The 240,667-nt window shown below is 40.5% G+C and overlaps 16 protein-coding genes and 2 long non-coding RNA genes across 38 annotated transcripts; 6 read left to right on the top strand and 12 right to left on the bottom strand.

The window, feature by feature from the left end:
* Window positions 1-3,914: 3,914 nt before the first annotated feature.
* Window positions 3,915-82,041, bottom strand: LOC139630582 (neuronal cell adhesion molecule-like). 5 transcript variants are annotated; one of them, XM_071494186.1, is made up of 32 exons: window positions 81,731-82,041; window positions 81,400-81,586; window positions 71,172-71,283; window positions 48,253-48,325; window positions 28,981-29,161; window positions 27,081-27,186; window positions 26,255-26,448; window positions 25,751-25,873; window positions 24,882-25,052; window positions 24,337-24,393; window positions 23,148-23,259; window positions 22,851-23,035; window positions 22,539-22,673; window positions 21,998-22,141; window positions 21,781-21,892; window positions 21,474-21,640; window positions 20,215-20,362; window positions 19,756-19,880; window positions 19,402-19,431; window positions 18,506-18,607; window positions 17,452-17,649; window positions 17,191-17,261; window positions 16,764-16,989; window positions 16,510-16,625; window positions 16,199-16,403; window positions 15,156-15,278; window positions 14,547-14,723; window positions 12,554-12,673; window positions 10,736-10,897; window positions 9,871-10,002; window positions 9,117-9,195; window positions 3,915-6,154 (listed from the first exon to the last, which is right to left on the bottom strand). In XM_071494186.1, exons 3-32 carry the CDS (start codon window positions 71,207-71,209, stop codon window positions 5,908-5,910), a joined length of 4,059 nt encoding a protein of 1,352 aa, XP_071350287.1. In that variant the 5' UTR covers window positions 71,210-71,283; window positions 81,400-81,586; window positions 81,731-82,041; the 3' UTR covers window positions 3,915-5,907. The 5 variants fall into 5 exon arrangements, with proteins under 5 accessions (XP_071350287.1, XP_071350295.1, XP_071350303.1 ...); XM_071494194.1 differs by lacking the exon at window positions 81,400-81,586; XM_071494202.1 differs by lacking the exons at window positions 71,172-71,283; window positions 81,400-81,586.
* A 4,685-nt stretch (window positions 82,042-86,726) lies between these two features.
* Window positions 86,727-108,860, bottom strand: LOC139630611 (calcium-independent phospholipase A2-gamma-like). 2 transcript variants are annotated; one of them, XM_071494225.1, is made up of 10 exons: window positions 108,696-108,860; window positions 107,108-108,387; window positions 105,710-105,859; window positions 103,860-104,011; window positions 103,506-103,600; window positions 102,324-102,495; window positions 101,623-101,680; window positions 101,073-101,267; window positions 92,233-92,431; window positions 86,727-88,835 (listed from the first exon to the last, which is right to left on the bottom strand). In XM_071494225.1, exons 2-10 carry the CDS (start codon window positions 108,317-108,319, stop codon window positions 88,558-88,560), a joined length of 2,511 nt encoding a protein of 836 aa, XP_071350326.1. In that variant the 5' UTR covers window positions 108,320-108,387; window positions 108,696-108,860; the 3' UTR covers window positions 86,727-88,557. The 2 variants fall into 2 exon arrangements, with proteins under 2 accessions (XP_071350326.1, XP_071350334.1); XM_071494233.1 differs by lacking the exon at window positions 108,696-108,860 and having other exon boundaries at window positions 107,108-108,200; window positions 108,284-108,388.
* A 798-nt stretch (window positions 108,861-109,658) lies between these two features.
* On the top strand, window positions 109,659-113,376 carry dnajb9a (DnaJ heat shock protein family (Hsp40) member B9a). Its single transcript, XM_071494415.1, has 3 exons — window positions 109,659-109,908; window positions 110,781-111,011; window positions 111,307-113,376. The coding sequence occupies exons 2-3, from the start codon at window positions 110,795-110,797 to the stop codon at window positions 111,732-111,734; spliced, it is 645 nt and encodes a 214-aa protein (XP_071350516.1). The 5' UTR covers window positions 109,659-109,908; window positions 110,781-110,794; the 3' UTR covers window positions 111,735-113,376.
* A 506-nt stretch (window positions 113,377-113,882) lies between these two features.
* Window positions 113,883-126,680, top strand: dnm1l (dynamin 1-like). Of its 4 annotated transcripts, XM_071494307.1 has the most exons (20): window positions 113,883-114,129; window positions 116,017-116,161; window positions 117,018-117,047; window positions 117,737-117,783; window positions 118,270-118,341; window positions 118,488-118,574; window positions 119,002-119,164; window positions 119,302-119,422; window positions 119,564-119,695; window positions 119,909-120,115; window positions 120,242-120,362; window positions 120,853-121,008; window positions 121,110-121,199; window positions 121,296-121,388; window positions 121,591-121,644; window positions 121,889-121,960; window positions 123,291-123,467; window positions 124,214-124,323; window positions 124,428-124,587; window positions 125,511-126,680. In XM_071494307.1, exons 1-20 carry the CDS (start codon window positions 114,028-114,030, stop codon window positions 125,565-125,567), a joined length of 2,196 nt encoding a protein of 731 aa, XP_071350408.1. In that variant the 5' UTR covers window positions 113,883-114,027; the 3' UTR covers window positions 125,568-126,680. The 4 variants fall into 4 exon arrangements, with proteins under 4 accessions (XP_071350408.1, XP_071350417.1, XP_071350426.1 ...); XM_071494316.1 differs by lacking the exon at window positions 117,018-117,047; XM_071494325.1 differs by lacking the exon at window positions 121,889-121,960 and having other exon boundaries at window positions 113,884-114,129.
* On the bottom strand, window positions 126,309-131,693 carry tnnt2d (troponin T2d, cardiac). The gene is made up of 13 exons (XM_071494488.1): window positions 131,586-131,693; window positions 130,537-130,591; window positions 130,366-130,376; window positions 130,262-130,279; window positions 130,101-130,122; window positions 129,958-130,015; window positions 129,741-129,857; window positions 129,579-129,656; window positions 129,358-129,468; window positions 127,985-128,097; window positions 127,793-127,883; window positions 127,283-127,320; window positions 126,309-126,498 (listed from the first exon to the last, which is right to left on the bottom strand). Exons 2-13 carry the CDS (start codon window positions 130,572-130,574, stop codon window positions 126,453-126,455), a joined length of 741 nt encoding a protein of 246 aa, XP_071350589.1. The 5' UTR covers window positions 130,575-130,591; window positions 131,586-131,693; the 3' UTR covers window positions 126,309-126,452.
* A 289-nt stretch (window positions 131,694-131,982) lies between these two features.
* Window positions 131,983-162,832, bottom strand: LOC139630632 (caldesmon-like). 7 transcript variants are annotated; one of them, XR_011693200.1, is made up of 18 exons: window positions 151,254-151,421; window positions 150,809-150,912; window positions 147,512-147,637; window positions 145,987-146,320; window positions 145,874-145,915; window positions 145,126-145,779; window positions 144,651-144,686; window positions 144,471-144,538; window positions 143,427-143,667; window positions 143,177-143,299; window positions 141,782-141,825; window positions 141,600-141,678; window positions 140,728-140,859; window positions 140,521-140,646; window positions 139,183-139,254; window positions 139,060-139,084; window positions 136,025-136,061; window positions 131,983-133,982 (listed from the first exon to the last, which is right to left on the bottom strand). XR_011693200.1 is itself a non-coding variant. In XM_071494266.1 (17 exons), the coding sequence occupies exons 2-17, from the start codon at window positions 150,880-150,882 to the stop codon at window positions 133,969-133,971; spliced, it is 2,205 nt and encodes a 734-aa protein (XP_071350367.1). In that variant the 5' UTR covers window positions 150,883-150,912; window positions 162,536-162,832; the 3' UTR covers window positions 131,983-133,968. The 7 variants fall into 7 exon arrangements, 5 of the variants coding, with proteins under 5 accessions (XP_071350367.1, XP_071350375.1, XP_071350359.1 ...); XR_011693197.1 differs by having other exon boundaries at window positions 131,983-133,985; XM_071494266.1 differs by lacking the exons at window positions 139,060-139,084; window positions 151,254-151,421 and adding an exon at window positions 162,536-162,832 and having other exon boundaries at window positions 131,983-133,985.
* A 685-nt stretch (window positions 162,833-163,517) lies between these two features.
* bpgm (2,3-bisphosphoglycerate mutase) lies at window positions 163,518-166,913 on the bottom strand. Of its 3 annotated transcripts, none has more exons than XM_071494397.1 (3): window positions 166,809-166,913; window positions 165,706-166,328; window positions 163,518-165,176 (listed from the first exon to the last, which is right to left on the bottom strand). In XM_071494397.1, exons 2-3 carry the CDS (start codon window positions 166,304-166,306, stop codon window positions 165,001-165,003), a joined length of 777 nt encoding a protein of 258 aa, XP_071350498.1. In that variant the 5' UTR covers window positions 166,307-166,328; window positions 166,809-166,913; the 3' UTR covers window positions 163,518-165,000. The 3 variants fall into 3 exon arrangements, with proteins under 3 accessions (XP_071350498.1, XP_071350507.1, XP_071350489.1); XM_071494406.1 differs by lacking the exon at window positions 166,809-166,913 and adding an exon at window positions 166,423-166,447; XM_071494388.1 differs by lacking the exon at window positions 166,809-166,913 and having other exon boundaries at window positions 165,706-166,415.
* Window positions 166,914-168,811: 1,898 nt separating this feature from the next.
* LOC139630761 (troponin I, slow skeletal muscle-like) lies at window positions 168,812-173,232 on the bottom strand. The gene is made up of 5 exons (XM_071494455.1): window positions 171,470-173,232; window positions 171,234-171,365; window positions 170,567-170,656; window positions 170,228-170,401; window positions 168,812-169,528 (listed from the first exon to the last, which is right to left on the bottom strand). The coding sequence occupies exons 2-5, from the start codon at window positions 171,342-171,344 to the stop codon at window positions 169,442-169,444; spliced, it is 462 nt and encodes a 153-aa protein (XP_071350556.1). The 5' UTR covers window positions 171,345-171,365; window positions 171,470-173,232; the 3' UTR covers window positions 168,812-169,441.
* Window positions 173,233-173,376: 144 nt separating this feature from the next.
* LOC139630770 (troponin I, slow skeletal muscle-like) lies at window positions 173,377-179,664 on the bottom strand. Of its 2 annotated transcripts, XM_071494465.1 has the most exons (7): window positions 176,709-179,664; window positions 176,071-176,105; window positions 175,777-175,818; window positions 175,274-175,405; window positions 175,073-175,162; window positions 174,193-174,366; window positions 173,377-174,088 (listed from the first exon to the last, which is right to left on the bottom strand). In XM_071494465.1, the coding sequence occupies exons 4-7, from the start codon at window positions 175,376-175,378 to the stop codon at window positions 173,999-174,001; spliced, it is 459 nt and encodes a 152-aa protein (XP_071350566.1). In that variant the 5' UTR covers window positions 175,379-175,405; window positions 175,777-175,818; window positions 176,071-176,105; window positions 176,709-179,664; the 3' UTR covers window positions 173,377-173,998. The 2 variants fall into 2 exon arrangements, with proteins under 2 accessions (XP_071350566.1, XP_071350574.1); XM_071494473.1 differs by lacking the exons at window positions 176,071-176,105; window positions 176,709-179,664 and having other exon boundaries at window positions 175,777-176,062.
* Window positions 179,665-179,678: 14 nt separating this feature from the next.
* LOC139630754 (troponin I, slow skeletal muscle-like) lies at window positions 179,679-182,423 on the bottom strand. The gene is made up of 7 exons (XM_071494443.1): window positions 182,222-182,423; window positions 181,376-181,407; window positions 181,096-181,137; window positions 180,826-180,957; window positions 180,427-180,516; window positions 180,087-180,260; window positions 179,679-179,904 (listed from the first exon to the last, which is right to left on the bottom strand). Exons 4-7 carry the CDS (start codon window positions 180,940-180,942, stop codon window positions 179,818-179,820), a joined length of 468 nt encoding a protein of 155 aa, XP_071350544.1. The 5' UTR covers window positions 180,943-180,957; window positions 181,096-181,137; window positions 181,376-181,407; window positions 182,222-182,423; the 3' UTR covers window positions 179,679-179,817.
* A 132-nt stretch (window positions 182,424-182,555) lies between these two features.
* LOC139630740 (troponin I, slow skeletal muscle-like) lies at window positions 182,556-186,494 on the bottom strand. Of its 2 annotated transcripts, XM_071494434.1 has the most exons (8): window positions 185,687-186,494; window positions 184,243-184,275; window positions 183,862-183,903; window positions 183,639-183,770; window positions 183,472-183,561; window positions 183,198-183,368; window positions 183,018-183,108; window positions 182,556-182,899 (listed from the first exon to the last, which is right to left on the bottom strand). In XM_071494434.1, the coding sequence occupies exons 4-7, from the start codon at window positions 183,741-183,743 to the stop codon at window positions 183,022-183,024; spliced, it is 453 nt and encodes a 150-aa protein (XP_071350535.1). In that variant the 5' UTR covers window positions 183,744-183,770; window positions 183,862-183,903; window positions 184,243-184,275; window positions 185,687-186,494; the 3' UTR covers window positions 182,556-182,899; window positions 183,018-183,021. The 2 variants fall into 2 exon arrangements, with proteins under 2 accessions (XP_071350535.1, XP_071350528.1); XM_071494427.1 differs by lacking the exons at window positions 184,243-184,275; window positions 185,687-186,494 and having other exon boundaries at window positions 183,862-184,236.
* LOC139630705 (interleukin-17 receptor A) lies at window positions 183,295-193,299 on the top strand. Its single transcript, XM_071494376.1, has 13 exons — window positions 183,295-183,431; window positions 187,720-187,858; window positions 187,996-188,059; window positions 188,188-188,209; window positions 188,995-189,132; window positions 189,331-189,449; window positions 189,553-189,673; window positions 190,206-190,253; window positions 190,353-190,510; window positions 190,678-190,752; window positions 190,857-190,926; window positions 191,381-191,476; window positions 191,562-193,299. Exons 2-13 carry the CDS (start codon window positions 187,779-187,781, stop codon window positions 192,380-192,382), a joined length of 1,812 nt encoding a protein of 603 aa, XP_071350477.1. The 5' UTR covers window positions 183,295-183,431; window positions 187,720-187,778; the 3' UTR covers window positions 192,383-193,299.
* A 535-nt stretch (window positions 193,300-193,834) lies between these two features.
* LOC139630689 (uncharacterized) lies at window positions 193,835-201,200 on the top strand. 3 transcript variants are annotated; one of them, XM_071494362.1, is made up of 19 exons: window positions 193,835-194,249; window positions 194,561-194,660; window positions 194,760-194,874; window positions 194,967-195,141; window positions 195,804-195,915; window positions 196,319-196,425; window positions 197,206-197,332; window positions 197,503-197,623; window positions 197,790-197,875; window positions 198,077-198,195; window positions 198,293-198,352; window positions 198,468-198,531; window positions 198,627-198,721; window positions 198,810-198,938; window positions 199,608-199,722; window positions 199,836-199,973; window positions 200,154-200,320; window positions 200,419-200,501; window positions 200,673-201,200. In XM_071494362.1, exons 2-19 carry the CDS (start codon window positions 194,588-194,590, stop codon window positions 200,866-200,868), a joined length of 2,082 nt encoding a protein of 693 aa, XP_071350463.1. In that variant the 5' UTR covers window positions 193,835-194,249; window positions 194,561-194,587; the 3' UTR covers window positions 200,869-201,200. The 3 variants fall into 3 exon arrangements, with proteins under 3 accessions (XP_071350463.1, XP_071350456.1, XP_071350447.1); XM_071494355.1 differs by having other exon boundaries at window positions 193,835-194,245; XM_071494346.1 differs by having other exon boundaries at window positions 193,835-194,044.
* A 679-nt stretch (window positions 201,201-201,879) lies between these two features.
* On the top strand, window positions 201,880-212,086 carry cnot4a (CCR4-NOT transcription complex, subunit 4a). Its single transcript, XM_071494246.1, has 13 exons — window positions 201,880-202,126; window positions 204,202-204,424; window positions 204,797-204,994; window positions 205,106-205,192; window positions 205,577-205,678; window positions 205,911-206,036; window positions 206,129-206,253; window positions 206,347-206,553; window positions 206,667-206,724; window positions 206,829-207,084; window positions 208,070-208,567; window positions 208,824-209,057; window positions 210,116-212,086. The coding sequence occupies exons 2-13, from the start codon at window positions 204,251-204,253 to the stop codon at window positions 210,439-210,441; spliced, it is 2,391 nt and encodes a 796-aa protein (XP_071350347.1). The 5' UTR covers window positions 201,880-202,126; window positions 204,202-204,250; the 3' UTR covers window positions 210,442-212,086.
* LOC139630785 (uncharacterized) lies at window positions 208,916-214,032 on the bottom strand. Its single transcript, XR_011693222.1, has 3 exons — window positions 213,789-214,032; window positions 213,307-213,424; window positions 208,916-209,045 (listed from the first exon to the last, which is right to left on the bottom strand). It is a non-coding gene; the product is annotated as an uncharacterized lncRNA (long non-coding RNA).
* On the top strand, window positions 213,433-223,241 carry LOC139630791 (uncharacterized). The gene is made up of 3 exons (XR_011693224.1): window positions 213,433-213,902; window positions 214,489-214,609; window positions 222,279-223,241. It is a non-coding gene; the product is annotated as an uncharacterized lncRNA (long non-coding RNA).
* Window positions 223,242-224,006: 765 nt separating this feature from the next.
* LOC139630793 (potassium voltage-gated channel subfamily A member 1-like) lies at window positions 224,007-233,267 on the bottom strand. Its single transcript, XM_071494518.1, has 2 exons — window positions 231,513-233,267; window positions 224,007-230,812 (listed from the first exon to the last, which is right to left on the bottom strand). Exon 2 carries the CDS (start codon window positions 230,523-230,525, stop codon window positions 229,056-229,058), a length of 1,470 nt encoding a protein of 489 aa, XP_071350619.1. The 5' UTR covers window positions 230,526-230,812; window positions 231,513-233,267; the 3' UTR covers window positions 224,007-229,055.
* Window positions 233,268-233,402: 135 nt separating this feature from the next.
* On the bottom strand, window positions 233,403-237,060 carry LOC139630801 (shaker-related potassium channel tsha2-like). Its single transcript, XM_071494530.1, has 2 exons — window positions 235,564-237,060; window positions 233,403-233,969 (listed from the first exon to the last, which is right to left on the bottom strand). The coding sequence occupies exon 1, from the start codon at window positions 237,020-237,022 to the stop codon at window positions 235,586-235,588; it is 1,437 nt and encodes a 478-aa protein (XP_071350631.1). The 5' UTR covers window positions 237,023-237,060; the 3' UTR covers window positions 233,403-233,969; window positions 235,564-235,585.
* Window positions 237,061-240,667: the final 3,607 nt, after the last annotated feature.

The raw sequence follows: 240,667 nt of genomic DNA on the forward strand, positions 1-240,667 counted from the left end.
CATGAATTACATGCAATATAAATTTAATGGTTGTCACACAATGTTTGGTTTAACAGGCTAAACCTGAGGCATACATATTATTCCCAAAAGACTAATTTAGATCACTGTTTATTTTACACTGCATAATCAGTGGTAGATGTGCACTTAGCAGCTGAAGCTAGAAATTACTTTCAAAGAACAGTTGTCCCTGTAAAAACTATCCAGAGGGACTTTTTATTTTTGAGAAACAAAATTTCCTTCCATTGTTTTGTTTTTTGCGGCAGCAGCAAGAGTTTCAGACAGAGAAACATGAGCAGTTAAATCACTCTGCATGACTAGACGCCACAAGGAATAAACGAGAAATGAGTGTGTCTGCAGTCTGCACGTTAACTGTTTTTCATCAGACAGATATCAAAAGGGCACCTCTACTAATTACAATGCCTTACCCATGTGTCAGTCCAAACATGAGACCATCTCTATCCCCTGGGATTAGATTTAAATCTTGGATGTAAACACCACACAGCAAATAATAATCTGCTCTGGCGGCGCCCCATAAATAATGCAGGAATCTTTGAGAAAGAGCAGGGTAGAATTAATTGAAGGACTTAGACCTCTTGGATGAATTTGGGGCACCGTATGAAAGAAGTTGTTTTTATTGTGATCAGAAACTGACTTCACATAAAGGTTATAGCTTTATACCATGTTGAGTGTCGCTGCTTCGTTCCCCAAGGCTGTTGTTATTATTCTGACTTTTCATCAAAACAGTATTGTTTCCTCTGAGATGGGACCTGTTGTTAATATACAAGAAAAAAGACATTATCTCCACCCGGCGGGGATGTATTAGAAAAATATGTCACTCCACAGAAAACAGCAAGGCCAAAGGAATTCAGTAACAGAGTAATTTTATGACATCCTAATAGAGCAGCATGATACAGGGCCCAAAAAGGATATTATTTTGTGCTCGGGTTATGTGAGATCTAGGTGTATTCAACCTTCAGACAAACACTTTTGTTCCTCTTACAACATGGCAGTGCAAATAGAGACAGATCCCGCTGGTGAATATCACTGTTACAAGGCCGGTCTCTGGGGTGGATAAGAGGAACAGCAAACACCCTGCTGTCTGAAGGAAAGAATAGGTGGCTGTCATCTATCTGCCGAGCAGAGGAGGAGGGAGATGGAGGAGGAAGGGGAAGGAAGGAGGGTAAATGTGATTTAGCCCCAGTGATCTCCAAAGGAGCTCATGCAAAGTTAACCCCCCATTCACCACCCCCATGCACCACCCATCCAGTTCAAATACACAGAAGACATTTGGGGGATGGGGGTGGGCTGGTCGGGGTGGTTGGAGGGGTGGGCTGTGGGGCACAGAGGGAATAGGAATTGAGGTGTGGAGAGGGTTATAATCCTGGTGGCATCATGATAAAAAGGGGGAGGCAGCTTGATAGAGAGCATCAGATCGATAGAACAAAGCTGTCTCAATTTATGTTGCATCCATCCAACGGGAGTGCAGTGATATCTGCCACCACATCAGCTCATCAACCCCACCCCCCTCCCCCTCCAAAAGCCTTCTTGGGTTGATAAAAGCACTGGTGAAGAAATGATAGCCTTATACTGGCAGAGGTGATTTCCTGACTACATGTGGGGTTCTCAATATCAAATAAACCAAGCCTACCATTCAGGCTCCAAACAGTTTGGTCTTGACAGATGTGTGTGTATGTGTCTGTGTGTGCATGTGTCTGTGTGTGTGTGTGTGTGTGTGTGTGTGTGTGTGTGTGTGTGTGTGTTGGCAAACCGTTCGTCAGCCATATGGAAATGTCACAGAGTAATCATACACAATTATCCTCCCCAGCTCTCTGAGCATCAGAAAAGGGTAAATTTACATAAAGGCACAAAGGCTCTGCCACTTACATCTAAAGCACAGACACCCTGAAGCTCAGCACACACTTAAAAAATACCAGAAAGTAAATGATGGTGTTTTTATAATACCTACCTTTGATATTCTTTATTCTGCATAATGTCTTATTGGGAAGCTTGTAGACGTTGAAAGATCACATCCTCCACTTGAGCATGTGGAATACAAATGATGCACTTTAAAGCTCCCAGGTTGTTTGGAAACAGGACATTACAATGAGACCATGTAATGATCTTTTCCCCCATTGAAAGCAGACTGGAGGTAGACATAAAACCAGCTATAGATCAATTCAAACCAGGCTTTCTGCCCAGCAGTAAATCAAGGAGCTGGAGACAGAGGAGCTGGGAATGGATAATGGTTGCGATGGCAGACGTACAGCTGACTAGAATGACTCCGCTGAGGATTGGATGAAGAATTAGAGGATGGTGGGAGGGGTCAGAGCAGAGCGACTGAAAGGTGGGTGGATCGGTGTCAGAAGGGTAATGGGGCAGCTGCTTGTTTGGTGGCAATGATCACCAATCAACGGACAAATAATGTGATCCTGTTGCCATGAAACAGAATAGTTAAGCCTCTTACAGGGAGCCTTTGTATTCAAGGACAGGGGATGTCAACAGAAGGCCAAACAAATTCATAGGCTTATTGACAGTCATCTTGAATGTAAGGTAATTCAGCATATTGTGATTTGAATACAGAATTTTATAGCAACTAGAATATATTTTCCTTCTGAAATATTTTACAATAAAATGATTAATAACTATATTTTATTGACAGTTTGAAACATGTTCTTTACATGACATTTCTGATTCAGTGTTTTTAAAAGCATGTTGCTTTTTTCAAACATCAGTGTGATTGCCTCTTATCACTAGGTGGCAGTAAAGTCAAGAGGGAAATCTGTCAAAAACAAAGTGATGAATCATCATTCAGTAGCTGAAGGTCATTGGGTCTTTGAGATTGTTGCTGCTGGGACTGAGAGTCATTTGTTTTGGTTGAAGTAATATAGACGTTATTCCAGCCGTCTGCAGAGCACTCATCCTTCATAAAACTCTCTTGGCTTCATTATGGAAAAGAAAAGACAAATCATCAACCCCAATTCATAAATATGTGGAGAGGCAATCCAGTTTTATCGCTGCAACCAATTCTGTGAAATATCTCCAAACAACTGTACGCTGGAAGAGGAATAGCGTACCTGAAAGAACAGAAGGAAGAGTCCTTGCCAGAGGGAGCGAGAGCATTTCCAAGACACCAGATACCAGACTTCCTCGCTTCCTGACACCATCATGGTGTGATAATGCACCAGATGGCGGGCTGCTCTCTCGCTATTACCCTGACAATATGACTGTAATGAAAGTGGAAGTGCCACAAGTGTGCGCCAAAAAAAGATGGAGCCCAACTGTTGTGTTCCATAAGGCCTTTCTATAGCTGCTTCGCACTAAGGAGAGTGAGGCAGGTGAAGGCATCCATCTTTACACAGCTTCTGTTCACTGTACCTCTCAAGAAGTAAGTGTTTGTATGGTGTACATGTTTGATTGTTCATTTGAGGTTTTGGAGGTTTGAAATTATTGGCACAAATATATTGTATTGTACTTTTAGAGCTTATATATTCCAACACATTCTCAAAGATTAAACTAGTGATTCCCAACCCCTTTGGTTTGTGACCCTTTATATACATATAAAGTGGGGTGTAGTTGTTTGGTTGTTTACTAGTTTTAAGTTCATCCCTCTAATCTTCTGACACACATGTGTATATACACACCGACATACAGTATAAACATAATGTTAATATACTCAACTTTTTTTTTGCAATAAAGACGCAAAATTGTTTCCATTTGGCACGATTGGTTAAGTTGAACTGAAACAGCTCACATCTCTATTGTCTGGTATAATTTTAAAGAATAATTTGTGGCTAAATTATGTTGCACTGAGCATTTCTGAATAACAGGGTTTTTATGAGTCATTGAATCTAACTCCATTGACAGCATCACTCGGTTGGATAGTTGACAATGACAGAAGAGTCTGAAAGCTGATGTTAAAGCAGATAATTATTTATTCATTCATTATATTTCCAGTAGCTTGAATTTCATACTTGCACTAAAAGGATCAACTTAAATAGAGACAAAGAAAGTATCTGTTAGTAGAAATCTGTTTCTTAAATACAAAACCCTTTGCAATACTGTCAGAAAAGAGCATCGTTTTGGCAGTGGATTGGGACTGTGTAGAACCAATACAAATCAGAGTAATATCATTCTGTGCATCAATTAATGTTGTCCCTACACCCTAAAGATGGTTGTACAATACCAAAGTTATAGAACTCGCTGACAAGCAAATCAGAAAACAATCAGAATTCAAATCAATATGCACTTTTCTGTGCAGTTAGTTACAGTACAATGTACATCGTGCACAGCAAGGAAAAAAAATGAATATAGATATTCTCTACAAGTAGTCTATATTTAATACAGTCCTATCAACAAATTAAACTGTATCATGCACAACAATGCCTCTCTAGGCTGCCTCATAAGCTGCTTGTCCCTGTACAATCAATTAAGGTATTTACACATTCAACAAATACTCTACACGTCTTTAAAAAAAAAACAAACAAAAAAAAAAAACTTGATGCAAGTTAAGAGTAAAGAAATCTTGATCCCATCCAAAGGCCCTCAAGTGTGGTTAGTACAAGTGAACAATTTTTGTCTAATGGGAATTGAATAATGTACTGTATCTGTATACACACACACACACACGCACACACACACACACACACACACACACACCTGTACACTCACAGATATCCATACATTCATACACTGCAGAAATACAATCAGGTACTGTACATACTGACTGCAGAGTTTATTTACCAGAAATGGTTTTAATGTTTTAGTCTGATCCATCGTGGCTGGGGAAGGTTCTTTAAAAAATGGTGACAGGAGTGTATGAATTATTCCTCCTTCCACAGGGTCTTCTTCTCAAGCTTATCTTATCCATCCTTGGATATGACTTCTGCAGTCCAACTACTGTCTCTGTTCCAGTCACTGAGCTCTGGAAAGAGACTTCAGAATTGGGTTGTGGTTTTACAGAAAAGGCACTACCTGCTGAAGGAGCACTGCGGGGCCTCAGACGAGAAGCTGTCACACCCCCAGCGTTTCCCACTGGCCCTCAGATCAAGCTCAATAAGAGGAGGTCACATGCAGGGCAAAGGTCACTTGACATGCCATGCAGCATTTCAGCTTCTTCCTTCATAGGTGCAGATGGGTCATTCAACAGAGTGGTGACAGATGAAGATGTGTCAATGCAAGCATGCTGTGTGCACTGCTCCCCGTGTTCAGTTTACAGATAGTTCACTTTATATTTATATTTTTATATATATATATATATATATATATATATATATATATATATATATATATATATATATATATATATATATATATATACACACATATATATATATATACATACACACACACTGTACACGATCTGCCTTGTGCGCTGTAAATGCATGATGGAATTACATGAATTAATTACATTATTAAATACAGATTCCTGTACAAACTTCTGTGTTGGAAAAAATACATGGAGTAATAGTAATTTACTGTAGACACTGATTACTATTTGAACATAGTAGATAATGTAATAACCAATAACAAAAACAAATATAGTTCAGACGAGCACTGCATAGTCCATGAGAGATTCCTGGTACAGCAGGAATGCAACACTGGTTAATATCGAAGTGTTAACTTATATATGGATCTAGGTAATATCAGGTATTTCATGCACTGTTAAAATCACATGACTGGTTGAGCTACATCCAATATATGGAAGGATTTCCAAGCCTCTCCATAAAGATTTCCAAGTGAAAACATAAATGTCTTTGATGAGTTGTGTGCATCTAATGTGTCATGTGTGGCACTGGGGATGGACGTGTGATCATAAAGCCATGCGGTGTGGGGGCAGCCCTCTAGAGAGAGATGTGGGGATCGAGCAGTCAGTGCAGCGCCTTATGCTGGTCTGTGAGGAATGATCGGCTACACAAATGAGTTCAAGGAGTTCATGGCATTAATAGGAGACGGGGCCTCCGAGCTCTCGTGGCCCTCAGCAGTGTCCCTGCTGCCACTCTTTCCGCTATACTGGCCGATAAACGAGCCATCCTCGTTGAACTGTCCGTCTCCTCCTTCCCCGTAGTCAACTAAACTGTCGTCACTGTCGTCTCTCTTAACCGTCCCATTAGACGGTGTGCGGCTCCCTTTTAATGGTTTATGGTCCTCATTGTCACTGAAGGAGAAAATAACATGCAGGTGTTACAGGTGAGATGATGTGAAAGATGCAACAAGGAGATTAGTGATCACTTTTTTAGATGGAGCACTGGACAGCCGATGGTTACTTTTACCACCACCCACTGTAAGTGCGGTAGGTCATGGTAAAGTTGTTTTGCTATTGGAATAAGTTGACATTACTTTTTAAACTAAACTCAGCAGCTTTCATTAATATGCAACAGTGAACATTTCTGCACACTGCCTAAGAAGCAAATCTGAATTTGGCTTGCTCCATGTCTAAAAAACGGTAGCTATGAATGATTAGTTGGTTTCCATCAGGCAACAGGGGAATAAAGCTCAAGCAATCATACCCTGTTCAAATTCCCCCTGAAACCAAAAATGAAGTGGCAAATGTATTGTTTGACAAAAACATTACTCCCCTCCCCCCACCGAAGACAGAGGTTGTGATGGAAAACAGAAAAATCCAAGGCAATGGTATGAGTAAAACTCGGAAAGCAAAGTTTCAGCCAAACACCCTCCAAAGCAAGCATGATAATAATCACAAATCGGCAAAATGCATGAAAATCTGCAAAGAAAGTTTTCTTTGGATATCAGAGAGTTGACGACATTCCACATCCATGAGTTGAATATCAATGGGATAAGATCAGAAAGCCATCATAATGCTGAAATGCTCTTAAATCTGAATATAATAGATAATAATCTATATGCAAAGTCATTTTCAGGAAAAAAAAAATAGCACAGTAAAGCTGCAGATTGATGACTTCAAAGATTTCTCTATCCACTGCACATGATGAAGGCTTTATGACCAAATATTAAACTTGATGACAGCCGTGAAAATCTGCAATGTGTATAGAGCGAGCATTTTTCTCCACAGTGACTCGACTACCCAGCTCACCCTCCTCACATGCTAGACTTGCGGAGCGATGACCCACGGACCCCTCCGCCCCCCACACACCATCATCACCCTTACCTTTCCTGAGACCTACACCCCTGGGTCAGGATGAGGAGATCCAGCTGAGATCCCGCAAAACACAGCAGTAACTCCTAGACATGATTGCACTATGCACACACTTTAAAAGATTTTATGTGAGTGTGGCACTTGGACAGGCATGAATGCCATGTACATGTACAAGTCTGAACTGACAGTACGCTCTCCTGCAGTCAAACAAGAACAGCTCAGATGAGTTTAGTTATGCCTTTATTGACATACTGTAGGGTTCCAGCTGAGCCTAATGAAACAGCATGGATATAAATTATACTCTCACAAAGGCACTATAATATTTGTACACTTTGCCTTGTGATTTATTGTCTACTGTGTTCTTTGATGTCCATAGGAGAAGATTCCTTGCAGTCTAATAGGCCCCTCTTCTTATCGTCCCAGACTATGATAGCTTTTATGATAGTTTACATTTTTCTTATTGTAAAAAAAATCCCATGAAAAGACAAAAACAAATAATGATTGAATTATACCAACAAGTGTTGATTGCATGTCCAAAGTCTGATAAATCTTATTCTTAACACACAGAGAAGCCACACTGTTGCACGGGGAGACATGTTCCTTCTTTTTGGGTACTGTAGTATATTTTTAGTTGATCCCCCCCATATACCGTCCTGCTGCTGTAAATACTTACAAGTGTAACAAATCTGCTGCTAAAAATAGTCCTAAACAAATACACTATTTACTCTTTTTATTACCAAAAACCACAGTCCCCAGATGTTTAAGGAAAGCTTTAAGAAAATGAAAGTTTATATTTATGTTTTTAAAGGTAGTGAGGTATTGAGAGACTGACTTGCACATTGTTGGTTTTGGTCTTTTCATTGAATTTTTTGACAATAATAAAAAGTAGAATATCACCAGCCTTATTCTATAAGAATTATTACTATTAAATACTGGCTTCTGGCCTTTTATAAACAGTACTGACTAGCTCTTATACACTCAGTGATGACTGCTTCCCCCAAACATGCTGATAATTTGATAAGAGATCCATATGCATCTATATACTGTATATCTATATATGACCAATAATTCCATTCAATACATTATTGCCTAGAGCAGATTTTCATATATCAGATCTTCACACCATGCATATCACATATTTTATATACTGTATATATCGATATGTATTTATCACAGCAAAAAATCCATAGAATAGATTTATGTATACATAATACAAAAAGGAATATAAAATATAAAAGCAAGACATCTTATAAATCGACTTATAAAAACAATGTTCAAAAATGCTAGCTATACAGAAGTAAAGTGCTTCATTTTTCTTTATTCTGCGTGCGATTGGAGAAGCAGCCTAAAAGGAGGATGCTAACAAGCATAGCTGGATAACTGCTGTAAGTTAGCAGGAATGATAGTTTCAGTGATTTTCAATCCTCTCGGGGTTGTGTATGTCAGTAGCAATACACTAGGCAAAGTGTTAATACTATATATACTGTACACACAATGTATTATGAGTAGCTTATTAGTTGGAATGGGATTTGATGCTTAGGGTCATTTTAAGATGTGATGCAAATGAATCTAGCTTATTATTTTTATTTTTTCCTGACTGTCTCATTTGAAGTTTTAAAACCCCTAAATCCCTTGAACCTGAAGAATCCTGCTTCTCAAATGACACCACAATGTCATATCAAGAACATACAATACAGAGTCCAACACAAGTAGCATCCAGGACGTCCCAAAACCCAGGAGAAAAAAAAAAAAAGAATCTTGTGCTTCACGGTGGAAGAAGTTCAAATAGGGGGGGGAAGGGGCACTTCTTCTTGTTTTGAATTTCTGTAACTGGTGATCCTTGGTCATTTATTGGTCAGCTGTTAGGGTTGAGAGGAGGGAGGGAGTGCAGAGCTCCAGCCCTGCTAGAGAGAGCAGATCTGGGCACAAAGCAGGGACGGGGCAGGGGTTGATGGGTAAAATTGGCTCTGGGGACTCCAGAGGCCAGAGCACTTTCTCTCACCTGTATTCCCCAAAAGTGCAGTCGTCTTCTTTCATGGGCTGGAACTCCGGGTCTGTGTGTGCGTCCTCCTTCTCTTTGACTGGTGAGAAAAGAGGAGTGAATTTAAACAAACCCGTGAGGACGAGCTCTGAAAGCTACGTCAAAGTATCTCTGCCACCACAAAAAAATATTTGTTTGCTTTCATGTTGAAACAAGAACATTTTCATGTTTTAAATAAAAATTGTGTTCTTACGACACACCTGTTTTAATAAGAAACTTGTAATGACAACATATCAATTTTTATATCACAAAATTAACACATCTCAATAAAATCTTATCTTGTTATTACAGAATAGATTGACGTCTAAGAAAGATTGATGTCTAAGACAAACTCTATATGTCGTTTTAATGAGAAAGGTTCTTTGCTTTAATTATCTTGTTTTAATGGAAAATATTTTTGTATATATTGATTTTGTGTGATAACAAGAAAGTTTCACCTGTTTGCAGTAAGAATGAGAAGAATCTGTCATTAACACATGAAAAATATTTTAGTATAACATAAGAAGTATGTGACTGAAACCATAAAATACCAATATGCTGCCGCAGATAGCTTCCTTTTTGTCTTAAATCTTTCATTAGTATACTTTCAGTTCAAAAACAAAACAAAATCTAATCATAAAATCCTATTAAATGTAATTGAATGCTGGCAAATGAAGAATTAATGCGTGCGTTTCTATATGAGTGTGTCCATGGTGGTGTTTGAGCGACTGCTCACCAGGGTATTTCCCTCCTTTATTCCTCTGGATGAAGCAGATAATGAGGAGGATCAGGATGAGCAGAGCGATGGCACACATGAGACCAATGAACCATCCCTGAGTGGCGATGTCCACCTGTCTGCTCGCCACAGCTGGCCAGAGGAGGAGAGGAACACTTCAAATTTATGGCTCGACTAGCTTTTCTCCATTGGAGAGAAAAGATAGAAAATAATTATCCACACTTTTGTGTTAAAACAAACACGTAACAAGTTTAATAAGACAGCGTTAAAGGTCTTTTAGCATTCTCTTAGTACTAGTTAGAGATTTCAGTTCATGATTGGACTGTGATTGCTTCTTGTTAAAAAGACAAGTTACATGTTAGACGAGTTAGAAATCTCCAAATTAAGCTAATGGTGATTTGAGCTCATTGAAACCACATTAGTGCTAAATGTAAGGAATCAATCTTTGTTTCACAAGTGCACACAAAGACAGGCACGGATACACACAAACATACACATACACATCACAACTACACAAACACATACATAGGTGGGTTCACTGGGTGGTATTAAGTTGGATATTGTAACACTTAACATATATTTAACTTCTACATTAGAACGAGATCCACTTTTCTAATTACCAAGTCTACAGGACTGACTTTGTTATGCTGAAATTGAACCATACAATCATGCACGCTGTCATACACTGTCTCTACATCACTACAGTACATGCCTTGCATACAGAGTGACCACAACACATCTGTTAAACCCATGTTTGACTGGGTTATAGTTACTCAACGCCACAAAGTGCTACACATTCTACACACGACACAGTGCAAGGCCAGGTCCAGCCAAGGTGGAGGCGACCGCCCAGGAACTGCCTCACCTGGTACCGTGACCAATAGCTCCTCAGAGTGGTGGAGCGGCTGGTCGTGGTGACCTTTGGCCACCAAACGCACCCTATAGGCGAGGCCCCCCTTTAAGCCTTTCAGCATAACGTTCTGAGAGCCGTTCACAAGCTCTTTCTGCCATTCCTCTTCACCTTCACCTGCAGGAGGGACGTTCATGAAGAGAGGTACGTTTGATGGAGCGAACACAACTTCAAATGGGCCATGGAGGTCATGACATCATGAGAACTAGTTGTTTGATAAGAAACATCTAGTGCCATTGCATTACACTACAGGTGGTGCTAACTATATTAGATCTAAACAGTTCAATAGTTATTTTAGTCTATGAATGAATTATTACAGAGGCCCTGAAAGTTCAACAATTTCACCAACTTGACAGCACATGTGCAGCTTTTAGAAAAAACATAGTGTATAATGAGAAAATGCAACCAATTAGAGAAACTCAACCATGTACAGAAATGCTTTGTGTCTAAAAGGACACAGTGGAAATTATGCACTTTTAATAGTCAGTGCATGCTTACAAAACAATAGAAGTTTCTAGGGGATGATAAAAAGTGATGAACACTATTTATTGTCAGCTGGAAACATGGAGTTGTGTTTCTACTTTCTGTTGTGTTTAGTGTTACCTCGTTGTTTTGCCAAAAAATGCAGCATTTTTAGCCATGCCACACAGCACAGCTCTACAGATGTCGGTCCACCACTTTGTTCCAGACTCAAAATATCTTAATATCTACTGGATAGACTACCAGTAAATTTTCTGCATTCTGGTGATCACGTGACTCTTCCTCTGGCAAAACCCTGAGATGATTCTCAATGAGGTGTCTTGAGAACTGTGGGGTGGATTGCCATTATATTATTATTGTTTGTATACACATTTATGTCCACTTCAGGATGAAGTATAACTTTAGTGATCCTCTGACTTTTCAGCTAGTGCCAGCCTCAGATCAAAATCTCAGTTTGTCCACAACTAAGACTAATGACAATCCCTTCAAACCTCAGCTTTGTTTGGTGCCCTATGGCAAATGTTAACATACTAACATGCTAAACTAGGATGGATATACAGTATATCTGCTAAACAATAGTAAGTTAGCATGGTCACTGTGAACATGTAAGCATGCTAATGTTAGCATTTAGCTCAAAGTAACAAAGTGCCTCAAGTATGGTTTTACTCTTTTTTTCTCAACGCTGCACATGTGTTGTAGAATTAGTGATGTTGTTCTCGTCATTCGTTTTGGTTTTATCTGTTTGCATGTGTTTTTTTAAGTTGAGCTCCCTGGGCCCCCGTCCATGTGATGTGGTGAGGAGCTAAATATGAAACGTATCTGACTGATGATCACAAGATTATGTTCCTGATAATGGCATTTTTTAAATTACTGGATGCATGATCATGATATTTCCCTAATTGAATTCATTAAGCAGTAGGTGTGAGAGAGCCATACTACAACAACATGGTGCTTGTCATCCTCACTGCAGGTGGATAAAAACAATGGTGAGCACTTCAAGTCAAAATCAATTGGCATAACAGGAATGTTTGTGCTGCTTTTTATGAAGTTTGTCTACATAAGCTCCAGTGAGATTGTCACGGGAATTACACGCAACTCTTGTCAATAAACAGCACTGGGTAATTAGCAATCCAATCATAGGCAGATTTGTTTATCACATCTGGGTCCACGTTGGCAAAAGCCAGCGGCAACGTGACTGCCAATATTTCTATTCACCTGCGCAAGCCACTAATGAAGTAGGGATCTCTTGCCACCTATGTGTAGAACTGACACAAATAAAGATGCCTTGCTTACTGTTTTGTACTACGTATTCTACATAAACGTTTTTCTCCGGGCCCCAGTACTCCCAACTGATCAGGGCCCCATCCTCTCCAACCGAGGAGCTAACGTTCCCAAAAGGACTCACAGGCCGCGCTGAGCACACAAGAGAAAAGACAGCCATCAAGATTGGTCTGTTGGTCAAAGGACAATCCAATAACTGGCAATTACATGCTTTGATTTAATTATAGTCTCATTATATGCTATTAGCATAACTGAATCTAGACCCTCATAGCCTTACACAATAGCAATTTCATATCAGGACACTATACCGACAAACAAAAGAATACACAAAGCTGATCATGTGACAAATCAGACAAATCAGACTGTACTATGGTCACAGCACTATCTGTACCCTCATGGGGCAGGAGGCATAGATGAGACCATGCTATGGAATGAGAGGTTTGGGTTTTTCCTGTAGGATACATGGAGAGGGGCAAAGATCGCACCACACACGAGACACACACACAGAGACACAAACAAACAAATTTCCACAGGCAGAGACACGACAGACGCGGAACTCATTATACACACTGCACACAGTTCACTGGCATGCCTAGCAAAGCCCTGCCATGCAGCGGGAAACATCACCAGAAGCCAACACGGCAGAAGTGAGAAAGGGTCAAAGTTGCCAAAGGCGCGTCAAGAAATGTAGCCAAGTGCTTTGAAAAGACTTGTGTAGTTTTATCACATGATTTTAAACAGGCACATGTCACATAGCAGCTTTATCTATGTGGCTTTGAATGTTCCCAGCTTTGAACTCAGTAGAGCATTTTGGTTTGGCAGCAGAATTTTAAAGAGGTGAGGGGAAACTGCTCAAACTGTGAGGAGTGCATGCTCGTGGCGGGATTTCCAAGCCGGGGTTTGGGCACAGAGAAACAACAGGACAGTGAGACATTCAGGTGGTCATGCTGTGTAAAGCAAGAGTGAATTAAATGTAAGATGATCGGTCTGAGGTTTCACAACAGCATGGGTCACCTTTTATAGCAATGCAACTGGATCATCCATGTCCATGTTCCACTCAACATGGACATGGATGAAGAACCAATGTATAACATGCTGTGTAAAATACTAACAAATAAAATAAAAATGCTATGGAATAATGTGCATTATACTGTACATTAAACAGTTCACATACACAAGTCACATTACAACAATCTGACTCAACATTAAGGTTACAACTAACAATCATTTTCATGATCACTTTAGCTCTTGATTATTTCTCATTATTTAACTGTTTGATCTATAAAACAAAGTAGTGAAAAATTCCCATCATCATTTTGCCCCAGGCTTTTAAACTGCTTGTTGTGTTTGCCTGGCAGTTAAAAAAACTACAAAATATTCGATATAAAAAAAATTATTTGTTTAAATTGTTGTCATCTTGTGGATTGATCCTTTCTGTGCCACTTTACAGAAAACAGCATTTCAGTGTTTGGAGGAATGCTTGTCTATGTAAATGAACACAGCAAGTCCATCCAAAATTACAACACAAGCCACAACTCTGGTCCATAACACCACGCCTCATTTATGTAATGGTTTTGGGTATCTGGCCTTCATTAAGTTTCACCAACATCTTTTTACAAAACACCCAATAGAAACCTACATTTTCAAGAGAAATATAAATAGCCTCAACAAAAAAAAAAAAACACATACAATATTTAAGCAAACTTTTTGATAAAAAAATTTCACCAAGTGCAATCTTTCATGCTAACTCCCTGATGGAGGTAAGACAGTCAAAAACGTTGAATAAAGTATGGTGTGCTGAAGAGCTCAGTGATGTGCTTTCATTTTGCTGGACTTGTGTAAATTGAACACATGATCTGTAGCTTGATTCAAAGTTTGGATAATCTTAGCGGAATTATATAATGATGACATTAATCATCTTAAATATTCCTCTAGCTTTCCAGCTGCAGAAACATGAATACTGTTTAGATCACTTTCTTGTAGTTGTCTACTTTTGTTGACTTACCTTCATCCATGATGGTGGACGCTTCCTGAGAAATGGCTGGGCCTGCTCCCCTGACTGTTTTCGCATTCAAATAAAACTTGTAGCGTGTGCTGTACTTGAGGTTGGGCAAAGTGACTGAGGTCTCATTGGCGAGCAGGGCCAGCTCCTCCACTGGGCCCAGCTCATTGGAGTTATTGACTACAGGGATGGAGGTCGGGTGACAAGAATAATGGGATGGAAGGGGGTGCAAGTTGGGAAGTAGTAAAGGTAAGTTGAATGGAAGTAAGAGGAGGAGGGGGGTCGTAGATGGGGTTGCAGTGTCAATAATGAGAAAGGTGGAAATGGAAGCATTTGGAGCACAGAGGTGTAGGGTTCAGGAACAGAAGATGGGAGTGACAAAAGTTGACTTGTTAATTTGTGTTGTTGTAATTTAGGCAAAATCACTTAGACTTTTAGACTATTCTAACCCTTCATCTTTATTCCTTTCTGTCTCATAATCTGACTTTGAACAGGATGGCAGTACAAGACATGAAAAAGAATGACAAACTACAAACTACATGACAGAAGGTGACATTAAACACTGGGCTCAGTGAGGCCCACTGCTATGATTCATTACTTTAAAAGCCTCACCTGGCTGATATTTGAGGGTGTAGCCAGTGATGCGTCCGTTACGATCATGAGGAGGACTCCATTCAAGGCTTAAAGAGTCCGGGTTTGAGTTGGTGACAACCAGGGAAGTAGGAGCCCCAGGCACTGTGTAAAAAAAACATAAATCATGAAACCTTACACAAGCTCATCGAAGTCAAGCTAAAGAAGGTTACACAATAATAAATATTTAAATGAATGATTGAAGAGATGCAGGACACAAGGATTTCAGGTTTCATGTAGATTGCAGAATGTAAATACTTAAGGTGCCCCTCCACTCAAAAAATATGTTTTGCTTATTGTCCCTTTACTCTGATGTTTGACCTTCACATAACATATAATTCAGAGACACCAGCAGCACACACACACACTCAGAACGGACTTTTCAGTGAAGTAGGATATTCTATCTAACACCTTACATCTAGCAATTCAACTTTTGAAATGGAAAATATTTGTATATTCATGGTTTCCGGATTTTTTTAATTAAAGAGAAGGAGAGGGTGGAGAGGGTGAGAGCAGAAGCAGATGTAATTTTAAGAATTTCTGACTAGGTTATTGGATAGAAATGATTATTCAAAGCAGGGTCTTTTTATATGTCTTCAATCATTTCTGGGGGGGATTTTTAATATATTAATAACTTACCATCAGATGCATTTTTAAAACAGAATTTTCTTGTCAGGTGTTTATCCATAACATCAGCTGTCACAGGGGTTTTATAACTGAAGCTTTGTTAAATGCTAAAATCTAACCTAACCCTCGAAGTTGTATTGTCAAACCGTGACCATATGATTTTCAACAGCCATCACTGAAGAGTTTGAGCCATAGATGGAAAATAATCCTCATTTTGTATTTGTTAACAATTCAGAATTGAATTAGTTAATTAATAAGTTAATTATCATTTTAATTTGAATCACCCAGAGTTTATCTCATCTGGAGCACATGGAGCCTACAGCAGAGTTAAGTATTAAATCAGCGATCCAAAGGCAAACAGACAAACAGACATAAAGGGTGTGGATTTCTTCTCTTACCTCCTTCAGGTGTCTCAAACTGCTGAGTGGGGCTTGGGGGGCCCTCTCCTTTGCCATTATAAACTCTTACATTGAAGGAGTAGAGACTGAAGGGGTGCAGACCAGGCAGCAGGCCGTGGCTGTGGTTCCCACTGAAGGTCAGGATCAGCTTCTCCATATGATAGGGGTTGTGTTTGTGGAGGCTGCGCTCTCTCCAGTAGTACACCTACAAGACACAGTTCCTATGCGGTGAGCACTGAGGGTGTCTGTGTGTGTTGCCGATGGCGGGATTGGTGTACACGCTACACTGCATGTGGTCTATTATACTGCACCTTGTATCCTTTGAGGTGTCCCCGGATTAATTTATGAGGCACAGGATCCCAGTGCACCTCCGCCAGAGTGCTGTTCAGCACCACAGCCTGGACATTTTCTGGAGCTGCTGCTGGCACTGCACAACAGACAAGGAACACAACAACAGCTGAATACAAAAGTAAACACACTGAGTAAATGTTACAAGTTACACAGCCGAATGCATCAATCCAGCCTCTTGCACACAGCATTTTTTTAACGCGTCGGTCTAACTCACAGTCCTCTCCTGAGAAGCCGTGGGCAATAGCAGGCTCTGGTCCATCTCCATGGTCGTTCACAGCCTGAACTTTTATTTCATATGGAACAAATGTGGGCGTTCCAGAAACAACAAACTTGGAGTTGTTGGCCACGGTCACTCTGGTCCACTCACTCTCCACTGCCTTCTGCCTCCACATTACTCTATAATGAAGCCCTGGACCATTAGACTGGAGGCCTGTCATCGGCTGCAGAACAGAAAGTTTTAAATGTAGCTTACCTTTGCAGTAAAGGTATGTTTTTATACTCTGTAAGACATGATTTTGTTGGCTGAGAATAAATGAGAAATTTTGAAAAGAACAAAGGAAAACTCAGAGGTTTCATGGTAGTCCCTGGACAACAGTAAATGCCTCAGGATTTAAATGGATGGTCTTGTACAACTCTATTACCTTCCATGAGATTACAAGATTGTCATGTTCCGTTCCAAATCCCTGAACACCTGCTGGGTTCTCGTCTGGAGCTGAAAAATATATTAATGAAGACAAAATGAAGCATTATCCAATGGAAAACCTTTCCCTGTGTGCTCACCTCAATGGACTCAATTGCTTCTGAAACGAGGCATTAATATGTTTACTCACAAAATAGCTTTGATTGTCAAGATGGAATTGTGTGTATTTAGAAACGGCACAATAAATCAGCCGAGTCTCTACCTGCAGGGTCTGTCTTGTACATCCTGGAAGGGAAGCTGGGGCGGCTGAAACCCACGCCGTTGAAGGCCAAAACTCTGAAGCTGTAGTGGACGTACGGGGACAGTTTGAGGTGCGCTGTTGTCCTTGCTCCAGGGACCTCAGTAAGATTATGCCAATGACCTCGGTGGTGCAATAAGTCTTCATACTGGATCAGAAATTCTGTGTAAAATACAAAAAGACAAGCACCATGCATAACTGAACACTTTCTACACGGTCTGACAGTATGTTTGCAAAACAGGAAGGAATACCCTCAGGGTTTATTTGGATACTGTATCTAAAAAAGCAAAAGCTTTCGCCAGAATATGTCTAAATATGCTACTTCCTGCAGAGCTGTGAGACGGTGTTCACAACATGATGACAATACTAACAGACAGTGAAGAAGTAACACATGCTGCACTAGTGGTTCTATGTTTAGTTTGTTGTTTTTATATAAGCTGTTAAAACTTGTCACCACTGAAAACCACTCAATCAAAACTACAAATTTTCTATAGCCTCCATTCAAGCCTGCAGGGGTGAGTCTTATTTTTCTCCAAAAGACAGATTTTTTCTTTCAGGACTTTTGCAGACTTAATTATTGATCACTGTGATTTTGTTCATATATCTCAACTCTCTGCTTGGGGGGGAAATGCAGAAATGTAATGAGTTAAAGCCCTACTCCAGCTATTTAGCCCTGCAGTTTCATAATGTGAGAAAATGCTCAAAATCAGAGATATCATGACTTTTACTGCCAGCATAGTAATTAAAAACACTGAATCCTACATTCAGCGGTAGAAGACATAATAAAACTGTTCATCTGCCGAGCAGTGATCCTCGTGACTGAACTTCATATGTGAAAATCAGCAGAGTGGCCCTTTAAAAACTGCTTCACTCATGATGGGTACAGCGCGTGTACACATTGAAACCCAAACAGAAAGACTCGCAGACAAAGCGGCTCCCACACACGCACACACACACACACACACACACACACACACACACACACACACACACACACACACACACACTTAAGACATACTCTGAATGGGACTGTTATGTTCATCCCCAGGGATCCAAGTGAGCTGAACACTCCTCTTTTTCTGGTCTGTCAGCTCCAGGTCAGTTGGGGGGTCGGGTCGCTCTGGGGGGAGATGCATCACAGGGAGAAACATTAACCCATTGTTCTGGGACGACATTCACACTGACTTCATATTACAGATACAGATTATGAAGGGTCCATGCCACGACAAGATGAAGCAAAAACAAAACAGGTTACATTAGTTTGTTTCCACAATAATACAATAATGATAAAGTGTGTTGGCAGAAGCAAGCGCACCTTTCAGTTACTCCGCTATTTCTTTACAAGTTCTATTTGCCCTGTGATACGCATGCTGCCACCACATCATGCATATGAAACGACTGATGCTCCATCTGAGCATCTTCCATAATCACTCTGCATGAAATCGAGTCTCAGGCTCACTAGAGAGTCTAAATTGATGCTCGTGTTTTGGAATTGCAGTGATAAAGTGAAATGCATGCTTTGAATAAATGATCGACGAGCAAATGGTGCATTTGAAAATATAATGGAAAGATGTTTGCTTTCTAAATTGTATTGTATTTCGCACTGAAGTATGAGAGGAAATTGCTCCCTCTTTGCCTAAATGTTTAATTTTTGCATCAGTGGTTTAATGCATTCAAAACTTACAAAAATGTAAAAACACACAATTACAAAAAAGTTGTGGAGAAAAAAAACACTTGAAAGAGAAACAAATCAGTGCTGGTGGATCAAAATTTAAAGAAAAAATTGAAAATGCTCAAAAAAAAAAACTGCATCTTCAGGCCACAACATGCTTCACTAAACAGTAACATCCAACGAACAACACAAGGCCGCGTCAACAGAGCACATCTGGATGCTCATGTGCACTGCAGGTTTACCGTAAACAACAGCTGGTGTTGGTGTAGCCTCTGCCGGGTGGGAGGGCAGGAGTGAAATAGTGAGTTTAGTGGTCAGTCAGCCATAAGAAAACAAGGAAGATTATCTGGCTTGCTAAGAAGGCAACAGTTAAATATTCATGCTGCTGACAGGATAGCTGATTAAATCCGCTCCAACCCTCTTAAGTAAACTCTCAGGCAATTAACCTTGGAGGGCTGAAAGGCAATCTGTTGTGTAAGTTACTGGACAGATTCACTTTTCTGGGAAGACCTGAGATGGAGAGAGGTTACACTTTAATCATTTGTGAGTTTGTTTTACCAGTCAGTGAAAAATAGCCTCTACAAAGCAGTACGTACCAACAACAGTGAGCTCGGCGCTGGCTGAATCATGGTCCAGAGTGGTGTTCATGATGCAGGTGTACATGCCCGCATCGCTCTCTGTCACATCAGTGATGGTGAGGCTGTCAGAGTCTACAATTAATCTGTCAGGAAGCAGTTCATACAAACAGGTCAACACCTCCGGGTTATATTTAATGTTAAAGTTATTTCACTTGTTTTACTGCCAGGCAGTCAAGCTGAGAATAAGCACCCAATCCAGTACAAGAGAAAAAACCTCCTTTTAAGAGGCAGAAACCTCGAGCAGAACCAGGCTCAGGGTGTGGGCGGCCATCTGCCTCGGCCAGTAAAATTTCATTTAGGGTAAGTGGGCTGAACAAATACTGACTAGATCCATTACATCTGATGCAGAATGACAGCAAACACGAGGCTAATGGTCTAAAATGTGAGATGTTTCCAGTCGTGAAAACAAGCTCTGACCTCTCATCATCAGGCAGCTCGCCATCATCTTTGAGCCAGGTCATGGTGGGGATGAGTGAGGGGTCGTGTTTCACCTTACACTCAAACACCACAGACCTGCCCCTCTGGACCACTTTGTACTCCGGCTGCTTCAGGATTCGGGTGGGCTCTGATGGGAGGGAAGGAGGGAGGTTAGGGACAGTCAAAACTGTCTGTATATATGTAGTCAAAACTGTCTGTATATATGTATATATATATATATATATATATATATATATATGCACACACACACTTGTGAAGTTGAGAAAAATATTTTTTACACAATGAGGTGATTTAGTGAAACAACATTTATTTATGTAGTATTTTGTTATGATGATGACGACAATGTTTACTTGCTCTTCAAGATGCTCCTGACTGACTTTGAGGGGGGACAAACTCTATATTTATGGATTTGGAGCTCAGCCAATCATACAAGGATCCTTACAGACGCTTTGTTGTTTCTACATTTACGTGGGTCTGGGTTAAACTACAATGGTGTATCGCTTTAAATTGCTGCCTCAAACAGCTGCAGGATGGTATTATCTCCTTTCGTAAAGGGAGGTCTAGTGCATCCTGTGCTAAAGGAGATAAGATAGGAAGAACTGAAGCTCCTTTCCTCAGCATTTAAAATAACTGGACCAGCTCTTATCATGGCTGCCACTTTCAGGTCATTTCACTCAGTTAGGAAACTTCCTAAGCAAAAAAGACTTTTAGACCACAGCCTAAATACAAAGCTGGAGGCAGCATCTTGTTAGCTTAGCTTAGCACAAAGACTAGAAACAGAGGGAAACAGCTAGTCTGGCTCTGCCCAAAAGATCACACCATCTGGACCTGTTTTTTCAGGTTTCTATGCCTTTAATGTGACAGGGACAGTGAGAGAGGGACAGGAAAGTTGGGAGAGATAGAGAGGATGACATGCAGCAAAGGGCCTGGGCTGGATAAGAAATAGGCCTAAATGTTATGCACTCTAACACTACCAGTATCTCTTAAGCTCACTGATCAACACTTTATATCTTGTGTGTTCAATCCATACAAAAAAAACTGTAAAAATGACAATGTGTAGTTTGACAGGTTATGATCCTCATTTAAGCAGAAGAATGTGATACGATCAATGGTCTCCAGAGCAGCTTCTGAGTGGACCTTGTGGTGAGATTCTTTTGTCAGTAGTTTTATTTATTAACATCATACTGTAATAACAACAACAGTCTGGTAGTTACTTGTATACACAAAAACATTCTCACCTTTGACCTCCAGGTAGACGTGATTCTCATAGATACCGAGGGAGTTTCTGGCCACGCACGTGTATTTGCCGCTGTTCTGGGCCTGAGCTATGCGAATCTCTAAAGTCCCGTTGTCATGCCGGGTGTAAGGGTCTCCATCCAGGGTGCTGGACCGACTATCTTTGAACCTGAGAGAGAGAGAGAGAGAGAGAGAGAGAGAGAGAGAGAGAGAGAGAGAGAGAGAGAGAGAGAGAGAGAGTGTACTCACTTTGAGTGTTTGAAGAAACACAGTATAACAGGTTCCTCTGTAAATAGCTCATTAACTCACCATGTAATTTGAGGGATGGGTGACCCAAAGGAGGCGCAGTCTATCAGGGCGGGGTGATTTTTGATGACCTGGTAGACTTTGTTGGCTGGTGTCAGCACTCTGGGAGGCTCCGCTGCAGTGAGGCAGCAGAAATTATTGACATGTTATTACACTCCGGAAATCAATGTAAATGGAAAATAGCATTCAAATACAAATGGATCTAGTGTAATGAGCTTACAGAGGACATTGACAAAGGCGTTGGACAGGAGGTAACCATAGTCATTGGAGACGTTACACTGATAGACGGCGCTGGATCCCATCTGTACAGCAGTGAAGATGGTGGTGTCGTCCTCCACCTTTCTGCTGAGATCATTAGGGGAATCTGTTTGTGGGTAACAGCAGGGGTGTCAGATGTAACTCTGGCTTTGTGAAGTTTAGTTCAACTCAATGCACGTGCAAAACAGATAACGTTTGATTTTTCCTTCCTTCATCTCACAGAGGAAGTGTCTCACACTTCAATTAAGCGTGAGTATAGGCGTGACTTTCCAAAATAATCAATGAATACAATTAGACATTGATGCACTCAGGCACTGTAAATATCAAACAACATTCATGCCTTGAGGACCTAATGCTATGCAATACCAAGGTATCTAAAATCTGTAAAAAATAAATAAATAAAAAAATAAAATCCCGTCTCAGATAATGGAATTAAATATCATACTCAGCTTGTATGAAAAATGAAAAAAAACACACACACTGGAAATCCATGTTGCACTTACTCTCTATGGGGATGCCATTCATAGACCAAATGACAGAGGGCTTGGGCGTGCCACTGGCCCTGCAGGTCAGGACGCCGTTCTCTTCTGGAGCTAGGACAAGGTTCCTGGGAGGGCCACTGATCCAATATGGAGCAGCTGAAAATAGAACAGACGGCTGGAGAATTAATCACTGAACACACTGCCCTGTTGGCATCCGTGCATAAATCAATTATGAGACGGAGGGAGAACGAAGTGACAGAAAGACGGAGCGACTGTGCCGCCAACATCGACGCCTGGCCTGACTGGATAACGTGCGTTTCATCACGGACACACCATTGACTGTGACATGGATGGTGTGGTGCACCGAGCCGTGCCGGTTCCTGGCGGTGCAGCGGTAATCTCCTGCGTCTGATTCCGACACGTTCACGATACGCAGCGTCTTCTGGTAGTGCAGGAAGGATGTACGCTTGGCTGGAAAATCCCCGCTCACTTTGGTCCAGGAGAGTTCAGGGGTGGGCCTGGATTCAAAAGAGGAAGAGAGTGGGAAAAAGCAAAGAGCGATGATGACACTCGAGCAGGTGGGCACTTGAGGCTTTTGGGAGCGATGTAATGGCCGATTCTTTCACTTACAGTCCCTCTGCAATGCACTCCATCTCCAGCACCTGTCCTCTCAACACCATCTTGGAGCTGGAGGGGCCAGATGGGATGAGGAAGGTTGGCCTCCTCTCGTCAGCTGGGTCCTCTACAGTCACATGCACACACACACAGATGCACAAAGAAAACTATCACCATCTCTTCTGCATCAGTTCATAAGACAGTGAAGATCACAATCCTTCCTTGGCTGCACTCTGTGGTGTAATGTAACCTCTGTTCTACAGAGTCATTCACAATTCTCATGTTTCATGGTTAGAGGTAAGTTTTATTGCCACATTGTGTTCTACTGCTATTACTTCCTGTGGGTGTTTATGCCAATTAACCGCCTTCTGTGGTTATAATAAAGACTAAAATGAACTTATTATAAAACTAAGAATTAATTAAGATCGTGAAGATCAGATCTGCTTTCATCTACTCTGGTAGCAAAGAGGTAATCTGCTCAACTAAAACAAAATAAAACATAATAGATGTTTATGATAATGTTTAAACAAAGAGGCAAGTAGCAATGACAAAATAAAGTGAGATGGGAATAGCTGGTGACAGGAAGATTAACAACTAGGCGCGCTCTGAAATTAGGCAGAGCAGCAGGGAAAGAGTGATTTTAGAAATGAAGGCTGCAGCTGGTTGTTTGACAGGTAAGGCAAATAAAAAGAAGAATTTTAAAACATCTACACTTGACGGGGTTGTGTTGGGATCAAATGCATTGTTCATCATTTTTAATGTGTGCAAACTATCACCTAACTACTTGATTTTTAGTTGATATGTAAGCTGTTTTTCCAAAGCTCTGTTCTGATTGTGGAGACGGTACAGATGTTGTCCAAGTTACGCAATCAGCTCAGGCGATGCTGGAATCATCATGCAGTGCTAGTTTAAGCAGCTCATAGGAGGAAGTGAGTAGTTATCAAAAAGGGTTTTGATTGGATAGAGTGGGAGTGAAGAAGGGATACAGAATTAACTTGGTTTAAAGGTTAGTATTAGACAGCTACGGTTTAGAGATCTATGTTGGGGGTAAACACTAGAGGGTGCCAAATCCCACCCCGAAATGAATCAGTGTGGTTGTACAAAGCCCTGGGGTTGTCAGGATGAAGGGTTAGTGTTAGCGGGTAAGAGCCAGAGTTTGGAGCACTAGGTTGGGGAGTAAACACTAGGGGGTGCCAAAACTCACCACTAAATAAATCAGTGTCATTGTAAAAAGCTGCCATTGTGTCATTGATTGCATCCACTGTAACACAACAGAAAAATCACACACGCCACAAGTTGAAATCATCAGAACAAAACAACATGAAATTAAAACTAATACAGCAAAAACTTGAATTTATCTAAAAGCCACAGATTAGGAATGATGGTCATAAGAAACTAGTGGGAACAGTCTGCCGTCATCTCAACAACAAATGAATGAGAGCGCTCTTTGTTGTTGGTGCAGACGTCTCACAGAAGAAATAAAATGAACGCCTGCTTGGCAGAGTGCGCAGGACGCCATGAGAGCTCTGACAATATGTCTTTTCAGTGGGATGACGACCACTGGCGTCTCTCAGGATGGGATTAGAGATAGGAAATGCTGTTTCCCTCCTACACAGTCATGCTTGCACATACTACTGTAACTGAATATGACACACACACACACACACACACACACTATTCGTCATGCTAGCTCATTACACCTTCCATGGATTTCAATGCTTTCTTCTCCTCACACAGAGTCAGACTTACGGTTAAGGACCTTGACAGTGATGGGTTGTTTCTGCTGGATGGTTTGTGTGTGTGGGAAGCGGGCATAGCAGATGTAGTCGTTCCTGGAATCCTCTCGGAGCACATTAGAGAAGTAAAGGTCTCCGTTCAGGGACTGGGACACCCTGCTGCTCTGAGGCAGCCTTTGGAAGTCTGAAATGTACAGCAAATTAAAAACCTCTCAAGTGTAGAGCAGTTTGAATACGTACTCGTTAAAGCTGTATGTGCTGCTTTCCTTAAAGGACCAGTTCATGCAAATTATATATTAAAAAAAAAAGTAAGCTTAAGTTTTAAAGTTTAAAGTTTTCATTAGAACTATTTTCTCAGGAAGAAACAGCTCCCACTGACAGTGTATGCTCTGGATTATCCATAGTCAGGGATGAATGACAACCACAACAACATCTTAATCACTTCTACATTTGTATTTGTATTGAGGCGGAAGCATAAATTTCACAGGCAGAAATGTCAGAACCTGAAGAAATGAAACCAAACTGCTGCTAACAAAACAATCTCATCACCAGGTCCACTCAGGAGCTGTTGTGGACCGTTTATATCTCACGATCTTCCTCAGCAGGTGGAGTCGCAACAGCTTCTTAATGGAGCTTGTGGTGAGATCGTTTTTTCTACTGCTGTGTCAAGAATGAAGTTTTAATCTCACGGACCATGGAGGAGAAAGAAGATCATGTGATATGATTAAAAGCTCTATAACAGCTACCCAATGGTGAGATTGTTTTGTCAACTGTCTGTATCGCTACAGATGAAGTCATATTTATCAGCAACAGTATTTTACATAATGTGCTCAAAACAAAAAATAAAAAATAAAATAAATCATCCATGACTGATGTGCTCACTATTGTCCATCCAGAATATTATGGGAGGGGGCAGGCCAGCAGGGGGTCGGCACGGCAGCACCAAGGACACGCCCTCCTGTACGATGATTGGCTTGATTTCCTCCTTTGACCACAAGGGGGACCCTGGATTGGTTGGAGAAGGAAACACACATCAGTGGAGGAGGAGTGTCATAATCTGATGGTTGCTAATGGGCTGTCGCTGACATGATGACAGAGGTGACGAGGTGAGGAAAGAGGGATGGTGGCTAACTGAATAACAATATGCTGGAGGACAAATACAAAGGGATGTTCAGCTCTATCCACTATTGGGTCCTGCAAAATAAAACATGCTGCTTTCTACATGCACCGTTACCTTTCAGGAGTGCTCTTATGATGGAAAATGCAACTTAATTGTTAGAGAAAGAAAAGAAATGAATTGATTTCATATGATGTGAGATATGTGTAGTATTAAGACAATGGAAGAAAAGAAAAATGAAATGTTATGCTTGACTGCGCTGCACTCACTGGACTGTCGTATGACTATGTTGTGGGAAACTGCAGTTCCGTGTTTGTTTCTTGCTGTGCACTGGTACACCCCCTCATAATGCTCGGCCTTCTCTCTGCTGATGTCCACCACCAGGGTCCCGGAGTGGGGCTTCATGATCACATTGGGGTCGTGGTCAATGTCAAAGTGGATCCCATTTCTTGTCCAGGAGAAACTGAGCAAAAAAACATAAGTCATGAGCTGATATTCCTTGAAGACAAATTCTATGACGAGTCCAGTCAAATCTGATAAAACCACATCCACACAGTCCTGATGAGGCAGATTAGCTTTAACCTCTAAGCAAACAATTTCTTTTGATTAAGATTTGTATTCAAGCTTTAAGGGACTTTAAAAGAGGCTCTTATAAAATTTGGTAGCGCGACCTCTTTTCTGCTTCAGTTCTTCAAAGGGGTGTTTGAGGGTTACATAAGACTTGGTTCTAGCATAAGTGAAGGTTAAGGGCTAAGAAATTACAGTATTCGTATTGCCATTGAGCTGAATACAATTGGTGCCAGTAAATTACACTGAGATAAATAAAGGAAGAAAGGTGGCATAATTTGTAGCAAAAGATTCAAAAGCATTAGCTCATATCAGCCTCTGGCAGGGGCAGCCTGTACTGGAAGAAAAATATTCTTTATTTATTATAAAGTTTATATAAATCAGACCTGCACCCATCATACTTTGACCTGTTGTCAGCTGAGGCTTCTCACTGAAAATTTGATAGGTTGGTGTTGAATCCAAACCAGGAATGTTTTCTCTTCTTCTAACAGCATTATGAATGTGAAATCACAGTCTGCAGATTCCTACCTGGGATGAGGCTTCCCCTTTGCCTCACAGTGGATTACAATGTTCTCTCGTGGGTCTATGATGTAATCCTTGGGGGACTGGTGAGTTATGGTCGGTGGCTGCGGCACTAAAGGCGATCAGAAAAAGGATGATATTTAATCATGACCTTTTCTGCAAAGCTAAGCTTTTCTTTTCTGTTGCTGTATTGACCGCACAAGCAGTCATTACCAATCACATGCAGACTTACCACACTGACTCAAACACACGGCTGTTTGCTGACAGACACACACACAAAAAACCCTTTCAGAGCACATACGGCAGCAAACAGGCATGCAGACCGCTCAGGTACATTTCACTTTATTATAATGATCCAATGCTTAATGTATTCCTGTCAGTGCTACTATAACTAATGGACTATGACAAAACAAATGACATAAGAACTCATGCTGTTTGCAATATCGCTCTATGAGAAACGCTCTACTGCTGCAGGAACACAGAAAACAACAACAGCAAACAAAACAAAAAACAAAGGAATCAATGCATGCAATATACAAGTCCACTGCAAATCACACTCTGCAAACTTATAGCATAAAACAGACAAATTCTACAAAAATATATAGTCAAAAAGCCAAATATAATCTTTAGTGCACCAAAAAAAAAAAAAAAAGATCTGCCAGCACAACCTCTGCAGTGAATTCACACTGGTTTGACACTTACATCCTTCCAGAACTTTAGTGTTTTCCCAGAGAACCAGCAAACAAGAAAGAAAAATTGTGACAGTTAAGAGAACCAGACATTAGTGGGGAAAAATATCTCCCTGCATTATTTATGCTTCAGAACAAGCTTTGGACAAGGCCAGTCCCCGCATGAGGAATGCCAGCCTCCAGTGGTGAACAGCTCCAACCAACCAAACAATATGCAGAAGATCTACAGCTGGAGCACAGAGACATCAGGCTGCAGGGCTGGAGGTCAGTCTGGAAATCTCTTTACTTTTCCACATCAGTCAATGTGTCTAACTGTTGGCTTTATAAAGACCAAGGCATCAACATGTATAATAAAAAATAATAAAAAAAATGAACTGAAAAAACTGGAATATGACTATACTGATAGGTAGTAGTAAATTACATATAGATACATAGATAGAATAAATGTAGAGTGGAAATAATGAGTTAATCTGCAACTATTTTGATAATTAAATAATCATTTCAGTTAATTTCAAGCAAAAATACAAAACATTTGCTAGTTCCTGCTTCTGAAATGTGTTAATTTATCATACATGATCACACAAGTGAATGTGTTCAGGTTTTAGACTGGTCAGATAAAAAACAGAATGAAATACAAATTTGAAAACATTATCTCAAGCTATGGAAAATTTGAATGGGCATTTTGTCTTTAGTTGCAGCCCTAAACACAATCCTGTTAAAAAGTGTACAACAAGATGATGTTTTTTCAACAGTGAGGGGAAATAAAAAGGGAAAAACGGAACCATAAGAAGTGAAAGCCAAAATTTTACCAACCAAATTCTGATTTTGATAAAACCAGGAGTGCAGCTAACCATTATGTTCAATACCAGGTAATCTGATCATTGTCTGTATTAATAGATTAAAGGAATAGTTCTACATTCTGGCAAAAGTTTTTTTTCTCTTGCACTGTCCACGGCTGCTGTAATGCTTCAAATTTCCCCACTGTGGGATTAATAAAGGAATAACTTACTTTTAATCTTAATCTTAAAATACAAGATCAACACTATTGTCATATAATACACCACTTTCATTTCTGTCCAACCAACACTCTAAAATCCATAAATACTGAGTTGCTCACATTTAATTTTGTCGATCAAGATCAAATTGACACCTAACATCGGTCCATTTTCACTTGCTTGTATTGAACGTGTTGTGTGGTGTGTGTTCTGCTCCCTTACGGTCCAGTGGAACCTCCAGCGCGGTGGCGAGGTGTCCCATTAACAGCACCAGCAGCGCTGCGTCCATCCTCCTCCTCTCCATCATCATCGTCGTGTGACGTGAAGGTCTGCCCCTCAAATAGAGCGACGCCCCACCCCTCTGCTCGGTCACACTGTCTGAGGACACGTGCACACTCTTCAACTACGCAAGACAGAAAGACAGAAAGAAAGAGAGTCAGAGATAAGAGGATAGAAAACAGGAGCAGAGATTACTGGGTTGACTAGCACATGCAGTTACTGAGGACATCAATCATAATACTGAGTTTGTTCCATTTTGTGTCCATCAGCTGCTGAGAGAGAGAGAGAGAGCGACAAAGGGAGAATGAGCGAGACAGACACATATAGCTCTGGCCACAGATCGATGTTAGTTGCCATGCAGTGCAGCTTGCTTGAAGCTATCTTTTTGATCCAGTGCACTCCAACAGGGACCGACGCGGCCCACATGGGCTCATTTTGCTCGACTAATCACTGCCGCGGCCATGATGCCATTAGGCTTCCCTGCCATATCGATCACATCAGCCGGCAGATGACAAGCCAAGGGACAAGACAGGAGGACACTCACTTCACTTTCCATTCCCCTCTCAGCTGTATCTGTGTGATTGACTGACTGATCTGCAATGAGGTCAGATTTCAGACCTCATCATGCTTTCATGAGATGTCATGTTTTAGTGGGAAACATCATGAGCGAGGGACAGATCTCACATCTCTGATGTCACGGTGAAAAAGTTCAACAGGGTGTTCAGGTTCAAGCGAGGTGACTTATTTATAGGTTTGAACAAACTGGTGAAAGGCTAACTGGCCATTGATTAACTGTTAATTAAGTGAGGATTTTCTTTTGTTACACAGTGTAATCTAATTACGCCTCTATCACAACTCCAGTGTTGCATGGTGGACAGACAGGAAACCAAAACAGAAATGTGTGTATTAAACATACCAGGTTACAATTCTTTTCTCTTGTTGCCAGGCAGCTCGAGTGCTCGTCATATCACACCTTCATCCAACCAGAAGCAATTAAACCAAATGTTTCAAATAATCACTGTCATGGTCATCAAAACCAGAACGCAATTCAAGCTTCAGAGAATAAAACCAACTACTGAGTCGAAAAGACTTTACTCGATTTATATTCATCTGCATAATTCAATGCTTCCACAATGAAATGATCAGTACAATTCATTATTTTTATCTGGATATGAGCACAGCTTCCCGGTGATGGATAAAAAGGAAGAGGAAACAGAACTTAGGAGGAGTTGTTCTCTATCTATTAACAACTGCAGCCTGACCTGTTTTTATCTCGTTCTCCTGCCTGTCTCACCCAAGGCATTCGCTGGCACAGTATTAATGTGTCACAGCTTAATTTAGAGCTCAGGCAGACTAATTTGCTGCATTATCACAAAACCACACTATCAAATTTGGGATATTAATGTCGGTTACTGTATGAGAGAATCAAATCAAGCCCATTTTAAAAGGTGGAGCTGGATATACCGCTCTCCTGCCTTTGGGTATGGGGTGGGTCAGATGAGGTGGTGGAAGCTGTGTCTGGGACTACAGCCCAGACCGCAAGGCAGTCAGACCCTGACCCGGTCCTCCCTGGGGAACTGATGAATTTGTTAGAGCTGCCCTCTGGTTATGATTCAGTACCGGCCCCAGAGCTGGTGTCTGGTAGCATGGGAAGAGACCAAGGCTAATGTCTGCTGCCCCCAGCTTCCACTACACCTCTCAAGGGAGGGCCTGTATTATTTGCCCAGAGCACCCAATCACACTGCTGTGTACACCGTCAGCCAGCTCCATCTCGGGATCTGACATGAAAAGATACGAGAAGGGGAGGGGAGGGGAGGGAGAGAGGGATGGGGGGGTTTCATCAAGCTCATTTGCAGGCTGCAGGCAGAGGTGCTGAACATGATTCAGAAAAACCTGCATCAGACTCTCAGACTCTCACCTTCAGTGTTTATTTTCAACTTGTTATATTAGAAATGTATGATCAGGTGTCATTCATGATAATGACAAAAGGTAATAATATCTCACCTCCAATCCTCCAGCCAAAATGTTGTCAACATAGAAGTTATTAGAGAGAACTATAATTTGTAAAAAAAAAAAAAAAATATATATATATGAAGCACAGCCTGAACTTGGCACTGCACAGTCTCAGGCCTGTGACAGCCAGAGGATGAATGTGTTAATTATAAATTTTATGGTGAATCCCCAAAAGCCTGATGATTCTTATCTGGAAAGGAGCCAGGGCTTCATTCAGGATTCATTTCCCAATTTAATGAGGTGTAGCAGCTCAGCTCCAGCCGGTCAGCATGTGTGTGTCTTTGTGTGCATACTGTATATGTGTGCCGGTATTTGTTTGTTTGTGTGTGCTATAATTATCCCTGTGAGCTGCTGCGATACGGGCCAACCCCTAACATCCCTCTCGAGAGGGGCTCTGAAGACGATGAAGCAACCACCGGGGCTTGAAACTACTCACATCCTGACTGAGCGGTGAACCTAAACATGATAAAAAATTTCCAGACTTCACCTTATACAAATTAGGTAGAGGAATATTCATGCTATGAATTCTAAAACCGTCACTTTAGCCGTGTGGTATAAGGCAGAAGCTTGCCTAATGAGCATACTTTGAGCAGTTCAAGTAATCCTGCATCTTACAGACGAAACTACAGTTCAAAGCCCACATCTTATTTAAAAATACAATTCTTCGAGTGGACACATAATCAGAAGATATCCATCACTATTGTTGAACTTTCCTGTGCATCTTGTGCTGACAGAACTGGAAAAGCCAAAGTCAATAAAGCTTGTTTCAGCGCAGACTGCTGCTGTGCCAGAAGCTGTCAGACGGCAGATAAGATCGAACAGTAAATGGTCTCTTAGAGAGAAACACGACAGGTTGGGAAGGACACTTCCACCGAGGATTTTTAGCTATTTTTCAAAACAGATGCAGCCAAGAGGATAATAAACTGAGCCGCTGTCTCACTTAGAAAACTCAATACAATAGTTACTAAAGGCATTATCTCATGAAGACAACCTCCAGTGCACTTAAACGACCATTTGGTAAGTTTTCGCTCCCTAAACCTGCAATAACAGATTTTTTGGCCACATGGTGGCAGCTGATACAAGCTGCAAACATCCTCTCTGAAGTAGATATATTGAACATGTTACCAAAAAGCCTCTTATTTACATCCAACAGATGTGGAGCAACATTAGCATTCATCTTGAGTTGTGCAGTATGTCCAATATTTACTTGCTTTTTAGCACTGTGTTTGGTCTCTACCACTTCCACAGGGAAGTATCTGGCTCTTCAGCTACTAAATGCTCCACCATGTTCACCTGCTAGTTGCTAACTGTGTCTGTCTGCCCCTTGGTGCTAATCAGGTAGCGTACAGTCAGTTAGTCAAGCTTTTTTTGCTGAAAGCAGCTGCCTGCTGAGAGCAGTGAGAGCGAACCAAACAGTAAAGCTGCAGGCTGTGCAACCAAAATAATGAGCTGAAAAACACTGAAATGCTCCTCGAGCTGAGGGAAACTGCAGAGATCCCTGTGAGAGTGAGGATTTGGAAATGCATGCTGCAGAGTTCTGCTTTGTTTCAAGCCATTGTTTTCCAGTTATTTCTTTAAGATTTGAAAGACTAAACATCAAATCTGTATTAAACTGCTCAAACTGCATTACCATGAAACAATGATATAACAAAAATATAATGGTGCAGACCTGATGTTCACAGTGATGCAAGCTCCTCAACAGATTTTTGTGTGGTTCAGAGATTAATGAAAGTTAATGGCTGCTTGAAGTGGCACGAAAAACACATGCCTGCAACACAACAGCGAGGTTAGCTATTGCTATGAAAAGCCTGTATGAACTGTATTCAAAGAGGCTGAAATGTGCAAAATCACTGTTCATCAGGACCTTTAAATTCCAGTACACAACCTAACTAGTTGTATTTCTCCAGAGGAAAATACTGTCAGCACAGTGAAAGGCTGTAATGTTAATTACTGTCTACAACTACACAAGACCACCTAAACCCGGGACTTGCTGCTTTTCTCTCTGTTCATTTTGTCCGTGGAGAAAACACTCAGCACTTGTGTAAAAGCTGCATTGAGCTGTCTGGCCTCTCATTCAGCCAGCCTCTTCAATTACTCCATTGTCATTTTCCCATGGCCAGCTACTTCACCATCCCAAAACTAATTGGTTTTGTGCACATGTCAGAGACGTAGCACATAGGCAAAGACACATTCATGCACGCTGGCCACAGAACGTGCAGGTCAGGACACGTCTGAGCACATAGATGGAGCTGACAGGGGCACGAGCACTGAGAATTGAAATATACACAAGTAGCAGTCAGCAGGGAAAAAAGCCCAACTGAATTTCCATTACAGCAACAGATAATACTACACCATATGCTTTATGCTAACCACTAGAAAAGACATTGTCTCTGCCAAACAATAGTGATGCAACACTGCAACACGAACAGAATCACTGGTGTTGCATCAGTAGCGTACAGTTTTAACATCTATGATGAAAGACAAGTCTTTCTCTCTCGCCAGGCACCCTAATTAACTCCCATAATCAGTGCTATTGATGGCTCAGGCAATCAGGGGTTTGTGAGCCTCGGTATGGCCTTAATGGAGCAGCGGGGATCCCCTACAGACGGTTGAAAGTGGGGGTATAATGATGAGAATGGCTCGGCACTCAGGAAGGTGGTGATGAGAAAACGGATACGGTTGGAGGAGTTTATTTTTCTGAGGCTGCCTCCTTCTCATGCTGTAGCTCAGGATGTCTTTGCCTTCCATTCACACCCAGGGCCACATGCCTGTTTCCCTGTGCCATTAAACATCTATGGGGGAGTTGGAGGTTGCTTCAAAGGCCCTGCTCTAAGAGGGATGGAGACAGTCCTTCAACGGAAGTTTAGAAAGTCACAATCATACAGGATTTGAATGTAAAACAAAGTTATCACTCTAATAGTCCTCTGCTGTCCTCTGCCTTAAAACAAAAGCTCAAAGAAACATTCAGCAGCTGTCTTTGATTGCTTTATGGATTCACAGCTAATGTAGTGGACAGGCATTAGCGGTGAACTATAGCTATTATAGATGAGGTTGAATGTTCACTGGCTTTGACTAATACCTCTCACAGGCCTTTTATCTGCAGCTACAGGATCACAATGGAAATTCTGTGCGCCGGCATCAACGTGCGTTTCCCATAATCTTCTCATTAGCTTTTATAATTAGGGGATCGTATGCAAATAATTGGTGTGGTTAACATATGAATTGGGGTCCTGTTGTTCGGGGAGACCCTGCAGTTCAAAAACATGCCGTGTCCTTTTCATCTGCACTGTACAATACCAGACAACAAAGTGAGGTTCTTCAATTCATCTCCTCCCCTGTAAATATGTTGTTGTTTATATCCGCCTCTTTTCTCTCTTGTTGGATGAATACTGCACACCAGAACTAAGCTGGTTATCTGATCCACATTGTTTATGAATCTAAGATTTTGTCTATTTACACTTACTGATAATAAACCTTCTCCTATGACGCGCTAAAGAGACACTCTGCCATCTTTTCACGTCATACACTTAAATTCCAGTATGAGCTTAGAGACGACAAGTTCTGAGCAGACGCTCTAATGAATAAATGCTATCAGTTGCACTAGTTCACAAGCAGCGAACAAGTAGTTCCTAAAGCACCTCCTCTTTTTGCACTCTTCATATGGAATGGGAAAACACTATGGGAAATGTAGGCTCTAGTGTTTTTGCATCTTGAGCCATAATAGGGAATACAAGTCAGGATATCTCAGTCTCTGCTGGACCGGTTTTTTCAAAACTGTCTCAGTTACATCAGCTAACTTTATGAAAGCTCCATATCAAATCTTTGTAGCCCTTTAAAGAGCCGCTCTGTTTCCGATACTTCTCCCCCCAGCTGTCATTCTACTACAACTCTTAATGCAAATGGGCATCAGCTACTAATGCAACGTGTCCAGCAATTTGTTTGGTCCTCCTCCTTCCACAGAGCACTGCACATTGGCATTCACCAAACTTCCTCCCTGTGCATGCCAAAAACAGTCTGGGATTTCGCTTTCTGTCCCCTCTGCCCAAATGCTAATCACTGCCGGCGCCGGCACTTCTGAGAGGGGGGCTCCTTTTTAGCATGCAGATGGAAGCAGCACCTCTAGATGGGACAGCGGTGTTAAGGAGGAAATCCCTGCCTGTTCAACCTGAATGGAACTGAAAGGCGTTTTGCTTTCATCTTATCACTGCAGACCAGCTAAATATAACATATTGCCGGTGAGTCACGTCCTCACGTTATGCCAGCACCCCCTCTGAGAGGCTTCTCGTGATTGGGGCGGGTGCATGAAACCCTCTCTTTCTCCTCAGGATAATTGCTGGTGGCAAATTAAAGGTTCAGTCTTTTCACTGCCTCACAATGTAGCAAAAGCTTTAAATCATTAGTTAATAAAGTAGCAATGGCAGCAAGGTTGCAGAAAGTTAAGTCTCCAAAGTGCATTTGTACACTTGTCTGACACCTGACTTGTACAGTAGCTCATTACTGGAGAATTAAGGCAGCTGGGAGGGGCACCTTTAAAAGGCATTCATTAAAATGAGATCAGGAGTGGAAGCATGAGACTGAATGAGCAACTGTAGATCTGAACTTGACCTTTATTTGATAGCTGATCCCCACACTGTAATTACTGCTTAGGAGAGGATGTTTCAATATCCCTTAGCAGTCATGCTCATATGTGTGTGTGTGTGTGTGTGTGTGTGTGTGTGTGTGTGTGTGTGTGTGTGTGTGTGTGTGTGTGAATTCATACTCCATTACATCCATTTGCATATGCAGCTTCCCTGTTTATGTGCGTTCACAGCGTATGGGTCAGTGTAGGATGTCAGACATTGAGGATGGATCTCGAGTGCGCCTGCCCTGCCACATGAGAGTGCTATGGGTGAGGCCATTCATATGCTGAGCAGAGGTTCATTATCATGAGCAAATGCAGGAGAGTGGGAGGAATGCATGCTGACTGGCTTTCTGAATAGCTAAAAGGACACTCAAAATCCTTGGCATACAACATCACAAGACACACTTTAGCTACAGAAACATAACAGCTTTGAGAAAGTAATCAACATAAAACCAATCTGCTCTGGGAGGACAAGCAAATCCTTTGAGACAACACACAGAAACCTCCATGCATACGTGGAAACGGAGATGAATGCTGTTATTATAGTTCTACAATATTACCCATGAGTCTCATAGTTCAGCAAACGAAGGAAAATGTTTTATAGCTAAATATAGGGGCTCTCCATACACTTTTAAGCAGAACACTCAAAATTGCACTCCAAAAGGGCACTCTGTATCCATGGCAAACCACCCGGTGCTTTCAGATCTCCATGCTGACAAAAAGACGTCAACTCTCTCATGAAACACAGACATATGGAGGAAAAAAAGGAACAAAGAGGCACAGACCCATTTGTCATCTCATAAGTAACCTTGGAGAGAAACTGTACGCTTGACATCTGCTCAGTCCCAAAAAACGTCTCAACCTCCTCCGAGCTCGACAAAAGAGGTATGATTACAATCTCAGTTTGCCACCACGTCTGCACCGGATGGCTTACTCCACATGTGAACGGTCTCTCAAGATGGGGCCAATATGTGGAGTTTACTTTAGGCTTAGGGGTGCAACAAAAAGAGTCTGTGTGAGACGGGCAGTGCAGGAAATGTTCACCTCAAGCACACAAAAAACTGGCAGCTGTGATGTTTTGTACCAAATGAATCCCTGTGGGCCATGTCAGCCAAGGCAACACAGAGAAACTGTGTTTATATGTGATCGCTCCCAGTCAACAGTTAATGTAACCAGGCCTTTCTAGAAAAGCACATAATAAACACTCTTCTGGTGGAATTTGAATTGTGCTGATACAGTAGAGGCAGGCAGGGTCATTTAGAGTTGTGTGCAATTTGTATGGTACCATTCAGTCTGGCAAAATCTGCCGACAACATCGGATAACAAAGCGCGAACACTGACTGTGCAGTGGAACAATCTGTTACCACTGCATGTTACCAGAACATTTGCCTGTGAGAAAGTAGCACGTGGACAGAGGCACCGAGGTCTAGTCTTACTGAGGCAACCTCTGTCCTGCGGCCATGGCAGCACTCCTGATCAGGTCATCCATCCACAGAGTCAGAGAGGATCCAGGGGTCTTTAAAAAGCTTTGAAAAGCTACCAATGTATAGACAATTTAAATAAGCAGGAGACAAGACTAAAAATCTCCAGCTAAATGCTAACAGCAGCATGCTAGCATGCTCAAAATAAAATAAAACTTTAATGTCCATTACATTTGCATAAAATGGAAATCTGTCTTCAACAACCTGACAACACAGTGGAAACATTACGTATATAAAATACACAAAATGCACAAATGAAAATGCCAACACGCACATTCACTCTCTTTGTTTAGCATTTTAGCGTGCTAACATTTGTTAAATAGCAATTAACACACAGTCTAGGACAGGCTGATGGGGATGTCATTAGTTTTGCAGGTATTTGGTCATGAATCAAGTGCTGCCAGATTGAAATTAGGACTAGATGATGGCATTCTGAGACATTTCACCACAAAACCGAAAAATGTAAATCTCAAGGAAGCGACAAGTGAGAAAAGTCAGTCGATCCCCAAATTCTGATTGGTCTTCTGGGGATTATAAATGTCTGTAAAAAAAAAAATGGCATCCATCTGATGTGTGATGTTTAGATATTTCAGTCTGGACCATCATCCACAGACCGACATTTCCATCCCCAGAGCCATGCCACTGGCTAAAAAGGAGCAAATTGTGCTCGCAGTTGTCAGGCAAACTCCTCCAACAACATCAGATAAGACGATGTGAAGACTGAGTGTGTGCTGGAACTATTTGTTACCACTGTGTGTTACCAGAACATGTAATTTACCAGTGAGAAAGTAGCGGTGAGAAAATCCCCGGCAGGTGGACGGAGGCAGTGAGGTCTAGTGTTATTGAGTGCCACCTCTACATTCACAGAGCACCACAATAGGCCTCTCCTGCCTCTCCTGCTGCTCCCCTCCTCCTCCTCCACCACCAGCCCCTTCCACTCCACCCCACCTGTGTCTGTGAAAGGTCAGCGCAGAGGAGGGTCCTCACCCCCTCCCTGAACCCACATCTCCCACTCCACAATCATCCCCAACACTGGAGCCCACCGCCAGGAAACTCAATCAAAGAGGGGCTTCAGAGGGCTCCAGACCTCTCAAAACCCTCCATTGTCTCCAGAAGGCTTCCCCACACCGTGGCCGGTCTATATGTAACACTGTAAGAGGAGTTGCTCATTACTGCCCGTTCCCGGTTCCACTTTGTCTCCTTTGTGCAGCTGACAGAAGAATCCAGTTGCCCAGCTTGGCCAATAAAAGAGAGTGCAGTTACGTAAAAAAAAAAAAGAAAAAGAAAGAAAGAAAATGAGAAAAGGGATTTGTTTGCAGGAGTGGATGATGTGAAGACACATATGTTGCACGTGTTAGTGGAGTCGATGGTTTGACATAAAAGAGACACGTAATGCAAAACTGTCACCTGTTGTGTCACTGCAAGACGGTTCTTTAATGGCATCTGTTTAAAATTTGCCATTCATCCCGCGAGTTAGTGAGTATTGACTGATAGACACACCACACCACAATGTGTGTGAATGTCAGAGCAATCCATTATCACATAAAGGAAGCACTATGTAGCTGCCCTCTCTCTCTCTCTCTCAGCTCCTCCTCAGCTCTATTCAGATACGGCAGGTGAATACAAATCATTTCCCCTCCGCTGCTCTCTAAAAGGACTCACCATCCAATTTCAGACATAGAGGACACAAACAATAGCCCTTTCAAAGTGTGAGAAAATCAAATCAAGGCCTTTTTTTTTTTTTTTTTTTTTTTTAAATGGAAGACGCAATCAGGAGTTAACCCTCTAAAATGCTCAACTAGAAAATAAAAATGTTTTTTTTTTCCTCGCACAAAGACTCAAAGGATCTATTTTTAAGTAATGTTATACAATGGAAGTTCAATGCTTTGAAGTGAGGTTGCTTCAGATGATGATTTTCATTATTGACTAACATGTCAACAATTTTTTGATCAAGCGAGAGATGACATTGTGAATCAGTGCAACAGGTAAAGTAGAGCAGCTTGTGATGAGGGAGATATTTCTGTCAGGTGGAAAATGTCTTAACTGTCTAAACACTCAGGATCATAAATGTGTGATCATGCAGGTGAATGCAGACTGCACCACAACAGCAATTCATTCATACATCCAATCATCCATTTCTCATTTGATCTTTTTTTGTTGTTGTTTTCAATCATTGAGGAAAACTGTCATACATCTCCTCATTGCTTTTTATTCAGCTGCAGTCTTGTTGAAGAGGAGCTGGATAAATGGCTCAAAATGATTAAGCCATTTCTAATCTGAAGATCCAAATGATTAATTGACTAATCATTCCAGCACTAAATTAAAGTGACAGTGAAATAGTTCTGTCACTTGTATTTTCCCTCTATACAGACAGAAGCAATTAAAGCAGTTGCTATTAAACTGGACACATGCTGCCATTCGGTTTTATCCCTCATTGAAAACCGTCATAGCTTTCCTCATAAGTTTGCTTTTCAAAGACGACATTTTCCTTTAGTTTTATTTTTGTTGTGGACAGTTGTCATCTGTGAGTTTGGTTTTTTTTTGTCATCATTTTGGGACAAAATTAAGAGAGAAAACCGACCAAACTTTGTGAAGCTGGAGCCAAAAATTATTTTAAAATGATTTGTAACAATGAATCTGTTCATCAAAATTGTTGTGTTATAACGACTAATGGTTTGCTGATCCACATATTGATGCGTGACTTACGATTTCAGCACTACTTTGAAGAGACATCTTCCTCTGGGGCTGAGTATTAGAGGTGTTTTCATCACTTTTCTATTCACTCTATAGCCTGCAGAAGCAGTGACAATGGCTGCTTTATTTTTCATCGTTCCAGTTTTTTTTACAGATTGAACACTGTAAATCAGAGGGAAGCAATAAACCTGGATAAATCTCGATAATGGACGTAAAAAGATTAATCAATTATCAAATTTGTTATCAATTAATATTCTGAAAGCTGACTAATTGTTTTTAACCTACTTCCATCACTCACTTTATACATGAATTAACAGTGACAAGGTAGTTACAAAGTTACAATGAAACAACTGTATACACACACACACACACACACACACACACACACACACACACACACACACACACACACACACACACACACACACACACACACACACACACACACACACTTTCCTCCACCCTGACAGATATGAAAACTGAATGATACAGAATGTAATTAACACAAGACACATGAGAATCTAAAATACACCACATGCAGAAATGCTGCTTAATGTGAAAATAATATGTGTGCCACCCGGACCGATCAAACACTCTCTCTCAGCCAAGTCTGAATGAGCTTTGATTGCACTAGCTTGAGCTATGGCCACTCTATTCCTCGACTCAGGTTTTCATATGCTAAACTCAACAAACAACTCGTGGGGAAGTGAACAATTCATCAAAGATAGGCCTGAGTAAACTCCTCTGACTACATTTGAATTGAAGAGGGGCGCTGTGAATTTTCATTTTAAATCTCCCCTGTCCAAAGACTTGTGATGGAATTTCATCTAATTAAGTTCTGAGACTGAGAAACTTGTGATATTTTACCAAAAAACACGAGGAAAAAAAAAAACAACAGAGAAAGAGATCTCCCTTATGTGAATGGAAATATTATTTGTTAGGAAGTAAATGGATGACCCCATTTTATTTGAAGCAGTGGTTTTTTATGAAATGAATTTTCAAGATTAAAGAGTACAATGAAAAGCCCCCGGTGGTGGCTGACTGATGGTGTGTTGGCTCTTCATCAAGGCTTAGTGTGAACATGTTTCTATCTGTCTCATGGGGCCAGATGACTGAAACGTTAGCTAATGAGTATTAATGATACTAATGAAGGACTCAGCTTTCTCATAAAGAAAGACCATTTATCAGCTGTAAAACTATCCTCACAAGTTCAGTTGTAGACGTGATGTGAAAACACAGCAGAGACTCAACGGGGGAAAAAAGAAAGAAGATTTTCTAGTGCTATAGTTAAGAAATTTTTCCTATTCCATCCATCGTTTGGAGAGTTTGAGTATGTTTTGAGTGGGTTTGGTAGTTTTGCCCAGAGGGCGTCGCAGCTCAGACAAACAGTGCTCTATCCTTACACATCGTCTGGCCCCATCAAAAATAACGGCCCTGACAAGAACTGCTCCATCAGCCCTCATTTGTCAAACGGTGATTCCGCAGGAAACGTTGCTCCCATTTAACACTAACAGTCCGCCCCGCTTCCGCGAGCAGCCTCTGTCCTGTGTCTGCGTTTGACGGGATGAGACTGGTCGCTAATGCAGGAGAAGTGTCGGCTGAGTGCTGGATAATGCCTGGGTGAGGCGGTAGTGGAGCTGGTGTTTTTTTTTTCTAACTGTGTCAGTCTCTCAGGGCAGGTACAGAAAAGGTCAGAACAGGGAGGTGATAACGGCACAGTTGGACGAGGAGTGTGTGAGTCGCCCCCGGGGAAGGAGACCAGAGGTGCTTTTGTTTGTTTGTGTCCCCTGGGGGGGTCAAACATGACAGAGTAATGAATTACTGCGTTAACAGATAATGGTACAGTATCTGTACAGGATCCACCTCCCCTGTCTACTCATGAAGAATGGATGTATGCATTTTATGGTCACTTACATGCAGCATAGATATTGAACCGTGTTTCAGTAAACACATGTTCTGGGTAACATTTGAACCTCCCTGACACTAGCGCTGATATAATGTCTGGGTTTCTGTATAATACAAACATATTGTTGGATACCAACTTTAAGCAATATAAACACATTTTTCATTTAGAAAACGACGCCAAACTTCTTCAATGTTAAATTACAAGAACTAAATACAGTCTAAAATTGGGATTTCTGGCCACTGTTAGCTGGAGCTAAATCAGGAACTACCTGATAGAAAAATAAATAAGTAAAGACTAAAAATTTGAACACACATTTAGGGCCAGCTTCTGGTATTTGAACATTTCAAAAAAGTAGATTTTGTACAGATTTTAGATTTTAGTCTGTGTCTAAAAAAGTATTACAATTCAATACTGTTTCTATGGGGATCCTACATCTAGTTTCATTTTGGATACTGCTAGAAATTGTTTAAATATCTGGATTTAATAAGATAATTTCTAATTAACCCTGATAATTCTAATTAATTGGCCTAATTCATCTTGTCAAATGTTTTATGTTCTCTAATTTTTTATTAAAAAAAAAAAAAAAAAAAAAAAACTCTGTTCAAAACAATCAGGAAATTATTTGCTGTAGCTTCCTAGCAAATGTGTAACCAGACAAAAAGTTTTAGTTACTTCACACAGCACATCTGATGGAAGATAGAGAAGATGTTCATGTTTACACCAGAAGCCAGTACGGTATAGAGTAGATATAGCAACAGATTTTGTGATGAGTGGCATCAATGTTGGTTTACTTTCTTTTTTACACAGCTCCAAGTTGGATATATTGCTTTTAATAAAAGTAAAAGCTTGTGATAAAAATCTGTGCTTCCCAGTTGTAACTGGATGTTGATGTGAACTGTAGGAATTCCAACATTACAGGTCTTAATAATGACATTAATAATGGCTCATTTCCATTTAAGCATCCTAATATGCTATGACAGGGAGTCAGCAAGCAAAATATCCGAGCCCTGGATTTAACACAGCTAAGGGAGTGAAATTATTATTAGTGTTATTAACTACACTTATGTTTTTCTGCTATGAAATGTCAAAATGTCAAAATGAAAAAAAGCCTTTTAGAATAATACAGGTGGATGTTTCCTTGAGAAGTTTAAAGAGGCAAAATAAGTGAAAACACCTGCGGAGGTGTACCAAGGTCATGTAGAGTTGTTCAATTATTTAGAAATTCAAATTTAATTAAATCCAAATCTAAAGATATTCAATATGGAAAGAAAATGATTTAGATTCAAGAAGTGGCTTTTATTCTAGATTCAGCTTCCATAAAATGCAATCAAACACCCACCAAAATCATGAATGCACAAAGATGCATAATTTCAGTGAAGTTAAACTTATTTTGTCATTTGATACAATAATTCAGTATCCGGTGGTGTGGAAATGAAATCTACAAAGAGAACAAACATATTGAGAGATAGAGGCTTGATGCAATTTACCCAGCAGAAGAAATCCACAAACAGCAACCTGTGTACAGCTCGCTGCTCTCACGTTTCATATTTAGTCATTCCTCTAGTCTCTCTCTTTCTCAGAGGGTACAGAGAGGGATTTCTCATTAGAATTGGCTTAGATGCAGGTGAGCGAGGGGTTACATCTAAATTCAGCCATTTGTATTCCACCACAACACCCAGGGAGTAGGCTGTTTATATTGATGAGCAGATAGACTTGGCCTTGGACCAGGACCCACACCTAACAGCCACATAAATCATTTGGTTTCTTCGAGGCCCTTCCAAACAGACAGATCCCACCAGCTTATGACAGCGCGAGGACAATCTTCTGTGTCCTGAAGCCGCGTCGATACTCTGAATCAGATTAACAAGACCTTTGGAAACTATCCACCGTGTGAAGATGGGTTCAGTCTTTTTCAGGTACAAAAGATGAAACAAAAAGACCTTTAATCACACAGAGACAATAATTCTGTACTGAGATACAGAATTTCTTATGGAAAACTAAGGTATGCCGGAAAAAAAAGAACATGTTATGCTTTACATGGTCATGGTTACTTGATCAGGGTTTTAACCATATGTGTGGCCACTACGGGTATATTTCCTCTACTACTTGCTAACTGTCTACACAGCCTCCAGAATAAAGACACTCGAGTGGACTACATGCTCTTCTTTTTCAAAATATTCCCATCCTCTTAGGAAAGTCAAGTATTCTGTCTGAACAGCTTTTCTCTTTGGTTCAAGTGAGAAATGCAGCTACTTGAGGATTTTTTTTTTTTTTTTTTTTGAGTAAGAGCAACATCTTACAAACAAGAAGTGGATCACTCCATTAAAGGAATAGCTTTACATTTTGGAAAATATGCTTATTTGTTTTCTTGTTCAAAGTTAAATCAGAAGATTGATACGACTCTCATGTCTTTATGTCTCTCTCAATCCCAGGAGACTAGTAGCTTAATTTATCATATATTAACTCAGTTTATCATAGAGACCGGGAGCAGGGGGAAGCAGCAGCTTGCTTTGTCAGAAAAAATAGTTAGCACCTAACTCCCAACACAACTTTTTAAACAAGATAGATACCTTAGATACCTTAGGATAATTATCAGTACACCGAAATAGGCTAGTATCTTCCCCTGCTTCCAGTCTTTATGCTAAGCTAAGCTAAGCTAGGCTAGTTGAGTACTTGAGAAAGTTTGATGGTTGATTAGCCGATGTGTGTAACAGCTATATGAGCTGTAATTTAGGAGTTTTTAGGATCACTGTACAAAGACATTAGAGCACGACAATCGAATGTTGAATTACAGGGAATCCAGAGAAAAAAGTCAATAAATTAGCTTTAGCTTAGATTAGCTGTAACAGCACTCAGACTAGCCTTCAGCTCAGTGTGCAAATCGACATCATTGCAAATGAAGGAAACCTCAATGATCTTTGAGGCTTAAATAAATAAATGAGATAAATGAGAAATAACTAGCTCGAGCTATGAAACTTGGCATAGCCCTAAAACAGAAATCAAAATGTCAGGTTTTGGGCTTTTCAGTTTGACCAAACATGTAGCTATTGCAACTGTGTTTTTTTTAAATAAGGTGACTGTATTGCAAACTGTTGTTTGGATAAAAAATTTAATTATAAGATGAATTTACTTATTGTAATGGGAAACAGATACATATAGAGCAATGAAAAAGAACTGCATTAAGCTGTGTAAATGAGAAACATTTTCTGGACTGGGCCAGATAATTGCACAGACAGGACGACATGAAGACAGAACGAGGCCTAGAGGAAGGTTGTCCTGGTGAAGGAAGGAGAGGGGAAATGGGAAAAGATGGAGATGTTAGATACAGAACAGTGTCTCCTCAGACTCTTCAGGCTGCAGCAGTGAGTCACATTTGCATGAAGCCGACTTTCTCCACAACCCTGAATGATGGAGGAGGAGAGCAGAAGCCCCTCAGGAGTGGCCTCACAACCTCTTTCACATCACTCAGGCTCTTTCTCTCCCTCACTGTCTTTGTATCTATCTATTCATCAGTTTGTTTATTCATGTCCTTCTTTCTGACACTTTAGCTGTGTCTCTCAGCGCCTCCTTGCCTCTGCTTGCTTTACAACCACAGAGACACTAAAAGATACACACACATGCACTCAGTCACATCCACACACATGGCCTCTTTCTCACATACAGCAGCTCTTAAACATGTGCAGATAGGAGTGTTGACACAGAGAATTGTCAGGCACGTATCAAAGAGACACCTAAGAAATATCTTGACGCGCTCATCTGAAACGACGTGCACGGCCCAGGCCCCCTCTGTGTGTATATGAATCCCTCTACTCATCTGCAACCCGTCTGATCTCAGAACTGCTGCTGTGTAACATCACTACTTTATAACCACATGCGAGAAAACTCTTGCTTCACTCACAGTAGATGATGACACCGTTCAGGTGCACTCGCATTCATGGAAAGGAGGTACAGGAGCTCACAGTCCAGAGTAGTCTAGTGTATTTTGATGTGTAGCCTCCCAATTTCAGGGGCTCTCACCGTGTTCCCTGACAAATTGATGGAACATGGTGACATTGCTATAGAGAATCAGACATGGTAAGAAACATGAGCAATAGATGATCATACAGGTTTATATAAGCAAAATGAATTAGGAAGATAAGCGAAATGCTAAAAATCTACAAATACAGTTACAAACCCCAAATTGTATTTTTGAAGTACTTTAAATTATTTTTATGCATCTTTTAACAGTAGAGAGATGACGGGAAATAAGGAGAGAGAGGTGGGAAATGACATACTGTACAAGATAAATCCACAGACAAACTCGAGTCAAACTGGAGACAAATCTATTTTTGTTTCCTTGTATATTATTTTAAGTACCTCATCACAGTAAATATTTGGTTGCAAATCCTTTGCAGTCAGTGACAGGCTAAAACCTAAGACATCAGTAGACACTTGGCACTTGCCCTGGTTGTGTTGCTTGTTCTGCCAGGGCTGTGCTGCAGCCATCTGCACTTCCTGCATGTGTCAGGGGATTTTTGCTTTTAGTCTGGTCTTCAGCAAGTGAAACACATGATTAGCTGGTCTGAGGTCAGGTGTCTGAAATGGACAATCAAGAGTTTGGCCATAAAACACCATGGTTACCTTTTCTGTGTTGATTATTGTCCTATAGCACTTTGCTAAAACTGGGGCTCTAAAAGGGGATAAGAGTCCTACTGTTCATCCAGTTTGCAATATGCACTTAATGAGGGTGCAAAGCAAATCAATTGCAAATCAATTGCCCTTAAAATTGCGAGTCAGCACTTTAATCTCATAGTTTTCACTCCGGGGTGTCGGGGTCGAGCAAAGGAAAAGGAAACTGCTTTCGTTAACAAATACTCTGTGACTGCACTGTGTAAGAAAACATCGGATTATGTAATTCTGTCTCAGAGACTTACAGTCAAATGTCACACTCATAAAGAGCTATTTGTGGAAAGGCAAAGCTCTGATTGGGTGAACCTTGATATTTTTTTCCCATCCTCCCCCACTTGGCATCAAAACACACAAACAATGATACCACACTCCCTGACGGCCACGTGAGAGAAACCAGTGAAAGACAGCAGTATGGAGGTAAACAGAAACCTCTGTAGAGCTGCTATTGAAGGGCCTGGGACCTGAATGCTGCTGCTCACAATGGACGCTTCACGCCTCAGTGTGTTTCAAACTGCAAATTCAGTCTGCAGCTCCTAAGTGTGGCCCTCTATGACTCTGCCATTGAAAACTGTGGACTCAGCCTCTCTGGCAGACAGCACACATTCACAAAAACAACCCACTGCCACGGCGCAATGACAAGAGAGAAACGGAAAGAATGAGACAAACAGACTGACAGATGGGCAGAGGCAAAGCGAAAGATTGAAACAGGCACACAAATGGATAAACTGAGAGAGAGAGAGAGAGAGAGAGAGAGAGAGAGAGAGAGAGAGAGAGAGAGAGAAATCCCCCCCCCCCATCGCCAAATATAAAACAAGTGCAGAACCAACAGCAGAGGCAGATGAGCTCCAAGAGTCCCTTAACTCTCCTCTCTGCTGTGAGCGCAGCCTCCCCGCTCGGCGTGCAGCAAAGCTGAGGTGGGATCCTTTCTTCACACTCCACTGGGCGGTGGACACACATCACACCGTGTCACCTCCACTCTCCAAGCATTAGATCAACTCCCCCGCTGAATCACAGACACACTTTCAGCACCACAGAATGAGGGGATGAGCCAAAGGTTACAGAGGGTCATTTTCAAAAAAACCCTGTGTGAGCTGAGAGTCAATTCTCGGGGCTCTAATGCACACAGACACCTCGTGTGTAAAGCTACTTCAGCTCTTAATTGTACAACTGCCATTAGGGAACTTTTCTGTCTGTGCGAGCTCCATTACGACACATTACGTGTCAATAAGAGAGGCACAATTTAGGCTGTAAGTGCTATTTTGTGATTTCTAAGTATTGACACCCACTGGAGGAGAGGGTGTGTTACCTTGACAACCATATGCATCAAACAGACAGTTAGACACCAGAGGACAGTGTTTTGTTTTTATTCCCTGCCAAACGTCGCTGCCAAAATGGATGCCGACACAAAAACACACTTTGCCAGTGGAACAAACGCCAGTCAAGCAAGTGGTGACCTTTGCCTCACAGATAGAACAAAAGTAGAGACATCACAACAGAGAGCGCAAGAGAAACGAGTCGCAGCAGTGGAAAGGTTGGGTAGTAGTTTAGGGACTCAGGAGGTCAACAGAGACTGTTAATATTAATACATTCACACTCTGGCAGGATCATAGATGAAGATATTTGGACTGGAGACACTTGCCATGCATAGCAAACAGACTGACATTTGTGTGTGTTCACATCCTAAGGCAGGGGGAATTCCTTCCAGAAGAACATGTTTGATTCTGAAAGGAAGTACATACTGTTTTGGAAAATGATGTTGCTGGTGGAGATGATCTGATGAGGGGGGAAGAGAAAAATGGATTGAAACTATGACAGAAATGTTTACAACTTACCAGAGAAACCCCTCTATCCTCCTCCTCCCTGCCTGGTTGTCTTGTTTCTTCTTCCTCTGTGGTTTTCTTCAGTCTGGTTAAACAAGAATGGAAGAGAATAACAAATTTTAGTATTCATAATTTAGATTTCTCTCCTCTCCATTTGTGGAAACAACCAGGACTTTAAACCAAGATAGATTGGAAAATCCAGTCTTTCTTAACAAGGTTTCTGGGGAGGACATTTTGCAAAGCAATGCATATTTTCCGACATGCAGCGCATCAATTGAACTACACAATGGGCCCACTACTCTGTGTTTGGTTTTATTATAAGCTGCTAAAATCCTTTTCATACTGGAGGTCTCCTGCTCTGCCACAGTCGCACCACAGGTTACACACCAGGTTGCTCCCACATCAAATCTCTTCTTCTTCTCTATTATGAAAAGAGAGATTCTTCTTTCTTTTTTTAAAGCACAATCATCCAGGAGTGTGTTGACTCTCTGGAAATATACTTAAAACACCTCCAACTGTGACAAGTTTTGGTGGTGAAAAGAGAGCAAACACCCGAGCTGTGTAAACCAGAGTGTGGACAAGGATTTTCAGAGGCAGGAGTGTGTAATCCAAACTGATAGACAATAAAGCCTGTGGCTGAAAGCTGGTGGAGAGACACGTCTCCTCCCATGTCTCTCCTCTTGTCTTGTCTTATCTCCTTTATCTCTTCTTCTCTCACTCTCTCCTCTTCTGTCCTTCTTCTTATCTTCCCGTTCCTCCTATTCCCAATACCTCCTACCACCCTCACTCCTGTCCTCTTCCCTCTCACCTCGTCTCCTCTTTTGTCTTTGTTCTTCAGTAGTGTCTTCATCTTCCCTCCCTCTTCTCCTCACTCCTCCTGTGTTATCTCCTGCTTCATAACCTGCCATGACCAATCCCCTTTTCTCCTCTTTCTCTCATTTCATCTCCTCCTTTTTTCCTATCTCAGAATTTTGCCAGCGTTAAGGTCAGGACCCAGAGTCATGAAAATATGCAGGAAGTTATGGTACATTTATAAGACTGATATACAGTTGTTTGTCTTGACATCATTTCTATGCATTTTTTGGAGATAAATTGCAATTTCTCTGTATCTAATCTTTCACATGAAAACTTTGAATATGGCGTCTAGGCCGGTGAAAAAGTCTGCGATACCTTGTTCTCACCTCTGCTGCCCCCTTCTTTTATTTCCTCATCTCTAATCATCACCTCACATCGTCTTGCTTTTCTCCCCAATTTCATCCTCCCGTCTTTTCCTCCATTCTTCCATCTCAAAATTTTTCAACTTTAAAAGGTCAGGATCCTCCATGAAGACAGTCACAGAAGATTCACAGATTCTTGTTTTTGTCTCAAAACATTGACAAGCTTTACTCAGATCATATGAATTTGGGACCTAAACATGGCATCACGAGCCAGAAAAGAGATTCCCTGTCCAAGCTAATCTGTCTTTATCCTTTCTCTCCCCCTCTACAACCACCTCCTCACATCACCTTATACTGCCTCATGTTCTTCATCCTTAAGATCAAAGCCAATGCAGACGTGGGATAGGATATTAAACAGTGTCAGGCATGTAAAATGTAAGGCTTATAGACATATTCAGGACTCAGGGTGACTTGGTTTGTCCCTTTTGTTTGCAGTTGTCAGCACCTTTGTCCATTTAATGTAATTAAAAAAAAAAAAAAAAACACTTTACTTAATGTATGTCATTTTGATTTTCTCCTTCTTTTGAGTCACATGTGTTCATATTGACATAGTTGATCTAATTTCACATGACAACTCCTGGCTCTGATCATGAAAATGTGCTGGATAGATGCCCTGGTCTGATCTGTCAGACCTGTTTCTTTTATCTCCTCCTCTCTAATCACATCCTCTCCTCACATCACCTTTCCTCCTCATCCTCTTCCTCCTCCTCCTGCCTACCGCCTTAAACTGCCATGCCTTTGTTTTCTTCATTTCTTTGTTTTCTTCGTACCCAATCCTCTCTTCTAATCTCCTCCACTCTCTCTCATCCCAGAGTTTTTAAGCTTTGAGGTGGGGAGCCCCCATGCAGACAGCCGTAGGAGATGACACTGTACAGATGTGACTTGTTATGCAGTGTTTTCAATTTAAAAAAGATTTTTTGAGACTAATCCCCCACATCTTTAAAAGCTACAAGAATATGTTTCATATCATGACTTAACTCCTTGATCACAGAAGTCTCAGATGTTCTGTCCTTTTCTTTTCTCCTCCCCTTTACATTTATTCTTTTTTCTACCTCTCTTCCTTTTCTGTCTTTCTCTCCTTTGTTTAATGGAAACCTCTCCTCACTTCTCCTCAAACACTGTCACAATGAACGCAGACACATCACCCAGCATTGACAGGCAAAATGATCGAAGAAGCCAATCCAATTTACTTCTAGCAAAGGCTTATTGACTTCAGTCTGCTGCTGTAAATAATAGTGTGGAAAGCCCATTGAGAGATGCCACTGTTTCCATTCGGCTGAAAACGAACTCTGCTGTCACTACATAGATACAATTGTGAACTATAGGTTTACATGAATTCCTTTTCACACAGATGTTTCTTCAAGCTGCTCAAGATCACAAGGGTCATATCAGCTAAGATTCAGTTATTTTAGAGTTACCTTTCATGCTACTCTTGCAAAATCTACAGCACTTACTTTGGGCTTTTGTACAATCCTCAGATTTGGAAAGCATTGACACCTGTGTAGTCAATAGCATATTCCTTCTTACAGAGTGTTACACCAGAAAATCAGATCATCCCACAACTCTGAATTTGAAAAGGATCCTGACCCAGATTTTAAAAACCACTGAAATACAGCATCATTACATTACTGCTGACACCATACCTGAGCACAGAACTACAGCACAGCTGTCGTCTTGCTCAGCTCTTGCAGTTCGACCTTATAGCTCATAATTTCTGCCTCACTGTGCACTTAATAGATAGCTGTGAAACAGCTGATTACAGCTGAGATCTATGAATAAAAGACAACGACAAAATGACCTTTCCACATCCTGTTTGAATGAGCTGCAGGCTGATCCCATCAAACACAGCCTCCCCCCAATGACATTGAGCCAGCCATACCGCCGCCCCACCTCTGCCCTTAGACACCACAGAGTCGGGCTGAGCTCAGTCCAGCTCAGCTGCCATGGTGATAAGCAAAGGAACGGAGGACCGAGACTGAAAATAGCCGGAGATAGGATGCCGGCAGTGGACAGCGAGCAGGACTACAAAATGCCTCACAGCAAGAGACCCACAGTGCTCTCAATACCTCAGGGAGCACTCTCGTGCCACGAGTGCAGACAAACGAAAAAGACAGCTCAATCTCTGATGGATGCAGACAACACAACATTTTACAACAAACAAAAATGATTGAAGCTAAGAGCAAATAAATAAAGCAAATGTGTCACAGTCACCCTGAAACTTAAAGCTGCTCCAATCAATATTTTTGGGGTAACAATGGATCAAATGACTGTGTGTCACACGGATAATTATCACCTTTTTTTTTAGCACCTTTTAGCTCTTTGTTTTGGTTTGCTGTTGGTTAACTTTGCTGTTTTGATTCAGCCTCATTGTCAACCATTAGCATTTGTTCCACGTGAAAAAGCACTAATAAACCTACTGTACCTACTTCTTACCAATCATCAAACAGCAGACAAAATTAGCAGCTAGCTGGTGAACATAGGGGAGCATTTAGCAACTTCACAGCCAGATAATTCTATCAGGATGGTGGAGACCCAAACAGAGCTAAAAGAGAGTGAATATCAGACTTAAATTCATCAGGTGAACAAAAACGGGGCTCCAAATGAATGCTAATGTCGCTCCATGTTTGCAAATGGCTAAATAAACCACTGTTTGCTTACAAGTTCACCATATCAGCTGAAGAGATAAGATAACATGTCACTGTTGTGTTTACAGCGTGCTACGTTTCTAGCAAGTGCCCAGAAAAGTACAAGTACTAGTACATGCAGCAAAAAGCTACACATTAGCTGTTACACGCTAAGGATATGTAATATGCTGAATATCAATATAAATATGATATATATACACAATATTTATGCTAACTAAACACAAACATGAATAAATGTTCTCTTTGTATGCTAGAACAGTATGCAAACAAACATACATCACTTAACTGTAATACAGCAGCAAAGACCAAAAAAAGAAACTGAAAACTATTGTAACGGATACTACAACCGCCAGAGCCCAGCTCTAATTGAGTCTTAAAATATTTGTGTACAAACTGGGGGAAAAAATGCCTCCAAGGACAAAGTGTATGTTTCCTTTTGTCACATATTGCAAAATATGACACATGTGCATTCGAGTTGAGTAAAGTGAGACGTCCACAGGCTGAATAAGCACTGCTCACTGCAGATGATGCCAGGTAGTGAGGCGTCACACATTTCTCTAACAACAGTCTGTTGGTTTTCTCCTCCAGGCTGTGTTGTTTTGATGTGTCTGTATGTGTGTTTACCTGTGTGTTTGTGTGTGTGTGTGTGTGTGTGTGTGTGTGTGTGTCCTCAGACAGGGGAAAGGGGCTCAGCCCGTGTGTTTAATTTTAGACTCTTGGCTAATGAGAGGCAGAGTGTGGCTGTAGACGATACCGCTTTGCCGATGAAGCATCATTACCGCCAAAGACGGGAGAAATAATTAGATCCGGACCACTTTCTTTTTTTCCCCTATGATGAATTTGCATAAGGGGACACGGCTCACAGAGACAGAGATGTGCCATTAAACTGAAGACAAGCTGAGATTCAGCACAATAAACAGCAGAATAAAGATGATATGTTGATTTGTTGATGTTGCAAGTGCTGGAAAAGTGCAAACTACCCATGAAAATGTTAATAGCATAGCTGATTGTCAGAGGAAACAAGCTTTAGAGGGCATCTCACTGGGGAAAAAGTTTGCTCAGGAAATTTTTACCACACTGTAAAAAACATCCTCACATCCTCACCTTCACAAGCTAAAAACCCAAGAGTTGCTGTTTAGTAGAAACTCAGAGAATTAACTGACAATATTCTTTATCATTTCACGTACAGATTTATTGTCTAAATTATTCTATTCATCATCTGATGTATAGAATGTCAGAAAAATGTCTGTAACAAAGAGTCCATAACCAAAAGATATTCAAATACATTTCTCATATATGAGAAAGAAAAGCATCAAACCTTCACAACTGAGAAGCTTAACCTGGGGGATGTTGAGTATTTCTGCTTGAAAAGGGAAACAATTACCAAAAAGTTGCTGACTCAATTTTCTGCTCATCAACTGATTGACAATTGTTTCAGTTCTAATCAGTTAATCATTTAGTCTACAATAAACAGTCCATAACCCAACATGTTTAACTTACAGAAGAGAAAGCAGCAAATCCTCACATAAATATTTTGTATTTTTCCTTGATAATTATTTTATTTTTTATTTTTTTGTACAATTAATTGACTAAGTGTCTCAGAATCATCCAGGATGTTTCATTGGTTTAGGAGTGAGAAGGAAATCCGCTGGACTCGGACCATCACCTGCAGATCTTCCAGAGCATCACAGGCTTTACTTTCTACACAACAGGTGATTATTCGCTCTAACATCCCCAATAACAAAACAGAGTTTACATCACCTTTATCTCTGCACGTGTTGCTAAGAATAAATCCCCTCAGTCTGTGTATCTGTTGCTTCAGAGTATAGTTCAGTTGTCTTAATCCCAGCGGCTGTGTATTCCTCGACGTGTCTGCTGTGACTGAGTGACAGTAAAGAGAGAGGAGCTGATTCCCTCACAAAATCCCCCACCCCCCCACCCCTCCAACACACCCACAAACCCTCCTCCCACGTCCCTCCCCTGACCCCCCCTCCCCTCTCACAGTGGGATTAAAACAACCTTTTGTCTCTCTACAATAGGGGTTAAACATTTCCTGGTATCACATGAACAGTGACCAGAACCCACAAAGTTACCAGGTAGATTTTTTTTAGACACGTTTGCACGAGAGCATTAAATATTCAAAAAGTTATTTGTTTTGTATCAGACGCAACTGTCAACAGGATGAGGAGATGACAGGGCATAACATCCTGCAATATGAATTTGGCAGAGCATAAAAGCAAAATTGACACTATAATTGCGGGTTAAATCAAATGGAGCCCGGCGTACACTACAATAACTGTCAGCTGCTCTAATTGTGCTCGAGTCAATGCAGCTTTCTGGATGTTCAAAAGAGGGCGGAGGTGCAGCAGAGGCAGCACAGCAACGCAAATAAAAAGAAAAAGCCTCAAGGCACATCCTAAAGACTTCCTTTCCCATACAGTGAGAAGCCAGAGAAAGTGCTCACCTACACTCAACAGATGTCCCCCTGCAATCTAATCCAGTTGACTCAGTGAGGGGAAGCGTATTTATTGCCGACTCCTCACTGGTATTATTGCAACCCGTTTTAAAAGAATAGATGTGAAAAAGGTCTTTTGGTGTCTGTTAGCTATGGTTGCAGAGGACAACAATGGTTTGAAAGAGTCACTATTCTCTGGGCTTGGCCCTAAATAATGCCCCTCTCACTACAAAAGCACATAAATGTAACATAATCCGTCTCAAAGAATATTGTCCATCAAAGTGAACAATGATTTAGACTCCAGCATCCCAAAAAAAACCCAACACTTCAACACTTTTGTTCCTCTCAGTTGCAGTGGTGGAATGTAACTAAGTACACTAACTCATGTGCCGTAGTACAATTAATGGTTATTTTACTTGGGTATTTCCATCCCATGTTACTTTATAATTGTTATTTTCTTTCAGATCAAGATTTTACATACAGAAGCATATAATGACCTTGGAAAATACAAAACATTGCTAAAGATTAAATCAGTAATTACCAACCTGTTTGGCTTGGCATTTCTTGTGATGATATCTAGTTTGGGCCCCTTGTCATGTTTCAGACATCTATGAGATGTTCAGTTACACCAAAGACACATTTTCCCTCTTTTTCCTGTGTTTCACAAATAAACCAAAGATTAAAAATAAAAAGTTGTTTTTCTTCTTTCCTCCCTCATTACTCATCTCACAACCCCTCAAATTTATCTTGTGACCCCTCAGAGGGGCCCTACCCCTGGGTTGGGAACCACTGAACCAGACTATCAAACAGTATCTGTGCTACAGTGGTTAAAACTAGCTCAGACTTGACCAGCTACAAGAGTGAAATGCTGCTGCCACACCCAACGTCAGTATTGACAGTATAATAATGTCATAACTCATAATGTATCAGTCACAGTAAACACTGCACTGCTGAACCACTTCTTTCACCTTCATACTAGAACATTTTGATGTTAATACTTATGTTCTTTTTGCTGAAGTAGGATTTTGAATACAGGACATATGACTTTTCCGTTGTTGGTTTAGCACTTTTACTTGTTTGGTTTCCACTGGCGTTCCTTGTAGTTTGGGGAATAACCACTTAATAATCCCACAGAGCCATATGACTTCTGTCTGCACCAGGAGGACATGCTCAATGGCTTCACAACATGCTCATTGTTGCAGGCGACTGCGACTATATAATGTCCACCCACGTACTGTGATGAAACCATCAGAGCTACATTGGTGGTCAGGAGACCTGAAACCTCCGTGCTGAAATTCCACCTTAATTCACTAATGAACAGCGTCAGTCGATTTCCATGTAAACATAACTCAGCACGTTTAGCTTTCTCAGCATCTAACGTCACAGCATGAGAAGCCATTAATTTCAAAAATGTATCATAAATAAAAGCATTCATCGTGGCAGAAATCTTTCAGAGATGATGGATGGCGGCGAGGTGTACGGATTATGGTATGAGATGAGTGAAAAGGATATAATTCATTGAGTCAGGGGCGTGATTGACCAAGTTTAATGGGCATTATTTCTGCACACTGACTCTGTTGAGCAGAGACACTGGGCGATCCCCGCCGGCCCATTGCTCCCTCAGACTCACACTGAGATAGGAGCGGCGCCCTCCCTGCTCTTTGTCACGACACCAATAGAAGAACAATATTTCAATGGCAACTGCATATTTCAATGGCAACTTTTAGCAGAACAAAGTTCATGCTGTGGTCTAGACCAAGCCCTCCTAACTAGAACTGCACGCTGTCTGCATGTGTGTGTGTGTTTGTGTGCGTATGTGCATGCACTCGCCTGTCAGTGGGTGTTCGTGGCGAGGACTCCTTTTCGAGTTTCCTATTCAGAAATGTGAATGGGAGTGAAATATGATTGGCTCGGGAAGAGAATGAGGGGCTGGGTTCACAAGGCTATCGAGGCAGGGTGGGGGGGGGGGGCACTTGTGAAATACTTCACTGCTGTCAGAGACAGAGTGAAAGGACAAGTATAGATGATTTAGTCCTCTTACGCTTGCTGCTAACACATTCCTACAAGTAATTTTCAACGCTTGTTTGTTTGAGTTCTCTTCACAATATTGTTTTGGAGGTCACATCACATCAGTAATTCAAGTAATAAGCCATGACAATGCCTTGATAAGACAGAACAGCACTGTCCTCCGGCACTCACTTCGCTTTGTCCTCATCCATGTCTGTGTCAATTTTAGCCTCGCTAACTCTGGCTGAACTCATCACAGCACAACAACAGAGAGGAGTCTGGTGTCGGAGGTATCGCATAGCAACACTATCCTGATAACTTCAGGTATCTGGTCAACTATCGAAGGAACGACGTGGAGGAATTCCACACCGAAGAAAATGAAACGTTCGTTTTGCATCGATGACACTCGATGGTATCGGGTTCAGGTTGGGGGACAATGAGGAAAACAAAGCAGCCGGGGTCTTAAGGGAATTTACATGAATTACAGCATGAGGCCCAGAGCTGGCGGCCGCGACCTCTGCTCAGCTTTTTAAAACTAAACAAGACCCTGATCCCGCCCATTAGCACACAAACACAGCAAGTCACACACACACACACACACACACACACCCATCCACAAAGACACACTGAGAGAGAATGGTGTGACCGGTTTCCATGGTGCCATGAGGCTCACTGACAGGGCTGGAGTGTTAACATGCTCATGGACAACAGAGAGGATGATGGAGAGAGAAAGAAAAGGACAGAGGGAGAGAGAGAGGCAGAGAGAGCGCAGTAAAAACAACAACAAAGAAAGTGTAGAATCGGAGATTTACCACACACAGGCAGCAGACCATCCCCGAGGTTAAGGACCTGTAGTGTCGTGTATCGTATTTCTTTTTAACTCAAACACCCTCACTGACACAAATCGAAACAGTTCAACTTAACAGAAGCCAGAGCAGCAGCAGCAGCAGCCTCTTTTTCTCTTTCCCATAACTGCTGACAGCTTTAATTCTGTTTCTGTGATGCATGTTATTAAAGCATGTTTCTGTTCTGATTCAATTTTTGGCTCTCAATTTTGTAGTTTTGGCCGTCTTTCCTGTCATTAACACTGCACTGTGCACTGTGAGTCAATTACTTAGGTCTGGGAATCACTATGAATAAATAATCTTCTTAATATAACGCATCTGGAATAACAGCGGGACTGAATAATGCTCAGTTATCTACAGTCAGAGAAAATTACAGCTTATAACAACTTTTATTTTTGTATCTCAGGCCTGATAATGAGTCAATTTTTTTGTTTCACTCAGTTACCCTGACTTTGTGTTCAAGTTAGCCAATTTCTTGTTTTGTTTTGCCCGAACCAATCAGCAGCAAGTGACATATTGTTCCTGGCAATGTCATATTCAGTTGACAAGGAAGCTGCAGCACAGAAATCTATGAGCTGGTGATTTATTGTTTTTTATGTTGATCAAATAAATATGTTGTTTTAAGAGGTGTTTTATCTGCACATGGATTTACAAGAGCCTGATCTCATCCAAGCTTGTTGCTATTTTTCTGTTGCTTTTTTCCCAGGAACGTAGTCAGACTGGTTGGCTGTTTCTCCAATACCAGATCTAATAGTAGAGTTCAACTAATCTCAGATCAGTCAGAGGTTATTTCGAGGTCTGGACTCAGGCCCATCAGTTCTATGAGCTGTGAAAGCATTGTACTCAGTAGATTTATGGCTGAAATCTTGGAAAGTGGCACAAACAACTGAAAAAAGGTCCAACACGTCAAACAGCAGCAAGCAAACATTATGTCACTAATGATAATCCCACTCTGCAGAGGCAAACTGTGAATGTGCAAGACTATAGCAAGTACAGCGGGTCAAAGCTCAACCAGGAAGACCATCTGTCACTGATGGATGTTTACATCAGCAAGTTCGGGTGATAGTTTTACTGTTCCCCTTCATTGTCCCTTCCAAAGAAGTTTGTCTGACCTGAGGTCTGTTTACCACTTGTATGAGGGTCTGAACACTTGTGCTTGCTGTCCTTTTGTACCAATTTGGAGCAATGCTGCTGTGCTTCCAGATCTCAGTCATTACTTTGGTGAGTACAATCTACTAGAATCTGAGAGGCCAGAACTTTTAAAATTAAAGCCATCGCTGTAATAAACCATAGTCTTTCTTTATGTCTTCTCCATGGACATCATACACTTTATATCTCAGAAGAACTAGAAAGCAAACACACACAGAAAAATACTGTACTTGTTATCCACATTATTTTTGTTTGACTGCACTGCTCCCGGAGGTTTCTTTAGCTGTGTTTGTATTGTCTTTGTTGTTCTTTCACAGCATCCCTGTACAATATAGAATTATTAATGATATTTCCACTGTGGTGGCGCTGCGGTTAAAACTATTGGCTCATACACAACATGTTTGATCATCTGACTGTGAGATTTTATTGCAGCGATGTTGCTGTGTTCCCAGATTTCAGGACCTAACTTGGTGAGTACAGTGTAATCAGAAAACTACAAAAAGCTGAAATTGTAATAAACCATCTGAAACAGGAATCCCTCCTCCTTTGGCTATTGTTAGCTCACTATGTTCGAGCCAATGACTTTGAGTGACTTGCCAACAATGGCCATACAGTATATGGCAACATGGCAACCATTCATGTGGTAATGAAGCAGGAGAGGAAACTCAGCCTGGTTTGATACAGTGTATGTATGGGGCTCGCCTCCAACTGCAGAGAGCACCAGCTGAGGACATGACGGGAGGTGGAAGAGATCCAAGTGTTTTCTGCAGCAGAGAGAGAGAAAGGCCCACTGAGCGGGCCCTCTCCTCTATATGCACCATACTGCCACCAATAAGAAGATCATCCTCAGTTCAGTGAGCAGACAGACGTCAATAAGCACACACTGCCACACACACACACACACACGGACACACGCCCTCTTCCTCTCTCAGTATGTACATGTGCGCTGATCCCTGCTCCCATATGTGTCCACAGAAGGTGTAGGCATGTGTGCACCTCCTTTGCTTCCCCACCAGGACCAATTTCCATCCACCGTCTGTGTGGAAGCGTGCGATCAATGCTGCAAGAGGCACGTCATCCAGGCTGTTCATTACTGTTGGCAACCCTGCGGCCATAAGCACAAACAACCTGTCCCGCTGACGCATCACACGGCGTCCACGGCCGGACGGCTGGATGGCAGTTTTATTTGACACAGCTACAGAAAAAAAAAGCTGGACTTGAGATTGCTGCGCGACTGTCACTCCTGATTTACATTTCATTACTTTTCATTAGTTTCATTAGCGAACCACAACCACAGCTGAGGGAGCCTGGCGTCTCCAGCAGCCATCTTTGAAGTGCATGTTTGTGGCAGCAGGAGGGGAATGAGATTTCTCTTCTTCTCGTCTTCTTCATCCTCACCCACGCTGTGTCCAGCTCTCACACCACCTGTCTCCTTAACACAACCTCAACCTCCCAGGAACTCACAATCACGTATGGTATCCACACTAACACAAACACAGTATAACAGAATAACATGTCCAGTATCCAGAGCAAAACAGGACTAGGGCTACGTCCACACTGCTACTGATTTTAAAACAATCTCTGTCCAGAAAAGTGTTTTAGCTCTGTACTGGAAATGATCTCACCTGAAAACGAAAATCACATGACCATTCATGTGCACCAGGCATGCACATGCCGGTGTCAGCCGGAAGCAGATCGTCTACTCTGCAGTTGGGTAGTTGCAAAAAATCATATGAACAAGGAACAGCAAAGACAGTGGTCACGTCAAAATGTAGAATTTAACTGCACAACAGCTGCTAGCAAAGAAAACAAGGTCAGAAATGCTTGTAATTCGTTATCCAGGTTGCATTCACCACTGGACCACAACCATGGGGGCCTACAAAGGTCTCTGTTGTCTGTCCGCACTACAACGCAACTTAGAGTTTTCAAACTAAACATCACTAAACAGCTAAACAACTCGACACCAGGCGTGAACGCAGCACGAGAGATGCGTCTTAAAACTAAAACATCTGCCTCCTCACATGCTCCCAGTCGTAACACCGGTATGTTGATGTTTAGCAGGCATGATGCTGACTGTCTTAGTTTAGCCTACTAACATGCTAATGTGCTAATCTGCACTAAACACAAAGTACAGCTGGAGCTCATGAATTTCGCAGGTTTTTCTTCAGTGTCATAAAAACTATAATTTGGACCTGATGATGAACATAGATCGATGAGAAGTTAAGGGATGACCAAAGTGATTAGTCATTGCACACAAATGTTTGTAGCAAGTTTTATGACAACAGCTGTCAAGACATTTCACTTAAAATCACGAATGTCAACCTTTTGGTGGCGCTAGAGTTTGACAGTATTCAAAGTCAGAAGGATTCATTCTGCTGCTGAGATATTGCAATCTGGACACAAAGTGGTGACTGACTGCTGGAAACCAAGCATAAAAGCAACACCACCAGGCAGTAGCCATGCAGACCAATGTGCATGTATATCTATATTGTTTTTAAATTATACAGCCCTTCTGGCTTTATGTTGCATCAGTACACCAACCTGATGTTTAGTGAATGAGCAGCAGAGAAAGGTAATAAAGATGATGCTTTCCACAGGCTAAATAAAAGCACCTCCAACACACAACTACATGCCTCTTCAAAGATAAAACAGATGGCAAAGCAAAAGCCAACAAAAACACCTTGAAGCACCTGCATAATAGCAAATTCATATCACGTGGCGCTCCTCTTTCTTCATTAGCACAAAATTATGGACTTTCTAGTGAGTCCAAAAACTGACAATTTGATCTTTCACCTCCTACTCGTCCTCTGATGTAAAATCCATATGGCTCTCTATGAGTTGACAGCCAAAAAAAAAAAAAGGCTAAGCAAAAGCAGCAACTTCTCTTCACTCCTTCAGTACAGATATTCCTATTAAAAAATACATAACTTAAACCAACCGGAGACAGCTGGCAGGGTGGGAGTGTCAGTGACGTGGCGTTATGTTGAAGTGTGCTGAGCCAGTGCTGAAGGAGACAGCGCTGAAGGGTTTAATCAGCCTGTCTGCAGCAGACTGATGCACACATGCACACACACACGCACACACAGGAACACACACACACACACACACACACACACAAATCAGGTTGCTACAGGTGCTGAGATAAAAATGCAGAGGGAGGGAGACAGAGAGATGTGAAATATAGCAAAGAAAAGATGCCAAAGGCAGCAGTGAGAAAAACAGGAAGGTGGAGGTGTTTGCTCGTTAGCTGCTGTGTGTGTGTGTGTGTGTGTGTGTGTGTGCGTGCATGCAGTGGACAGTACATATATTTATCTGTGTGTGTGGGAATGGAGGAGGGTGTGTACATTCCTGCAACATCAATTTGAAAGTGTTTGTGCTTGTAAAAGTGCAAGTGTGAGCTTGTGTGTCTGTTTGACATAGGAGTACGCATCACTGAAACACTGATCCACTGTGAGTGTGTGTGTACAGTGTACTGCAGTGTGTGTACAGCCAGCAGATTGCTAACTGAGCTTAGGACAAAGACTGGAAACAGGGTGAAACAGCTTTGTACCTCTGAAGCTCACTGACTAACACGTTGTTTGTCATTTGTTGAATTCACACAAAAAGTGTAAAATAATTGTGACAAATTGCCATTTTCCAGAGGGTTGAATGCACTGGACTATTTCTTGGCCACTCTTTGAGAATCTAAAGTATGTGCATTACAGTAAATAACCACTGCTTGGCCTTCTCTGAGTGTCTAACTGACCCAGTGGAGGGAGACCACACAGTCCTCCATCCATGCGGACTCCTCTATCCACCCTCTGCCTCTTTTCTCTCTCCACCTCTCTTTTCCTCCCCTTCTCTTCCCAGACTCCTTGCTCTCTGGTGCAGGTGACAGCACAGGGACAATGGGATGATATCACTGGTCGGCTCCTAGCAGCTTGTCTGCACGCTGCACAATAACAGACTGCTGCAGCTCTAGTGTGGCACAATGTGAAGTTTGAGAGAGAGAGAGAGAGAGAGAGAGAGAGAGAGAGAGAGAGAGAGAGAGAGAAGGCTTACAAAGAGCAAGAGAGACAGAGGGCGAGAGAAGGAGGGAGGCAGAGAGAGAGAGAAAGAAAGACAAACTGTACTGCTCGACTGAGACTGAAGGAAGAAGAAGGGTGGGCAGAGTGAGGAGGAGAGATGCCCAGTTTTCTATGTAGCATCAGTGTGTGTGTGTGTGTGAACGCTGTGGTGGTCATGTGTGTATGCAAAGTACACTCAGCCTATAGCCTGTAGCCTATAGCTGAATCTGTGTGGGAAGGACTGCAGGCTGTGCTGCCTTTTAATTACAGCACTGCTTCTTCCTCTTCTCCGACAACGTCTCACACACACACACACACACACACACACAGACACACACAAACACACACACACACGGAAAACAGCACACGGCGCACCTGCCATGAGCCAGATTGGATTTACACTGCATCAATAATTCACCCTCACATACAACCCCAAACACACACACACACACACGCTTTGCACAGGTTGTCTTGGAGTAACCGACAGCGTTTAGAGGAGGCAGTGGTCACCAACTGCAGGAACACACAGTGATACGGAGAGGAGCAGGGGGTAACTGTGGTTAGAGGCTAAACATGCTCTACTGACTGATCCTGCATCATTACAGCACACATTACCTCACTTATTAAAGCTGAATAAAAACAACATCCCCGGGCTTCCTGTTCTTGAGATCCATCATTAGACAAGACTGAGACAGGTTGGGCACCAGCCACGCTGCTGGATGGAGGCTTTCATCTCCTGCCCTGCCCTGGCTTTTAGCAGCTGACTACAAGATGCAAATGGACTTGTGTTATTGTTGTTTTCCCACAGTCAATCAACACTAGTGTTTATTCATAATCAACCATTTAACCATTTAATCACTATCATCCGAGCAGGTATTCTTCACCGTGGGTCTCCCAGTTTATACAGATGAACCAAACAGGATGTCGACATGTTGCTGTGTCTGAATAAAAACCAGCAGACAAGCTGTCCACTGAGCTGAGGACTGAGATAGACCTGGCCTGTTCGTTTTTATTTCAGGTCTGAAAAATGCTACTGCAAGTTTCCGTTTTGTTAGCTTGTTGCTGTTTCTGATCATTAATCAGCCGAGACCGAAGGTTTCGTTACAGAGCTCTCGACGCTGGAGGATTCAATGTGTATTTGTTTTACTCGTCTGTTTATACATTAGAAAGTCTGGCTACTATTTGAATAAGTTATTTAATATTTTCCTACACAGGAGAGGCTTTACTGCACTGGAAGATTCAATATGTGTTTTGTTTCCAGACACTGGTCTATTCCGAATAGTACATTTAAATCTCGGTGGATAAAGGTGAACGTGTCAGCTGAAAAAAAAAAAATGTATGAAATTCAAAATGAGCGTCCCGAGTCAACCTTATTATATCACAACTGTGTGATTAGATGCAGATTGTCAGATGTCGTTACTGAAGATCTGACCTGCATTTAGACTCTTTGAATATTAGGGCTGCAGCCAACAACTATGATTATCAACTACTCTTTCATCTTTCTGTTAAATTTCAGTTCTCAGGGCTCCAGGTCCTGTTTTTCAAAACAGCTTGTTTTGATTAACCAACAGCCCAAGAAAAAGATGGAGTAAATTGCATTCATATAAAACATAGACAATTGCAGAGCTGGAGCAAGCAAATATTTGACATGGATTACCAAAATAACTTCCATTTAATTTTTGGTTTATAGAGTAATTGAAGGTTTCATCAGTAGTATATTTAAGACAAACATGCACCACTAACTAGATATATGGGATAGCAACTGTGAGAGGTTTGCTAGAGGTTTGAGTTGCTGAGTCATTGTATCAGCTATTTGATATGGAAGAAAGCAGATTGACTAGAAATATATTTATTTAGGTAAGCAAGAAGTAAATACATGGGAATTGCTCAAAAGACACGACCACTTTGTTTTATAACTACAGGTTTGGTAAGGTAACGCTTTCTCCATTTACCTTATCATTTGCACCAAACTGCATCGGCCTTTCTTGGTCATTTTTTTTTTTTATTTTACAACTAAATATCAGCTATCTTTTAGGAAACTATGAGGAAGGTTTGCAGGAAAAAATACAGAGCTGTAAAATAAAGGGTTGCAAAACATAGAAAACTACAGGGGGCACATTTAAGTTAGGCCTGCTTGGAGAAAGACTTGGAGTTGAGGATATATGTGTGTTATCAGGTTAAAATTTTAAATTGTAGCATTTCTCCTTATTTGAAATTTTTGCACATAACCTGAAATATAGTATTTGTATTTCAGACATTATAATGCGTGTTTTTTCTTGTGGTTTTATACATTTGTTACTGCAAAATATCTTGTTATAGTTTTGATGTTTGATGTACAGAAATGTGAGGTTATCCCACATGGGATGGACCAAATGTTTGGCAAGACAGAAATAAAACTATACTATACTATAAGCTATAGGACAACAAGAACTTGTTTTAACTGAATGAGATTCTATTACAAAATATCAATATGATATGACACGAGCCCAAACTACAACATCCATAAAAATGCTATTGCAGCTCAAATGGCCCCTGGATTAAAGTGAACACTTACAGGGCTCCTATAAATGTATTCAACCACCTTTGTTATTTACAGTGGGAAAGCTCATGTATTGATCAAACCACCCATTAGCACTTTAGTCCAGGGCTTTATTGGAAACACTCAAGGTGCATTCCTTTAAAATGTTTTGAGAAAATGGATCCTCCCCCCATCTGCAGACATGTGATAATGCACTCACAGTGGGTACATGCTTCCATTAGACTGAGGACTATGTGAAAATATTCTGTAATGCAAACATAAACAACAACAGTTGACCTTGGAGCGTAATTCTTACAGAAATAATGTAGCGCACTGTTGTTCTAAGAGGATCCTGAAGAGGGACGTCAGAATATTTTCTTGGGTCTTGTAATTTATTCACTTGGATGTCTAACACAGGAGGGGGCAGGAATTTTGAGGAGTGTGTAACAATTGGGCTTTTCTTTCCCCAAATCTGCATAATTATTGAGGTTAATTCAACTCAGAGCTTGTGCACCATTGTCTTTGAATGTGGCTGCCACTGCTTAAATGAATAAATTAGTGACGAATCGAAGCTGACAGACAAGCTCTGCCTGAATGCACGATGTCAGAGAAACTGGCTCTGAGGAGGAGAAGAAGAAGCTGCAGGAAAAAAAGCCTTCACTTGATTTGCTGGAGACAACAGCCTTGTCATTTACAGGCCTGAGTTTTCTTAGCGATATGATTTCACTGGTATCTGTGCTACATGCTTATTCACAACCTAGAGGGATTTCACAAAGCTTCTATTATCTGTGTGTTAGTCTTTGTGGTCTGCATTTCCCTCTGACACACTCTTGATAAGCAAAACTAACGTTGCTGCAGTTGTGACAAGACACCTTGTACTCTTCAGGGAAATGATATAACAAAATGGGACAGATGCTCACTGCTGAAATAACTTAGATAAAAGCATACAGAGTGGCATAATGAGAAAAGTGATTGAATTGTTTTAGGGGTTTTTTGTGATAAATAGATTACCATTATTTTTAATTCAAAAATTGGCTGCAGGGGATTTCTTGCAAGCTGAATGTGTTGACAAAATGCTTTAAAGATTCCCATCTTACCGACACCAGATGCCTTTTATGGACAGGTTGGACAGAAAGATAGTAAATTGGTATGCAAGAAATGGTTCTCAAAGATGCTGCGTAGCATATAGAATGATGCAGTGCAACAGAGTGTTTCTCCTTGTTATAGTTCACCACTTCTTCTTGTCAGAAAGTCAAAAAAAATGTGCATGACTGTGCTGCATGTTTTTTATCATCCTAATTGGGGGAATCATTGTAGATGTAAATGTATTGTTGTAATTGTAACTACTCTTATTGTATAATTTAAATTTATATTTTCGATTTTTAAAATGTGTTTTACTATATTGTCATTCATTACCAGCATCCACTTATGGATGACTACAGGAGAAGTCATAGCTGTTACATACAACTCTTATATTTGCTTACAGCTACATTATAGAGTGTTATAAACTATTCATTAACCGTTTGTTACGTTAAACAGGGGCACTTCAAGTAAACAGTTGCCTTTCATGTTGTACACCACAATAGTCTGCAGCCATGCTAGTGACTCTGAGAGGCTGTACACAGTGGTGTTTTAGCCTAAATGCTAACAACCTGCTCACAATACTAACAGGTATAATGCAGGTACAATGGATAAATTAAGTTCACCATCTTAACTTAGCATGTGAGTAAACTAACAGTTGTTAATTAGCACTACAGACAAAGTACAGCAGAGGTGATGAGAATGTTGTTAGATTTGCAGGTTTTTGGTAAAAACTAAAGAACTGGAGAAATGAAAACTTTGTAATAATGATGAAAGGTCAGGGGATCGCCAGAGTGACTACAGTTCATCCTGAGGGGAACATGAATGTCTGGATCACATTTCATGGGAATCAATCCAGAATTGCTGCGATATATTTCAGTCAAAATCACAAATGTTAACCTCACAGTGGCACTAGAGGAAAAGTCAATGGACCACCAAAGTCATTAGGTTTCATCCCCTAAGAATAAGGTCTGTGATTTGTGCTACTATCTAGTAGATATTCAGATATTTCACAATATGGTAGCACTAACTGAAAAGTCTTGGCAGCACAAAACTCAGTAGGTGTCATCCTCTGGGAAAAGTGAATGTGTTTCCATACTGTTACGGCAATCCATCCATTAGTTGTTGAGATATTTCAGTCTGGATTGAAATAGGTAAACTATCTTGGCTGAAAACGGGCAATACATGTGGTATTTACTGACAAAAAATAATGCAAAGCTCTGCTCAAACATTTTCAAGAGCCAGCAGCACAGATTTCTCAGCTACACATTCACCCAACTGCAGTGCTATCAACCCCCTGCACAGGCAGAAATCGAATTATACAATCGGTTTATACACCCACAGTTACTTCCCTCTTTCCCACAGTGACATCCCTCTTCTGGAGGTGGGATTAGAGTAGGGTTAATGTACTTCAACGTGTCCCCGTCTGGGCTTTTATGTGTGCAGTGCTGCTGTTATTTCTTCAGGCTCTTGACATGATAGATGTGTGTCCTTGACGTGACTGATGACCAACTGGAGACCTCAGAGAGCTCTCGTCAGAGGGGATAAGCCCCTGAGTGGTGCTGGGGGGCCAAGGACACCTCAGCTTCAGGAGGAGGTCTGAGTGCTGTCTGTCTCCAGCAAGTCCTTCTAGGGCTTGAAATCCAGTCTGTGAAGGGTGACTGACCAACCAGCCTGTCTGGCCGGGTACCTCTGGCCTTTCAAGGTCCCTCTCTGCTTGAGTGCTCAATTAGTAACTAAGAGCCTGGCTGACAGGCTACCACTAAGTCCAACAGCAGTGCTGGTTCAACCCTGTTTTAGTTGTTTTTAAAAGAGGGCAACTACACCATGCACACCAAGCCCTGAGGGCAGACAACTATGAACAAGTTGAGCCTCTTCAACTCACACACAACAAGCAGCATGACAAGAGAAGACAGGTACTAGTCACACAAAGGAAGCTAATCATTTAACTGCAGGGCTTTTCTGTTCCCTCGGTTAAGCCTCTGAAGTCAAACTGTTTTCACTTCACTTTTTAGTTCTTGCTTTGTTGACGTTAAGAGAAAGAGGTCTGAAAAGATCAGTGTCAAGAGGACACCTGCAACAGCGGTATCTGAGGTCACGGACTGCTTGCAAGAGAAAGCCTCCAACCTTATCTTTATAGAATTTAGTCATTTTGAGTATTATGTTTTTGTTTTTTTTAGGTGGACAGATATTTTGTAGGTTTCTTGCGTATTCATCTGTTGTGGGTGTAACTGCTAACAAGCTCATTTGATGCCACAGAAATCTCTGTATTCTAGTAAATATAAAAAAAAGGCCCAGCCCTGGAAGAACAGCCTGGATCAGCACTTTATACTGCATTTCCTGTCTCTATGCAGTGATCACAATGCCAGTTAAAGCTGCCTGCTCCTTTTCCTTCCAGTGTGTACTCATTATAGAGTGGCAAGTCAAAAAGCCCCACACAGTGGTAGGCATCCTGATCCCGGTGTGCCTTTCACATGTAAAACAGTTTCAGATGGGCCCAGCATTGTGCCACTATAATACAGCATCTGCTTTATGGCATGGAAAAAATGCATTGTCACCGAGCGGCAGTGAAAGAGCCATTGAAGGACAGCCAGGGCTTCATCAAAACGCTGAGGCTTTGACCGTGACACAGACTGGTGGGTGGTGGTCAGACGACCTGCACACTACTCCGACAATGAGGTTGTGAAGAAGGCGGCCAAGCCAGAAAATGAAACATAAGTGCACAAAAGTCAAGTGACTGAGGAACTTTATAGTCTGGCCAAGTTTGAGAACAGAACACCCGAACTGCACAAACTAGTCGATATACCGCATAACTTCAGCGGAGCTAAAAAGTCTCTAACGAGGCCTTGTATCTGGTCTCAATGCAGCAGTGTTGTGGGTCAGACTGCTGCAGCGAGCACTGGAGCCTGGCCAGGTGGGAATGAGACACTATGCAGACAGAGACAGAAGATGCCCCTCATCCCTTAACTCTCCATTAAACATTTAGAGCAGCACTCCTGCACTCAGCACAGCTGAGAGCTGCCATTGTGTGAATCTTCGAGGGAAAATGCCTCGGTGTCACAGATGTGTTCATTTAAGTCACATCTACCAACGGCATCGTAAATCACCCAGCATAATGCTTGGAAGTTAGAAAGCTCAGTTCTAAGTAGGAGATGAGGTGAAGGAAGTGGAGGGGAAAACAGGACATCTATTTAAATTAGCCCTTGGGGATTAATAAGATGTTATCTTGTGTTATGGTTAATCCACACACTGCCATAGTTAAAGTCGGAGCGGTTAGGCTGATCATAGCGATCCATGTTTAAAGCTTAGAACGACTGATTCATGTGTGAGTTTCCCCACTTCAAGTCATCTCATCAGTTCAGTGACACCATGAGAGCAAAGGCAAAGATGGAATAAAGTCTTTCCCATTAGGGCTGGCTGGTATTACAATACCATACACACCCTGTCTGCTGAATACCATCCATAAGTGACATATTGAAAACAGTCCAAACACAAAGATATTCAGTTTATTATTATGTAAAACTGAAAAAATAAACACAATAAATCTGGAACCAGCCAATATTTAACGTTCTGCCTGGACCATGACTCAAACAATAAATAAATGATCTAAATAGTAGTTTCAGCTTTATCAGCTACAACCAGATATTTTGCTGTACTGTCCCTTTTAAAAATCTCTCAATGTATTAGAACACTGGACAATGTTGCAGGTTTGCTTTATGCATCAATGAGATGAAGAACCTTGATTTGTAGGTTATTTAATTTACTGGATTCATCCAAACACGAGTTTTACTCATGTGATGGCAGGCGGTCGTATATAGGGGGGGAATTGTTATTTATCTCCATGACGTGTGAAGAAACTCCAGTCTATGAAAGCCACAAAATGTGGCTGAAAGCAAGTAAGTAAGTAAGTGGACCTTGAGATAAGAATTAATGTCATGCTGCTATTACCAAAGGTCAAGAATGGACATGAAATCCCAATTTTCTCAATTGATTTTACAAAAAAAATTACTTTATCACAATATATTTGATAGAAAATTGCATATTTCATCCATTTTAAATGTCCAACCAAAAACAACTTATTCTTATTATAATTTGAGAAGCCAGTTCTGGCACATAATCATGGCAAAACAGAACATTAATACTTAAACACTCTTTTCTTGCCCTATTACCATATCAAGCACATGCCTCAGATTCTGCTAATTTTAGCATTACAAAACACAGATATGTTGAGGTTGCTCCAGTTTGAATTCACGGAGGCCCAGTGGTGAATGAAGGAGGCTAGGCATGCAATTGTCCAGTGTTATGTAAAAGAGCCACTTTTCTACCATTTCACCATGTCTGATGTGAAAAAAGAAGTGGTATGTCAATCAAACTGAAGTGCTATGACGAGCTGTCCTGCGTGGTTTCTCTGTGGTCACCTACTCCATTATGCTTCAACTTCACACAATATGAGTCACAGGGGTAAAAAGGATGGTTTCGCAAGACATTATAGTTAAAACTGGACCTCCATCATAGCCGCGCATCGGATCAGAAGCAGGTTTTAATCAGACTCCTCTTTTCATTCCTTAAACCAGCCATTTGGAAAGAATTAATTCAACAGGGCAGTCAAGGACACGGCCCAGCCTCTGCTGCCAACACTGCTTCCACTCGAAATTCATATCCAAAGTCCCATTTCAGCTGAATCACAGCTTAGATAAACAGACAGAGTGAAACTAATTCAGGGGCTTTTGTTTTGAGGCCAAAGGAGCATTTTCAGCTCTCACTCTGGCTGCATTTTGATGCTACACTGGGAGACACGACTCACAAACAATTGAATCCCGTGAGAAGGCAAGACGACATAACAAGCTCTTGCAACTTTTTAAACTTTTGTGGTGATACAGAAAAGAAGCTATTGTGCAAGAAAAGTCATTCATATGATAGATAATAGTATACTAGAGGCTTTATTCATACGGGTACAGGTCAGTGATACCTTGGAGAAATGGGAAAGGACACATGGGGAGAGGACATATCCTCAGGACTCCAGCAGGTGCATTGTTTCCAGGATCAAAAGAAGGGAGCCATATTTCAGACTTGGCTGCATCCTGGTGAGAGAGAGAGAGAGCATGTCCTGGTTACTGGCTCTTCCCTGTCTCTCACCTCGTCCTGACCCCCTCACTTTCCTCCCTTCTTCCTCCCTCTCTCCCTACCTCCTTTAGGCAAACGCCTGATCAATAGTGGTCTCCCGTTGTGAGTTATTCTCCTCACAAACGGACTCTTTCAAGGACTGTTAAAAAGCAATGACCACAGTAAACATGTAATTTCACTCAAACAAAAGAGAGGGTGAAAAGCAAACCCCAAATTTCAGAGCATACATCCAACCCACGTCCTAAAGTTGGGACAAAAGGGAAGATACTTTGCTGGGTTTTATTTTTGTCTCAAAAGGCAGATTTGAGAGAGGGGAGGGGGGGGGGTTAAATTCTCTTTCAAAGCTTGTTTTCTGTGTCTCTAATCTGTCTGTCGTTTCCACCCATACAGACACACATCTAATTTGACTTCAAAGCACGGGGGACTGTGAACGATACGGATGAAAGTCTGCATGAAATCAGTTTTTCTATCATTATCTCCCCAAAACACACTGATGTTACTGTAGCTATATGCACTATTTCCTGCTGTGGTGTTGAGCATTAACACAGACTCCCAAACTGTGATGGCTGATTTGAACTTAATTTACCTGATATGTTTCACCGCTTCCAGGATGGCGTGAGTGGCATACCACTGAACCTGTGGTGACATCACACTCAGTTTGCAAGGATTTCATCATCAACCCCCCTCTAGTCAGCCCCACCTTCGGATTATGGGAGTGTAGTTATCACTCTCTCCCAGGGTTGGGTTTTGGGTGCAGGGCCAGGGTAATCCGGAGGAGATTGACTTGCAACGCCCAAGGCTTAATTAGACGTTTTTCACTGCTGGTGACTGTGGAGAATCCAATCAGTCCGACCTCCATGTAGCTCCCTTATTCTGGTCTGATTAACCACTATAACGGTGAATAACGTCTACATTTAAAACCAGTGCTGGAAACGTGGAAATCTACAAAGTAAGAAAATATGCAAGGATAAAATGAATGCTACTAGTTTGCCTGAGGCTTTAGCTCTGAATAAGACAGTATAAACATGTACGCTCCAAGAATTATAATGTCCTAACTGGCTAGCTAACTCACCCAGGTTACAAAGCTATCATTAGCTTGCTAATACTTTATTCATTAAATTAAAATAAGTAATGGATATGGTCAACACGTCTGACCTGTTACTAAAAGAAAATGGTGTTCAGACATGTTCTGCACCAGGCTGAGGTTGAAAACTTGTGCATCAATAAAATCTAAATTCAACAAAACTTAATGGGAACAGCCCAGATAGCAAAATAAATCCGGCCCATACTTGGGCCACAGACTTGTTTTCTTATGGCTCAGTTACATCTGGTTCCATGGCCCAGATTTGGTCCATGTCCAGCATGACTGCAAAATGCTACTTCCACATCTGGACCAATTCTGGTGCACACACAGAAAATGTTCTGGCTGTCAGGCAATAGCAGAGGATAACAGCCAGACTCTGTTCAAATGTGGAAGCATATGGGCCGAGGACCCAGGCATATGTTTGGGAAGAAGTTTCATTTTGCTGTGAGACTTAGCAGACAAAAACAGCAGGTCTGCATGGACTGTTAAAGAGACTATTATGTTCCTTCAATGAAATAAACATAAATGTCATATCTTCATCATACATTCTACATTATCTTTCACAGTTTGAAGTTTGACTGTCACTTTATCACTTTACTGTCACATTAAATCCTCTTGTTTCAAATCTCTTCTTCTGCAATGTCAATCTGTTTAATGGCTTCACTAGCTAAGATATTTCTTTGGTTTTAATAAGCCAACTTTTTGTTTTTTTCAAATTCAATTTGAATGTAGCCAGTAATCACCATGAACTTAGGACTTAACACAGACTCACACAGACACTTAGTGATGGACTTAAAAATAGCCACCCAGTCCAGGTTCATAGCGTGAGTAGGTTAGCAAATGTAGATATGAAATATACTCTGAGAGTGATATAATAGGAAGAGGGACAGAAAGGAAAGGAAATAATCCGAGGAACAGAGAGGCAGAGACTAAGACAGAGAGTCAGAAACACAGTGGTAGAGATCAGTTCATAATCTGCTCTCAGGGCAGCAACTGCTCCGTCATTTAAATCACATGGCTACAAGCTGAGATTATAAAACAGGTTTTATTAATTCTGTAAGTGCCGCACATATCATGATCTCAGAGGCTGGCTATGGAAATGAAACTACAATTTTAATCATTATCATTCAATCAGGGAAGATTGAGATTTTCTTTACTGAGATAGAGTTTGGTGGGTTTTTTTAACGATTATGTAAAAGCTTCAGACGTGCACTTAAGTTTAGCTCAGATAACTGACAAAATGGATGAAAGCTAGGAGTGGGTACAGCAGCCAACTGCAGCCTCTCAGTCCATTAACAATTTCATCTGTTATTCCACATTTCCTGAATGGAGTTGTGAACATCTAAAGAGTGCCCCTTGACTCAGAATTGAGCCATTCACATACCTTGAAATGTCAACTACAGTCAGGATACTGACTTCAAAACCAGGAGCTATATGAATTCCACCTCAGTGACACATCACAAATGACCAACGAGTGAAAGTGTCCTATTTTTCTCTCACAGGATCTGTGGAGGCGTGCTCTCGGTCACGCACAAGCCCCTTTGAGTAACATGTCCACCATGGCTCCGCTCATGGAGAGATGTGGTCATTGTGCCTTGAGCCCTGAGAGGCCCAAAACCAGCCAACCTTGAAGACCCAAGCATTAGGTCTGCTTCAGACCACAGTCCTTTCAACCTCTGCCAGCACAACACCAACTAAAGCAAATATAAGGAACGCCATTCATCTCCAAGATCCAGATATACAATGGTGTAATTGTATGTCAATATATGCAGAAAATGGAGCACATGGAACAAGATGATTTCTACAACTGTAAATGTCCATAAATGTAAAGATTATTAGTGTCATTTTCTCTCTGAGAGACTCTGCATTGACACCACAGAGCTTAGAGCTCGGCTATAAAACCATGGCAGCCTGACAAAGACTCATTGATATTTCTCCATAGACTCAGAGACAAGCGCAGTGCTGAAAAAGCCCAGTGTCGGCCCAGAGCGCTCTCAAACACACTAGACATTTGACTGGGTTATCAGGGCAGCCGGCCTCAGAGGAGAGTCTGATAAATGAAGTTGCCATTTGTTCATCCTCCCCTCCTCACAGCCGGGCCCTGCTAGCCCACAGCAAGGAATTATCTTAGTGACAATTACATTCTTCCAGCTCCTAAAGATGCCCCGCGCTGAGAAACCAGCAAAGGACTGACCACAAGGAGATTATACTGATTGCTATTCCATTGCTCACATTTGATCTTGAATTTTTTCTGGCACAGGGCCCGAGCACAGTCAACTCCATGGTGGATGTCCTGGTTTTATTGTTAATAAATCCAATTTACAGACAATTTTTTTCCCGGTGCTTTAAAAATTATGTCCCTGATAGAGAGGGAATCCGGAAAAACACTCAAACCTGTTTGGTGAGCTGTATTGTGTAATAACAGGGAAAGGAAAGCCAATTAAACACGGCACACATGCAGCAGGGCGTATAATTACATAGTTAGGGTAGTTAGGGCTGTTTTTATTGTAGCTTTGTTTGATTAACATCTTTTCATTACGCTAAGTCAGATCAACAACATATTATCTCCTAGTCCAAGATGTCTAGGGCTACAAGTTATCATTATTTCCATTATCGATTAATTTGTTGATTATTTTACTAACTTGTTTAGTTTGTATAATGTCAGAAATTAGTAAGAAAACATGCAAGGGAAGATTCTAGCTTGATGGGCTTTTGTCCCACCAACAGTCAAAAAACCAAATATGTTGGTTTTTAGATGAGAGAAAACAGATGGAGGCAGCAAATCCCCACATTTCAGAAGCTGGAACCAAAAACTATTTGAGATTTTTACTTGATAAATGACTTGAACTGATTATGGTGAATTGACAATTTGAATTGCTGTCTGATGATCAACACATTTCCCACTGTAACCTCTTCACACGTGATCTCTGGGAGGCTCAGCTGATAGGTGGAAAGCAAGGAAGAGGGATTTGGTTTGACAGCGGCACCAAATTTTATGATTCTAATGGTTTTCTGACCTCAATCTTCCCTAATCATTTTGAAGCCCGGACAAAGATTATCTGGGTATAGATTATGTTTTTTTTACACAACACGTGGCACCAGGACAATAAAAAAAAAACCCCTCTGCATTGTGTTTTGTGCTTTTAATATCTCATAGGACATGCACATTTATCTTCTGCTGAATGGAGAAATCTCAGATCTACACTTGGATTTGTTTACCATCCCCTTCCTTTGTCTACCCCGGGAGAATTTTTTTTTTTTCCCAGGATTCCTGTGGCTGTGTTTTAGGGGTTTAAGGGATGAAAAAGAGGGAAAGAAAAGCCCATTGGTCTCAGCACCACAGAAACAGCATCCAGAGCCAAGCTGTCATCCCACTTGGATTAAAGGCCCTTCACTGGTGGCTGCTGAGCTGCTAACATGGTGTCTTACCCTCAGCCAGGGTGTGGGAGGGGGTAGAGGGTGGAGCAGAGGGTAAGGACATTAGAGGGCCTGGCCTAAATAAGACCTCGAGGTCAGCGAGCCTCCTCAACCATGGCAAAGCCACTTTGTGTTTCCATGTCAACTTTATTCATGAGCTGACAGCTAAGTGTCCCCTTCTTTCCTGTTGATTCAGTCACTGTTGCATCATGTGCTGGGGCGACAGAGATAATCTACGCCTTCACTCTGCTTATCTCTGCAGACCCCCTCTTCTGCAAGTTTATGGGATGTAACGTTGAACAGCAGGCTGAGGAGGCTTGTGGTGGAATTCCTGGCAGGTCTCATTCTTTACATCTCCAGCTCTGTTACAAGCAGAATAAGAGCTGTGGTGAGATATTTGCTGAGCTATTAGACAACACAAGTGGGCTGCATCACTGTGCCAACAGAGAGTGGGATGTGTGGCCGAGAATTTCTTAAGCTCTATGCAAATAGGAGGAAGATGGATGCTTGAGAACTGGGTAGAAAGCATTCAAGTACATACTCTTCCTGAATTCTCTGTGATTTTGGCGAGCCTACACCCTGCCGGTGGAGCAATGCCCACCTCCTGTTGTTTTCAGAGCAGGAAAGGGAAGCACTGCTCCTTGTTATGTGCTGCCACTGGGCCACCAACTACCTCTCCAACATCTGCTGCCCATCCAAAGTTGGCCAGAGCTTCGATGGTCCCGAGGCTTTCGCTAGCAAGGACTGCCTCTCCAGTCCTCTTCAGCAGGAACAAATGTGTGTTCAAACAGAGGCTCCAACACCCGAGTTTCTATTATGGATCTCTTCGGGCATAACCCTGCATCACCCCCCTACACAGCAAGAAGGAGGCTAGAACAGCCGCCCCGCCAATACAGACAGAGAAAACAGACCCCCTTTGTTCCCCCTGCCCCTTCTCAGCGTCGACTGAGGTACATGATCCACCCCCCCTCCCTCTCTGCAATCCTGAAAGCTCCAAAAGAGTCCCACTTTTACTTACCCTCCCGTCGCTTCTTCTAGTGGGGGTGGAGGGGGGGTGGGGGGGGTGGCAAAGCATCTTATGAGAATTCAGGAAAAAAAATACTCTGAGCTCACATGTCAAATCTCATCTTCATTTGTTCATTTCAGATCCCTAAATTCAAGGTTGACTGGGAGTCAGATCCAGTGGTATACAGAGCAAGTTAACCTGTCAGGCGCTCTACTGGGGGTAGAAAGGAAACATAAAACCCACAATACTACATTCCATTATCTCAGCCTCCCACTTCAAAAGGGGGATCTATTGCTGTCGCTCCTCGGCAGTTGGTTTGGACAGAGAAGAGCGTCTCTGAATGCTTTGTTCTCACTATGGGGTGTAATAACCCGATGTGGGCGATAACAGCGTTTCCTGGGCAACTTTGAGTGACTGGGCTTGATGACGGTCATGGTGAAACACGCTGGTGTAACGATTCAGTCACAGTCAGTCCAGGGACACCCGCACTGACCGCTACTCATCTACCATCTGTCTGCGCTACCTACTGCCCAAAACCTAAAACCTAATCCCACAGTGCGGCACCTTACGTTACAGGTGGCAGTGTAAGGGCTGCAACTAACCACTTTTTCTCCATTATTGATTAATATGCTGATTATTTCCACAGTTATTCTTTTGGTTTCGAAAATGTCCAGAAATAGAGAAAAATCTTCCACACAATGTCCCAGAACCTAAGCTGACATATTCACCAGTCCAAAATCCAAACATGTTTTTGATTAAAATATGACTCAAGCAATTAGTCAGTCACCAACATTGTTGCCAATTGATTTTCTATCAACCACCAACATATACATCAACAAATTATTACCACTCTACCTAATGTACTTTGAAAAGCCAAAACATTACAGGGCTGCAAGTGAATGTTTCATTACCAGTTTATTTGTCAGCTACGTTTTGATGAATCAATCATACTTTAAATTGTCAGAAAAAGTGAAAAAATGTCTCCCAAGAGCGTAAGAAAAATATAAACCAAAACCCCCAGATTAGTCCATTTGCAATGACATAAAACTGATAAAACCAGTAAAACCTCACATTTCAGAAACTGAAACCATGGATTTTCTCACATTTTGCTTGATAAATAATTAATACGATCAGTATCGATAATTATTAATTATTATTATTAACGTTAATAATGTATGTCTTGTTTTGTCCAAGCAACAGTTCAAAACTCAAATTTACAATTATAGAAAGTCTTTACACTGGAGAGACCGATGATTAAGAAATTATTCAAACGATTAATCAATTATCAAAAGAGTTGCTGAATAATTTTCGAATAATCGACTAATCAGTGAATCAACTAATCCATTCAGCAAGAACTCAACAAAAGTCACTGAAGCAGGAGATAAAAGAGGAAAGAGCAAACCAACTGCACAGCTTTGTATCTGATTACTCTGGCGACCGGTCGGAGTCTGTCTCTGAGCAACACCTAAATCACCTAATATCCATTTTTCACAGTCATCTGTCACCATCCACTCCTCTTAATATGATACTGGTCCAGGATGTAAACATCAACAGTTGCAGCTGTGTGGAGTGGATTCACAGGAACGTGTCAATCCCCATTAGAGCTGCTGCCTAACTGAGTGTGAAACTCTAATTGCACCCACCAGCTTGCAACCATACAGAGCCCACTCGCAGAGCGACAGAGAGAGAATGAAACGTGTGTGTGTGTGTGTGTGTGTATGTAATGGCCATGTATGTCTTTCTTTACATGTACTCATCTGCCCCTGCATACATTTGTCCAAATTACCACCAAGCAAAGTGTTCAGGCAGCCGTGAAGCGGGTGAGGATACCGCTCCCGCTGCGGTCCTCTAATGAGGCGCTCATCAGTCCCAAAATGAGATGAACATGCTTGTGACAAGGAGGTCCAGGCGATGTCAGTGTGCTGCGCCGCTGTGTGTGACAGGCTCACCGGGAAGGATCACCTGGACCGCGGTGACACTAATGGAAAGGCATGGGCCCCCATCAGTCCCCGGAGATTTGGCCTCATCACAGCTGGGCAGCGCAGCACTTCTATTCATAACGGCTGCTGGATCGTCTCCACTCAGGGCATAAGTACACGTGTCTCCAGAACACACTCAATCATTCAGTCAATCAGCTGGAGTGACCAATGATGGCACGTTATTGAACTTGGCCCTGTGCAATTGTGCATGAAAAAGAAATTACTGTGACACTTTATTATCTGCAACGAGGACCTCGGTTTTATAGTTCTGGTCACTATTTCTACCATATAATGGAAACACTGTCCTGACTAAGTAACTGCTGAGATCTGGGAGCATGGCAACACCGGTAAACACAAGTCAGATGAGTCAAAAACCACAATCACAAGGTCACATCATCATACAAGTTTTCAACCAGCTCCCGGGTTGGTTAACCTTACTTGGAAGAGAAAACGAAGGCGAACTGTAAAGTTATTACCCAAACTATTCATTGTAAACATTAATCACAGCTTACAGACCAACACACTGGCTCAACCTTGACCTACCATTACCTACATGCACCCAGTTTTCCTGTGCATTGAGGGATTATTACCAATGTTTCGGCTGTCCTGTGTAACTGTCTGTATTGTCTATGCATTGTCAGAAAATGAATCTTTTAATTTCCCGCAGCTCAAGGTGATGTATTCATAATGCTTGATTTATTCAACCATAAGTCCAAAATCTAAATATATTGGGTTTAGAATCAAATTGACACATTGAGAAGCTGGAATCAGGGAATTTGTGACATTTCTGCTTGAAAATGATCAATTTGATCAATTTTTTTTTGTCAAACAACTAATCAACTGATTAACAAATGATTTCAGTGTCATGTCTGTTAGACTTTGGGGAGTAAAAATGTATCATAAACCAGAGAAATGATGGTCAAAACTACAAAAGTAAGACCTATGTCAAATTAACCAAAAGCCATTAAAATGTTGGGTCTTTCAGTGAGATTCAATACAGGGGGTCTTTGAGTTTCTTCTTTTTAAATGACTACCACGCTGCTCTCTACTGACTTCAAATGTCTCCTGCTCTGACAGCAATTTGTTAAGGAATGTTAATACTCCCATCTTTGAATACATGAAACAGGCATTTCTTCTACACAAACCAAGTGTGTCCTTGGTGAAATCACCAAGTGAAAGTCTCGCAGGTTCACATCAGTTCTTCTGAGAAATGATGTCATTGTCATCACCATGAGTGACACAGAACAACTCTTTCTATCTATGAGAGACTTTGTCTTGGCCTGCGGTTGGCGGAGTTCACAATACCACAGACGGCAGCTCACAGAAGGAGCGTTGATCACTTCTTGCAAAATAGTCTGCGTGTTTCCCCGGCCCACGGAGTAAAATTAGTGGCATTTTCCCTCCAACACCCAAGCTTTTCCCATAGCCCCCGGGAGCCGAGCTGCCCGCCACTGGTTTTGGGTCAGCGGTGTGACTGACTGGTGCTCTCACAATAACTCCGGCCAACGTGTGTCATGATAATCCCTTAGTTATGCAAATCTCCAAGCCTAGTGCCGTTTGTGCCAAGGGAGAAAGTAAAGATGGCAGCACAATGTAGGCCACTATCTTGTCCTGATTTCTCCACATTTGTGAAATGAGCTCGAAATGTCCTGTCAGTGGCGCTCCAGTGGCTGTGGAGTGGCGGCTCTCTCTGGGCTCAAGCTACATCCTGACTCTACACCATTCAAACTGGGACCGAAGAGATCACCAAAAGGCTCACAAACAGTCGGGGACCTGCATCTGCGAAGTGGTGTCACACATTTTGCCGCCTGTTTTCTGAATAAATGCGAAGCAGACATAAGGCAGGAATAGGGGGACATTGTTATCTTCTTAACCAGATTAACAGTAGTCTGCCTGGAGTGAATAAACATTACTAGAAAGTGTGTCAACCTTTTCAGAGAGCAGTATGAGCAAGAGCTTCAGACAATGAAGCAGGGGTCATTAGCATTGTATTAATGTGGCTATCTGAGCTGTTAGCGAAAGTGTGCAGCCAAGGCATGTGTGTTTGGGTGTGTGTATGAGTGAGAGTGTCTGGGGATGAGCAGAGGAAAAAAGGGGGGGAGGCAGGGTTCCCCCTTGACTGAAGCTTTGACCAAGGGGAGAAAGAGGGGGGAGGAGGAGGAAGAGGGGATTGGGTGAGAATGTGGGGTTTTTTTTTTCCAGTAAAGCAATTGTTTGGCCATGTGAAATACATGGCATGAGATCTTATTAGTGAACCTCAGCAGGGCAATCATAACTAGACTGAGTGTGATGAAGGGAAATTAGACAAAACAAACTGAGTGGTCAGTCAAAACAAGACAGAGTGTGTGATGTGAATATGAAGGGAATTAAACATGTGGAGAGAAAATCAGCTTAGGACATGAGGGATTTTGTCTATGAGGACAGCAATGTCGTCAACACAAGACAAAAAAAAAAAAAAAAACAGCTGTCAAATATAGTAGATCTATTCATCTTTTCTTTTCAGCGTGTAAATGTGAGCACCATGAAGCGAAAGACAGATCATATCAAAGGTTCAGACGAGAGAAGTGCCAATAATGTGTCTCAGCACCTTCTCGGCAGCACACTGTGTGTCCAGCTTTGACAGCCGTACTCCGGGTATGTGAGTACACCTGCACCTGCTCCCTCTGATGACCGAGGAGCCGGAGGCTGGCGCGTCGCTGTGTCTTGGGAAGTGCGGCTGTGTATTTTTAGAGGTTCAGCCTTGAAAACAACCCCCGCGTTCACTGAGGAAAAAGCTGCAAAGAGGACAGTGATTTTTTTTTTTTTTTTTACGGGCATCTAACTGAGTGTAGCAGGCTGCTGCTCTCTCCACAAACTCCTGACAGTGGACTGGAGGCTACACGACACGTGTTTATCATGAATGGTATTATTTCGCTCACCTGATCTCTTCCCTCCGCGGTGCGAAGCACGAAGCCTGGTCTGCGTCTTCAGTCCCCGGCGACGGAGCGATGCAGCCCGCTGTTTATTTACGTGGAGTCCCGCTCAGCGCCGAGCCTCCTGCACTTGTCTCCTCCGCCTCAGTCACTGGTCCTCTCCTCTCCCACCAGTTCACCGACACACACACACACACACATATACACACACAGGCGGGGGCGCGCAGCAGCGCTCCAGGGCGTGCGCACGGCCTTTGCGCGCACTGCAGCGCCGCTGCCGATGTATGGTGGCCTCAAGGAAGCGAACCGTTCTAGCAAATTGTTATCCAAATAGTCACGCTAATAATACTTCAGCCCCCTACAGGCTCAGAACCACACAGATGGACAACAGCTGGACCACTTTTAGGATAACACAAGCCAAAAGTTGTCTTTTAATGCTAAGCAATGTCCTTTTTCTGTTATTTAACAGCAGGGAGCAGCTTTTAAATTTAGCTGCTGTATTATTATTATTATTGTTAGATTTAAGCATCATGAAAATGCTGCGAGCACTAATAACGTTAAACACTGAGATAATTCCAAGCCTTAAAGGTTTAATAATCCCGCACATTTTCATTAACCGGGCAGGAAAAAGTGAAGTGAGGTGAAAACAAAACCTAGAATACAACATCAAATCCGCAGTCTGCTATTAGTCAGACATGAGTACTTTCACCCTTTAGACACTGAACTTCATTCCAGCTGTTGTGGACCTTAATTGTTTGGAGCCATTTGCATGCCCTGATACACTCTACCATTTTGCCCTGAGAGCAGGATTGCACTAATAATCATGCAGTAGCCTGCGGGATCAACCAAGACTCTGCAGGATGAGGTCATGTGACTTTAAAAGCGACATTTCCTCTTTAGTTCAGTCTGCTGCCATGCCCTCCTCTTTCAGTGCATGCCACACACATGCATTATCTCAGGCTTAGCAATGGTGGCCATCTGCAGCCATAGAACCAGACACAGAGAGCAAGTGATGCAGTTATTACTGGGATAAGCCTGGTTTGGCAAGAAGACAGAGTTTCTGGTTGGAGTTGCCATCCAAAAGCTGGTTGATGGAGATTAGCTAAAATTAGGTTGTGGCACAGATCTGAAGTAAAATGAAAATGCGTTGACAGTTAATATTCATTGGGATTATGCTGAAGTGAAGCTCATCATAAGAAGCCATAAGAAAAACACTCCTTAAATTCCATGATCCCTCCCAACGCTCTTTCACGTTCTTCAGTTCTCCATCTTTTTTACTGACATGTCAAATATATCCAAAGACTTTCTGCTTTACTAAACAGCATGTATTGAAATCTGACAGAAAATCAAGAGAAAGAGGAGCTAACATGCACCCAAGGTCATTTTCTGGACGTAATCCCCCAGTGTCAAAAGCAGCAGTTTCCCTCATCAACTGAAGGGACCAGGGGATTCTTGCCCACATCTGCCTTCCCAGTGCCACACTGGAAGTATTGTAATTGCCCTTCCCTCTCATTTCAGACCGCCTCCAGACACGTCTGAATACCTCTAGAATCTCATTAAAATAGTCTCTTAATTTCCCCAATGCATATTATCCATAAAATACTCTGAGGGATTTTCATAAGTCCATGGACACAGCACCATGGAAACAAAGTTAGCGCTTTGGAAGTTGCAACGTGGATGTTGTCGGGGCTTTGTGTTGAAATGCAAAAACCCGCCAGTGAAGACGTTGTCTCACTGCTTCACTGGTAACTCCAATTATTGTGCCTCTTACTGCGGCGGATCCTTGAAGTCCTCTGCTCGCTGTGATGCAAAACTTCACACATGGCATGGCTATTGTGCAGGAGGGACAGAGTCATCACTTGGCCTGTTTTCTTCACTGACTCAGTGTTATTTCTTTATTCTTTCCAAAACAAAGTAGATAACAGATGCAGCACCAAGCCAAGCCAACCATGAAGCGGCCTGGCTCCCATCTGAGGTGATGATTAAGTAGCACAGTTTCAACGCAGATCAGCAGGCTAAAACAGCATCGCTCTAAAGCAACAAGGACTTTACAGTGTTGTTTATCTGTTATGTAAGAGTGTATGACTCTCACAGACAGTAAGCCACATTATTTAATATCTGTTCAATCTGTCAGGGTTCGTCTATCTATCATCTCTTTTTTTCCAAATGCGGCAATCACATTTGGAAATTAAACTCTTTATATGGTATCTCAATATCAGCAGTTCGCTCCAGAACTAATTAAGTGCTAATGAGCTGGGTGTGTTTGCTGCAGCTAATTGTGAGGTGTAATTTAGTAGCAGCCACCCTGAGGATAGAAAGGTTGTTGCATAACAACAAAGATGGGTGAACACAGTACCTGTCAAAACCTTCAGGAGACACGTTCCAGACGTGGACTGGAGAGACGTTTTTATGTTCAGAGTCTGGAGGTTTGGCCAAAAGTGCAAGAGAAATCCAATTACTGATGTGATTACTGCTGGGGGACAAGTTCATGAGTCAGATCTGTTTACATCAGAGAAGGATGCATTTCCTCCCTCAGCCTGCTGTTTCATTACATTATGACTTCTCTGTATTGAGTGGGAGCAGCCTAACCATGTTAACACACAGGGGGCAAAAGCCTGACATGAATCCACTAAGTACAGCACAGTGACAACATGTGGAGCACCTGTGCTTCAGTGGGTAACGTGGGGGATGTTCATTATTCATGTGAATCCTTGGTTGATGTTCTGTTATTTCTCACAATACTTGTGTGTGATTTTTAATCATTTAACATTGCCCGTATCACAAATTGAAGCATTATGCTGAATAAAATGTTGTAGGGGAGGTTGTAATGAAGACAATCTTTTCTGTTAACAAGTTTAAGCCCGTTCACTGTTACTACACCTGTGTTTATACGGCGCCATTCACTCAGCGACGTTCTTCATTTGATTGCTTGATTTGTTTTGAATCACTAGATCTCAGGGTTTAATCATTCCTAACTTCTGTGCCAGTTTGAATTTGCTCTGAAAGAAACTTCTGGACCAAATAAGAGAAAAGGAAAAAACACATAATGCCAATACTGAAAGTTAAAGTAATCAGTCTGTGCATAGCCAGCAGACAGCTTACAGTATTAACTCTACACCTGTCTTGCAATTTGAAGTTAATAAACTGTTCCTAAGCCATAAAAAAGAAAATCAATGCTCTTTATAGTCTCTAAAAAACTTTGATGCACTGGGAACTCCTCGATCATTTGTTATGGCATTCATATACAAGCAGGTCCTCTCCTTTACCTACATATCAGCTGTCTTTCAGTGGAAGCTGTTGCCCATTTGGGTGCAATAAGCAGAGCAAAGGCATTTGTAAACAGTAAAGTGCTCATCACGATGTGCGATGCCCTTCTCCTCACTCACTGTGGGACGGCCCGGCTCCCAGCAGTCCAGGGTTAGACCAGGTTCAACAAGTGATCAGAGGAGCTACAAGACTCATGACAGGCCAGGCTCCTAAGGATCACATAAAGATTTACAATCAGCTGGTATTTACAACATGTTGGGCAGAGTGGAAGTAACTGTACTGATCTTGTCAAGGGCAGCAGCAAAGAGGTGGGATCAACATCTGCAGGAGACCCAGTGCAGCCAGGAGCGCTACGTTCAAGAGCAGCTTTCAGTATGATGGTGCTACTAACTGGAATCAGCTAATTTTACTTACTGATCTTTATAATTATTTGTGTTTTTATTTGATTGTAACTCTCATCTGTCTGTGAAGCCCTTGTTTTGAAGACTTGTTTTTAAATAGGCTCTATAAATAAAGTGAAATTAGCTGAGTGTGCAGATCTACACAGGAACAAACGGCAGTCTTCAGCTGGAAGCAGAAATGTGGACAACAGGATGTTTGATCAACAGATTGCACTGACTAATGTGTTCTACACGTCTTCTTGTCCTGTTGTTTGTTTTTAGTTTATGTATTAGATTTCCTGGAAATCAGTATTGATGCCAGCTGGGTACATGTGCAGGAGAAAAACAGTGGGTAAAGAGAAAACCAAGGATTCATTATCTGCTGCTTAGTCCTTTGATTGGATGCATTGTGTTATAATACCGGTGATTGATTGATTGAGAAAAAAAATCTTTCTGCTGAAACATGTCATGTAATGTGATGTCTTATTTTACACTTGCTAGATAAGAATAAGAGTGTTACTGAGGAACGGACGCATCTCTTGATTACTGTATCTTTATCCCAGTACTTCAGACGTTAGAAAAATCATGGAACAACAGCTTCTTTTTTTTCTTTTTTTTTTGATTTGTCTACAATTTACTGCTCCTTTGCTTTTGAAGGCTTACCACGGAACAGACTGTCACAACTATTTCATATTGAAAGACATTTTTCTTTCATTCATTCATGTCCACTTACATCTTTTATATGTTTATATTGCTGTTGAACGGCCTACATCCTGTATTATTTCCCCCTCAGACCAGTGTTGATGCTGTTTTGTCGTGTCCTCTGCCTTCTGCGGCCATCGCTGTGTTTTCATGCGTGTAAGCAGTTGGTGGAGAGCCGTGTCAGTGTGAGGTGTTTACGCTGGAGGGAAATGTGATCCATCACTGGCTGGGGCTGTTACCCAGGTGCCTGAGCACAGGCTTGCACAGTTGTCTCATCTCACCTTCCTCTCTTTTATGACAGACAGCTCAGGGATGGGCTTTAAAATTACCCTCCTCTGAAAAATACAATCCCACCTTTACACACTCAACAACTTATATTCGAGTTAGAAGGAAGAGAGACACTGGCTGTTCCAGATGTGCCTGCAGTTGTAATTTTCTATATCAGATTTTGTTGCTAATAAAGCCAAGCACCTTGGAAATTGAGGTGAGGGTGCATATCAGTCCAGATCTCTGTTGGAATAATTATGTAGTTGTGAGTACAAGTTACCAACTTAATATCCGCACGTCCTTTCTTCCTGAGTTGGTCCACGGCAGCTTTCCTCAGATCACAATCAGCTAATCTTCATATAATTAGGAGGCAAGATGCAGCGAGGTTCAGTGATGGGTTTTTAATTACGTACACTCTCAAACAGTCTTTACACACAACCAACAGGAGAACAGTGGAATCATATTAATCTGGTTAATATCTGTGTCCATTTTACCTCAGGCCCTCTGGGACCAGTTATACAGTACGTGACCCGGTTAGGCATGAAAATGAACATCTGCAATGCTTTTTTTTTTTTTTTTTTTTTAAAAAGCCCAGACATAGCAACACAGGATTTTCAGCCATAACAAATCAATAAGCAGCAGCCTTTTTTAAATCATTCTTTCAGCTAAAGTCTGAATGATTTCAACAACTGTTATAGTACAGCAGAGTGGGGACTGAAACACAGCACTTCAAGGTAGAAAGGGTGAAAGAGGCTTTTGAGAAGAGGCATCAAAGGGAAAGAGGGCACACTGAAGACAGCAGAAAATGTGCATAGCCTGTGGGGAATCCATAAAACCATACAATCAAGTGCACAACGATAAAAGCATTTGAAACAACTGAACAGAAATACTTTGAGGCTAAAATAATACATAAAAGTACAACGTTATGACAGTGCAGCTCCATCTGGATATTTATTAAAAATTATAATATATATATATACACTTTTTTAAAAGATACATTAGAATTAAATATGTAACTTATGTTTTGTACAAGATACTGACTTGTGCTTGTGTGTAACATCTAAATATAACATGCATTTACATACAGCATACAGTATGTAGTATGGTAATGCTTTAAGTGGGCCCTCATGCACTGATGCTACTATTATCAATGTACAATTACATAGCTGAGCAGTTGCTGCATTGTTAAATGTGCAAATTTTAGTCATTACAACTGAGAAATGTCAGACTGACCTTAGAAGATTTTTTTCCTGTCTTTTCTTTTTACAGTGGTACATGTTGGCAGCTTAGCTTAACAAATATTAATTTTTTCTATAAAATGTATAGCCAGCCCATCTACATATTTTTCTGTTAAAATATAAACACAGGTTTATGAGGATATATTGGTTGTCATAACAAATCTCTCTTAGCGACAGAAAATGGTTAGAAAGTGCTCACTTGGGAAAACAGTCGAGAAAAACTGTCACCAGCTACTGTAAAACTTTACAGTATTCAGCATTTAAAGGAGTAGTTTGACATTTCAGAAAATTCCTTTATTTCTTAAATATGCTGCTTTCTTGCTTGAAGTTCAGATCGATACTGGTCTCATGTCTAAATGCTAGAGCTGACAGCTGTTAGGTTAGCTTAGCATGACTGGAAACGGGGAAACAGCTTGCTAGGAAGATATTGTTACCATTGAACAGAGCCAGCTAGCTGCTTCCCCCTGTTCCCAGTGTTTGCACTAAGCTAAGCTAATAGGCAGCTTCATACTCACCGTACCGTGAATGTGTTATTGATCTTATCATCAAGCTCTTGGCAAAGCAGTGAACAAGTGCATTACCTCTAAATGTCGAACTATTCCTTTAATCATACAAGACGCATTCGACGGTGTATCCCTCTTCAGGGAGTTTCCCAAATCCACACATCATTTGACACATCTTCTTTGAAAGCAACAGTGCTAAGTTAAGAGCTGCCAGCCACAGTGGCAAACAGATGCTTTTTCGCTGCCAAAACTGTAACACATTAACACTACATTACTGTCAAAGTCGGAAGTGTGAGTGAGGAGGAAGGTAGTGTTTGGCATGGATACATTACTTACTTGTACATTTACACAATGTTCTTCAAAGCTACAGGTCAAGAAGTCAACAGCTATGACACACTAATCATGTTACCATGACACATTCCGGGCAATTTTAAGAGAAGAGTTTCCGTGTGAGGTAAAGGTGGCCTGTGTTGTATCTACAGCTTCGAGGAGTAAAAGGAAAGACCATTATACATGTCAGCTCTCAGCCGGGCCCACTCTGCCATCCTCTGGACGGAGCTTTTCTCTCGGGTGAGGATGCGAGTGACCTTCCTCAGCTTCTCCTCGTTCCTCTCCAGGTAGCGGACGCCCTCAGCCTGCAGCAGGTTCAGCTTCTCTTGTCGGTTTTCATCCATGGAGATGTCTTCACTCATGTAGGGGTTGAAGCGGAAGTAAGTGTCAGGAGGGAGGAAGGCGGCGAGCATGGCGTGAACCTCTGCAGGGAACAAGAGAGGTGAGAGTGAGGCCGCAGACGACAGAAAATCATAAACACACAATTAACTGTCCAATTTGTGCAAACATTCAAATATTGTGTTAAGACTGAATATAGCTGTCAACGCTATGACAGCATTACATGTGTTCCAGAGTAAGCGCTTCAGGCTCGAAATGTGAGGTAATACCAAGAGAAAATGTCTGCCTTGTCTGTCATGGCTGTTTTCATCCGCTTCGTCTGAGAAATTTAAAATCAACAACGTACAAATGCAAACAAACAGGCAGCTGGTAACAATAATGGGGTGAATATGGGGTGACAGTTATTTTTTTCTGTATATGTTCCCACAGTTGTTCAACAGAGCAAACACTGGACAGAGAACATGGATTCTGTTCAAACTAGCTTTGAGGCTGTGGAGCAAATGAGTAATTTATCTGATCTTTTATAAACATTTTTTTAAAAATATTTTTATGATCAGTCAAATGTACTATACTCACATTTTGAAAGACAAGCTTACTCATCAATTAGTTAACACATGGTTAATTCCAGAGATTAGATGCAGTTTCTATCCCATTATAATTTACTGCCACCAGTACTGTTTCCACCATTTAATACAGTCAATTGCAGACAGTTCCTGATTTTATTACCTTATTACCAGTGTGCTGCTCCAGACTTATTAGCTGAACATGTTGGGCAATGGAGTGTTATTTAAAATAATAATCAAACAGCCTCTCATTCATGGTCTGCAGCTGTATAAAATCATGACATCACAGATTTCAGTCTCAGATTTTTACAAGATAGATGTAATAAAAATCTATTTAGATATTGACCAGGTAAGTAACCTTCCCAGCACTGCCAGGCAATGAAACCCAAATAATAATACTCCAGAATTACTGTATTTCAGAGTAAACTATTGCACATTAATATCAAGATCAATATCTGCGGCAAACTCATAACTGAATATGGAATTACTATAGATCTGTGTCAAAATCTGTGCTGGGGTTCACAGTATATCCATTCACAAGCCGACATGGGCTCCGACTACAGGACAGCATTCACTCTGTGAAATATATTCAGTGTACTGCTTGTCAGTACTGTAAACCAAAACAAAATTTATGGACCATATCAAACAAAGATTGTTCAATACAGTCAGAGATTTCATTAAAGGTTGATCCAGCATCAGTTTTCCATAACACACTTTTGATATAATTAAAGAGTAACTTAACACCAGGCTGAAGAGCCCAGTTTCATCACCTTCTCCGGTTGAAAGTTTCCTAAGTTAGAAAGTTAAGTTTCTTATCAGAATCACTGATAAGTGCAGTTGGAGTGTCATTTGTTGGGGCTGTACACCACAACATGACTGCAGCATCATGAGAAGAGATCAAGGTCAACAAAAACACAATTTTCAGGGGGTGTTAAGATATTCTTTAACTGGAAGGCTGATTCTGAATCAGCTTCTAGCTTTAGTGCAACTACGTAAGAGGTAAACCTGCAAACTTTAACACATGTGGATATAAAGTATGTATGAGTATGTAGTTCTGGGGGTGTGCTGTGTGGAGCATACTCTGGCTGTTGGGAGTTGGGACGCTGTAGACTGTAGCGATCAGCTTTTCCTCCATTTTGTCTAAAGTTAAAAAGAATTTGCGGCTCCTTCCTGTAGTGGAGTGGACTAGATAACAATTCTGTGTCTGAATCTACTAGAATCAAGGTGATTGTGATTGGCTCTTGCCTGACTGTAGCTTTCACTGCTTCTCAACTTTGTAGTGTAGCTGGGCACTTTTTGAGTCTGCTAAGCTCAGGTGGGGGTGAAGAGCTGCAAAGCCATGTCTCATTCACAATAAATAGCAGCTGTTGCTGTCCAGGCTTCTATATGTTTGAACACACCGTTAGATGTAAGAAAATTGCAGCAGATATTATTTTCCTTGGCTGTAGGTGGAGACATCGACACAAATACATTTGCAGGCATAAACTGCTGCTGCTGTTACTTTCCTTTTCTGTAGGTGGTGGTCGGACAACCACTGGAGTGGTCTGACAAACCCAAACAGGTCCACCTAATCTGTGCTCCACCAAACGTGACCGAGTGAGTTTGCGAGCAAGTCACCATTCAATAAGAAGCTTTGTTTACATCTAAAAGCCCATTAGATCGGCCTTATCTCTCCACAACAACAAACAAGCTCTACTGACACATCTAAAATAAAGTAGGAGGCTGGGACAGGAGGGGAGCTTTTGAAAAAGAGAAAATATGTGATAAACATTCTCACTAATCTTCTGTTTCTAAATAACAAAGCCCGATGGAAAGCTGGGGAGAGCTTAATCCCAAATACAGGAGGAGCAAGTGCAGAGAAGCATCTAGGTCACACACTGCACCACAGCAGCAGCAACAGGGAGGGGACCGAGCCAAATTTAGGCACAGCTGAGGTGCCCGTGTCCAGAGGTGATAAGGAGACAGAAGAGGTTGCCACTACGGTGGGCACAACGGGACGCATCCAGAACAAAGTCAACCTGCAGTGCAGTATTTTCTGCACTGATGACATCAAAACTCAATTCATTCCCTTAGAAATGAAACAGAAACAGGGAGAATCATGTATCTGTCTTTGTATGTTCTAATTATAGTGCGAAATGATTTAATCTTCAGAAGCAGACAACACAAACATAACTACATCAACAATACCAGTGAGTCATATTAGGTCACATACCATCTATTTCTATCCATCCATCCATTAGTGAACTGTGTGGCTCATCCCTGTTGGCGAGTTACATGTCTTGACCAGTTTTCCTCTCTGTTGATGCCACTTGTCTGTGTTTGGCATGGGATGTCATGATATTTGGGACTGTTTCCCTTTACATAATAAGTAGTGTTTCAATTTCAACAAAAATAATGAGACGTTTTTGTTACTGTGCCAGTGGTCATGAGATGATATAATTGACCTTATATGACCAATTATTGTAGATCGTGATCGTGATGTAGATCGTGAGAATTGTGATTCACTTCTACCATGGAGTTGCAGGTCTCACAAGACACCATACAGCTATAAATGTCAAAACTGAATGAGTCAAGTTCTAAACATTAGTGGATCCTACACTTATTTACATTTATGCAGCCAATGACATTTTATATTACACCCTCCAAGCCTGGTACCCACACCTTTCGAACCTCACAACTCCAGTTTGTAACGCAGGCTTTCTACAATACATTTGCAGTCTTCAAGCCCAGGCCAAGATAACCCTGATGACATATTCGAAAGCTCCCTTCAGGGCCAGAAAAGCCATTATAATGGTTTTCAAAAGGCAGATAAGAAAGGGTCAATTAGGTCTAATTCAGATGGACATTCACAGATGACAAATTTGTGAAACTCTAAATTACATAATGCACCTTTAAGTTTTCACAGGGACTCTCACTTACCCTCAGTGTCTGTGGCGCTGCTGATGACATTGTTGAGTTTGGTTTTGAGGCTCGTGTAGGTGGTGGTGTTGTTCTTGCCGGGGTTTTCAAAGCGGCCGGTACCGAGGGAGACCACACACTCCAAGGGCGTGTTAGGCCACAAACACTTACACTCATGGATAGCCAGTGCTGTGGGGTTGTTAATCAGCAGACCTCCGTCCTATGCACAAAACCGAAGAAGGGCCATGTTAGAGACTCCATTTACAGGCAATGAATGGTGTTTTATGCCAAGACCACAGTCTTGGCGAAACCAATTAATTGGCATTTGAAACCTAAAACCTTTCATGGATTTTACCAGCCAGTAGATGAAATTTTAAAGAACATCTGATGAAACAAAAGGAACAGATAAATGTGCAGTTCCAGAGCTTTTTGTAGGTCTACAAACCACAGAGCTAAATTGTTGTTTTTTTTCCTTCCCTCACAGTTTCAGTCAGACTGTCTTTGATATCAAACAAACCGCCCAGGAGTGCTTTTGCTTTGGATCCAAAGTCTACCCAAGGCTATGGGGGAGCAACTGGAGAGGCTGTGGGGATTGTTGAATAGGCATGAGGTTGAGGGGCCGCAGGGCTGCGGGCTGGCAGCAGGATCAAACACACAGGGGCTAGTCCTCATTAAAGAGGCCAGGCTGGGGGGGTGGGAGCTGCAGGGCCCCAGGGGTCTAGGGACACTCTGGGGGGAAGAGTGCTTGTTTATGTGTGAGTGTGTGCGCATGTTTGATCGAAAGCTCATGCCTGCTTAGAGTCAATGCATATAATAATGAGGGTGCGTGATTCTGGCAGCGTGTGTCACATGGATTCATACACACTGAGGCTTCAGGAGGAGAGGGGGTGCATCCCATCTTTCCAACCCAGCATTGCCTCAGCCTAATGACAATTCTGTACAAATGTAATAGCACAAAGTGCGCTGGAGAATATGAGGGCTGCCGACAAAGGCAAAGGTCTGCTTATCATCAGGGGAGATGGACTGAAAAATTGTATCATCAATCCAAAGCCCGGGAAAATAAAATTGCAAAGGAAACTGATGATGGTAGTGAGACTGGGGGCACTGCATCAAGTAATAGCTCCATGACAGCAGGTGTCCTTTGCATTATCCGGCATTAGATAAAAGTCATACAAGACTAAGAATATACAGTATACTTGCAATGCTTTGAGGTAAATGCTATAGTAAGCATGCTCATGTCTTCATAATGCACATCGTAAGAATGCTAACATGCTTATGTTTCGCAGGTATAATGTTTACCATGTTCACCGTCTCACATAGAAACAAAGTCTAGTTGGAGCTGATGATAATGTCATTTGCATTCAGGAATTAGGTTAAAAAAGCATTAGAGCTGCACTGATTAGTTGAATAATCAATCAAGAGAAAATTAATCAGCATCTGTATTGATTGATTGATTGATTAATTAATCATTTTACGTCCTTTATCAAGAAACACAGTCAACAGTCTGAACATTATCTGGTTTTCTTATTCTTCTATGATAAAATGAACATGTTTGTTGCTTTGGATAAAAGCCTCTGCAAAAATGAGGAAATGTAAATGTAAATGTTTGGGTTTTTGGCTGTTGGTTGGACGAAACAAGATTGTAAAGACGGGCACCTTGGGCTTTGGGAATTTTCCCCCCATTTTCTGACATTATATAGACAAAATGATGAAGTGATGAAGTGTCCCAAATTGTGTGCCGATTCATTTAGTAGATGTTAGGATATTACTCTGAATTGATCTACTGTTGGTGCCAGGGTCCACAACAAATGTCTGTATAAATTTTCACAGCAATCCCTCCAATGGTTGAGATATTTCAGTCTGCATAAAGTGATGAATGGACTGACAGCCTAACAATGCCATCCATGCAGCTAGAATGGCTAAAAATGAAAATGAGATGTGAAAAACTACAAAGTCCTTAGTCCCTCTGAATCATACTGTCTGATAGAGGAACTTTCTTTGATTTGTTAGAAGTAATCTGTTATGATAATGGAATGTATGAATCATTTAATATGTTATATTAGGTTATTTAAGAGAATCTCTTGTGAGAGCCGGAGCCTGAGAGAGCACCTATCTCACTAGCTGGGATGGACAAAGAGGGTTTCACTCCGCCACAAAGCACGGAAGAACTGCTGAGGTAGCCATTTGTCCAAAGCATGTCATTATGCATCAGTAGGGTGTCTGGCAGACCAATAAAATGAATCACAGAAAAGGGAGAAAATGCCTCGATTGGAGTTCCTCCTAATGTAGACTTAGAGGGACTTGCACTGCAGAGAGCCCCAGACGAACCCAGCTGGAAACAAAACAACTAAGCAGTTTTCTTATCACTCATACCACTGTGAGTGGCTCCATTTTCTGAACTCAGTGGAAATTATGGCAACAGTCTGGGTCTAGTTATGGGTTCTTTGTGCCGATAGCTGGGGGCAAGTTTCACAGGCACAGTGGCCGGCCTTGCACACAGAGCCAAGGCATGTAACATTAGAAGCCAATCGCACAATGCTCCTGTGAGTTGGGAGTTGAATGCTATAACTTGTCTCCATTTCAGTGCACCTGCTTGAGCAATTCACAGCTGGTGAGCATAGTTGTGGCCACAGAGAAAAGTCTGGTTATTGGCAGTGAGGGAGGTTTGTGGTGCCACTGGAAAACTGGTAGGATCTCTTTGTGTGTTGCACTCAGAACTTTTCGAAGAGTCAATTATTTAGAGGATAATCTGCATCCACCATCTTCTTCCACAGCTGTCAACACCAAACAAGCCTCCTCGACGGAGAAGGTACCACGCTCAACGTACAGTGAGAACAGTTTGGCAGATGCTGAAACTGCAGTGGTATAGCCTGGGCTCTCTAAGGCCACTTTTCAGTGAGACATCCATACTTGGTTCACTGCCACATTCTCACACAAGGGTTTCTTGAGGCTGGGGCATATTTGAATGAGGATTTAAGTTAGAAACAATGATCTACTTAGGACAAACTGCAAAGAAGCTTTGCATACAAAATGGCCAAACTCGAGCTGCCTATCAAACACTCGGTATGACGCAAGGCAAAGGTCACTTCCATTTATGAGGATTTAGAGCTGTAATGCTGCCTGTATTTACAATGACTCAATCCAACTGAAAAAACATTCCATGTGTCAAAGTATAAATGTCCTTAGAGGGTACACCCGTCAGTCCTGACCATCTGACGGAAGTTTAACCCCAGAGTCTGAGTGGAAACTGAATTTTGAAATGCCAAGTTTGAAATCCGGCTTCCTGAGAGGCTTAATGATTTCCTCTGACAGCGACTCTGGATTCCGGTGAAGCCCGTTTGTTGATACTCCAGAGGATCAGCGCTCGTCTGGCCTCGCCTTTGCCCTTCGGGGTCTAATGGCTGATTCACAAACCAGCTCCTTATTTTCCTATGCATGAACAAGGCAAGTTTTCAGCTAATTAGGTCTCCCGCACCTATGGGAACATGTTTCACGTCTTAAGATGGCCAATTAATCCGAAATATAGCTTAAAAAAGAACAAGGTTTTACAGCATATTGCGAAATAAACTACTCAGATGATATGAGCCATGATAGATAAACAAAATTACGACATGCATGATTTATAGGTTCCTTGCATTGCTGTTTGAAATGTCTCCACTGTCATTAACTTTTGGGAGCTTATCTTCATTGTGCCTGTTTAAGCTGTCTTAGAGGGGGAGTGCTGATTTGAATAGAAAAGAGGTGCTATCGTCGGGATCAGTAAAAGTCATTTCACGCCCCAGTGTATGTCAGCTCCCATTAGCTGGGACAACAAACTTCATCCTCCTCATTCAGCCTGTGTGCTTCTGTATCTCTCTCCATCTCTCTCTCTCTCTCTCTCTCTCTCTCTCTAACCCGTGGGTAGCACTCAGTGGTGCCTTATGCAAGGGTCATTATGAGCGGCCACAACACAGGGAACAGAGTGCTTGCTTACATCTAAATGAGGTGAGCCTTGGAGATACAGTACATCTGATGTAGCTTTCGCATCACAGTCCCAATGAGCAGCTGTAGTCATTACGATTTCCTCTTTGGCTTATTTGACAGAGCTGGACTGAGGAGCACAAAGCTCTGTCATGATTTATTATCAGGCTCTGCCAATGAGAGTTTCCTCTCTCAAATGATTAATTAGGGAAGCATTACATAAGTCGTGAACATCAGAATGTGCCAGTCACAATAGCCACTCTGTTTTCCAGAGATGGTCATTCAATCAACAATGTAGATAATTAGGGTGCTATAAAAAAAACTCTGGTATACTCTCAATACTTAGCATAAACCTTCGCTGGGTACAATCAATTGCCTAAATGGCATCTTATCCACTTAAAGGCCACAACTGTCACCAATGAGGATAAGACAACAGTGATAGTGTGGTGAGTGTCACTCTCAAGTGGGCAGCCAGGTCAAGTCAGAGGTCTTCATGCCATATTATGTGATTACGCCGACCAGTTCTCCTCTTTGCCTTTTTTCTTTATAGGCCCCAAAGGTCACATTGAGGTTCAAGTCATCTTCCCAGGCTGTCAAGGGAGGAGGGACCCATCTGTGCCGAGTGCCAACTTCGCCCCAGGCAGGCAAAGCAATTGAGATCTACTGCACACAGTTACCTTTTCCCACACATTTGGTGAATACAAGACCACACATGTGCACCCAGTATTGAAACAATGAATCATCTCTGCTGGCTGAAGCCATGCAGGCTCAACTGTGAAAAATTCTTGCAGTGTTATAAATGGATGCAGATCCCTCTCATTCATATTTACTCGGTCTAGATTCCTTTGAGCCTTTATGTACATTATTTGACAACTTCATATTAGAAGTCATCTACTGGACAATTTAAAGCTAATTTCCCTGCTGAGCTGTTCAGGAGAGATGACTGAACACACACTTGCATACAAATACATTTTAATACAAGGTTTAAAGCTGAGACTTAGTCCAAGAAATCTCATCTGGAGCCACTGCAGTGAGAGGCCTGCAAAGTGTGATGCGCTGCGAGAGGGAGAGAGGGTTAGAGACAGGGTAGTTTCATGAAAGCTTTCATACAGCAGCCAGTCAACATAATCAGTGCACTGGCCTAATCCCCAAACAAGTGTGCCAGTGTAATCAAGTGTTTGCGCATGTGTGAAAACACATCTGTACAAAAGCACAGAAAGAGCAGCGGATTGAGGAAACAGAGATAATGTGACAGTGAAAGAATCCATGAGTGTGTGTTTATATTCGGGGGAACAAAGATCCTGAGTCTGTCTCAGAAGAGGAAGCTGTCTGCAGCAAGGCTCATAAGTCTGAGCTCCATCCTCCAACAACCTCTGGGCCGAGCTCTCAGGGCTTAACACAGGAGGAGAGAGCTGGGATGAGGAAGTGGCTAAAAGTTAAGATTTATCTCCTCTGTCGCCCTTCTGAATCCACCACCTCTCACCTCTCTGCTGTGGTGCCGAGCGTGTAATTTATGACCGATACCCTCACCTGCAGAAGTCTTTACAAGGGAAAAAAGGAGAAGAAAAAGAGGTGATCCAAAAAGGTTATGATCTCTTGAACTGCATTTTGGAATGGTATTCAATTTTTGTGCAACGCGAAGCATCTTTCTCCTCTTTTCTCACACTGAATCAAATAGTGTTGAGTTTTTTTGTTCAGCCAAATCTCCCACATTTAATGACTCATTCCCTCTGTCACTCATTAGTGACAGAGAAGTATGAGACTGTTGACGTGACCTACTCCATTTCTGGCTGTGTGAAGTCTTTCTGCTGAGCGTGGTGCCTTGTTGGGGCTCTCAAGAGCTCCCACAGAAGGTGGTGGCCTACTGATCCCATGCCTCCCATTAAATGCTGGCAGAGGTGGGCACAAAACATGCTCCCATTCCTCCCCATCGCCTCAGGAGACACCATGGCAACTAGGCAGAAAAAAAAAAAAAAAAAAAAAAAAAATCGGGCCCTCCTCGCCATTCCACGCATGCCCTGGCATCATTATGAAACATCTCCAGTCGTCTACTTCTGTGTTTTTTTTAGAGGGGAGATAACTGAGAGAGCTTTAATGTGGAAAATGTGCCTCCTCCCTCCCTTCATCTTCTCTATTTTTTCCCTTTTCCACTTGTTCCCTCTTGCTAAGGCATCCCCTCTATGGCTATGGTGGCAAGTGTGAGGCTTTGATAATACCATGGCTTCTCTGCTTCAAAGGTCTTGCTCCAAGTTACAATTTCCCCAATGTACCGAGTGTGAATCTAAAGTTCTGGCTCTGTCAGACAGATTTCTGCTCCAGCCTGCAGAGTCAAAGAAACATCAACGAACAATCACAACTTTCTTGAAACACTGCTTGAGAATTCGGGCATTCGTTCAGCACATGGCATGGCGACCCTTTGCGCACACCGTACAAAAGTGTGATTGTTTGGAGACTGAATTAAGTGGAAAACTCTGTGGGCGTTTGTGGAAAAGAGCGAGATGACTCTCTCTCTAGGGAATCCTGACATCACACAGACTGCATGTTATGCTCACGACCAGTTTCAAACAGCCAGCGAATAAAGTCATCAGGCTGGGTGGTGCTCTGAATCTGGCCAGAGGTTCACAAGAACAGTAAAGTTGTTGAAAGCTGCATGAGGCTGTATATTAAAAGGAAGATGTTATAAATGCTGGTCTTTTACTTTATCCTAGATTCAATCATGTTTAGAAGTGTAAAAACCCACCAGAAACTCTGTATTTTCATCCTGGTCTATGTTAGTTTAAGTTAGTTAGCACATTTGTCTTTGCTTTATCAGTGAAAACTGAAACTAATCAAACCCAGCATCTCATCATAAATTCTCATTTTTCATAAACTAGATTGCTAATGGATGGATGCTTCAGTAAGTTACAGTCAACTCTTAACCTTTTACATTTGTACTGATGGTTTTCCACAGCTTTGATGAGGCTGTGAAATGTTTTTAAATCACGAACTCAAGCTGTTTAATATATTCAAGCTGTAGCTTGATAGAAGCAGAAGTTGGAGAAGTCGTGAAGGCAGTTCATGACTTCAAGACAAAAAAAAATTGTCTGTGGAAGCACAGAGAAGTTGTCCTCTCCTGACTCCGTGCACCTCTTGTGGTATTCCAAATCAATGCATTAATATGAAACAGCAAGTTTATACCCTGATAGTACTGTTCAGATGTTCAAAAGACTGCTGTATATCATTTGGAAAAGCGGAGGAAAACAAGTGCTGGTAGAGGATCTTCAGACATAGTGAACACAGGTAAAGCTCCAAAAATAAGAGGGTAGAAAGTGGAACAAATGAGCTAAAGCTCGTATCGCACAAGAAATGTGAGTCAAGCCTAAACACAACCTTAAAATATACTCTACAGATTTATTACCCTGAGAAGAACATGAGCAGCGAAAAAAAAGGACATCTTACTGGGTCAGGACAGAAGATTTCTTTTTCTAATATCTTTTTTTGAAAGAAAAGAAATCCAAATAAAACACCTGTAACCGATTTCACATCAAATGTGTTAAATATATTAAACTACTGATGGTGTCTCATCTTCTCACAGTATGAGTTTTCCTGCTGGCTGCTGTCTAACAGCGGTTGGAAGAGCGGTTCCATAATTAGATTGTCTGTCTTTTCCCTCCTAACGAGGCAGATATAGCAGTCAAACAGTTGTGTGTGATGAGGGAAGCTCTGCATTGGGATAATTTATGCATCTCAGAGTAGAGCGAGACCTGCTAGATGGCAAGCTGGGGAAATCTCCCACCACAGGTGGGTTTTCATCAACCAGTCTCTTTCATTCTCTCCTCCTGCATTTCCCCATTCACCTACACAACTAACACAGCTTCCAATTAAGAGTGCAGGAGCTCATTGACTCTGGATATTGCCTTTGAAGCAAACACATGCTCATTCACATGTGTGCGTGCCACACTGGTCCTAGCTGAGTTTGTCAGTCTGTATGCCACATCTGTGTTTGAATGTCAATTCAAGGAGATATTGACATCTGGATGGGGCAGGTCAAACACAGGCTACCCCAACAGAATACAGGACATAAAGACTTGTTGTGCATGGATCTGCAGTAGTTATCATGTGTGTTTGAATCTCTTTTTCAAAGCACTTTGAACATCCAGTAGCGTATTTACTAAGATTCATCTATGTCTTTAACTTGTGTGGTTTCTTGTTTCTTCTGCTCTCTGACTAAGCTCTTACATAAAAGGTAAAGAGTAGCCATATGTATCGATCGTTAAAATGGTAGAGTGGACGGGTGGTTTGTTATGTTACTGATGGCTAATGCATACCTGTTTAGTGGAGATGGATTTAAGTGCGTCTCACTGAGACTCTGCTGTCAAAATGTAACTGACTGGAAATAAACACTGACAGGAAGGAAATGGAGATCCTCCCCCCTGCTTGCTGTGCACAGGATTTTTCTCATTAGGCTTCTCAAAATCCTTCAGACTCACCACCGTCAACACAGACTATGCAGCATTTAAATCCAGCAGACCAACAATAAGCCCTGTATTACTCAGGCAGAGTGCTGCAGGAATTTGTGAATCAAACAGAGTAAACTGCTCACATTGAGGTACACTGATGACATGTTTGTGCATTTATTCATGCACTGCAGGAAGACAGCTTGTAATGGAGGTGATCTAGAAATTTAGGCTTATGTAACAGTCGTACTCATGACAAACATCCTTGATAAGAGCATCAGCTAAAAGCTTAAACTCTTGATGTAGAATGTAAATCCACTGGTATAGGTCGCATCACTTTACCTTTTCTGTAACAAACACTGACAGGGGATTTTTCAGAATTAAACTGTATGATTTAATCATCAAGCCTATCATGATCAGAGCCACCCCTGCTGCTACCCTGTTGCCGTTTTGAATGGGACTGACCTGATGGAGATCATTCCCCAAGGTGAACTCTTGGAAGTACCCAGGGGCTGCTGACGTGGCTCGGATGGCCTGCCAGAGTTGGTGCTGGCAGCCCCCCAGGTAGTGTGAGCGCACCCCAGGCAGCAGGTTGTAGTTTCTGAACACATATGCCCTCAGAGCAGCTCCCCGGTTCACAATGGTGCTCACCGCTGCCACCTACAGGTAAAGGACATGAGACACAGTGTGACTGTCTTTTTCAGTATGAAGCAGCATTTTACATCCAAACAGATTTAAAATACAGACACAATATCTAAACCAGCAGGCTGACAGATCTATTTAGTATCATCTCTATTCTCTGAGCCTCGAAGGAGTCTGCTGACGTATGAAATCCTACACATTTCTTTAGCCACACTGCTTTACATGGCTTTAGAGTGTATTTTCCTTTCACTTGTCTTAGAGAAAAAAGCCTGAGATTGAGAAAGGAGCTTTCTGTGTAATAACCTAGTAAATACAAAGGCTCACTGGTCAGCACCAGAACAGAAATTGAGTCAGACCATCTTATAAAATTCACCTTGGGGCATTCGGAGTTTCTTGAAGTCTCCACCAACAGGTGAGATCCCATTTTCTCTCTGTGGAAGGGAAGATAGGATAATGTTATTTTCTGACTAAGCGAATTTTGGACACTATTATGACTTGCTATGAAAATCATTCTGCAAGCTTCACAAAATCCTCCTGCATATCAGTTAATGGAACTTGAAATTATTTTGTGATCAGCATAATTATTTTAAGGGATCATTCTGCTGAACTTTTTTTAGGCCATTTACAACAATGTCTGTCACTTCCATGTATTATAATAATTCACTTTCCGTATCATGTAAAACTTGAAATTTGCTTGAGTCAGGTCACAGTGAACATCATAGCTGACTTTATCTGTATCCATGGTACATTTACACTTGCCTCGCAAATAAATCTTCACTTTTAAAATCCATCATCACACAATGTTAATGTAAGTTTGACAAAAATAAAGAGCGGATGCAATGTTTAAGTTGAGGGCATGTCTATTTCTTATTACATAGTTTGTATGTTTAGTTAAATAATATAATAAAAGTAAAAAACAAAATTATTGGCTGCCTGGGAAGAAGAAGAGAGGTGTTCAGAAACAATAGGCATTTTGGGTTTTGAACTGTTTAACCACATCACTATCGTGACATTTTAACAGTACTCTAATCAATAACCCCCTCCTCTGTCATCAACAATAACAGTAGAACTCACTTAAGGATGTTCTCCCAGGCTTCACTATCATAAAAAGCATGGCTCCAGCCCATCTTCACAGTGCCAACAATGACGTTCTGCTTGAAAACATCTGAGCCCAGCTTTCGGTAAATATCATCACACTCGTTCAGTGGGATTTGGAACACACCTAACATGAACCCCAGGATAGCACCTGAGGGAGAAAAACAAACAGTCAAAGAGACTGACAGGTCCTGGTAAACCAATCATAAAACATAATATTTTTGTAAGCATGAAGTGTACGAGCTTCAATCACTCCTGAAGCTGAATGTGTGGTAATCCTGATAACACAGGTAATGTACAGCTCATTTTTCTGTTAATCTAAAGGTGTGGAGTTGGTGCAAAGCTAATTGCTTTAAGGATTATCAGTTACAAGTAGCACTACCTTTTGGATGAGCAGTTCATAACCAGTGCTTGAGATTAACATCATTATAACACTGTAGGCAAACACTCCTCAACAACTTTCTCTTAATGAGTTGAATTGCTGACAGGATTACCAAGGCACAACAGTGCTGTGAGTGCAGAATTCAGGTATACCTGAATACTGTGGTTGATCACAGTGGCCAGATGTGGCCCAGATGGGTTTTAAATGTGTGAACATCATTTGATCTGGCAGCATGATTACATTATGCTTTGACAACATTTGGTAAATCTGAAAATGAAGCACTTCCAACTGGTGACGATTAGGACTGAGAGAACTGACAGGAACTGAGCACAAACAGAAACTTCTGGTGGTAATTAAAGTGCAATGTGAGCTGCAAATAAAATGCAGTTTTTCAATCTGCTGTGACATGAAAACAGTGAAGTGGCAGATGGATAGAACAGTGGTCCACAACTCCCCCTTGTGGTGAATTTGCATACATGGGAAAAGTATGAATCAATTTATTGACAATTCCTCAAACCAGATGTAGATAAATTAATATTAATATTGTAATTTTATTAATCATCTAAGCATCTTAACAATATCGCAACATATTTACTCTGGTTTAAACTGATTGTGTAGCTGCAGGGTTGACAGTAGGGTGGGTAGGTTGGTGAAATTGAGGTCGAAAGAAGCGCAGAGCAACAAATGCGTCAGTGTGTGATAAGTGCTGCCAGTCTACTCTGATAATCCACACACATGCATACACACACATACAGAAGTAGGGCAGGAGGACACCGTACCTGTGCTGACACCACAAATATAATCAAACAATTGGTAAGTGGGTTTGCCAGTCAGGGCTTCCAGCTTTTGTAGAGTCTGAAGTGCGAGAAGTCCCCTGAAAGCACAAAGTCAGACATTCATATCCACAGAGAGGCACTAACAAATAACATTACAGCCACAGCAAACAAAGTGACTATAAAGAGTGACATTTGATTGATTTTCCAACTAGACTAACAAAGACAAGCAGTGAATTGCTTTTCAAAATATTCTGACATGGCTGCAGTAAATGTCATTTAGTTCCATTTTGAAAAGACTTTACATCAGTGAATTACATCTTATAGTTAAGAAACATCATAGAACAGTTAAGGTTGTACCTTAAACCTCCTCCATCTATGGAAAGGATCCGTATGCCACGGCCTTTAACAGGCTTATGATAGCCCACCAGAGTGAGGGCTTCTCTAACTGCTGCCCTCAGGCCTGGGTCATTGGCCTGCTTCAGACGCAGGAGGCAAGGGATAACCTTCTCCTGGGGAACACATAAACATACCGTTGCAATCAGAAGTGGAAATGAAGAACATTGTTAATCCACCATGATGAGGTCAGACCAGAACTGGCCCGACAAATTTACTTGCGCAATGTAGGAATGAGGAGGTGGCACTGGAAACAATGAGAGCCGGGCTGGTTGAAAATGATAAATTTTACATCCTGTTAGCTTAACTCTCTTCCTCTGTATTTGTCCTCATACAGCATTCCTCCCATTCTGCCAGTGTCTCTTTTCAGTTATACAAACAAGGACACAGACAATGCTTTCTGAATGAGAGTTCAGTCCCACTGCCTCTGGGTGTACATCGGCAAGTTTTGCGATCTCAAAAGTCATTATTTAATCAGACTGACTTCAGCAAAGCAAACACGGCGCAACCAATGTGACACGAGTAATGAATGCACATCATACCATGAAAAAGAACAGAGATGGTGAAGATCACTGTGAGTGCAGCATGTAGGTGTTTTAAGTCTGAACACGGACACATGATACCAAAAGCTACAACCAATAAATAATGTGACTGGAATAAATGTATGAGAAGTCGGAGGACAATCTTTTCTCACATCATGATTGAAGTAAGATTGAAATTCAAGTCAGTCAGTTACCACAATGATGTCCTTTATTTCTGTTGCCATTTGCAAAGCTATCAGAATTATTCTTTCAATTATATGTTGATCTTGACACTGTTCTTGATTTTTCATGTAGGATTAACCCTCCTAACACTGTTAAAAGTGGCCTTGGTTTGAAATAGGTTAAAATTGAATGAGTTCCTGACCAAGTTGGTTCATAATTAACCACTTAACCGTTAACTAACAATAAGAATTGTGACCAATTAATATCAGTTAACAGTTGAACTATCATGGGACATTGGTACCATCGGAGCAGGTATTCTCTGCTGTGGGTCTCACAGTCAACAGACTACGCACCAGACTGACCCCACAGCATGTCGACATGTTGACATTTCTGAATAAAAACCAGTAGAGAAGCTGCCCGCTATGCTGAGGACTCAGGTCGGCCTGGTGTGTTTATTTTATTTTGAGGTTTAATGCCAGTCCAACCCCATGTTAGGTGACCAGTTGTCCTGCTCTGCTCCTCTGTTCCTTTTTAATCACATGTAGAGCTGATCTCTATAATAACATCATAAATATATAACAGAGTTTTTTTTGTGTTCCTGGACAGGTGTGGCGTCGCTTCCTCTGTAACAATCAAGATAAAAGACATTCGCCTTGTGTGATGATCTGTCAGGAGGAGCCTCTCTGTTCAAAATGAACATCCCTAGTCCTGTTGCCATTGCAGATAAGGCTGAGTCACAAATAAATACAGCAGTATGCAGTTTGCATATAGTTGCATAGCTCTGACTATAAACAGGGAGCAGCCTGTAAACTGCCTCAGTTGACAAACTGACATTTTGTCTGGTATGGGAAAATTCCCAGACATAAGCAGAAGGCCATTATCTACATTATTCACATTCTACAGCTGTTTAATGGTTCATGCCAGATATACCACGATAATGTATGCATAAAAAACCTGCTGGTGTAAACACTGTCTTTACACGATTAACTAGTGGCAAACATAAGAGGTGAAGCTTCTGACATGCAAAGCAGCATCAGACACTTTGCTGACAAAGCATCAGGATGCTCTTATTCTGAGGGGAAAAAATGCAAGCCTGTTCAGATTTCTCACCTTAACAGCAACACCACGAGTCTCTGGAAACTCCAGGAGATGGTAGCTGAGGTCCTCCACCCTGTTGATGTAGACCCTTACATCCGAGGCCCTGTGTAGAGCCTGGACCAGAGCTCGAGTCCGATTGTCCACACTCACCCTGGCAATGATCTAGGAGCCAAAAAAATATGCAACCAATCAAATCGTATTGTTAATTATCTGGGATTCCAAGTTAAAATGAACAAATTGTGTGGCTCATTAAAAAAAAACCTCTCATTTTCATTTATAACATCACACAGTAACTAATCAATGTTGTCACTGTTCCATTTCTTTCTTTTGTGACCACCTAGAGTGAGAAGAAACATTTTATTGTCCAATACAGAAATACTGAAAGTACTGTATGTAATATGACATCTACTTACGTCACTAGGATTAACATGAAGGTGGTGTTTGTTTGTTTAACTTAGTCCATGGGCAATTTAACTTTCAGGAACCTCTTGAAGTGAAACAATCCAATCAAATATTTAGATAAATATATGTCTGTACAACAGCAATTACTTCAGTGGTAAATTTTCCACTGTAATTAACTCATTAATTTAACAACTGGATTATAATAATGAACAATATTTTAAATCAATAATATTAAACATGTTCTGAAAACTGAACCTATATAAGTGTTAGCATAAGTGGGATAATTAACTGTGGTTAAATCAACATATTAATGACAAAACTGCCACCGAGTAATTGTTATTATTCTGCCAACAGACACAGACCTTTTCAGTAGCACTAAGATGTTTTTGTGACCTTGATGGTTCACAATTCACGTCTGGCTTTTGGATCAAATGTAAAAACAGAACTGCACCATCATCTGTGCATCACACTGTTACTGTATATCATCAGCTAAAGGATGTAGGTCATGCAGTGTTTTTGTTATCTGCCAAGTCACACGTTAGTTCATGTTTCAAAATACTCAATCTATCCTTGCCATGAATGTCAGGTGTGTTTATATGGCATGACCTACAAAGTGCACACCTTCTGTGGCCCCCCATCTCTTCAACTGGGCTATTTTTAAAAACAGATTCCCAGAACTCAGGGACTACATCAGTACACTACACTACCATTAGACATATAGAGTAGCAAGAGCTCTGTCGATGTGTGGACAGCAGGCACCCCGCTATAGTATACCAGATACTCAGAACTATCTGGAGGGGATCATGTCTCCCTCAAACATAGACACAGGTCATATCTCGCATAGTGAGACTAATTGTTTACATACAGCACTATGAAACTGAAAAATACGGCACACCCAGAGGATACTGAAGGAGATAATTACTAAAAAAAATATGCTTACTGTCAGATTCATATTCCTATAAATGGAAATGATTTATGCATGAAATATTGCTTTGTTTGTTGACCTACCTTTTCCCTTTGGAGTAGAAGTTTCTTAGCTTTCTCCTCTGCAGCCTTCTGCTCCTTATTAATTGCGGCCTCACTTGGTTTCACTGCTGCATCCTCAAGCTTCTTCTCCTCCACTGTAGCAGTCTTGGACTCTCCTGTTCTGAACTTGGGGACCAGAGGAGCAATGTAGCTCCCGACAAAGGCCTGCACAGTGGGAGCTGAGTAGGACAGGTAGTGTCCTAAACCCTTCTTGGAGGAAGGAGGGGTAAGTGGGGCAACAGTGTCTCTTTTATCAGACACTGACATGAGGTCATTAGTTTGTTGGCCCTGAGAGGAAGAAGAGGAATAGTCAACATTGTCCACTTTCTTGTCCTGAGTCTTTGTACTGCTGCCAAAGTATGAGTTGATGTGATGGGCCAGGTAGTTGTACGTTTCATCCAAGCTGACTGAAATGTTGCTGGGATGGAAAAGTGCAGTGGTTTGTTTGGAAGTTGTACTCTTGTTCTCACTGTCGCTTGATGAAGATTTGAGCTCCTCTTCCTTCCTTACACAGCTGGCTTTGACAGCAGGAACAACACGCCTGAGTCTTTTCTGCTTGAGTTCCTGCACAGTCAGGACTGTGGCGTCACCAGTTGCTTGCATAGAACTGTGACACTGAGTGGAGGTAGTGGCACTAGGGACTTGAGGACCAGCAGAAGATGAGTTAATTGTAGGTTTGGGTGTGGTAGATGGAGAAGGAGGAGCAGCATTAGTAGGAGCTGGAGTAGCTGGGATCACACTCTCCTCAGCTTTTGGTGTTGACTCAACACTGATTTCTGCTTTATTCGAACCCTTCAAAGCATCAGGTTTGAGTCTGGCAATTTTGGAGAGAAGTTCTGTATGTGTCCCACTCACAGCTTTAGAAACTGTGTCCAGTGTGCTCCTGACCCGTGACATGTGTTGGCTCAGACCAGCAGACCAACGTGAGGCTGAAGTGTTTAAATACAGGGCGCTGGTGTGGACTCCAAGCCTTTGTCTAACCTGGCTAGCCTTTAAGAGCCATCCTTTACGACCCCTGTTCCTCGGGTGGTGGAGACATCCAACCTTGTAGCAAATGGGCTGTTGTACATGAGGCCTACAGTGAGAGGTACCAGACAAGGGAGGTGATGCTGCTGACTTGCGAGCATGTGTCTGCCACAATTGAAACGCTCTGCTTACTTTCACCCAGGTATTTGGAGCCCATCTACGACTCATTCTTTCAGGTCATAAGAGTTTATGCCATCCAAAGAAATATTTGGTCTATGCTCTCCCTTTGAATTAACCTGGTGATGAACAACAGAAAAGTGATATTTACATGAAAGAAAGAAAACGGTGAAATGACAAGTGAAATAAAATCACTAACACTGCTCCTAAATCTGGCTTCTAGGTATTGTTCAGTTTTCTTCACAAGTAAAACCTCTTTGGTTACCGATCCAAACTGAGAAGTAAACAAAATAGCTAACTTCTTGTCAGATCAACACAGCTGCTAGCTGATAACACAGAGTGGGGACATCACAGAGAGGCGCAGCTAGCTTACTCGCTAGCATTCACATCACAGAGGCCAAACATAACATAACATAACAACCCTCACCAGTCTTTTTATGGCGTCGTTTCATGGAAGCCAGAAATCCTTTAACCCCTGCAGCAAGTCGACATTCCTCGTCAAAGTTAACACAAACGTATACGAGTGCAGTAACACACAGGGTCATCCGACCTGACACTTTATTTCCAGAATGACGTGACGACGTCAGTCAAAAGAAAAACAATGGTCACATGACGCACCGTGTGCTCTGCAATTGGCTGTCCGTCACTTGGCCCCTTAAATGGAGTCTGTTGATTGGTTGGGGAAATTCTCCCCACCGCTAATAGTAGCAGAGGTTCCACTGTTATTGTTAATGACGTACGCCGAATCTCAGACGGACAGGCGGAGTCAGCACCCAATATTAAAGAATGGGTCTCCACCCGCCTGTGCATCACACGGGACTCAGAAAATAAAAATGGAGCGCTACACAGCCACTTGGAAATGTGATGACATACTTCTTAGTCAAAACAGCTTTAAATATAATCCCCCAAAACTATATAACTTAACAGTATAATTGTATAATTGTATAATTGTATGTAATTGTAATTGTATAATAGTATAATATATTTTACAGGATAATATTAACAGAAAGATTTGAAATTTATGAAAATAGAACTAGTTGTATACTATACTACTGTACTACTATAGTTGTATATACTTTTTATTGAACAAATAACAGGGACAACGCACAAGAAAGACGGAAATGATCACCACAGTATCACGGTTGAAATGGATATTACATTAAAAAGTATTAGCATTTTACACAGTTTCTCGTCTTTAGATAACTGCATTGTTTCAATGTACTGCTTGAGATCTTTTCCAAATAATAAGGAAGATGGTCTGTGGCCTTCATTAATGTAGGATTTATTGCATGGTTGTTCTATTAGACTGCATTAATTTATAATTAATTAGGTGCAACTAATAAACTGACAAGTGAGTGTTAGAAATGCTGTAACTCTCTCAGCAACAGCAGGGTCACTATCGGTCAGATGGGGGGGGGTATTGACTGTATTTACCGACAGAGGGCAGGAACACACCAACACAGAAAGTCTGCCCACCCTGATTCAGTGAAAGGGTCGAAGAAGTACTGGAGACGATGCTGCTGCTAACAACTGTGCTGTGATAATACTCCAAACTGACGCTGTCATGTTTAACATTGGTTAAACAGCTCATAGACAGTGTGTTTGCAAGATAACCAGCTCTCCTGTCAAGCCGAAAAAAGGTAGGTGCTGTTAAACCTAAACTAAACGAGATTGTATGAGCATTAGCTTGTGTTAGCCGCCGTCAGCTAACGTGAGGAGTGATGTCTGTAATAACAGCACAACGTGTGATGTTAGCATTACCATGAGATCACAGAGGCGGAAAACTCTCTGCACTAGACACATCAAATATTATTATATCCACACTTTTCAGATCTGGGCAAGACTAACACAAAGAAGTTTAAAATAGAGTATCAGATTTGTGAATCATTTATTCTATTTGTAAAAATAAAAATGAACCGTCAATTTGCTTTTTCACATTGAGACTACATCAGGCAGATCTAGTTCAAAACCCACGTAGACTTTCCAAATCTGATTTCAAATTCATGAAACCTTTTATTCTGCTTGTGAAAACACATAAAATGTCAATAATTCCAAATGCAGTTTGTTTTTTCACAAACAAGAGGCCATTTGTTAGTCATGTCCAGGTTTGATCAATATAAATGTAACATTAGTTAAAGCTAGACTACTGTTGTCTGAATGGAGAAAAACAGTGCATTTTTGCTTTCATAAATAGGTAAGGATTTCACTAATCTGGAACCGGGCTTCAGGCAGCAATGAGGCTTTAACTAGGACGTCTAACAGCCTTGCACAACAATAAGTGGTGCAGAAAATGGAGAACTGTTCGCTCAGTATTGTAACTTTAAGTTTACCTCAACCTTCCACTAACTGCACAAATCATAAGACAACTACAGTTTCATGCTATTTCGTATCTGTAAGGCAGTCACTAACTAAGGTGCATTGTTCTCCAGGTGTGTAAGAACCCATTAACATTATTGCTTTGCTGCGTGCATTTACCCTCCAACAAACGGATGATTCTCTCTCTTTTTTCCAGGGGACATCAGAGCCATGGCAGCTGCACAGGCTGCTGTAACGTTTGCGGTGTGCATCTTCATGATAACAGAGTTGATACTTGCCAAGAAAGACTACTATGATATACTGGGAGTGCCTAAAGATGCCACTGAGCGGCAGATAAAAAAGGCTTTCCACAGGCTTGCAATGAAATATCACCCTGATAAAAACAAGAGTCCGGACGCTGAAGTGAGATTCAGGGAAATTGCTGAAGGTACAGATGATTCTTACTTTTTGGGATTTTTTGGATGTGTAAAGATTGATTGTTTATTTATTGTCCTGGCACACTGGAATATTATTTGTACTTCTAATATAACAGCATGCATGCAGATTAGGGGGTTGTTTAGTCTGTTTCCATTTGTTGGATGTTCATGTTTGGGCTCGCACTTGCCATTACCGTAGTTGAGGCTTTGTCATTGTAGCCGAACCCTTGTAAAATGCTGATGAGATACGGTACTAAACATCTCCAGCGTTAACCGAATCTTGTCTCTGAATCTTGTCATGTGCAGCTTATGAAACTTTGTCAGATGAAACCAGAAGAAGAGAATATAACCAGTTTGGTGACACCTCTGCGTACTCCACTCAAGGCAGACATACACAGGGTACACACCAACCTTTCAGCTTCAACTTTGATGATATATTCAAAGACTTTGACATCTACAGCCAGAACAGGCACGGCCGTCACCGAAGGCACTTTGATGAGCACTCCAGGTCCCACAAGGATTCCCACAGCAGACACAAGAGACACTTTCAAGGAGGTTTTGGAGCAGGTATCTTTGATGACGTGTTTGAAGACATAGAGAGAATGTTTACTTTTGACAGACACACCAGACAGACTGAAAACAGGTTTCATGGTGCATCAAAACAACACTGTAGGACAGTGACTCAACGCAGAGGAAATATGGTAACCACGTACACAGACTGCACTGCACCTTAAGATGCAATGTACAGTGACTTAAGACTTGAAATTGCCTTAAGGGGATGCAATACTGTTGTATTGATTAGGTAACTGAAAGCCACTTGGTTCAAATGCTGTGAAATTTGAACTGTGACATTTAGAACTGACATTCAGGCACAGAATGACAAGCACTGACTAAACAGTTTACTTAGCTTAGGTCTAAATTCAAATAAGCTACGTTTTCCTGTGCGGACTTGTAGATGATTGTAGTAGTTTTTCACTTCTTGTTGAAGTGAGCTGATAGAGAATATTTTGTCAGTATTTTTAAAGCACCTTGGTTTGATAGTTGAGTTTGAAAACATTGTTAATTTTACTGTTTTAAGAAATAAAATAGTCCTGGCGCACAAATGCATGTGTCGGCTCACCACTAGTTCACCTACCATTCTGTTTTTGTAGTTTTTAGTTTCTTTTGTATAGGTTCTGCTATTGTAAGTTTCAAGAGAGACAATAGCACCCAGCGGAGTTTTGCTTATGGTTGTCAAATTGGGAGCAATGTCAACAAAAACCTGGGACCCTGCACACGTTGGGGTGTTCAGTGTGTATTTTTAGATTTGTACTCCATCTTGTTGGAATGTGTCACACAGTGTCAGTCTCACGATGAATGTTTGTGGTTAAATCTCAAACAGGAATTATGAGAGAATTGTTGATACCCCAAATTATAAAACATAATTAGGGAAGAGGTATGTGTGAATATAGAAATGTTTGTGACCCAGACAGACCTGCAGTAAAAAGACAGTTTCAGCAGGTTTTTGGTTTAACTTTAATGTAATTTTTGAGGCTATATTTTGTTGTGTTGGATTGGATTATACCGGCAACTATACATATATGTACTGGGCTACACCTTACAATCAGTCCAAAAGATAAGAACCACAAACACTGCGACTTCAAAAATAATCATGGTTAACCCAACACTTTTCTGAGAATTGGGCAAGTCTCAAACAAATTTTAGATTATTTTTGTTGGATTGCATTATACTCCGGTTGTGTTAGTTTTATCAACCCCATATATTATCATTATTTTTCGAGGCCATTCTTTTTGATACAATGATGGGTTTTGTTATTGTTTGATAGAACTGGAGATGTGGCCTCTGTTGAGATCTGTTGTCTTAGGCTGTTCTTACAAGTTTCACATCAAAATGCTGATTGCCAGATCTTTTTCATTGCTACAAATCACCTTGAAAAGAAACACATTTGTTGCGGTATTGAAAAACGTTTGACTGATGTAATTTAACTGGCAGTGGACCACTTCAAACATAAGCTACAGTATGTACTAGAGGTTTCGTGACTTTTATTTTATGTATTTCTGGATTAAGATCCAGTGAAAGAATACTGCAGTACAACGCTGAAGAAATACTTATATGTACAAACAAGCATATGACTAGTTGCTGAAACACTCAGTGAATACGGTAGAAGAAGAAACTTTTCCTATCACATGTTACCTCATTCCTGTAAACTAGGTCCAGTGACATTCTATTTTGACATTGTGGTGTGCAATATTTATTTTCTACATTGATATTGTTGTAAAATATCTCGTAGCACTTTCAATTTTGTATACATTTCCAGATATGTGTGTCGTTTTCAAAGAATATGTTTTGAGAAATAAACCATAGACAACAAATTGAGATGCCATCTGTTTGTTTTGTTTATTTTATATATAATGTATGAGTGAGAATGTTGTGCTCATTCACATTTGAATAAGAGAATAAGCAAAAATGCATCATATTTAAATGCAGAGACGGGCTCCAACTCCAAACTCTGGCATATTCCATGTTCAGTGAACATTTTTGTAGCATTACTTATTTGCTTATGTTAAACTGACTTTACAGTCAAAGACAGGACACAGCAAACTAGTCGCTAGTAGTTAAACTTACAGTAAAGGCATATTTTCCAAAAGCTAAGTCGCAGCCTACAACATATACATTAAATGTGCGCCTTTCATTCATGGGTTTCACATGTAAATATTTTGATACACACCTTAGTTACTGTTGCGTAGAGGAAAATTTTGCGTCTTTATTTTCATTAGTGCAGCACGACTATGATGTCACTCGTAGGAAATGTAGTTCAGAAAAAGTCGAACCCAGAACAATGGGCGTTTGAACGGGACTCTAATAAACTCAATCTCCCATGATGCAACCCCGAGAAACTGCTTGCGCAGTTGTCGGCAGAACCAAAGCCAGTAGCTGTAGCTGAGGGACATTGAATGACTTTGTACCCGTGTGTAGCAGGGTAAAGAAAGTTGTCTTTTTGACAGGTCGGGATTAGTATCGGAGCTAATGGAGGCCCTTATACCTGTCATAAACAAACTGCAAGATGTATTTAACACGGTCGGCGCAGATATAATTCAACTGCCGCAGATAGTTGTCGTGGGAACTCAGGTGAGAAACGTCACTTTGCTTAAAGGCTAGCAACTTAGTTAGCCTGCGTCAACTTATTGTTTTGGCTACTTCTCTGTACTGCGGGGTTTCTTTCACTTTCGGTCAGGTACGATAGACTGAAATATATGGACTGTTTTTAAATACGCGTCGCCCTTTATGTTTATCGAAGTTCAGTAGTTAACTGGCAGCAAAGTTAGCATTAGCTACATGTGATCTCGCATATAGTGATCTCACATATCAACTCATTGTTTGGGTTGACAGGGGGCAAGCAAGTATAGCCTTCAGATCTTAGAAATAAAATCAAAGTAAAAGATTTTGTGTAACTTCGTCAGATTTAGATTATATATTAAAAGGGCTGCCAGTCAGTCTTGTTTTGTTCGACCAGCGGTCCACCCCCCATTAACTCCCAAGTATTCAGGTTACAATTATATATGAAATATATAATTTTCTCATTAGAGAGGCAGAAAACAGCAAATATTTGGATTTACCACACGTTTTTTGCTTGAAAATTGACTGAAACGATTAATGAAGTATCAAAATAGTTGATGATTATTCATATCGACTAATTTATTAATCATTGCATCTCTGAACATAAACTTATCCATCTCCTCATACTATTCACACTACTGAGCATCTGTCTAAATGGACAACTTGATTTCTTTAAAGATATTATCCATTCACAGGCACAGTACTGTGCTAAGTTGCCAAATTTTGGACTCTCGATCATAAAAAAATTCTTGTTTAAATTAAACAGCAGATTAATCGAGAATGAAAGAAATCATTAGTTGCAGCCCTACATCTAACTAAAACCACCGCAGTCAAATAGAATATAACAGCTGTTCAGTTTTTGTTGATGCTGTTTTAGAGACCTGTTAATATATTCAGTGATATTTCGTCTACCCTTGTGAGTATAAATGGGGTCAGCAAATTATTACAAACACTTCTCAGTATAAAATAGCAAATTTAATAACACCACTAACTACTACTGACCAGAAACTTGAATCAACACTTCTCTGATACAGCTTCACCCTGACCACCACACTACCTTGTGTACACATCAGATTCTAATTGGTTTAAGGTGGTAGGTTTTTTCTAACACGTTTACTTTCACTGGTTGGCTAATAGGATGTGACTGTCTCAGACTTTTTGGCAGGCGTCTCAGGGCATTACAGTGAGACAAAACAAGCAGAGGATGGTTTAAATGCCTGATTTGTTATGTGTGTCCTTGCCAGGGCTCAACAAAGGCCCAGATCTGCTGAGACCTTTAGTTCAGGACAGGTGCAACTAGTACAAGGTGCCAAGTATTAATAATTGGTTTGCTGTCATGTCTGTAATTAGGCCCAACTATAGCAGTTAAAACATTAGATTTATAGCTACAGAGAAGGTAACTGATAACATTTTAGCCCTCCTCTCCTACCAAGGAAATTAGGACCACTTCACTGAAGAGGAATCGGCTAGCCAAGTGAGCTAAGTGAGGTATTTCAGCTCACCAGATCTCATTAGGGGTTACTACCACACGTCAATGAACAGAATTGGCTGCCTAGTGGCACCCAGCACTTGTGTGAATGAATACTGTACACAAGTTGAAGCAGCCAAAAAGGTTTGTGTCTAAGTACAGTAATTAACGTTCAGCGCTGCCAGTTTTAAGTTCTTAGGTAAAACCAAAAGTGTGACAATGTGTTTCCTCCACTCAAATGCAGTTTATGTTCCTGAGCTCCTGGAAAAGTTTGGGCAAGGCTAATAACTTTGAAATAACACACCAAAAAGTGTCCGATGCAGACATACAGACAATCTGAGGACTGATTTCTCTCCTCAGTGAGTTACACACACTTCAGTTTCTACGGTTCATTTTGTTTATGATGATGATGTTGTTGTTGTTGTCCACAGAGCAGTGGGAAGAGTTCTGTTTTAGAGAGCCTGGTTGGCAGGGACATCCTGCCACGCGGCACTGGCATCGTCACACGCCGGCCCCTCATCCTACAGCTTGTGCACATCGATGCAGACGACCGCAGGAAAACCAGTGAAGAGAATGGTAACATCACTGTGACCTCTGCTTGTTCTATATCTTTGGTTGTTTGGTTTTCATGGAGTTCTTTACGTATTAACTTCTTCAACAGCCTGAAGTATATGATAGTCCGTATTTTTATATATATGCAGTTTATTGTGTGTGTACTTTGCATAGTCACTCATCAGGAAATGTAGCATTTAGCAGACTGATGTTAGTGCGAATCCACAATGAATCTAGTCAAGTTAATGAATGTAGACACCACCACAGTGCAGAAATACAAATAAAAGTCACATATTATTCAGTTTTAGGTAAGTAAACCATACCACCATATTCAAGTATTATCATCAGTACTCTGCCAGGTAGCTTCATCTACGATACGCTATTTGTTGATCATATGTTGTATTAATAATTTAAATCTGCAAAATAACTAGTCACTGAAGCCGTCATATAGATGTAATGAGTTAAAAGTACTAGTATTTACCTCCTAAATGTGGTGGAGTAGAAGTAGAAAGTAGCAAAAACCTGAAGTACTCAAGTAAAGTACAAAGATCTCAGAGTTTCGAATAAGTGCAGTACTTGAGCAAATGTAATTAGTTACTTTCCACCACTCTTTCTCCGCTTTTACATTGCTATAACATTAAGCTATGAATTGTTATTCTTTTATGAAAGGAATAGCTCTTAAGGGCAAAGTCAGCACTGTTATCCCCCACCTCTAAGGGAAAAGAACAGGAGAGTAAAATGTGCCAAGATCCTGCATTTATTTAAAGCTGTTCTCTGGGAATGGCCTCAGAGTGACTCTGCATTGCTGCAGAGTGCTGTGCAGGGGCTGCAGATAGCCAGGCTAACCCTTTTGTCTCCTGTCGTCTCTCTCTAACCACAGAATCCAAGAAAAATGGACGCCTTTACAGAGGTCTCCTTTTCCTTGTTCTATTTATTATTGTGTTTGTATATTACATAACACACCCCCCCTCCTCTCTTTTGCCCATTCTGCCATGTATTTGTGTAGCTCCTCCAAAGCTGCCAAACCATGTGGCTTCACTTTATTCAGCTCATGCCCTCCCCTCCATTTAGGCTGGTCTCTGACAGTTAAAGTTAGACAAGAAAGTTAGCAGATTTCTGTTGAAAATAATCATTTTGTGCACAGTTTTACATTTTTTTTATTACAACTTCCTCAAAGAGCACCTGTAATATCCTCAAATACCAGCTTCCTCTATGATGACTAACAGACTTCACCCTCCTGAGGTGGCTTTCTTGTTTTTGCTGCAACGTTAATTATTGCAGCAAGTAATTACCTTGTTTTTTAAAATGCTTTGACTGTCTCTAGGTCTCTTATTTCCCCAAAATGCACATGCTTTTTGTTGCTTCAGGCTATAATTTGCTTCCATTACTTTTGTGTTAAAACCACAGTTTTTTGTTTTTTTTTAACTCTTCAGCTGTGGAGCTTTGACTGAAGAGTTTTTCCGTTCCATCCTTGCCAAAAGAGAAACCCTCCCTTGAGACATGTAACAGATCAATAGTAAAAATAGTAACACCGATCTTAAAGCCACATCTGTCACATCAGTAACCAAAACATCTATCCTCAACTTTGTACTTCTGCAGGCATCGATGGGGAGGAATGGGGCAAATTCCTACACACCAAAAACAAGGTATGGCCAGAAAACAATACTCTCAATGGGGTCTTCCACCACTGCTGTATTGTATATGGAAACATCTGAATATTCGATGAACTTGGGTCTGATACTCTTGTTCCCGATCTTTTATTGACTGACATTTATAGACTAGCTACAGTGATTTTTCAACAGCAGCATCTATAATATGTAATAAGATCAGGCACACACCCCCTCAGCAGCTGAATATGTTCATATGGCTGGAGGGTAAAAGGTTGAATTGTGTCTCTTTAGCTCCACATAGTGCCACATGTTTAAACAAAGAAGCCCTTATGATGTGCTGGTAGTCTCATGACACTAAACAGGGTGTCTCAGGAGATCTGTCTTTGTAAATTATCCCCGTCATGTTCTATTTTTCTTGTCGCTCTGTGTTGTTATTGTTGTTAGAATCAAAAACTACTGCTTACATTGATATTGCCAACATGTTGGAGTCCTTAACCTTACTTAGTTAAATTTTCCTTTCAGATCTACACAGACTTTGAAGAGATCAGGCAAGAAATAGAAGGAGAAACTGAAAGAATTTCTGGCAATAACAAGGTATGCTAATTGCACATAGGAGGAGGGAACACCAAGAGATTTGAAACAAGAAATGATATCCAAGGAGAAACTGAATTATCTTAAAGGCCCTCTACTGATATCAGTCTGTACAAGTATCTGAAGAATTTTGTATTTTTCTCCCCAAGGGTATTAGTGATGAACCCATTCACCTGAAGATCTTCTCACCACATGTTGTCAACCTCACCCTTGTGGATCTTCCTGGCATTACCAAGGTGAGGTTTAGATTTTGCTTCTCAGTGTTCAAACCTCATTCCTTTGAACTCAAAGTGCATAGGAATTTTGTACAGGATATCTGCATGTTCAAAAAGTCGTAAAAAGCATGAATTCAGGTCTCTCAATAAGATGCTTTATCATAATCATAATGGGCATGTGGCAATTTAAATTAATTTAAAAAAAAAACATATTGGTTAATCTACCCAGTTTTCTGCCATTTTTCCATGTACAGGTCATATTAATTGATTAATGAATCAGCTTGGCAAAGCCCTGGCAAATATATAAATGTGCCATATTGTCCCCACTGGTTTATATTCTTCTTTACCTAGTATGACCTATGAAAAGGTATTAAAAATCACATTTAATTTGGTGAACTCTGTCGAAACCCTGTCATGGTTTGAAATCAGCATGTATTTGTTAAATCAGGTGCCTGTGGGAGACCAACCCAAAGACATTGAGATCCAGATCAGAGAACTGATCCTCAAGTACATCTCAAACCCCAACTCCATCATCCTTGCTGTGACTGCTGCCAACACAGACATGGCAACCTCAGAGGCCCTTAAAGTGGCCCGAGAGGTTGACCCTGATGGTAAATGGACTCTTCGTTTTCTTTGCTTTTGGATTTTACTCTCCTTTATTTTATATTATTTCCTCTAGTCATGTACTCTTTGCCTTTCTTATCTCAGCAGAGTTTTAGTAGCCAGGTGTGTATGTCTGTGTCTTTAGGTAGGAGGACGCTAGCAGTGGTGACCAAGCTGGATCTGATGGATGCTGGAACAGATGCCATGGACATACTGATGGGCAGAGTCATTCCTGTCAAACTGGGCATTATTGGAGTGGTCAACAGGTAACATTGCACTAATATGTCACGGCCACCTCTGATATCACCCTGAGTTAAGACACCTGGGACTGATGCTCAGTGCAGTTGCGTTGTTGTTGGTAACAAAGGACAAAGTGTGAGCATTTTTTGTTTTTGTATGTTTTTTAGGAGTCAGCTTGATATCAATCAAAAGAAGTCAGTGGCAGATGCGATCCGCGATGAATACGCCTTCCTACAAAAGAAGTACCCCTCCCTCGCAAACAGAAATGGAACCAAATATCTGGCCAGAACACTGAACAGGTATGGAGTTGAGATTTATGTATTAATTCGATTTTTCATTAAAATATTGTTTTTATCTAGTCAACAAATATATTTTGAGTTGTTTATTGATCTTAATAACTCTAATAAAATCTGACAGAATATACAACAGTCACCTCTGAATTATTTCTATTAACTTACTGTTCCAGTCTCTTCAAATGACCTTTTTAAATGCTTTCTTTTTCAACTTCGTAGGTTACTGATGCACCACATCAGAGACTGTCTCCCTGAGCTGAAGACGAGGATCAATGTGCTGGCAGCACAGTACCAGTCTTTACTCAACAGTTATGGTGAACCTGTCGATGACAAGAGTGCTACATTGCTGCAGCTCATCACTAAATTTGCAGCAGAGTACTGCCACACCATAGAGGGCACGGCCAAGTACATCGAGACAGCTGAACTGTGAGTTACACAACTCTCTGAACTGCATGTACCTTCACACACCACTAAGGGGTGCTACGAGTGGTGCTGCACTGACTGATCGAATTCTGCTTGTAGGTTTAATGCAGTTTCCTCTCTTTTTTTCAGATGTGGTGGAGCAAGAATCTGTTATATATTTCATGAGACATTTGGACGCACATTGGAATCAGTAGACCCCCTGGGTGGTCTGTCAACCATCGATGTGCTCACAGCAATCAGAAATGCTACGGTGGGTTTTTCTGATACTTCTCTAACTCGTGCCTTTTTACACTCTGAACCATCCACAGTCAGGGCCTGAGGCATTATGTGTTCATCATCCTCATGAGCGCACTATCTCAGTAACGCCTTCAGGGAACTTCTACAAAGTTGGTACAAATCTTTATCTGGACTCAAGAATTAACGGATTAGACTTTGGTGGTAAAAGGTCAAAGGTCAAGATTACGTTGACCTCACAAAATATGACTTTGGCCTTGTGAATGCAATATCTCTGGAACTCCTCAAGGGAATCCCTTCTAATTTGGCACAAATGTTCATTTGGACTCAAGGATGAACTAATTAGATTTTGGTGGTCAAAGGTCAAAGTCACAGTGACCTTACAAAGCATGGTTTTGGTCTTGTTAAGGTGATATCTCAGTAGTGCCTTGAGGAAATTTTTTCAAATTTGGTTCCACGAGGCGGTAATTCCAGTGGAAATCTTATGTTTTCATTGTCCTTGACAGGGTCCAAGGCCTGCTTTATTCGTGCCTGAGGTGTCGTTTGAGTTGCTGGTGAAGAGGCAGGTCAAACGTCTGGAAGAGCCCAGTCTCCGCTGTGTGGAGCTGGTTCACGAGGAGATGCAGAGGATCATCCAACACTGCAGCAACTACAGCACACAGGTGAAAAACAAGCTCACATATACACACAGTAAAAACTAAAGCACAGTGGTTTCCCATAAACACACTGACATATATATAATGGGGATTGTTTGTATCTGCAGGAGTTGCTGAGGTTTCCGAAGCTCCACGATGCCATAGTAGAAGTGGTCACCTCCTTACTTAGAAAGAGACTCCCTGTCACCAACGAAATGGTCAGGACCTGCTCTCCATGAACACCTCTGAGCATTTTGAAGGGAGGTTTATTCACAGCCCAGTCTGATTAATCAATGTTACAAATTTCTTTTAAGGTTCATAACCTTGTTGCCATCGAGCTGGCCTATATCAACACAAAGCACCCTGACTTTGCTGATGCCTGCGGTCTCATGAACAATAACATAGAGGTAAGATACTAGCTTCCACTCTCACACATGCAATTACATTTGTGCAAGCTGACTTCATGTAATACATTTATTAAATGGGTTGTTTTGTATTTCTCAACTACAATCTCAGGCTGATCATGTTAATAGTTACCATACAATACAGGAAACGTTCTCTCATCTTATCTTTTACGGTGGTACATTTGACAAACTTTTGTTTTCATAGGAGCAGAGACGCAACAGAATGAGAGACCTGCCCTCTGCTGTCCCCAGAGACAAGGTACAGTCCATCTTTATGAGAGTCACTGATCTTCAGGTTTTATAACAGGCTTGAACAGATTTTCTACCACTGATGCACTTGTGCATTCAGTCTGCTCTCTCTGAAGAATTAACCAACTTCAGAATTCCTCCTAATTAAATCTAACACAGTCATCGTCTTCACATTATGTAAAGTTCCTGCTGACCTCTACTTGGAGCTCCTGTCAGTTGTCTGTCCACTCTTTTCTTCTGATGTCTTTCTTTAGTCCCTTAAAGGCCCAGGTGGGCAATCTCTCTCCCCCAATGAGCCTCCTGCCCCCGAGGGCGAGGTCGCCAAGGTGTGTCTCGTTCACTCACTGCCTGCCCGCATTTAACCTCTGCCCCCCTCCAAGGCCTTACTGTTGTCTCACTGTTTCACATGTAATATACTTAAAAGCCCTGTAGTGTCCTGAAAATGCAGTGGCGTTTGAGGGGCAGTTTTTACATTAACTGATCTGACCTTTGATCCTCACCCTGTATTGCACATTTAACCCCTTTTCTCCTGCATGCTGGTTGTTCTGACAGAAGAAACACAACAACTCCAGACTCAGTTCGCATGTTGTGTTTTATTTGAATGAAGAAAAACTTTACTTTTACAGTTTAGTTTTGTGGGGGTTGATGATATGGACAAACTCTTCTATCATGGTACGTGTAATGTCATAACAAAACAATACAGACTACTTTGTAAAAGTTTTAGAACACCTCAGTTTTTACGTCATTCAGTGCGTTTGCACAGAACAGATAAACAACTGGAGATTTTAAAAACAAAGAATCATGGAACGAAGTTTTAATTTTTGACTCATCCATCAGCCAAACACACACACATTCTTTCTACAATGTATTTTTTATTCTTGTTACTTGTCTTTTTCTCACCATTCTGAAAGCAATATACAGAACTACTTCCTGCAGTACAGTGTTGTCCTAATAATATATCAGAGGGTGTAGTAACACGGTTTGTTCCAACACTGCCTTTGTACAGACAGAGGGTTTGTTTAAAAGCTTTCAAGTTTTCATCTACTTTCACTGCTGCAGGAAAGTGACCCTGTCTGTCTTCTATCAGATTCATGTGATTTTTCAGGTTTTTGTGACCTAAACAGTTTATCTTTGTACCATTTAAGGTTATTAACTGGATTTGAGTTGCTTAATTTCAATTAAAACTGGAAAAAGTGGGGTGTTCTTAAACTTTTGACTGGGAGTGTAGGTTGTGGTGGGAAAACCATTGATTTAACAAGGTAGGTTGATCTGTTAAATTTGATACCAGTACTAATCACATTTAAGATGCTGTGAGATCAGTATTGATCTCTATCATCATCGTATCACCCAATCCTAAACCTGGGTTATGTAATTTGTGGTCACTGCCTGCCAGCGTTTCCCACCGATCTCTTGTTCAGTTTTAACTGAAGGATAGACAGAAGTCTGGATGAACTTCTTTGGAGTGAAGACAAAGAAGGCCAGTGGCATGCTCCTATTTAAAGGTGTTTTGAACATGACATGAACATACACTTGTTTATGTCCATGCACTGTTTCTTAAACTTGATTTGACCTATTTTCCTGACTTCCTATTCACGTGTTATATTTCCAGTCCCTGAGCAGGATTACTGACACCCCCCATCTCTCTGTTCCCTTTAGGCAGCAGCTGGTGGCGCTCAGAGCAGCTCTGTCAGTGAGCAGACAGACGGTGGGACGGGCAACTGGAGGGGAATGTTGAAAAAGGGAGAGGAGGGTGCAGCTGGCGACAGGGCAATGCCCCTAAATCCACTTCCTGCAAGCCCACAGAAGGGCCATGCTGTTAACCTCCTAGATGTGGTGGGTAACAGAGTCATGATGGCAAGTGACTTCAAATCACTGCACAATAAAGTGGAAAAACAAAATCCACTTGTGCACTTTTTATATTGTAGATTACAAAATGTAATCTAACTTGTCTGGTAACTAGAAAACTTATAAAACTTTTATCTCCATACAGAAATATTGTTCTATCACATTTTGAAAGAATGTGAGACATAGTGAAAGGCTTCAGAATAATATTATTTAGGTTATTGTTGGATAGCAGTAACAGCAGTGAGTGTAAAAACAGCTTTATCCTGGGACAGAATTTAACAGAATTGAATACCTGACTTCCTGAAATTAACAAAGGGCCAGAGCTAATGAGAAACAGGGAGATAATTTCTTCTGTTAATTGTAAGCTTTGTAGACAACGAACCAAATGTTAAAATCAACCCGAAATGCCTGTCTGATCAAAGATGGGTGTAATAAAGACAAGAAATTAATTTGTCAGTTCGAAGCCAGCTACTGAAATTGTGGTAGTTCACCAAAAACTCAGGTAGGGCAGTTATTAATTGTTCAGCAGCAGCAGTTTTCTAATACCTTCAACTCTGTCGCACAAAATAAATATTCCCCTATGCTGTTGCCTGTGGCCTTTGGAGGCTACAGCGCTGATGAGACATTGTCCTGACAGTTTCATTCTTGTCTTTAATGTTGTTCATGTTTGCATTTCCCGGGTCACATCCCACTTAGTGCAATAACAAGTGGATTTGGTGCCTTTTCATTCCCAGCCTGTTCCAGTGTCCAGGAAGTTGTCGGCTCGGGAGCAGAGGGACTGTGAGGTTATCGAGAGACTCATCAAGTCATACTTCCTTATCGTGCGGAAGAACATCCAAGACAGGTACATGCTCATTTTTTTCACCCACCCTGACACTATTTTTGAAATGTTGGCCCCCTCTTATGTGCTTTACTGTGTCTTCCTCCGCTGCTGTTGTTGGGCCTCAGTGTACCGAAGGCAGTGATGCACTTCCTGGTGAACCATGTGAAGGACTGCCTGCAGAGTGAGCTAGTGGGTCAGTTATACAAGACGGGCCTGCTGGATGACCTACTCACAGAGTCTGAGGACATGGCTCAGAGACGCAACGAGGCTGCTGACATGCTCAAGGTAACAGATCTGTCAAGTGTCACTATGGATAGCAGCAAGGAGATCCAGTGTCAGTCATACACTCACATGTAAATGTCACTTCTGTCATTTTAAAATGTGAAAAACTGATTGAATTCATCACCTAGATGTTTACTTCAAGATACATTTCTTTAACTATGTCAAAAAAAAAGAAGTTAAAGTATCAATTAAAGTTACAAGAAGCAGCGACAGAGGGATTTTTAAGCTTGAAAGAACAATTGTCAGGTGCCCATTTAAAGTGGTTTTGCTTGCTGTAATCAATCCTCCCGTTCATACTGACTATTGGGTGATCCTTTATTAATTCACATTCTTTGTAAGTGATGGGGGACAAAATGCACAGACTGCAAAACTGTATTCAGAAGATTTTCAGAAACTAATCAAGGCTTCAGCTGCCCCTGAGTTACAGGCAGTAGTGTAACATTGTAGTACAGGATTTACTCTTTATGTTTCACTGTTAAGCTACAGTGAAGGGATTGTCACAGAAAGGCTGAAACTGTAGAAGATATCCTCCTGATTCTGACTAATTTGGACAGAGCCTCATATTGGTTTCAAATAAACTTCTGCATACATTTTTGCACAGAAAAAGGGCTTACATTGTAAATGCATTAAGAAGGGATCATTAAATGGCGAGTATGAACAGCAGGAAAACCTGGTTCAGTATTGACATGGGCACCTGAGTATTGTTTAAGGCCAAGGGGAAGAAATTTGAAGCTGTGCTTTAAGTCAGTTTTAGAAGAGCTACAACTCAGTAAGAAGAAGATACGCCTATACTGTACATTCAGTGTGTAAGTTCTAGTTGAAAGTAGAAACAGTACACCCAAAAAAATAACAATGGAGTAAAATGATAGAGTTGTTTAATTTACATACTTTTCCATTTCTATTCCCTTTTCCATTCCTGTGTGCAGGCGCTGCAGAAAGCCAGCCAGGTGATAGCAGAGATCAGAGAAACCCACATGTGGTGAGGGCGGCCTCTCTTCAGCGAGCTCTCGTCATCCCTCGTGGACCATCCAACCTCCCGTGACCCCTCCCCCTGAGCTGACTGTCCCAGCACTGCTGAGACGGAACAACCTGAAAATGCACTGGTGTGGATATGTGTATATCTAAACATAGTTTTAATGTACAGTAAGGACTTGGATTTAATGAGGAGCGGTACATATCACCATCGGCATCACACATGCTCCTGTCCTAGATTGTTATATTTTTCTTATGTAATTAAAACAATAAATATATAGATACATCACCACTATGTGGAGCCTTGCTGAGGAATGTCTGCTCTTAATGTAGATTTGAATTAAAGCTAGAAATGACAAACACATGCTGCAACATGTAGACGCTTTCTGTATCATGTTAATTCTTTTATTAGGTGGTGGCAACATAATGTGCCCACTGCTCATTTTTCCAAAGAAATGCACTTACCAGATATGTTTCTTGTGGAAATACACCATCATTTTTACACATATTCTTCTGTTTCCTGTTAATGACAGTGTTATTTTTATGTAGACATGTAACAAAGTTAAATTAGACCAGTTTTATCCCTGTGTTTACATGTCTTCACACAGTAAGTTCACTTTTTAGAGATTTCAGTATCTTCAATGAGGTGTTTGTGAGTTTTTGTAAAAAATGTGTTCTGTTCCTGAACTGTATGTTCGACAAAATTACACACAAACAGACAATCTACATAGTTTTACAGAGAGGCAGCAGAGTGGATGTAATGACTTATTTATTGTTTTGATATCATGATAATTGACATGTAACCCAACACAACAGAACAATGAATACATGCACAACACGACGCATGGGCCAATCACTGGTGTCTCGGCCTGCTTCGTCCTTGTCTGGTAGCTGCTTTACCTCAGCCGGCCACCCATCTTGCCCTTGCCGCGACCTTTAGCACTGAGGGGGGGGGCAGGAAAAGCACAGCAGACAGTGAGTTTATGACAAGTGATGGCCATTTAATCTTAGCATTCAGAACAAATGGGTGAACAAGGTGATGGTAAAAACAGAAATCCCTACCAAACTGCATTACGTATGTTACTACTTAAGATGATGTGGAAATAAAATCTATGATGTTTTAAGTGCTGATCATCTTAACTGCAAAACTTTAAGGCTTCCTTTGACCTTATGATGGCGCACAGTGTGATTATCTAGAGATTTGGGCTCAGACTGTTTGCCACAGTTGTGGTCAAATAGAAATTTAAAGATAAAATAAAAGGTTTGGTTTCTCCCCTTTATAGGCTTGAGTCTCACAGATAAGTCGTCATTAGTTCAGTCCGCTACACAGAATTACTAAGCAGAATTGCTGGATGCTCCATAAATAGATTTTATCATATAAATTCACAAGAACATAAGCAGCAATCATGCAGTGAATAAAATGGAGGTGGGGAACTGCTGGCCTCAGAGAGGGTTGTGGCAAAGAACAGAGGTTCGTCCTCTGTTATCCCTAATCCATATTAAGACTATAACCAGAATAACATGTAGAAAAGAATGGAGTATAAATTGGCTTAATGTGAAAAAAAGGATCTATTTATATATTTTTTCACTCCAGACCTCCTTAGCAAGCAACCCAGAAACAGAGGAAGAGATAAGAGATAAGATGGAGATTTATACAAAATACAGACAAGTCCTTCGTTTGTCTTAATGGAAATCAGGAAATCTACCCAGTTTTTTCTGTACTTACTTCTGGTGATCCTGGACTCGGGCAAGAAGCTGGTTAATCTGGAAAGACACAAGCCTTGTTCAGCATTTTTAAAAACACAGATAGGATACCTGACTTCCAGCAGAGGTTGCTAACATGATCTTGGAAAATACAAAACCAGAGTCAGTGTAACTTAAGACCAGTTTTAATTCTATCCAGTGTATTACTGACTTATCACTTTTTATCTGTGAGAAACTACACAACAAAGAAAACAATCTGTTTGTCTTGATCATTGTCTCTAGACTATAGATAAGACATATCAGCACTTGCATCACACTGAGGTAATATTTAAATTGATAACTGTGATTTATTTGAAATAACTGAAAGAAAAATGAATGGATGAATTCACATAATTTAAATAATGGTGGTCTCCAAGTGTCTTCCAAGTGCTCCATCGTAAATAAGGGAGAGCTTCTTGTTTTGTCACTATGGACATCACTATTGTAGAGTTTATTAAAAAGATAATTTCCTGTCATGTGTTGAATGACTTACATCGTACTTCTGTCTTTTGAGTTTCTCACTGAGATCAAACTTCTCCGCCTCCAGCCCCATCAGCCACTGCCACAGCTCGTTGGCCTTCTCCCTGAATGCAGATAACCATCAAAAGTTACATCATGAGTGGATTCATGCAAAAAAAACAAACATGTTCAAATACACATGGAACCCAGCGAAGCTCTGTCTTACTTGAGTTTATCCTCGTTAAGATGATCAATAGTGAGAGGCTTCCTGCGCTCAGCCAGGAGCTTCTTCTTCTTCTCCCTCTCCGTTTGTTTCTTGGCTCCTCTTCTGTTGTCACTCTGTTTTGGTCAAATAAAAAAAGACCTATCAGTCTCAATGAAACAACAAAATAGAAACTGGTTTTGTATTCATCTTTTTCTTACAAGGGATTGATACACAGTGTAAGAAAACCTTTGTTGTAATAATATCATAGTGGTAGAAGAAGTATTCAGATCCTTCAGGTCCCATATATTTATACTCCTGTATTTTATTGCTCTGAGCCTCTCTTCTGATTGGCTGTTTTCTGAGTGATTGAATAAAAATATAGCAGATTTCAGGTAAACACACAGAGAAACTAAATCCTGTAAGGTTGGATGGAGGGTCCAGGTGGGCAGGGCTTGGGGCATGGCTGAGAGCAGTGACTGCTTTGTTGTGACATCACAAAGTCCTGACAGCTCATTTTAAGGCTCAGTTTCTGAAAACAGGCTGTGTGCATTTCTCTGTGGACTGAGCACTTGGATACTTTCACAGTATTAATATAGAACCTAGACCTGCTTTATAATCAAAAAACACAGAAATCCCACTTTCTACAGTATGGGACCTTTAAGTAAAAGTTATAACAACAATGTAAACATTACAAGTAAAAGTCCAGCATTAACAAACTATTGTATTCATTACTGTATTATTTTTACTGATATAGTTACAGTATGTTTAAGCAACACTTTAATGTTTTAGTTTTGGCCAAGGTGATGGAACATCTTCATTTTTTTTTTTTTTTTTTGGATCATTCAAGCTGAAAAAATAAATAGTAACTGCAGTTGTCAAGTAACTGCAGTGGAGTAAAAAGTACAATGTTCGCCTTTCAATTCTTTTGGAGTAGAAGTATAAAATAGAATTTAATGGAAACACTAAAAGTACAAGTACCTCAAAGTTGTACTTAAATATAGTAGGCTATCTGAGTAAATCCATCCACTGTATGTGCGCAACTTTTCCTTATACATTTCAAACTATCTGACACGAACTTACACCATTAATTCTGTTTTCATTCATGTAAGTTTGAATAAAAAGTTTTTTGTAAAGGCGGGATTGTCAAAGCAGTACATTGGCGCCATTATGATTTTTTTAAAAACCTTTTTAAAAACCTTTTTAAGGCAACTGCAAATTTACTCTCCAATTCAATAACCTCGTTATTGAATTGGAGAGTTGTTGTTGTCTTTGTCCCAAATAATCAACACTTATCAAGTCACGCAACAACACCTCTACTTGAGAATTTGTGATCTATCATCTTTGTGCATTATGTTTCCCATTTAAATGGTATAGGCCATAAGAAGCTGACTGACCTTTTGCCCAGCGCTGTACTGCTGGGACATGTTTGAGAGGGCCTTCTTCTTCTTGGCGTCCTCATCATGCTTCTTACGCTGCTCCTCCAGCTCCTTCCGCTCCTTCTCCTCCTGTTTATCGGCACAGGTGAAACAGTTAGAGGGAGCGCTGATATCTTGATCTTGTCAGGTGTTATAAACTGTAGTTTGAGGTGACACGCTCACGTGCACTGAGATCATACCGCAAGTCTGGCCTGCCTCTCCTTCTCTCTCTCTGCCCTGACCCTCTGCTGCTCTGCTCTCTCTGCACGACGCTTCTCCTGCAACAGAAGCAAACTGTCCACATTCACGGTGATTTAGACCAAACAGAAACATCAGGATCCTTCTGCGAGTCACACGCTCACGATTCTGTTCACAAGGGCGATGAGCTCCTCTTCCTCTTTCTTCCTCTGGATGAAGTGAGCCTCGATCAGAGACTGCAGCTCAGCCAGATCTTTCTCCTGACGCTTCCTGCTGATGTCCTGCCATCAAATCAGGATCAGACACTGTTAGAGATGTGTCTGTTGTTTGCCAGATTGACCATTTCTGTGAAGAAGGTGGCGTTCAGTAAGATCTACTCACATCAAAATCCACTTTCTCGCCATCAGGGATCTTTGGGGCACTTATATTTGCCATAAACCTGCAGATGTGAACAGTTTGTTATTGTTTAATCTGCATTAAGTGGTGTTTTAATTGTCTAACTAAAGGACAGATAAGATGCTTACTTAGGTTTGGGCTTTGACTCATCTGGGACAAGGAAAAGAAAACAGCAGTCATTTAAACTGAGTGGAAAATATATACTTAGAAAGTTATTACCAAACCTGTCTAAAAAAAGTAATAACAATTATAAGAATAAAGGAAAAGCATTAACAGAAGGTTTTCTCACCTGTTGCCTCCTCGTGTGCTGATGATCAGGAAGATGAATGATTAGTAAAATATTTGGAAATTATATAATTTATATAAAAACACAAGCAGATGCAACTTTCTTACCTTCTCCCTCCCTTCAGCAGCAGCAGAACAGCAATATTGACAAAAGAAAAAATAGATCATTTATCAAAAAATAAGCTTTTATTATGATGCAGATACTAAATCAATACTACAAAAATCATAAATGAAAATGAATGGACAAACACTGCAAAATGTGTATAAGTGATTACATACTGAGCCTCCTCCTCCATGACTTCTTCTGTGTCAGACATTTTGTTATGGATGAGCTCTGCAAAATGGATCCCTATTAGCCTATTTTTAGACTGGCAAACATTTCTGATCATTAAACAAGGCAGCAACAGTTCACACAGTTTACAATGAGTCAATATTGACCCAAATATCTCAGCTCACTGTGGTAGATGAAGTAAAAGTAAGAAAATACTCAATACATAAGAGTAAAAGCACTGCATCCAAAAATGTAGCAGCTAAATATGCTTTAGAAAAAAAAAATAATAATAAATTCATTGTTGCAAACAGTTTTTTTTTAATGTTGCAGTTCTGGGTGCAAAACTCATATGTTTTTAATGTAAACTTGTGAAATGAACCACTGGAAGATACTGCAGCTGTAATGTAACTTAAGTGAAATAAAAAGGAACACAAAATGAAAATACTCAAGTTAAAATTGTATTTATTCTGTATTCAAGTAAGTGTACTCAGTTACTTTGACCTCAAATCATTACTCTGCAAATGTTTAATCTATTTTGTGTCAGAGCAAAGTACATGTGGTGTTTCATGTCTTAAAAGTTAGTGACTACAGCTGTCAGATCGTCTTGGTGAAATGCAATGTAAGTTTTAAAAAGTAAAGTACTATGAAGTAGCGCAGAACGGAGACAGTCCAGTAAAAAACAACCTCGATCTTTTAAAGTACAGCATTGAGTAAATGGGCTTTGGCACTTTCAGTCTCAGGTTATTACTTTACAAATATATCTGCATCTGTGGGTAACAAATCTAGGTAAGTACAAATTACCAGTGCCACTAGTAAATGGTAAGTGATCTAATTCTTTGTCTAAGTGGTTATGGTTGCAGTTCAGTCAGCAGAAAACTTTTGCAGTGAGAAGACACTGAAACAGGCATTTCTGTTAAAATATCTGAACACAGACAGTCAGCACGATTACTGAATGACAGTGACTCTTTTATTCAGTTCTCTCCAACTCCAAAGTCGTTTCAAGATTCACAGCTAAACAAGGCTTTGATTCAAAGTATTGACATGGGAGTGTCCTTACCTGTGACCCAGACAGAAGGAGCTCAGAGACGAGCGGCAGGGTTCAGCTCCTTGAGCTTCACAAACAGGTTGAGCATCAAGGATACATAGTCCAACCCTTCATACTCATGTGACTGTAGCACCCTATGGCTGGTCAGTCTATTGTTAGACAGCTGGACATTACAGCTCTGCCACAAGCACACACACACACACACACACATACACACACACACACACATACACACACACACACACACACACACTGCAGGTACATTCATGCCCTGGTAAAACATCATATATCCATCCAAGCTTTCAGCAGCCACTCAGGTTTCAACACTTCATAATTTCACAAGTGTTTAGGAAGGACATGAAGCAACATTTCCCCACAGTAGGTTAAAGTAAAGCAACTATAATACAAACAGTTTTTTTTTTCGTTTTTTTTATTGCTGAAGCAAGCACAAACAATAATTTCAAACATTCAAACAAAGCAATCCACCACCACGATACTGAAAGACTCACAATACATTTTGGCAGGATTCAACTCATGTGCACTGCTGACTGATAGGAACACCAGGATACAATTTAAAGTTAATTACAGGCATAATAATTATTATTATTATTATTATTAGAGTGTATATTGAAATTGTCTTGCAAGCCTTCACTGCTGGCAGTGACATGTAAACTGATGATAGAGAAGAAAGACATCAGACTGTTACCTGCTTGTTCTACAGAGCTGCATTTGGTCACTGAGTAGTTGTTACAGTGGATACTCACTTGCACACACATTTACTTTCTCCTGTGATTATATTACATAATAATGTGATTTTAAATTACCACAAGTCACAAAGGTAACAGTCCCAGGTGTTGTTGACAGAAACGTTGAACTGCTTAGATACTGTGTTACTCTGGCTGCAGTCCTGGGCAGAATATTATCTTCTGGTCTAAGGACACTTGTGTAAGGAAACCAATCAGTTTATTAATAGTTAACAAGTCATCTACTAATGCTTCATAGATCAGTTGCAAGTTATTGAGAGAAAAAATCCCTCTGACTTTTGTTATTATTTCTATTTGGTGATTTATTATAAGCCATCTTAGACTGTAGTTATAAATGCTGATGAGTCTTTAATAGTGGGTTTTGCAATAATCCGCTCACCCCTCATCACATTTTAGCTTGTTAGCATGCTAACACTGCTAATTAGCGATAAACACAAAGTCTTGCAGGTATTTGCTGAAAAACCAAAGTGTTGGACAAATGAAAAATTCGGATCTGATGGTGGTGCTACATGAAAAGGTGCAAATCATCCTGAGAAGGACCTGAATGTCTACAACAAATTTAATGGCAATTGTCGATACATTTCACTCAGAACCCCAAATATCAACCTCATGGTGACGCCAGAGGAAAACTCGGGGGATCACCAAGGTCAGCAGGCTTCATCCTCTGGGAACCAGGAATGTCTGTACAAAATTTCTTTTCAGTAGATGTTGAGATTTTTTACTCTGGAATTGATGGACTGACTGTCCAACAGTCTTATCACTGATCTATAAAGCATTAGTAAATGATAAAGTCATTAGTTAAAACTTATCATTGATGAGGCATGCCTTATCAGAAAGTGGTACCAAAACTGTAATGACTTACAACAGATCTATGAAACAATCGTCAGTGATTTATTAACCACTACAAAAGGCATTAATCGCTATTTATAAACTTTCTTCAAAGCGTCCCTCATGCGAAAGTGGTACAAACAAATGAAACAAACTAAATATGTACAGGCTAATAACCCAACCTCCAGCTGAGTGGCAGTATACTGTACTTTCTATCAAAACGGTGACTATCATCCCAAAAAGCTGAGTGAGTGTGTATGACAATTAAAAACAAACGCCTATAATTGGGTATATGCTATATGACAATAACATCAAAGCCCAAATGCGTCACAGGAAGAATGGACATGTGGACATGTCAGTGTAGCTTGAAAGAAACATAACATTTAAGCATCCTGACAGCCATCTGAAATTTGCTAAACCTGTTGTTTCAACTTCGTGAGTGGAAAATAAATCGAGGACTAACCAGATGGATCTACTCCATTAACTATTAACCATTTAACATGTGGTTTAAAATACCTTATTAGTTAGGACACGTTTGAATTTCTTTGTAAAAAAAGCCAAGTCTGATGGATCCACATGAGTATCTTTTTTACTTTTAAATGCCTGGACAGTGCAACAGTTATAAAAGTAAAGCTGGAAAACACTGATGGTGGAGTCCTTCAACGTCACTCATCCTGGTCCCTCGTCTTTTCCTCATTGTGGTGTGAACTTCTTACAAACTGCAGGTGTGTTGAAGGGAAACGGATGCACATACAGTAGCAGAGCCTTCAGGTAAGGTTTGATTTAAGAGGGGACGTCAATGGTTACGGTCTTACGCCTGCTAATAGAAAGACAGAGACATTAAAGATCTATTAGTCTGTGTGTCTGTCAGTGTTGCATTTAAAACTGCCTCGTTTACCAAAGGTTATGAGCTGTCAAATGTGATTAGCCTCAGGGCTGTTAATCAAAGTTTTTACATCCATACTTCTCTGTGTACATAATGTATGTGTGTGTGTGTTTGTACATCAGACACAGTCCCCCTGTTGCTGACGCATACCCTGCAGTCAAAGCCTGAACACCTCTCTGTGTGATTGAAAGCTGTAACTTTGTCATTTGCCCTTTACTCCATTGCTCTGTGGTCTATTTCTGATAAAGAAGCGGGGAGGATTGCTATTTAGGGTCGAAGCTGACGCTCGACAAACACTTTTCCACTCCAATTGTTCACACTCTGGCTCAAGCACTTGGGCCTTGTCAGAAGAAATGTGACTTTTGATCATGAAGAAGAAAGACAGCTCTACTGAGCTGACATCTATGAATGATGAATGTCTTTTTTCATTATTAGTTTGCATTTCAACTCTTCTTCCAGGCTGTGGGGATACATGATAGGTCTTTATCATTAACACTGAGTGAATAAGCCCAGTGATCGAGCCCGATTTGCTGCTTAACTGTTAGTAATCCTCCCTAGCAGTCAGTAGTAATGTGAAAATCAAGCAGCTGCACTCTGGTATGCCTAACAGCTCGCCGACACTGGGCAGCCCAGGTGGCACTGAGTGAACAGTGCAGTGCAAAGACATGACAGCCACGCCAGGAGTCTGGAAGCTTCTTTATACTGGGAAACAAGGTCAGGGTGAGGGTTTTCTTTAAATATAGACCACAGTGCCACAGATGCCCAATAATCTTCATCACCCGATTTGATTTACAGTGAGCAGCTACTCTGGCACAAAGGAAGGTTGGTGGGTTGTAGTGTCCACAGTGGCCTATAAATCAGTCATAGCATGCCCTCCTCGCCCAGAAAATGGTTTGAAGGACAGAGACGACTCTACTAAACTCCACTTCCCCCAGGACTGATCAGGATAAACCCTGGTGTTACATGTAGTAAACATTTACTTTCAGGTGTGGAGGAAGTATTTAGTTAATATAATTTAATGTGGTTTATCTGATTAAGGAAACCACAACTGCAAAAGTAAGAGACCTACATTAAAAACCTTACCCAAGTAAAAACAACAATACCTCAGTGTAGTTAATGCCTAGCATCCGAAATTATACTTAAATAATATATAACTCAAGTCTGTCACGAAACAATGGTGACATGGCCATGTATGAGTGCTGAAAAAGTTTTTGCTTGTTGAATCATTTGTCCTATTCATACTCTTTGAGCTCATGCTCAAATTAGCTCTCTGTGTAAATATTCCTGCACTGCATGTCAGCAGAGAAACATCATCCAGGAAATAACAGGAGGGAATTTTGCCCTAAAAATACTGTGACTTTGAAAGATACCTACTTACTATGACAAACTTATGAAGCCCGATAATAACAGATATATAAATACGTTGTTGCAATGGTTGAGGACTGTAGATTTGGTCCCCCTTTACTAAAAACCTTTAATGGCCATTATGGAGAGGAGGAAACAATAACTGTTTGAGTGTCGCTTTGAGTATGACAGAGTTGAAAAACTCCTTTAAGTAAAAGCATTGTGAAAATTAAACATGCCCATCATGCAGCAGAACAGGCCCTGTCAATGTTACATTATTACATATTATTGGATTATTCTCACTGATACATTAACAACTACACAGTGTTTCAGTGTTGCAGCTGTTGGAGCTAATTTAAAAACTTCAAAGATAGTTTTGCCGTAAGATTAATTTACGGCAAAACTCTCAGTCATAGTTTTGTGTGTAAAATCTTAATCAACAATACAATAACTGTAGATAAATGTACTGGATTAGAAAGTACAATATTTGGCCCTGAATTATAGAGAAGAAGTATGCATAAAGTAGCATAAGATGGAAATGCTCAGTTCAGGTACCTCTTAAGTACAGTACTTGAGTAAATGTGCTTAGTTACATTCAAACACTGTTTCCATTCATTAAACAAACTTACCATTTGTGACAAACTTGCTCTTTCCTCCAACTGCCACCTGTAAACAAAAGTGGATGAAGGGAAAGGGGAAGAAATAACGAAAAGGAGAAGGTAAAAAAAACAAACAAACAAACCTTTGTAAACACATATTTTGTATAGCCTAATGAAAACAACTGATGGTGATGAAACAATTCCTCAGTGTACACAGGGAGGTATAAATTAATTCATAGGATCTTTGGGGATCCTCAGAAATGAAATCATATGAAAAGCATGGTTTCATTTGTTTCATTTGTGGATAGAGAGGTGGGGCTGAGAGTAGTGGACTGGTTTGATTGATTGATAATACACTCCCACAGACATCAGCTATGTTATTTCTAAAGTGTTAGAGACTCTCATGTGAAGAAATCGAGTCTTTTTAAAGCGCTCCTGGCCAAATAAAATACACTGGCATTCAAACATAACCACATGCACTCAACTATAATGCCCTCACTGCAATGCAGCTACTATCATGGCACGATAAAGCCTTGCACAGTGCAGCCAATATGTCCTGTAGCAATATATTCTGTAGATCACAGTCATGTTTGAAAATAATCCAAGTTATAAATGAACAACAACATCAGAGCAAAGGAATAATATTTATGTCTTCAAAGCCAGTCTGGGAACCAATGACAGCATTTTAGATAACATAGTGTGAATATCATATGTGCGTGAGAAGGATACAGAAATCCACACTTTTTCATCACATCAAAATCAGTATTTTCATTTCAGTTCAGGCAGCTCAACCAACCATTTGAAATTCAAAATACATACCGTTTTTAACAAGAGATAATTATTGTGCACAAATTTGAGTTAGGGACCGTATGAAAATTATTATTGGTGGAGAGGGGTAAAATTGTAACACCCTCCGTCATTGTATGTCACAATAGTGTAACAATACCTAAATGATGAATTACAATACAATACAATACAAAGGTTCTGTAGATGAGATTTTAAACAATAATATAGCAGCAAACAACTATTTCCTATGTCAAGCTACAGTGGAGTAATGGCGTCCTGAGCAGAGAATGAGGTCACACCTACTCTTTATGTGTTGTAATCTGAGCTTCTCTATTCCTTGTTTTGATAACTGGGATGTTTGCACGTACATCTTAGTGCACGTGAGTCTCTCCTGTTAAATCTTTGGCCCTCCCTTCATTCATATCGACACAGTGATCACCCACAGGTGAGACAGCAGAGTACAGTGCACAGTGACCAGGTGGAAGCGACTTTCCAGAATTTCCTCCACTGAAGAACCACGTTTTTGTCTGAAAAGGCCTCCGACAAAGAAAGTGATAAGACCAGAGCGCAGGTGGACTGGCCATGGGGCTTACCAGCCAACAAAACATCCATAAAGTTTTTTAAATTTTTACCAGTTCCCTCAGTGTCTTTACTGGCACCATCTGTGTCATTCATGTGACCAGTCCCACTGGATAAGTCCGAGGCTGAATTTCTTTATCAGTCTGACTGTGGAACAAATACAGGTGTGGTTTTTCCAAGATGGAGAGCCCTATGAGCAGCTACAGGGCTCCGGCTTGACTTAGAACTGGCTTTTTTTTCTCCTCAGTGCGTAAGTAACTTGATGGGTACATACTATTACATGTCTGTTTTTAATCACTGACTTCCTAGAGTAGTCATGAGGATGTTAGTTAATTTGCTGTTACCAATTATGAATTTGTTCAGAAAATGTTGCTATTGCTAACTGGCTAACTGTCAGCATTGCTGTGGAGCATATCACAGCTCCAGCTCCAGCGTGGGCAAAGGGCTGTGGCTGGATTACTTTTTGTTGGCTCTTGTGTACACAGGGTAACTTTATTCAGTTTGGTTCTTGTTGTGTTTTTAGTGGCTTCCTGGCACCTTGTTGACTGAGAAGTGTTTAAAATCTAGCATTGTTTACATCCACGTTTACTTCCTAGCATTATTCTTGTTCCCTTCTCCCTCATAACCTGTTGATTAGTAGAATAATGTGCAACCATTTGCAAGGATGTGCGTTGCATCCACAAGATACATAAAATGGAGACTGTCCTCCAGTAAAAAACAAGCTCATAGATCTTTTGTGCAAGCAGTTTATTACAACTGATACATTCTATTGTTAGGCGACCTCTAGTGGCTGTAGTAATCCTGACAGGAGCAAAGGAGGAAGCCAGGTGACGTAGTATATAGAGCGACAAAGTCTGTGTTTGGAGTAGGAGAGGGGTGGATGGATGGGTCAACAAGCACAGGACATTCACACAGGAGACAGCTGTTTATTTCCTGTTTGAAACAGCTAGCGTTGTTTGTTTTATCCACGACCATTCCACAACATTAACTGCAGGTTTATTATTGTATCCATGACATTGAAAGTCATCTAACCTGAAAGAAGTACTTATTTTAATCCAAACACAGCAACTACATGGTTAGGTTTAGAAAAGATCATTTTCTAAACCTAACCATGTAGCTGCTGTGTCTCCACCTAACCAAAATGTGATTGTTCCATAAAACTGTTCCATTAGTATTGATTATTATTGGTAGCCTGCCAATGGTGCGCTCCTCTGCGTCCTGTCTGAGGGTATTGAAAAACTACCAATGTGGTTGTGTAAGGTTGAGGACTTGCTGACATAATGTGTACCCACTCACAAAAAAATTGCTCCACAGTGCTGTTAGAGGTCAGAAACTCCAGAGTGAACTCTAATATTTCTATTATAAAGGGAAGAATGAAATACTACATAACTCTGCGACTGGAAAAGTTAAAAGACAATCCTTTGTTCTACCAAAAAAATTAGACCCTCCCTTCAGCAGAAAGAAAAAATAAATATCCCTCCACATCTTCTGCCTCCCTAGCTCCATAATAATATCCATACAGTCCCTTAGCAAAAATTCATGTACAAAGATTTTGATTAAATATTGTTTACCTTTTGAATTGACTGAACTGAGAAAAAAAAACAACTCCAATCATATGTGTGTAGAGAGAACATGTAAAACAGTGTAAACATCACAAAATCGGTCACACCATGCCTGGTGGAACGTGCACTGAGTGTTACCTCTTTCACCCATCTATTAGGTAGACTGAATGAAACAAACAAACAGGGTCAGGTCACTGTAAATCCTTTAAAACATTAACATCGCCCACCCTTAACATAGTAGAAGAGGTGTATGCATGTTACCTTGGCAGGCGCAGAGCCCTTCTTGGTTTCCCACATGCCTCGCTTGTTACCAGTGTCAGCCGGTTTCACATCCTGTCACAAAAAAGAACCACCATGCACGTTTTAGTCTGCAGTTCTGGTGCAGTGGTGAAAGAGGTATCTATCTATATCTATTATGCTTGTGATTATTAGTTGTAGTTGTGGTTAAAATGTATGCAAAGTGGGGCCTTTACCAGTTTGAAGAGTGGACAAACAGCAGGAAAAGTTTCAATGAGGACAGCTGAAGAAAGGAGTGCATTAGCAAAGGGGAAAGAAAGGCAGAGGAGAATTAAACGAGTGAACACATTTAACAAACAGAAGAAAGTAGAGACATTCAGAGATACAGACATGCACTAGACTGCTGTACAGCTTTATCCCATTGGGGGGAAGTGTTGCCGCAAAAGTAAAGGCAAGGTTACAAGTGCTCCTCTGGCCAAGACATTTGACACTAAAGATATCTCGCTCGTAAATTTCATGGTAGAACAATGTTGCACTTCATCCAGCAATGCCACTGCGTGTGGACATAGTGTAATGTCTCCAGGAGACCTGGTAGGATTAGCAGCTGATGTCCTACTTTAAGAAAAGGACACAGCGTCCGCCAAGAACCCAGCCACGAGTGAGCTCATCTATTTAATGTCGCATTATCACACTAAATTAACTAATGTAATAATTCAGTGCACTTGCTGGTTGTTTTGTCAGTGTTGTGAATTAGGATAAAATTGTCTCGCTTCGTGATAAATGTGAAGGAACTTGACCTTTTACCCTTGCCTGAAGGAGACTTTGATAATGGAGTCACAGTGAGACAAAAATATGTTGTTTACTTTCGCAGACACAGAGTCACAACTTTTTGCAAGTACTGTATGATTTATGAGCTGCAAGACAATCTTGAAATACCAACAGAGAATGGTGTGATTGATGTAGAGAGAGGCGTAGAAACGGCTGTGAAAGGAGGCACGTTTGTATTCAGCTGTTGTCAGCAACAGTGGGGAATAATATACTACTTCAATGCTTTTCCCACAGGTTGATGCTTAAACACTGCATTCATATAACTCTCAGGCCATGTAAAGAATAACGCACAGAGGGTGTGGGGGGCTTTGTCAGCAGTTAAATAAACTGTCCATGTGGTGTCACTAGACCCCAGACACTGCCCGCTGCTGGAGCTCAGACAGAAAAGCTGCAGCCAACAAAAGGCTGGCATGCTGATGTGCAAATGAGCACATTAGCGTGTACAGAATATCGAGGGATTACTCTGTTGAAGTAACACTGGTATCTAATTTACAATAGCCGCTGTGATCAACACGAGGATTTATCAGGCCTTACTGCTGGCTTTGCTGCTGCTGCTGGTGATGCTGCTGCTGGTGCCGGTGTTGTCTTCTCTGCCTCTGCAGGCTTTGCCATCCAACTGTTGACACGTCCTGCCACGCCTCCTTTGATACCAGCCACATCCTGGGAAAACAGACATCTGAAATACTGGATCACATATCAGTAAACCTGTCTATCCTTCTCAATCCTTTCTCAATCCCTCACCTTGTTGGCAGGGGCTGGGCTCTCAGGGGAGCCGCCGACATTGCCCTTCTCCCACATGCTCTTGATGCTACGCGTGCCTCCTGAAGGAATATCTGCCATTGGAGACTTGGGGGATTTGGCTTCTTTATTTCCCTGTGGGGACAGAGGATGGATTTCATGAGTTTTTATAGGGTGAAAACAGCTCAACACTGACTGTGGCTCAATGGTGGAAAGTTTTCAAGTCCATTAACTCGGCTGCTTAAGTTGGCTGTTCTTATCTTGAGTATTTCCATTTAATGCTACTTTTAACTTCCTCTTCTACATTAGTTTGACAGCTAAAGTTAGTAGTCACTTTACAGATCATGATTTTTTTAGATTTAAAACAATGTGTATGAGTTATTAGCAGTTTCACCAAAGAGAGATGTTTCCCAACTAGACCTCTCTGTTTTAGGCACGAAGTGGTGAAATTATCCAGGACTTCACAAAAACATGACTTTGTTTTCCTTCTTTCCCACAACATTAATCATCTCACTGCCCTTCAGATTAATCTTGTGACCCTTTGGAGAGGGCTCGACTGCTCGATGAGGAAACACTTTATATGTAAAGTGGTTAAATCACCTCTGATCTTATAAAAAATAAATGAATAATAAGATCAATAAAAATATATCACTTAGAAAGTGCCATCTTCTTTGCAAAAGCAGTACTTTATTTTTGAGTCTTTAAGTACAGTTTACTGATACACTTGACACACTTCTGTTCTTTTACTAAAGGGAAAGCAGGCTTTTACTTCTGATGGGTTTTTTTACATTGCAGTATTGGTACTTTTATTTAAATAAATGATCTGAGTACTTCTTCCACCGCTGCTGAGGACAGTGAATAATGTCATGTCTCACCTGGATGGCAGAAGCATATTGTTCTAGTCTGTTGCCTATCTTGGAGACAATTGGAGTGTGTGACACTCTGGCTGCAGTGCTGCAAGGATGAACGACACATCGGGCATTAATATGTTTCATCAATTAAATGTTTCTTTATTTCTGTGCTGTACTATACAACAAAATAACCTTTTATGTCTCACCTTTTCTGGGCTGATTTGCTCAAGAATTCTGCCTTCTCCCCAATCTGCACAGAACAAAACAACATGTTTAAACTTATATACTGTGTAAACCAGTCTGTCAGTGACACATTTATAATTTGGACTTGGTCGAGCTGTCTTGGCTTCTCTCTTGTCTCCGGGACGACCTCACCGAGAGGCAGACCAGTCTGTCCTTGGGAAGGTCTCTCTGTACTTGAATGTTGTGTTGGCTGGTGCATGAGTGATCGAGCTGGAGAGTTTGGCTGTAACGGAGCCAGGATACACACGCATAGACACGGCTCAAACGCACACAGAAACGCACACAGACACACACAGCCTGCTGTTCAAAATGAGTTACACTCTCCATGTACGCGCAGAGTTAAAAAAAGAGACACAATTCTCAACATTCCTCCAAAAATATTCCGGCAAGAAAATTACCCCGTCACGGTCTCGTTCATCTACTGCCATATTTGAGTACAGGTCAGACTCCAGAGCACATCTTTTTTTATTCTTGTCAACTATCAATATATGGCTAATATCAAAGGAATTAAAAACATAAATCAGAAAGAAAATAGCAAAACCAATGATCACATTAAAGTAACAAAATGTGTTTGACCATAGAGGGAAGAGGGAAGTAGCTAAAATAAATACAAACAGATCTGCTGCTGCATGGGAGGAAACAACATCCTTTGTAATGCTCTCAAGTGTAAAGGCAGACAATGCTCTTTAGCTGGGAGTAAGATGAGACGATCAAATCCACTCACAGGTCCGTCTGTTAAATATGAAGCTACTTCAGCAGCCAGTCAGATGAGGTTTGCATAAAGACCTGGTTTGCACCTGTAAAGCTCACTAACTGATACATTACATTTTCTTTGTTTACTCCATAAAAACAATGTAGAACACTGTAGAAACAACATATAGTCATTTTACCAACTCAAGGAGCTTTAAAGATGCTGGTAGGTGGATTTTGTGTCCCCCGTTTTCAGTTTTCAGGCTAAGCTAAGCTAAGCTAATCAACTGCTGGCTGTAGCTTCATATTTACTGTACAGACATGAGAAAAATATCTTCTCATTTAACTCTCGGCATGAAAGCAAATAAGTCCATCTCCCTAAATGCCAACCTCTCCCTTTAGGAGATGATGATTTGCGAACATCTGGAAGGCCCAAGTGGCTACAGCAGCAGCCGGTGTCTCATCTCTCAGCGCTGCAGGACTGAGCGGTTTAGGAAATCCTTTGTTCCCAATGACATTAGACTATTTAACAACTCAGACAAAGGCTGTGTACATATAATACATGAATAAGTTACTGGATAACTGTGAATTTCCATATTTATCATTGGTAATTAATCTTTGCTGGAAACCCTGTAGACCATCAGCAGGATGTCTGAACCTCTGCTCACCTTGGAGGAGCCTTTAGGACTGATAGCAAAGGCAGGTTTTGAGGTGTCCTCCTTCTGTTTCTTCTTCTCTGCAGCTTCTGCCCTCCTTCTCTCTATCTCCTCCTTCATCCTTTTCCTCTCCTCCTGTTACGAAAAGCACGATTTACTGTTACACCTTTGACACTGTACTAACAGACTCCTCCAACAGTGAGACTTACTCTCTGATTTCTGACAATAAACAGAATTCCTGAATGTGAAAGTCCATCCTCACCTGCTCTTTGGCTTTCTTGTCCTCCAGCTCCTGTTTCTTCTGCTTCTCCTCCTCCTCCAGGATCTTCCTCCTCTCCTCTCTCTTCCTCTTCAGCTCCTCCAGCTCGGCCTCTTCGTCCTTCTGCTTCTGCTTCATCTTCTCAAACTCCTCGCTCTCGGCGTCGTTTCGCCGGCGCTTCAGCTCCTGCAGCTTGCGTTCGGCCTCCTGTCGCTCCACGTCGTCTGCCTTAGTGGAGGGAGCGCTGCTCACAAACACAGTCAGCTGTTTTATGACCAACACACGTATACAAACTCATGTTTTATCCTGCTGATGAGTTCAAAATGATACAAACATTATCATAACAGCCACCAGCCTGTAAAAGTAAATGGTGACCTACTTTAAGCCCTTTATGTCTGTCTGCTCATTTTCTCAGGTAACTGTTTGTGTTTTTGTGTGGCTTCATTACTTCGCATGATTATTTTGCTTTATGTCTATACATTTATGTATTTTTTAATCCTCTGGTTTTAAATCTTAAAGTCTTTAATTGGTTTTTAGCTTTATGATTTTCAGTATTTTTTTCTTTCTTCTTCTCTTATGTATTGTCTATGCATCTGAGTTAGCCTTGGGGGGGGGGGGGGTCTCCTGCATGTCCTTACAGAAATAAATAAATAAATAAATGAATTAATAAATAAATAAAGTTTTACTGAATGCAGTTGAAAGGGATTTTCTAGAAGAGTCTCGTCCCAATCTGAAGATACAAACAAATACATTTGAATTTGAAATGTCTGTGGATGTATTATTGAGTGGGCCCACCAGGCGCAGGCCCAGGGGCCCCAGAGGTCAGGGGGCCCTTGGGCCACAGCCTCTGTTTGCAGTGGAGTGTTTGATGTGTTAATATGTCTTGTTTAAAAGTCATAGAGCTAAGTTAGAAGACAAAAAATGACGACAAAGGACTGCAATCAAAACTATCACAAGGAGACTCAAAACTTGCATCCTTTCAGTCACGGGGTCCCTTCGTGGGGGCCTTTTCTGTTTCTACCCAGACGCCCATTTACAAAGATTTACCTTGATGTCTTGTCTGTTTTCTTAAGCTTATTGTCAGTGAAAGCTCCATTCTGTTTGGCTGGTTCATTCTTGCAAAAAGAGAGAAAAACATTGGACGTCAAAACACTGGTCCTACTTAATGTATATCTTCAATACTAAAGCAGAATTCCTTCATGTATTGAATGAAAACTTTAGATTTACCTTTTCCTTAAAACCAAATCTCTTGGGCTTCTCCTCCTTTACACAGACAACAAAAAAGGAACAAGATTAATAATAAATAATATAATAAAAACATCAGGCTTGGTTAAAACACACGATGCTGAAAAAACAAAAGAGGCCATCTGACAACAGTGGAGTCAAAGGCTCTGCAGTGTGTGTATGCAGCACAGATGTAAAATGAGGACGCACCACTCTGTGACATCCTTGATACAGTGTCCTCTTTTATCCTTGTGGCAAAGAAAACACTGCGATCTATGGCCACACAATAAAACTATCATATAAACTATCAAATAACTGCAAAGCCTGGATGAATCAAACATGGTCCCCCAGTGTCACTTCCTCCGAAGATTTGCATTATTAAAATGTCTGTTTTCTGGGGAGACATTAACACAGAGAGCTCGTTTGAGTTTTCCAGGTTTTTGCTGTTGCTAAAAAGGCCCATAAATTACATCGATACCTCCTCTTTCTTCTTCTTTTCTTCCATCTCTCGTTTTTTGCGTTTGTCCTCCTCCTCTTTTTTCTTCTTCTCCTCAGCCTCCTTTTTCCGCTTTTCCTCCTCTTCTCTCTTCTTTTCCTCCATCTCCTTTTTCCGTCTCTCCTCCTCTTCTTTCTTCTTCTTTTCCTCCAGCTCTTTCTTCATCTTCTTCTCTTCCTCCTCCTTTTTCTTTTTCTCCTCCATTTCTTTCTTTCGTTTTTCTTCCTCCTCTTTCTTCTTCTTTTCCTCCATCTCCTTTTTCCGTTTTTCCTCCTCCTCTTTCTTCTTCTTTTCCTCCATCTCCTTTTTCTGTTTTTCTTCCTCCTCTTTCTTCTGTCTCTCCTCCATCTCCCTTTTCTGTTTTTCTTCTTCCTCCTTTCTCAGCCTCTCTTCATTTTGCTTTTGTTGTTCCTCTTCCTCCCGCTTCTTCCTTTCTTCTTCCTCCCTCTTGAGCTTTTCCTCCATTTCCTTTCTTTGCCTCTCTTCCTCTTCTATCCTCAGCTTTTCTTCCATTTCTTTTTGCTGTTTTTCCTCATCTTCTCTCCTCTTCCTTTCTTCCTCCTCCTTGTCCACATCGGGAACAGCTTCCCCTTCAGCATCTTTCGTCCCTAGATCAACCTCCGCCTCCGCCTGCTCCTATGAGATAAGTTACATTAATTTATTTTCTATAATTTGCTGTCGGTATATCAACAAAATAAAGTTAGCAGGAAGCTAAAATAAGACACCATACCTCATTTCTTGTGGTCGGTGTTCTTGACTCCTCAACAGATTCCTGTCAAGAGTAAAAACAAAGTCAGAATATAAAATGTGCTGCTTCCGAGAAAGCAATAAACTCATCTTTACCTTCTCCTCTTCCTTCTTCTCATCTTCCTCTTTCCTCCAGGAGTTTGTATCACTTGCTGCCACCTCCTCCTGGGCAGAATTCTCCTCCGTCTTCTCCTCTTCCTCTGTGTGTCGCTGTCTGCTGCTGCTGACGGAGGACTGCTCCTCCAGTGTGCTGTCTGTGCCGTTGGTGGTGCTGATGGTGGGGTCGAGCTCCTTCTGTCTCTCCATGGCCTCCTTCATTCTCTTTTGCCTGCGCTCCTCCCTCTTGGCCAGGCGCTCCAGCAAAGCCTGGTCATCATCTACACCTCCAGCGGAGGCAGCGGTGGAGGACTCAGACTCAGTCTCTGTGACACTGTTAAAACATGAAATTGGCTTTTTCATAAGGCAATGGAGCCTGAGATTCAAGTCAAATCAGAGCTGAATCTCTAAATCCCCCATTACACTCATACTTCTAGTACGATCACGTGTGATGAACCGCATCTAACGCATCTAAGTCTCTGATTGGGTCGTTCTTCTGTGGCTAACCAGGGGAAGAATCAGTCAAAAAATCACACAGTCGCTGCAGCCAGTTCCAAATGTTGAGGCTGGAAGTGATTATCAATACCAAGAGTGGAAAATCTGGTACTGACAAAACTGGAGTTTGAGGAAATTGGTGTTAACAACCTTGTTCTTGTTGTATAAATAAAGATTAAAAAGAGGAGAATCGTCAACTCTTGATATTACAGTCCATGTAGATGTAAAGTTCATGAACTATTACAGGGGAAAAAAATCAATAAAGGAGGTGAGCTGAATTAGACCCATACTACAGGGATCTATTATTGTGTCCTCTACTTCACTGTCTGATTTGGAATAAAGACAAGCTGAAAAGACTTAAGTACAGGCTGTAATAATATAATGTGTGGCTGTCTGTTTGGTACCTGACTCATACAACAACATTACAGTGTAAATCATGGGCTGTATTATAAAGTGCTTCCAAAAATGTATACTTATAGCAATGAAACTTCTTGCTGCTTAAATAGTTTTTCAAAAACAAACTTGAACGGTGGTAAATTAATTATTCTTAGGATCTGTGCTAATGTATTGCACAGCGTATGTACAATAACCTTATATTTCAGCACAGCCAGTGGAGTATGCAATAAGAGCAATACTGTTGCTAATGTAACTGCTGATCTGTTTAAGCTGCTGTGTCACGGTTAATATGATATTTAAATGAAACATCAACAGCACATATTACTGTAAAATAGCAGGTTTTACTTTTAATGTTTAAAAAGTCAACAGTCACTTCAATTTCTTTAAAGAAATGGATACTGACAGCTGCTACAGATGTGCTGTTTAAGCTCGCAGACAGGACCAAGCAGCACATATTTTTTTTATTACTTAATGTATCTATTGTATTAAAAGAAATCATATCATAAAGGAGAATATTAACATTTAAGTCAACAAAACCTCAAGTGGGAGGTTTCTGTTTCGCTGTCTTGAGACTCTGGCCTCTTTGCCTGTCTGGCCCCGCTACAGTTTTACATGCCCTTGATTCACATTGTACCTGTTAGTGTTGATGACATCAGAGGTACCAGACTCCTCGGAGTCCTTCATCTTCTTTCTCTCCTCCCTTGCACGTCTCCTTCGCTCTCGTGCTTCCTCCTCATCATCATCGTTGGTGTAACCCACCCTGAAACATCACATATGGATATGGAGTACGTCTTAATGTGTAAGTGAAAGGATAAAAAAATGATGTATTTTTGCTTAAAAATGAGACAGCCATTTCTAAAAAAAAAAAAATTAAAAAGAAGACTTTTTCCCTGCTGTCAAGAGTGGTTTCTTGCCAGGAGGTGGTGGTGGGTGTTGTCACTAGAGAGCTTAAGCCATTGTTGTGTTTACAAGACGAGAGGTTATAATACGCCCTCTGAGCGGCGCTATGTCTTCAGGGCAGATTGGAGACTACAATGAGTCCCTATTGGAAAGTGATGAGACGGTCCTGGGCGAACTGGTTAGCATGCTAACTTCAGTACACAAAAAGACGTGATAGAGACAAGAGTTAACACTGGCATTGCTTTCCACCACTGGAGACAGCTCTTGTAGAGCAAAAGACGGAGGTTTGATGCTGAACTTGCAACATTTTTCCTGGACTGGTAAGTAAACAGCTGTTAATGCTAACGCTGGCTATGTGGCCATAGCAAAACTTACAAATGGCTCCTATATATACCTATATAATACCTGCTCCCAACAAACTGAAAAAAGACTCAGTGCCTGCTCCAATTGCTTCTTTTGTGGTTCACCACGACACTTAGTACAATGACTGATTCCTCCACCAGACTGAGTGTACTAATCAAACACCAGAACAGTATGAGCTTGAACATATGTTGACATTGGATGACAAATTTTGAGGGAGGTCATATTTCCCTTTTTTGTACATTGGGGGGGTAAATAAGAGGAGGATGATAAGAAGATGAAGAGATAAGAAATCTTTCCAGAGTGCAAACAAAACAATATATGGGATTAGAGATGAGAGATATTGCCAGATTTGTTGCCCTCCTGTCTTTCCCTCCAACATCCTCTCATCCTCTCTTTCCAAACATTGCTAGGCTTTATGAGGCAGGGAGAGAGAAATGGCCCATTGATAGAGCATGGGTATTATTTAACTCTGCTCATCTTGAATCCACAGCTCAATGATTTACAGATGTTGAGAGAGGGAGAGGTGAAAAGGAACCACAGAAACAAAGATCCAATTGAGGCGGAAATCCAGCAAATCCCCAGGCAGAGGTTCCTCTGAATGGCATGGGTCACCTCAAGAAATTATTGAGGAAATAATTCAATTAGATATTACTCCACCCAAAGCTAGAGGCCTGCTGTGAGAGTTTTACTGTTACATTTCCAGATGAGCAACCTGGGGGGCGAGAAGCAAAATGAACGGAGGGAAATATGATGAGGGCTGCTTTGGCCAACAGGAAAACAGAGTGAGATGAAGGAAAAGAGACCGAAAGCTCCACTCAAACTGTCAAAGGCTGAAGCATTCAGAGAAGGCTATGCTGTGCTGACGTAAAAATGGGAGTAAAAACATTCCAGCGTCTGCAGTGTTTCCTCGAGAGGAGCGGAGAAGCTGGAGGGTGGTGAGAGGCAGAAAAAGGCAAGGCAGGCGGGGTTGGCACGGCTGGCAGAGCTGGCTGCAAGACTGTGAGAAAATTCCTTTTTTTCACTGAGGCTCTGATAGGACATCTGATACGACAGCAACTGACTCCTGCACTGAAAGAGAATGATGTGTGAGATGTAGCCACTATCATCTGTTAGTGGATAAAACTGATGATGTTCTATTTTTAACAAATCCCACAACTGACTTCAAACACAATGTGTTTAATTACATTTAAGCAAGACCACAATCTTTCACTAAATTTTACCAAAGCGCTTCCGTTACCTAAACCTAACCACAGGCCATGGTCTGGATGTGAACTATGGTCTCTAGCATGACAGTCATACATTTTGTTGACCCACCAGCCACCCCGATCACCTGGTGGCTGGAGATGTGAATTTTAAAAAGGTCAAAATTGTATATGTATATATAAAAATAAATAAATAAATAAATGATTTCCCAATACACCTGGGTACTGTAGTTAAAACTGTAGTTTACTCCTGTTTCTCAGAAACAGGAGTAAACAGAGCATTTGTTAGGGACTTTTCCAGTGTGAGTAGTTGTGGCAGCTGGATGGTTTGCAGGATGGATTACATTTGACTTAAAATAAACTACAGTGCCTATGTTCACTGCGATGAAAGCGCAAGTTTTAGACAACAATGAAGCTCTGTGGCACGGAGCAAATAAGGCAACACTTGTTACCATTGTTGGTTTTGGTCTTCTCGTGGGATTTGTTGACAATAGGAAAACATTTAGACGCCACCATCACTACACCAATGCTTTTAACCCTGCATCACTGTACAGTGATGAAGCCACAAGTGCTGTAACAAATACCAATGTGGTAAAAAATAACACATAATTTATTTCATCCGTATCTAACGATGGTCAGTGGCTCACATGAAGTCTCCTGGGTTTCACAGCAGATTATGGTTTGTTTGTTTGGGCTTATTGTTTTCCAGTGACTCTTAAGCTACTTGTACTTTTTTTTCGACACTAATTATGAATGCAACCATCAGACAATTGACAACTGACCTGGGTTTTTGCTCATTTTCTCGACTTCCTTTCAGTTTATATCTCTGTAGATTATCCAAGGATTTAAAAATGCAGCTTTACACGCGTGTGTGGCTTTTACGACTACAGTGGATGACAATACTGTAATATTTATGCGAGAACAAAGAGAGAATGAGGGAGATGACACAGAGACAAACCCAAACAGCAGCACGGCCGACTGACTCTGTAATGAGTGAAAAAGGCAGTCAAGATGATTAAGCCGTCATCACCTGAGCACCGTCCAAGTCCTGTCTGCTCTACTCTGCTGCTGCACAGTCACACGGGCACTCACAAATCCCTCATGCAAAAATTCATACACACCTACACAGTGTGACTTCCCTGTGAGTAGCTGCTGGCTAATAACTGCCAACAACTGCAGTTGTGGTTTATAAATGAGGGGGAATGTTTGCCCCTAATGATCCAATATGGTCTCCAGGAGCTGAAAGTATGTCAGGTTTGCTTTGTGAATGGTGACTCAGACAGTCAAACAGTGATAAAACTATGAAATTTAAGATCACAGGTGTAAGATGTCACTTGTCCTTTTATAGTGCTCGTACAATTTTTACCATGCATTCACCTTTTTTGGACTGAATTTCACTTATGATTAAATGTGCATGTCCATGGCAGCGTACTCATCTGTATGCATGTGTTAGAGAGTTCACCTACTTTTCAGCCTCGAGGCGCATCTGCTCTCTCCTCTGCCTCCTCAGCTCCATGCGACGGTCAAAGTCATCGTCCATGATGCCCAAAAGATTCTCCTCACTTTCTCACTGAAAGACACAAGTGTGATATCACATCAAGTTTCCTAACATCACCATTCAGTCATCAGTCCATCCATCCTGAATCATACACTCGAACGATCTTCTGTTTCCCTTTCTTTTTTGACAATCTAAGTACAGTAGGATCCTACAACCATATAGCATGAATCTCTTTTCATCATCATGGTAATTCCACACCCCTTTCACACTAAGTAACTAAATTCAATAAGAAGATGCTCATAAAATGGGTCCCAATCAGCTGAAACACATAAAAGTACAGGGGACCAACCAAGACAGTTTCATGGCATGGGTAAAAAGTAACAAAAACTACAGTGCCTGATGGTTTACAATACCTTAACAGTAGCTGAAGTTTAGTCCATGGACAGCACTGTCTCCCCGTTCGTCATATATCAACTTCTACAGTCTGGTTTATATCTCAGCCCCTCTGCAGCATGAAGAATTCCTGCTTGTTCTTTCAGTGGCTTTAACTACCAGAAAAGGCAAAGCCTGCCTCTCTGCTCCTCTCTCCTTCTCCCTCAGCCTCCCTCCTCCTCCTCATCCTGACTCTTGCTCTCTCCCTCTGCCTCCCTTTCCCGTCCCTGATCTCTGACTCCAGAATCTCTCAGAGTATTTCTCTTGGTTTGTCTCATCCTGCTATCTTTACTTTGTCTGTCATGCTGCAGCCTGTTTTTCTTTTTACTCACGTTTCCTTTCTTCAAAATGAATCAACGCGTGTGAAACTCTACTACTGACTACCCTTAACTCCTGATCTCTTTAAGGTCACTTTGTTTAGAGAGCTTATGCAAAGTCATCTAGCTGTGCAAAGCTTCTGCAACCAAATGTCACATCCAATCAACCTTGATTAAACTGATAAACCTTTTAAGCAACCTGTCATTACAGTCTTTGCTCAGCACTGCTGGCAATATTACCATGCACATGTATTAGTTTAGAGAGCAGATTGGAATTCAGCCTGGAAACAGAAAGAGTAATAAAATCTGCCTCCCAGCACCTCTAAAGTTCACTAACTAACACGTTATATCTCATTTGCTTAAATGAAATTTGAAAAAAAACCAAAAAAAATACAATGCATGTAAACATTATATTGTGGTTTTACAGGGGGTTATGTGCCAGATTTAAATTTTATGTATGATGCAAATGACATGTAACATGTTCATTAGCAAGCTTTAAACGGTGCTGATTTTGTTACCTTCAGACAGAACCAGGCTAGCTGTTCCCCCTGTTTTCTAACCAGCTCTAGCTTCACATGGACTGTACTAAGATGTCGGTGGTGTCAGTCTTTTCATGTATCTCTCAACAAGAAAGGAAATACAAATAAACATTTCTAACAACTTCTTTAATTTTGGGTGTAATTCTTGAAAGAGCTTAATTTTCTCTTGTAGGTCTCTTTTGGTCAAGGTGTCCTGAACTCAGTAAGGCTACAGAATAGAGGTGTGCAAAGAAATCAATTCACATTAGAATCGTGATTCTATGTCTATCAATTCAAGATTGATGAATAAATTCCAGAAAATAGAATAATATTTTTCAGTCTTGTAACAGCAATCCTATAAAGATGGTGCTGTGTCAGTTTCCGTCCAGACACTTCTCCTTGGCTTGAGCAAGAGGAAAGTGCAGTGTAAGCGCTGGAGTGACTATGTGTGAGCAATGGAAGATGTAAAGGGAGAAAGTAATTCAACCTGCCCCATCTTCACTGAACGCAAGTGTTTGGGTGCATTTTGGATGCTATAACCTTGAGGGAAGAAGGAGCTTGATATTGATCATTCAGGTGTTTTGACTGATTTCCAAACGTCACTCATGCATTGAGTAACATGAAAGAAAACATACCACCTACACATCCATGGTATCTAACGCTAATTAGATAGTGTTTAGCAGACTGCTGCGTGATATTCTCAACACGATAAAACTCTTTACACTCTTTGTGCCACCTTTGTTCTGAATACAGATTGGGGCCTAGAGCTCCACTGGATAGGCTAATCTACAGAACAGCTTTATTTGAATTGTATAATAACCAGTGAACCGTTTATTCCTTCTACTGTTGTTTGGTGCTGGTCCACTGAAACTCCACAGTCTCAGACGACTGTGCGTTTAAAACTCATTACAGATTCTGAGTTACAGATAAAATGCTAATTCTACAATAAGGCTGCCAAAGTATATAATCCACAATCCAGCCTGTATCCACAGTAATCAACCTACTAGTGAAATAATAATAAATCTGTATTTTGTCTGGCTCTGCTAGGGGTTAATTTCCCAGAGTTGAGCCACTTATGTAATAGAGTAAGACAAAAAAATCTTGTGCAAAGTCATTAACTGCAAAACTCCTTCTGGCTTACATAAAGCAAGAAATCAGATGCATAATCTTAAACGTTCATGGATATAATCTTTGAATAAACTGAGTTTATAGTCTTGCATGTAATAGATTCTTCTTTTGCTAAAGAAGAAGCAGGTTCATTCATCTGTAGTTCCCAAAACATTTTGAATAACCATATGTTTCAGTAACACCTTTACCCTTGAGCACCATTTCCAAACCACTGCCAGTAAAAACTCTCTATCAAATGAATGAACTTTTTTGTCTCATGAAATATTTTCTAGCTGCACGATGAGCAGCTGCCATCAACCACCTTTTGAACACCTTAAATCTGTAAGAAAATGTCTGGAAGTAGCTCCAGCCAACAGATGCAGGACACTGCTGCAGAGAGGAACTCTGATGTGTGACTTCAGAAAGATTAACAACTCCGTCCCACTCAAGAGGAAGGAAAATTAAACCAAAGAAAACTTGTAGACATTTGGCACAGTCCAGTTCCAGTGTTTGAATGTAAGTTATTATAGTCTAGGGCAGGATATCAATTTTGGATCATGAGTAACAAAAGATGCAACACAGCTTTTTTGCCTGTAGTAAATAAAATATTCTCACTCGTGTCTGACGATTTAGTCGAATAAGAATATACTGTAATAAACACATTCTTTACCTTTTAGGCAGATTCAGTGGGTTGAAACTGTAGGACTGATTAGTACTTTTTGTGTCTTATGTTTCTCATTATTTACTGTTGCCAATTTTACTATTACTCACAGCCATTGTTATGGAATTGGTTGGAAATTATCCAATATTACAGTGTAAGTTAGTTTTGCCCAAATGATACAGAAATAAAAAAGCCAATGTACATTGTGCATCACAAAATGAGACTAAAGACAGTGGTCTTCAGAACATACTGATATAAAACAATGGCCTCTCCCATGAGCAAACCACCCATCTTCTGCTATAACAACATAACAAAGAGTGCTGCGAATCCAGTTGATGTGAGCTCACAGACTCAAGTTGACATTACACTTTATCCTGTTTACATCATGCACCATTGTGTGTGTTTTCTCCCCTTACATTGATGTGACACACCTGTAATATATTTATATTCCAAACAGTTCAAAGCCAGCGTTGCAAAGCATTATAATCATTCTCAGTGTTAATAAAAGGGCCACTTCGGTACCATCCCTTTATTTTAGTATCTGCCTCAGATCTGAAGAGGGGCCCACCAGCAGTGAGCAGCGGATCATAATGGGACACAGTCATATAACAGTTTAGTTTTCACCATGGCTGATACCATATACAGTCACAAAGGCTTACAAACAGAAACAGACCTAAAGAGGCTTTTTCAAAAACATCCATTACATCTCTAACAAGACAGTTCATTGGTATCCTGGAAAAGGATGACACTTGTTTACACGTGATTTATTGCACTCATATATCTTACGACTTACTACGTTAGTAATGTATAAACCATAATGATCCCTAGAGTTCAGGAATAAAAGGAATTAAGATTTTGGGAAAAGGCACGCCTTAAGAATACTTAAACACAATACTGTAGGCATCACAAAAACACCCTCAGCACATTAAAGGATAATGCAGCAGTATTCTATATTTTACTATATTGTCAATAAATCGCACGATAAGAAAAAAACTAACAATGTTTTAGTTCATCTCTCAATCCTTTATGACTTCTGTATCACTGAACACCATTCACAAGATATTAAACTTTACTGATGGGACACAAATATATGATTTGAATCCTTAAAAAAGTAATTTCAATGAACAATGGAGCTCAGGCTTCACTGGACTGAATTCATTGTTGGTTTTGTCCTTTTCAGCGGATTTGTTGAAGGTAAGAAAAACAAATATCATTTGACTTAAAGACATAATAAAATCAAGCCGAGGCACTTCTTGTTAACTATCTGGCTAACACTTTAATAGCCCCTATTTAGCATTGATAAGCAGTATTTTATATATTTCATAAATAGTTTATAACACCTTATAATATAGTTGTACATATAAGTAGCTGGCAGTAGTGGTAATTGGTGACAACTATAACTCTTTTAATTCACAAGCAGATGGTGCTGTAAAAACAAATACTGAATGACAATATAATATAACATAGATGGAATATTAGCTTTTTCTTCAATGAAAAAGTTAATGTTGTTGACAGATACTGTACATTCATAAACACTTATAAATGTACTTATAGCAGTCTACAATTAAAGTATAGTGTTATAAACTAAATCTATTGAATAAGATAATGTATATAGTGCTAAATGGGGGGTTGAAGTAAAGTGGTACCACTATTTGTACAATGATACCCATGAATACCTTCTGACAAGACCTTGACCTTCAGACAAGAGGACAAAACCAAAGGAATAAACTACTGTCTGACTGATGTGCATTAAAGGTGAAGTCATTAACACAGCTCGGGTGTGATTACAGAAGTCATCCTCATTTTAATGCTGGTGCCAGTATTTAATGCACTGTACCTGTACTGTAAGCACAAGCTGTTGAATCACAATTCATGGAAATATCTACAGGATTACTAGATGATACAGGTGTTCAGGTGACGTCTCTGCTCTCCTGTTCTGGTCTGCAACACTGAGCCAGCATCAGTCAACTATTATGTCAAGCACTCCAGGTGTTCTCCCAGTGTTTAACTGTGCATACCATCATAATGATTACCACTGTTAACTTTTCATTAATATCATCGCCCTACCCACCATCGTCTTCACCATTTTAACATTACCCAAATTTCTTATAAATACATTACAGTAAAGAGCTTTAATTTATGTAGGTCAATTCTCTCACAATCATATGAAACAAACTCATATTCATCCCTCCGTCACAGCTGGTCTTATATGGGACCAATTAAAGTCTGGGGATGACAAAGGCAAGTCTGTGTTTATGAGGCAGCGGCTGGAGCCTTATGGACTCTGTGGAGCAGCAGACTTGCAGCTAACAGCTCACAGACATGTCAGTCGTGATCCTGCCCTGTTTGGATTGGCCTGGGACCAACAAGGCCAGCAAACTTTCTAAAGTTTGAAAAATCATCATTCTGGCAGGTAGGCCCCTGGTTTGTGCACCGGTGTGGATGCACAGACACACACACACACACACACACACACACACTTGAGAGTTCCTCATAATAGCTGTCCTATTAGTTGATTTGTTTAGACAAGTGTGTTGTTTTGACAAATTAGCCTATTACATGCAAACAAACAATCCAAATGCAAAAGCACACCCCCTTGGATCAAAGTACATTGATCCTATTGGCAGTAATCTCATTTACATGTGGACAGCATGTTGTTGGCTTCCTCGCTTCCATGGATAATTCCCACATGATGGGTGCCCACAGCGGTTTTTAACTCAAATGTCTGTGACTGATTTCGGTCTCTGCTGCTCTGACTCTGATGGGATCGGACTCTTGTGGTGCAGGATGTCTTCCTCTCTACATCACCATGGTCAGTCTCCTCTCATGCAACTGGCAACCCATCGCTGGCTGAATGCCACCCCTAACCCTCACCAGACACTTCTCATGAATACTCATTTTGATGTTTGCTATAAATTAACTGTCATATGAGGAAAACAGCAGTGACAAGGAAACAATTATTACTTTCTGCTGGCAGCATGTAATTGGCTAGCACAAATGTGAAGAAAAAGTTGTGTATGGGTTCTGTCAAAGGTCTAAATCCAACATTTGTATTTAAGGATTTCACAGCTAGCTATCTAGAGCAAGCAGATACACAAGTATGCAATGACAGAATAGAGCTTTTAAAGGAATAGTGCAACATTTTGGGAAATGTGCTTACTCACTTTCTTGCTGATGGTTAGATGAAGATCAGTACCACTGTCATGTCTGTATATTACCTGTGGATCTAGCAAGGAGGCAGTTAGACGAACTTGAAATATGTTCTGGAAGCAGAAAGAAACAATGAGCCTTGCGCTGCCTTAAAGAAATATACCTACCAGCATCTCTAAACATACTGCATTGCACCCAGTGCTACTTTGCCAAGAAACACTAACAGCTGCCTTTAAAATGATAAATTATTGTTTTATATCTCTGTTTGTCTACAAATGAAGCAATAATGTGTGAAAGTAGTGAAGTGGTTCTCGTAAGCATATATTTGAACTTTGAAGGGCCCCGCTGCTGTCTTCGTAGTTCAAATGTATGAACAAGGAACGAAGCTACAGCACAAATTGAACCTGATGTAGATGGAGAGTACTCAGAGCAAGTGAGGACAAAAACAGTTTTACAGCACATTCAAACATGAAGCCAGCCAATATCAGCCACAGCTTGTGAGAAATAATATTATCTGAACCTGACGTCCCACCTGGTCTAACCTACAGTCACTTTATATCAAGATCAATAATAAAGTGCTGGCCCTAGCTGCAAAGTACTTATGGGAGTTTATTAAGAGCATTAAGGTTTGTGGCATATTTACGGAGAAACAGCTGAATATATGGTGTGTTAGTTGAGTGACGATGTGATCTCTTTATATAATTTGAAAGAGTATACAGGTCATTCTTGGGTGGTGACTAATATCGTTGACTTATGAATCATTATGATTGAATTTAACTGGGTGACCTTTTAAGTCTGATTAATAGACACAATTCTGGAAAAAACTGTTTGCTTTTAGAAGTATATCCAATGCCAGTGTTGCCCATCAGATGTAGTTAAATCACAGTAAGCTCACATTTGAGCCCTTTGTTTCTGAAGCCAAAGGATTTAGAGAATTCCTCAAGTGGTCCACTGAAGGTTATAATAAGTCTCATAAGACATTAGTGGTTGGTTTGCAATACAAAAAATAAAAGACTCATACTAAAAGCCCCATAATTACATCAATTGCATGGTCCTCCTTTGTGTTTCTATTCATCCCAGCATTGTGTCCATGCCATGTGCTATTTGTATATTGTCTGGCTTTGTAATTACTGGCTTGATGATGGCGTCCCTATAGAGACTCTGCCAGTGCATTAATCAAACATCAAAAGGAGGCAGAGGAAAGCATTATGTTCTATTAAAGACTGCGACTATAATGAATGATTTACATTTGGTTTGGCAAGTTACATTCGACCTCACATCTTCATTCTGGAAATGTTTAGCAAAGACAATGCAGGCAGCTGGATATCAGTATCTGCACAGACAAATCAAGGCCAACTTGTGGATGTAACAAAAATGAAGTCAGACAATAACAAATGCACTTTATTTTTTACTATATTATTATCATTATTATTTTGCATGGCTGTAATGTTGTTTATTATAATAAACAGGCATCTGTTCTAGAGTGGTTATTTTCGTGACATTGTTCTGTTGCTAGAAGCAACCACTACACCATACTGTACAACCACTGTTTTGTGAGCTCTGTCATTAAGCAAATGATAAACACCTTTTATACACTCCCCAAAAGCCCTGTAGGAAAATATAAATATATATATATATATATATATGTAAATATTGTTAATTTACTCAGTTTACCGCAAGCAAAGCCAGCTACTGCTATTAGCTGTTTGTGGCTAACATTTTTCTAATACAACATTATAACTGAATTTTATGGACTCCGTGTGTATGTTTCAATCAGTTATGGCATTTCTCTTTGTATGGAGAAGTTCAGCATTTTGGTAAAAATGCCTTTTCGCTCACATTTCTGTGTCAAATCTGTATCCTGACACTAAATATAAAGCTCCTGCCAGCAGCCAACCAACTTAGCTTAGCATAGGCTGGAAACAAGGGGAAACAGCTGCTTCTGTCCAGAGTTACATCCATCCACCAGCATTAAAGCCTACTAATTAACACATATAGCTTACAAAAACCAGTGTAAAAAAAAAGGCATAAAAGCAAAATTGCAGTTTTGTGAAGGGGGTTATGTTGCAGACTTGAATTGTATGGACTGAAAAATACATTTATGCAATAATTTGTAACTTTTAGAGGTGCTGATTTAGGCCTCAGACAAAGCTTGGCTAGCTGTTTCCCCTTATTTCTATTGTGTTAAGATGAGTTAACCAACTGCTAGAGGTAGCTTTATATTTTCTGTACAAACTGGTATTAATCTTATCAACTAATGCCCCACAAGAAAGCAGATAAGTATCATTCCCAAATTGTGGAACATTTCCTTGATTGTGGATATTTCACTGGTGAAACATTTTTTAATCTATTGTTTCCAGTATCCCATCTTTTTCTGATTTGTAATCATCATCATTGATTTTTGATGTTGTCATAGTTGCTGCTACTAAAGACTTCACTGTCTTCAACCTTTACTGGAAGAGTGTTTAACTCACTGCATAGTCAGAGTAGGAGTACTGTGCTGTACATACTGTACTTTTGTGTCATCCAATGCTGTAACTCATTTGACTTTTGTACTGTTTAATTATCGAGGGATTAAAAGACAGACTTTGGTTACTGTCAGCGTAAATTGTAGTAGTATCAGCATCAGCTAAATATACAAAATACAGTATGTAGGTTTCTCAGGTAAGTCTACTTCCTAAAATCAGACAAGGTTCTTGTTAAAAGATAAATAAAGTGCTTCAATACGCATATAGATAAACAGTTGCCAGAGAGGCGTTTGCAATCAATCAAGAAGTCGCAGCTGCTTACACCACATGACCAAACATGGTCACGTACGAAAAAGTCCCTGACCAGAATACAAATTCCTCTCAGATTTCAAGCCACAACAGACTGTAGTGTTGACCTTTCCTGCAGCTCATTAAAATGTTTGTGTATATTTTGGTTAAAATGTAGGGTGTGTTGTTGTGTGGCTGATAAGATTAGAGACCATTTTTTCATCTCTAAACAGGGAAACAGACGGGGTTGGACATTTACTCACTCTTCATCTCTCCACTCAGTGCTCTGCAGCTCTGGTTTGTTTTAATAAGCAAAGGGACACAGGGAATCCATCATCAGCTGACAGATGAACCTCAAACAAGTGGAGATAGTTGTTTGCTTGCTGTATTTTGTCCATGATAAAAACTGGTCTGAGTGATCAATGAAACTAAAAAAAAATATATCTATGGTGACACAGGATGCTAAATTAATCCAAATTCAAAGCTGAGTTACAGTTTCCTCCTCAACCAGGGACTCAATGGAAATAGATGCAGCTATGTGCACTCCCTGTTCCGCATCCCATCAGCTGAGATGGTGTACTCTGCCTCCTTTTAAGGAAGTACACAGGCAGTGTTAGTTGTAGTGTCCCAGCTTGGCAAGGTGCAAGGCCATGGACAGAGAGCATGGTTTACTCTAGAAAATACCTTCTGCTATACAAAGTGGGAATCCAAGAATAACATCTTTCCATTATGATCACCATGAATCAACTTTCCATAATGCTGCTGTGAGGCAGAAAATACGACTGGAAGGCTGATCGTCATCACTGTCAAAACCGTGGTGTAGCAACAGGTGTACATTTAAACAAATAAGTCCTGCACCTAAATAATTCTGGTATGATATGAAAGAATGTTAATCCTCCTTACATCTACTGATTCGATGGCAGACTGATTACTGATGAATGACTTCATAAATGTCAGGGCCACCAACATTCACCTCTACCCCTCCTGTAATTTCCTCATGTGGAAAACCATTTCCTCTCCCATTTAAAACACATCTGTACAACTACAGAGCAATCAGCCTTCCTCTTTCTCAAATCACACCACTTTTTAACTACAAAGATTCATTTGTGCTCAGACTAAAACACCAGCAGCTGTATCCCCTCGTATCAATTTCTCATTGTGTCAAATTTGATTCCCTAACTTCTTTTTAATGACTACTTTTGAACTTCTAAAACTGTTTTGTTCATGTTCTCAAGCCAGCTCATATCCCACTCTCTCTCGTCAAGGTACCATGCAGACACTGGCGTTTGGAATGAGCTAATATGAAGCAGCTTTTAATGGGGGACATAAGTTGTCCACTGATAAACATGTCGTAAAACCAAGTCTGTGAACCCTTCTTTGTGTTTGTCATGTTGTGTGTTCATATATATCCATGCACAGTCAAGGGTATGGAAGGCTTCAAGTCAAATCTATTATAGATAACTTTTACACTTCATGCAAAGTGTGCGCAAACATTTTACTGTAGATACACAGCGGTTTCCACTCTAGAGACACGACATTATCCTGACTTCAATGATCAAGAAGAGAAAGGATGCTATGGTAACCCACACACATTTCCAGTCCCCAAGGAGATGAGCCCATGGTCATAAACCCACACACTCCAACCCCATGTGATTGTAGCCTTTATCTTCAATACCATCTAAGGAATAGGAGACTCACTTGGCATGTCCACTACAGCAAACAGCTTTTCCACAGCCAGCCTGCTCAGTGCATCAGTAACAAATTATAGTATTCACTCCTTTGTTGGACAGAGTGGATGCAAGTACTGAGCCTCACAGAAAGGGAAAAAAGAGAAATTTGGGAGTTTGAAACCACCGATTCGTAGAACCACCAAAATGCATGTTTCAGCTTGCAATTACTTTATAATGATAATGTCATCCTTTGTTAGAGCTATGCAGGTCCTACCTTCCTAATATCATTTCACGAACGTAACTTGGAAACGGTGTCTTCCAATTCAGATTCCTCTGCAGAGGTATATTAAATTATACAAGCTTTATATTTACACCTTCACAAGAAGCTCTTGAGGAATTGATCGGAAAAGTTATTTATTGACTGTCATTGCATACTGTGGAATATTTAAATTCAAAAAGCATATGCAAAGTACAAATTACAAACCAAATTCCCTTATGTGACACTATTTTGGATAAAATATACAACATCTACAGTCAAGAAACTATAGCTTATAAGTATAGTCAGTATTTACATCTTTTGTTCTGAGAATAAACAAATATTATCCTTCACATTTTATGTCCATTTGTTCCTCTGATACCTTTCAATATAATCTCAGATTATGCACTGTGTAATCCATTCTTTACTTTTCCCCCCAGTGATTGTCTTAAAGTATTCATGATAGATATATGATTGATTTGCCTGCAGCTTTTCAGAACCATAGGTCTACTTTGAGACATGTATACAGGTTAAATCAGATATTTAAAAAAAATTCTAAGGAGGTGAAGAGTGAGGGATCTATACAACATAACCTAATCTTGCGACCTGTACCTGTTCATGATCTAAACCAGCTGGTTAAATTCTGTTTTTATTTATGAACCATACACCTACCCTATCATGACATCAAATGATTTATTGAAACCAGCTACAACTTCACATGTCACAATGCCAGCCACATTATGCTCAATTAAGATTAATATAACTCAATTCCTCCACATAAATCACTCTGAATTCAAAGAGTTAGTAGATTGCATCATAAAAACTTACCAGGCCTGCAGAGCAAAGTGACTGTTCTTGCTGGAAATCAGGAGAGGGAGAGCGACCAGAGGTTTATAAGCACAGTGTGAACAGCCCCGCCTGCTCAAGATGCAACTCAGTGATCAGCACACAGGTCTTATGTGTGTGTGTGCATGTACATAGTTTAACCTGAGGGATGTGCTTAAATTGCCATTAATTTATCTAGTTTATACAAAGTTAATAATTTCTGAGATTATTAACTGGTGTAAATTCTACAGGATACGGTCAATAAGCAAAAGCTTTCTTAGAAAATTATAGACTGTGTGTGTCTGGCTAGGTTTTCTGAATGAGTGATCTGTAGTCCTAAAAACAATCTTTCTCATTACTTTATTACTGTAATTTACATTACTTTAATTTATGAACAATCTTAAACTCTTTCCCCCGTTAGTGTGAATGCATATTTGGTAATAAATGTAAAATGACAGGTGTACTTCAGATGCCTGGATGATGCACTTCTGCAGAACAAAATGTATCTTATAGGCTTCATGTGAACACTTTGCAGTATAGTGTCTACAATATGACACAGTATCATTGCCACCACATAGATGGGAACAAGAATCATGCTGATCATTTCCATTTAAGAGCATTTTTAACCAATTAGAGGGTTTCTCCTTGGCTCAGCCCCTCTGGTTTGGCCAAATTACAGAAATGGTTGAGAAGAATCAAGAATGAAGAGCCACTCCTCTGGATCCATCTGTGGTAGCCAAACACACTCAGCTGTTTGTTGTTTCCAGTGGGCTCAAGGCAACCAGAATCCAAATTGCAAGCATATCTGTACTTCCAAAACAGCATTGTTGTTTGCTTTCTAAATTTGTTTCTATTGCTCCATCACTAAATTTACAGCTAACATATATATATCACTATGACATCTGAAATGTTGAGCTGTTGCGAAAGGATGACTTATCTAACCAAATGAAGCTGAAAATGGACCATAACAGAGAAATAAAAAATGTTTTAGGAAAATTTAATTCCCTTTATTTCATCATGCTAACTCTCCCAATGGGAAGCTGTGGACAGCAGGGAAGACATTAAATCATCCTACATCAAGTTACAAATGTATCATCAGTGTTTTCTACTCTTTATCACCAAATGCATGTTCTTAACTCCCTTGTTGACCTAACAGACCAGTGTACAAAATAACAGTGGCAGAGAAACACAACAAACTTGAAAAACAGGAGACACAAATGATGTACAGTAATGTACATCTACACACAAGAGACACAATACGACATGCAGTAGCCTGTGCCACATACAGTAGTAACATAATATGACAAGATAGTGCTGCTATAAGAACGAATGTGCAGACTCATGAGTTGTTTGTAACATTTTCACCCTTGTTACTAACACATAAGCAACATCAAATAACTGCATAATTACAATTTTTGAATTTAGAAAAAACGAAAATCAAATAGTGCTTGTTTAATACAATTAAACTGTAATTATATGAATCCAAAATAATGGTATTTACCACTGAGGTTTTTCTTGCATTTTTGTAACAAGGGAATACATTCTAAAATTCTTTCTCATATCCCCAAAAAGTGCAAAGCATAAACCAGTTATCATACCAAATATCCATGGTTGTTAGCTATGTTTTTTTTAAACTCAGCCTATTCTGTGTCAGAGTTAATGTACTCTATAAACCTAATAGAACAGCAACTTTGGCTGTCATACTCATCCTTACTAAGTAAAACATTAAAAACTATGAGTAACTCACATAGGACAGTAGAGGATTTCAGTGTTTTGCATATTTACAGCATTTCTGTGGCTCACAATGACATTTTTTAAATGAACAGCGTGGCTACCAATTTCTATGAGGTAAGGTTTGTTAATAGTCACTCTATTTTATTCTTAAATAAAATCAAGATAAGTTCTGTTTGGGTTTTAAAAAATAACTGAATCTCAGAACGAGGTTAATACTGAAGGCACATTTTTAAAATGTAAGAGAATATTCCCTAAAGCTTATGAATGTAATAGAAAAGCATCATTGAGCAAAAGAGAGATATTTCCCTCAAGATTTTTCAGCTTCACCACATTACTATTTATCTGTCAAGGTGGAGTCAATGAGTAAATAAATAAATAACCACTGCAGGGTCACCATACAGGCATACGTAAGAACAATTTGCTGAAAAATAATTTATGAACCAAATTTTTTCCTCAATGCTAACACATAATACACAGTGCTGAAACATTTACAGTACATTGCTGGACTTCCTCCTGCCCCAGTCTGACCTGCAATACACACATCCTGTATTCATGTCAGGCCATCATTACACATACAGTAACTTCACTGTAAGACTTACACCTGTTCTCTCAACCTTACTAAAAATCTCTTGTTGTTGGTGTCTCATGTTATATTAAGTTATTTGAGTAATTTGAAAAGAGTCAGAAGAGACCAGATCAGAGCTACGTTCAGTCTTACAGTCAGTTTAGTGTATTCAAGTTGATGGTTTGGCTTTTCCCTGGTCCTCCACCTTTTTAATAGCTGCCTGAATCTTTGCCTGGTCTCCCAAGAGCTGTCGCGGTTTCACAGGCCGAAGGTTTTCATCCAGCTCAAGCAGCACAGGTACCCCTGTAGGTAAAGTCACGTTGGCTATGTCGTTATCTGATATACCTGTTGAAATAAGAACAGTAATATTAAAATCACGCTAGATCATCTAAACCAAGCTTTGTGACAGTTTGCAGTCTCTCATTTTGCATAGTGCAGTATGATGACATTATATGCAGGAAATCTGCGAGTTTATTGCCAAATGTATGGCAGTACCACAGTCTATCCAGCCTGTATAGATCCTGCTGCATAGTATTATGTAACAGTCAGCATATGTTAAGTTACTGAGTGGCCTGTGGCTCATGGAGCCCCTGCAGCTTATGAGTGTGATAAAAGGTCAGAGTGGAATTCATCACCACAGCCAAATGTAACATAAACTCACTGGCCTTTTTGTGCAGGTTCAACCTTCCATTTCTGGAACTGAAATATGTCCCTCCCTAAGTCACTGACTATGATAATTTAAAAAAGCAGCTTGTCAAGCCTCAAACAGACATTCAGGAGCTGTTTTTGAATTCAACTAAATGCATTCACAGCACAAAAACAAAGGCTGAAAGAGCACTATTTTAAAATAGCCTTGGTCAGTACAGTAGCATACCTTCCAGGTATTTCAGCAGAGCCCTGCAGCTGTTTCCATGAGCAGAAATGAGCACCGTCCTGCCTTTCCTTATCTCTGGCACCACAGTGCTGTCCCAGTATGGCAGCAGCCTGTCCAACACTTCCTTCAGGCTCTCTGCTCGGGGAAGGGCGTCCTTTGGCACGTCACAAGTGGTGTACCTGCGGTCATTGTAGATTTCCAGAAAGTAAGGATGGGATTCATCAATCAGAGGTGGAGTCACATCGTAGCTCCTTCTCCACAGCTTCACCTTTTCCTCTCCATGTTGTAAAGCCATCTCTGCCCGGTTTAAGCCAATCAGGGAACCATAGTGGCGCTCATTAAGTCTCCAGGACTTGACAACAGGGACCCACTCCTGGCCCATAGCCTCCAGCACCAGCCAGGCTGTCTGGATGGAGCGGCTAAGTATAGAGGTGAATACTAAGTCGAACTTGTAGCCCTGCTCCTTCAAGAGCCTGCCACACTCCTGGGCTTCCTTCACCCCATCTTCACTCAGCTTCTGGTCAACCCAGCTGCAGAAGCGGTTCTCCTTGTTCCAGGCCCCCTCTCCATGCCTCAGCAGAAAGAGTTTGTACTTGGACATCCGAAGCACCAGCAGCAGAAACCTGCACGCATTCAGCATAAATTAACATAACAGTTATGCAGTCAGTGATAGCAGAAGTAAAAGTATTACTTTCATTCAAACAGAGCACAGCTTACAGTGTATGGCCTCACTTAGTCACAGGTCTGCGTGTCTGATCTGAATTCAGGAGCAGGGACTTGGAGCCAGCAAAAGGTTAGAGGTTACCTTCTAAAGGTGACAGGCTACAGATACCCTTATTAACAGGCCTTATTCGTACACAAAATAGCAACAGATAGCAAAACCTAACTACTGTATGCAAATATTTGAATGGATGCTGTTGCAAAGCTTTTAAGCTAACCTGAGAGGATGGACGGACGTGCTGCTCTGTAGCCTAAACGTCAGTTACTGTTTTCGTATTATGGCCGCTGAGACCGAGGTAAAGACAGGACGTATAAAAACAAAACAGCAGGCATGTGGAAATCTCCTCCCATAAAAAGCCAGAATATTGAAAATGTCGTCTTACCCTGTGTTGGTTTTAAATCCGGCCTAAATATAGATGGTACAGGCGTTACTGTTGACAGTACTTCGCAGGCCATGAACAGTACAGCGGCGTTCCTGTAAACGACAACGATTGACATTCCAATCGCCCAATCAGAATGCCGTATCTCACATGTGGGCGGGCTCTTTGGCCACCGTTATGCCCATATTAGGAGCAGTAGTAACGGCCGTGAGGAGAGGAAGAAGAAGGGTGGTAACCGCTGTCAGCCATGGATGGAGAGAGGTACAGTTATCCGTATTTTGTAGTATGAGCTTGTAGTTTTCAGTTAGCAGGATTAAAGGTGTTTGTAAGAGAAAGACAGCAGTTTAAGACAACTTCTTCGAGGTAGAGGAAAGGGAGCTATTGTGTAAACCCGCCTAAAACGAAACAGGTGTGTAAATCAAAACTGTTTTTTTAGGTCACAAAGAACGAAAATAATCCTTTAAGTTTTTGAAACTACTGCCATTTTAGCTCCAACATAATAGAGCTACTTCAGGCAAAAGTAAACAGTTTTTAACCCTGTAATGCCTGACCCCAGAAATAATGGACAGAAAATTCAGATTTCTTGAATCTGGAACCTTTATTTGGCCCTTTCACAAAATTTGAAAAAAAAGTTACAAAAAATGATTTGCATATAGGTTTATCCAAATTTTATACACGATTTTACTACATACTAAAATGCAAAAAATTATGTAATTATAACTTGCTTCAACAGATTAAGTGTTCATGTTAGAATATTACTAAAAATTTCTAAGAAAATGTCACTGGAAAATCGTAAAAATCGCAATTTTCTTGACCTTGATCCAGTGAGCTGGGAACTATCTGAAGGTGGCCAACTGGGATTGTCCCATGTACTGTGTTTGAATTATTATAGTGATAAAGGTAGACAAGTATCAGATTGGATACAAGAGGGTTTTGAGTGAAGTTTTTACCATAAGGTGATGTAATAGGTCTCAGAAATGGTTGTATCAAATTTGATGCATTTGGCTTTATAGGGTTAAATGTTTCTTCAGAATAAATCATGTTACCCAGTGTTAGCAGTAAGGGTTATTCTCTGTATGTTCATTGATGGAACTAACTCCTTTCATTTCTGCCATTGTCACTTTAAAGGACACGCTGATTTACATTCCCTTGAAATTACAGCTGCAAATATTTGTGAATAGTCGATCAACAAAACAATAACTGGTAACAATTTGGATAATCCATTAACCGTTTTGAGTCATTTTAAGAGAATATGTGAAACTTCTCTCATGTCATCTTCTCCATTGTGAATATTTTCAGTTTTTTTTCATTCTTCTGTGATAGCATACTGAATATGTTTGGGTTTTGGTTCATTTACCAGACAGAACTACATTTGAAGATATCACCAATGGGCTTTGGGAGGTTGGGAAGGATATTTCTCACAATTTTCTGACATTTTATTTGCCTAATCACTAATCTAAAAAATAATTAACAGATTAATTGATTGATTATCGATAATGAAAATAATCATTACTCACTTTCAATTTCATGTAACCGTAACCTTAACCAAGAATCAAGTCTCAACCTGAAAACTGTTTTTATTTCCTATAACATAAGGGTAGGCATTATGGCTGAAATCAGATGGCTGATGTATATGTTGTGGTATAAAAGGGAAAACCAAGCTCCTGAAAAACCAATTGAGAAACTGTGTGGGGATGAAATATCCAGGTGGGATGTTCAAATACCTGACAAATCAAAGTGCTTAATCAGATTGTTGCTAAAATCATTAAATATCCACTATTGCTGTGAAATTGTTACTCCTGATATTTAGATGGTTGTCAAATTTATGTTGATATACAGGAAATCAACAGATGATAATGCGACTAATACAAGTACACAAATATACAAACACTGCTCTAAGGAGAGCAACCGCTTTCCAGTTTAAGGCACAGATGATCATTGTTATCTAAGTTATGTCATTTACATTTTATTAAGTGATGCACAATTCATGACACAGCTTCTTCTCATCATAATGTCTCAAGTTTAATGACATTCATTTTCAAGGATGCTCACCTTGATGTTACTCCATGAACAGTTGACTGCCAAAATTAGCTGTCCCTGGAATGTGTTTTCATTCTTTCTCTCAATCCAACAGGCATTATTATCTTTGTGGAAAACACAAGAACAAACACAATTGTTGATCTCCATGTTTTATGTTGCCATGATTGGGAAGATGCTCTTGTAAGCAACAGAATTACAGTATAAAGATTCATACTTGTTAGCACATATACCCATCTGCATTTCCTCTGATTATTGCCTGTTTACATGGACAGCCAATAGTGGTGCTGTGTTCATGAATTCATATTGTTGCTAACAACTACAAAAGCAGTACATTGCTCAAATACATTAAATACATATGTTTCTCATAATACAGTTTGCATTTTGTTATTATATAAAAACAGTATGTATTCCTTGAATAATAATAAAGTTCACTGTTGCCATTTTCACAAACAGTTGAAACATGAACTTGCCAGAACCTACTTGTTAAAATGATCTTCATTTTCACTGTCATTATAAAGTGAACAATAGTCACATGATTCACTGGTTCCGCCTGTCATAGAGCAGTAAACATCTTCACAAAGATATTCACTTCAAATCTACTGCCCGGCATTAAACAGCTTCTTTCTGCCCTCCATACCAGACATGGCATCCACGTTCTTACGCCAGTCAGTCACTTCCTCTTTCTGTGGGGTATAAAAATAAAAAAGGTTTACCTCACTACTCATAACAACATAATTAGTAGTCATTTTGTTGTAGTATTTTGTTGTAGTCATTTTTGCTACCACACGCAGGCATATGGAGGATGGGGAAGTTAAGGATACATGAATACATGACATACAATGAATTTTCTTAACCATAAATATTTCCCCAGACACTGTAAGTGTATTCTTACTGCCTTTGTCTTTTCGATACAAACAAAAGACTTCCCTTCTAGTTCCTTTAAAACCATTTCAGTAGTTTAGGTTACATATGAGGATTTTGTTTTAGGCATCAATCTTTTATTATCCCACCAACTTTCTTTATGTGTGTGCTCAAGAAATGTATATCTTTAGCTTCAGTCGTAGTCTTAATATCCCATAATATCCTTTATTTAGGCTGCAACTAGGTCTTCAATGTCCACTATTAGATTTTATCCAAAGTGTACAGTCCCCAGTGATTTGTTGCCAATGGTGGCAACCTATTTCTAATGATGATGAAGATATAGTCTGTTAAAGCTGTAATCAAAACAATTTAAGCAGTCTTACTGAAATTGTACAAATTGTCAGTTGTGTAATAGTCCCGTAAAAGCAGTACCAATACTGAGCGGATGAATTACATAGATGGTGAAGTGACACCACATGATATTTTGCGATAAACTGATGTTAAAGCCAAGAAAGTCTTACCTTTTCCTCCTCCTTCTTTACAGTCTTGAGGTTGGCCTTGAAGTCCACAGACTCTTTGACCTTAGAGCCCAGCAGAGCTCCCAGCATGGCATCAGCTGACACCCTAACCCTTCTCAGGTTTGGTCTCTTCATCTTACCCTTCAACTCAAAGATCTTCTGAGACAGGTCCTGTATCTTTTTCCCACACAAGAGACAACCCCTGACTCAGCATAACCTTAAACTTGTCTTTTTCCATTGAATACTGGTTACACAGGGTATGCATTCCTTAAATTTGTAAGATGTTTAATTTTATGTGAAAAGGGATAACGCTAAAATGGTTATTAACCAAATATTACTTACCTCCTTATCATTTTTTGTCACTTTAGCATTAATGTCATACCGTTCTTCATCAACTACGTCAATTTTCTGGTGTAGTTCTTTGCAAAGATTCTGTGGACAGAAACCTTAAGTGCGTTAGACTTGTTTTATTTGAATCTAATTTATATCCATAACTTCATGGAAATACTGACACAGTATGGAACAGTGCACAGTGACTGTATGACACATATACAGGCATTTGTTTATGAAATACTATATACCATAAACATGAATCTATATAAATACTTGGAATATTTTTGGTGTTATTTGTATGATCCAGAGATTAACCATGTTAATCTGTGCTATGCACAGAGGTTTTTGGATTATTCCAGGTAATTGTTCCTTGCAAGAGATATTGCTTGCAGAGGTTTTCAGATTTTAATTTTCAGTGGTGTGAACGGAATAGCATTCCCCGCATTTGTATTTGGATAGCAGCAGACGTCTCAGCAGATACCTCAAAACCCCTGCAAATAAAGCCAAAACTAATTGCTTGTGGCTTTACACCATTAGGGGAAGGTGAGAAAACGTGATTTAGATGAAGTGATGGTGAAGTGTTTAGACATTTATATGATTTAATATTGACTTTCTTTAGAGTCACAACCATAAAAAGCTCCTTATGTGGATTAAAATGCTTCAGTGATAAATGTACCTGTAAATCCTCCAAGGACATGCCTGACATTTGGAGGGATGGGACTCTCTCAGCAAGGGTTCTCTCTCGTTCATCTTTTCTGGCTTGCTTTTCATTCTCCAGCATAGTCATGGCCTTCTTTATCAGTTTGGTCTGGCACACAGCACAAATAGATGCAAAAATTACACCTCAATCAACCAGACAATGTATGGATTACAATTCTATCCAAAACTAACACACAGACACACATAAGATACCTTCAAGAACAGTCTGCGAGATGCAGAGATTTTTGGCTTTGGTTTCTGGAAAAGAAGATGGTGTACAGTTCATTCAGTGTTTTGGCAAAGAATAACAACTATATTAGATATCATATGATGTTTCCCAGAGTTAGAAAGACTTTTTACATTTTTAATGTAAAAGTGAATTAACTGAGGGAGGCATGCTAGTATAAACACTGTCACTGTGTTGAGTTAACAGACATATAACTAAATACATTTCTGATTTCATCACTGCCCATATGTATATTAGTCGTTTTATTTTATTCTGGTACCAGTTCAAGTTGTTAAGGTAGGTTTATTTTCACTCCCAGTTGAAACTGCAGATGGTTTTCAAGTGTGTTATTTGTGTTATGACTCTAGATACATAAAAAATGACAAAGAACACTCTGAGAAGAATATGACCTAAGCTTTCTTATAAAGTTGGATTTATTTCATACATAATGAAGTCAGTCATTTTTTATGAATAGTCAAAACTATTTAATCTACAGATTTGCAGTACAGAATACCTAGCTTGTAAAATACATAGTTCTGAGTCCCACAAGTGATACCATAAATGTCAAAATTAGATTAATTAATGAACTTACGGCCCTGTCCAATTAGGATGGAGGTGTCCATAATTCACAGAGAAAGAGAAAAAGTAGATTTTGTTACATTTTTGTAATTTCACACAACATGTGTAAGTTATGGTGTCATGGAAATTAATAAGATAATGGGTGCTTACGCTTCAGACATGGTGGCAGTTTTTTGTATCCCCTTGTTAAATCTATATGTAGAAGAAAAGAAGATGAAAATTATTGATTTTTTTAGAATAAGAGTGCACACATATGCATTTACTGCTAATTTACTTTGCAAAATGATGAAAAACCATCAGTTTTCATCAGAATTGAGTTAGAAACCCCAAATACCATTGGCTGTAGATCCATAGCAGGACACTAGATATGACATTGTATAAAGGTCAAACCTATGACTGAAAAAATACTCTGTGAAACAGATCCAACAATAGTACTAACTAACTGATAGGTATTCAGTCAGAAAACATACACAAAGACCAAAGGGGTATGATTCTTTTTTTATACATTTTTTATAACTTTTTTCAAAATTTAATAAAAAAAAAAAAAAAAATCATCCTTCGTCACTCCAGATAATTACATTGGAATTACACAACAAAATTATAAGCAATGGAAATAGGTTGCAGTAAAAAAAAAAACACACATAAATCAAATTCACACTGAGGTGATATTTATAACTCCAACACTGACTTCTGTTTGAGATCAGAGGAAGGCAGCTGATCTTGAACCTCCTCCCTCAGTAACTTGTAAGATATCTTAAAACAAGATATCTTTCATTTGTTTAAAAAATCCATTTAGTTTTAAGAAATATAACAACATAAACACTGCTTTAGAGCTTTTATTAATACTGATGACTTTGGACTTGCATCAGTTTTCACAATTTCTATCAAGAGCATTACAATAAAACGCCTTAATTAGTTTTTTTTTATCTTTTGATGCTCTGTAATATTGTGAAGTAAGAATCCTTACCTTATACAACAGATGACAAATACTCACAGGCTTCTTTTTCTGAGACGAGAAGGACAGTAAGAGGGTAGATATATAGAATCTAGAGCTCATGTGAGTGGCTCACTAAAATAGACCCTCTGTCCTCACCATTCTTGAACTGCGTCTCTCACATCCCATATGTATGAGGTGTGAAAGTTCTTGTTGGGGCTGTCCACCTTTGATTCTTTCTTAGTGCCTCTGTCTCCTTGCTAAGGTGGAGAGGGTGAAGTCTAAATGAGCTTTAGTCCAATATTATGTGTATGAAATAAAAAAAGTAAATCCTCTGCACAATCCAAAATGATTGTAAGATTACACAGTGGAGAAAAACGATGGCAGGATTGTCATGTTTTTATTGAGAGACCATTGCTTGTTCCAACTTTGGATGAAGTACATAAGCAAAATGTGATAACATACTCCCACTGCAATAACTTTAAGAAAGACTGAAATTATACTGTTTAATTTTAATTTCTATCTTTATATCTTTAAATGGAAAAAAACAAAATGGATGTCTGATTTATCACAATTGAAAACACACTATTCGTTGTTAATTTATGAGGGACAATCAATAGTTCTCCACTGTCAACATACTCAACACTGTTGGAATAGACTGTGAAGGTTTGAAAGAATTATACTGCCATCTTGAGGCTGCACTGAAGAACTACTGCAAACAATCACTGTGTCACCAATACATAGCAGGTCATGCTGAAGTAGATGGAAAGTTATCTGAATACAGCAATGTCTATAATACCATATGTAATTCATTTTTCATTATATAACTGAAACAAGTCCTTTTTAAAATATCATATGTCTGTTACTCTTCCAAGAGAATCCTGGTTTTAAGGGTGTTTATCCTGCCTGTAAATCATTCATGTTGCGATATGATCGATCAGATGGTAGGCTTTGTTAAGAATTCATCATAAGAAGAAGATGCTTTAAACAAAAATAATGGTCTTTAGTTCCCAGAGGCATCAAACAGCTTCTTCCTTCCCTCCATACCAGACATGGCCTCCACGTTCTTACGCCAGTCAGTCACCTCCTCCTTCTGTAGGAAACATAACATAAACAGTCAAGATAAAACAGGTAATTTGATCAAAAATAACCATCACCTGGAGGTTTGTGAGACTCAAAAGCAAAAGCCTGGCTTACCTTTTCCTCTTCCTTCTTGACTGTTTTGAGGTTGGCCTTGAAGTCAATGGACTCTTTGTGTTTGGAACCCAGCAGGACACTCAGCATGGCCTCAGCTGAGATCTTGACTCTCTTCAGGGTCGGTTTCTTAAACTTACTCTGAATCTCAGTGATCTTCAGATTCATGTTTTCAATCTGGGCAGAGGATTATGGATAGAAAGGATTGTGCCTTTGCTGTTCTACCATTTTTATTCAGGTTGACTATATCACACTCACTGCTATTTATTTATTTACGTGAACACAATGTAGAAGAAAGCTCCTGAGAGTCTAACATTTTTACCCACCAGTTCATTTATCCACCTCCATTTATGGATTTATATAAACTAGGATTTATCAGTATGTCTGCTTACATTAAATCCTAAATTTAGAGCTTCATGTTGTCTTGACCTTGAAAACCTGACCTTGATTTAAAGAAACTCAGGATCAATTTTTTTTTTCCTTAGCTTTACCCAGATGAAGCAAGATGTTAAGATGTGGTTAAAAGCTCTAGAAAAAGCTAGTAAGTGGAAATTGAGTTAAGAATTTTTTGTCAAACTAATTAAACTAAATTGTTTGGATGTTGTTGTGGATCACTAATCAAATTCCTCTAAAGTTAGCAGCTCTTTAAGCCTGACCCAAACACTACAAAATGAGAATACACTACCTCTTAACAAAACAATTAATTTAATAATTATTGGAGATGAATAAATAAAATATTCAGATGCAGTGCTGCAGTTAAACCAGAGTTTGAAGAAGAGGAGGCTTTTAAGAGTCTGTTATGGCTTGTTATTCTCATTGCTGCCACTTGGGGGCAGTGTTTGTTAATGTTAAGACTTTTTATGTTGTGACCTTGTCCTCATACCTCCTTTTCATTTTTGGAAACCTTGAGGCCAATATCATAATGCTCCTCATCCACGACATCAATCTTGTGGTGCAAGTCTTTGCATAGATCCTGTAAAAAAAAAGTATGAGGCACCTCTAGTAATATGAGAATATGACATGAAGTCAAATAGAAAGAACTATGTTCACTGAGAGAAAAACATTTTATAATGACGTGAAATACCTGCAGCTCTTGCAAAGACAGACCAGACAGATTTAGAGGAGGAACTCTTTCTGCCAGAGCAGCTTCTCTCTCTTGTATCTTCTGCTCTTTCTCCTCCTGCAACATCTTAGCAGCAACTGCCAACAGTCTAATCTAAGGAAGAAAATGGCTTTTTCCTCATTTTATTGAGATTTTGAGACCAATTAGATCAGGAAAAATTTACCAAAAGTCAAAATAATTAACAGAATTGTCAATCTGTTGATATGACGTTGTATGATAAATCTTCACCATGAGTATGACACCATTAAAAAAATATTTATACATATGTATACCATTTATGTAAATTGCATGTATAATGCAGTTAATACACTTCACAACCATTTCTCACATTGCAAGACACTGCACACAACACTTTGTGGTGTATGACTTTGAAAGCTAAAGTTTAATATATACAAAGGTATGCACTCTAACATCTCAAATTCTTTATAATAAATATATTTAAAAAGAAATAAAGAAAAACTTACCTTCAGCCCCAGCTTTCGTGAGGAGGAGATCTTTGATTTTTTCTATAATTCATATATAAAGAACATTTAATATCCTCACATATTGCGCAGCACAGCACACATATGATTTTTATAATCTTAATAGACAAACAGGGGATTGAAAAAAGGGGTTTCCTGTAGATACTCACAGGTCTGTTGAGGCATTAAACGAGAGAGAAAAACACATATTTACATATTGAATATCAACACACAGTTTTATATTATACTAAGCTGTCAATGAACAGACACATGAAATAAAGCCAAAAGTGATAATACTCACGCATCAGCCATGATCGTCTTAAATTCCTGCACTGAAACATGGAAAATAAGTGCAGTTGCATGATTTACACAGTCAGCTATTATTGAAAAAAATCTATATGTGGGGCAGAATCCTTGGAAATGATAACCACCAGCACAAAAACATTTTTGTTCTTCATTCTTGTGGAATTCACATGAAAATTTCAAAGATTAAAAGAAACTTAAAAATGAACAAACTACAACTAAAGTTTAATTTTGCCATTTTATTTTTCATGCATTACAAGATAAATCTAATAACTAAAAACACGGAAGTACTAAAAACCAAATTCACCGAAAATACTTGTATTGTGTCATGTGCAAAGTTTCAAAGTGCTGAGTCAGTTCATGTGTTAACATAACTGACGAGAGTCTCTGCATAGGTGACAAAAAAGGTGAATGGCCAGATAATCCACAGGCATGTAAAATGACTATGATTAGCTTGCTGTTAATGTTAATCACAAGATGCTAATTAGAGATTTCACAGATTCTACAATAACAGTTAGTAGTTGTTAACATGTTAAGGAAATTCTTCCTACTGACAGAATTCAGCTCAAAACATCTCCATGCCCACAATACATCTACTCTAATTCACAAGCATCAGAATAGCAACTCTGTACCTTAGTGAAGCCAAACAGCCTCTTGAGCCGCACCTCAAAACTGAACAAATGTGTGTGTGAGGGGGGAAGCATCGACTTTGTGAGAGACGATGGAGAAAAATCAATCAGATTTATAGTGTCTGTGCCAAATGTGGATGGCTCACTAAAATAGACTCCTGTCTGTGCTACTGCTACTGCCTGTCCACCAACAGTGACATTTACTGTTGCACATACGTAGCATCACCACAATATTCAGACAGGAAAGGGGGTAATAAAATTTCATTTATGGGCTTAAACCTTTGGGAATCTTGTGTGAGTTCAACAACACCTGTCAGTGGAAGTGACACTGAGCATTTAAAGAGGTTACCACACTTGTGCTAAGTCGGTGACACATATTCACATTTGACCATTTAGAGTTTAGGTTAAAGCTTTCAAGGTGTCAAACAAAGGAAAAATTTCAGTCTGGAGTATCTGTAATCACTTGTTCTGCACCTTTAATAACCATTCTATATCTTTATTTCTATTGGCCCCATGAGTTGTAAGTTTTAAACATGAAAAATATTTTTATTGCCTTGTTAATGGCAATTTTCATCTGTATGCAGATTTTAAGAAACAAAGTAGAGATTGAAAATGAATGAATCACTGCTAATTTTTTGAGATTGTAAACATGTTTTCCATTGAATAAAAAAATGGCAGTGTCGCAGCCTTGTTGAGTAGCAGCCATTGTCGCACAACATTTGGAGATGTATTCTGACCTATTCCTGCGGCCTTAAAAATTATTTTCTTTGCATTAGTTTGAAGCTATACTCTAACTTTCAACAGATTATTGCTAATAGTAAGAGTTAGTATAATGATCAGGGCATGCCCTCAATACACCTTACTGTATATGCAACAATATTCCTTTTGCATGTACGTGACAACAGACGGCTGTTGTTTGACACATTACGCGACCACCTTGGAGGAAAGAACAAAGCCAAAGGATGGTTGAGTTTTATTTAGGGGAGTAGAGAAACAATGACAGGTGCTGGTCAGGGCTTGATGGTTTGTAAACTGAGCCAGTCAATCTGCGTCATTGTTATAACAGAGAGTCAAATGTTCAAAAGGCTATGACTCATGCCCTCACAAAGAATACATAGGCAGTAAATAATTAAACCAGAATAGTGAAATACACACCAAATACTATCCTTAGATGACTTATAATTTTACTTTAAACTAGTACCACGAGGATTTAGCATCGCACTTCCATAAAGTTGGGGAACTCTCAGAAGACAGATTATAAAAAAGAATGATGCAGAGGCCAAGATATCCAGACTTCTAATCTCTTGTTTAACCCTCCCTGCAAGGTAGACCAGCCAAAAATCCTTTAAGGATTACGTCCACATTGGACACTTTCTCATCTCACAATACAATACCAACATGCACTTCCAATACAGGAAGCACTATGCCCCATAAGTAGCACAGTGGAAAGGATGGAAGTTGGGTGGTGGATGGACATAAACTTAGACAGGCGACCAGAGTTTGTGTCCTGTGACAGACATGCAGTTAGCAAAGACTGTTTGTTTTTTTCATTGCTACAACTACAATCTTTCTGTAGCATTAAAGTTAACTAACCTTACTCTTAATTTGTTTGCCATATTCACAATCTAACCTTAATACCGCACTTGTCATACACAGAAAGCAGAGAGCAAGAATTTAAAGACACCTGCAGCCTTTCTGTACGAAATTTGTCATCAAGGCCAAAACAAGATTACACCTGATGCCATCATTTTCTCAGAATTGACATCATTCATCTGTTATATTACACAATGCCTAGTTAACTAGTCTGGTTTAAATCAGTGAACTTCCCCTGTGATATCCTTTGTCTGTCATCACCCTGGTGTGTGATTTACCACAATAGCTGTTAGATAGTTAGTAATACAGAAACTTTATTGCTGGTACTCAAAGGTGCTTTGGATCAAAGCATCCAGTAAATGGCATCTTTTTTTGACATACTGGATGGAGTGTATTATCATAATTAGGGCTGCAAGTGATGATGTTTTTTGATTACTAATTATGCTGCTGATTATTTTCTGGTTTAGTCGTTCACTTATTTGGTCCCCAAAATAAGATCCCAAAGCCTGATGTGACGTCTTCAAATTGCTTGTTTTATTTGACCCACAGTACCAAACCCAAAATATTTAGTGACTGAGAAGCTGGGACCAGCACATTTTTTAGAAGTTTAGCTTGAAAAGATTTTAACAATGAATCAACTAAAAGGGCACTCAGAGAGTGAAGACCTCCACTGAAGCCAGTGTCAAACAACATAAACCAGACTTCAGAGGAAAAAATCAGATGCATAGTAAATGATCCAGATTTTCCCCAAAATTTACTGGGTTCTTCCCTGGCTCATGCCCCATCCCTCAATGAACTTTGGTGCAAATCGGTTCGGTACTTTTTGTGTAATACTGCTGATGAGCAAACAAACCAACCAACAAACAGACACAGATGAAAACATAACCCCCTTGGCGGAGGTAATATCATTGTTCTTGAATTTCTTTTCTGTCTCTAATTATGTATCACTTTTATTTTTAGTAGTAGCAGTGTTGATTGGTACTGTGTGTTCTGGCTGCTCCATGTCGTTTTACTGAGGGGTTTATTGCAGCCCTGAACCTACGACCTCTCTTATTTTTGGACGTTCACAGTTCTTAACATGAATGTTACGTCTACTTTGATTTACAAAGATGATTTAACAACTTTGTTCTCAGCTGCTGTTGTTGACAACTGCAAGTCCTGGAACTATTTCTACCATCTGGCTTATTGTGTGATCCCAGGCTTGTGTCTCGGGTGATGATCAGGAAGACATTTAAAAAGAAAAGTGCAGCATCAGTTTTGTGTGTTAATCAGAAGTGTTTATTATCATGACATAAACCAGTCTAGGTATTTCCAAATCAAGAACCACGGCTACTTTTCCCTCTGTTTTTGTCTGTGGTGAAAGGGTAGGTAAAACAAATGTGAAGTCTGTACACACACGCACACTCAAACATACACTATGGGCTTGCTAATTGTTCGCAGGGACATTATCACTATTTTCATCTCTGTTCTTGTCCATTGTAAAACAACATTCATTTTTAAAATATCCATAAATACAAATCTACTGTCCAGCATCAAACAGCTTCTTCCTGCCCTCCATACCAGACATGGCCTCCACATTCTTACGCCAGTCAGTCACCTCCTCTTTCTGTTCATAAGAAAAAAATAATTCTTAGTGATGCTTTATTTTCACAAAACAACCCCAAAATAACATAAGCACAACCACAGCAACGTGCCATCTTTCATCCTAATTTCTTGTCAATCCAGTCTGATTTAATTTTGAAACTAATTAAAAATAAATCAATCCACTGTTATAGTTGCCGCTCTTACCTTCTCTTCCTCTTTCTTCACAGTCTTGAGGTTGGCCTTGAAGTCCACAGACTCTTTGACCTTAGAGCCCAGCAGAGCTCCCAGCATGGCATCAGCTGAGATCTTCACCCTCTTAAGAGCAGGTCGCTTCATCTTACCCTTCAGCTCAAAGATCTTCTGAGACAGATTCTCAATCTGCAAAAAACAATTATATGTAAGTAGAAATTATGCAGTTGTGCACAGAACAAATTCTGACAATGGAAATAAATTAAAAAATGTATTAAAACACATTCAACAAGGCTTTTAACCCATCTAAAATAAAAGACAGATTTAAATCAAATAATTATGAATGAATAAGTACCTCCTTGTTATTTTTAGCCACCTTGGCTTCAATGTCGTAGCGCTCTTCATCTACCACATCAATCTTATGGTGCAGTTCTTTGCACAGAGCCTGTAGACAGAAAGAGAATCCAACTGAACAAATTCTTGCAAACCCACAGTCCCCTGGTTTATTGTACAGCTGCACATCTCAAACCCAAAGGTTGTATTTTTCTGTATGGTGATGCAACATTTATGAAACATTAATATGCAAATGAATATTTTTTTCTAATAGTATGACTTATTACTGTTGAGGCGCCTACCTTCTGATGCACCTATGGCAAATGAACATGACATCTGTATACATCAAAGGAGTGGAACATTTCAACCATGTTGTTTCATTGCCGTATGATTGGCAGTTCATGCAGTGACCTGAACATACCTGAAGGTCCTGCAGGGACAAACCAGACAGCTGGAGTGGAGGGACTCTCTCACTCAAAGTAGTTTCTCTCTCCAGCTTCTTTTCCTCCCTCTCCTTCTCCAACATCACAGATGCCATTTTCAGCAGTTTGGTCTAAATTAGGTAGAAAAGTTTAGTTTAGTGAAGCTCTTTGTGGACATGTGGATTGTGCCATGAAGTTGATTTAACTGTAAATTGTTATTGGTCAGATGGCCACACGGATTATGTTGGAAAGACAAAAAGAGACATTACCTTGAGAGCCAGTCTGCGAGATGCAGAAATCTTCGATTTTTTCTAAACGAAAGGCAGTAGACAAAAACTGAATGAAGCAACACTTACATAAAAAAGACACACATGGTTTCTAAATAAAGCTTCTTTGTATATACTGTAAAAAATAATAACTTACCGCTCTGTAGTGGAGATTGAGATATGGGAAAGAAAAATATATGTAAGTTAGTAATGACATGATGAATATCTGAAGACATGACAATGATTTATAAATGCTGATTTACATAATTAACCAATATATAACTTACGCCTCAGACATGGTTGGATGGTTTTCCTCTGTTGAAAAATGAAAAAAAAAAGCATTATTCAGATATAGTAATAGTTGCAGTAGTAGCAATACATATATGCAGTACCATAGCATTTTTCCTTTTTAGAATCAAAGTGCAAGATATTTGATAAACCACACCACCCTCAGTTTTTAGAAATGAACTAATATTTAATTATTTTGTGATTCATTAACCAGTATTTTTGTTTCTACTGCACAAACATTTTATTCACCTTTAGTTGAGTGCGCTAAAGTCAAGTTAAAGTCGCCCAGACCTTGGTATGGTAAAATACCTACAAAGGTTAAGCCTTTGAATTAGCAGCACTGCATGAATGAGTGCTGCCGACTGTTTGAGTGCTATTCTGTTTTTAATCCCAGCTGGAGCTCCATCCATTTTCAGAATCAAAATCAGAATTAGTTACTGCCAAATAAGACAGTATGTAACAAAACATCTCAAAACATTGCATGTTGCTACTTGGTACTGCAAGTGACTAAAGTGCATATTATCTAAATGACTTAAGAGAATTTAAACATTACATGGCTAAACTAAATGTACCTTTACATTAAAAAACATATATATATTGTCCTATTTTGGTGTTGCCATATCTAATATTTTGTTCTCTTAAAAAAATCTAACTGTCATTAATCTTACATTTACAGTAAATTTGCATGTTTGTGTTTTTCTACTGACTCTGTATGTTACAGGCTAATAAGGCTCCTGCTATTCATTAAATTATTTCAGATAAATGCAACAGGTGAAATGATGTAACTGTCTTATATATCCTTATATAACCCACACTATCATCATCACAAACATCCACATACCTTTTTATCTCTGCAAAAAACCTGTTGAGGTGAGGAGTCTCTGTCTTAAAATGACAAGAGGAAAATTCAAGTCAAATTTAATGAGTCCTATTGCCTTCTGTGAGTGGTCAACTAAAATAGCCTCATCTGTCCTGACAGCCAGTATACGTATATCTTCTACATGGCATCCCCCAACATGCTCCCATTGCTCAACGCTAAGATTACAGGATGTTAGAGCAGCCTTGCCTGTTGTGTCTATTTTGTGTGAGTTGAACACACCATCATGATTTTAACTGTTACTAAAACAGGAAGATTAAACATAAAAATGACTTATGCACAAACCCGAAGAAACCAATCAGACAAGTGATCACATTCATTTAATCAGCGTCACATGTATTACAGATAGTGCCACAGCGCCATCATCTGTATAATATAGATACTGCACTTTAAAAGTCAAACTCATAAAGCTAATTAGGCACAATTTCAATATGCTAAGGATACTGCACACTATAGAGTTTATACCATTACATTCAGTGGTAGTCTTTACATACAAGTTTACATCAGATCTAGATTAAAACTATCTTAATACATTATAATCTAAATAGTGCATTTCTTTAGTATCTGTGGTGACATCATTCTTTAAAAAACCATCTTGTTTCATCTTGTAATGGAACCCTTTTTTGTATTTGGACATTAATTCTGAAATGAAGATGAACAAAGGGATTTCATTAAAAAAATTCACTTGAACATTGCAAGCACAAGATTTACTTTATGAAAGATGAAGTGTTGCTAACACAGCCTTGTTTAACACAAGCACCTTCTTATTGTCCAGCATCAAACAGCTTCTTTCTGCCCTCCATACCAGACATGGCCTCCACGTTCTTACGCCAGTCAGTCACCTCTTCCCTCTGTAAAATAGCGATGCAGTAGGTTGTGAATTATTTTTTTATGTAGTTTACCATGCAGCGTGGATGATTATATCTGCCGTTAATTTTACCTTTTCCTCATCTTTCTTCACTGTCTTAAGGTTGGCCTTGAAATCAGCCTTCATGAGTTTGGAGGAGTCGGTGCATGCACCCAGCATGTCGTCTGTCGTTTTCTTCACCCTCTTCAAGCTTGGCCTCTTTACACCCTTCAGCTCAATGATCTTCTGATTCAGTATCTGGATCTGTGCAACAAACATCACAGCCACAGGTGAACCAATAATCACCTAACTACAACATCCAAATAGGTCAGTAAATGTATCAAATTGTATTTGTGACCTACTGTACCTCTTTCTCATTCCTGGCTACCTTGACCTCCATATCATAACGTGCTTCATCTACAATGTCAATCTTACGATGTAGTTCTTTACAAAGATCCTGCAAATACAAAAAAGAACCATCAAAAATATGTAAAATAGTAATGATCAAATCAGCAGGATTTGTTGAGCCAATACCTGCAGCTCCTGGACTGACAGACCTGACAGCTTCAGCGGGGGGAAGCTCTCGTTCACAACTCTTTCTTTCTCGTGTTTCTTCTCTTCACTTTCAGCCACCAGCATAGAAGTTGCCTTCTTCAGCAGTTTGGACTGTAGGATAGCCAGGCCTTACTTAATGAAGTTTTTGATCACAAAACATACTGTTAAATACTGTTCACGTATGGTCTATAGGTCTACTTACCTTCAAATGCAGTCGGCGAGTTGCTGAATATTTTGTTTTTTTCTGTGAAAAAGATATGTACACTTCATACATCAGATACAGATATTGATGTAGGTTTAAAATGTCATTGTAAGCATGAAATACATGAAGCATCTGAATCTATATAAGTGATTAATTAGTGATTATGAAAGAAACAATTCTGACTCACCGGCCTTCATCATCATGTGTCATGAAAAGCAGACAAAAAAGAATTTTTGAAATTATTTAGGAATCCAAATGAAACTTTGGCAAAAGCTTACAAAACAGGTCGGTGATAATACACAGAAATTAGGGGGAAGCTGTCAAAGAAATTGAAATGCTCAATTTTCTGTCAGACATGTGATTACTTTAAGAGGCTAATACTCACCCCTCAGACATGGTTGCAGCTTATGGTACCTTTGGAGCAGAAACAACATTTTTTGAAATAATTTTAAGTATATTACATGCATTTTAACATATATTGTATCACAAAATTACATATTTATCATAATATTATTTATCAGTATTTATCGAACCTTAACTTGTATTTTTAACAATTGATACGATGAATATGGTGAATCCAGCTAGTTAACTGTTTAATAGATTTATTGAGACAAATTTTCCTCAGGGGCTTTCAGATGCACTTCAGTATTCTTCAGCGACCAGATAATCCTTCCTATTGTTATAAGGGCTGACCAGGAGTCTGGTTCAGAGCTATATTTGGACACATTTCCCCCATGCTTTGGCATGTCCTAGCAGCTGCTATGGCCATGATGATGCCAGAGAGAGACAAGCTGCACAATGATTTGGCAGCCAAGCAAGGAATAACACCAAACCTATGGGGAGTGAGAGTACTTTAAAAAGCAGAACAATCCTGACCCTGAAGGAGTCATATTATTACTTACTTTCCATTTAATTGGGTTATTAATTTCATTTTATTTTAAGTTCCATTTTAGATGGCTAAATTGAAATGAAAATGACTTTTATTGGTATATTACATCTGTAATTGTAGTTCCTCCACTAACTCTTTCCATCACTTTCTTTGACCTTCTCTTTGTAGCATTAGCTTTACAACAACATTACTTCCTATTTTTGCTTAATATAACCATAGCATTTCACATTAGTAAACAGAGGTTTGCTAAGGATGTGTAAGAGCAGAACAAAAGCATGTAATTGCTTCTGACACATCACAGTAATATATCCAATTTAAATTAAGCCAGCCTGACAGGGTGCTAAAGTCAAGGTAAACAAGCAAAGCAGCAGGCGATCTGAGGAAGCCTGCAACCTTGCCCTCCATCCAGGAGGTTACAAGTTTATTAGAGACAGCCATCATCACTTATCACACCAGCTTTTCCACCACAACGATGGGTCAAGCGTGCCGTTACCAGCCACCAATACTTTGGCATGCAGTTTAAGCCTCAGGTTACATTTCCTTACTTAGAGGATCAAGAGATCGTCAAGAAGCTTGAGGTGTCATAGAAGTTAAAGCCGGAGAGACACGTTCGAAAAGTTGCTTTAAGACCTTGTCAAAAGTAGCGACATAGCAGGGATTCCCTCACATAAATACCGGCCACAGAATCTGTGTCAGGGGCATACTGATATGCAGCCTTCATTACTCCCAACAATAAAGCTGGAATAGAAGTGACCCGGACAAACATATGGCTGTAAAGACAGGTACTCAGATACCTGGGCTGCTGTCACAGCAGGAGATAAGGTTTGTTAATCTTGCAGTGTAAAGTTAAAGACCCCCCTTTAATGATAATAATAAATCTGATTAATTTTTACTATCTTGTGAGAAATAGCTGGCTGATTATTGTATCAAACTTACCTTGTATATGAGAGGAAATCAGAGAGGGCAGCAACAGTGGTGAGTCCAGAAAAGAAAAAGCACTTTATGGTTATTAGTGAAAGATTTATGAATACAAAGTCTCATGTGAATGGCTTGCTAAAATAGACCCCCTGTCCACCTGACAATTGCTACATCACAATGCGCAATCCCTTTTTGATTTGCCCTCAACCCATGACCCATTTACTTCATGTGATTGCACTGCACAAGGTCACACCTCACACATCGCAGAGTTATCCTCTCTGCAGATATCGGGTGCCCCGTGCGTGTTTGCTTTCGAAATTTGTGTCTCAGTGTGTACTGGCAGAAGTTAACATCAACAACAATTTTTTTAAAGGTGCCTTTTAAAGTCAGTTTTAAAAAGTTGTTATGTTGAAGTTTATTAAGATGAACCTGAAGTATAAAGTCCTTAAATAAATAAAGTCATTTTATTGCCTATGTCTGGGAGTCTACAGCCACAACTTATCATTTGAGGCTATACTTGGGCTCAAACATGTTTTGAGCTAAATGCTAGCATCAGCATGCTAATATGCTCAGGTGATGGCGCTAGATTAAAAGTCAGAGGATCACCAGTGTCAGTCATAGCGATCTGTCAAATGATTGTCGAGGCATTTCAGTCTGAGCCAAAGGGGTGGACTGACCATCCAACAGACTCACATTTCTATCCTTTGCGCCACATGGCCAAAAAATTATCTGTGTAATTGTAGAGCTGTGAAGCCATCCATTATTGGAAATCTGGTAAAACTTAATTTTAACTTGAACTACAATTAGTATTTATAAACACTACCATTTTCTGCCATATTTGTATCTAAAAATACAAATATGGCAATGTTAAAATGAGCTGAAAGATTAATGTCAGTGGCCAACAATATCACCACAAAGACACATAATGTAAACTTAACACAAGCTAAACTGATCAGTTCTGTACTGTGGTTGTTCACAAGTTTAATGACCTCTAGAACAAAACTGAACTTCCTTCAGTACATTTTAAGTAATCATTAGGAATGTGTTTGAGACTTACAGTGTGTACAACAAATCAGGGACACCCTGAGATAATAGCAGTATGATAGAAATCAGTCAGATTTAGCCAAAAGGCTCATTTTCATCTGCAGTCACTGGGCAGGTTGATGTTACACATTGAAGTTAACACACAAATCATTCAAGAAGAAGACAAAGCAACATCAAACCATAAAGAAGAGCATGCAGCATAAATGAAAGCAAAACAAGTCAAAAAAAACATTTTTAAATGTGATGACAGCTTCATTATATTGGCATACATTGTGTAAATTATCAAATAGTTGTTTATATACTTTCAAATTCAAAACTGAGGGGGGCTTCTGAACCACAGTTGACGTGACACTGCTCTCACACTGAGGAGAGATTAAATATGTCTACAGTCTATTCTGGTCAGATTTAAGTGGCACATGACTGCCCGTCTGCCTGACTTTGTGTTATGTAAACTGATACAGTTGAGTTCAGCGTCCAGTAGGAGACACAGTAACGCTGAGACAAAGCAACAGGAATTAACACACAGCTACAGCCACATTTTTGTCCTATAGAATATAATCCCTGGTAACCAAACAGTGAATAGCTGAAGGTTTAGTGGTCGAAATCCTGGGCTGTCTGCTGGCTTCGTGTGTTGATCCTCTGAACTCAGATATTCTGTTTTATGTATTTATATGTATTTATATTTAGGTGATGTTATCTGATAGAGTGAATGCTAAAAACATGGTTTAAGACATGTCCTACCTGTCTACAGAGGTTTAAAATGCTTATTTTGTAATTACTGCATAACTGTTTTAGGTCTGGCCATGGAGCTTTGCTGCATGTAGCTTGCTCCTCTCATTTCCTATCAAATTTCAACTATTTGTTAAATGGAAAAAATGGAAAAACAAAAACAAAAAAAAAAAAACAGAATGAAACTGATACCATTTAAATACGATATTTACTTCTTGTAAATCTGATCACTGCTGCCACCTAGTGACTGTTTGACATTTTGACATATTGGTTTGCAGTTGGTGTCAGTCTGCACTGTACATACACTCTTACTGAGAATGGAAAAAACAGACCACAAATGATAAGGGCATCCTTCCTGTGTATCCAGATGTCAGCACCTGATATGAACCTAATCGTACCGGTTGAAATCAGATCTCAGTGAGTTTCTCAGTGTTTGCTCAAGCAACTGTTTAACCAGTTGATTATTGTTAGTTTTTCTTATTTTCACCCTTATTTTGAAGCTGCACCAGCTACACCAGAATGATCCATGTTCATTTTCTCTGTTTTTGTTTGAGTGCTGGACTCACAGTGTCATCTTCTTTTTGGATTCTGAATGAACATCAGGACTGTAGACAACCGGTGAGGATTCTGAGATCTGTTGTACAAAATAAGTATATTCAAGCAATCTTATAAAAACTAATTGAAGTTAACATGTTGTCCAAGTGTAATGCGGTCTTTGTGTATGTATCTTGTCTTATCTTTTCCAGGGTCTTGACCACTGCAAAATCAGTGAGTTTCTTATTTGTCAAATCATTATGATGAAATTCAAACACTTCCGTGTATGCAGAAGAGTTTAGCCTCATGTTGAGAGTAGCAGTGTTTATGCAAATAGTCAGTATCTTTGCATTGGGCTGTTTTTTCCAAATATTTCAGAGATTAGGTGTTATTCTTAGTAAGGTGGAATCATTTGAGCATTAAAATATCATTTTAATTTGACATTTATATCATTCAACTGCTCACATAAACAGTGGTGGTAGACATAACCAGATTTTTCTCTGAAATAAAAGCAGTAATACCATAGTGTAGTAATACTCTGTTAGAAGTAAAAGTCTTGTATAATATATTAAAATATATTTAAAGTACCATAAATAAAAGTACTCATTATGCAGAATGTCCATTTCAGAATAATGTATGTAATATTTTTAAGTTGTAATTATATGATGCATTAATGTGTATATCGCTTTAATGTTGCAGCTAGTACACATTAGCTAAGCCTTATCGTAATCTATAATAAGACATCAAAATCAGTTTTTTGATTATATTTAGTATTATTAATCAAAACCTGCAAAGTAGCTGCTAACTAAAGTTATCAGATAGTTGAGTGGTGGAGTAAAAAGTACAAGTATAAGTATGAAGTAGCATTAAATGGGAATAAGTAAAGTACAAGTACTTTAAAACTGCATCTAAGTGCAGTAAATTAATGGTGCATGTTTGTAAGCTACTTTCCACCATTACACACATCAGTGAAATGTATTTGCAACATAACAATATATAGACCTTTCCATAAATGCCAGGTAACTGTTCAGACAAGCCTGTGGTCATACAACTTGCTCCCACCGGCCCAGACTGGGGTCCTGAGAACATTGGAGTTGGGTTGGACAAACATGGAACTGTCCCTGTTATGAATGTGACATGGAAACTAAAGTCAGATGGTAGGTAGTGCAAGAATCTGCAGTTCTCTCACCAAAAAAGCACTATATTGTATTTTTAAACCACAGTGTTGTTTATTGTAGCTCATTTTAAAATGCATCAAATAAAAGATGTAAAGCAGCTTCAACTCTCATCAAACGTGAAGAGTAATTAAGGCATACGAGAAAGTTTTCATATGAAATATACCCTTCTATTCACAGCAGGTATATTGAAGCTTCATGGATCCGAGATAGATATTCTGGATGAAAGTACAAATCAAAGTATGTGTGTGCAGTTTTCTTACAATTTCAGCAGGCAGCTGAATCCAAACTATGAGAGGGTAAGACAGAAACATATTGGTTTAACTTTTGCCATAGCAATGTCAACCAATATACACATTGTATTAACACATCAGACTCCTTTGATTTTTCTTTCTGCGTTAGTGGACATTTTCCCTGGATGGAGTTGTGGTGGATCCTGGGCAAACATATGTGGTGTCAGTTGTTAATTTGCCAGAGCCTGAGAGTAGAGACAACAGGATCAGAAAGCGGATTACCCTCCCACGTGAGTTTCATCAACATCTTGATCACTGAAGTGTGCTGGAAAAAGTATTTGCAAAGTATATGAACAGGATACCATGTTGGCATTAGTATGATAAGAATTAAGATAGCTTTTGTCTGATAGCGCTTTTGATGTATTCTAAGACATAATAAGCTGCTCATTTTGGTCTGTAGAAAATCTTCTGTGTTGTGTAAATTTAATGTTTTATTTTGTTTTCCTTACCCAGTTGCTTGTCTAATTACTTACTGACTGAAATCAGATGACTTAATAATTGTTCATTTGTTTTCTGTCTGTCAACTAATCAGTTAATTGTTGCAGCTCTAATTTTCAGTTTCACTTCAATATTTGCCATTGAAGCAACAGGAGACTTAGTTGTGTGCTCTTATTGTATCAGAAATGACTGAATTGTGTGCTTATAATAGACGTTTTTCAGGGATCATTACCACTGTTCACTGAGTGACTCTTCTTATGACCCTGATACAAACAAACAACAAACTCTAATCTTATTTCTTTTAATATTGACTGTCGTTGCTAGGATGTGATGACAGCAGAATCCAAACAGCCAGAATATGCCTTGAAAATGGTACATTTTACATTGTTTACATCTCATGAGTTTTAATGGAGTACCCAACGAAATTCTGGACCATCTAGACATTGTATTCTGCATGTTTTGTTATTTCAGGTAGCATGTGGGAGCCTCAGATGACACCTTCTATATCTGTTGATGAGGAGAATGAAATGTTGTCCATTGTTGTGAGTTTTGAGGCAGCACAGTATTCAGAGAGATACCAAGTCTCCATCCAGAACCAGGATCTCCATAATTCAAAGAACATCTCAAAGGTAAATACACTGACTGTCACTTATTTTACCAATGATAACAAGAATAACTATGTTGTGAGACTTGGTGTGTGCTGCCATCATATGATTTATCACTTGTTTAGCATGATATACTGTGTGAGTGCACACATTAAGCCAGTATTCGTTTTGTTTTTCCATTAAACAAACAGGAAAATAGATCATCACTGAATGTGACATTTGAGTTTGGTTTGTGGGAGCTCTCACAATGTGAAATGCTGTTAACGGTGAGTTCAATTTTAATTTAATGACTCCGACCTGCCAGTCAACGATGTAATCTTACGTGTAGAGATCTAATATCAAAAGCTAACCTTAGTTTGTTGTTTTAAAGATTCAGCCGTATTTCCTGCGATGCAAAAATCACTGTTGGCAGCACAAGAAAAAAATTGATTACTGCCCATGTAAGTACAATTTTTTTTATATTTTTATATACTGTGTGGTAGATTTTCAGTGACTATATGGTACAGAGCATAAATGAGTGGTTCCCAACCTTTTCGGCTAATGACCTATTAAAATAAAACACTGTTCACTTGTGACCTCTTGTCGCAGAAGTCTTTGAGTTTTGACTTCTAAACTTCTCTGGCTGTCTGATTTGAATATTTCTTGATGCCCAAAGACATTAAATAATCCTGTTTCACTATAATGAAAAAATTAGACAAATTACCAAAAACGGATGCAAATTTCTTCTTCTTTCCTTTGCCGTCAATCATCTCACACGTCCCCAAGATGTAATCTGTGACCCAGTGTAGGGTCCCCAATCCAGAGGTTTGGAATCACTGGCCTAATGATATTTTAATTTACATTTGTTTGGTTGGAGAGGTATTTAGCTAATCATATGTATGTTTGTGTTTTCAGATTATCCACCACAGACCTTCCTTTTAAAGGCAGTTGTGGGGCTGCTTGTCATTGATGTTTTTCTTTTTTATTTGCTGTGGAGAGCATTTCATAAAGGTTTGCCCTCTTATAAATAAACTATTGAAAAAAAAAAGCTCAACATGAACAGAAAAATAATCAATTGACTCCATCTGTCTTTCAGATTCTGTGGACCCACCCTCATCTGTTACCAAAGACCAACCAAAGGGTTTTCAGCTACAAGAGAGAAAACGAGTCCTCATCATCTACTCCCTTGACCACCCGTTATACAAAAACATTGTTCTCAAGCTCTGTGGCTTTCTAGCAACCAAATGTGCTACTGAGGTGGTCCTGGATCTGCTGGATTCTGCCAGAGTGGGAGTGTTGGGAAGCATTCAGTGGTTGAACTGGCACAGGGAGCAAATAGAAAGCTCTTCAGATAAAATACTAATCCTGTGCTCGCCAGGAGTACAAGCCAAATGGAGAGCCATGTGCGGTGCCAAACAGGTTTTTCTGAGAGAGGACATCTGCTCACCTGTAGGTGACATGCTCACTCCAGCCCTCAGCCTCATCGTCCCTCATTTTATTCGATCTGCTTCCTTTGAAAAATACATAGTGGCTTATTTTGATGATATTTGTTCAGAAGCAGATGTCCCTTCACCTTTCAACATTACAGTACGGTACAAGCTGATGAAGCAGTTCGAGGAGGTCTTCTTCAGAATCCTGGACACAGAAAAACACGAACCAGGCAGAGTGAATCACATTGAAGGGCTTTCAAAGGACATGTATCATCAGTGCCCCTCGGGTAGAGCCCTGCAGGATGCCATAGAGGCCTTCCATGCATACCAGCTGGAGCATCCACAGTGGTTTGAGGATGAATTACTGGAGAGCTCAGATTTGGAGGTTGAGGAGACCGCAGCTGAAATCTATGACGATCTGACCTCAAACATCATCACATATTGTGAACCTGACTCAGCCCAGGTCATCAGCCATGTAACGACATAAGAAAGTGATTTAACTGTTGACAGAACAGATCTCTGCACGGCTGAGCGGCTCCAAATGTGCTCCTCAGTTGAAGTCAATCATCATATTGTTGAAGACATGCTGCCAGTTTGATTTGATTGCATCAGGGCCTTGAGATGCTCATGAAGAAAATCTTGTATGTTGTCTGTGGAAAATATTGAGGACAGTCCATCAGTCGTGCAGTGTGATGACAGTAATGTCCTGATTCAGAGGCCAAATTCCTTGACACCATCATGAGAACAACGGCAATCTGTTGATCTCCCAGTGAAAACTAATAGATATGAAACTAAAAAAACATAAAAAAACAAGGAAGTAGTTGTTATTTGTCATATCGAGGCAGAAAACTTGCAGGAACATTTATCACTTCTTTGCAACATTTATAAAGAATCATCTATGTGGATTTTTTTTTTACACAAATGCTTTTGTTGTTATATAGCCTACAGCATGTTGTTCCATATTGTATATTGGTCTAGATATCTGTTCTGCAGGACCTTTGAGGAAGGGAATCAATTCCCTATGTAAACAGTGTTCAGGTCAAAGTTCATCCTACAGAGCAAAGTTTCAAGCATTTCTGCTGCACTGGAGAAGGTGAGCACTAAACTCTGTTTGCAGACATAATGTTTTTTATAGTGACCTGAGTGAATGTAGTGTGTAATGGACTTTTTAATATCTGAAAGCATGGATGTTTTTATTAAGTAGTCAATATTTCCACCACAGGTCTCCCTCCTACAGCACAGAGCGTTTTTTCCCAAAAATTAGTTAATGTTGATGTCTTCTTTACTGTATATTGATGCAGCTTTTCATATGACTTAATCTGGGGATGTATGTATCGATGTGTCTCTAATCCTCTGAGTGTCATTGATGAGATATTACATTAAAAATTAAAGCTGTTTAACTTATTTTGTTGGCACAGAAAAGCTGTACACTGTTTTTTTTTCTGCGTTTAGTCTCAGATAAGTTACTGAAAGTGTAACACATTTCAGCTAACAATCTTTAGTATACATGCAGTGAAGTAGGAGAAAAAGACAACAATACAGACCCCTGCTCTGGAATTTGGGTGAGTTTTTGAGAGGGGCCTGAAAAGGGGGGAGGGTGGTGGGAACTAACTGAAGCAAAGAAAATCCTCACAATGGCTCAATGGATCTTGTGCCTTGCAGCGACAGAAAGCACACTGCAAGGTGTGATAACAGCTCAGGGAGCTTATTTGATATTTTCCACAGGAAACTAAGGTAATGTCAAAGACACTCCATGCAGAAGATATGGCATAATGGTAGGACATGGTTTAGCCTTCTGTCTCCTAAGCCTGGTCATGGTGGCGTGTTCAAAACATAACAACAATACAGTGCAGCACTACAGATACAGTATGAATTTGCACCTGGTTTTGCCACTCGTTTTTATTATTGAGTTAATTTTCTTCTAAAAAAAAAAAAAAAAATACATTTTGATGTCAGAATGTGCGGAAGACATGTGGCTTGTGAAAAACGGATCCAGTGTTTTCTTTGGTGACTGCAGGGCGAAGGAGTCTGTTATTATCTCTGATCATGTTCACTGCCGCTGGTCTCCCTAAGGGGCGGGAGGCGGAGAGACCAACCTGACTCAGATCCAGGAAATTAAAAGTGATCCTTCTCCTTTCTCAACGCTGTGGTAATGTTGTTTGTTGTTTTGATTTTGACAAGCACACGTTTAGTCCCTTTAGAGCATTAGTGTTTGCAGCTGTGCACACTGGGCTTTGGGTGAATCAATGCGATGCCCCTCTTGTATTGTGTGTAATGTTGTGCGACTGTAATTTTTGAACGGCTGCTGGAAGAAGTGGTGACAATCACTGCCGACTCAGCATTTTTCAAAGTTTGTATGTTTTAGTTTTAAACCGTAAAATCATTGAGAGTAAATTTCATTTTTATTTCTCTTGCCACTGTCAGCATTACCAATGCACTGTAAATGTCATTTGAACATATCAAATAATTAAAGATTTACCTCCCAAGTTGTAGTATTTATGCAAATGACCACCAGCGCTTCCCTGCGCAGGAGGAGTACTGGGGAGCAGACCATATCCACTGGTTAATCAGTCACAGTGTCAGGCTGCAATGGTGAAAGAGAATTGATCTACTCAAGTCGATTGAATAATGAGGATCAGATGACACAGTTTCTTCATGTTTTCAGGATTTCCCTCAAAATCTGAAGAATAAGATGCTGAGTAGAAGCTCTGCGCTCATCCTGAGAAGAGGAATTAAAACTTATCAGGGCACATGGTGCAAAAATGGTAAATGCATCTCCTTATTCAAAGGTATAATGTATGCTCAGCTCAAAGCATAACGAGAATAATGAGGACTTGTGAATTTACCCTGATCTCTTCCCTCAGACAGTCTCTTCAGAATTCATCCATCTGTATCACGGGCATTGGCTGAAAACAAACCAGTGGTTGCCCTTGAGAGCACTATTATCACACATGGCATGCCCTATCCACACAACCTGAGGTACCCAGAACGACCATCAAGTGGCAAAGAACTCTGATTGTATGAAATTGTTTTAACCATTGATAATGAGCGTTGTTAATGTGTTCATCCAGCACAGCTAAAGAGGTGGAGTCCATTGTACGAGCTGAAGGAGCCACTCCAGCAACCGTTGGAGTGATCGAGGGCAAAGTCCATGTCGGTCTGTCATCAGAGGAGCTTGACCACCTCGCCCGCTGCAAGAGCTCCCTGAAGGTGTCCCGCCGTGATCTTCCATTTGTCATCAGCAAAGTGAGATATATTCTGCAATACATTCAACTCAGATATGAGCTGCACAGTGGTGGAAGAAGCATTCAGATAGTTTTACTGAAGTAAAAGTAAAAATACTGTAGTTGTAAAATTGTCCTTTTCCAGTGAACATCCTGGATTAAAAATCCTAAAATACGTCCATCAGCAATGTAGCCTAGTTTTATTATCAAAATTATCTTTTCAGATTGTTATATTATTCACTTTTTAAACACTTGTAACAGCATCTTTATGTTGCAGCTCATCAATGTGGAGCCAATTTTAGATACTTTGTATAATGGTTAGATGATGTGTATAGCACTGCAACATCTTATATAACTGCATCATGTGTTTTTGTCATATACAATCTGAAAAGTAATAATTTAAATAATTAAAATAGTTGCAGTGTCGTAAAAAGTGTAATATTTCCCTCTAAAATGTAATGGTGTAGAAGTATAAACTAGGAGGATAGGAGGAAATGGAAATAAGGTCAAGTACTTCAGTAATTGTACATACTTACATTCCACCAATAGAAATTCAAATCAGTCTGTGTCTAAAATACACAAAGGGTGACCTTGTGGCATGGTCTTATCCACTTTGATTACCTGACTTTATCATTTACTGTGGTGTTGTTCATACAGTCCTGTATGTGTATGTTGTTTTCTCAGGGGCTCTCTGGAGGAACGACAGTGTCAGCCACTATGATAGCAGCACATCAAGCTGGCATCCCTGTGTTTGTCACAGGTGGCATTGGAGGAGTTCACAGAGACGGAGAGAACAGTAAGATGAAATGCGCCGTGCTGAAAAATAGCAATCTGACTTTTTGGACATACTGATACCTTATAACTATAGAGATAACCTCTTTCTCTTAACAAACCATGAAAACATACTGATGGGATGGTTTTTGGCCTCTGTTCACACAGAGGTCTTCCTCAGAGTGAACAATGCCGTCATCAGTCTGGTTTTGATGTCAAAGACCAAGACCTTCGTAAGGGTCAGCCCACCTGGTGACGGGATAGTTCACTCTGTGGCCTTGTAAGAGACTGACAACAGTCAGGATAGTGAGTTTGTTTTTTCTTGGCATGTGAGGAAGAATAGGATGTTAACACTTTATTCAAAGCCCCATAATAGTTATGGAAAGGCTTTCCATTAGTCAACACTGACTAAATGATTGTTCCTCCAGGTCTGGACATCAGTGCAGACCTGACAGAGCTGGGCAGGACTCCCATTGCTGTGGTCTCTGCTGGTGTCAAATCTATTCTGGACATTGGTCGCACTCTTGAATTCCTTGTAAGAATATTGAGATCATTTTTCAGAAAATCACATACAACTGCAAATCAAATTTTGTGCTTCAATTAGTGTGTGTAAATATGTATTAGCAATATTTGTTATGCCTCCTTGCTGGTGACAAGAGTTGGCATATTTTTTATCCGTCCATCCGTCTGTCACGGACGTATGTCACATTCTCGTGGACACGATATCTGAAGAACGCCTTGAAAGAACTAATTAAAATTTTCTCCACTTGGAGACTCAAGGATGAACTGATTAGATTTTGGTGGTCAAAGGTCAAGGTCACAGTGACCTCACAAAATGCAGTTTTGCCTTGTGAATGCAATGTCTCTGTGCGCCTTGAAGGAATGTCTTCAAATTTGGCACATATGTCCACTTGGACTCATGGACGAACTGATTAGACTTTGGTGGTCAAAGGTCGACATCACAGTGACCTCACAAAACGTGGTTTGGCCTTGTGAACGCAATCTCTCCATAACGCTTTGAGGGAATTTCTTTAAATTTGGTGGTCAAAGCTCAAGGTCAGTGTGACCTCTCGAAACACTTTTAAGCCATTGCTCAAGACTTCACACAACAATTATGACAAAATTTCACGCAAATGGTTAATATCTCATATGAACCTGAATAAACTGGGATGTAATCTGAAACTAGTCCGAGTGGTGGAGGCCTACAACTGTGAAGCTGTAATTCTAGTTTTGATATCACATTGGTTGAGATGTGTGACATAAACTAAAATTCCTATACGACTGGTTGTTTTTTCTGCTATGTATCTTTACTCAGGAGACACATGGTGTCTGTGTAGCCACTTATGGAAAGTCAAAGAATTTTCCAGCCTTCTTCTCCCCAAAAAGTGGATTCACTTCCCCGTGCCAAGTCAGCAACCCAGCAGAGGCTGCAAAACTCATTGGTATATCAACATTTTATATCCTATTTCCTTGATTCTTAACAGATTCAATGCCCATCATCACTTAATTTTGCTAGGCACAGATCTTAACAAGTAGTATGTTATGAACAGAAATTGTACAGATGGTACTTTTTTGTTAGTAGTCTGTAAGTCTTTTTTTCTACATCTTTCAGCAAGCACTCTGTCCCTGGGACTTCAAAGTGGTGTCTTGTTAGCGGTGCCCATCCCAGAAGAGCATGCAGCTGCAGGCCAGCAGATTGAAGAAGCCATACAGGCTGCAGTGGCAGAGGCAAGGTACAGAAAATCTGTGTTGTTCTCTGTTGCTGTGTTGCTTCTGCAGCAGCCATTTTAGCTCAGTGACATCAGCGGAAAATTTGTCTGGATTTCTTTGTGATGATGTCAAAGTGATAGACAACGCTGGAAAAGTGATCACTTTCCGTTCTCTTTTTGATTCGCTCAGAGCTGAAGGTATCACAGGAAGAGATGTGACACCATTCATTCTTCAGAAGGTCAATGACCTGACTAAAGGAAAGTCCCTTCAGGCCAGTATCCTTCAGAAAATCTGAATCATTGAGAACTCATACAGAAAACATGATCATATCAAATTCTTTGGAAAAAAAAGGCACAAACAAGATTGATAAATATATTGTCTCTTGGGCTGAGAATGTGAAACTGCATTGGATTTTAATGCCTACTGTTGATTACCTTTGAGCTGTAATACATTGTCCTTAACCTGTTATGTTTAAGACATTGCTCTCATTCATAACAATGCTAAAGTTGGAAGTCAGATAGCCTGTGCACTGTCAAAAGAAATGAATGAGAGAAAGTTAAGAAGCACAAATCATCACTCATCAGAGTCAGATATTGTGAGTATAAACCCATATGATGGACGTCTTTCTAAATTTTTCAGTGTGTTGTCAAATATTGGCACAAGACAGTACCTGCAGTGCTGTTGTTTTACAGGTTGTAATAGGAGGAATAAATGTGGATTTCATTGCCAAACCAAAAACTAAAACAATTCAAGTAAGTTTTGCTTGAAACACATATTTATCCATAATATACCCGATCATGTAAGACCATACTATTCAGGTTAGAAATGACATTGAAATGACACTGTGAACACTTGTTGCTCTTTCAGTTTGGACAGACTAACGCAGGAAGTGTCTGTCAGTCATTTGGTGGCGTAGGACGGAACATCGCTGGTGAGTTTTTTTTATCTGATTATGTTCATGCACATTTACATCAGCAGTCTAAATCTGATTTTCTCACCCTCATTTTTTTGGTGTTTTCCTTTAAGACTCCCTGAGTCGATTAGGCCAAAGACTTCTGTTCATTTCAGCTATTGGAGCTGATTCACACAGTGTTGCAGTGTTAAACTACTGTAAACATATGGTATGTGAACATCAACAGCTCATTGTCACTAAGCATGATTAAAAATCCCTTTTACTTTGAGTTCTTGTCTCTGTCCTATTTCTGTAAGAACACAAGTGGTGTGGCCAGGCTGCAAGACCAAAGCACAGCCACTTACTGTGTTGTTGTCACTGAGAGTGGAGAACTGAGTCTTGGATTGGGAGACATGGACATTCACCAGCAAATCACAGAGCAGTATGTAAGTTTTCAGCAAATGCTGACGCTGTACATAATTTGTGTGCATGCCTATTTGTCATGTTATGATGTAACCCATATATATGATTGATAACCATGTCATTTTGAACTGAGGAGACTGTTAGCGTTACTGCCAGTAGGCAGGAGTTGACAAATCAACCGGAGCTGACATCTTTAAATCTATTATCTCCACATTCACTAACTATCCACCTGTAGAGGCTAAAGCATATTAACCTATTACTCCAATGGTTTTACATTGTTTGTGTTGGAGTTTGAATGATTACTGTTCCACTCTCCCAAATACTAATATTTCATGGTTTTCTTTGTCCTCCAGTGACAGTAAACTGAATAGCTTTGGGATTTGAACAAAATGAGATGTTTGAATATGTTAATTTGGGTTTTGGGAAAGTGGGATGGGTATTTTTGACAGTTTTTTTTTTTCAATATATATTTTAAGGACAAAACAATGATTTATTAACAAAAACAATGATTAGTTGCAAGCCTATTTCTTTTTATATTTTGTTTAATTTCTCTATCTTTGACCAATCCCTGAAATTATTGTTCTCTTTTATGTGTATCTGTGAAGCACTTCTGCCTTTAAAAGGTGCTGTGAATATAAACTTTACTTATTTAATTTCTATTTCTTCATCTACCTCTAAATGTCTTTTTATAGGTGTCACGGTTTGAGAAGCAGCTTTCATCAGCCTCTCTTGTGTGTCTCGATGGAAATATCCCTGTCTCCACCATCAACTATGTTTGTCGTGTTGCCAAAAAGTACAACATCAATGGTAAACATGGGGAAGACGGTCACTAAATGATAGTAAAGATTGTGGACAGAAGCTTTCATCGATTTTGATGTAATACAATTCTTTTTACAATTTTGATGCAATGTGTGTCACAGTTTGGTACGAGCCAACGGATATAGAAAAGGCTCATAAGCCTTTCCTGTCAGATGCCTGGAAGTCTCTGTCCTATTCATCCCCAAACCTGGCGGAGTTGTGCACCATGAACAAAACACTGGGTCTCCCAACACCTGAAGGTAAACAGAAGTCCACTGAGAGACAGAAAACAGTGTTTAATGGTTCCACTGTAGAGTCATCTCCCCTTTTTACTGTATGTCTCACATTTCCACCCACAGCTGTTAAAGTTAGGTTTCTTGTGAAAAATGCAAACAGTGTGACAGTAGCTGCGGATGTGGTTTTGTCTTGTGGGGCGGCAGTGCTGCCAAACTCTCTCGAGGAGGTGCTGAACGTAGCTGTGGCTCTCTCACGCCCCCTTCTGGAGCATCTTCACTGCCTGGTGGTGACCCTGGGGGCTAATGGTGTGTTGGTGTGTGGAGAGCATGATGCAGGCTCAGTCAACCTGCAGCCAAGAAAACAGAAGAGGGTAAGAACTGTCTATATTCAGACTGGTAGTGAAGATGATGATAATGATTACTAGGAGAGAAAAAGTGAAGTTAATTTTTGCTGCACTTTGGTTTGCAGAAAAGACAACTTTGTGCTGTACACTACCCACCCCTGACTGTGACTGCAGAAGAGATCATTAATGTATCAGGAGCCGGAGATAGGTGCTAAAAATTTACTTGACCTACTTCCTCTTCCTTTGTCTTTTTCACATTTTGTTCCTTCTCCTGCCATAGTTTCAGCTTCTTTCCATTTCTCATGACCTCTTTTCTCTCTCTCACAAAATCATCCCTAAACAATTAAAACAAAGAGCCTCATCCCAACTCTGTCTGCAGTCTTGCAGGTGCTTTGATGGCAGGGATTCTCCAGCAGCGAGACACAGACAGCTGTGTTCGGATGGGGCTCCTGGCTGCACGGCTGTCCCTGGCATCACCACACCCCATCGCTCCCACACTCACCTTAGACTCAGTGGATCCCAACAAAGTCCAGACTCAGAACTGGCCCAAACCAGGCTACAAGAGGATAGATTAAAAATATTTTCAGTTTGGGAACATTAGTAAAGAAATGTGTGGGGACTTTGGTTCACCGTGCATTGTTATTTTTTAATAGATGTTTCAGTATTTTATAATTTTCAGTCTTAAGATGTGTGATTGGATTCATGTGAAACCAATGTGCGATACTGTGAGTAAATCAATTTAAGAAGATGACACATTATTAAAAAAAAAACAATAGATTCTAATTTTGATATTTTAGATTGTTCTAATTGATATCTTGCAAAAACAAAGAAACTCACCACTCTTTCTTTAACCTTGAGCTCATGATTACAAATTCTTGTGAATAAATGATGTAAGATTGTACATTATAAGGTACTCTGGTGTTTTGATTTCTCACAATACAGAAAGGTACATATTTAACAAATTATATTTAACAATATTTAAACATTATTGCATAATGTTGCATAACAAAATAACATACAATTATTTTGTAAATTTCATTTACCAAAGTTCTTATATATTTTTTCCAGTCTCCTGTTGGTTGTTATGCTACTGATAAAATATTTTTGAATGTGATTCTAGCAAAAAATATTTCCAATAATATTATATAAAATATGTATTTGTATCCCAGATAAGCACCCTATATTACTGTTTAAATTGGTTAATCCTTCCGTCCATTCAAATATTCATTTTCTGCCGCTCATCCAGGCCCTAGGGTTTCACAATAATTAGATAATCGGGAATCGTTGGGAGGGAGTGACAAAAATGTGCTATAAATGTCAATAAACGAATGGACTTCATAAATAATTCCATGTCCTTCATACTCTTGTCAGCATGACTATGAAACATGTATTTATGTATATATTCTGTGTGGTTTTAAAAGGGTCTTTAGTACTCGTTGAAACCCTGAAAGTCGTATAAAATGTCAACACTCAATGAAAGATCCTCTCATGTACGTAAGTACGACACTTTCCAGAACCGCCGAAAACTCAAAGTCCCACAAAGAATCTGTCTCTCTGCGCAGACTCAGTGGCACAGAATACTTGCCCCATTCCCTCCTCCCAACTTTAATGCTAGCTAAGATGGTGGTTTGAGCGTAAATTGTCTCCACAATACCAAGGAAAGAAAGGGGCAAAAACATCTTTATAGCCTTTTAATTACAACAGACCAACACACCTACGGTTTCTTAGGTGACCGTTTATAGAAATTTTGACATTTCAGACACATTGGCTCGCAGTCTCCGCCCAATCTGGTGTGACTCCCTTGGAGTGGAATCTAAGCTAAATACGGACAGGGTAAGTGACGCTAACGTTAGCCAGGCTGCTAGCTGGACTAGCCAACTTCCCTTCTCCCTCAGTGTGAAAAGGATAGTTGTGTCTGTTACGACTTCACAGACTGATACAAGAGATTCCCCAAGCTTACCTGAGCACTGCCCAGGTTGTCTTATTGCCGTGAGTGCAATGTCAGTTGTTTACGGTGCCAACAACCTGCTTCTAGCTCAGCGTTAGCTTGCGTAGGCCGCGCCGTACGTTTTCATGATAATGTAGCATGCTAGCGGTTAGCACGAAGCAAGCTGTCAGTTAATATGTAGGAGAACGCGTAACGTTATGTCATGCGTTTTTTTTTAAAGTTTAACATCAGTGTCCAGTCAGTATTAACCTCCGTATGCTTTTGTTTTGTGATTAAACTTCCAGTTACCCCTAGATTCTGGCTCTTAGTCAGACCGGCTTCTTTTACCCAATTTACGGCTAATGTTAGCCTAGCCTAACGTTAGTCAAATAACATCTGTCATAATGTACGGTCCACAAGACAGATCAGCTAAAGTTACCCGCCTGGCTAACTAGGTATTCTGGCTTGACACACGACATTTCGAATCGGTCGGTATCTGCAAATGAAGCTGTGACTCTCTTTTACATGCGAATTTATGAGCAATGTACTGCCGGGTATGAGAAATGTTGGCATTTCCCTGTTATCGTTTAGGTCAGCTCTATAGTGTGGGCTTTTATCAGCCTTGGTTTGATGGCAGCGGGGCTGTCACGTCGAAAACCAGGCTGGGGTTTAACTGCTGTCAACAGACGGGTCATTCGTAAATAAACGCAGTGTTTCTGAATATCCCTTTAACGTCCATCATAAAGTCCTGTCAACCCCTGATAGATACCACAACATCCGCATCATTGGGGATTTTAGCTTATGTTTTAGGATGCACACTCATTTTCAGTTTCCTAGCTAAGACAGAGGCAGTCTAATTAAGCAGCAATGCAATAAATCGTACCCTCTTCAAGGTTATAATGTTCTTAGTTAGGTTAGGTTATGATTTTAGTTGTAACTGTCTTAGGGAGACAGTCACAAACTTAAAATAGCTTTTGTTGTACAACCGACAGCGCAAAACTCAAAGATTCAATTTACTATCATAGGGAACCAAGAAAACTACCACATTCACAGAGCTGGAAGTTTATTTTTTACTCTTTTGTGTTAAAATTACCTAGACAATGATTTTATCACCGAAACATTTGTTATTAGAGCTGAAATGATTATTCATCTAATCTAGTCCATTGACAAAAAACTGTCAGCAATTTTTCTGATAAGTGATTAATCATTTCAGTCATTTTTCAAGCAAAAATAGTGAAACATGCCAAACATTATGAGGTTTCAGCATCTCAGATTTGAAGATTTGCTTCCCTCCTGTCTTTCTAAACTGAATATTTTTGGGTTTTTTCACTTGTGGTCAAACAAAAGGAGACATTTAAAGATGTCCCCTCGGGCTTCACAGTTTTTTTTATCATTCCACAGGCTAACTGATTAATCAGTTTATTGTGAAAATAACTATTAGTTGCAGTCCTACTTGCAGGTAAATTTTCTGACAATCAACTAATCATTTCAGTTCCAATTATATACTATTTAATCTACCCTTGATGGTGTAAATGGAGTAGACAGAACATTTGAAATGCAATGAAACTCAACACCACCAGAAACTGCAGCCTCTAAAAGCTGAATAAACACCTCTCTGAAAAGTTTAACACTGAATATTATATCTGCCGTTTAAAGTAAGATGTTCTGCACTAGACTGCAGTAGTTTTAGCTAGGTGTGCCTAATAAACAAGCAACTGAGTGTAGTGTTTCTTCTGCTGCTGACTAGGTAAAACTCTGCATGTAAGATATTTATATAAATATATTTCGGTATGTGTTCAGTATGATTTTGTGAACTTGATGGTCATAAACTCAGCTGCAGGTGCTGTGCCATCCTGTCATTCAACATATGAGGGGACAACATCTTCAATTAGTAGAAAGAATTTGTTTAGTTGACATTATTTTCACTCATGCAATGATGGAGCTCTCACACTCGGCCTCTTTTCTTTGTTTTTTTTTTTAGCCTTGTGCTCTGTGACCAGCCTCAACACACACCCTTGCCGCGTCATAGGATGTCCCACAGCCCTGAAATGAAGGACGACCCCATGGAGTGCCCTCTGTGCATGGAGCCGCTGGAGATTGATGACGTCAACTTCTTCCCCTGCACCTGTGGCTACCAGATCTGCCGCTTCTGTTGGCATCGTATCCGCACAGACGAGAACGGCCTCTGCCCCGCCTGCAGAAAGGTGAGGAAATGATGAGACATGCGCGATAACAGAGAAAGTCATCACAAGTTACGACTGATTTGTGTGTTGTGACAGCAGAGAGGATGTCTTTAGCAAAGCAGATGTAATGATGTTGAGTACCCAAATGCTAGTACAGGGATGAAATTAACTATTCCCCTGCTCAAAGTGAATGATTTGTTTAAACGTAAGTTCATCATCAATTAAAATCTATAACCTCAGCAGTTAGGCTAGTGATGCCTATTGAACCACCACACTGACAGCTTAAGACGTCAGTTACCCACTATTCTTCACAAGGCCACATCATTTAGACAAGTAGGGCTTTTTTTTTCCCCAAACGATGGACAAAAAATTCTTTGTTTTATCTCTGTGTAGCCGTACCCAGAGGACCCGGCTGTGTACAAGCCTCTGTCACAGGAGGAGATCCAAAGGATAAAGAATGAAAAGAAGCAGAAACAGAATGAGAAGAAGCAAAAGGTGACAGAAAACCGCAAGCATCTGGCCAGTGTCAGAGTTGTCCAGAGAAATCTGGTGTTTGTGGTGGGGCTTTCACAGCGACTCGCCGACCCGGAGGTGAGTACAGAATCACTGAGGAAAGTTTGTGTTGAATATTATGTATTTAAGAGCTCACAGTGCACCAAAACTCTGTGGTAACAACTTCTTTTTTTTGTATTGTGCCCACAGGTCCTAAAACGACCAGAATATTTTGGGAGGTTTGGGAAAATCCATAAAGTGGTCATCAACAATAGCACATCTTATGCAGGTTCACAGGTGAGAGGTCAAATAAAATTGACAGGATGCTCTCGCAATTAATAGGTTTATAAACATTAATAGAGGTTAATCAATACATTTTTTAAATAGAAGAACAATTTGTCTGAGACCAAGCAAAAATGTCAAACATTGTGTTGTTTCCAGTTTTATAGATATTTTTTCCCAAGATGTGCTTCTTTATTACATTGGGTTTTTATATGTTATTTTCTAAGTTAACCTTTTTAGACCTTCTTGTACAGTCTTTTGTTATAATTAATAATAACATTTTATAGATTAAATTATTGAATGGTGTTAACTGATTAAACATGTAAAGCCCTAGAGAGACAGAAGCAGACAACATAGCTGTTTTCCTTGTGTGTTTACTTTAATTTCGTGTTTTTCCAGGGGCCTAGTGCTAGTGCTTATGTCACTTACATCCGCTCTGAAGATGCTCTGAGAGCAATACAGTGTGTGAACAATGTGGTTGTTGATGGCAGAACACTTAAGGTGAGAGGTTAAACACAATTCTCATCAGTTTTACTTTTATTTTCACTGCCAATCTTGTTTATGGCTCTTAGTAGTAGTTTGTTTTTAATTTGCATAAAAACTATGTGATCACTTTGCTCTGTATTCTCTTCCTGTTTGTAAGATTTTTTAATTATTAATAAACAGTGTAGTGTAAAATATGATTAAATTAGGTCACTGAAAGAAAAATCCTTAACTTTTTTTTTCGTCACAGGCTTCTTTAGGCACAACAAAGTACTGCAGTTACTTCCTTAAAAGTATGCAGTGTCCCAAACCTGATTGTATGTATCTTCATGAGCTGGGGGATGAAGCAGCTAGCTTTACTAAAGAGGAGATGCAGGTAAAGTCTGAGAATGAATCTTTACTCTGTCCCATGTGAATTGTTAATGTTTGAAAAGGCAGTTGTGTCATGTTTTTGTCATTTGTTTTTAGGCGGGAAAACATCAAGAGTATGAGCAGAAACTCCTCCAAGACCTCTATAAAATTAACCCTAGCTTTCTACAACCTCCAGCATGTGGTACAGAGAAGTCAAAGAGTAAATCCAACTCCACACAGAGGTTGTTATTTATTTCTTCTATTTTCTTCCTCTAATTACATCCACAGTACATGATTATGGTGCTGAGCTTAATTCTTCTCCTGCTTTGTATCAGAACCAACAGTAGCAATGGTAAAGATGGGTGGCCGACGCTGTCGGGGCATAACAAACTGGCCAATGGGCTTTCAGAGGACCGCAAGTCCCCTCCGCTGCTAGACTATCTAGACCAAGAAGTTATAACTTCAGAAGGGCTAGATACAGAGCTGGGTCCTGGTCAGCGCACTGCTCTGTCCCCTTTCTCCTCTAACTGTGACAGTAACAGGTAACATGGACAACTTCTCTGTAATGGGGCCATATACTCAAGAAAAAGTATTGTATTTATCTTGCTTGAGCGTTTTCTGTTTATGTATCTAATTTTGTCTTTTCTGTTCGCAGTCCCAGTGACAAACCTCCAGAATCAATTGGTATAGTGAATGGGGAAACTTTACAACAGGTAAATCAACCTTACCTCTTGTTATTTCTGTTACATCTAAATGACCGGGAATCTGGTCTGAGAAGGACCACCTCACTAGCATTTGTTCCTCTCTCTTTTTCTAGATGCCCACCAGTGACTCCCCTTCCCCTCCCCCGGGTTTAACTAAGCCCAGCTTGGTGGTGCCCATCAGTGTGTCGGACCTCACAGCCCGTTCGCCCTTCGAGGGTGCGGCAGCTGAGTCCCAGTCGCTCTTTTCAGACAACAGTAACTTCAGACATCCTAACCCTCTCCCTGCTGGCCTGCCCCCCTTCCCCAGCTCCCCTCGCGGCAGCTCAGACTGGCCCATGACCCCTGAACCACAGAGCCTCTTCACATCAGGTACAGTGGAAAATTGATTAAAATGATTCTTGTATCTTAAATGCCTGAGTGTTGCCACAAAGTGGCAGCACCAAGTTTCTATTGTCTAGTTTTCATATGATGGTTTGACCTGCAGCTGCTTTATTCTGACTATTTGTTTTCATAATATTGTGGCTATTAGCATTGCAGACTGTAATATTGACTATAATGGTGGCATCTTATTGATTTTTGCATTTTCTGCATTTTCTTACAGCCATTGTTAACTGCCCTTGATAATAAAACTAGCAAAATGCTTAAGAGGGCTGTTTGTCAGGGACTTAAGTCCATTTTTTTTTTTTTACGGGAAATTAGCTATAATTCATTAGTCATTACTGAATGACACATCTCTGGCTTTGCTGTAGTGCTCAGAAATATGTGTTAGTTTTAAATAACATTTTAAAAGGTCTTCTGTATGACGACATTTATCTTCTAAATAAAATGTCTGAGAGACAGTTTGAAGGATTTAGCCTGTTACCAGACACCACCTTTTGAACAAGGCTGAAAATAATGGACCCAGGGTAACTCTTTAAATTTTATAACCAGCAAGTCAAAATAAAGAGTATAAGAGATACTGAACCAAAGTTAGAGAGGCACAAAGGGTAGAAATGTAAGAACGTTTGCTTCATCAATTTTTTTTTTTTTTTTACATAAAAAGCGACTATAAGACCTGCAGTAGCAGCTTTTCTGTGTAAAACACTTTGGAGCTGAATTCTGTGTCAACAACTGCCGTGATATGAGGAGACTAAAATGCTTTGCACAAATAGAGGCAGGAGACTTAAAGCTTTCAAACAATGTATGGTTTGTCAAGGTTGAGTAAAGAGTGAGTTTAGTACAGACCAAAACACACCTGAAGTAGCGCATTCCAGGGATGGTCTATTTCAAAAAACTAAGAGAGGTCACAGATGTAGCTCTGCTTCAGCCAATCAACAGACAGCTCCAGTAACTTATCTGTCTCTTTTTCTCGTAGACACAATACCAGTGTCTTCTTCCACAGACTGGCAGGCAGCCTTTGGCTTTGGCTCGTCCAGCAAACAGCAGGACGACGACCTGGGCTTCGATCCTTTCGACGTCACCCGCAAGGCTTTGGCCGACCTGATAGAGAAGGAGTTGTCGGTGCAGGATCAGAGTCCCTTGTCCCCAGGGCCCCTCCCCCAGGGGAGCAATCATGGTCCCAGCCTGCCACCCCCCAACCCAAGCGCCGCATCTCACCACTTCCCCAGTGGCCTGCCACGCCTCCCCCAGCTCCACCACAGAGCCATCTACAGCTCCTTCAGTTTCCCCGGCAGTCAGAACAGCCAGGCCAGTCAGCAGCAGCCAGCCGCCAGACACCCCTGGATGGGCGTCCCCACACGAAATAACCTCACACACTTGAACCACTCAGCCAGTGCTGCCTCACACAGTAACTTCCTGGACCTGAATCTGCCCCCTCAGCATAACACAGGGCTGGGAGGGATCCCCATCTCAGGTACCAGACACCTGGGTCACTGTGTCGCCTTTCTATGTCCTGTTAAAACAGAGATCAGATGTCTTACATAATGATGTTGTTGAATTTCACAAAGTATGCACACTGCCACGCAACATTGCGATACTTGTTTTGATTAACTTTTATTGACCTTACAGAGGAAACAAAAACACTGGTAGATGCAGTTCTGCAGTCAACCACTAGTCTGTGATCAAAACACCTGAGGAGCTGACACATGTTTTCTTGTCCTCTCCTGCAGAAAACAGTGGCTCTATAGACGGCTTAAATGTGAAAGAGTGGCAGGACGGCCTCAGAGCTCTCCTGCCCAACATCAATATCAACTTCGGGGGTCTCCCAAACTCCTCTTCCTCTTCATCCTCCTCATCCTCCAACAGTGTTAATCACATTGGGGGGCCAGCGGGGCCAGCAGGCATCTCACACAGCCTGAGCTGGGACGGCACAGCCAGTTGGATGGACCCTGCTATCATCACAGGTAGAAATTCTAACTCAGTTCATTAGTATATCAACGGAAAATTAATAATAACAAATTTGATGTTCATTTAATTGTTCAAGTCATTTATTAAGTAAATATTCTAGCTGATGTTGTTCTAGCTTCAGTTTCATGTCATTGAATTTAGGGATGAATCAAACTATTTTGACGCACTTATGTTTCTACTAGAACTCGGGGTATTCTAAGGTGGACACATTCCACACATGCGTGCTAGAAAACATGTTGGGATCCTCCTGCAAACAAGAAGAACAACTCCTTTATTTGCTGTATTTGGCTGAACAACATGAAAAAGTAAAAAAAAAAAGAAAAGAAAAAGAAAAAAAAAAAGACAAACATTTTGCGTGACTGCCGAACAAGAACAGGACCAAGCATGGGAAATAAACAGCGCATACATACGGTGCATAAAACGAGCGTGCCGTGCACTTGTCCGTCGGCACTCGCAGTGTGGGCAGCCTGCGTGGACTCAAATTTTGGATGGCACGCAGATGTCAGCACAGGGTCCATGCAAACCTTGTGAGGAATTTTCATCATGCGGACATGGAAGCCATGAATTGGCCTTAAGTCTCAGCGTCATTTATGTGACAAAGGTGTCGGCTTAATTGGAACCTGATAGAGGATAACTTTTTTTTTTAATACTCCTTGTTGCAATTGATAATTCTGCAGTTTCTACAATTAGTGCAACTGTAATTTAAGCAACAGCTAATGTCACTCACAATTACAAAGTTAGCTAGGACTGCAACTAACCATTAATTTCATTATGGATGAAGGCATCACTCATTTTGTCAATTCATTGTTTTGTCTACTGAATATCAGATATCAGACCAAAGATATTAGATATATAGCGAAGAAGTTGCAAATCCTCACATTCATGAAGCTGTAAACAATTAATTAGTTTGGCCACTACTCATAAGCCTCTCAATATTTGTATATACCGCAGTGTGTTAAGAGTGTATATGTTGAGATGTCTCTCCACTGTATTTTTGTCATCACTTATCTGTGCTCTGACTATCCTCTCTCACCCCCCCCCCCCCCCCCCCCAGGCATCCCGGCCTCGGCAGGCAGCAGTTTAGACTGTCTCCAGGACGACAATCCACCACACTGGCTCAAGTCCCTCCAGGCACTCACAGAGATGGACGGCCCGGCCAGTTCAGCGGTGCCCCCTCCCCAGCCCCTCCACAGCAGCCTCCTCGACGCCCACCTCCCCCTCCACCACAGAGCCGCCAGCTGGGCTCCTTACCTGCCCCCTCCCACAGCCAACCCCGCCAGCCAGTTCCACTCTCCTCCCCCAGGCTTCCAGACCGCCTTCAGACCCCCCGGACAGCCCGCCACAGAGCTGCTACAGAGTGCCGCTGTGGACCGCCACTGAACACAGACTACAGCAGACACCCATCCATTCCCCCACTACCACTTTATACCCACTCATCCTGTATCCTGCTCCCCCCTCCCCCCCAATGCAATACACACCAATCTGCAGAGTATGAAAAATTATTAACAAAGTAACAAACATGCTTTCTTCTTTTTCTCTTCCTCCTTCCTTTTTGTCTACTCCGAAGGCCTATTTGTTTTTGTTTTTGTTTGTGGCACACGAGTTATCAGTACCCTTTGTCTGCTACCATCACCACTCCTTAGACCTAGTTCTGGGTGTAACATGGGGATTCATTGTGTAGCTTGCTGTTTATGGAGAGCACAAGAAACAGTAAAGCATTGAGCGCTCAGTGGTGGCACGAGAGTTCACAAACTCCACAAACTGGCGATGAAACAAATTAGCTGAAGTGAGGTCTTTTTTAAAAGTAACTAATGAGTAAGCATGAACAACATTTGTGTTTTTTGAAAGTTGAAGTCGCGATTAGTTTTTGAGGAATGAAGCAAGCTGTGAATCTGCTCTTTGAAGCTTTGCCCCAAAGACCCTCATTCTACCCACTTAAACAGGAGACTGTGAAACGGTTAACTCTTACAGCTGAGTTGTGAATAAGAGGAGGTGAGAGAGAGAAAGAAAATGGGATGGCACTTAGCTTTTTTGAGAGTGGTTTTTAAGGAAAAAAATGCGAAAAAAAAAAAAAAGGAAAAAAAAGCAGCTGAGATTTGGTGAGTAGAGAGTGAATGCAGATGACACAGGGGAGTTGAGGGCACAGGCTATGCATGGGCTCCCTGTTAGGTAGGGACACAAATGGTCTGCTTGAGAGGCCACTTGGCCCACATTCCCTTTAGTGGAGGGCTCCCACTGGCCCCGTCCTGCTGGAGGGAATATTTTGCTGAACCTCTGTATCAGAGGATAGAGCACTACCTAACCGTGGGGAGCCAGAGCTTTGGGAGATCGTGGCACACATCCTGAGCACTAGGGTTAGACTCTTACTCAAAGTGCCACTGTGTGGTACCTACAGTAGCTAGCCCTAACATGGACAGCCACCAAGTAGACAGGACAATGACTAGATGGATGAGGAAATGTCAAAAATACTAATGAGGGTAGCAAAAGGGTTAACAGGTCCCCTTGTTTGACCCATGAGGGCTTAAACGAGGCCTTAAAATGGACAGATGAGAGAAAGGGGCTCAAGTGATTGGAAGGGGAGTCTAGCGTCAACGATTGCTGAAAAATATGCAATATTGTATTTGACTTCGGCAACTGTATGTGAGTGTGTGTCACAAAGGAAGGTGCTGCAAGACAATACCAAGTACTGTAGTAGTGATTTAAGGAGCTCTCCGCCTTTAGGATTTGAGATTGACCTCTCCGACCACCGCCTTTTTTCTTTTTGAAGTCTTAATTCTGATCCGTGTTTGCTCTGTCTCTCTCTTTCTCTCTCTCTTATCACCCCCACCCCCCTCCTGCTGTTCTCTATTTAACAGTATTCACAGAAATGAACAAACTCATCCAGGAGAAACCAACACAGAGTCATACAATGGGTTTTAACATGATGTTGCGAGGAAGAAAAAAAAACAAATTGAGGCGCTTAAAAGGAAGTGAACTGTCCTCTGCAGGTCTGGAAAAATGAACCTTAAATAAAACTGAAGTCAGAGCTGGTGTTTGTCTGCTGTTGTGTTCTCACCATCCTGACTCAAACATGTGCACGTATGAATATTTAAATGTGAAAGTACTCACCACCATACTATATATCAGTCCAATCTTAAAAACTCACTATGAATCACTCTTGTTTGTTATTCCAATGTCTTCCACTAGGGGGCAGATCAATTTCTGTCAGTGATGAAGCTCTGCAGTCAAACTTGAGTCGAGTGAAAACACTCAAGGTTACACACAATGACATTCAGACACTACAGTTTTTCGGGTACACCATGTTTTTCCCTCCTAAATAGCTATTTCAACAAATCTTATGTTATCAGGTCCATTCAGTCATTAGATGCAAAGTTGGTGCAGAGCAGAAGGAGGTGATCTCTCATTTCTCAGTGCCATAGCAGCATGTGTGCATATCACAGTCCTTCAGTTTGCAGCTCTGCACTCTTGCTGGCCAATGCAGCAGTACGATACCTGCAGCAGAGAATGTTTTTGTGTCCTGTAGGACTTATGACAGACTCAGGGAGGAGCACAGTCTCCACTCATACAGTGGCTTCAGCATTCCTGCAGTTAGATATCTGAATCAGGTGCCTTGATATATTTATTTCTATAGCTTCCTGAATCCACGCTGACATGGTACACATGATTTGAATCCCAGAATTGGTCCTGGTGCGGACTGCAACTGAAGATTATTTTCATTAACAATAAAACATTTAGTCCACCTCTGTCAAAACTGTGACAGCTGCACCCCACTGCTACAGCTTCCATAATTTGTGGGCTTTGGGGGATGTAAACAGAAAGAAAAATATGTTGGGTTTCTATTCCCCTTATTTTACAGTTTCAATAAACAAACCAAAGCACTATAGAATACTGAATAAAAACACAAAGAAATAGAGATAAATTAAGGGTGAACAGTCTATTACTATCGAAATGTTAATGTAGACAAAATCATTTTTTTAAATTGTTAAGGACAGACAAAGTTTTTAAAGGGTTTTTGTTTTTGGAAAATTCCATAGTTTTGGATAAACTTTTTAAGAAAATATAGGTTTGCCAGCAGAAAATTAACATCTGTGGCTCAAAGAAAGGACAAAATGTGGAGACCACACATGATTCTTTAAAGTAAAATAAATTAAGCATGAAGTCAGTTCACCAGTTACGGGTGTAGTGTGTGAACATGTACAAGCATAAGAAAACCAAAACTAAATCAACCAAACCAAGTAACCTCACAGAAGAGGAGTGACCGCTCCGGCACAGCAGCAGTCAGCCATCACTCCTCATGAGCCCCTCCCAGACCCCAACACCCCGGAAACTGCTCCTGAGGCCTGGGGACCATCACAATGTGATACTGTGCAAATACAATAACAAATCACAAATACATTTATGAGAAGAATGTTATGGTAATAGAAACAAACAAAACCGGCAAAATATTGTGGTGTGAGAAATAAATACAAAGTAAAGGTGCAGTGTTTCAGACGGAGCTTCACAACATGATCACCGGAGCTAACAGTTAGCTTAGCTCCGTTAGCTGTAGGTTATGAGCTACAAGTTGAAACCTGTTGTTAAACTCCTATTTGTTGGCATTTTGGAAAAATGGCACCATTAAAAAGTAAGCCGAATTAGCTACTACACATTTCTGTTTGCAGTGTGCCCATGGGTGTACAGACAACTGTCACTGAACTAATGTGATACTGAAGAAACATTTTAAAAACCTGGTGTTTCTCAGTCCGGTTCCGCTGGTTTTTACGAAGCGTCTTTTTCTCTGATTTCTAAGCGACTCTCTGGATGTTTATTCGTGATGGAAGATGGTGGCATCTTCGGGAAGTGTAAGTCACACTGTACCTCAAAGCATGTGTGTCATGTCTGTGTGTGTAGATCTGACTGAGTTATATCTCAGAGAATTAGTACACATTTTGACTCAAGTTGCGTTCAAGTCTCACATCTGTTCTTGTAATGCTTATAATGCTTCATTTTGGTTTATTTTTGCAGACTTACTATGCATTTCTGTTCAGGAGCGTTTAAACTGCACTTACTTTACACGCATGGTATCCTTTTATTTTTACAAATCTAAACTAATGTATCATTTTGTAAAATTGACATAATCGCTTAAAATATTAGAGAAAAGCTCAGGTTGTAAAAATATTAGTTTAGTCTTCATACATATAATTACAACAGAAATAATTAAAACTAATACTGTCTCTTTTTATGTGTATAGTCATTTTATCATATCACATCTCTGGCTCTTTCAATAACAGTATGTATGCCTGAAAACATGAATAATTGAAAGCTCCACATCAAGTTTCTCAGCTCAGGCTCCAGAGGGCTAAATGACTGAAAGATTATCAGATTATCAAAATAATTGACATTTTTCATTTTTCTGTCGACCGACTAATGGATTGTTAATCATTTCAGCTCTACTCCTGGGGTAACTGGACATGTAGTTGAAGCAGACACCATCCAATTCAGCTGCGGGGGCTGTTGACGCCCCCCCCCCTCCCAGTTCAAGGTGCTGAGGAGGCATCGGCAGAGGAAGGTGAGCTTGTGTGTGTGAATAATGCAGGCAGGCAGCAGATTCAGGGGCTGTGACAATGAGTCAGCAGCAGCACAGAAGGGGGGAGCTCTGCTGAGAGTGTTCCCGGACCGACACACACACACACACACACACTCATGCAGACACTGCACTGAAACATAATGGAGGTATCTTTGTGATGATGCATGCCTGACACATTCAAGAATAGCATCTGTTTATTTTCTACTGCTACAGAAAATAACTCCAGTGTTTGGCTTCTTTCTGCTCCTGCGGGGAAAAAGACTGGCACTGAATTTGCCCAAAAAGCGAGCCGGACTTTGAATCATTAAGTGCTTTGTGACAGACAGCATTGTCAATGATTAGTTTATGGATTTGCCTGCTTTGCTGAACCTGCATATTCATGTTCATTTCATCAAGGGCATATAGGAAGACTGGGGAGTGAGCATGAATGATGAAGCAAAAGAGATGAGAGGTCATTCATAGAGAGGAATCACGTTTTAGTGATAAAGCCCCGGGTATAACAGTATACAGTACATTTTTCTTATTTGATTTGAAAGTGTCATTGTCACTCCAGTGTCACTGAAGTATGCTGAGTGTTTGCAAATAAATGTCTACAAACAGCATTAAGCTATGGTCAGGTGTTACATCAGGACTGGCAGAAAAAGCCCTGAATTTTCACTCTTCCACAGAGCTGTTCTCTGCAGGGGTTCAGTCTGTTAAAGTGCTGAAATCTCGCTTTCCTTGAGGACTGCAGCTACAGCAAGAGGGCATGTGGAGAGGGCACAGTAGCTGCAGTGGCTGTAGCAGGCTGTGTGTACTCAGTGGCCTGGATGGATTATGAGACAACATCCCCAGACACCCAGACCGCAGCTGTGTTGTTTGTCGTCGTTTTGTGTCTCTTCCAGTGACATTTTGCAGGTGAACCAGGACTCTCAGATGCTGCTGTTGCACTTGAGAGAGAGGCAGAGAGAGGCTGCCTTAAGCCTGTCAGCACACACATTATACTTTAAACTGCAATATACTATGTAAAATATTATAAGAAACCATCAAACAAAGTCTGAGATGAAGGTTACAATAGGGATCGTACAAAAATTCTTAGGCTTTGGGTGAAAACAGCAGGAAAATATTAACATTCTGGACCCCTCTCCTCTTCCCTTAGAAAAAACTGCATTACGGCAGTGTGAGTATCTCCATCAGTGAATTTAATTAATTTGATAGGACCTGACCTTGTGTGCCTCTCTTAAACCCTGTTTTATGTTTGTTTGTAAAAGACAGAATAACTGTTGATGGACTTTTCTTTTTTTTTTTTACGTTATGGACTTGTTATGTTTATTGGTTTTTAAGATATTTGTCGTTAAGATATGAGGTTTTTCAGATATGGAGATAAGGAGCAGATCCACAGAGTTTAAATGTTTGTTTTTTTCTTTTACAGTACATCTCACAAGGGAAGGTTGAATAAAAAATATACTGTAAGTCAAGAATGTGAAAAAAATAACCTCTGATGCTCTCTCAAAGAAAAAGTCACAAAAATACATAACCCTGGGGTGCACCGGTAGCTCACCTGGCAGGCTGTGGACCATTTTTTACTGCGGCAGCTCCCTGACCCCGTGGGCCCCTGAGGTTGTGATCAATAGTAGTAGTGTTGAGTAAACTATCAATGCTACGATGATAACTTACACAAATTGAATTATGTAAATTTAAATAACAGCTGGAAAATGGAGGTGTTCTAAAACTTTTGACCGGTGGTCCGTACATATATGTACTGTGTATGCATATATATAGTGGGGTCCAAAAGTCTAAAGCCACTTTCCCATTCAAGTGAATGGGAAAGTGGTCTCAGACTTTTTCCTGGCCCTGGTCTGGCTGCCTGCATGGCAAACCTGCAGGGACTGCTCTCAGCAGAAAGCACTCTCTCCATTTGTCAGCCTTTGACAAGCTCTCTCACCAGTGCAGCTGCCTGCACTGCAAAAAATTACAGTTTTGACAAGTTATTTAGTCTCATATTGAGCAAATAAAACTAGATCTAAAACAATTTGTCAGTTAATCATTTAGTTAGATGGAAAAAAAATTATCCGCAACTTTTGTCATTGTTGTTTTTTGTAGCCAAAACTGCAATCATTCCTAGTTCCAGCTTCCACAATGTGAGAATTTGCAAGTTTTCTCCATTTTGTTTAGTTGCAAACTGAATATCTTGAGGTTCTAATTGTTATAAAACCATAATTGCACTTCTCATTCTCAGGGCTTAGCATTCATTTCTTGATGCAAGTGGAAATTTAGTGAAACAAGAAAATGAGAAATAAGGAAAAAGGCATGACAGTTTAAGTTAAGTGACACTCAAAATGGATCAACTTATTTGACCTTTTTTATCTCTTTAAGATGTCGTATTCAGAAGAGACTCAGCAAAAGACTGAATCACAGAATGAGGTGGATATTTTTTGCAGTGTGCACAACTCTCAGCTGACCCACACAAGCCTTTACTGTAAATTCCACCAGCAGTCCAGTTAATGTGTCCTGGCCAGGAAAACTGACATGCTCCTCCATCATCGTACAATAGGTAATGGCCCTGCTGTATGGGGTCTTTATGTCGTGCAACATGGACAGTGGTTTATGTCCAACAATGTCTCTGTGTCCTCTCCTGCAACCTCAGGGAAAAGACTCATCCCGTGCCTGTTTTCTTTTCCTCTCTTGGATTTTTCAAAGACATGACGGCCGTTCATGAGTCATCAGTATTTAACCTGAACATCTAAACCTTTATATACCACAGTAAGGTATAAGGTATAAGCTCCCTTATTCAAACATTTTCCAACAGAAGTTTAAGAACTGATACCCAATCAAATGAGAAGTGTTTTGGAAGAGAGACCTTAGATTGAAGCTGAATTAACCTACTACGAGGCAAAAATTTGCTGCTGGGTCCCTATTGACAATTTTGCTATTGCTGCATAGCCAGTGTTAGCATTAACAGCTGTTTACATACCAGTCTAGAAGAAATGTCGTGAGTTCACCATCAAACTTCATCCCTTTTTTCTGTCTCCAGCGGTGGAAAGCAACCCTCGTTTCTATCGCCTCTTTTCTTCTATAGAAGTTAGCATGCTAAGCAGCTAGCCCCGGCTGGTCTTCTTACTTTCGCTGCAGCCTCCGGTCTGCACTGAAGACGCACTGCTGCTCAGAGGATCTGTTATGACCTCTTGTCTTATGAAGACAACAATGGCTGAAACACACGTCAAGCAGCAGTCACCACAACCCACTCCCAGCGAAACCGCGTTCGGCCATAGAGAAAACTGACAAATAGCCCCTTTAAAGTCTCAAACTAGATTTTGAGACACAGTCCCTCTGCAAGACAGGCGTCATATAAGGGAGGAATGAGGACGTGTCACAGTCGTGGTTTTAAGGAGGCGGGTTGTTAATTAGTGTTAATTGTCTCTTTGGAAAGAGCCAGGCTAGCTGCTTCCCCCTCTTTTCAGTCTTTGTGCTAAGCTAAGCTAACTGGCTGCTGGTTCCGGCTTCACGTTTGTCTTACAGACATAACAGTGGTGTGAATCTTATCATTAAAACTCTCGGGAAGAACGTAAATAATTGTAAATCCCGAAATGTCGAACTACTCCCTAAAGAGATGACAGCTTTCCCCATCGGTGACCCTGAAGATGTCAACTGCCAAACACCCTTCCCAGCATTACAGTGACCTTTGGTGGCGGATCAGGCTCCAGTCAGCACAGGCAAGCAATGCTCAGGTTGTGTGTGTCCCAGCAGAGCCCTCGTGCTTCATGGTGATATCCTTTTGTGGTTTTGTATTTGCCAGCCTCCTTGAGTGATGTAATTGAATGGGGAAGGTCATCACCGGGTTCGTTGACGTTAAGTTTTGGATTTTCTGCCCCAGACAAGCATGCTGACACTGCACACTGAGCAGGAGGAGCATGTAAACTGAGACCCACGTTGCCTGATACCACAAGGACGTGTCCAGACTGGGAGCCTTGACAACACGTCCTACCACGAATAGATGGACAGATAGAAAGAAAATCTTCATATTAACCAGTAGTTAAGTGTCATAATCAGTGTTTAAATCTTAAAGTGACTCAGCAAATCTGCATTTAAGATGAGATATTTCTGCTTCATTAGCCATGGTTATGGTTAACATTTCTTTCTAGAAATTAGGTTAGAAAAAGTTGGGGTCTTCTTACACTCGAGGACTAGACAAGTATGTGTTCATAATATCACATATTCTTTTTGAGTAGCCTTAATGTTACTACGCTAGCAAGTGTTTTCAAGTCCATGAAAAGTGAGTCTTGTTTTTTCAGTCCAGTTTAACCTGCAGAGTGTGGGACTGCAACTGATAGACAAGATACACTGATGTGGGTTTTGCTTATTACCGTATTTCATGTTGTACTGACACGCAAGAAAAATCCAATTTTAGATTTAAGATTAATGGTATCCCAGGGATTTTCATTTTTCTATCCTCAAGAAATCTTTTTCTCAAAAACAGATATGGAAAACAGGCAGTCACTAGTATACTAGCACGCTGATGTTAGCATTTGTCGAGCTGCTGTCGTATCTGTTGCGCTGTTTCTTTTCATGGCTGGGAGGATGAATGGATGAACTGATCACTGTATAGATTGATTGCTTTATGGGTACATGGAGGGATCATGGACAAACAGACATATTGATCTTTGTTTATAGTCAATGTACTCCATCATGCATTATTCCTTGAACATGGTGTGATGGTAGACATTACATTACAGGATGAGTGAGCGTGTCTGCGTCAATGGAAATTGAATGAACTGGTACATAAAAAGATCCGTGGTTAATTCATGATGAACTCATCCCTTCTAATCCTGCCTCCACCACCTTCACTGGATTGCATCGTCTTTTCTGTATCACTACAGCGACGTAGGGCTGTCAGTGGCCCCGAGGTAAAGAGGTACATTTAACCGGCCTGGGTTTCACAGAGACCATTTGTGGACTTCCACAAGGATGAGGAAATTATGGACGTGCCCTTAATTATTAAACAAGTGTGTCAGCAGCCCGGCCTGATGGAGGTAATGCAAAGAGGAAGTGGGCCAGAGAGAGGGCCTCGGGGATCGAGGGGGATAAGAGATGAACTGGTGGGCTTGGACCTGGGGGTGGGGTGGTGTTAGGCCCAAGGGCTTTGGCTCAAGCATGGGAGATCCAATAATGCTGTGGAAGCTATTTTGCACATTGTTAACATTCTGAACCTACATGAGGCTGTTAGAGGTTGACTGCTGTGCACAGGCATCTCAGTGATTTGGTTTTACACGGTGATAAAGCAGAGGACACTTGCGATTTGATACACAGTAATCACATGATACTGTGCATGCACAGCTGATTGGGCCACAATCAAAAGGCCCTCGAGAAACTTTTTGGATGACGTCAACAGGAATGGCATGGCGTTTTTGTACAAGGGATATGGGATGAGTGTATGTCTTCAAAGAAATCGATCAAGTGAGCCAGAGGCCTGACTCAGGCAAATCGGCCATCCTTTGTGTGTGTGTGTGTGTGTGTGTGTGAGAGACAGAGAGTGTGAGAGAAACAGAATGGAAGACAGCACATGTAGCCACAGTACATTTACACCCAGGCATAGCTGTAAGCTCTCACTCCTTGATAAGAACACATTTGCCTAACACTTGATGGTCGACTTTTCATTCGGGGCGACGTGTTCAGGCGGTTGTAAGAAACTGAAGAACGTGGAAGGAGGCATTAAGCTTTTGGAGGCCTATTGCACCACTGACCGACAGCACCTCAATTAGTCCAACACACTGAGCAGGGATTACCTGGACAGTGGCTTAAACCACAGTTTCAATTACATGTTTCTCATTTGCATGTTTAGGCTGAAGCCTGGGTGTAAGTGCTAATCAGAGACTTCCTGTCAACATCCACCAGTCAGTGTAAAAAGTCCAGTGAGCACCAAAGACTGAAACTAACAATGAATTAATTCAACGAATAAGTGGTGATAGTGTGTATTCCTCCACCTTTGATAGAGTGGTTTTTGCATATAAAATGCATTTATTATGATTATGCATCTATGAAATTAAGAGAGGTGGTCCTTTGCACTCCCTTCTCTGAAGCTTTTTCAAACATTTTTTTTCATTCTTTAACCTTTGGATGGTTCAGAGTTACAGGATATGGATGTTGTTGTAATGTTCTGTGTATGGCAAAAATGTATGATGATAATGCTACAGTGATGTTGGATCAGTCCAAAATCAACATGTATTAAATATGCTATCATCTGTGACAAGGAAAAGTGTTACATTCTCACATTTGAGAAGCTGCAATCATCAAATGTCAAATTTTACTGCTGAATAAGGGAAAAAAATAATTAAAAAAATTATAAAGTTTGATGCTGAATTCACAATGTTTCTTCTAAACTATTGAATAAACAGCTGTTGATGCTAACACTAGCTATATAGCAATAACAAAACTTACAAATAGCTCCTTTTTTAAAATAAAAAAAAATACCTAAAATGTTTAAATCAGTCCACTAAAGTGTCACTGTAACGCGACTGTCCACTAAATGATTCATCGACTAAATCTTTGCAGCTCTGGTTGTAATGCTTATTAATAAACCCGATGACGGTCAAGCACACAGGAACAATGTAAATGAATAAATATAGCAGCAGTAAGGGTGACAGTGTTTAATCATCTTTCACCACCATTACACTGGGTGACAGGTTCCTCCATTATAATAAACACAGACACTGTAGTTTATTTTGACTCAGTCTCACATACACTGTCCTGCTGTAAATATTCACTACATCACAGAATGTGTGTAAACTAATGGCTGAAAACAGTTCCTGACAAATACACTGTTTGCTATGACATTCGTTTGAGTGGGATTGTCTAAAACTACAGCTGTCGGCTGTTTTAGGAGACTGTTCAGTCTTTTATAATAATGAAACTATATATTTGTGACTCGTTTTTAAAGATTTATGTCTTCAGTAGGAACCGATGACCAACAACCTTTTGGTTTTTGGTGTTTTTGTTGAATTTGTTGACAATAACACTAAGTAAGTTAGATATGTTTTAATTATTTCATTACATTTACGCTTGTTAAACTCATCTATAAATGCCTAAATACACAGACATGTAAGGTGCTTAGTGAGCTGGTGGTTCCTCTCAGGGTTTCTGGCTCAGTAGCACATAAATCCTCATTTGGACATACGTCTTTTTCTGTTCAGGAATCGACGTGTGGAACTCTTTACCCACTCTAGACTCAAACTAAAGCAGTTTTTGCAGAGAGATCAATCATGTAGTCATTAAGGATCCTATGCTTGTTGTTTTATGGTATTTTATTGTGTCATTGTTTGCATCTTGTGCTTTATTTCTCATTGAGTTTTGTGTGAAGGTCCATCTAGAGAGGGGCATTGCAAACCAGCTTAGGCTATACAGGCTGCAGTATGAGGTATTGTTTTATGCTATGTACTTGTCACTATAACTTTTATATAATAAACAAATGGTCATGGATGACATGGAAAACATCAATATAAGCATGCAGTCTGTTATCTGACAGCCATGGTTGGACCTTTAAATCCTGTGTATGTGTCCACATGTAGATAAATGATAGATAAGTAACAACAACAGAGAGAAAACTGATAAAAGCAGGTATGAGCTCTTCTACTACGACTGAGCTCCACTCCTGTACGACGCTCTGTGCTTATTACAGGCCAGTGGAGCTTCACAGCACTCAGGAGAGGGAGAGAGGGAGAGACAAAGATGGACACAGGGAGAGAGAGTGGGACCAGCGCCAGCTCACCCCACCCTTACTGCTGCTGCCTGCAGAGTGAGGAGTGCTGCATTTCCTGAGGGCAATGCAGAGGACGAGGAAGAGGAGTCTCACTTCTGTTAAGGTCACCGTACAGCAAACACAGAGAGAGCCTGCGGCAGACAGAGAAACTGAGAGGGACAGAGACACATAGAGAGACAGATGGACAGATAGATAGAGACAGATGACTTGCACCATTCGCCATGATGCCTCTGTTGTGAAATGTTCAGCTTCATGTCATCGGAGGACAGAATCATTTTCACACCACAAAAATTATAGCCACTAATTTTAGTGTTATTACTTGATTTTCATTTGACTGCTCTATGATTGGATGTTTGTCTGTCGGCTGTTTTAAGGTTACTGCCCTTGACAGTTGCATATATTTAATATTAAAAGACCTATTCATTATGGAGTTTCATCTGACATGCTTTCAAAATCACATTCTTGGAAACAAGATGCCTCAGAGTATGTTTAAGACGATTATGATTTAAGTAAACGGGCGTCAAAAACGTAACCTTTTACAATACACTTTCGCACCTGGGGGACGGTTTGGCCTTGGTAGCTCCACTTCAGGTGTGTTTTGGTCTGTACCGGACTCAGTCTTCACTCAGCCATGACTAATTACACATTGTTTGAAAGCTCCAAGTCTCCTGGTTCTATCTGTGCAATGCATTTCAGGGTCCTATAGCACTTCAACAGCACTGGACACAGAGTTTTTTAAGATTTGTGGCTATGGCTCCAAAATGTTTTCCACATTAAAGCTGCTACTACAGGCCCTACAGTCCCCTTTTTATTCCAAATGAAATAGGTGAGGCAAATAGCCTCTCTAACTTTGGTTCAGTATCTCTTATTCTCATTACTTTTGCCTTGGTTTTAAATTTAAAGAGTTACCTTTTAAAAGAGATCAGCTAAGATTAGCTAATAGTCTCAAATCTACTCTGAAGAGATCAACTCTCAACTTAAAAATTTGTTGATTAGTTGAGCAACAGAAAATATATATATATATTTTTTTTAATTTTAGGTATATTTTTCAAACAAAATTACCAAACATCCCCCTTAATTGTCTCAGCCTTTCAAATGTGCGGATTTGCAGCTTTTCTTTGGCTTATGTGATAGTAAACTTCACCTTGTCACCTTGGGCTTTAGGAAATGATGATGGGCATTTTTCACAGTTTTCTGACATTTTATTGATCAATTAATCGGTGAAAATAATCAGCAGATTAATCAATAATTAAAATAATTGTTAATTGCAGCCCAGATACCTTCACACCGTGATGGTCTTAGGCATGCGCCCATGCGAATACAGGAGGAAAAAAAGAAAGTGAAGGGAGCTCTTCAGGCCCCTGAGGTGCGTAACAACTTGCAGAGAATGACAGAGGTAAGCGGGCCTCTCCTGGGATGGAGGATTAGTGTGAACCATTACCTTAGCCTCGTGAATCACTGCTAATGGCTTCAGCGAGAGGGTAGTACAGAGGCAGGACACATTTAGATTGAGACTTCGAGTTCTGTAACACTCCACACTGCGGCATATTTCTCCTGTTAGTGCAGTACAGACAGGGCTCTGACAACGTACTGCAGAAGATGGCTTAAATCCCCCATCCCCCATGCCAAAATGAGCATACACCAGCAGATCCTTAAAAATTTATTGAAGTTAATGTTAGATGAAATCATAAGTGGTATAAGAAAAGAAACAACAAATAACCCTTGCATAGATCACAGACCATGCCTTTGTCATCATCTGACAAACTGAACACATTATAGCATAATCCTCAGTAAACACAACATGACAATGACGGCTGGATAACACAATCAGAGTTTGGTTTGCTTGTGGATGAAAAGAAGAGCAGAAGAGTTCAACATTCCTTTTGCAATTTGCCCCAAAACTTCCCTACTGGCAATTAAATGTGCGCTCTTGACAGAAAATACAAACTCATAGCCATCACGCTTCAAACACAAACAAGATCTTCTCATTGATAGTCACCTTTGGTGAGCGAGGTACACAATAATCCCATCATTTGATCCTGTTCAGAGCCTCCTCAGCAGGCAGAAAGCAGTCCAGTATTGAGACCTTTTAGCAAACAAGAATGCCTAAAAACCAATATGGTACAGAGGAGGATGTGTGGCACAGGCCCTGTTTAGACATGACAGGCAGGTTTCCCACAATGCAGTATCACTACAGTCTAGACTGAGATAAGAATGGACGAAATGTCACTTGAATGAGCGTTTCAGTCCTAGAATAGAGATAAAGTTTGAGAAACTAGCCCTTAATGTCCTTCCTAACATTCAGAGCCTAAGCAAGCACAACCTGGACATCACACACAGACGCTGAGTACAGCTCGGATACCCCACGTTGTTTCAGTGATGAGGTCAGCGCTAAGGTGCTTTTGAGAAATCCAGCAGACATGTTTCACAACAACTTCTGAACAGGGCCTTTTACACAAAGCCTTGGTGCAGATGAAAGCAAGGGTTTCTTTTTTAAAATGATGCAACTGTATTATAGTTGATCCACAGTTTGAAAGCAAAGCTCATGCAGTCTTCCATCGACCATGCAGTTTTTTGCGATCAGTAGATTTCTGTAGATACATTAAAGCAGTAGGTTCAGCAGTGAGGAAAATGTGAACATGGTGTTTAAATGAATCCTGTCTTTTTTTTTTTCTCTTGAAACCAAAAAGACAATCCTTTTTTTGTTTTTTGTTTTTTATAGTACACTTCTTGTCCATATCATTTAGTGTATAGCAATTGATCATAATACAGTAGTTTCATTATCATGGCTTGCCAGAGGAACATATTGTCTTTGATATTCCAGTATATGGCATGTTCTTCCTAAATCAGTCATGTTACAGTGCCACCAAAAAGAGAGGAAAATAAAAACACACATTAAAATTGTTTTTCATAGGTAATTGCAGTATATAGTGGTTACTTTTCTCTATCTTATTGTAGCTAAATTGCATTTTGTTCTCATGACATTTCGTGTTTTTTCTTTGTTACATTAAATTGTCTTTTTTTTTTTAGATCTTCTCACTTTTGTTTGCAGAAGCATAACACCTGACAGTAAGCAAAACAAATGAATATGTAAAAACAATTTAGGCACCTTCTCTGACTTTCACTCACACAGCTGATCAGTCCACTGAACTGATGATAGATCCTCTCTAAGTGCATTACGGGCTGTTCCTTTGGGACTGTGTTATAAGGTTCAGCCTTTGTTCCTGACTGCAAAACAACTTGAGTCCAACCTGGATGGTTAATGGGGACTGCCACTATTACAAAGCCTACATTTGGATTTTTTTTTTCACGGGTTTCTCTCAACAAAATGTCAGCCTCTACATTTGACCCCACTGACCCTACAAAACCACAGAACAGAGGGTAAGAGGTTGGTACATAAACAGCCCTGTTGTGAGTATCTGTCAAGTGATCGCAGTTGCACTGACATTCAAAATAGATTTGTTTTTCTTTGTTTTGTTTTGTTTTTTTTACAAAAAAACATCTAAGAAACAGGTTTTCTGTTATTCTATTGCTGTTCAGAATGCATGTTTCTGTTGGGTAATTGAATGCATAGCACCATCCATACATGCCCTCACAGCGAGAGTAGCAACAGCACTGCTAATGTGAGGGGTATCATTTGTATTTTCTTCACCTCACGTTGAACTGTTGCATGCAGGACATGTTACACACATCACTACTTTCAAGCATCAGTCATTGAAGAAACTCGTGACCAAAGCGAACAATTTCCTGATAGCTGCATTTATGAGACGACTAGAATTTCCTTGTATCATCCTACATATGGTATTAAATATATGGTATTGGGTATTATTGGCATCCTTCTGTACAAGAAACCCCATACAAGTTGAAGATCCCTGACACAAATATGTGTCTTTTTTGCTCTCATGATAAGTTACTGACATCTATCAAGGCTCTTGTATATTTACCTCACTTGAGGCAGACACTCTTCAGCAGTACAGTACAAAGATCAGTTCCAAATAAAATAACAAACAGTGCCCTAAACTAACCAACCAGCCACCAATAACAAAACGCTTAGGAACAAGAATCATAGAATGGAAAAAACCTTGTCCGAAACATTCAATGAAGGCTTCAGCTTCACAGATAACATGTGATGGTAACAAGACAACAAGGGTAGTCCTGTACTAGCACCACAAAGGATAGCCATTGCACCAACAGAAACAACTGTGACATTCAAGTAACACTGCAGTGGAGCTTTTTTTCACAGGACCTTGTCAGGAGAGTGCTAAATTAAAAAAAAAAAAAAAATAGCATACAGTACAAAATCTTACCATCGTTTGAATGAATTCATCTTTATACTGAGTGTAGATTGATGTACAGTAGCTTGAGATTTTCAAGTAGTCATTACAATTTGTCCCAGTCTCTCTATCTGCAGTTAGCCTGTCTGGGACAATGTGCTGAGAAACAATGCATTAGATATGAGCGAGCACAGTGAAAAACAAACGAGCAGAAATGGTTCAAGCAACAGAACAAAATGATTGTGCAAAAAAACGGGCTGCACTTTGGTGTGCGTCATAATGCCCAAGGATTGCAGTATGACAAATTCAAAGACTATATCAAACTTCTCTGCTCTCTCCTACACACATGCTGAAACACATTAACGTGTGCTTCTGTGACACAACAGTAACTTTATATACCATTGTTTCAAAGAAACATAACATATAAAACAGTCAACCTCATCCTATTAGGAGAGTCAAGCAATCTCTAAAAACTCTCCATAAATGAATGTTCTGATTGTGCGTAGCTTTAAGTGAACGAAAGGAGCGGGATTCTGGTACACTATTTGTCCTAAGTGCTTGTGTAAAGGCTATGTTTTGGGACTCTCACATTCAATATTGCATGACTGCAGTTTACACTTAAGGTTCCATTTTGCATTATGGTATAGGAAGCCCTGCATTGAAGCTTGCAGCTCTGCAGCAAGTTTGCAATGACCTCACTGAGGTAGAGACCCTGAAAGGATGCATGGTGCACGAACGAAAACAACAGACATAAATAAAATATGTTGAAAACCAATGAATATTCCCTTTTGGAGTGGCTTGGTAAACATGCAGAGTACAATACATTGCTGCTTAAGGACATAATTAAGTGCATGAAAACTGGGTTGTGCATGACGGCCATGGATCATTTCTTTTGTTTGTTTGTTTTTTTTTTGACCACAATCATCTGCTATTTCAGTCTTGCTTATCTGGCATCATTAACATCATAACCAACTGTGTGTCAACACTAAAACAGAAGGTAAACCAGCTCTGCTCAACCTCACAAATACCACTGTACACAGAGGCACTTTCACTGGTCCTGTTGGTGAAAGGGATAAAGGCACTAGCAACTAATGTCAGAATAATTCTTTGTGATATGAAGTGTAATTTGGTAATGATCTTTTTCAGTGGATTCCAGAACAAAATGTACTAAGATCTGACATGGAGATGGAAGCATGACTAACAATATGTTAACTTTTCTTGTTCAAAGAAGGTCCATGCACTGCACTATTGACGTAATACTGTAATTGGTGCTTATTATGATTATATGCATTTTTGATAATATTTATTCAGTTTCCTTGTCTACTTTTAAATTAGAAACTCTGCATCCTCAAGGTGGGTTTGGATATATTTGATCGCAATTCAGAAACATCCAGAATTTGATTTCCTTAGTTTCCCTGACATTAGGGCACTGCAGAGTGCCTGAATTGCAACAAGCTGTATACTCATGTCATGCATTAAATATACCAGGATACAAAAGTACCTTAGTCAGTAGACCATAATGCAGGTTACTTTTTTTCATGCTATGATCTCATTTATGTACTGTTCCCTTAAGATTTAACATTCAATTTCTATACTTCTAAATGATTAGCATTTCAAATTAAAAACTCATCCAGTGCACTCAGTATGAAAACAGATGAGAAGGGGGGGATGGAGGCAGATATTCAAAAGAACATCCTTTCCATTACGTGAGATATGTCTCATGCATGCCAATATCAAAATGGAAAGTCTCTAATCATGCTTGTGTGAAGCTCACTTTATCATTGTGCTGTGTTGCATCTAAAGGGCATGGCATTGAATCACTTGGTGATATCACAATTACAGCATCTGCTGGAAAACAGCAGCATTGCGGATGTCCATGAAGCGAGTAGATCACCATCTGTTTACATCCAAACAAGAGAGATCAGTCTTCCTCCTATAAGGTGCTTTGCTGAATAGTAGATCCTTTGTAGGGAGAGAGGAGAGAGGAGGGGGGGTGTCACCTAACTTCCTGGCGCTTACCACTTGGCTGCAGATGCTTGCATGTCTCTGCAGACTTTTCTGGTGCATTGTGCAACTTGCTGAAATGTTATCTGTACTCCATGCATAAGATTTTAATTATCACACCGTCGTCCGATAAGACAGTGTGTGCTCTGCATCCTCCAGGGAGCCACGTATATGTGTAGTAGTCAATGTTTTCTTTTTGATATAACTATATATGTGTAGGATCAGAAGAATTAATTATTCTATCTACCTGTCATATACTCTAACAGCTTTGTTTTTTCTGTTTCCTTTCTATATAGCTGAGCATAGTTGTAGGCCTAATGCCATAGAGCGCTTTGAGGAGGTAAATGAAGCATTCCTAACTGATGGTCTACTCCACATATGACAGTCCCATAGAGATCCCAAAGTTCCTAACAAGTGTCTAAACATCTGTGAGCAGCTTGCTTTTATTTACACAGTTTTGGTTGGCTATAGTGCAATTGCCAGTTCTGAGGTTTGCCTCCCTAAAGTTGTCGATGCTATTGTTTATGTCTCCATCAATCTCCATGTACTCTGACTTGCTGACGGTGGATGAACTACGGCGACTGGAGTTGGTTTCAGAAGGGATGTTGGGATTGCTGACGTTGAGCAGCTGGGCCTGCTCTTCTCCCTCAGTCTCCCTGTGGTAGAAGTAGTTGAAGTTGGACACAATGACAGGCACTGGGAGTGCAATTGTCAACACTCCAGCGATGGCGCACAGAGATCCTACAATCTTGCCTCCTATAGTGACTGGGACCATGTCCCCATAGCCCACAGTTGTCATAGACACAACAGCCCACCAAAATGCATCCGGGATGCTGCCAAAGTAGGATCCTTGCTCCTCTGCCTCAGCAAAGTAGACAGCACTGGAGAACAAGATGACTCCAATGAAGAGAAAGAAGATCAGCAACCCCAGCTCTCGCATGCTGGCCTTGAGGGTCTGCCCCAAAATCTGAAGTCCTTTGGAGTGTCGTGACAGCTTGAAGATCCTAAACACCCTGACCAGACGGATCACCCTGAGTATGGCCAGAGATGTTGCCTGCTCCCCCACTCCCTCATTGTCTGGGTCTTCAGCCAGCTCAGTGCCAAGTGTAATGAAGTAAGGTATGATAGCCACTATGTCAATCATGTTCATCATGTTCTTGAAGAAGGCCGGTTTACTTGGGCATGCCAGAAAGCGTACTATCAACTCAAAGGAGAACCAGATTATACAGAGTGTCTCAATGACAAAGAAGGGGTCAGTGAGAATATTTGGCTTGTAATAAATAGTAGAGTTCCCCACTACCCGACTTGTTGGGTCCTCTTTCAGCTGTGGTAAAGTCTCTAAACAAAATATGACTATTGAAATCAGGATCACCATCACAGACACAATGGCAATCCCTCTGGCGGTGCCAGAGCTTTCTGGATGCTCGAAGAGGAGCCAAATCTGACGCTGGAACTCCTTCTCGGGTAAAGGGCGCTCTTCCTCCCTGATGAAACCCTCATCCTCACGAAACTTCTCCATTGCGTCCACTCCCAGTTCGTAGAACTTGATTTCTTCCGAAAACATATCCAAAGGGACATTCACTGGTCTTCTCAGCCGACCCCCAGACTGGTAGTAGTAGAGGATGGCATCAAAGCTGGGGCGGTTTCTGTCAAAGAAGTACTCGTTTCTCAGAGGGTCAAAGTACCGCATCCGCTTTTTGGGGTTGCCCAGCAACGTCTCTGGAAACTGGGAGAGAGTTTTCAATTGCGTCTCAAACCGGAGACCGGCTATATTGATGACCACCCTTTCGCAGCATTCGTGGTCATTGTGGTCTGGAGGATAGGTGTCCTGAGGGTGGCCAGGGACAGCCGAGGTCTCGTCCATGTTATCTCCTGCTACAACGGTCATTTTGGGAAAAGGAGGAGGTGGAAGAGGAAGAGGAGAAGGAGAAGGAGGAGGAGTAGGAGGAGGAGGAGGAGTTGTGTTGGGATGTCGGTTAGTCTGACTGAACAGGCATTCAGGTTCGGGGGAAATTTTCCACTCCTCAGCTTCCCACACCCCTTAAATTGTTGGAGACGTCCCCTGATATGAGGGGGCTGGTTGGCTGCTTTGCCTCAGTGCGGCTCCACTGCGGTTCTCGCTGACTTGACCATTGCTGCTCTCCAGTGCATCTGCTGCTGTTGTTACTACTGCCTCTGTCACCGAGAGAGAGAGAGAGAGAGAGAGAGAAGAGAGAAGAGAGAGAGGGAGAGGGAGGAAATAATAGGATCAAACTGCCAAGATATTTGCTGGCTCAGCATTTTCTGCAGTTTGTTTATTTATTTATTTACTTCTCTCAGCACGCAATCAGTGCAATTATCTGATGGTAAAGGTAAAAAAACTATTATCCCAAGGAGGAATTTCTCTGATATTTCTACAGCACAGGCATTTATATCTCTGTAGTCCTCATTTGAGAGTTTATGATGATCGTCCTCTAATATGTGGTGTTTTCTACATTCTCTTAAAAATCCTATAAGTAATTCAATAGGCATTGTGTCTCCTGATCCCGTTACACTCCCATGACATGTCTATACGGATTTTCACTTTAGTTTGTCATCGAATTGCAGTGTTTCTATGTCTTAAAGGAGGCTGGCAGTGATTTATCCTACGCCACTTTCTCCAGCCTGAATTATGATGTGACGCATAACATTTGATACTGATATTATAGCAACTGATGTTTCTACATGTACTCTGTCTGTAGGCCTAATGCGGGGCAAAATAGGTACAGTCCAACCCTAAGAAAGAGAGAAAACAATACAGCAGTAGTGTTTTATCTTTACATTAACAAAATCTGTCGATAAAAAAAAAAGAATTGAACAGATATCTGTTGTATAAGTCAGCATTTTCGAGGCTTACCGTGGGTTGATCTTGAAAGGTCTTGAATGCGTCTTATCCTCGAGTAAAATCATCCAACAGCAGGGCACCAGTGGGTGTTATGTGGCAACTTTACATTGCACCTACTAAAAAAAAAAAACAGCCTAGAGCCTTACTGTGCTCATCACCATCCCAACTGTGTCCGTCACAATCAAAGTGCCCCCAGACAGGGCTAAATGTCTGTAGATGGTGAAGCAAGACCAGATAAAACACGGCGGAAAGCAGGTGAGTCAAGTGAGGAAAGCCTGAGGTGGAGATGGGGCGAAAAGAGAGGATCGCAAAGCCGCAGCGTCGGTAGTTGCCTGCGCGGCGGCACGGTGGTGTGAACAGCCTACAGTACCGCAGGAGAAAATCTTGCGCTGCAGTTCAGGGGGGGAGATACATTAAGGGGGCAACAAGCGAGCCCGTGACATTTCCAGACATCACTGCATCAGCAGAAATCTGCTGCTTTTTGCGAGTAGACAAGATGATGGGCTCAGTATGTTTCAGAACGGCTCGGAGAGTAGAACTGGGGGGGAAAAAAAAAAAAAAAAAAAAAAAAGAAAAGAAAGAAAAAATCAAAATGGACAGTGGGAGAGACAGTCGAGTGCTGCGGCGAGGTCCGAGTGTTTGCTCGACAATGTCAAGCATGTTCTGCTGTGCATTTTACATGCGAGTGCAGGGGAGGTGAGGGAAGAGAGGGGGGGGGGGGGGGGAGCAGCAGCAGCAGCAGCGGCAGCAGCAGGAGGAGGAGGAGGAGGAGGAGTTGGAGGGTTTCGACGCAATGCAGACCGGCTCTACTAAAGCACGCCGCCAGAAGTTCTCCATACACACCACAAAAACAAGAGCGCTTGTGTGCCAGCACTGGCGCAATTCCACTGCAAAGAAGGACATTTGGTGACAAAATCTCTCAATCCACACTGTGTAGCGGCTCAGAGGATCTCTGGTTTAGCAACTAGCCGATCATCAATTGGTGAGAGATTAGAACAATTACCTTTCCGTCCCAACACCCCTGGATTTAAGGATTGGCCTGTATGGGGTTAGTCGGATGCGTCAAGAATCGATGTGCGATAGACTATCTGAGCGTTTGTGAGACCAAATCTGTTTTTGTGCTTTATTTCCATCATTTTACTCATGAGCAGAAACATAAAATCTCCAACCGTGTGTTCGCAGAGCAGCCTGTATGTGTAGGCATCATGTCTAGGACCTGATACTTTGTGATACTAACTATATTATAACATCGTCCCAATGCACATTCATTGCTACATTTGGCCGCAGGAGCCAGGACGGTATGAGACGCACGGCGGGACTAACTTCGTGTTTAGTGGACTGACGCTCTGCAGAGGCCGCGGGATCCGTGTCAGCACCACGGACAGCGCAGATGATTCGGTCACAAACCACAAATCCCCCAATCAAATCACACATGAACACAGGCTCAAGTGACTACAATAAAACATCAGAACATATAACAAGTTGTATTTGTCCGTTGCTGAACTGTATGTGGGCGCAGTGGTTGATTGTGAGCTAAAAACAGTGAGGGGCAGAGCGGGACCGACTCAAAACAACTGTTGTCTGACTTTCTAAAAACACATTCAACGCAAAACCATGTTATTGGAACCCTGTCCAATTTGTTAAAACGAGCCTCCAGCCAAACCCCCCCCCCCCCCCCTTCATTTATCACTATAGCATTTTATTAACTTCATTGCTTTTTAGGCAAGACAGCTTTGCCTCAGTGCCTTTTCCCCCCCCATCATTCAGCACCAACAGAGATCTAGTGTATTGAACTAATTAATGGGATTGAATTTGAAATTCTTACACAAATGACTTGCTGTTGCCTTCTCTGATCTCTGAGTCTGATCAGTGTAACTCTGAGAATGAAAACATAACGAGTAGTATGTTTTCTGATTCGTAATTTATTTATAAAAAGGATTAAGTTAAGTTCACATACATGTTTAAATTAGAAAAATAAATATTTTATTACATTTTAAATTCACAATGAATTCATGTCATGCAGAAATTGCACTATAATGCTTTTGGCTATGTTGTTTACAGCGAGCTGCAATGCAATCTGAATGTTTATAACAACACAGAGGTAAGTTGCTTTTCCAACTTTGCATTATAAGCTCCATAAGAAAGGGGTGGGGTGGGGTGGGGTGGGGTGGGGGGTTGGGGGGGGTTCAGATTTACAAAAACGCAGTATGTACACAAGGCTTTTTATACAAGGAAAGCGTGGTCATTTACAAAGCCTAAACAAAAGAATGTTGTTTTTCTACTGATGATACAAAGTGTCCATAACAAACAATGCGCTTCCACCGTGAGGTCTCTGTAGGCTACATCACTGGCAATGCAAGAATAATCCGTGAGTAAGTGATCCAATAGTTTGGAGAGGAAGAGAATGCCACACTTTGTGTTTTGTTGGGACTCTGAGGGAACAACGAGCTTCGCTTAATCGTCTGCCTCCTGCAAGTAAGCAGAAAACAAAAACTCACTGTGTTAACATTAGGAGGTGAGAGAAAGCAGTCAGGCATCTGGTGAGCTTAGTCCACCATCGCAAGCATCCGGGTACATATTGAGTCAAAGAGCACGGTGTCAGGGGCTTAAGGCAAAATCAGTCAGGACTAGCTGCAACAGTGTTAATTGTTCTTTTTACACACTGTACTTCCTGAGCACGAGAGTTGTTTGCAGGAGTATTTACCATCCACAGAGTGGCGCTCCCAGCTCACTTATTCTGTCTCCTGGAAGTCTTTTACAAGCTCCATGAAGATTAAGCCAGAGATGTTTTCTCCTATCCCTCATAATTACTATTATTATTTTCAATTATTATTATTAGCATTTTCAGAATTGCGAGACATGTTATTTTTAGACAAACAAAAATGCTTTTCGCTACCACGTGTATGGTTTTTGAAACCTGTGTTTTTATTGTGAAGCGCTTTGAGCTGCGTTGTTTCCATAAAACGATGCTATATACATTAAGTTCATTCATTCATTCAATCAGTCAGTCAGGCATTCATTCCCATGATTACCAGATGTGTATCTTTTAATTGTGGGTCACTGATTTCATTATTATGAAAAACAGGTAAACCTGAGAGTAGTATCCTGAGTGTTGTAGCCTCGATTAAAGCAGCAATCTGCAAATCGACATAGGGGCAAAAAATAAAAATAAAAAAGCCACTACACGATTACTTCTATTAGAAATGGCAACAGGAGCAAAGTTTACAAAATTTACCCGCCTCAAACTTTTTTGCAAAGTAGGTTTGCATGATGTCCAACTGTGTGTCTGTGTGACGCCATGCTGCACGACAGCCCCAGCCTCTGGTGTTTACGCAGGGCAACACGTTCAGCGCACACACATCAACACGAGCCAAACATGTGCCAGGCAGCTCATGGCTACAGCCACCTCACACACACACACACACACACACACACACACACACACACACACACATACACACACACACACACACACACATATGGCTGGTATAAAAAAGATGATTTTCTCGGTCTATGTGTCTGTGTCGCTAGCTCGCCGTGCGCTCCGGTGCGGTTGGCTTGTGCGTCACTGGTGCTTTGACGCACGGCTGAGCTGTATCGAAGGCTTTGGCACTATAAAACGAGACGTGGTTTGTGTTGCCATTTCTTCGTGGGTAAACAAAGAAAAACCGCCTTCCCCTGTCAGCTATGGAGTTTTTTTGATCCTATGGGTCCATTATGCTGATGTAACTGCTGTATATCTAACATCCCATGCGTTGTATTGTGTGCCGCAGGGGTTCCCAAATGTGTTTCTTTAAGGGATACCGAGTATAACGCTGCAGTCCTCCGCTTCCCACGTGTTGTTTTTCTACTAGTGGCCACTGTAGCAGCGGGAGGAATGATTTTCTCATGTGGTGAATTAAGTTGGAGTGAAATTAAACCAAACTCCCTCATTTTAGTGCGAATTGTAAAATGACTATCTGTGTCTCCGCGTTTGGGAACCACTGTATACAATGTGCGTGAAACACCTGCAGCAGTCGACATGGAGATGCCTTAACTGCATGTCCACTGGAAGACAACTCACCAGGAAAAACAACCCATCTTCTTTATACATCTGTCAGTTTCCCCGTGTATGTCTCCAGTTGGTTTAGGTTTGGATATGTCAGAGTTTCAAGGTCGTCGCTTTCCTGATAGGACTCAGTTTTGGAGAGCGACTGGTTGCTCTTCTTTGAATCGGAGTCATTAAAGGAGGGTTGGTCCTGCTGCCCGCAGGTCACATGTACATACTGAACATTTTCCTCCTCCTCATTCTCTCTGTGGTAGAAATAATTGAAATTGGACACTATAACAGGGACCGGTAAAGCTATGGTGAGTACTCCGGCGATGGCGCACAAAGACCCAACGAATTTCCCCCAAATGGTGGAAGGACACATGTCTCCATAACCAACTGTGGTCATTGTCACCACAGCCCACCAAAACGCATCAGGTATACTCGAAAATCCAGACTCGGGGTCTTCTGCTTCTGCAAAATAAACTGAACTGGAGAATAAAATCACTCCGATGAGCAGGAAGAAAATGAGCAGTCCCAGCTCCCTGAGGCTTGCGTGAAGCGTTTGGCCGAGAATCTGGAGACCCTTGGAGTGCCTGGAGAGTTTAAAAATCCTAAAAACACGGACCAGACGGATGACCCTGAGTATGGCCAAAGACGCAGCTTGCTGACTGCTGCCCTGATGCTCTGCAAGATCAAGGCCCAGGGTGATGAAATATGGAGCTATAGCCACAACATCGATCAGGTTCATGATGTTTTTAAAGAAAGCCGCTTTACTTGGACACGAGAGAAACCTCATGGTGAATTCAAAAGAGAACCACACAATGCAGAGTGTCTCCACCATGAAAAATGGATCTGTGAATGGGCTGGGCGCTTTGCCGGGAGCACTTCCATTGACTTGGTTGTCCAGGACTGGAGGGACTTCTCTGAACTCGGGTAGCGTCTCCAAACAGAATATAACAATGGATATCAAAATAACCATAACTGATACAATGGCAATGATTCGCGCAGGCCCTGAACTCTCTGGATACTCAAACAGGAGCCATAACTGGCGTTGAAACTCGTTGGTAGGCAGCGGGCGGTCCTCCTCCCTCGCCATGCCCTCATCTTCTCGGAAAAGCTCTATAGCCTCTTCCTCAAGTTCATAAAACTTTATTTCTTCCAGGAAAATATCCACTGGTACACTCACGGGCCGCCGCAGACGCCCTCCTGACTGGTAATAGTAGAGAATGGCATCAAAGCTCGGCCTGTTCCTGTCAAAGAAGTATTCATTTCTCAGCGGGTCAAAGAAACGCATCCTTTTACGCGGGTCTCCCAGAAGCGTGGTCGGGAACCGGGAGAGCGTCTTTAACTGCGTCTCAAAACGCAGGCCAGAGATGTTGATGACAACCCTCTCGCTGCACTCCTGGTCCGCTGGCTCCAAGTCAGCAGCATCTTGCAACAAAGGAGTAACGACCACAGCCTCGTCGTGGTTCTCCTGGGACACCACAGTCATCTTTTTTACCCCTCCTAGGGTAAATCCGTCACTCACCTCCTTGGTGCCTTCCTCTTGCCCTTTAGCCCGTGGGTCCTCCCAACTCTCTTTCTCATGCAGCCGCCTGAGATTCAGGCAAAGTCCTTTTTTTTTTTTTTTTTTTTTTTTGCTGCTCCCAAGGTCCCAAAAGTTTTATTCGTTAATATCCAGAATCGTTGTGTTGTTGTTGATTTACACCGTCCTTTTGTCAGATTAGTGCCTCTGAACTGTCAACTTTCAACGGTGCAGACACATCTCCACTTGCATAAGCTATACCGATGGCTAGAGATGGCTATCATATTCACACCATTTTAAACTCCAAAGCCCTCCCCAAGTTGGAAGACCAGATGACACTTGCTGCTGCTGCTGTCCCTCTCACACTCACCCACTTCACTGTAGCGGTGCAGAGATATCCAAGTAAACATGTAGCCTTACAAATGTAATCTTTTTTCATTTGGTTTAATGTTTTTTTTTTTTTTAAATATCCCATACCCAAGTCCTTATTATTGTTTTTGTTGAGAGCAATATCCAGTATGTTTTCAGATCCAGAGTCTACTCAAAAATGGAGTCTCTCACCCAGCAGGTCCCTCATTCATGAAATCATGGGGCTATTCTTATCACAAGGGGAACCTCCAGGACCCAGCCCGTGTCTACTTTGGGTCACAGCCCACAGTTTTAGAAACTGCGAGATAAATACATCTAGCTTGTTAGGTGTAGTGATGTTTGTTTTCTCTGCTGCTACATATTAAATGTGTCTTGAAATAAATAAGATGAAATAGCTTGAATGCTTCGAAGCACAGAGACCCATATAACCAGGGGCCCTCCTGGACCCAGCCAGTGGAAACTGCTGGCTTGACTGACACTTGAGTAGCCAGAGAGGATAGCGTCTTCAGGAAGTCTCAGCCAAAATAACATTCACCGTTCATTGCACTTAAAGGGCTCAATTGTACAACTTGGAACACGGGGACCCCCAGAATACAAGTGACCTGGGCTTAGGGTCACTGAGGAGTTAAAAAAAAAAACACAAAAAAAAAACAGCTGCAAGTACTTCCAGTCTTATTAGTCTCTGCAGTTAGGATTAAACTGAAGGTGTTAAAAGTTTACTTCTCTCACATTAGAGTTTCATTTTTCTTCTACTCCTCAGATTGAATGATAAAAAGTTAAGAAGATGTGGCCCTAGTTTACAGTGTGAAGTTATATGTGCACTGCAGCATTGTGGTCTATTTATAGCTCAGTTCTTTTCCACTTTCATTGCCTTCATAAAGCTGTATCAGTTATATCACTCACAGCAGTTGTAGACATTGGACCACAACAATAATAGCACAGGGGTGCTAATCAGTGTTACTAAAACTAGCCTGGACGGTTTGAATTATTATGTAGACGTAGGCGGTCTTTGGTGGGTATAGCATACCATCAAAAAACTTTTATGTCAGAGAGGTTTTTTTTTTTTTTTTTGTTTTTTTTTGAAAGTCAGGTTAATATGCATAGGTTCCCACAGGACAACAATTTTAAGGGGTCTTTCCATTACTGAACAAAGGGTTGGATTTCAGAGTCAAATGTCAGTGTCAGGACACGGTGCCGCCTGCTGCTAATTTGTTAGCATATAGCGTTCACCAAATGACTGTCTGGGTCAGGCCAAGATGTAAGGCCTTGACCGTATCCAAGGAAACAAACAATAACAAACAAGCTGAGGAATGAACGCATGACTTTTATCAGTCAAAGCAGAAGAAAAGAACACAAGGAACTTCAGATCGGTCATTCAGCCAGGATCTTCAGGCCTCTATCTGTCACCTTTAGTTTTTCAAATTTTTCATAATTTTTCAAAATTCAGGGGTGGTTTTTAATCTCATCTTCGTAGCTACAACAACATTAATATGGCACAATGTTCATATTATCTTGTTTGATTATTTAATAACAGCATAGAAACATTTACTCTCTTGCTATGAGAGTGTTTCTACCATCCTTACATTAATGTGGAGACACTGTATGTAGATATATAAGCATGTACATGCATACTTAACAGTGACTGCATGTAATGAGACATAGCCTGGGAGACACATGTCCTGAAGCCAGCAGGGTGCATGAATGCTGACAGCGAGGAACCTCCCATCGTTATTAATGGTTCGACCTATGAATGCAGGACACCCCCATGGTAACAAGATACTGTGGATTCACCCACAGCAAGAAAAACATCTGCTTTCTCACCATTCTCCAGGAAAAAAAAAATCATTTTGAGAAAATCAATTGTCTTGACTGACTGAATATTATCAGGATTTGTGATAATATTACAATAAACAAAACTATCAGTATAGACAAAAAAACTCTAATTGTCACAGTAGCATGAGATCCATCATAACTGTATGAGTTGACTGAATAATACAAAGTCATGATATCAATAAAATAATTAATTATAATATGAAAATTGTTCTAAAAATAAATCATTATCACAATGCTCTGAAATTCTGAAACAAAATAACTTTATTTCTTTAAAAGAGGCCAGTCTTTAATACCATTTTGATCAAGTGCACTTCATCCTCTGAAGCTGGTCTTTTTCTAAATATAGACAGGATGAGTTTCCTTCCTAACCCATTACAGACGTGAGGTAATCACAGGACCAACTTGTGTCAGTGACTCCCCTTGGCTTTCACCTCCTTCCGAACCCCAGGCCAAGTATTTACAAAGTGTGTGTGTATTTCTGTAAGTGTGTATCCGGCATTGCTATTAGTGCAATTGGTGAATGAACGCATGTGCATATCATGTTTGTGTGTGTGTGTGTGAGAGCGTTATAAGAAAGAGGAGTTTTTAGAAGGTCAGCCCTGCTAGTCAACAGCTCCTTCAGATCACATCGTTCTAGTGCCAACTACTCTGCTCGAAGTGAAATAGGGGGCATTTGACCCAGACTGACGTACACTACGGTGATGACAGCCTCTCAGACACTGGAACGAGTCTATAGAGGTAAAGCTATATCTGGGAGGCCTGTGATTCAAGCTGCTTTACATTAAGTCTACGGACTCAAAAATGTTCATAAACAGTCCCTAGTAATTAATTCAAATACCATTTTTCCAAAAGCAAAACTTAGGATTGAGATGACAGTGATTTGGTGTATTATAGTTCAAAAGACAATATAGGTTTAAAATAGTCAAATTGTTGTCAAATTTCTGTGTTTTGTCTGAACAGCCCAAAGAATCCCAGTCCCAGAGATATGTAATTTACTATAATGTTAGGGGAAAAGTGCAAACTTTAAATTTTTAGAGGTTAGACCCATCAAATATTTGACATTTATACTGGAAAAATTAGTTAAATGATTAATCAATTATCAAAATTACTACTGCAACTAATCATTGGAGCTCTAAACTATATCCTATACTATACAGTATCAATATCAATATTGTGATATAAAGTATATATGTCGTTACAAAGGTTTTTTTTTTAATCAACATTGCTTACCCTTAATTTAACTTCGTTAAATAATAGTTTTTAGCCATAGTTTACATTTAACTGTGGTTTCAACAGGTTTATTGTGACTATGTTTCAGTCTGTAGCCGGTAATTGAAAAAAAGTGGTTTCAAGTAACTTAGGCATCTAAAAAAAACATTAACTTTTCAACCACGTTTAGCCCAGTTTTAA

Source organism: Trachinotus anak, unplaced genomic scaffold (genome assembly GCF_046630095.1).
Source record: "Trachinotus anak isolate AG129_WGS33_773 ecotype Australia unplaced genomic scaffold, CSIRO_AGI_Tana_v1 ptg000002l, whole genome shotgun sequence".
Taxonomy (NCBI): Eukaryota; Metazoa; Chordata; class Actinopteri; order Carangiformes; family Carangidae; genus Trachinotus; species Trachinotus anak.

Excerpts from the sequence above, each read along its gene's own strand:
- LOC139630582 (XM_071494194.1), bottom strand. The coding sequence starts at position 71,209 with ATGTCCTCTCCCCATGTGTCCTTTCCCATTTCTCCAAG. Across the intron at positions 23,260-24,336 it reads TGACACTGATTTATTTAGTG|AGGACCCAGCTGACGAGAGG; the intron begins GTGAGTTTTGGC and ends ATGTGACTGTAG. Across the intron at positions 22,674-22,850 it reads CATCCATGTCACAGTCAATG|CTGCTCCATATTGGATCAGT; the intron begins GTGTGTCCGTGA and ends TTCTATTTTCAG.
- LOC139630611 (XM_071494225.1), bottom strand. The coding sequence starts at position 108,319 with ATGAGTCGTAGATGGGCTCCAAATACCTGGGTGAAAGTAAGCAGAGCG. Across the intron at positions 102,496-103,505 it reads TATTTGTGGTGTCAGCACAG|GTGCTATCCTGGGGTTCATG; the intron begins GTACGGTGTCCT and ends TTTCTCCCTCAG. Across the intron at positions 88,836-92,232 it reads CAGCGCCACAGACACTGAGG|AGGTTCACGCCATGCTCGCC; the intron begins GTAAGTGAGAGT and ends TGTTCCCTGCAG.
- dnajb9a (XM_071494415.1), top strand. The coding sequence starts at position 110,795 with ATGGCAGCTGCACAGGCTGCTGTAACGTTTGCGGTGTGCATCTTCATG. Across the intron at positions 111,012-111,306 it reads ATTCAGGGAAATTGCTGAAG|CTTATGAAACTTTGTCAGAT; the intron begins GTACAGATGATT and ends TGTCATGTGCAG.
- dnm1l (XM_071494307.1), top strand. The coding sequence starts at position 114,028 with ATGGAGGCCCTTATACCTGTCATAAACAAACTGCAAGATGTATTTAAC. Across the intron at positions 119,423-119,563 it reads ATTATTGGAGTGGTCAACAG|GAGTCAGCTTGATATCAATC; the intron begins GTAACATTGCAC and ends TATGTTTTTTAG. Across the intron at positions 120,116-120,241 it reads TACATCGAGACAGCTGAACT|ATGTGGTGGAGCAAGAATCT; the intron begins GTGAGTTACACA and ends TCTTTTTTTCAG.
- tnnt2d (XM_071494488.1), bottom strand. The coding sequence starts at position 130,574 with ATGTCTGACACAGAAGAAGTCATGGAGGAGGAGGCTCA. Across the intron at positions 129,469-129,578 it reads AGAGGCAGGCCAGACTTGCG|GAGGAGAAGGAGCGGAAGGA; the intron begins GTATGATCTCAG and ends GCCGATAAACAG. Across the intron at positions 126,499-127,282 it reads CGAGTCCAGGATCACCAGAA|TGCTAAAGGTCGCGGCAAGG; the intron begins GTAAGTACAGAA and ends CCCCCCCCTCAG.
- LOC139630632 (XM_071494266.1), bottom strand. The coding sequence starts at position 150,882 with ATGGACGATGACTTTGACCGTCGCATGGAGCTGAGGAGGCAGAGGAGA. Across the intron at positions 145,916-145,986 it reads AGAAGAAGGAAGAGGAGAAG|GAATCTGTTGAGGAGTCAAG; the intron begins GTAAAGATGAGT and ends TACTCTTGACAG. Across the intron at positions 136,062-139,182 it reads AGGGCTCTGCGCCTGCCAAG|GTGGCAGTTGGAGGAAAGAG; the intron begins GTAACATGCATA and ends TTTTGTTTACAG.
- bpgm (XM_071494388.1), bottom strand. The coding sequence starts at position 166,345 with ATGCTGAATGCGTGCAGGTTTCTGCTGCTGGTGCTTCGGATGTCCAAG. Across the intron at positions 165,177-165,705 it reads TCTGCTGAAATACCTGGAAG|GTATATCAGATAACGACATA; the intron begins GTATGCTACTGT and ends TTATTTCAACAG.
- LOC139630761 (XM_071494455.1), bottom strand. The coding sequence starts at position 171,344 with ATGACTATGCTGGAGAATGAAAAGCAAGCCAGAAAAGATGAACGAGAG. Across the intron at positions 170,657-171,233 it reads TGTCCTTGGAGGATTTACAG|AATCTTTGCAAAGAACTACA; the intron begins GTACATTTATCA and ends TTCTGTCCACAG. Across the intron at positions 170,402-170,566 it reads TGACAAAAAATGATAAGGAG|ATACAGGACCTGTCTCAGAA; the intron begins GTAAGTAATATT and ends TGTGGGAAAAAG.
- LOC139630770 (XM_071494465.1), bottom strand. The coding sequence starts at position 175,378 with ATGTTGCAGGAGGAGAAAGAGCAGAAGATACAAGAGAGAGAAGCTGCT. Across the intron at positions 175,163-175,273 it reads TGTCTTTGCAAGAGCTGCAG|GATCTATGCAAAGACTTGCA; the intron begins GTATTTCACGTC and ends TTTTTTTTACAG. Across the intron at positions 174,089-174,192 it reads TCAAGAAGGAAGAGGAAAAG|AAGGAGGAGGTGACTGACTG; the intron begins GTAAGCCAGGCT and ends TGTTTCCTACAG.
- LOC139630754 (XM_071494443.1), bottom strand. The coding sequence starts at position 180,942 with ATGGCATCTGTGATGTTGGAGAAGGAGAGGGAGGAAAAGAAGCTGGAG. Across the intron at positions 180,261-180,426 it reads TGGCTAAAAATAACAAGGAG|ATTGAGAATCTGTCTCAGAA; the intron begins GTACTTATTCAT and ends TGTTTTTTGCAG. Across the intron at positions 179,905-180,086 it reads TGAAGAAAGAGGAAGAGAAG|AAAGAGGAGGTGACTGACTG; the intron begins GTAAGAGCGGCA and ends TCTTATGAACAG.
- LOC139630740 (XM_071494427.1), bottom strand. The coding sequence starts at position 183,993 with ATGCTTCATGTATTTCATGCTTACAATGACATTTTAAACCTACATCAA. Across the intron at positions 183,771-183,861 it reads CTCGCCGACTGCATTTGAAG|TCCAAACTGCTGAAGAAGGC; the intron begins GTAAGTAGACCT and ends GCTATCCTACAG. Across the intron at positions 183,562-183,638 it reads TGTCAGTCCAGGAGCTGCAG|GATCTTTGTAAAGAACTACA; the intron begins GTATTGGCTCAA and ends TTGTATTTGCAG.
- LOC139630705 (XM_071494376.1), top strand. The coding sequence starts at position 187,779 with ATGATAAGGGCATCCTTCCTGTGTATCCAGATGTCAGCACCTGATATG. Across the intron at positions 190,254-190,352 it reads CAGAATATGCCTTGAAAATG|GTAGCATGTGGGAGCCTCAG; the intron begins GTACATTTTACA and ends TTGTTATTTCAG. Across the intron at positions 190,511-190,677 it reads ATTCAAAGAACATCTCAAAG|GAAAATAGATCATCACTGAA; the intron begins GTAAATACACTG and ends TTAAACAAACAG.
- LOC139630689 (XM_071494362.1), top strand. The coding sequence starts at position 194,588 with ATGCTGAGTAGAAGCTCTGCGCTCATCCTGAGAAGAGGAATTAAAACT. Across the intron at positions 196,426-197,205 it reads GTCGCACTCTTGAATTCCTT|GAGACACATGGTGTCTGTGT; the intron begins GTAAGAATATTG and ends ATCTTTACTCAG. Across the intron at positions 198,353-198,467 it reads CAAAAACTAAAACAATTCAA|TTTGGACAGACTAACGCAGG; the intron begins GTAAGTTTTGCT and ends TTGCTCTTTCAG.
- cnot4a (XM_071494246.1), top strand. The coding sequence starts at position 204,251 with ATGTCCCACAGCCCTGAAATGAAGGACGACCCCATGGAGTGCCCTCTG. Across the intron at positions 205,679-205,910 it reads TTGATGGCAGAACACTTAAG|GCTTCTTTAGGCACAACAAA; the intron begins GTGAGAGGTTAA and ends TTTTCGTCACAG. Across the intron at positions 207,085-208,069 it reads ACAGAGCCTCTTCACATCAG|ACACAATACCAGTGTCTTCT; the intron begins GTACAGTGGAAA and ends TTTTTCTCGTAG.
- LOC139630793 (XM_071494518.1), bottom strand. The coding sequence starts at position 230,525 with ATGACCGTTGTAGCAGGAGATAACATGGACGAGACCTCGGCTGTCCCT.
- LOC139630801 (XM_071494530.1), bottom strand. The coding sequence starts at position 237,022 with ATGACTGTGGTGTCCCAGGAGAACCACGACGAGGCTGTGGTCGTTACT.